This window comes from Saccopteryx bilineata, chromosome 2, assembly GCF_036850765.1.
Source record: "Saccopteryx bilineata isolate mSacBil1 chromosome 2, mSacBil1_pri_phased_curated, whole genome shotgun sequence".
Classification (NCBI taxonomy): Eukaryota; Metazoa; Chordata; class Mammalia; order Chiroptera; family Emballonuridae; genus Saccopteryx; species Saccopteryx bilineata.
The window spans coordinates 263,107,203-263,393,333 of record NC_089491.1 but is presented as its reverse complement, the minus strand read 5'-3'; the positions used below and the strand labels follow the sequence as shown (position 1 = coordinate 263,393,333).

The 286,131-nt window shown below is 45.6% G+C and overlaps 6 protein-coding genes, 1 long non-coding RNA gene, 1 other non-coding gene and 1 pseudogene across 15 annotated transcripts; 5 read left to right on the top strand and 4 right to left on the bottom strand.

Moving 5' to 3' along the window:
• The first annotated feature begins 14,162 nt into the window (after positions 1 to 14,162).
• On the top strand, positions 14,163 to 29,589 carry MLEC (malectin). 2 transcript variants are annotated; one of them, XM_066260387.1, is made up of 5 exons: positions 14,167 to 14,564; positions 20,803 to 20,981; positions 21,946 to 22,122; positions 22,227 to 22,284; positions 23,655 to 29,589. In XM_066260387.1, the coding sequence occupies exons 1-5, from the start codon at positions 14,327 to 14,329 to the stop codon at positions 23,882 to 23,884; spliced, it is 882 nt and encodes a 293-aa protein (XP_066116484.1). In that variant the 5' UTR covers positions 14,167 to 14,326; the 3' UTR covers positions 23,885 to 29,589. The 2 variants fall into 2 exon arrangements, with proteins under 2 accessions (XP_066116485.1, XP_066116484.1); XM_066260388.1 differs by lacking the exons at positions 21,946 to 22,122; positions 22,227 to 22,284 and having other exon boundaries at positions 14,163 to 14,564.
• A 6,688-nt stretch (positions 29,590 to 36,277) lies between these two features.
• Positions 36,278 to 48,928, top strand: UNC119B (unc-119 lipid binding chaperone B). Its single transcript, XM_066260386.1, has 5 exons — positions 36,278 to 36,554; positions 39,384 to 39,497; positions 42,049 to 42,157; positions 42,280 to 42,452; positions 45,360 to 48,928. The coding sequence occupies exons 1-5, from the start codon at positions 36,311 to 36,313 to the stop codon at positions 45,470 to 45,472; spliced, it is 753 nt and encodes a 250-aa protein (XP_066116483.1). The 5' UTR covers positions 36,278 to 36,310; the 3' UTR covers positions 45,473 to 48,928.
• On the bottom strand, positions 48,610 to 51,860 carry LOC136325653 (uncharacterized). Its single transcript, XR_010729293.1, has 2 exons — positions 51,238 to 51,860; positions 48,610 to 50,879 (listed from the first exon to the last, which is right to left on the bottom strand). It is a non-coding gene; the product is annotated as an uncharacterized lncRNA (long non-coding RNA).
• A 1,392-nt stretch (positions 51,861 to 53,252) lies between these two features.
• ACADS (acyl-CoA dehydrogenase short chain) lies at positions 53,253 to 87,204 on the top strand. The gene is made up of 10 exons (XM_066260385.1): positions 53,253 to 53,383; positions 54,746 to 54,897; positions 83,620 to 83,769; positions 83,949 to 84,060; positions 84,429 to 84,580; positions 84,898 to 85,068; positions 85,150 to 85,287; positions 85,462 to 85,557; positions 85,761 to 85,817; positions 85,986 to 87,204. Exons 1-10 carry the CDS (start codon positions 53,335 to 53,337, stop codon positions 86,136 to 86,138), a joined length of 1,230 nt encoding a protein of 409 aa, XP_066116482.1. The 5' UTR covers positions 53,253 to 53,334; the 3' UTR covers positions 86,139 to 87,204.
• Positions 87,205 to 112,151: 24,947 nt separating this feature from the next.
• Positions 112,152 to 259,972, bottom strand: SPPL3 (signal peptide peptidase like 3). Of its 6 annotated transcripts, XM_066260407.1 has the most exons (15): positions 259,863 to 259,972; positions 259,618 to 259,748; positions 246,291 to 246,407; positions 243,645 to 243,883; positions 237,745 to 237,931; positions 160,969 to 161,046; positions 145,170 to 145,258; positions 135,864 to 135,983; positions 135,082 to 135,160; positions 134,133 to 134,245; positions 124,565 to 124,671; positions 124,019 to 124,182; positions 122,054 to 122,253; positions 120,963 to 121,072; positions 112,152 to 113,961 (listed from the first exon to the last, which is right to left on the bottom strand). In XM_066260407.1, exons 7-15 carry the CDS (start codon positions 145,246 to 145,248, stop codon positions 113,890 to 113,892), a joined length of 1,044 nt encoding a protein of 347 aa, XP_066116504.1. In that variant the 5' UTR covers positions 145,249 to 145,258; positions 160,969 to 161,046; positions 237,745 to 237,931; positions 243,645 to 243,883; positions 246,291 to 246,407; positions 259,618 to 259,748; positions 259,863 to 259,972; the 3' UTR covers positions 112,152 to 113,889. The 6 variants fall into 6 exon arrangements, with proteins under 6 accessions (XP_066116504.1, XP_066116505.1, XP_066116506.1 ...); XM_066260408.1 differs by lacking the exons at positions 259,618 to 259,748; positions 259,863 to 259,972 and adding an exon at positions 258,607 to 258,824; XM_066260409.1 differs by lacking the exon at positions 243,645 to 243,883 and having other exon boundaries at positions 259,618 to 259,948.
• LOC136324201 (large ribosomal subunit protein eL13 pseudogene) lies at positions 190,130 to 190,773 on the top strand (annotated as a pseudogene).
• TRNAT-GGU (transfer RNA threonine (anticodon GGU)) lies at positions 195,934 to 196,009 on the bottom strand. Its single transcript has one exon. It is a non-coding gene; the product is annotated as a tRNA-Thr (tRNA).
• HNF1A (HNF1 homeobox A) lies at positions 255,076 to 276,067 on the top strand. Its single transcript, XM_066260403.1, has 10 exons — positions 255,076 to 258,103; positions 265,478 to 265,677; positions 267,251 to 267,437; positions 267,846 to 268,087; positions 268,896 to 269,047; positions 269,169 to 269,370; positions 271,044 to 271,235; positions 271,875 to 271,996; positions 272,080 to 272,224; positions 273,761 to 276,067. Exons 1-10 carry the CDS (start codon positions 257,781 to 257,783, stop codon positions 273,886 to 273,888), a joined length of 1,893 nt encoding a protein of 630 aa, XP_066116500.1. The 5' UTR covers positions 255,076 to 257,780; the 3' UTR covers positions 273,889 to 276,067.
• On the bottom strand, positions 275,626 to 284,304 carry C2H12orf43 (chromosome 2 C12orf43 homolog). 2 transcript variants are annotated; one of them, XM_066260418.1, is made up of 6 exons: positions 284,156 to 284,304; positions 282,070 to 282,112; positions 281,793 to 281,891; positions 278,542 to 278,615; positions 276,933 to 277,023; positions 275,626 to 276,457 (listed from the first exon to the last, which is right to left on the bottom strand). In XM_066260418.1, exons 1-6 carry the CDS (start codon positions 284,301 to 284,303, stop codon positions 276,106 to 276,108), a joined length of 807 nt encoding a protein of 268 aa, XP_066116515.1. In that variant the 5' UTR covers position 284,304; the 3' UTR covers positions 275,626 to 276,105. The 2 variants fall into 2 exon arrangements, with proteins under 2 accessions (XP_066116515.1, XP_066116516.1); XM_066260419.1 differs by having other exon boundaries at positions 275,626 to 276,454.
• Between the last annotated feature and the right edge of the window lie 1,827 nt (positions 284,305 to 286,131).

The window sequence follows — 286,131 nt, the reverse complement described above, 5'->3', positions numbered from 1 at the left end:
GAGGTGTCAGGCAAAGATCTATTTCTTGGGTACAGGGTATTTGCCTTATAATAATTTACTGAGCCACCTGGATTCAAATCCTGGCTCTGCCACTTATTTGGCTGTAATTTTTATGATCCTCTGGGCCTCAGTTTCCCCATCTGTAAAATGGGGATGATGTTTTAGGTTGTTTGGAAAATTAAACAAGTCAGTGTACTTGAAGGTCTTAGAACCATGCCTGGCACACAGTAAGCATTATAAAAAGTTTTGCAATTATTATTTCATTGTTATTCTCTATTTCCTTACCCCATCTCCCATGTGTGCTCTTGTTTCTGTAATTCCCCTCTCAAGGACAGGGGAAGAGAGCCAGGCATGGCATTCTTTAATGGCTGTGATGAGATAATCACAACTTAAATCTTGGATATGGCCTGACCAGGTGGTGGCACAGTGGATAGAGCGTCGGAATGGGATGCAGAAGACCCAGGTTCGAGACCCTGAGGTCGCCAGCTTGAGCGCAGGCTCATCTGGTTTGAGCAAAAGCTCACCAGCTTGAGCCCAAGGTCGCTGGCTCCAGCAAGGGGTTACTTGGTCTGCTGGAGGCCCACGGTCAAGGCACATATGAGATAGTAATCAATGAACAACTAAGGTGTTGCAACGTGCAATGAAGGGCTGGTGATTGATGCTTCTCATCTCTCTCCGTTCCTGTCTGTCTGTCCCTGTCTATCCCTCTCTCTGACTCACTCTCTGTCTCTGTAAAAAAAAAAAAAAAAAAAAAAATCTTGGATATGAGTCTGTGACCAGGGAGGACTACACAGAATGGTCCCGCATGGTGGCCCTGATCCCATTGGCTGTGCCTGAGGCTTTGCTTCTCTGGAGGGGCCTGCCACCCGCTGCCATTCTCTTGCTGATGCCTGTCTTTCTTAGAGAGAGAAGAAAGGCACTGAGTGTCATGATCGGGCATGAGCTTTGGTGGCAATGTGAACCTTGGTTCTAATCCCAGCTCTGCCACATACGGGAGTCAAGGGACCTGTTTGTTAAGACAATGCCTCTTCCTCTTTGAGCCTTGTTATCCATTAGTGATAATAATTGCACTCCCTGGTGGGGTGATTGTGCTGAACTAATTCATGCATAATGCTTAGCAGAGGGCCTGACTCAGGCCTTCACACATACTGTTTTCTCTTCCTGGAATGCTTTTCCTGGCATTCTTTGTATAACTGGATCCTTCTGTATCCTTGGTGCTGGGATTAAATGTCCCCTTGACTCTCCTGTTGAAGGAAAGAAGACACTGCCACATCTCATTTATATTCTTTAGAGCATATATGAAAGTTGTGACCTGACATATTTATTATATTACGATAGATTTTTGTTTATCTGCTTATTGTGTGGTGCCCCCGCCCTTCACTAGAATGTTGACAGAGACCATTTCTACATGGTTTATTGCAATATATCTCCTGTGTCTAGTAGGTACTCAGCAATTATTTATTGAATAAATGAAGAAGATTTCCAAATATATAAATGAATACATTTGTTCACGTCTCTATCATGTGTTTTCCCTGATTGGCCTTTGAGGGCCGTTAAGTGCAGGGATCTTGTCGGATTTACTTTCTGCTGTATCTCCGGAACCCTTGCCCTTGGCCAGGTGCATACCACACAGTCAGCAAATACTTGCCCAATGGATATGAGCCTGGGAGCGTGGAGGATGGCAGTCATTTGTGACTGCTTCCCTTGGGTGCATGAAGGGCTCCAGGACCAACCCTGGTGACTTTCTGACCTCAGGTCTCCCTCTGCTCTAATGTCTAGACTTTGTGAACCATTTCTTTGTGCAGCGGGGCTTCAAAGTTGCAGCCAGTACCATGAAATGGGAAAGAAAAGATTGGGAGCTGGACAGACCTAGATTGAGTCCTTGATCAATCATTTACAATCTCTGGGACCTTGAGCCAGTTGTTGAAGCTTCAGTTTTCTCATCAGTTCAAAGGACAATAACACCAACAACATATCTGCATGGAAGAGTTTTAGTGATCAAGTCAGGTAACAGACATGAAAGCCCAATGTGAGTTAAACAGTCAGATCCACATGTGGCTTGTCTCTAGTATTAGTAGCTATAAATGTTGGAAACAGCCACTGAGAACCAAATCCTAGGGTGAAACGGGACTTCTGGAGAGAGACTGCAGCGTTTCTGTCAACATTCATCCTCCCCATCTTCCTTAAATAAAACTCCCAATGTCTATGACATTTAGAATAAAGACTACATCTCTCAGCCTCTCTTGCTTCTAGCTGTAGCTTGTGCCCAAGTTCTGGCAAATGAAGAGAAGGAGGTATGTGCAATTTCTGGTAAGTGTCCTAAAAAGAGAGACCTGGCTTCCCTTGCCTTTCTTCCTCCTTTTTGCTAGCTGTAATGTGACCTTGAAGCTTGGAGCTTGAGCCGCCATTATGAACTGTGAGGAAGAAGTCATTACTGAGGATGGCTGAACAACCAATAGAAGGAGCCTGGGTCTGTGACACCTTCTGGAAGACACCCCAAAAGCCCTGTAGTGCCTCATTCCAGACTCCTTTATAAGAGAGAGAGAAAAAACTTCTGTGTCATTAGAACCATTACTACTTTGAATTTTTCCTACAGTTGCAACCAAATTTAAATATGACTGTTATACTCTCCCAAAAGGAAGAGTTCACACAGGCTAAATGAGTTTTATTTTTTTTATTTTTAGATTTCATTTATTCATTTTTTAGAGAGAGAAGAGGAGATCAGAGGAGCAGGAAGCATCAACTCCCATATGTACCTTGATCAGGCAAGCTCAGGGTTTCAAACTGGTAACTTCAGCATTCCAGGTTGACACTTTATCCAAACACTTGTATAATACCAGCTATGTTGCTGGCATTCTATTAAGCCCTTCTGAAATATTAACTTGTTAATTCTCATTATAACTCTGTGAGATAGGAACTACTATTATCCTCATATTACCGGTAAGTCTTGGAAACTTCATGGGACAGAGGAGGGAAACAGTTCTTAAAAGGTTTTCTTTTCAGTTCCTGCCTCTGTTAATTTTCATTCAATAAATATTAACTGAACACATACTACAGTGTGTCCGTAAAGTCATGGTACACTTTTGACTGGTCACAGGAAAGCAACAAAAGATGATAGAAATATGAAATCTGCACCAAATAAAAGGAAAACTCTCCCAGTTTCATACCTATTCAGTGCAGTTCAATGTGGGCTCACGCACAGATTTTTTAGGGCTCCTTAGGTAGCTATCCCGTATAGCCTCTACAGACTCGTCACTGACTGATGGCTTACCAGAACGGGGTTTCTCCACCAAACTGCCGGTTTCCTTCAACTGCTTATCCCATCAAGTAATGTTATTCCTATGTGGTGGCGCTATGTAATAAATGCGCCGATATTCATGTTGCACTTTGGTCACGGATTCGAATTTAGCGAGCCACAAACACACTGAACTTTCCTCTGTACCGTCCACATCTCGACTGGCATGGCCGTGGGCTGCTCTGCTGTATACACGGTGTTACGTCATCATCTGCGCATGTGCACATGCTGCCACATCATCCTACAGAAACTAGGAGGGTTTTCCTTTTATTTGGTGCAGATTTCACATTTCTATCGTCTTTTGTTGCTTTCCTGTGACTGGTCAAAAGTGCACCATGACTTTACGGACACACAGTATATACCAGCCCCCTGCTGGGAGTTAGGGAAAGGGACAAAAAGACAGATTTGATAACTGGGTCTCTGGGAGCTTAAAATCTAAGCTGCACTGTTTGAGATGGTAGCCACTAGCCACATGTGATATTTAGGTTTAAATGAATTAAAATTAAGAAAAATGTAGTTCCCTAGACATACCAGCCACATGTCTTGTATTCGATAGCCACATGTGGTTGGTGGTTACTGTACTAGATGGGATGGGTATGGGGTATTTCCATCATGGTAAAAAGTTCTGGTCAAAAGGGGCAGTGGACAAACTGGCCATTTACAATCCAGTGGGCAAGCTCTGGCTATCCCATTTCTTCTTGTTGCTTCCCTAATTTGCCCAGTTCTAGGGAAGAGAATGGACAAAAATTAAGCAGTTGCTTTTTTGTAAGTGATTGATTATTGTTGACTTTGTGTTAAGTCCTTTTTATTCATCATGCCACCCTATTTTACAGATGAGGAGACTGAGGTTCAGAGAGGAGATGTGACTTACCAAATTTATGCCTATAGTAGATAATAAAAATGGTCCTTGGTGTTCAGGATCTCATAAATTGTGTCCTTAACACAATTAAAAGAGTCTGGGAGATGATAAGAACAGCTAACATATACGGAGTGCTTATGATGGTCATGTAAGGCACTCTACTGAAGTTTACTTGATATAATCTTCATCCTAACTCTAGGAGACTGAAAATTCTCATCACCTCATTTACAGGTAAGGAAACCATAGTGCAGAAAGGAAGTGACTTGCCCTAGGTCATCCAGATGGGAAGGCGCTTGGTGCTTCTGTCTCTGTCCTAGTCAACCCTAGACCTGGCTGGCTTCTTCCCTGTGACTCATATCCTTCTGGGGGAAGTAAAGAAAAGCCAAGTCCATTCTTCCTCCTGGGAAGTTCGAGACCCAGCCAGGTTTCTCTTGGTTCAAGTTGCCTATTTGGGGCCGGAACAGGTAACACCTCTGGGTGGCTCTGGTCTCCCTGCTGTCTAATCACTAGAGGCTCAGGGCTAGGAAACTTGGCTTTGAGACCGGACCACCCACCTGAGTCAGAGGGCTGGCAGGATGGGTTTAGCAGAAGGCAAGGCTGGCCTCCACCCCCTTTCTATGTTTACCTTTTGAACTTTTATTGTGAGCTTATCTTTAAGGGGGGGAAATATTCCATAAACTTAAAATAGGCAAGATTTAATTAATAGCATGCTTTGTTCTTCTGATCTTTATCTGTACAGGAAGACACACCCCTTTTCAGTTTTGTGGGTCAAGGTGAAACTGCCTCTGGGGGCTCACAGCAGCTGCTCATTTTCCAGGTTTGAACTCTGGTTCCCTCTGGCTTTTCCCTCCCCTGGGTAGAAGGGTTTTTCCCAGTCCTTAGCCTGAGCACTCTCCAAGGCCTTTGCTATTACCAAGTGCCAACATTACGTGCTATAATTATTTTTTCTTATATGATTAATAGCCACTGTGCACTGAGGACCTGCTATGGGCCAGGCACTCTGTTAAGGGGTCCTAACATCCTTATATGGTGTGTCTTTTTATTTCCATTTTATAGATGAGGAAACTGAGGCCTAGAGAGGAGAAATGACATGCCCAAGGCCACATGACTCTAAAAAGTGGAGCTAGGCTTTGAATCCGGTTCTCTGCACCCCCAAACATCCATGCATCCATGACTCATATTTACTGAGCACTTAGCTATGAATTCAAGAGTCCCACAATGCTAGCTTTTAAAACCTGCCCTTTTTCTTGTTTAAAATATGTCTTTATTTCTCACAATCCTATGAGGTATATACAGTTATTCTTTCCACTTCACAGATGAGAAAACCGAGGTTTTACATCTGCAAAATGGGAACACTCTATTTTCCCAACTTTTTTTTTTTTTTTGAGAGAGCGGCAGGGAGAGAGAAAGACGGGAACATCGAGCTGCTCTTATATGTGCCCTGATTGGGGACTTGAACCAGCAACCTCCATGCTCCGGGAGGACATTCCAGCCAACTGAGCTTAATTTTTATTGACTTTTAGAAGGACAGAGAGAGGAAGGGAGAAAAAGGGTAGGGAGAAGGGAAGCATTTGTTGTTCTACTCAGTCGTGGATTCATTGGTTGCTTCCTGTGTGTACCCTGACCGGGGATTGAAGCCTCAACCTTGTTGTTTTGGGATGATGCTCTTAAGTGACTTAGTTAACTAGCCAGGGCCAATTTTCCCAACTTCTTGAAGTGGTTGTGAGACTCAAATGTCTGGAACCCAATGGTTATTGAGAACCTGCTCCATCAGGGCCTGAATTTACATGTCTTGTCCCAGATTTGAATGAAATTATGGTAGATTTTATCTTTTAATTTTTTAATTTTTTTTTTTTTTTTTTTACAGAGACAGAGAGAGAGTCAGAGATAAGGACAGACAGACAGGAATGGAGAGAGATGAGAAGCATCAATCATTAGTTTTTTGTTGCGACACCTTAGTTGTTCATTGATTGCTTTCTCATGTGTGCCTTGACGGTGGGGCTACAGCAGACTGAGTAACCCCTTGCTCAAGCCAGCGACCTTGGGTTCAAGCTGGTGAGTTTTGCTCAAACTAGATGAGCCTGTGCTCAAGCTGGTGACCTCGGGGTCTCGAACCTGGGTTCTCCGCATCCCAGTCCAATGCTCTATCCACTGCGCCACCGCCTGGTCAGGCTCTTTTTAAAATTCTTAGCCTGACCAGGCAGTGGTGCAGTGGAAAGAGTGTTGGACAGGGATGCAGAGGACCCTGAGCACGGGCTCATCTGGTTTGAGCAAGGCTTACCAGCTTGAGTGCAGGGTCGCTGGCTTGTGCAAGGGATCACTGGTCTGCTGCAGCCTTCCGGTCAAGGCACATATGAGAGGGCAATCAGTGAACAACTAAGGTGCTGCAATGAAGAATTGATGCTTCTCATCTCTCTCTCTTTCTGTCTGTCTATCCCTACCTGTCCCTCTCTCTGTCACAAAAATAAAATTCTTTTCTGAGTTTTCCATAAAATGCTTACCTTCACAAACAGAAAATAATTTATGTCCGTTTTGAACCTATCTCATTCAATATTTACAACTGTGAGGTGGATGATCTTTTAAAATTTATTTTCATTTTTTAATTATAGTTAATATACATTATATTAGTTTCAAGTGTACAACATTGTGACTCAACATTTATATAACTTACAGGGATAACCACAGTAAGTCTGGTAACATCTGTCACCATTCACAGTTCTAACTGTATTATTATATATTACATCCCCGTGACTTATATTTTAACTGGAAGTTTGTATTTCTTCACCCCCTTCCCCTTTTCTATCTAATCTCCCACCCCACTTTTCTCTGGCGACCATCAGTTTGTTTTTTGTTTCTAAGGTGAGGTAGACAAGCTTATTTGTATTTCAGGAGAGAAGTGATTAGAGAGAAAAGAAGTGGCCCTAGCTGGTTGGCTTGGTGGTAGAGTGTTGATCTGGCATGTGGAAGTCCCGAGTTCGATTGCTGGTCAGGGCACACAAAAGTGACCATCTGCTTCTCCACTCTTCCCTCTTTTCTTCTCTCTCTCTCTCTCTCTCTCTCTCTCTCTCTCAATTGGTTCGAACACATCACCCCAGGCACTGAGGATGACTTTGTAGAGTCTCTGCCTCAGGCGCTGAAAGTAGCTCAGTTGTGAGGATAGCCCCAGATGGGCAGAGCATTGGCCCCAGATGGGAGTTGCTGGGTGGATCCCATTTGGGACTCATGTGGGAGTCTATCTCCCTTTCTCTCACTTAAAAAAAAAAAAAGAAAAGAAGTGACATAGCTGGGAAGCCACTGAGAAAGGAATTGAATCCCATTCTGTCTGACCCAAAAATCTCTCTTCCTGTTACTCTATGGAGGGCAAATCTTCCATCCTGAGAGGATGTTGAAAGGTTTGAAGTAAAGAGTTTAAAGTAAAATTTTAAAAATAGATTTTATTCATTTTAGAAAGAAGAGAGAGAGAGAGAGAGAGAAGGAGGATGGAGCAGGAAGCATCAACTCCCATATGTGCCTTGACCAGGCAAGCCAGGGTTTTGAACTGGTGATCTCAGCATTCCAGGTTGAAGCTTTATCCACTGAGCCACCACAGGCCAGGCCTGAAGTAAAATTTTTTTTTCTTTTCTTTTTTTTTTCTGAAGTTGGAAACGGGGAGGCAGTCAGACAGATTCCCACATGCGCCCAACCGGGATCCACCCGGCACGCCCACCAGGGGGCGATGCTCTGCTCATCTGGGGCGTTGTTCTGTTGCAACCAGAGCCATTCTAGCGCCTAAGGCAGAGGCCATAGAGCCATCCCCAGCGCTTGGGCCACCTTTGCTCCAATGGAGCCTTGGCTGCGGGAGGGGAAGAGAGAGACAGAGAGGAAGGAGAGGGGGAGGGATGGAGAAGCAGATGGGCACTTCTCCTGTGTGCCCTGGCCGGGAATCGAACCCGGGACTCCTGCACACCAGGCCGACGCTATACCACTGAGCAAACCGGCCAGGGCCGTAAAATTTTAAATAGACTTTATGTTTTAGATCAGTTTTATGTTCACAGGAGGTACATAGTGTTCCCATATTACCCCACCATCAACTGCTCCCACTGTCTATACCCCCCAACAGAGTGGGACACTTGTTACAATTGAGCCTTTGGGTGATAATACATCATTATCACCCAAAGTCTAGTTTACATTGGGGGTCACTCTTGATGTATATTCTAAGGACTTGGACAAATGTATGATGATATGTAGCCACCATTACAGTATAATAGAGTAATTTCATCACCCTAAAAATCCTCTGTGCCTGCCTATTTCTCACCGACCCCCATAACTCCTGGCAACCACAGGCCTCACTGTCTTCATAGATTTGCCTTCTCCAGAATGTCATACAATTGGAATCATATAGTACGTAGCCTTTTCAGATGGGCTTTTTTCACTTAATAATATGCATTCAAGTTTCCTCATGTCTTTTCATGGCCAGATAGCTCATTTCTTTTTTAGCGCTGAATAATATTCCATTGTCTGGAATGTATCAGAGATCCATTCATCTACTAAAGGACATCTTGTTTGCTTTCAAGTTTCTTTTTTAATTGAATTTATTGAGATGACACTGGTTAACATAATTACACAGGTTGCAGGTGTCCAATTCTACAATATCCCAGTTTTGATAAATATGAATAAGGCTGCTATGAACACTCATGTGCAGGTTTTTGTGTGGATGTAAGTGTTCAATTCCTTTGAATAAATACCAAGGAGCTCAGTTGTTGGATCTCATGGTAAGACTATGTTTAGTTTTTTAAGCCGCTGCCAAACTATCTTCCAAAGTGGCTGTACCATTCCAATCAGCGATGAATGAGAGCTCCTGTTGCTGCACAGATTGGAAGTAATTTTTATTTAATTTTAGTAAAACCAGTTCCAGCTGAAGGAGGTGGACATGCAGCCACAGAAAGTGTCCTCAGGCTCTCTGCTGGGAATGACCTTCCCCAGTAGGCAGGAGAAATTGGAGGCTGGAGCCCATTGTAGAGAAATGGCCTGGGCCTGGGGCCACCTGGAGACTGACACCCTTCTTAGCTTTCCCAGAGCTCAAATTCCCTTTGTGGATAGCCAACCTGGAGAGCAGGCCTGGGGCTATTTGGGGACTCCTGTAGGTCAGTGTCTTTGGAGACAATCCTGCCTTGGGGTCAGGCTCTGCAGTCTGGCTTGGCAGCTGCAAACCTAACCCCTTTGTCTCCTGCCCCCACCTCCATCCCAGTCCTGAGACATGCTCCTAATATCCCCTCAGCTTTGAGAGAAACTTGATTCTTCCCACCCCAGTCACCCCTTTCCCCCAGGAGACTGCCCCTGAGCCAGACCTCCCAGATGAGACCCCATTTGCAGGCAACAACTCCTGCTTCCAGGAACATGCCTGCCATTTGAAAACTATTGGCCTCTATTTCTCTGGGCTTCAGTTTTCTCAATTATAAGTGGGGAGAGTAAGTTATGGGGCTTTCCATGGTGTAAGAATCTCATGAAATAAGAGAAAGAGCGTGGTGAATCGAGGGGCTCCATGCTTCTGTTTAGGACATCCCCCATTAAATGGTACCACTGATTTCCCTAGCCCCAGGGTGATATAGTACAGGGTACAGAAGACATTTTCACTCTCAAGGGGTATAGAGTCCTTCATCAGAAGAGAGTTTGAGGAGGCTGCAATTTCAGTGATTTTACTTAACATGGGGCTTTGGGCATTCCTGAAAGCATAGTTCTGGGTACAAGTTGTAGAAAGCAAGAACTCAGAGGACTCATCATTCCAAGATAACAATTAGGTGAGCACTTGGCTTGTGCCAGGCACTATTCTAATGATTATTCTATTGTAATGTACATTGAGATCTCCTCCTCATCTTCCTCCTCCTCTCCTTTCTCCTCCACTGCCTCCACCTCCTCCTTCTTCTTTTTGGTAACAGCTTTAGATATAGTTTACATACTATACAATTCACCCTTTTAACATATTTAACATGTACAATTCAATGGTTTTTCGTATATTCACAGAGGTGTACAACCATTATCACAATCAGTTTTAGATCATTTTCATCACCCTGAAAGGAAACCCCATTAGTTATCATCCCCCAATTTACCTGCTTCGCCAACCCCAGGCAACCACTAATCTACTTTCTGTCTCTATAGATTTGCCTATTTTGGACATTTTTTATAAATGCAGTAGTACAATTTGTGGCCTTTTGTATCTGGACTCTTTTACTTGGAATAATGTTTCTGAGGTCCATCTGCTTCATAGCATGTATCAGTACTTCATTACTATTTCTGGTTGAATAACTCTATGGTATAGATAGGCCATATTTTGTTTATTCATTCATTAGTTGATGGACATTTGGGTTTAAATTAATTAAAAAAATTTTCAATTACAGTTTACATTCAGTATTATTTTGTATTAGTTTCAAGTGTACAACAGAGTGGTTAGGAAAGTGGTTAGGAAATCATATACTTTACAAAATGTTCCCCCCTAGCCTGACCAGGCAGTGGCACAGTGGATAGAGCGTTGGACTGGGATGCCGAGGACCCAGGTTCGAGACCCTGAGGTCGCCAGCTTGAGCGCGGGCTCATCTGGTTTGAGCAAAAGCTCACCAGCTTAGATCCAAGGTCGCTGGCTCAAGCAAGGGATTACTCGGTCTGCTGAAGGCCCACGGTCAAGGCACATATGAGAAAGCAATCAATGAACAACTAAGGTGTTGCAACGCGCAACGAAAAACTAATGATTGCCTGACCTGTGGTGGCGCAGTGGATAAAGCGTCGACCTGGAATGCTGACCCTGGGCTTGCCTGGTCAAGGCACATATGGGAGTTGATGCTTCCTGCTCCTCCCTCCCCCTTCTCTCTCTCCTCTCTAAAAAAATTTTTTTTAACAAGTGTTTTTTTTTTAAGTCAATTTTTTTAATTTTTATTTTATTTATTCATTTTAGAGAGGAGAGAGAGAGGGAGAGAGAGACAGGGGGGAGGAGCTGGAAGCATCAACTCCCATATGTGCCTTGACCAGGCAAGCCCAGGGTTTCGAACTGGCGACTTCAGCATTTCCAGGTCGACGCTTTATCCACTGCACCACCGCAGGTCAGGCTCTAAAAATTAATAAAAGAAAAATTAAAAAAAAAGCCTGACTGGTGGTGACGCAGTGGATCAAGCATCGACCTAGAATGCTGAGGTCGCCGGTTCAAAACCCTGGGCTTGCCTGGTCAAGGCACATATGGGAGTTGATGCTTCCTGCTCCTCCCCCTCTTCTCTCTCTCTCATCTCTAAAATGAATAAATAAATAAAAATAATTTTAAAAAACCCAAAATGTTCCCCCTTATATTTCCAGTACCCACCTGGCACCATACATAGTTATTACAATATTATTGACAATATTTCCTATGCTGTACTTTATATCCAGGTTGCTTCCACTTTTTGACTATTAAGAATAATGCTGCTATGAACTTTCATGTACAAGTTTTTGTGTGAACACGTTTTCATTTCTCTTGGGAAAAATGCAATGAAATTGCTAGGTGAGATGATGGATGATGGTTGCATTACCTTCTCTAATCCTATATCCATCCTTTGAAGTAGGAACTATTATGTTTTGAATAGTTGAGAAAATGGAAACTTAAGAGAGGTATATTACTTGCCAAAGGCCACACAGCAAGTAAGTAGTGGAGCAGGGCTTGGAACTCAGGAGGTCTAACTCAGAGCCCATGCTCATCCTGCCTCCAGGGTCTTGGAAACTTCATTTTACCTGAAAGGTAGGCTTATCCACAAGCAGCTGAATCTCAAAAATGGACCCAAGCTCTTTGGTACCAGGATAACCCAGGCAGGTATAGAACCTGAAAAGTCCAGTGTGCTAGCCAGGAATCTTGTTTACTTCCTCCAATGACCAAGGATCTGGAGACCTACAGAAGGCTTCAAGTTAAGGCCTTTTGGAACCTCCCTAAAGGTTTACTCCATTTTTGTGGTAGTTTTTTCCTGAATTAGACTGTCTTGATAAAAGAAACATGAGCTCCTGGAGGCGGAGGCAGTGGGGTATGTGGGTAGACTTGGGCTTTGCAGGTGGGTAGGGTTAGGAAGTCCCCATCACCTCTGCTCTGAGGGCTATTCAAGCTCTAACTTGTCAGGTCCCTCCAAAGATGACAGTTTTCAGAGAGAAGAGAGTGGTATTAGAACCCTCTGAGGCCTTGGGAGGGAAACATGTTTGTGGCAGGAAGCAAGCCCAGATCCTTGTGTAATAGAGAGAAAAAAGTGGGAGCAGGAGAGGACAGTCCAAAAGTTGCTCCTGTGTAAACTTGGGGACTGGGAAAGGAATTCTGATGCATTTAAAATCCCCTACCGGGCCCTGGCCGGTTGGTTCAGTGGTAGAGTGTCAGCCTGGCGTGCAGGAGTCCCAGGTTCGATTCCCGGCCAGGGCAAACAGGAGAAGCGTCCATCTGCTTCTCCACCCCTCCCCCTCTCCTTCCTCTCTGTCTCTCTCTTCCCCTCCCGCAGCCTAGGCTCCATTGGAGCAAAGTTTGCCCAGGCGCTGAGGATGGCTCTGTGGCCTCTGCCTCAGGTGCTAGAATGGCTCTGGTTGCAACACATTGACCCCCCAGATGGGCAGAGCATCACCTCCTGGTGGGCGTGCCGAGTGGATCCTGGTAGGGCGCATGTGGGAGTCTGACTGCCTCCGTTTCCAACTTCAGAAAAAAAAAAAAAAAAAAAAAAAAAGCCCCTACCGATACTCCCCATTTTGATACCCCATTTGTTCCTTTATAAGCACTCATTGTTCTAAAAAATTAGTTGAATCGTGGGCCTATGATTTTCAGGCAGGATGCCCGGTGTGTTTTTGTTCATTGATGCACAAAGCTCACTGTCGGGACCCCAGTAGGCATGGTTGTCAGGTAAAATGCAAAAGCCCAGTTAAATTTGAATTTTAGATAATGAATTATGTTTTAGTATAAGCATGTCCCACTTGTTTACCTGAAAGTCCAATTTAACTGGGCTTCCTGTATCTTCTCCGCTAAATCTGACAACCTTAGTAATAGAGTCTCTATAAATATTTGTAGAACAAATAGATACATGGATTTTGCCTTGGCCATACCCTAGACCTGCTGTGTGACCCATTAGGCAACACCCCACCCTTCTCTGGGCTTGTTTCTCTATCTGAAAAGTGGCAGTTCGGGCAGCGACCACGCGCAGCTATCGCCAATGTAAGAGAGCGCTGGGGGAACTGTTACAGAGCAGACAGAGAGCTCGGGTCCTGCCACTGCGGAAAAGACTGGACGTCCAGCCTGGGCTCCACCCGCAACTCATCTCTCCAGGGCAGGGGAAACCCCGGCCCCACCTTCTACGACGCTAGGGCTGGCCCGAGGCCGTCGCCATGGAGACAAGGGTAGCCTGGAGCCCCTCCCCCACGAAGCCACGCGTTTCCGCTGCGTTGGAGCCTTCTGATTGGGCGGCCGGCTGGACTCTACCACCAGCCCCGAGCCTGCTAAGGGGGTGGGGGCGGAGCCTTGCCCTCGTGGTATTCCTGCCCTGTAGACTTGTGCATGTGGCCGCTCTCTGGGAGGATGAGTTCACAGACTCACGCAGAGAGGACTGTTAGATAGGAAGAGTATCCACTGCTTCTACTAGAGCTTATGTTCATGTCTCTCCCTGAGAAAGAGGGAGAGGGAAAGTCGGCCACGCCCCCTCTGGAGCCTATTTGGTCCTAGGATTTGGAGCACCGGAAGTGCTGGAGACGTGTCGGTGCGCTCTACCCTAAACGTTCCTTCCTAGGCCACCTTTCCTATTCAGCTGCGGGACTCCGGGGCCGCCTGGGCGCTGCACCCCGCCACTTCCGTATTGAACCACCTCCTCAACCGAACTCCGAACTTCGGCGCGCGCTACCTCTTGTGCCTGACGGTTGGGCCGGAGCCTAGGAGTAGCCACGCCCCACCCCACTCCTGGAAGCCAATGGGCGGGAGGCTCCCGGCAGGGTGTTGGGTAATTAATGAGGGCCGAGTGCTGATTGGCTGAAGATAGTGGCCGGGGCTGGGCGACGGGGTAGGTTGTTCCTGAGGTGGGAGGTGGCAGCCGTGGTTAGGAAGGAGGCCTGAGAGAGACATGTCCCCGGCGAGTGAGGCAGAGCTGTCCGTGGCGCTGTTTCTCTGAGTCCCGGGCGGCCTGGAGGCCGGCTGAGAACGAGGGTTGGCGGAGGCTGCCCCGGCTATGGTGGCCGCCATGCTGGGGGCCCGGGCGGTTGAGAGAGCCGCTGTGGCGCTCCTGCGACTGTTGCTGCTGTTGCTGCTGCCGGCGCTCAGCGGGCCAGGGTTCGGCGTGGTCGGCTTGGTGGGAGCCGGGCTGCCTGAAAGCGTTATTTGGGCGGTCAACGCGGGCGGCGAGGCGCATGTGGACGTGCATGGGATCCACTTCCGCAAGGACCCTTTGGAAGGCCGGGTGGGCCGAGGTGAGAGCCCCTGGCAGAGCCGCGGGACCCCGGGCCTCCCATTGCTGGGCGCAGCCAGCTGACGGCTGCAGGCCCTGAACCCCTTCCTCGACCCTGGGACCACGTCTCTGGAGCGAAGTTTCATTCTCTCTGCAGTTTCCTCAGGGACCCGGTCCCAGCTCAGAGCCTGGTGCTGGCTCGAGAAGCTACCAAGAGCCGTTGAGGCAGACAGTTGGCGAGAAGTTCTAGTTGGACCTCGCATCCTGCCTTTTCTTAACGCCTCGCCTCCACCCAAGCTGGGAAAAAAGTAAAAGCGAGGGCGGCCTCTTGCCACCTCGAGGCCTCACAGTTGTCCCTGGCCCGGGTGGTTTCTCTCCGATCAAGTCAGTTCCTGGTAGATTCCTGCCGACCTCAATCATGGGACGCTCTCACTCCTTCTGCAGGAGCAGGGCTTGATACTTAGCCAGAATAGAAAGGAATCTTCGAAGAGGATGGGCCAGGAAAGTTTGATTGCAGCCTCCTCCCCGCCCCCCTTTGGAGCAAGGAGTATGTGTGCTTAAAAGTAGAAGCTGCAGGCCGCCCCCAGAGGGTGGCTGTGTAGAAGCCATCCTGCACTGGAGGCTGGTGGTGTGTCAGCTGGGTCAGCCTGGGTATGATCTGAATATTCTGAATGTGTGTAGAACCTAAGAGGTATGATTTCAGCTTGTGGGAAAAATTATTTTGGCTTAACTGATTGAGCAATAATAGTTGTTACAGAGCTGCACAGTTCTCCAAGTTTAATGGAAGACTTGCCAGGGGAGCTGGTTAAAAATGCAAACCCCAGACCTAAGAAATTAAACCCAGGTTTCTGCACCAAGGGCTTCTGATGTAGGTCATCCCCAGACCAATCTTTGGGAAAATCTGCTCTAGACTCTGTTTCTTCTGTAAGTGAGATTGGAAAACAGGTTTAAGAAGGAGTTCCTTGCTTCATGTGTTGGAAGGAGATTTATGCTGTATACTGGGTTCAGAGGCTGCCAGATTGGCAGTGTGCCATCTGCAGAAAACTAGGAGACAGACTTTCTTGCACTCTTTGTGTGTGTGTGTGTGTGATGCCCAGATTTGGCTTTTGCCTTGACTAAAAGCGTTTAACTCAGTTATTCCAAGTTAATTGCAGTGGCCTGGGGTTTGTCATATTAGGGAGTTTATATAATGCTTACACATATGTGAAGGTGTTGGGGCACAGGGCTGTTTTCTGAAATTCTATGTTTGTCTTGGAATTTAGTTAGCACTGGCATGTAGGTCTCAGTAGCCTGGGTTCAGCTGAGTCAGGGCCCCAGTCTTGAGCGGCTATGAGCCGCGAGCCAGACTGCATAGCAAGAGGTCAGTGTTATCTCTATCCTGGACCCTTCCTCTTTCTTCATGGGTATGGAACGTGAGGAAACTAGAGACCGTTTGTGGACTTTGCCTCTTGAGATAGTTGTGGTGAGGACAGTGTGCAGATGGTTCCTTTCACTTAAACAAATAACCAGGCTTTATATAGGTTATGGTATCCTTTTAGGTTCATTGTACAGAGCAGGAAGTTAGGACCACACAGGTTTAGTCCCCAGTTACTCCTTTTATTCAGAAATCCTGGTTTTAATTTGCTGGTACAGGTGATGGTTTTTAAGTTTCTGGCCTGATCACCAGGCCAGAACTTCACCAGGCTCCCTGCACTTGGATTATTGGCTCATGGTTGCAGTTCCTTCCGAGTTTATCATAGCCAGTAGAATTACATGATGTGAGACATGCCAAAGCTCATGTCTACTGGAGTCCAATCTCAGAGGCTAGTCTCTGAGGCACTCTATCAGCAGAGCTTCCCTGCTCCAGTCTGGGTTGGAATTGTAATGGTATTAAGGCATGGGTGAAGAGTGGAAGATGCCTCTCTGCTGCAGCTTGGACCAGCCTGTTGCAATATTTTACTCCTAGGTGCCTGAGAGTAGCGTTTTGCTGGCATTAGTTCTGGGGCTGAGATGTGATTAAGCTTCCACACTTAGGAGGCAGCTCTCTAGTTTCTTCTGTGCTATGGAGTGGCACCACCCAGGGAAGTGCAGCTGTTCACGCCGCTTTCCTTGTCTGGCACTGTTTGGATAAGGGTGTGCCAGCTATTTGGAGACCTTTGCCTCATGTAGCTATTCACACTGGTTGCAGTAGCTGTGTGTCTTATATCTTTTCTCACATGCCTGTGATAGTGTTTCCAGCACGCTAAAGAAAGTTCATTTTATGTTGAATGGATTCAGGTATTTGTTGCCAAGTTAATCCAGATAAGGGTTTGGCCTGCTTTTGAACTTGCTGTTTCTCTATAGCGTCTTTGTAGTCCAGCATTCATGTAGCTGTGAGTGGCCCAGGACACCTAGTGGCTTTTGCTTTCAAAGGCACTTCATAATGTTTTTTAAACTTCATTTGTGTCTGGAGGATGGTTGGTTAGTATGCATGGGAGATACTGGCAGCCTGGGATAGGCTTTTTCAACCTGTGTGCTTCATTGGATGCAAGAACCACTAAGAAGAGCAATTCAGAAGCACTCAGTTTCAGATTTGGGTGCGCTGCATATTCTGGGTTTTTTAAACTTACTTGCTCTGGGTTCCTTTGGAGTCTTAAGAAAGAAAAGACATGGATATTGGCCTGTGGGCATAGCATTTGCCTTGGTTTTTGGATAGGCTCTTTCCACTTCATAGAAAGATACGTTCTAATCATTTGTATTACCTTGAAGAACTTGCTTTACCTCTCTGAGCCTCATTTCCCTTCTTTTTTTTTTTTTTTTTGGTATTTTTCTGAAGCTGGAAACAGGGAGAGACAGTCAGACAGACTCCCGCATGCGCCCGGGATCCACCCGGCACGCCCACCAGGGGCGATGCTCTGCCCCTCCGGGGCGTCGGGACCAGAGCCACTCTAGCGCCTGGGGCAGAGGCCAAGGAGCCATCCCCAGCGCCCGGGCCATCTTTACTCCAGTGGAGCCTTGGCTGCGGGAGGGGAAGAGAGAGACAGAGAGGAAGGAGGGGGGTGGGGGGTGGGGGTGGAGAAGCAAATGGGCGCCTCTCCTACGTGCCCTGGCCGGGAATCGAACCCGGGTCCCCTGCACACCAGGCCGATGCTCTACCGCTGAGCCAACCGGCCAGGGCTCATTTCCCTTCTTAATAACATTTCTCATGCTTTAGAAATCAGTGATAGGAATCTGAAAACTCTCCTCCTGTCCAGAGTAGATTAAAATGTCTCTTTCTTTCTTGATGACCTTTTACATGGAATCAAAAGCAGGGCAGAACATGGCTGCAGAGGGGAAAGAAATCTGGCAAGGGGCCTGAGCCTATCAGATTACTAATTTAGGCTGGCCTAATGACCTTTTTCTGGGCAGCCTTTCTTTTGGCTGGGGAAGGATTTGGCATTGGTAAGATAAGAGCTCGAAAGATAGGATGCCTCTGGTTTGCTTAAGGCCACAGGATTTGTCCAGAATTCTGGCCTAATCCTGTCACCTAAGATGCAGTCTTCATTTGCAGACCCTCCAAATGGCAGAAGTTCACAAGAGAATTGAGGTAGACGATATCCCCATTTTACAAGTGAGAAAATACCTGGAGAAAATAACTTGTTCTGAATCATGTAGTAGGTGGCAGAACAAGGATTCAAACCCCTGTTCATCTTACTCTAAAATTTGTGCTGTCCACTACATTGTCTAGGACAGTGATTTTCAACCTTTTTCATCTCAAGGGCACACAACTAATTACTAAAATTCTGTAGCACAACAAAATATATATAGCCAATCTGACCAAAAAAATGAATATAATTTTGATTTATTCACACCAGATGGCTATTGTTGTGTTGGCTGTGGTCATTTTTTTATTTGACAGTCTAAGGGAAAAGAGGTCAGTGCCCCGACTAAATATAGTCAAGTATTGCATGTTTTAAAAATTCTTGCAGCACACCATGGTGCCTCTCGTGGCACACCGGTTGAGAATCACCGGTCTAGGACTCAGAATCAATGGACATAATGTAGGCCCCTTGACCTCTTTCCTTTCTGGCTGTCTGAACTGTATTGTGCCAACTTCAGCACTGTGCTGTGTACACTTCACTGTATTCTAGAGAAATCAGTTTAGCTGTGGCTACATAAAGGCAAAGGAGGGAAGAAAAAGTCCTTTCTGCTGCTGCAACTCTTGGGACTTGGGCAAATTCAACTTTGCATGTGGCAAATCTCCTGGGAAAGCTGCCGGGCTTTAAAGGGAAAATATTTAAAGGTAATTCCAAGGTTGTTAAGTGGTTTTTGTTCACACGGCTGCGTTTTCTTAGTTGTGGGATGGAGACTGCCAGCGATTGCATTACTGTCAGTTTCTCACTTTTTCCACTCAGCAAGGAAAAGAAAAAGATTTCCCATGCAGGCACACAATTTTCTGTGTATCTAAAAAGTAAATCTAGTTAATGTTCCACATTTGTGAGGATCATGGAAGAAGGAAATTCTTAGAACTCAGCTGAAAGAAAAATAGCAGTCTTTTAATCTTTATAAAGTTTACGCCCCAGTGTGATGTCGCCTGAGCCTGGGAAAGAGGTGGGGGCGTGTTAGCAGTACATCCTTCGTAGAGCTACTAAGCTACCCTTCTTTGATTTCTTGAGGAGAACTAGTAAGGAGAAAAGCCCAAGACAAAAGTGCAATGAGTTTCCTGTTGCATTGTCTCACCAGTCCATCGGATCTCAGGCTACTGTTCACTGACGGGAACTGTTAACAGTTATGCTTATTTTTTTTTGAGAGCTTGGCCTTAGCCATTGGGTTTTTCAGTTACTCTAAGAAGGTAAAAGATTCCTGCCCAGGGAGTTTTGGTGATAGAGGATAACACCCAGGGATGGTCACCCTTAGACATCTCTCAAAGGATCTAAGTGCCAAATGTCTTCAGAGTCACTATGTGAGATGGAAAGGTGGCCTTGCCATCTTAATTCCGAGCTGGAGCGACCAGGCCTGGGTACTGAGATCACCGTTAAGTCAGGACATAGTTTGGAAAGTAGATTTATGGGGCCCTGGAAAACTGCATTGTGTTTACAGGATAAAGGAATCACAGAGACTACTACTTTCCGAAGAAGGAAGCATGACTAGTCATCTCTGGGGCTGGAGGGTGATACCTTATATTGGAGGAAACACCTCAGTTTAGTCTGTTGGGTTGGAGGGAAGACACACATATACTGTGTCATCTTCTACCAAATTTGGGGAGGCCTAGGGATAGTAGAGTGGTTTTTAGCTATTCTGATACTGACCTAAGCTAAGTATGCTTTTACTTTTCCCTGGCCTAATTATTCCTTGTCAGTGTGTGAGATGGAAAAGGTAGCTCCCCCAGAACTTTGCCATCATAAGCCAGAAGTGGCAACAGGACCTTGACCGATTTTCTTTCCCTGCTGGGATAGCTCTAGCTAGCACTGTGGAGAAGAGCATGGCTTCCCTGCCATGCAGGCACCTCCTTTGCTGCCACTGGTCCATTGAACAAATCACATCAGGTGCCTACTTATGTGCCAGGGACCGTGTTAAGTGCTGGTGATACAATAGGAAGTTTTTTTCTTTTGTTTAACTTGGGGAATGGTCAGGAGAGTAGGTGAAGTTGAATTTTGTGAGTCTATGGGGAGTCAGATGCTTGTCCCTAAAAGGAATTAGGGAACATCCCACCCTTCTTTTTATGGACATGTTTCTCCTTTCCAACCTTTAAACTTTTTGAATGAAAAATCATAAAAAGCAACTAAAGCTGCTGTCTTATTTGTGGTAAAGGCAGTGAAGAATGCCTTTCCTAACAGATATCCTGTTTTTAGACTGTGAGCTTTTCTGAATGAGAAAAATACATTCTTTGAACTTAGTCGTGTAGAGTTCCTGGCCATCCCCCTTGTTTTATGAGATTTCTCTGAAGTGTTCCTTGCAGGGAACCAGGCAGCTGGAGCATAGTGCTTTGTTCTGATAATGAGTGAGGCTTGTTCTCTTCCTACCACTCTCTATACAGTGGAGAAAAAGTCATTTCTGAAAGAAAAACTTTCAGAAAGTTCTGCTGTAAGGGTTATGGGAGCTGTTGGGGTGATTAGTGTTTTGTTTCTTTCATTTTACTCTGGCTTAGTAATGGCTATCTTGCCTTTGTGTTTGGTCTGTTTGGAGCCAGGTGCAGAGGGGTTGGCCCCTTTCACTGGAGGGTTATTAGCATTGCCCTGGAAATGCCTCTGGCGGTTCTGGGGTCTCTGCTCTTCTTTTATGTTTTGCCTCTGATGTGGTTTCTCTTTGTCTTTTGTCCCCAGCCTCTGACTATGGCATGAAACTGCCAATCCTCAGATCCAACCCCGAGGACCAGATCCTATATCAAACAGAGCGGTACAATGAGGAGACCTTTGGCTATGAAGTGCCCATCAAGGAGGAGGGAGACTATGTGCTGGTGTTGAAGTTTGCGGAGGTCTACTTTGCACAGTCCCAGCAGAAGGTGAGGCCTGGTCAGGTGCCCCCTAGACCAGTGAGACATTGCTACTCTTGGATAGCCCTTTGCTACAGGCTAGTGTACCAGCCTCCCCAGAGGGAGGAGCAGATGAGCTTTGAGGTAAAGGCTGGATCCCTTCTGCCTCGAAAGAAGCTGTGTCCCACTGCTCACAAGGCTGCATTTGCCATGAAGTTGGTGACAGAGGCAGTATTAGAATCCTAGTTCTTGGCAACAAACTGATCCTGTTAGGGCCCTCCAGGTTCTCTCGCTCTTCTTAGTTGTCAGCACCTTCTTGTTTTCGGCCTGGTTCTTTTCCCGTTCCTTTTGTGAATTTCTTTCCTTGTTGAACTTTTGGCTTGTATTCTTTGTTCGATAAGGCCAGTGTGAGGCCTCTCTGACAGTGAAGGAACATGGACTTGATCTGGCTCAGGTAAAGGATGCCAGCTACCCCAGAGTATATCCAGCCCTGTTATTTCTTTTCTTTTCTTTTTTTTTTTTTTTTTTGGTATTTTTCTGAAGCTGGAAACGGGGAGGAAGTCAGACAGACTCCTGCATGCGTCCGACCTGGATCCACCCGGCACGCCCACCAGGGGCAATGCTCTGCCCCTCCGGGGCCTCGCTCTGCCACGACCAGAGCCACTCTAGCACCTGGGGCAGAGGCCAAGGAGCCATCCTCAGTGCCTGGGCCATCTTTTGCTCCAATGGAGCCTCGGCTGCGGGAGGGGAAGAGAGAGACAGAGAGGAAGAAGAGGGGGAGGGGTGGAGAAGCAGATGGGCGCCTCTCCTGTGTGCCCTGGCCGGGAATCGAACCCGGGACTTCCGCACGCCAGGCCGACGCTCTACCACTGAGCCAACCGGCCAGGGCCCAGCCCTTTATTTCTTAATGATTATTGAACTTGAATCCCAGGCAGGTTGCGTGTTGTCCAGCTGCTGAAAGGTTTTGACATTTTTTTCTTTTTCATCTTGGAAGGTATTTGATGTGCGATTGAATGGCCACGTGGTGGTGAAGGACTTAGACATTTTTGATCGTGTTGGGCACAGCACAGCTCACGATGAAATCATCCCTATGAGCATCAGAAAAGGGAAGCTGAGCGTCCAGGGGGAGGTGTCCACCTTCACAGGAAAGCTCTACATTGAGTTTGTCAAGGTAACGCTCCTGTTCTGCCCCAGCACTGAGGAAAGCTCACAGGAATCAGTGCAGGGCAAATGTTTGCCTTTGTGCAGGGCTGACCACTGTTTCCCATTTCCTAGGGGTACTATGACAATCCCAAAGTCTGTGCACTCTACATCATGGCTGGGACAGTGGATGGTAAGTTATTTTCGATCTACTTTTTGACTTGGGCTGAAGGATGTGGTTGAGAAAAACCTTGGGGGATAATTTGCTGCTCACTATTTTGAAAACTATCACTTAAAGTCAAATGCTGGGGACACCAGAGTCAGATGGTTGGGGAGGGAGTGTAGCATGATAGTAGCCATAAGCTTTGGGTTTCTTTGATATCTATTTCCCAGGGGTGGGGGGGAAGGCAAACATTCTTATTATTTCAGTATGCTCCGAGAGTCCAGCATTGCCAAACTGCACTGGACAGAAGTTCACTTACTAACGTCTCCTTGTCCTGTGATCCAGCCTCAGGGTATGCTTCTTCTTCAAGGTCGAGCTTATGCTGGCTGCCAGTTGTCCAGGCTGAGTTTTGCAGAGAAAGCTTGTGTCTTAGTGACTTCTCTTATTTTTATTTTTTTTTTTGTATTTTTCTGAAGTTGGAAACAGGGAGGCAGTCAGAAAGACTCCTGCATGTGCCCAACCAGGATCCACCCAGGGGGCGATGCTCTGCCCATCTAGGGCGTTGCTCTGTTGCGACCAGAGCCGTTCTAGTGCCTGAGGCAGAGGCCACGGAGCCATCCTCAGCACCCGGGCCAACTTTGCTCCAGTGGAGCCTTGGCTGCGGGAGGGGAAGAGAGAGACAGAGAGGAAGGAGAGGGGGAGGGGTGGAGAAGCAGGTGGGTACTTCGCCTCTGTGCCCTGGCCAGGAATCGAACCCGGGACTCCACGCCAGGCCGACGCTCTACCACTGAGCCAACCAGCCAGGGCCATGACTTCTCTTCTTATTCTGCTTCTGCACCTTTTCTTAGCTCATCCTGAATGCACTGAGGACCTCATCCTATTGTCTGATGACCCCCACATGTTGATGTGATGCCATCCAGGAAGATGGCTTACCATCAAGAGATGTGTAGCTCGAGTCCCTAAGGAAGAGACAGAGCAGAGGGGTCGTGTTTGCTGAGAACCCAGACTCTAAGGATCAGCTTTTTCACAGTTGCCTTGTGCATCAGAAGGGAACATGGGATTATGGGAGGGAGAAGGAGGGATTTGAAAAGGTTAAGTCTGGATGTTGTGTCTCTGTCCAATCTGTCCTCTTGGAGATCTGGAGAACTAGGACCGGAAAGGTAGGTAATGATCCTCACTGTATGCAGGGTTTTTACTACTTTTTAGTTAAATCTAAAGAAGGCTACTGTTTTTAGGATCTACTATTCTATGGGCCAGAAGCTTTCTCTGCCACTTCTGCTCCTTCCTGTGGACCCTGGTTAGGTCATAGCATCTCTTTATTGTGGCTCATTTATAGCTCTTAAAGGTCTCACTTACATGCTGTGGTTCTCACTTAAAAGGTATCCTCTTTCTTGTGTCAGATGTACCAAAGCTGCAGCCTCATCCAGGATTGGAGAAGAAAGAGGAGGAGGAGGAAGAAGAAGAATACGATGAAGGATCTAATCTCAAAAGACAGACCAATAAGTACCGGGTGCAGTCAGGCCCTCGCACGCCCAACCCCTATGCCTCGGACAACAGCAGCCTCATGTTTCCCATCCTCGTGGCCTTCGGAGTCTTCATTCCAACCCTCTTCTGCCTCTGCCGGTTGTGAGAACAAATTACTATCCTGAACAAGGTGGAGGGTGTGGGAAAGACACCAAACAGCTTGGTTTGGTTTCTGTGTTTCCATGTTGATTAACAAAAACAAACAAAAAAACACAAAAAATTGAAGGAGATAAAAAGCAGCAGAGTGAGTAGAGAGCAGCCCTCATTCACCATCTGGTCCAGACCTGCTTCAGTCCTAGTCCTCTCTTTGTGGCTGGCTCCAGCCATCTTTCTCTCTAGGGTACTTAAGGTAAACTGGTCTTACCTGTTCAAAGATTGTCCACTGTATACCTGGTGGGAAAGACTCTGAACTTGGAGCAGACACCTTTTTTTTTAGGTTAGAAATTAACAGCAAGGAAAGCGTCGTCTTATTACCAGAGAAGACCAGTGCTGGCAGTTGGATGTGTTCTGAAATTCCGTCCAGATACATTTTCAGATGTCCTGGAATTGAGAGTACATGTGGTCTGTGTGTTATAAAGATGTATAATTTGTATGATAAAGATGAAAACATAAGAGGGTTTTAAAAAAAGAAAGAGAAGTAGATACTTTCTTACTTGGAAGACTTTCTGGTTTTCGCCCAGTGATGGTCCCACCTTACATGTTTGAGCTTTATCATCGCTTGTCTTCCTGACATGCCAGTTAGAGGACTGTCTGGTATCCGAGACAATTAGTTTATGTCAGGTCCTCAAATTGCCCCCAACTTGTTACCACAACAGATCATTTTGATTTCAGTGCCTCTTTCTCTCTTTTTTTTTTTTTGGTCTTATTTTATTTGTTTCTTAATCTGGCTCATTTGAAATCTCTTCTCTCCCCCAACCATCTTACTAAGTTATTGCCAAGAAGGGAAGAAGACATGAGGATTTGGGGTTCCCTCTGCTTGAATGTCTTCTCATCTACCACTTCACCTTGATGGTACCGCTCTCCCTGGATCTCTGAGCCAGCAGCCAGGAAGATCTGACCCAGCAGTTCTTTTACTGGCCCCTTTGGAGGGTTGCTGCCAGGGGACGGCGATACTTTCCAGCCTGCAGCAACTGAACACTTGACCTTAAGAGTCTCTTCTGGTCTTTGGATTAGAAAAGGCTTATGTTAGCATAACTTAAGAGCAACCTCAGAGACTTGAGCCCTACTAAGTGACTGACCACTGTTTAGAGTGTCTAGTATCTGATGTTCGTTTATTCTTATGTCCTTCTGTGTCACCGTTCAAACAGTTTTGGGTTATGCTTTGAGCTGCCCCCAGGAACTAGACTGGTTTTTATCTGGCCCAATGACGCTGCTCACTGGTCTCAGTAGTACGCCCCTCTGTCCTTTCATTTTCCTATTCAAGTCGCAATCAGGTTCTTGTGACAGGGCCGAAAGATTTCTAGTCAGCCACAGTCCTGGCAGCTCGTAAGCCAACCATATAGCATCTAAATGTCTGCCTTGAGTTCCCTGGGAGAATGTTTGCAGGAAATGAAGCTTCCCTGTGTCCCTCATTTCTGATCCCTATTATTTCTTTCCCAGCTAGAAGGAGTTTTGTGGATGGAGGGCAGCAGGATTAGCTTCTGCTTGGGCTGGAGCAGCAAAAAATCTTAGGCCAGGCCATTTTTTTGAAGAGCTCCATCTATTTGAACTAATTATGTGACAAAGTAAGTAGCCCTTGGGCTCATGTCCTGGGTTTTGGCTTTCAGTGAATTACTCCAGGCTAGCATTTCCTCCTTTGAGAGTTGTAGCCCTGTCTTTGAGCTGTGACTTAGGTCTCACGACCAGGGTATTGAGTCAGGCCTCTCAACAACTGCAGCCTGAGGTTGCAGTCCAGGACACTTTGGAGTGATTCACAAAGCTCCCTGCTTTAAAAGATGAGATCCAGTAGCCTTGATCCTGGGGCCACCCACCTGGAGCAGTGGCCATTCTGGCTATTAATTGGGCTTCTGACAGTAGCTTTAGTTTCCATTCTATTACAACTTCTGGAAGTTGTAGGCCACCGCCAGTGCAGTTGACAAGACTAAGAAGGAAGACTTGCTGCCTCCACTCTGCCTTCTTAGTTTCCCTCCTCACCTCACCCCATCCCTTCAATGACTCAGAGTCACAGAAGGAAACCCTGGCTCCTGGGGCCATTTCCTAATGGTACTGTAAGCTAAACAGCTTTGCTTCTGCCTCTGTTTCCAAGCCCACCCTTTTCTCCTGAGCTTGGGGATAGGGTTAGGCACTTTCCTCTTTGGTTGTGTCTGAAAGGAAGGAACATCTTTCTATGGCTAACAAAAACTAGAGGGGAAATGAGGAAACAGGAAGAAATGGTGGGGTCTGGGATAGAGTCCCCTGGAGCCAAGGGCCAGTCACAGCTGGCTCATGATGCTGAACTTGAAGACATTTTTTTTTCCTCCTCCAAGATGATATAGGTACATGAAGTTTAGGTTAAAGGGGTGGGATGGGGTACTCTTTATTTTTGTATTATGTGCATCAAGAATTACTCTGTAGTTCATCTTTTGCTTTTTGCACTGTTTGTTCCCATGCCTGTATTTTGAGCTAGTGCTAAGACTGAGAGCCTGTGCTGTAGGGGGTTGGGTTGGGCGGTGATGAGTGCTACCAGTTGGAGAAGGAAGGGCCTGGGCTCTCCTATTGGATCTACACTCTGTCCTAGGCCTTTTAAAACTTTAAAATTTTTTTATTGATTTTAGAGAGAGAGGAAGGGAGGGAGAAACATCAATTTGTTGTTATACTTAATTTGTGCATTCATTGGTTGATTCTTGTATATGCCCTGACCAGGGATTGAACCCACAACCTTGGCATTTTGGGACAATACTTGAACCAATTGAGCTAACCAGCCAGGGCTGTCCTAGGCTTTTTGGATCCCCCTGAGTCCAACTAGCCAAAGATCAGAGCAGATGACCAAGGCAGAACTCCTTTTGCCAGAAGCACGGCTTCAGTTGTTCTTAATGGACCATGCAAAGATGTCTCCTAAAGATGGGCTAAAAGTCTGCAGTGAAGTTCTGGTCTGGATCAAGGGCCAGCTGGCCTCTAATGGGACTCTTTTGGGGTTGGCTCATACTGAAACATTGTGCCAGGAAACAATCCATGGGACTCATGTCCCCTAAACCAGGTCCACTTTTCAGAAAAATCTCCACTATTAAGGAGAAGCTGTGCCTGTCCAGGCGGTGGCACAGTGGATGGAGCCTCAGACTGGGATGCGGAGGACCCAAGTTGGAAACCCCGAGGTCGTCAGCTTGAGTGCGGGCTCACTAGCTTGAGCACAGGGTCACTGGCTTGAGCCCAAAGGTCATTGGCTTGAAGCCCGAGGTTACTGGCTTGAGCCCAAGGTCACTGACTTGAGCAAGGGGTCACTTGCTCTGCTGTAGCCCCCCGGTTAAGGCACATACAAGAAAACAATCATTGAACAACTAAGATGCCGTAATGAAGAGTTAATGCTTCTCATCTCTCTCTCTCTTCCTGTCTATCTATCTCTATCTGTCCCTCTCTTTGAGTCTCTCTCTGTCCAAAAAAAAAAAAAAAAGAGGAAGAGAAGCTGCTTAATGGATACTTTGAGTTCTGGTGACTTGAAAGATGGTCATCTTCAAGTGTCAGTGGTGTTCAACTCCCAGGAGGATCACAGACCTGCAGGACCACTTGTTGGTTTGAAAGTGTGATTTTATTCTCTTGTTTCCATTGTTTGCCTAAGAGATACTGGCCTGAAATATAGGATCACATGACTTTAAAGAGATGGAGTGAAGTTTGAATTAAGTTAGTTTACTTTCTTCTTTCTGTGCCTGGGAACTGTTTGATCTAGTTTCAGAATTGTGATTTGACTTCTTTATTATGTTTTTTACTTTTAGAGAAGCTTCTGTTTTAAGGAATTTCTCTTCCTTTGTATCCTGCCTTTACCCTCTCCTGGGAAGGCCTGGCCATGGCTTCTAGAATCTCAGTCAAAAGTCAGAAAACAGCAACAGTATATTCCCTTTCCTAGTACTTATATTCCTTTCCCTAGAAATTGACTCACCTTGGGAAGCCCAGGGAAGGAATCAGCAGGTTCTCTACCCTCCCTGGGGTTTGGGGAAGGACCCACCCCGGTCAGCACAGTGCCTTTTCCTCTCCTGCTCTGAGCCAGGGTGGGCATTCCCTCTAGATTCAGGTCTGGGCAGGGGTCTTTCAGTCCCTGCCATGGGGCTGCTTCCCCATCCCTCCTTCCTCCTCCCCTTTGCTGGCCAGCTCTGACCTAATTCAAGTGTCTTCTTGCCTTGAAGAGCCTTAATGGCATCAAGGGGCAACATGTAATACTGTCCTTCATGCCTCTCTGAAAGGACCGAGAAGAGCAGGTGAGCTTTCCAAAGTGAGGGACTAATAGATGCTTCTATTTAGAAGGGGGTGGGGTGGGGAAGGTAATATGCTTTGGGCCTTCTGCTTGGCTCTGGGAGAAGAAGCCTGGGGTAGGGGTGGTGATAGTACAGAAGCAGAATCGGTAACACCAAGGAGCTGTTCAGAAACCTTAGAAGAAATCTGCTTCTCTTCTATGGGGAGATACAATTAGGGATCAAAGAGCTCTAAGAAAATTGTAAAGAAGCCTTAATGTACAAGATTCAGAGAGCTCAGAGTAATTTCTCCCTTTCAGTCCAAGCTAGGGTTCTTTCTGTATTGACACCTTCCTTGAAGCAAGAGGGCTAGATTTCCTCATTTTGTTACAAGACTAGATTGGCACCAATAGGTCAACTGCCCAGCGAGGGTGGGCTTCTTCTTTGTACATGGGTGCTTGCTGCCGATCTGGTTTGTCCTTCCCCAGCTGCCTTTTGGCTAGCCTACTTTAGGTTGCCAAATCACTCAGAGATGAGTTGAGGACTGGCTGGGTTGGCAGGAAAAGAGCAGGATAGAGCTCTTGGGATGGGTTCCTCCCAGGAGTATAACAAGAAGCCAGGATTGTGCTGGCAGCCAGGGAGACAGTAGTGCCTGCTAGAGTTGGCAGAGAAGGCCTTGGCATCTCTTGCATCGAGGCAGTCTTGAGAGAGATGGGGGCACGTAGCACCAGGCAAAGCAGAACTCCATTCTCACCTCTATTTTTGGGCTTCAATATGCGAAAAAACAACAACAAACTGAAACGCACTTTCCGTCCTCTCAAAGGACAACTGTCGGGAAAGGAAAGCTGAGTTGCCAGGTGGAAGGGGAGAATTGGCAGGGAGATACGGTACCGTAAAACCAGGAATGAGATGTTCTCAACTCCTCTCTTCCCTGATGTATCATGATCCAGGGAATGAAAAGAAATTTGACCCTGGGTTAGTTTCCTCCTTGGGTTTTTCTTCCATTAAGTCCTCCCAAGCTAGGACCAGCTGCCTGTTCTGAGCTCAGGGTAGCCCCTTCAACCATTCACTGGCTTGTCAGGAAGCCAGTCCCACCCTTCCAGGTTGGTCCTGGCTGCTCTGTTCTGTACCAAGTACTGGAAAATAGTGTCAAGTTCATAGTGGGCATTTGTAGTTCCTACTCTAGATTCCTATCCTCTCCCTGCGGAAGCAAAATAACTGTCTGTAGCCACAACACACATTTACAGCAGCACAGTGAGATGTGATCAAGGGCTTTGAACCTGGCTGGCCCGGGAAAGCAGTAGGGGTGGATAGAGCTGTCTTTCTTTTCTGGACTGTCTCCACCTCTCCCTACCCCTTCCATTCCCCACCCCACTCCTACCAAAAAAGAAAAAAATCAGGATGTTTTTCACTGTCCATTGCTTTGTGTTTTAATAAACAATTTGCAGTGATACTCTGTGTTGGGATTGAGTTTGAACTTGAATGCAAAGAGGTGAGGTGATGGGATGGGAAGAGGGAGACCCAGTGGTTCACTTGGCTGCACAGGGTTCTCCTGTGACAAGTCTAGGAGCTTTTGTCCAATTAGCCACGTGTCTCTTGCCTTTCTTTTCACTGGGATGTTTGGTTTAGGAAATGAAGTTCTGTAAAAACTGTGTCTGGCCAGTTCAATGAACAGCACATTCAAGGAAAAATAAACAGTTTGTTTTGTTTCCACTTTCACTGGAACACTCCCATGACCATTTTACTCCCAAGGCATACTGAGCCTGTCCCTGCCTCTCCTTGCAGCTTTCCTTCGGCTTCCATTATCACCTGTGGACATATGGGACAGTTTTGTCTGCTTTCTCCTTTTCTGGTGTGTTGTCAATGTTGACTATCCATTGAGAAGGGGCAGGAAGGCTGTTCTTCCCTGTAATTTATCCGCCACATTTTACAGCTGAGGGACAGAAACTAGGAAAGCTTCAATAATTTATCCCAGGCTAGTCAGTAGATGGTCAAGCCAGGACTCACACCCAGTCTGTCTGTAGAGCTCATGTTCTTTCTAAGGGTGTAAGAATAATAATTATAGCCTGGCCAGGCGGTGGTGCAGTGGATAGAGCATCAGACTCGGACACAGAGGACCCAGGTTCGAAACCCCGAAATCACCAGCTTGAGCCCAAAGTTGCTGGCTTGAGCAAGGGGTTACTCGGTCTGCTGTAGCCCCACGGTCAAGGCACATATGAGAAAGCAATCAATGAATAACTAAAGTGCCGCAACAAAAAATTGATGCTTCTCATCTCTCTCCCTTCCAGTCTTCCTATCTATCCCTCTCTTGACTTTGTCAAAAAAAAAATAATAATAATAATAATTATAGATATCCTTTATTGAGCCCTTGAAATGGGTAGGCACAGTGCCAGGGACTTTTATCTCTGCTTAATTTTCAACAAACCAGTTGGTATTAACCTTTAAGAGGTGAAGTTACTGTCCAAGGCCACACAGCTAGCAGAAGGCAGAGCTTGGATTTTACACAAGGATTCTTGCTCTTAGTCATTACTCTCTACTGTCTTCCATTCTCCTCATGATGCTCTGCCATGGCCCCAGATCCTACCTGCTGTATTCCTCCAAGCAGGAATGGAGGCTGCTGGTTTTGGGAGAGGGAGGAAAGTTTGGCTTACCTCCCTCAGTTATCCCTTGAAGGGCAGAATTCAGTGCTCAGCTCTTAAGAATGAGGCCAGTGTTGATGGAGTCTGTTCTCAGGGCCCAAATAAGCCAGGAGGCCCACAGAGCCTCTTTCTTAGCTTGAGCCTACCCATAACTGGACTTCTTTACTAATTCAGATTTAGCCTTTACTATTTCAAGTAGCTTTGCACTAGCTGCCAAATGGGGAAGAGACCTGAAGAAGCCCTGCTCTAGGGAGTTGCAGGGAGGAAAATTGTCTGACAGAAGATCTTGGGCCAAGTGCCGAGGGTTGGGTTAAACCACTTGGGTCCAGATCTTAATCTCTCTAAGGAAATCAGGCTCCCGGTTGGCTGGAGCCGGTGTGTCGGACCTTTCTCCATACTTAGTACCCCACCCCACCCCCTTCATCCTCTGTAGAGGAAGAGAGATGAGTTTTTCCAAGACTTACTGGAAAGTTGTTGCTATAACAGTGGTGAGGGGTCAAGGCAGAGAGGAGGTGGAGCAGGGAGGTTCTGGAGCGGCTTGCCTCTGCTCTGCAGCAACCTGAGATGGAAGGCACCTCACCTCACAGCAGTGCTCCAACCCAGGAGCTGAGTTTTGTTTGTTGCTGGCCACTTGTATTAGTGAAAAATAACCCTGCTTGCTTTTTGGCTTAGGCCTTGTTCTTGCTCTCCTGAATTTTCTTGCTGCTTCCACTTGAATCTCTGTTGCTTCCTGGTCCCAGCTTGTCACCACTCAGCTCTGACTTGAGTGTTCTTTCCAGCCCAGCCCCATGGCTTCCCCCGGCCCACTCTGCCTGCTTTCAGCAGAGGGCTTCTGGAGAAAGAGGCCACTTAGATATATTGCCTTAGCGACCATTCATGAGAGACTGTCCCTGGCACCAGCCTAGTGCTTTTTGTTGCTATTTTTCCTCTCCCCTTCACACCCCTAGGAAAGATGGATGACAAAAGCTCAGAGGGGATAAATGACCTGCCCAGAGTCACATAGCTGGTAGTGGCAGAGTGAGGGAGGACTGGAACTCAGTTCTGCTCAGTTCTAATGACAAAGCCTGTGCTTTTAATGCTACGCTGTACTATTTTTTAAAAAGGAACCTTCTGAGTGTAGATAACTAATGAAGCTGGATGATGGTTTCATGGGAGTTTATTATATCATTCTCTTCTGAAAAGAAAGTAACTTTTTTTTTTTTTTTTTTTACAGGGACAGACAGACACGAAGGGAGATAGATGAGAAGCATCAATCATTAGTTTTTTGTTGCGACACCTTAGTTCATTGGTTGCTTTCTCATATGTGCCTTGACCATGGGGTTACAGCAGACCAAGTAACCCCTTGCTCAAGCCAGTGACCTTGGGTCCAAGATGGTGAGATTTGCTCAAACCAGATGAGCCCGTGCTCAAGCTGGTGACCTCGGGGGTTTTGAACCTGGGTCTTTCGCATCCCAGTCCAAAGCTCTATCCACTGCGCCACCTCCTGGTCAGGCAAAAAAAAGTAACCTTTTAAGACTTAGTGATATCAGCCTGACCAGGTGGTGGCACAGTGGATATAGAGCATTGGAGTGGGATGCAGAGGACCCAGGTTCAAGCCCCGTGATTGCCTGCTTGAGGATGGGCTCATCTGGCTTGAGCATGGGCTCATCTGGCTTGAGCAAGGCTCACCAGCTTGAGCGAGGGGTCTCTGGCTTGAGCCGAAAGGTCGCTGGCTGGAAGCCCAAGGTCGCTGGCTTGAGCAAGGGGTCACTGGCTTGACTGGAGCCCCCCCACCCGGTCAAGGAACATATGAGAAAGCAACCAATGAACAATTAAGGTGTCTCAACTAAGAAAAGATGCTTCTCATCTCTCTTTTTTCCTGCCTGTCTGTCCCTATCTGTCCCCCTCTCTCTCACAAAAAAAATAGTGATATCAAATGGATAAGTACATTTTAAAAAAATGATATGCTATACAAAATGTATAAAGTCATCTTTCTCATTCCTACTACTATAATCCCCAGAGGATAATATAGGTGACAGTTTGGTATGTACCTTTCATTTTATATATATTTATATATGTACATATACACCTACTTATATATATTTAGGCATATATTTATTGTGTACATGTGCAAGGTTTCTTTAGAAGTTCATTAAGAAATTACCAGCTCAAACAGTATATGCATTTATAATTTTGAAAGTACCTCGACAAAGCTACATGAATTTCACTCACCAATTTTATGCTATGTGACTTTGTAATATGCCAGAAATCCTTTCTAGAAACAGTTGCAATATAAATAATAAATTCATGCTTTTTCAGAACAGCCCTTAGCCAGGATGAAAAGTGACTTGGGGTACTAGGGAGATTATTAGCTTTCAGCCCCAGCCCGCAAGGTCTACCTGCACTCTCCGCCAGGATTCATGGAGGTGAGGCCTGCCACCTTTAGGGAGGTGGTTGGAAGGAGACAATGTCCTGGCCTCTGCGGAAAAAGCCCTCTGATATATCTCGCTTACCTTGGCTGCACCAGCTCTGGGCCTCACCTGCCTGGCCTGATTGAGGCAGACTGCCTGGCTACTCAGGGACTGCCCTGGAAAACATGCTCTGTCACGCCTCTTACAGTGAGAAGACAACCCGTACAGGAGAGGTACTAGCAGAGCACCCAGCGGAATGAAGGGGAAATAGCCTTTCTACTCCAGTCCTCCTAGGGTCCAGCCCAGGGAATTCTTGGGATTTATTATATAATGTGGTAAATCTCAATTTTCACTTTTCCTTTAAATGGGGTATGTACTTTTCAAAAACTTATTTTTTGCATTCTTTTTAAATCTTTATTTTTTTACTTTCAAGTTTATAGCATGTATAATTTATCCTCCGGATTATCTGTCAACAATTTTATCAGATGATTAAGTGCTGCATAAAAGTTTTTGAAAAAGAGCCTTTTGACATACCTTAGATTGGAGGTTCCAGTCCTAATTTTTCCTACTCCTTTTATAAAAAGGGACATAAATTTATTCCTTTTTTGTATGTTTTCCTTTTTCCTTTAACCACAGTTCCTAAGTAGTGACTAGAGAGAGTACAGGCCCCAAGTCCCTTAAATGGCAGTATTTTAGTTTTTTAGAAAGAAAAAAGTGATTGAGATAGAGGTTGCTTTTAATATTAAGAGAAAATAAGGCTACTTTGGCTTAGCCTTTGCCTTCCAGAAATAGATCCTAAGATTTTTTTTCATATAAATACACAAGCAGCCCTTGATCAAATGCTTGTTGTGATACAGTAGTACAGAAATAGCTCTAAATAATGTCACAAGTGAATATATATCCATCCCCCTTTAATCCCTCCAATACTCCTTCCCAGAGGAAACCACAGTTAACATTTCAGTGTATATCTAAACCCCTTCCTTTGCAGTTAAAAATACACATCTCTATATATTTATATACTTTATTTTAAACAAATGGGATTCTGCCTGACCAGTGGTGACACAGTGGATAAAACATCGACCTGGGACGCTGAGATCTTAGGTTCAAAACCCCAAGGTCACCAGCTTGAGTGCACAGGGTCGCCGGCTTGAGTGTGGGATCATTGAAATGATCCCATGGTTGCTGGTTTGAACCCAAATGTCACTGGCTTGAGCAGGGGGTCACCAGCTTGGCTTAAGCCCCCCCAGTCAAGGCACATATGAGAAGCAATCAATGAACAAAAGTGATGCAACTAAGAAGTTGATATTTCTTATCTCTTTCCCTTCCTGCCTCCCTCCCTCTCACTCTCTCCTCTCCCAAAACAAAAACAAAAACAAATGGGATTCTATTTTCCTGCCCCTCGATATATCTTTGAGATCTTTCCATACTAGTCCGTCCATACAGATGGATCTCATTCTTTCTAACAGCTGCATAATATGAATGCAACTATAATTTAGGGTAACTTTTTAAATGTTACAAATGACCCTGTAGTAAAAATCTTTGTACAGTACTTACATGTAGACTAAGTTCCTGGATGTGGCATTGCAGGTAAAGGGGTTAATACATTTATTTTCATCCCTAGAAAGAGAAAAGCTGGGATCCAGGTAACTCTAATCCTGGTGCCCTGAGAACAAAGGTCCAGTGAGCAAATAAGTGGGAAGGGGCTGCATGCAAAACCCCTTAGTGGTTCACAATCAAGTACCATATTAAAAGTTCTGGTAATTCTTCAGAGCTGCTCACTGCTGAGTGGTTTAAAAAGAGTTGTTTGCAAAGGGAAAGACTTTAATTCTTTGTGCACGTCTATTAATATTTCCCCGAGTGGTTTAGTAAGTGCCACCCAGTGGTAATCAAAGACAGGACAGCATTTAGGTAGGAACTTGGCCACAGACTGTCTCTCACCAGGCTGGGCAATGGGGGTGGAGTCAGATTTGGATTTTGTCCAGCAACCAGGGTAGGCCTTTCAGCCCCTCCCAAGCCTCTCCCATCAGAGGGACCCAGCAAGTATCCAGGTTGACCATGGGGGGAGAGGAGAAGAGTTACACTCGGCCTGAGAGATGAAATTAGACCTAGTAGATGCATTGCATCAATCAAGCCCAGGCCTCCAGCACACGATTGTGGATCCAGAATTTCAAGAGAAGGAGCCACTTGGGGTGTAAGGGGGCAACTTCCCCCTACCCCACCCACCTTCTCCAATTAGTGAAATGATCAACAACTTCCAAGGTTCGGTGCAGAAGTCACCTGTGGAGCCTCTTCCTGACCCCCCAGACCACTCCTGTGTACTCAGGTAGCATCTTTGCTGTTTGTACCTCTTAAAGCAGTCAGCACTGGTTTGTCCTCTGGTTCATTCATACTCACTGGGCTGGTCAAGTGGAAGGGCCACATAATGAATTATGTACTTCACAGTCTTCACCAACAAACTGGGAGCTCCTTCATAGCGTACTGTTAAGGCTTTCCCTCATTCATTCATCCATTCAGTAATCACTATTGGGGACCAACCATGTGTCAGGGGTATGTAGACTTACCCAATACAGTGGTGAATAAGGCATACCCAAATTCCTAACCTCATTCATCTGGATTCCTTGTAGTTCAGCCCAGTGTCTAGCTCTGGCACAGTAGGGTTTAGGAATGACAGTCTGGAAGCTTGGTTGGTCGAGAAAGAAAGGGAGAGAGAGAGGAACATCGATATATTCTTGTACGTGCCCTGGGGAATCAAACAGGCAACCTCTGCGCTTCGAGAGAATTCTCTAACCAACTGAGCTATCCTGCCAGGGCAGCAAGTACTGTTTTAACTTAAGCTTGTATGCTCTAAAAAACCATTTTCTCAAGATGCCTTGTTCACAGCTTACATTACAGTCATTTGACCGTACGAGGTATTTTTTAAAAACACGTGGGTGATTTGGGGTAGGGGGCTAATAGAATGTGGGTGTGCTAAATTCTCAGGCGTTCCCCCGGCCCACCACCTGGCTGTAATCAAGCTGCGGGAAGGGCGGCCCGGCGCTGCCCCGGAAGCCCCGCCTCTTCGCTCCTCAGGTGCCGCGCCCGGCCACGCCCCCGCTCTCCATAGTTACGGCGCTGTGGAGGCGGCGGCCATCTTGGCTGTGGAACGATGAGCGGGTCGCACTCGAAGGCAGCGGGCACGGGCTCCACGGCTGGGCCCCGGGGGCTGGTGGCTGGCAAGGAGGAGAAGAAGAAGGCAGGAGGCGGCGTCCTGAACCGACTCAAGGCGCGGCGGCAGGCGCCCCACCACCTGGCCGACGACGGCATCGGGGCAGCGGTCACGGAGCAGGAGCTGCTGGCTCTGGACGCCATCCGGCCCGAGCACGTCCTGCGCCTCAGTCGGGTCACCGAGAGTGAGTGCGGGGCCGGCCGCGCCCTCCCCTCGCGCCGGGGCTTGGGCTCCCTGCAAGCTACAGCAGGGGCAGCTGCCCGCCGCTCGACCGTCCCGGGGTGCACCCAGCACCGCCCCTTCTCCCCCCGGCCGGCCAGGCCGCGCCGCCCCCGGCCCTGTCGCGCCTGGTCCGCTCCCCTCCGTCACCTGGATGTGGTTGGGAAGGGGCTTTTGAGCTTGACGGCACCCCCCTGAGTCTGACCACACCGGGCTGCCCCCTGCCCGGCTGGTCCTCAGGCGGGGCCGTCCCCATTCTCAGCTAGGTGGGGGCCCCATAGTTTAGATCCTCCCGACCCTGGTCAGTGGGCCCGCGGCCGCCTCATCCTGAAAGGCCCCCAGCCATCAGCGAAGTTCCCGGCCAGCCATGCCCCCTCACCCTGTCTACTCGCAGCTCCTGCAGCCCAGACCTCTACCTGCTTTCTCTGCGTTTCCCTCCACTCGGGCCCCTGACAGCCCCTCCCCGTTTCCAGCCCTCTTTGGCCCCTTTCGGTCCCAAGCGTTGTTCCTTTGTGTGCAGGTGGGTTCTTCCTCAAACACGATGCCTTGGCATTTCATGCAAATTTAAAACCGTGCCACATAAAAATAATAAAGTTTCAGTTTATGTACAAAATCTGAAATGTGAATCTTGCTTTTGACACTTGTTTGAGTGAATTAAGAATTACGGCAGGGTTTCAGAAATGCGTTTTTGGCATAAAATGCAACCGTTCTACACCTTTCACTGATACAAGGGAGGGTGGGAAGAAATATTGCCTACCCCCTAACCTGGATCACCTCCCTTTTTCTGTTTTCTTCCCAAGCCAAGCCCTGAGTTGATTTATATCCCTTTCCCTTGCTATTCCCCCTAAAGGCTTTACAGCCACCTGGTTAGACACTGCCTGCCTTGCCCAATCCTCTTGCTCTCCAGACTTCTAACCCTGCAACACCAGCTCTCCCAGGATGGATCCGAAGCTGCCATGTGTAACCTGCTGAATTGCTTTAGTTGTAAGCTCAGGGCTGCTCAGGTGTGCCTCAGGGACCAGATGGCAGGTTTAGTGATTTGGGGTGTGTGGATTTGGTTCAGACTGTATGAAAGAGTATTCTAATCTCCTAAAACAGTTTTAATTTGGTCCGGATATTTTTATGTCCTCATTTCTCATCACTTTGGGTTGGGACTGTCCTCTGCATACCTGAGTATATCTTTAGGTCTTGCTATTCCCTTTCATTGAAACGTTGTGGAAAAGCTGCTATTCTAACCCAGTTTTCATTTGGGACTCTAAAGGTACAGAAGTGCTCATCATATGATCTCTCTAACCTTATGCTTTATCCTGATAACAAGGGTAAAGTAGGCCATTCTATTGCCTGGCCCTACGCAGCATTCTTGGTGGACACTCAGACCCTGTGTAGGAGCTTGGGCTTGCCAGACAGCTTACTGGAGAAAGCTACAGCTCAGAGCTTAGTGACCTCTAGATTTTGTTACTCTTCTTAAAGTCTGTTTCTTCAGCGAGTTATTTATTGAGTACTCTCTAAAAGTGCAGGGCGAGATGAGACAAAGTGTCAGAATGAATCGTGGAGAAGAAGCTGTTAGGAGTTACTGCAGAAAGAAATCAATGAGGTTTTCTATGATTGATAGGTACTGTTTTGATTAGCTGCTCAGATTGTTGTGGGCTCTACTTCACTTTGGCCTAATGCCCTCACCACCAAGTCTGTCCTGCTGCCTGTGTAGGTACGGCCCACCACCTGATTTTGTACAGCCCACAAGTTAAGAATGGTTCTTCCATTTTTAAATAGTTGGTGGGGAGGGGGGAGGAATATTATCTTGCAACACGTGGTTATATAAACTTCATATATCAGTGTTCATAAGTAGTTTTATTAGAATACAGCCATGCTCATTCATTTATGTGTTGTCTGTGGCTTCTTTTGCACTACAGTGAAAGAGTTGAGTAGTTGTGACAGAGACCAACTAAGTTATTTATTATCTGGCCCTTTACAGAAAACTTTGACTAATCTCTGCTTTGTGATACTTTGGTGAACATGCACTATGTTAGCCATAAGATCAGCATAAGTGTTTTATTTTTATTTTTTATAGAGACAGAGCGAGAGTCAGAGAGAGGGATAGATAGGGACAGACAGACAGGAACACAGAGATGAGAAGCATCAAATACCAGTTTTTTGTTGTGGCACTTTAGTTGTTCACTGATTGCTTTCTCATATGTGCCTTGACCGTGGGGCTGCAGCAGACTGAGTAACCCCTTGCTCAAGCCAGCAACCTTGGGTCCAAGCTGGTGAGCTTTGCTCAAACTAGATGAGCCCACGCTCAAGCTGGTGACCTCGGGGTCTTGAACCTGGGTCCTCCACATCCCAGTCCGACGCTCTATATCCACTTCACCACTGCCTGGTCAGGCAGCATAAGTGTTTTAAACTGAAATTAAAAAAACAAAAACTAAAACAACTCTGCCCTTCTGTGATATCTAAGTTGATAGATCATGGAAGGTTGGTAGGCCATTTTTGAGGTGTTTCCAAAGAAATATACTTTATAAAATTTCTGTTTCTAAGAGTGTTATGATAATCGCACCCATACCAAGTCTGTGTTCTTTATTTCTTTCTTGGATCTTCTAGTTCTCTCCACACACAACTTTTGCTTATAACGTAAGAAGTTTTTGTGTATATTTTAAGTGAATTGTGTTAAAAAAATAAACCCAAAAGAACTAAACTAAAAAACACATGAGTCTGCTTCAAAAGTTGAGAAATGAATGAAGGGTAGTTTTGGAGAATTATCTAATAGCATTGATCTCTCTCCCTCTCTTATTTTCAGATTATTTATGTAAACCTGAAGACAACATCTATAGTATTGACTTCACTCGCTTCAAAATTCGAGATTTGGAGACGGGGACAGTGCTTTTTGAGATTGCCAAGCCTTGTGTTTCAGGTAGGCCTTTGTGTTGTAACAGTCACTTGAAAGTTGGAGCGACAGGCCTTTGGAGCTTGATTTTTTTTGTGTGTAGCATTGTACCATTGCAACCTGTGTCACGGACTATTCTGTGTCCCAATTCCAGGACCTCCTGAAGCTTAGCCTGCGGGCGTGTTGGTTTGAAGCTGTGCTGAGAGGCTGATGTTTGTGCTCCTTACTGTGTCCCATAGCTTTTTGTTTACATCAGCTCATGCAATCCTCACACCTCTTGGAGGAGTTATTAATCCCCATTTTACAGATAAGGAAACTGAGGCCCAGAATTTCCAAGTGACTTTCCTCAGGTCCTGTGCTACTATATTGTCTCCACTTAGGAAAGGAATCCTTGAAATTAAACTGTAATGAGAAAAGCTCACCTGAGCCTTGAGTCTTGGGGACACTCGAGAAAGCTGATACAGAGGATCCTAGTCCAGACCATGAGGCAGTTTCCCCTGTCTTCTCACTCTCTTGCCTTTAAACTGTCTCAGATTTCCTAGTAAGTTCTAGTTTGGGTTTTAATCTCCACCGTTTTCTGGAGGAACAGAAAGCCCAGGCCTGTGAACTCATCCACTTGGGATTCCTTAAATTAACCTTGAATAGACGCTTTTTGTGTGTGTGAGATGCAGTTTCAGGGTGATTCATTTCTGGCTAGGGGACCACACTGTCTTTGTGTGTGCATGACTGGTTTGTGTGTGCATGACTGGACATTTAGCACCCCCTGGAGTTAGCTGTTAGAACACCAGCATAGATAACCCTTCAGTGTATTGACTGTGGTCTGTCTTAATGTCTTTCTGCAAAGCTTTTCTCATCTGTTTGCTAATCAGAATAGCCTATAAATTTGTTAAATCAAAAAACTTACCTGAGAAAGTCTTAGATTAATTACATAGTCAAAGTTAGAACCCTGATCTCCTTGCCCTACCCAGTATTCTTCATGCTGCTGTAATCTAGTGACCTATGTGCCTAAAGGCTCAAGCCTGTGGGTACTTAGCTTGTTTGGGAGGGTCAGGGCCAGCTAGTTTCCTGAGTCTGTGGAGTTTACATCCCTAAGCCACATTGTCTTAGTACTTAGGATGTTTCAAGGACCCTGGGACCACTTCATGCGTGCAGATTTGACTTAGACTGGGCTCAGAGTAGTCATTTCAGTACAAAACTAAACTGTCTCAAGAATGTCAGATGCAGGTAATATGACTATACTTTGCTTTTTAACCTCTCCAGTTTTTACCTTTAAGGATATTCACTTAGAATATGCTCACTGAGTCAGTCCCCTCCCGCACCATTTGTTCTGATGAGTTGGAATCCCTGAGAAATTTTGCTCTGACTCTCTTTGAATTATATGGTTGGTGCCAGGGCTTTAGAGTCTTTGGGTACGAACTCACTCAGGCTGGTTGCCCAATTGCTCTTGGGCTTGTCAAAGAGAGATGTTTGATGCTAAAAAAGACCTCTCAGGCCCTGGCCTGGTAGCTCTGTTGGGTAGAGTGTCATCCTGACATGCCAAGGTTGTGGGTTCCATTTCCCATCAGGGCGCATACAAAGAACCAACCAATGAATGCATAAATGGGTGGGACAACGAATTGATCTTTTCCTCCTTCCCTCCCTCCCTCTCTCTCTTCCTCTCTCTCTCTCCCTCCTTCCTTCCTTCTCCCTCTCTCCCCCTTCCTCCCCTTTCCTCCCCATTCTTCCTTTTTTCCTTCCTCTCTCTCTGTCTCTAAAAATTAATAATAAAAAAAGTCATTAAAAAAATGATTTGTCTTATGCTGTGCCCATGTTCAGGCTGGACCTAGAGGAAGTATCTTTGCTGGCCACTGGATAACTACTATAGGGAATTATCTCGGTTCACATTAGAATGGTTTTCTGATTCACTTTACAAATCTTTCATTTCCTGGGTTCAGGAATAGACTAAACCAGAGACTGTCATCAGCCTTGTGGACCCTCATGCAGGTCCCACACATTGGTTCATTGCCAGTCTGCTTCACCTTTTCCCAGGTGGTTGGTGGTATAGGGCTGGTGTGGCCTGGAGTAGGCATTAGTCCAAGGAAGTATGGTACTCCAAGGCTGCCAGTCCCTGTCTTCCATATAAACAACAGAATTCTTCCTAGGGGTTTGTCTTTGCTGCCTGTCAACTTTTTTTGTCAGAAATTTTTGTGTTCTCTGAAGGAGCCATTTGACTAGTTTCATCTTTTGTAGTCTTATTCTTTTGGTTAGTGGCTGGCATATCAACTTGGTCAACAGACCTTCAGTCAGAAGGACCTGGATTTAAATCCCCTGCTTCCTCCATTTACTGTTCGGGGGACTCTAGACAGGTGATTTAACCTCTCTTGAGCCTGAGCTTACCCCATCTGTAAAATGAAGCTGTAGTAACACCTCCCAGGATGGTTGTGAGGATTCCCTGTAATAATTTAACTCAGGACTGGCATGTAACAAGTACACAGTAAATAGCGCCATCCTGCTGTTGATGTTAGTACTGTTAATTGATTGTGCTTGTTGGACTGGTGGTGCCGAGATGGGGCACTCAAGGTTCTGTGTGCGCTTTCAGACCCAGAGGAGGAGGAGGGGGAAGGTGGAGATGTGGATATCAGCGCAGGACGCTTTGTCCGCTATCAGTTCACGCCAGCATTTCTCCGCCTACGGACAGTCGGGGCTACGTGAGTACAGCGTGTCCCGAGGGGAAAACACTCTGCTTTTTTACAGAGAACTGTGTTCTCAGTTGGGTTGGCTTTAGAGGAATGAGGGGACAGAGTAGGGCTCACGGAGATTTATTTTGCAGGGTGGAGTTCACCGTGGGAGACAAACCTGTGTCAAACTTCCGGATGATCGAGCGGCACTATTTCCGGGAGCGCTTGCTGAAAAACTTTGATTTCGATTTCGGCTTCTGCATCCCCAGCAGCAGGAACACTTGCGAACACATCTATGAGTTTCCCCAGCTTTCTGAGGATGTCAGTACGTACCCTATGACTCATACAATGTTCTGGATTCTGGGGCTAGAAGAAACAAACCTTGAAATCCATCTGGTCCAATGTCCTCATTTTGCAGCAGAGGGAAATAGTGACATGATGCATCTCTAGTCATTTGACCTCAGGCTTCTCATTTCCTGTTGCTCCTGTCTAATGTTTCCAACTCTGACACTGCCTGTATGGGAGCACGGAAGATTTTAATAATACAGGCCATCCCTTTTAGATGCCCACTGTGGGAAAGGGAGTGTCTGAGGGAGATAAGAGGCCCACGACAATCCCTGGGGCTCTGATTAGACAAAGCGCCTCTCCTAGCCACTGTTAAGTCATGGTTTCCCACTGTGTGCTAGTCACACCTGCCCAGTGCTCTCACTTTTTCCTTCATCACGACTAGGCATGAAACTGTAGGCTGAGTAGAAGGACAGGTCTGAGGACCTCTTGCTCATTCTTTGCAAGAAGGTTGATTAGATAAACTGTTAGAATTGATCCAGCAGGAAGCAGGGGCTGTGATAGGTGCTGGAGCAGGACTGACATGGTGGAAGTGATGTCTTAGGAAGAAAAATTCTGTGGTTGTGTGGAGGGAGTGGGGAAGGCCCCGGAGAAGAGCTGAGGTGAGGGAGAGCTGGACCTGTGAGAGGGACAGAACAGGCCCTTTTAGTTCCTATAGCTTTGTTCTTGCTCACTCGGGTGAGCATCCTCTGTTAGTAATTAGGGAACGTTGTTCCAGGACAATGAGGATGTGAGCAGGATACTTTGAATAGTGGTGGAATTTAGTTGCGATATAGGGAAGGATCTACTTATATTGACTAGGGCTTTATTTGTGTGTGTGTGTGTGTGTGTTTTAATTCATTGATGTGAGGGTGCAGAGGAAGGGAAGAGAGAGAGAAGCATCAACTCATTTCACTTAGTTGTTTCACTTAGTTGTGTACTCATTGGTTGCTTCTCATATGTCCCCTGACTGGGGATCGAACCTGTGACCTCGGTGCACCAGGACAACGCTCTATCCACTGACATACCTGGCCAGGGCTTACTGACTAGTTTTCTCACAGTCCAAGGGTCCCTAAAATTGTCATAGTCTGGGCCTGACATGTGGTGATGCAGTGGATAAAGCATTGACTTAGAACAGCAGTTCTCAACCTGTGGGTCGCGACCCCGGCGGGGGTCGAACGACCAAAACACAGGGGTCGCCAGGCGCTGGGCTTTGGGCGACCCCTGTGTTTTGGTCGTTTGACCCCCGCCGGGGTCGCGACCCACAGGTTGAAAACCGCTGACTTAGAACATTGAGGTCATCAGTTTGAAACCCTGGGCTTGCCTGGTCAAGGCACATATGGGAGTTGATGCTTCCTGCTCCTCCCCCCTTCTCTCTCTCTCTCTCTCTCTCTCTTTCTCTGTCTCTCTATCCTCTCTAAAATGAATAAATAAAAATCTAGCCCTGGCCAGGCTTAGTGGTAGGGTGTGGCCTGGCCATGTGGATCTCCTGGGTTCGATTCCTGGTCAGGACATACAGGAGAAGTGATCACCTGCTTCTCCACCCCTCCCTCTTCTCTCTCTCTCTCTCTCTCTCTCCCCCTCTCTCCCCCTCTCTCCCTCCCGTAGTTATGGCTTTGGTTAGAGAGCACTGGCCCTGAGCACTGAAGATGGCTCCATGGAGCCTCCACCTCAGGTGCTAAAAATTTCTTGGTTGCAAGCATGGCCCCAAATGGTCAGAGCATTGGCCCCAGACAGGGGTTGCTGGGTGGATCCCAGTTGGGGTGCATGTGGCAGTCTGTCTCCTCTCACTTGGAAAAGAAGAAAAAAAAGTTGTCATAGTCTGACAACCAAGGACTCTACTTTTGTGGCAATGCTGTCCCGGGTGAAATGAGGATTGCTAAGATATGGGGCTGGGCATTGATGACAGTATCTGATCTTGGTTGGACCCCTCTCCCTAAAATGGGCTGGAATCTCTAGATTCTTGCAAGATAAGATTATGTATAGCATTTCAAGTTTTTAATCCAAGGCAATATAACTTTTCCTCTTGAAACCAAATAAGCTAAAAGAATGTAGAGGTCAACATTCTGCGTATAAACCAAATAACTTTGGCCTGGGCGGGTTCAAAAATTTTAAACAATCAGGTTTGCCTTTATAGAACTGTGCTGAAAAATAACATTCCCCCTAGAGGACTCAAAATGTGCTGCTCACAAAAATTAGGGGATATTTTATCGCTTCTCATTTTGAAATATTCCCTAATTTTTGTGAGCAGTGTAGCATGTAATCATTAACTCCCACTACCTGGTCAGAGGTAGTGACTGTTTAGTTATCTTACCTCTCCTACGTGGTTAAAGAGGTCACTGGGCAATTGCCTGAACAAATACAAGATGTAAATCTGGATCTCAAGGTAGACCTTTCACTGGATCATTTCCATGTCAACACCCTGAGCCACCTCTGGAGAAGGCACCTTGTCCTTTGTCTCCTTGTACTCATGTTCCCCTAGGACTCCTTTGGTTGCCAGGGGTGCCCAAGGGCAGTAGCATCATAAGGCATAGGTTTTTGCATTTGGACCAGGAGCACAGAGTAAATAAGTTGTGGTCTGTGTTGGCATAAGGATAAGCATGTCCCCCCAGGGTGCCGACTCAGAATCAGGCTGGGGGTGACCAAGGAGGGCCTGTCGGAGAGTTGATTGCATTCATGTGGGGAAGTGAGTATTGTGTTCAGTTTTGAGGCCTCTGTGGTCCCCAGTTCTCCCCAGCTCTCAGGGGCTGGCTCCCTCTGTACTGACCTCATTATTCCAGGAGAGTATGCTCAGGTTTTATGAAGGACCAGCTTATGAATTTTAGAGGGGATACTCAGTCTCTTTCCATCTAGCCTATGGGGCAGACTCATGCATTGTCTTTGCTTTTTTCCTTTCCCTGACTTGCAGTTCGTCTGATGATTGAAAATCCCTACGAGACCCGTTCTGACAGCTTCTACTTTGTTGACAACAAGCTGATAATGCACAACAAGGCTGATTACGCCTATAACGGAGGCCAGTAACTGCTGTGGGACTGGACAGGGGAGTTGCTGTGCCACGGCCCATGGTCCTGGCTCGTGGAAGTGGTTCAAGCTGCTGTCTGTCAACACACACGTGGAACATGGCCCAAGGAGGCCAAGACTGGGGTGGTAGTTCCTGTGCTCCAAGAGAGGTGCCAACCAGGGCTGTGTTTTCTTCCCCAGTATCTTTTCTTCCCTCTTCCCCTGCCTCTTAGGTCACAGAGGTACTATATAGTAAAGTAAAGGATTAGGATAAGGTTCCTAAAATCCAGATATAAAAGAAAGTTTATTTTTATGTATCCATAGCTGCCTATTGGTTGTCCTGGTGAGCCTGGGTGTCTCACGGCACTGTGCCCACGTGAGGAGGTTCTGGCCAGCCTGCTGCGGGTCCGTAACTGTCCCCTAGGTTCCTGGGTGCGGGGGGAAGCCACCAGGTCAGCGTCTTCCCGGCGCTGCCTTGTTTCCGGTGTTGCCATAGGCACAATCTGGCCTCAGCCTGTGCATAATTGGAAAGAAACTTGAAAGGGGTGGAGGAGAGGAGTGTTGGTGCCAAGAGGTGAGGCTTGAGGGCTGGGTCAGGCTGCCAGCCTGAAAGGTCCGTGTAATGGAGAGGCTTGCTGCCAGTCTGACTTTCATGGTCCCTGGCCAGTGCTTCTGGGGACCCCGCAAGGCTTCGGCCTGGCAGTGCCTTCCTGTTCTCATTTTGGAGGAGAAATGAGCTTGCTCTGCTTCTCCTGACTCCTGACTTTTGAGTATCTTCTGAAATAGAATGTGTCAGTTTTGCTGCTGGAACAGTTGTATCTCTCGAGGCCAGAGCGGGCCTCATTGTGTGCCCCCCCCCCCCCCAGGCTTCTTTTTGGAAGGTTTCATAAAATGTCAGCAGTGTTCCCAGCATAGGTGATGTGCAGTTAGACTTGTGATAGAACAATGCAGGCTCTTGGGGCAAATCTGGCTTGTGTGGAGGCCGGTATAGTTACAAATCAGCAGTTGCTTAAAGGAGGCATTTGATGCTCTCTGCACAGCATGGCCCAGAGGATTGGCTTTTGATGGTAATTTGCCTCTAAAACTTTTTGTAAATTTCTTATTTAGGAAGATTTTCCTGCCTTTCTACTGAAGTAGTTTCTGGAACCATCCTGGCAGGTCAGATCTAAGTGATGCATATCTGATCCTTCAGACTGCTAGTTGGGATCTTTTTGAGTGTGAGGTCCCCTTAGACTGTTTCACCCATTCCAATCAGATGTGTTCTCAGAAAAGCTTCTTTGCACATCCTGCTGCTTTTACTCTTGGATCCTTATGGGATAAACTCTCACCTCCTTTGCTCCCTGTGGTTGTCTGACTGTGTGGGTGGCTTTAGGTGCTCAGCCTGAACTCCAGGAAGACTGTTGCTTTGGCCAGGATTTAGCATTGATAGGAAGGTAGCTGTAGGAGTGTCCTAGGTATGTGGTAATAGTCACTGTCGAGCTGTTCCCCAAAGTACTTGGGGGGAAGGCAGTGTGGGGCCAGGGAAAGAGGGGTCAACCCTTGGCCACAAAAGACCCTGCGCATTCACTGACCAGTGTTGCTCCCAGTTTGGGTTCTAGAGTGTGAGTGGTCTGGAACCATGGCCCAGTGCTTTGTGCTGGGCCAGAGTCGGCTCTGCAAGATGCTGACAGTTTTCTCACTGAGTGCCAGCATGGGACCCCACCACTTAAGAAGGAACAGGCTGGGTGCCCTGCAGATCAGGGAATCTCAGAACTGGAGCCGACTACAAATCCAGGTGCCTTACATGGGGCTCTGTCCCACATGCTGCTGGGAAAGGCTGCATCGCCCTCGTTCCCCCCTCCATGGGCCAACTTCAGCACTGCTCACGTCCCTCTGTTTCTCATTGTGGCTCCTCTGGCTCACGGTTCCTACCGAGCTTCAGACTAACACCTTCTGTCTGTGACAGAAGCCCTATCAGGAGAGTTTCTACTATTTGATATTTAATTAGTTGTCTAGGATGTGGTTTCTGGAGCTTCCCAGAGCTCTGCTCAGTGGAATGTCTTGGAAATGTGTTCCAGGGCAGACTGCACCTTGTATACTGTGGGCTGTTATCTGCAGTGTTAGCTTTTGCAAGGAGATGGACCAGCAGGGCAGAGGAGGCAGGTCCTCTGGCTTGAATTGAGCTGTGTCCTCTTCCCCATTAGCTTGCCTTAGTCTCCCTGGAGACCATTTGAGGCCAAGTGCTCAAACTGCCCAGCAGGACAGAACTTGCCATCTTCTGCAACAGAAGGGCTGGTGTTCTGTACCTGAGACTGGATTCTTATGTACAGCTACTCAGGAGATCTTGAGAAGCATTCCCACTCTGTGATATTAACCAGGCGAGTTTGAAATTCAAGCTTTTGTGCCTGAATTGGGGAGAGCATTGGAAGTGATACTTTCTCTGAAAGTGTCTGAACTAATCAAAAGTTGAATCAGAACAGGGAGTGATGTGAGTAAGAAACCTGGAGTTTTGGTAGCCGTTAGCTCATGGTTGACACAGTGGGAGGAAAATGCTCACTGCGTGGGAGTCCATGCTGTCTTTTCACAGCCGGCACCTGAGAGCAGCTCCCGGAGGGAGCACATTCCAGGGCTGGTGGGCCCGCTTGGTGCCACGGGTCTGCTGCCGGCACCCTTTTCTCTTCTGTTTGGCTCTTGTCCCTCTGCCTTGGCTCTCATGCGAGAGAGCCTCTCTTTTCCTGTGACGCCTTTAGGCTACGATGCCCTTCTAGCTTCTCCAAAGATGATCCTGGTTTATTTCACTCTGTGTTCTAATAAACAGGAGATAACCCACAGTAGTTCTGGGCTGAAGTAGGCTGCCCTCTTCTCACGTGTTAGCTCCGAGTTATCTCGCAGAGAATGTCATTTTCAGGGGCATAGGCTTCCGAAGACACCTGCCATCTTTGGGCGACCTGATTCCCAAATATGGGCAGTTATTTGGAAATGTTGGGTCTAATCATAGACTGGTGGTTCTTGAAGTGGCAATGACTGGGGACTCTTCAACTGATTTTTTCAGTTGAAGTGTAACTCATTTGTGGAGCACACTAATAGGCTGTGTCCTAATACACAGATAGGATGAGTCTTGCCTTAGTCTGCTCTGCCACCCTGGTAGGCTCCCAGGGTACTCTTTTTCCCTCTGTAAAGTCACTTTCTTCTGATGTCCATTGTCACTAGAAGGTTTGGGGAATAGGGACTGCCTGTCCTACAAATCATAGCACAGATTCCTTGCCAGCGCATGTGGATTCCTGAGATGGTGCGGCTGCACCTGCTGCGAGAGCCTAACCATTGAATCATCACGTCACGTGCTGTGTTACGGACTGTTTTAGCCACGAGAAGGCTCTGGCGGAGGTGGGTTTACCCCTTGTTTTACAAAGGTTTTGTAAAGTCATTGAAATTGTGAAAGTCTCTTTTTTCCCCTGTAAATCTATTTTTCACAGAATATAAGAAACATCAATGACCTGATCTGTCCTTCTTCCTCTTTCCCCTTTACCTAAGATAAGATCCTCATTCCAGTTTTATTTTTCATTATTTTTTTATGTTTTTCTCATTTTTTATAACCACAACAAATGAGTACAGAGAATGCCCTGTACAAAACCAACACAGTAAAGGTTCAAGATCAAGGTGTTCCCTTAGGCAAGGCTGCAGGTTTCAGTTTCTGGTACAGGGTATCCTTGGGTTACGACACAGTTCTGTTCCTACAACAGTGACATAACTTGAATTTTATTTTATTTTTTTTTATTTTTATTTTTTTTAATTTTTCTGAAGCTGGAAACGGGGAGAGACAGTCAAAGGCTGCGGGAGGGGAAGAGAGAGACAGAGAGGAAGGAGGGGTGGGGGTGAAGAAGCAAATGGGCGCTTCTCCTATGTGCCCTGGCTGGGAATTGAACCCGGGTCCCCAGCACGCCAGGCCGACGCTCTACCGCTGAGCCAACCGGCCAGGGCCATAACTTGAATTTTAGTATCAGTCGAAACACACCCTAGCCTAAGTCAGTTACCTATCCTAACACAGTTGTAAAATTATAATCTAGAAACACAACTAAGTCACAGAAAAAGGAAAAGGACATAAATACTGTACTGTACACTGTAGTAACCAAAAAATGAGTGTAAAAAAAAAATCTCCTTACCCTTTATTCCCATGGTTGGCTTGCATACTGGAAGGGGCACTGCAAGGCGGGAGAGAGTGACCTATCAGGAAGAGGAAGCTGGAGAGGCAGGAGAACCTGCAGAAGGTGCTGGAGATAACTGGGTGTCAGGGGAATCAGGATTGCCTAAGGAACATGCAGGAGACGCTGGAGATGATGTTACCTGTATTATGGGTGTTTCATCTCGAGAAGCAGCTGATGTAGAGGGCACAGGGTCTGTTGCAGGCCTCTCTACCTTCTTAAAGAATTGTTTCAGCCTGACCAGGTGGTGGCGCAGTGGATAGAGCGTCGGACTAGGATGCAGAAGACCCAGGTTCAAGACCCCAAGGTCGCCAGCTTGAGTGTGGGCCCAACTGGTCTGAGCAAAAGCTCACTGGCTTGAGCCCAAGGTCACTGGCTCGAGCAAGGGGTTACACAGTCTGCTGAAGGCCCGCGGTCAAGGCATTTATGAGAAAGCAATCAATGAACAACTAAGATGTTGCAACGCGCAACGAAAAACTAATGATTGATGCTTCTCATCTCCCCATTCCTGTCTGTCTGTCCCTATCTATCCCTCTCTCTGACTCTCTGTCTCTGTAAAAAAAAAAAAAAAAAAGAATTGTTTCAGGCTAGTCTATAAGTATGACGTAGTTGGTAAGTATGATGCTACTGTTGTAAGCTGAAACAGATCTCAATTTTTTAAAGCTTTTATGGGAGTAAACACTAATTTTGAAATGTATGTCGAGACTCGTAACCTGAGGACTCCCTGTATTTGGAATTTAGGCTGTAGTCCTTATTTTTGGATGGATCACTGGGTGTATGGTACAGTCCATGCTTTTAACCAGATTTGAACAGAAGAATGGCCACTTGGCCCAGGTAGAAGTAGATGAAGTGTTTGGTTTCATGGGTCACGTAACTACCGAAGTTCCTCCTCATGATCCAGTGTCAGCCGGGGTTATACTTGTCAAACTTACCCCTCCCCAAATTATAAGAGAAAGTGTATTTAGAAAGTTACTGAGGTAGTAGGAAACCAGTTACAGAGGCAGAAGAAGGGCCCTTGGAGCTCAGGAGAGAGAGGTGAAGGTACCATGCCTGGGAGGAGGAGGGTGGGGAAGGGAAAGGTGCGGGTGTGCCCCTCAGAAGGAAAGCATGCTGAGACTCCTGCGTTATATGGGCCACAGTATCCGTCTCTGTATTTCTCCAGCACCTGAGTAGCATATTCCACGAAGTCCTGTCGCATCTCCTTTGACACATTGGCATTTTTGAGACATATCGACCATTTTGATCACTGCCTTTTTTTTTTTTTTTTTCATTTTTCTGAAGCTGGAAACAGGGAGAGACAGTCAGACAGACTCCCGCATGCGCCCGACCGGGATCCACCCGGCACGCCCACCAGGGGCGACGCTCTGCCCACCAGGGGGCGATGCTCTGCCCATCCTGGGTGTCGCCATGTTGCGACCAGAGCCACTCTAGCGCCTGAGGCAGAGGCCACAGAGCCATCCCCAGCGCCCGGGCCATCTTTGCTCCAATGGAGCCTTGGCTGCGGGAGGGGAAGAGAGAGACAGAGAGGAAGGGGGGGGGTGGAGAAGCAAATGGGCGCTTCTCCTGTGTGCCCTGGCCGGGAATCGAACCCAGGTCCTCGATCACTGCCTTTTGGTTGCACATGGTTACAGCAGAGCAGGGGCTGGCTGATGGCAGTGGCCTCCTAGGGGAGGCGCTGGCAAGGCTCAGGCCTGGCCAGAGAAGCCATGGAGCTGCTGCACATCTCCCTCGTTTGAGTCTTTTTTTTTTTTTATAAATAAATTTTTATTTTAATGGGGTGACATCAATACCTTGTTCAAGTCTTGATTGTCTTTGTGTCCAAAGTAAACTAGGTGACTTATTTGTATAAAATAATATTTTGCCACGAGACAGAAATTAAAGGTTTTCACAGTATGTGTACCCTCTTGTCTCCTAACTGGGCCCCTTGTATTGCTGGGGGGGAGTAGGTATGGGGTGGGGGTGGTCTTTCTGTAAATAGTGTGAGTGTAACTGGTTTCTAGGGTAATTGGGCTTTAGGTTTAATAATTTTGCTTTATTTTGCTGGGGGCTGTTGAGAATTAAAAATTTATGTAAGTATATAAAAGTTAAGGTGTACCTTTAACTACAGTGAAATTCACGTCATTTAAGAGTACAGTTTGATGAGTGTTGACAAATGTATAGTCTTATGCCCATCACAGTCATGATAGAGGGCATATCCATCACCCCTAAAAGTTTTCTCATGTTCCTGATGTTGGTGGACAGTTCCCTGCTTCCATTCCAGCCCTGCAAACATTGTCTGATTTCTGTCTCTGTTGGAAAACTTGCACACCTTTAATATAAAGTGTACATCCATGTTTAAGGTCACAAACAATTTAATTTCAGGTGATCTGGGCCACCTGAAACAATTATTGGCCTCTGTCGCCAAATAGCACTGACTTATTCCTCCTCTGTTTCTCCCTCTTTTCCTTGGCCCAGGGTAGTGGCCAGCTGGGGTGATGGAAAGGTGAAGAAGTCCTCAGAGCATTTGCCAAAGAGTCATTTATTTGACTTTAAAGTACTATGTACTAGAGGCTTTATTTTAAATTTAAGCCTTTCTTTTAAATGAAAGGTAACATATTAAGGACTTTTGCTTGATCTCTAAGAAGTAGAGCAAGAAAAAAAAAGTTTTTAAAAAAAAATAATAAATTAACTTTCCAGTTGTAGAGGCTGGGAAGCCCAAGATCAAGCTACCAGCAAATTTGGTGTCTTCACTTGGTGGAAAGGCAGAAGACTATCTGGCATGTGGGTCAGTGCTGGGGACAGATGCCTGGCTGAGTTACGGGGGAAGAAAGGCAGCTGGAGGGATATGTGGGTACCCGGGAGGTGTGGAAGTGATTCTCATTTGTACTTAGTGAAGACCCTTGCTAGGCAAGTAAAATTGCCACAGCTTTTTGGGCAGGGTAGAGGCGTCCTGAGGAGGATGCTAAGGACTAAATGTATGGCATTAGAGGGCAGTGCCCTGCTTCCAAGAGACTCTGCCCCACAATTGGGAATGAGACAGATGGGACTACAGTGACACAGGGAAGTGGCAGTGCCACCTCAACTTCACAACCTCTGGGGGAAAGAAATCATCCTCCCAGCAACCCAATTCCCTAGGCTTAACTATTGAGCACCAGAGAAAGACAAGACCCTTTACCCCTCTTGGAGTTCAGACTCTTGGGGGGCTCAATAAGATTTCAGATCCTAAGTGTCACGAATAAATAAACAATGGGATGGACAATGTGTGTGGGAGAAATACTAGCCTGGGGTCGAGGCAGGCCTCAGTGAGTGAGATTTGAATGAATAGCATTCCATCAGAGGGAACTGATCACAATGGCCTGGAGGCCTTGAAACGCTAGGTGTATTAGAGACGTTGCCGGTGTGTTTGGAGCAAAGACAGCAAAGGAATGGTGGGCGTGGGGGTGGGGTGGGGGCTAGTCATGTAGGTTTTTAGGTCTCCAAATTGAATTTTGGGATAAATGGGCCTGCGGTCGAAGTGTTTGAAGACCTTGAGGACACAGACCGCCCGAGACCTAGTCTGGTTCTAGCTCTCCACAGAGAAAAGCTGGGTGTGGGAGGAGCCGCTGTAGACCCCGCCCCTGGGCGCAGCAGCGTCGGCCCCGCCCCCACGCCCGGCCCGGCCCCCTTCAACTGTAAAGCTGTTCCCAGAGGCGGGAGCCGAGAAACCGTGTTTGGTCTCAGTCCTTCATGGCTGCCGCAGCGCTGCTTGCCCGGGCCTGTGGCCCCGTCCGCAGAGGTGAGTGTTCTCCGGCTCCGCACAGCGGGGCCGCGGTCCGGGGCCGCCGGAGCTGGCAAGTCCCGGCAGCCAGCCTCCCTGCGGGGGCCCTGCGACTGCCCGGCGGGCAGGCGGCGCCCTCTTCGGGAGCGCGCGTGGCCTTTCCCCTAGTTTGGTTGCATCTCGCGCCTGCGCAGCCCCAGCCCTGCAGTGACCCCAGGTCCTGCTCTGACCCCCAACCCCAACCCAATTTTCACGGCTGCATCTGCGTCCCCTGCCTTCATTTCACGCCCGGCCGAGGTTCAGGGTGCGCCCGTCCCAACGGAGCCAGGAGTGGGATTGAACCCATACTCAGCATCTGTGACCTTGGGCAAGACACACAAGCCCCTGTGAGCCTCAGTTGGCCAGTGTGAGCCTCAACTGGCCCATGTGTAAAATGACCACAGTAATGTATTACTATTCACATAGAGTTGAAAGAATTAAGTCACAGAGTATGTAAAAATACTTGCTACAATGTCTGGCATATAACAGGTACTCAGTAAATATTACCACTTTTCCCACCTTCTTTCTCTCCCACTGGAGCTGAGGTGACATCTATGGCTAGGGTTTCCATTGCCTGGTCAGACCCAGTCACCCTGAATAATAACAATAAAGGCAATCCTCATTGAGAGCTGTTCCTGCCAGGCCATGTGCTAAATGCTACAGTTAGTATATCTTTAATTCTATCTCCAGATACTCAATAGTGTTCTCCCCCAAATTGAATATTAGCTGAGGTGCAGTGAAGTTAAGATCCTTGCTTAAGGTCACAGAGCTATGCTCTTATTATTATTGGCATTATACTGAGGACTGAGTGTGATAGTGTATGCAAAGTGTTTAGCAAGCATTGTAAGTCAGTTCTCAATAGCACTGCTGTGACATTTTGGGCCAATAAGTCTTTGTTGTGGGGACTTGCCCTGTGCATTGTAGGATGTTTGGCAGCATCCCTGGTCTCTACTCATTCCAGACCAGTACCATTTCCCCATTCAGTTGTGACAGCCAAAAATGTCTCCAGGTAACGGGGAGTTGGGGGGAGGTGGAAGAGGATATAGGGCGGGATAAATGGTCATGGATGGAGACTTGACCTGGGGGGTGAACACACAATACAGTGTACAGATGATGTGTTGTAGAATTGTGCACCTGAAACCTGTATCCTTTTGTTAACCAGTGTCACCCCAATAAATTCAATAAAAAGGAAAAAAACAATATCTCCAGACATTGCCAAATGTCTGTTAGGAGGCGAAACCACCCCTAGTGTGAAACCACTGAGTTGGTAGATCACTATTGTTATTGTTTTGCAAGACCTCTTGCATTCCCCCTCCACTGACCCCCACTCATTGCTGACAGCTGTCCATCGTCAGTTACATACCGTCTACCAGTCTGTGGAACTGCCGGAGACATACCAGATGCTGCGTCAGACCTGCCGGGACTTTGCTGAGAAGGAGCTGATTCCCATCGCTGCCCAGATAGACAAGGAACACCGCTTCCCAGCGGCTCAGGTGAGGATCCCAAACTCAGCAGCCCATGATGGAGGTCTGCCCTCAGCTTCTGGATGAGTGGTGACAGTGACAGACAGGGACATTGAGACTCCAGTCAAGGAACCCTAAAGCAGGTCTTAAGACCCAGAAAATGCTCTGCAAGTTTCCCTTGTTCAGCATGAGGCCCATAGCCAGGATTTAGTTTTTGGAACAATAGTAATGATGGATGGTCAATATGCTTACTCAATGCCAGGCATTGTATTAATAATAATACAGGGTGGGGCAAATTAGATTTACAGTTATGAAGATGCAAAACAGAGTTTATTCTTGTTTTTTATTAATTATTCTAGTATTTTCCATGCGAACAACTGTAAACCTACTTTTGCCCCTCCCTGTATTCAAAACTTAAGCATGCTTGCCATGAGCTAGGACTGTTCTCAGTGCTTGGGAAGTATTGGCTCATCTGTTGCTCACAACGTTCTATGAGGTGGAGATACTAGCATAATACACCCTATTGTACAGCTGATAGAACTCGGGTTAGTGAGAGGGTTAAGTAATGTGCCCAAGGTCAGGGAGCCAGAGCACTGCAGAGCTAGGGCTTTACCCAAGTCTGTCTTCTGCCAGACTCTGAGATCCCAGTCAGCATGTACCCTCCCATGCCATGTGTTCTCCATTTGTGTCAGCCCATCTGTGATTACAGGTTTAAGATGTTTTTGCTGTATCTGCAGACCTGGCAAGATGTCTGGTTCATAATAAAAATACTCAACAGCCTGACCAGGCAGGTGGTGGTATAGTAGATAGAGCGTTGGCCTGAGATGCAGAGGGCTCAGGTTCAAAAAGGTCGCTGGCTTGAGCCCAAAGATCACCGGCTTGAAGCCCAAAGTTACTGGCTTGAGCCCAAAGATCACCGGCTTGAAGCCCAAAGTTACTGGCTTGAGCCCAAGGTTGCTGGCTTGAGCAAAGGGTCACTTGCTCTGCTGTAGCCCCCTGGTCAAGGCATAGATGAGAAAGCAATCACTGAACAACTAAGGTGCCGCAACAAAGAATTGGTACTTCTCATCTCTCTCCCTTCCTGTCTGTCTGTCCCTCTCTCTCTGTCTCTATCACTAAAAAAAAAAAAAAAAAAAAAAAGATATTTGTGGAATAAATAACTGGTGGCAGTGTAAACCTTTCTGGCCACCTTTTGCCAGTTTTTCACTCCAGAAAATTTGGGGTCTAAAAACTGGATGCGTCTTATACAGTGGTTGTAGATTTTTTTTACTTGTATTTCCCACTTTTTCGCATTTGTTTTTGTGCTCATTGTAGATTTTTTTACTTGCATTTCCCGGTTTTTTGCACTTTTCTCTGTGCTCATTGTTTTGCATTTGTTACCGGTATATTATGGTAGGTTACGTTTTGCCATGTTCTGCCCAGAAATGGCTCAGAAAAGATTTTAATACAGTGCTGAATTCAAGTTAAAAGTGATCCACTTTGCAAAAGTGAATGGAAATTGTGCTGCTGAACGTAAGTCTGGTCCTTCTCCAACTGAGAAATCAACCCAAGACTGGCTGTGGGAAGAAGAAAACTACTGAAGAAAATGCCATGGCAGAAGAAGGCCATGAGAGGCAAGTCAGCAAAATGGCCCGATTTAGAAAGGGAATTGAAGATATGGATTGAAGAGCAAAGGGTAATTGGAATTCCTGTGTCCACAAAGGTGGTTTAGCATGAGACAAGAATTGCTGATGAAAACGAAGTTACTGATTTGAAAGGAGGACACAATTGGTGCTTCAGGTTCATGAAACAGAACGGACTAAACATGCGTACACATGCCAGACTTGCCCAAAAGATGCCTGAAAGCTGTGAGCGGAAGGTCCTTGAATTTCATTGTTTTGTCATTCAATGTTGGAAGACACATCATATTGAGTTGGGACAGATTGCAAATATGGATGAAGTCCCTTCAATTTGATGTCCCAAGTAACAGAACTATTAATAAGAAGGAGGTGAAAACTTTAACTGTGGAGGCAAGTAGACATGAAAATAGCCATTATACAGTTGTTCTAGCTTGTTGTGCTGATGGAACCAAGCTGCCTCGTATGCTGATTTTTTTCAAATTTTTTTATTAATTTTAATTTATTGTGTTAACATGGATTCAAGTGTCCCACTCAATATAACTCTCTCACCCCCACCCATTACACCCTCCCATGTCCCCCATTACACTGCCTTTGCCCCCATCCCCTTAACTCCCTCCCCCCTTCCCTCTGGGGTTTGCTGTCCTGTTTTCTATATATCTATTTGTTATATATATATATATAATTTCACTAATCCCTTCACCTCTGATCCCACCCCTTCATCCCCCTTCCCTCTGACAGCTGTCCTTCTGCTCCTTGTGACCCCGCCTCTGCCTCTATTCTGTTCTTCAGTTCACTTTGTTCATTAGATTCCACATGTAAGTGAGATCATATAATATTTGTCTTTCTCTGCCTAGCTTATTTCACTTAGGATAATAATTTCCAGGTCCATCCATGCCATTGCAAAGGTAAGATTTCCTTGTTTTTCATGACCATGTAGTATTCCATTGTGTATATGTACCACAGCTTTGCAATCTACTCGTCCACTGACAGACACTTGGGCTGTTTTCAGATCTTGGCTGCTGTAAACAATAGACTCACAGGGACCCACACTTTAAATATCCATGCTCCAAATAAACATAGGAGTGTATGTCTTCTTTTGAATCAGTGATGTAGTACTCTTAGGATATATTCCTAAAAGTAGGATAGCTGGGTCAAAAGGCATTTCCATTTTTAAGTTTTTGAGGAAACGCATTACTGTTTTCCACAGTGGCTGCACCAGTCTGCATTCCCACCAGCAGTGCAGGAGGGTTCTCTTTTCTCCACACCTGCACCTCTTTTCGTTTTGCTGCTCTACTTCTGTGCTTATGTTTATCTTTATTTTTTTCCTTTTTCCAGAGACAGAGAGAGAGAGAGTCAGAGAGAGGGATAGACAGGGACAGACAGACAGGAACGAAGAGATGAGAAGCATCAATCATTAGTTTTTCATTGCACGCTGCAACACCTTAGTTGTTCATTGATTGCTTTCTCATACATGCCTTGACCGCGGGCCTTCAGCAGGCCGAGTAACCCCTTGCTTGAGCCAGCGACGTTGGGCTCAAGCTGGTGAGCTTTTTGCTCAAACCAGATGAGCCTGCGCTCAAGCTGGCGACCTCGGGATCTTGAATCTGGGTCTTCTGCATCCCAGTCCAATACTTTACCCACTGCGCCACTGCCTGGTCAGGCTGTTTATCTTGTCTTCTAAATCGCTGATTTGATCCCCTGCTTCATCCAGCCTGCTGTTGATTCCTTCTAGTGCAATCTTCATTTCTGACATTTGTCATTTCTGACTGGTTCTTTTTTATGATTTCAATGTCCTTTTTGATGCTTGTTGTCTCTTTATTTAGGTGCTCATTATGTCCATCCATTGTTGCTCTGAGATCCTTGAGCATCCTAAAAATCATTATTTTATTTATTTTATTTTTTTAAATCATTATTTTAAACTGTGCATCTGGTAGTTTGGTTACTTCCTTTTTATTTAGTTCTTCTGGGGATTTCTCTTGTTGATTCATTTTAGTTGCATTTCTTTGCTCATTTTGTCTGTGTATTAGGTAGTGTGTCTGACTTTGAAATTTTTGTGGGTTTTTATGAGGAAGATGGGCTCAGTGGTACTGACCTCCAGGCCACCTGTTTTCCTTGCTCTAGGAATGCTTCTTGAGGGTACTATTTTCTTTCTTGTTGTCTGTGAGTATAGAATGCAGTTAGTCCTTTCGTGGGTACAGTTATTCCTTCAGGCTAGCTGGCTCTAAGGGTCAACCTTGATCATGTGTATTACACACTGTGAAATGTCTGTCTTGTTGGGTGTATTTATTCTCCAGAGTGCCTGGTACCTGCTAGACTCTGCCTTTGGGTGTGCTGCTTGTGTATCTACCTGAGTCTAGGGTTTTTTGCTGTCTACTACCAGTTGTGTTCTAGATCTTCTTGGGTTGGCATCAGCTGTTGTTTTTAACCCACTGTGGGCTACCTGTCTGGAGCTACTGCTCTTTTTGCTGTTTGTGTCTGTGTTTTCTGTGCCTGGGTAGTGTGGGAGGGGCCAGCCTATGTATAAGAATCAGCTTCCTCCTACTTAGAGATGACAGCAGCTCCGTAAAAGCCCCAAGCTCTGTAAGATTTGCCTCCACTTTTCAGCTGCTCCACCTCCTCTTGCAGCTGCCTGGTCTTCCCACAGAGTCTTCTTTAGAAAGACTGTAGTGTGGGCTCAGACTGGCCTCACCCAACCAACCCCTCTACAGGTTGCAAGTTTGTTGGGTTAGGGCAGCTGAAGTTGTGAATACAACATTAGTGGGACCTCCTACTTCAGGGGTCTCTTGGTCAAGAGCTCAGTACTGGTGATGTGGTCCCTACTCCAGAGTCGAATCCCTCAGCCACTGCTGGATACTCAAATTTTATTTCTCCCCAACAAGGTGAGCAGCAGGTTCAGACCGAATATAGCTGACAGCCCTCTGCAGAAGTTCTTACAGCTGATGAGACCCTGGTATCAAGGAGGAAGCCTGAGAGAGTCCTCTCCTAGGGCTGACTATGCCCCCCCAGAAAGTAGTTAAGCCCCTTGACCAGATCCAACAATAGATTCACAGGGACCTACACTTTAAATATCTATGCTCCAAGCCTCTCTCTTTTCCTTCTGTGGAATCTAGCCCAGCAGGGCAGGATACCCAGCACCCAGGCTGGCTGACTGTGAAGCCCCACCCTATCCAATGCACATGAGCTGCTGTGCCGGTACTGATCACAGAGAGCAAAACTCGCCTCAGCTGGGCCAGGTGTGAGGCGCCCTTCCTTAGGATACCACTCTAGCAAGGGTTGTTAGGTCCTGAACCACTGCTCTCTGCAGCTGGCCACAAGATGTGCCAGCCATGGGCCTCCCCGGCAGGAACCTGGCACAGACCAGTGGGAGACACTGCCCATGACTGGCCCTCAGCAACCTTCTTGGGGCTACAAGCAATATAGAGTTTGTGGCTGCCTCTGCTGGACCCAGGTGCTTATGGAAATACCAAGCTGCACTCCTAGGCTGGCTTTTACCCACACTGGTCCTGGGGGAAGGTCCACTTAAAAGGTCAAGGTTCCCTGAGTCCCGCCTCCTGTAGCCTCTGTCTCCTGGCTGCTTGTTGGCTCAGCCACTGATAAAAACCTCTGGTAGAGACTGACCAGGCAGTGGCGCAGTGGATAGAGCATTGGACTGGGATGTGAAGGACCCAGGTTCAAGACCCCGAGGTCGCCATCTTTAGCGTGGGCTCATCTTGTTTTAGTAGAGCTCACCAGCTTGGGCCCAAGGTCACTGGCTTGAGCAAGGGGTTACTTGGTCTGCTGTAGCCCCCCAGTCAAGGCACATATGAGAAAGCATTCAGTGAACAAATAAAGTGCTGCAATGAAAAATTGATGCTTCTCATCTACTCCCTTCCTGTCTGTCTGTCCCTGTCTATCCCCCTAACTCTCTGTCTCTGTCAAAAGAACAACAACAAAAAACCTCTGGTAGAGTCTAAGGCCTGCGACAATTCAGGGATTAGGAAGGGTGGTGGGTGTGGCTCTGCCCCTTGGCCCCAGGTGTTAGTCTGCCCAGACTTTTTTCACAGACCTCAGTAGGATGGGGCCTCTGAGACCCAGAGGTGTGGTCTGCCCATACTCTGGACAGTTTCTACAGTGAGGCCGAAGCACCAGTCCTAGTTTCGGGAGCATGTGGGGAAAGCTCCAGCCTCTACACCACAAAACTGAGTCACTGACGTGCCCTCTGCTTCTGACTTCTCAGCACAACCCAATCTTCATGACTGGGGCAGGAGAGACTCCCAAGGGTGGAGCAGTTGCTTTTACCCAGGCTGATGCCGCTCAGAGGGGACTGCTCCACCCAAGAAAGATGGCGACTGCAGTATTGGAGAATGACTCAGCACAGTGGTTCCCATGGCTGTCCCCCACAGTGTCTCTCCCTGAGCCTCCAACTTTACATTCTCCTCATGCAACTCTAGTCTTCTCAGCCCTCCCTTCACCGGAGCCCTGCGTAAGTGTCTGTGAACAGGATTTTCTGCACAGGCCCTTTAAGGCAGAGCCGGTGTCTCTGAGAGCTCCATCTCTTTTTCAAAGACAGAAACCCAGCTTTTTTTTTTTACCTCCAAATGCTTTGTGGGCACCTCTTCTAGGCTCTGGGGCTCTAGGCTGGGGCACCTGGCCTGAGGCTGAGCAACTACACCCCTCAGGGCAACCCTTCCTGCAGTGAGAGTCCCTTCGGACCTTCTGCTGCCACTTGCTCCTGGGAATGGAGCAGCCCTTTCCACGTCTCTACCCTTGCTACCGGTCTTGGTGTGGCTTCTGTGATCCTTGGTTATAGACTCCTTTTCGTTTAGTCCAAAATTGGTTTCTCAAGATGATTGTTCTTAAATTAAGTTGTAATTCAATATGGCCCTGGGAGGTGGCAGTTAGAACGTCCACCTACTCTGTCGCCATCTTGGAATCTGTTTTCTATGCTGATTTTCAAATGCAAAACAATGCCAAAAGAAGACATTCCTTGAGGAGTGATTGTCCACATTCATGACAAGGGTTGGATGGATCAGGATAGGATGAAGATCTGGTTTGAGAAAGTTTGGAGGAGACCAGGTGGGCTCTTATGCAAACCTGTCCTATTGGTGCTTGGTCAGTTCAGGGCACACATAACAAAAAACACAAAGAAGATTGTTGCAGAGCAAAAAACAAAACTTGCTGTCATACATGGAGGCTTGACATCCCAGCTCCAACCACTTGATGTCAGCATTAACAAACCCTTCAAAGCTGCCATGAGAGACAAATAGAACCAATGGATGAAGTCTTCTTGGGACAATTTGACACCAGCAGGAAGAGTGAAGAAACCAACTATAGGAGAAGTTTGTACCTGGGTGAAAAGATCTTGGGATAATATCAAGATTGAGATTGTTGTCAAGTCATTTAAGAAGTGTGGCATTTCAAATGCCATAGATGGAACTGAGGATGAGGCAATATATGAAGACAGTGATTCGTCATCAGACACAGATGAGGACAAGCTAATGGATGGGAGTTTTGACAGTGATTAGGAGTTGTATGAATTTTATGATGAATAAAACGAGTTCAATAACTTTATGTAATATATTTTTCCCCCAAATTTCGGGCTCCAAAATTAAGGTGCGTCTTATACATGGGAGCTACTTAAACATGGGGAAATGCGGTATTGTGCATTCACAGTGTGCCTGGACTGTGGGAATACCCCAGGAGCTCAAAGCCAAGTAGGCAAGTGGCCTTCTGTGCACCAAAATTAGCTGGGAACATTTAGGTAGTAAGCCTTCAGTATGTGTCATCTCATTTAATCCTCATTTAATGCAGAAGGACATCCCCATCTGCAAATCTGATCTCCATTTTGCCTCCTGGACTGCTTGCAAGGATTAGATCATGTGTGTTAAATTCATGGTGTCTGTTACTTGAAAAATGGTAGCTATTAATATGGTTACAGCTGTTTTCACTGGCATTGAGAAAATTAAGGCACAGACAGGTTAAGTGATTTTCCCAGGTTTACATGGAGGTAGGACTCAGACTCCAAGTTGAGTTGGCTCCAAAACCCTCTGTATCCGCTATCCAGGAGGTTGTCCAGCAGCCCAGTGCGCAGGCGGGAACACCCTCCTTAACCAGTGCACCTGCTCTTGGTAACCTCACCAGCCGTTCTCTTGTCTTCAGTGCCATCAGTGGAGGTGTGAAAAAAACTCAACATCTTTGTGAGTAGAGGACAGTAATAAGCAAATAGGCCATTGAAAAGCAGGCACAGTTTAGAGGTGCTTCCCCCCAGAGCCATGTTCCAGACAGGGCTATGTGCTGAGGTTTTTCCTACCAAACAACAGACTCTGCTTGATTTCTTTTTCCTATATTCCCTCAAACTATTAGTAATATTACAGACAAGTTTGCTCTTGGTAAGAAAGTTAGCGGTAGAAGCAGATGTTCTTTTTTTTTTTTACTTTGAAAGAGTGCGTGAGCGAGTCAGGAAGGGAGAGAGACAAGAAGAAGCATCAACTTGTAGTTGTGCTTTAGTGTTTATTGATTGCTTATTACATGCCTTTTGGGTTCATGCTAAGCCAGTGACCTCTTGCTCAAGCCAGCGACCTTAGGCTTCAAGCGAGAGAGAGACAGAGAAAGAAGACGGAGAGGGATGGAGAAGCAAATGGTTGCTTCTCCTGTGTGCCCTGACCAGGAATTGAACCTGGGAATTCCACACGCCAGTTGGATGCTCTACCACTGAGCCAGCCGGCCAGGGCCATGAGTTCTTTATGTATTGTGGATATTGGCCCTTATTGGAGATATTATTAGCAAATATCTTCTCCCATTTAGTCGGTTGCCATTTTGTTTTGTTGATGGTTTCTTTTGCTGTGCAGAAACATTTTTTATGCATTTTTATTTAATTAAATAATGTTTTTCACAATTCCTTTTTTTATTATTATTAATTTTAATAGGGTGACATTGATAAATCAGGGTTCATATGTTCAGAGAAAACATCTCCAGATTATTTTGACATTTGATTATGTTGCATACCCCTCACCCAAAGTGAAATTGTCTTCCATCACCTTCTATCTGGTTTTCTTTGTGTCCCACCCCTCCCCCCTCCTTCTCCCTCCCCCTAACCATCACACTCTTGTCCATGTCTCTGAGTCTCATTTTTATGTCCCATCTATATAGTTCTTAGTTTTTTCTGATTTACTTATTTCACTCAGTATAATGTTATCAAGGTCCATCTATGTTGTTGTAAATGATCCGATGTCATAATTTCTTATAGCTGAGTAGTATTCCATAGTATATATGTACCAAAGCATTTTAATACACTCGTCCTCTGACAGACACTTGGGCTGTTTCCAGATCTTTGCTATTGTGAACAATGCTGCCATAAACGTGGGGGTGCATTTCTTCTTTTGAAACAGTGCTATGGTGTTCTTGGGGTATATCCCTAAAAGTGGGATAGCTGGGTCAAAAGGCAGTTCAATTTTTAATTTTTTGAGGAATCTTCATACTGTTTTCCACAGTGGCTGCACCAGTCTGCATTCCCACCAGCAGTGCAGGAGGGTTCCCTTTTCTCCACATCCTCGCCAGCACTTATTCTGTGTTGTTTTGTTGATGAGAGCCATTCTGACCGGTGTGAGGTGATATCTCATTGTGGTTTTAATTTGCATTTCTCTGATGATTAGTGATGTTGAGCAGTTTTTCATATGCCTATTGGCCATCTGCATGTCCCTTTTTTCGAGAAGTGTCTATTCATTTCTTTCGCCCATTTTTTTATTGGATTGTCTTCCTGGTATTGAGTTTTACAAGTTCTTTATAAATTTTGGTTATTAACCCCTTATCAGACATATTGTCAAATATGTTCTTCCATTGTGTAGTTTGTCTTTTTATTCTGTTTTTATTGTCTTTAGCTGTGCAAAAGCTTTTTAGTTTGATATAGTCCCATTTGTTTATCCTGTCTTTTATTTCACTTGCCCGTGGAGATAAATCGGCAAATATATTGCTGCGAGAGATGTCAGAGAGCTTACTGCCTATGTTTTCTTCTAAGATGCTTATGGTTTTACAGCTTACATTTAAGTCTTTTTTTATCTATTTTGAGTTTATTTTTGTGAATGGTATAAGTTGGTGGTCTAGTTTCATTTTTTTGCAGGTAGCTGTCCAATTTTCCCAACACCATTTGTTGAAGAGGCTATCTTTACTCCATTCTATGCTCTTACCTCCTTTGTCAAATATCAGTTGTCCATAAAGGTGTGAGTTTATTTCTGGGTTCTCTGTTCTGTTCCATTGATCTTTATGTCTGTTCTTATGCCAGTACCAGGCTGTATTGAGTACAATAGCTCTGTAGTATAACTTGATATCCGGAAGTGTGATACCTCCCACTTTATTCTTCCTTTTCAAGATTGATGAGGCTATTTGTGTTCTCTTTTGGTTCCATATAAATTTTTGGAATATGTGTTCTATATCTTTGAAGTAAGTCATTGGTATTTTAATAGGTATTGCATTGAATTTATAAATTCCTTTGAGTAATATAGACATTTTAATGATGTTTATTCTTCCTAACCATGAGCACGGTATACGCTTCCACTTGTTTGTATCTTCCCTGATTTCTTTTATCAATGTTTTATAATTTTCCGAGTACAAATCTTTAATCTCCCTGGTTAAATTTATTCCTAGGTACTTTATTTTTTTGGTTGCAATGGTGAAGGGGATTGCTTCCTTAATTTCTCTTTCTGACAGTTCATTGTTAGTGTATAAAAATGCCTCTGATTTCTGAGTATTAATTTTATATCCTGCCACCTTGCTGAATTCATTTATCAGGTCCAGTAGTTTTTTGACTGAGACTTTAGAGTTTTCTATATACAATATCATATCATCTGTAAATAATGATAGGTTTACTTCTTCTTTTCCAATTTTGTTGCCTTTTATTTCTTTTTCTTGTCTGATTGCTATGGCTAGGACTTCCAGAACTATGTTGAATAAAAGTGGTGAAAGGGGGCACCCTGCCTTGTTCCTGATCTTAAGAGGATTGCTTTTAATTTTTTCCCATTGAGTATGATGTTGGCTGTGGGTTTGTCATAGATGGCCTTTACATGTTGAGGGTGTTCCCTGTATTCCTACTTTGCTGAGAGTTTTGATCATGAAAGGGTGCTGGATTTTAACAAATGCTTTTTCTGCATCTATTGAAATTATCATTTGGTTTTTTTCCTTCCTTTTGTTTATGTGATGAATCACACTGATTGATTTGCAAATACTGTATTTGTAAATATTACCTCCCAAGAATAAATCCCACTTGATCATGGTGTATGATTTTTTTCATATATTGCTGGATCTGGTTTGCTAATGTTTTGTTGAGGATTTTAGCATCTAAATTCATCAGGGATATTGGCCTATAATTTTCTTTCTTTTTTTTTTTTTCTTCATTTTTCCGAAGCTGGAAACGAGGAGGCAGTCAGACAGACTCCCGCATGCGCCCGACCAGGATCCACCCGGCATGCCCACCAGGTGGAGATGCTTTGCCCCTCTGGGGCGTCGCTCTGTTGTGTCCAGAGCCATTCTAGCGCCTGAGGCAGAGGCCACAGAGCCATCCCCAGCGCCTGGGCCATCCTTGCTCCAATGGAGCCTCGGCTGCTGCGGGAGGGGAAGAGAGAGACAGAGAGGAAGGAGAGGGGAAAGGGTGGAAAAGCAAATGGGCGCCTCTCCTGTGTGCCCTGGCCGGGAATCGAACCCGGGACTCTTGCACGCCAGGCCGACGCTCTACCGCTGAGCCAACCGGCCAGGGCCAATTTTCTTTTTTTGTGTTGTCTTTGCCTGGTTTTGGAATCAGAATTATGCTCGCCTCATAAAAGGAGCTTGGAAATCTTCCTTCCTCTTGAATTTTTTGAAATAGCTTGAGAAAGATAGGAGTTAGTTCTTCTTTGAATATTTGGTAGAATTCACTTGTGAAGCCATCAGGCCCAGGACTTTTCTTTTTTGGGAGTTTTTGATAACTGTTTCGATCTCATTTGTTGTAATTGGTCTGTTTAGGTTTTCTGATTATTCCAGATTAATTTTTGGAAGATTATATGTTTCAAGGAATTTGTCCATTTCATCTAGGTTGTCTAGTTTTTTGGCATACAGTTCTTCATAGTATTTTCTTACAATATTTTGTATTTCTGTTGTGTCAGTTGTTATTTCTCCACTCTTATTTCTAATTTTATTTATTTGAGTCCTCTCTCTTTTTCTTGGTGAGTCTGGTTAAAGGTTCATCGATCTTGCTTACCTTTTCAAAGAACCAGCTCCTGGTATAATTAATCCTCTGTATTATTTCTTTAACCTCTATGTCATTTATTTCTGCTCTGATCTTTATTATTTCTTTCTTTCTTCTACCTCTGGGCTTTACTTGCTGTTCTTTTTCTAGTTCTTTTAGATGCAGGGTCAAGTTGTTTATTTGAGCTTTTTCTAGCTTCTTAAGATATGCCTGTAATGCTATGAACTTCCCTCTCAGGACTGCTTTTGCTGTGTCCCATAAATTTTGAGTTGATGTATGCTCATTATCGTTCGTTTCTAGGAATTTTTTTATTTCTTCTTTGATCTCATTGTTAACCCATTATGTAATAACATGCTATTTAGTTTCCAAGTGTTTGAGTATTTTTCAGTTTTTCTGTTGTTGATTTCCATTTTCATGCCATTGTGATCAGAGAAAGTGCTTGTTATGATTTCAGTCTCCTTAAATTTGTTGAGACTGCTTTTGTGCCCTTACATGTGGTCTGTCCTAGAGAATGTACCATGAGCACTTGAAAAGAATGTATATATATATTCTGCTGCTTTAGGGTGAAAGGTTCTGAAGATATCTATTAAATCGAGTTGATCTAGTATGTCCTTTAAGTCTGCTGTTTGTTTGTTAATTTTCTTTCTTGAGGATCTATCTAGTGATGTTAGTGGGGTATTGAAATCCCCTACTATTATAGTATTGCTGTTAATCTCACCCTTTAAATCCATCAAAGTCTGCTTTATATATTTAGGTGCTCCTATATTAAGTGCGTAGATATTTATAACGGTTATATCTTCCTGTTGGATTGCTCCCTTTATCATTATGTAGTGACCTTCTTTATCTCTTACTATAGCCTTTGTTTTAAAGTCCATTTTGTCTGATATAAGTATTGCTACCCCAGCTTTTTTTTCATTTCCATTTGCGTGAACTATTTTTTTCCATCCTTTTATCTTCAGTCTATGTGCATCTTTTGTTTTAAGGTGTGTCTCTTGTAGACAGCATATGTACGGGTCCTGTTTTCTTTTTTTTTTTTTTTTTTTTTTTTTTTGCATTTTTCTGAAGCTAGAAACAGGGAGAGACAGTCAGACAGACTCCCGCATGCGCCCGACCGGGATCCACCCGGCACGCCCACCAGGGGGCGACGCTCTGCCCACCAGGGGGCGATGCTCTGCCCATCCTGGGCGTCGCCATGTTGCGACCCTCCTGGGTGTCGCCATGTTGCGACCAGAGCCACTCTAGCGCCTGGGGCAGAGGCCACAGAGCCATCCCCAGCGCCCGGGCCATCTTTGCTCCCATGGAGCCTTGGCTGCGGGAGGGGAAGAGAGAGACAGAGAGGAAGGCGCGGCGGAGGGGTGGAGAAGCAAATGGGCGCTTCTCCTATGTGCCCTGGCCGGGAATCGAACCCGGGTCCTCCGCACGCTAGGCCGACGCTCTACCGCTGAGCCAACCGGCCAGGGCGGGTCCTGTTTTCTTATCCACGCAGCTACCCTATGTCTTTTGATTGGATCATTTAATCCATTTACATTTAAGATTATTATTGATATGTAGTTGTTTATTGCCATTTTATTCTTTAAAACTGTATTCCTCTTTTGCTATATCCTTTTTTCCCCTTTGATCTGCTTACAACTGGCCCCTTAGTATTTCTTGCAGCATTGGTTTGGTTGTAGTGAATTCCTTGAGTTTTTTTTTTTTTTGTCTTGAAAGCATTTTATTTCTTCTTCAATTTTAAACAATAGCTTTGCTGTGGATAAAGTAGTCTTGGTTGTAGGCTCTTGTTCTGCATTACTTTGAATATTTCTTGCCATTCCCTTCTGGCCTCAAGTGTTTCTGTTGAGAAGTCGTAAGTCATCCTTATGGGGGCTCCTTTGTAGGTGATAGTCTTTTTTTCTCTAGCAGCTTTTAATATTTTCTCTTTATCACTTAGCTTTGGTATTTTAATTATGATGTGTCTTGGTGTAGATTTCTTTGGGTTTCTCTTTAATGGAGTTCTCTGTGCTTCTTGAACTTGTAACACATTTTCCTGCCTTAATTTAGGGAATTTTTCAGCTATGATATGTTTGAACAAAGTCTCTATCCCTTATTCTTTCTCTTCTTCTTCAGGAACCCCTATGATGCGGATGTTATTTCTCTTCATGTTGTCACAGAGCTCTCTTAGAGTTTCCTCAGACTTTTTGAGTCTCTTCTCTTTTTTCTGCTCTGCTTCCGTGCCTGCATTTATCTTGTCCTCTAACTCGCTGATTCAATTCTCAGCTTCATCCATCCTGCTTTTAATTCCTTCCATTGTGTTCTTCATTTCTAATATTGTATTTGTCATTTCTGACTGATTCTTTTTTATTATTTCAATGTCCATTTTTATTTTTGCTATCTCTTTATTTAGGTGTTCATAATGACCATCTATTGTTGTTCTAAGATCTTTGAGCATCCTAACAATCATTATTTTAAACTCTGTATCTGGTAATTTGGTTATATCTGACTCATTCAGGTCCTTTTCTGGGGATTTCTCTTGATTCATTTGTGTTGCATTTCTCTGCCTTCTTATTTTGTCTGTATAAAAGAAGGTTTTGGCCACTGGAGTCCTCTGGGTGTGGCCTCTGTGTTCCCTAGGTTGTGGTTTGTCTGCAGGTCCACCACCCCCTCTGCTGCTGCTGCCTAGGGCGTTGGGTATGGGTGTTGCTGGTGCCAGCCCACTGGGGCTGTTGCTGTAGTTTCTGCCTCCTTCATGGGAGGGGCTGTAGTCACGTGCTCGAGTGTACAAGCCTCTGTGGCCTTGGCCTTCGCCCCGCCCCCACGGGTGGTGTTATGCACTGTGCCAGGGGCTGCAAGCCTGGCCCTGAGGGCAGGGGTGAGCACCTTTGCTTAGCTGTGGGTCTCTGCCTGATTCCAGGGTTTCGCCCCACCCCTGCAGGAAGAGCCGGGCTCCCAGGACAGTTGCAAGCCTTGGCTCCATGGCTGGGCGGGTCTGCGTGCCCACGCTCAGTGTCAGGACTCTGCTTGTTCTGTGCTTTCGCTACAACCCCGTGGGAGGAGCTGGCTCCCACGTCAGGCCACAAGCCTTGGTTCCGCAGGCCGGCGGGGCGAGGTGAGGCTGCGCTTGTGCGCCCTTGCTCAAGGGCAGGTCTCCGCCCCTTCCGGGGCTCCTGCCCTTCCCTCGCAGGCTGGATTGCAGGCGCCCCGCAGCTGGGCTTGACCACTTTTCAGCATCCCCTCCTCCCCAGCTGGGCAAGACTGAGCTCACACTTGGGCCTCAGTTGTGACCAGCCGTCTTCCGCCCTTGCCGACAGAATCATGCTTCCGCGTCCCGCTGCCACCCTCCCTCGGCAAGCCCTCAGCCGTATGGGTGGGGGTGCTGCTGCTCAGACCCTAATACCCACTACTGTAGTCCTGAAAGCTCCCTTTTTCTAGGCCACTCTGCTCTAAGTACCGCAGGAGAGCTTGTTTGACTGGTGTCCTGCTTCCCTTTGCTGGTATTGCTGTTTCCAGGGGAAATACTCACTTCAGATTTGGGGAGTGACTCATCCCAGGGGTTAGGGTGGCTGTCTCTCAAAGTGTTTCTCCCTGTGCCTCCTAGATTACACTCTCTTCTGGCTGCTCCGGTCCTCTCCTCTTTCCTGTTCCCCCGGAGCCCTGGATGAGTGGTTGTGAGAGAGGTGTTCTGTGCAGTCCCTTTAAGAAGAATCCTGGGTCTGAGAAATCAGTCTCTTTCTCACAAACAGTATCCTGACTTGTTTCCAGCTAAATACTGTCCATTCGCCTCTTCTAGGCTCGGGCTGCAGGCTGGGGCTTTGTTCCTGGGGCTCAAGACCCTCCCCTCTCTGCTAAACTCACTTCCCGCCACGCAAGTCTCTCCTGGCTGCCATTTGCTCCAGGGAACTGGGCAGCCCTCTCCACGTTTCCGCTTCTCCTACCAGTTTCAATGTGGCTTCTTCAGTGTTCCTTGGTTGAAGAGTCCTCTTAGTTTAGTCCAAAGTTGGTTTTTCCAGATGATGGTTCTTAAAATTAAGTTGTAATCCACTTTGGTTCTGGAGTGTGGAAGTTGGTACGTCCACCTACTCCAGTGCCATCTTGTCCCGCCGTGCAGAAACTTTTTAATTTGATTGCTCCCATTTATTTATTTTTACTTTTACTTCCTTTGCCTTTGGAGTCAAGGTCACAAAATGCCCTCTGAGATCAAGGTCTGTAAGTTTAGTGCCTATATTCTATGTAGTTTATTGCTTTGGGTCATATTCAAATCTTGAATTCATTTGAATTTGTTTTTGTATATGGTGTCAGGTAGCAGTTTCATTCTTTTGGATGTAGCTTTTCAGTTTTTCCAACACCATTTATTGAAGAGACTTTCCTTTCTCTGTTGCATGTTTTTGGCTCATTTGTTGAACATTAGTGGATTTATTTCTGGGCTGTTCATTCTATTCCATTGGGCTGTCTATGTGCTTTGTCAGCACCATACTGTTTGAATGTTGTAGCTCTGTAGTATAGTCTGAAGTCAGGGAGTGTTATGCCTCTAGAAGCAGACTTTTTATTTTTTTTTATTTTTTATTTTTATTTATTTTTTTTCATTTTTCTGAAGCTGGAAACAGGGAGAGACAGTCAGACAGACTCCCGCATGCGCCCGACCGGGATCCACCCGGCACGCCCACCAGGGGGCGACGCTCTGCCCACCAGGGGGCGATGCTCTGCCCATCCTGGGCGTCTCCATGTTGCGACCCTCCTGGGTGTCGCCATATTGCGACCAGAGCCACTCCAGCGCCTGGGGCAGAGGCCACAGAGCCATCCCCAGCGCCCGGGCCATCTTTTGCTCCAATGGAGCCTTGGCTGCGGGAGGGGAAGAGAGAGACAGAGAGGAAGGCGCGGCAGAGGGGTGGAGAAGCAAATGGGCGCTTCTCCTATGTGCCCTGGCCGGGAATCGAACCCGGGTCCTCCGCACGCTAGGCCGACGCTCTACCGCTGAGCCAACCGGCCAGGGCAGAAGCAGACTTTTTAAAAAAATATTTATTTATTTTTAGAGAGGGGAAGGTAGGTAGGAGAGAGAGAGAGAGAAACACAAACATCGGTCTGTTCCTATATGTGCCCTGACTGGGAATCGAACCCACAATCTTGGCATATTGGGACAGTATCAGCATTTGTGCTGTCTGTCACCATTCAGCCAAATAAGTAGAGATGGACTGAATCTTTATGGGTGCTTTATTCAGATGGCCAGCAATCAGAGAAGACAGGAGTTCTGTACCCTAAAATACCATATTAACATCTCATCTCAGGCCAACCTTTTTATTAGAGAAGAAAGGGGTAGGTAAGGGGTTTTGGAATTCAAGGGAAAGTTAATTAGGTTGTAGTCAGTGGGCCTTCCATCCCTGGAGTACAAAGGCTTTGCTTGCAGATCTCTGGGTCAAAAGGCGACTGCTTGCAGTCTCTGAAGTCATGTAGGCCCATTAAGATATCCCAGTTCCTGCAACAAAGCGTTTACTTGCATTAACCGTTAAGCCTATTGATTATAATTAAAGCTACTATTACTCAGGCTAAAATTGTAACTCTTGAGTTACCCAGCCAGGACTCTAGAAGCAGACCTTTTACCAACCTACTCTTTTTCTTTTTTTTTTCCTCTTTTTGTTTTTTGACAGAGACAGAGAGAGGCACAGGCAGGGACAGACAGACAGGAAGGGAGAGAGATGAGAAGCATCAGTTCTTCATTGCGACCCCTTAGTTGCTCACTGATTGCTTTCTTATATGTGCCTTGATGGCGGGGGGTGGGGGGTGCTACAGCAGAGCGAGTGACCCCTTGCTCAAGCCAGCAACCTTTGGGCTCAAGTCAGCAACAATGGGGTCATGTCTATGATCCTATGCTCAAGCCAGCGACCCGCGCTCAAGCTGGTGAGCCTGCACTCAAGCCAGATGAGCCTGTTGTAAAGTACCCAATTCCACAATTCCACGGGTTTTCGTAGAGGCACGCAGTCCAAATAAGTTTTTGAAAAGTTTTATTAAAGGAGGAAATTTATTTAATATGCTGGCTGCACATGGCTGACACAGGGCAACAGACTCAAATTGTGCAGACCCCAAAAATAGTTCAGGGGCTGTTTATATACTCTTAATTATACATAGGAGGGGAAAAAAACCTGACATCACGGCATAAGTTTATACCTTTTGTTTAGAGATACATACATTAACTATATGCTTTCAGGAGGGATGGGGTGGTTTCCATAGGGACATATGCCTATAAATGGTTCATCAGTATAAGAAAAGATTATTTATTTATTTATTTATTTATTTATTTTTCTGAAGCTAGAAACGGGGAGAGACAGTCAGACACACTCCTGCATGCGCCCGACCAGGATCCACCTGGCATGCCCACCAGGGGGCGACGCTCTGCCCACCAGGGGGCGATGCTCTGCCCCTCTGGGGCGTCGCTCTGTCGCGACCAGAGCCACTCTAGCGCCTGGGGCAGAGGCCGAGGAGCCATCCCCAGCGCCCGGGCCATCTTTGCTCCAATGGAGCCTCGGCTGCGGGAGGGGAAGAGAGAGACAGAGAGGAAAGAGAGGGGGAGGGGTGGAGAAGCAGATGGGAGCTTCTCCTGTGTGCCCTGGCCGGGAATTGAACCCGGGACTCCTGCACGCCAGGCCAACGCTCTACCACTGAGCCAACCGGCCAGGGCAGAAAAAATTTTAATTTAATCTTTTTCTTCCTGTACCTGGCTAACTATTCACCCTTCCCCCATAAGTATGGGGGAAGGTCAGAGAATCCAAGTCTCCTTCCTCTTCTGCATTTACAACACAGTGCCATTGGCCATCTTGGTTTTATGCTAATAACACAAGTACAGAGAGGTCATCCACAAAACCTTTCTGTTTGCCCAGCCCAAATCAACAAAATGTTCTTTAAGCTTCCTAAAATATTAATTATATAGCTTTTGGTACCTTACAACAAGCCTGCGCTCAAGCTGGCGACCTTGGGGTTTCAAACCTGGGTCCTCTGTGTCCCAATCCGATGGTCTATCCACTGTGCCGCTGCCTGGTCAGGCCCAACCTACTCTTAACTAGCCTTTTGGCTTTATAATCGCCTACTTGCTTTATGGGGGTGGGGAGTTTGCAAGTTAATCCTAGATATTGGCAAAAATGAGTATAGAAGGAAGAGGTCATATCAACTTCTTTTCCTTCTAGCAAGTTCCACTGCTCAGTCAGGATTTGCTGAATATGTGATTTGCTCAAAGTAGTGATAGCATCTGGGTTTTGTTTTGTCTTGGAAAAGGTGTTTTCATGTCTGTAATCTCATTAGATTATCATGAGATTATTAGAGTCCTGCTATTTTTCCCTTCTTATAGCTGATGCAGGAGCATTTCCACGAATTACCTGAGGTTGGAGAGCTAGGGAGTCATGCTAGATCTTCTGACCCTCCACTGTTCCTCAGGAGCAGACTTGTCAAGGTGCCTGATGGCATGAGAGGTGACTCAGGGTTTGTTTCCCTTTGCTAAGGATTGAAGCCTGTTGGCTTTTTGCTTTTATCACGATCTCTGTTTCTATGGGTGGCACTCAGCTCCTAGGTACAGAAGGAATCCAGGACTTAAGCAGGCAGATGGACCAAAGAATTAGACACACATAATATGGCAAGGTGCAAAATTCAGAATAATACCATTAGTGTTTTAAAATAATAGTAGAATAATAACAGGAATAGCTAACATTTGGGGGTTACTGTATTCTAGCTACTTCTACAGTAAATCTTCAACACAACACTCTGAAGTAGTTAAAGTATCCAGTTGTCAGTTATAGACAGTAAAGCCAGAGGTAAGTTTCTTGCTCAACAGTCACACTGCTAGAATTGGAGGAGCCGAGACAGACTCTGAGCCACTGCCCTGGCCTGTAGTAGGTGCTTAATTAGTGATTTCTAATGTATGTTTTCTGAAGAATCCTCCCTCCAAAGAAAAGGGGGGTTTGGGAAAAAGTGTCGAGGTAGAAGAATTGCAGGGAAGTAGAGCAAGAATTAGGTAGGCCCTGGCCGGTTGGCTCAGTGGTAGAGCATCGGCCTGGCGTGCAGAAGTCCCGGGTTTGATTCCCGACCAGGGCACACAGGAGAAGCGCCCATTTGCTTCTCCACCCCTCCCCCTCTCCTTCCTCTCTGTCTCTCTTTTCCCCTCCTGAGGCCGAGGCTCCACTGGAGCAAAGATGGCCCAGGCACTGGGGATGGCTCCTCGGCCTCTGCCCCAGGCGCTAGAGTGGCTCTGGTCGCAACAGAGCGATGCCCCGGAGGGGCAGAGCATCGCCCCCTGGTGGGCAGAGCATCACCCCCTGGTGGGCGTGCCGGGTGGATCCCGGTCGGGCGCATGCAGGAGTCTGTCTGTCTCTCCCCATTTCCGGCTTCAGAAAAATACAGAAAAAAAAAAAAAAAAAAAAGAATTAGGTAGTAGGTTAGCGCCACCGGCTGCTTACTTGACTGGTTTTGTAATCCATATTGAACTTGAGTCTTTCTAGGGTCAAACCGAAAAGTAAAAGGAGGAACAATTAATTATACATTCCCAATGCTGTTTTGTTATAAACGGAAATGGGCCTGACCTTTTGTGGCACAGTGGATAAAACATCGACCTGGAATGCTTAGGTCGCTGGTTCGAAACCCTGGGCTTGCCTGGTTACGGCACATATGAGAAGCAACTTCTAAGAGTTGATGCTCCCCACTCTTTCCCCTGCGCCCCCCCCAACCTTCTTTCTATGTCTCCTCTCTCTAAAATGAATAAATATAATCTTTAAAAAGAAAAAAGAAAGAAAAAGAAGGAATTAGCATGGTGTTTCCGACCAGTTCTGGACCGCCAGCCTGGGATATGTGTAAAATGGAACCAAGCTCAGTAACTATACTAGATCAGGTGCAAAACCCGCTCTTCCTCCCCTGGCCCCGTCTCAGGTGATGGTGCAAAGAAACCCTCACCTAGTTGTAGCCACATAGAAAGGTCTAGAGTCCTGCCCCATTTTTCTCTTCTTCCTCATGCCCACTGACTCTTGTTAATTCCAGCCCAGAAGTGTCTCCCTTCCAGAGTCCATCTCTCTGGGCTCCAGAAGCATTCCATCCGCCACCCGGAATTCTCTGGCTGTGCTGATCCCTCTTCTGCATCTGTCTTGTCCCGCAGTTACTTCCGTCCGCTTCCTGAAGGGCGGGGCTGGGTCTTGTTCACATTCACATCTCCCTGTCCCACATGACAGCAGCAGTAAGTGCTCCACATCCAATGTTCACCAGATTTTATTGAATTGAACCAAATGGTCTGCCCATCAAGTAATCCTGAATGTCTTTGTCACAGCACAGAGCTCACAGGAGCACAAAGCAGGGACAAAAGGTGATGAACAAGGACTTTTCCCTTTGAATAAGCAGCAGATCTTTAGCAAGTTAGAAAATGTTATTTATTTATTTATTTATTTTAATTTCTTTTGGTGCCTGACTGGGGATTGAACATACCACGTTGGTGTATCAGGTCAATGCTCTAACCAGCTGAGCTACCTGGCCAGGGCAGGAAATGTTACTCTTTAAAAGGCGTTAGTCTGATTCTAGTGAGCATAGTCATACTTAGGATAGATTTGATTTTTTTTAAAAATCTGAGCATTAGAGGCAACTTAAAGCCATTGTTTTTCTCTGAAGGCCCCTCTAAACATTTCCCAGGTGTGCAGGTGCTGAAGGCTGGTGCTGTGTTGGATCGCAGCCAAGGGGGCGGGCTTGCCCTTTCTCACATTTTCTCTTGGGAGTCTGGAGACCACTGGGTTTGGCCTAGTCAGTGATGTTGCCCCTTTTCAGGATGCTGGCCCTGGATCCTGGTTCACAGACACAAGGGACCAAGAGTGACCATTGCGGGTAGCTCTAAAGTGTGACCCTTGACAGCTCTGAAGGTCAGGCCTCTGTTGAGCTCCCAGAGCGCCTGGCTGCCGTTGGCCAGTGACCGCCGGCGTGCTCAGGTCAGAGGGCGTGATACGACTGGATGCAGGGTCCCTCCTCTCACGTTATTTTTCATTTTGTTTTTGGTTTCTCCTCTTTCATTATTTCTTCTTTTACACTCTCTTCTTTCCTTCCCTTGCTGATGATCTCTTTTTCAGGACACACTTCCATGAGGGTACATTGCCATCATTTTGCTTCTGGCTCCAGCTTCTTTCTAGAATGTTCTTGCAGCTGATCATGGCACAATCCCGGAAACTTAGAGATCCATTTCAGAACGAGGAAGGGTGGAAGTCATAACGGATGAAGTTAGCTGGGCTTGACGGTGTTCAGCTTGGGGCTGGGGGGCAGCACCCCATCGAGTGCCATTTGCTGGCTGGACCCCAGAGTGGTAGTTAGTGAGTGGAAATGCAGTCCCTGTCACCGATGGAGGAAGATGTTTTAAAAGAAAACACTGATGGTGAGAAAGAGGAGGGAGCCGAGGGACGAGGGTCCACGCTGATGGGGACTGACGTATCCTAGTGAGGTCACCTGCCTGTAGTAATTGGGAACTCCTAAGTTTTATTTTAGCACAGTGAGTGCTGTCAGTCTTATCCTCCTGAGAGGAGAACGCCAGGGCCTCTGGCTGCCCTGTGGTCTAGACTTGGCCTGGTGCCCTGGGTCCTGGCAGCTGCACCATCTCCCCGCGAGTCCCCCATCTATGGATGGAAGATGGGCCATTCTTGTTTGGCCTGCCCTCTGCCTGGGAACATTGGTTCCCTTTTGGTTCCTTGGGGTAAAATGGAGTCACAGGGCGATTTGTCATTTATTTATTCCAGAGTTAGTGTAAAGCCAATAGCCACAGCTAGCTTCACAGCCGCCTGGCCCATGCAGGTTCGCATTTGATTCGGACAGACGGTAATGAAACAATGGAGCCAAGAACTGGTGGGCCATTAGCTTTAATCCTAGCTCACACCCGGTGGGCGAGAAATACACACAGTGGAAAAACACTTCCCTTTCCATTCAGGGCTCCCAAAGCCACCGACTTATCCGAGTTTTCTAGAATCAAAGGTTCCTACCTCACCAGCCTTATTCACCTCTGTTCCCCAACTTCTCTCTGCTCAAACTCTGCACAAACTGGCTTCTCCTTCAGCACTTCGCCATCTTGGCTGCCTCTCTGCTGCAATGCTAATTTCAGAAACTGAGCGAGAGCAAGCACTGGGTCTGTCTCATTTTATAGTGTAGAAATCAAAACCTTTAAGCCAATATACAAATAAAGAAGTCTCTGATACAAAGTCACTTATCTGAGGCGTAAATGGGATTCCTCATAAGAGTGCTCCACCCCACATCATGCAACAGTCAAGGGTGTGAGGAAAAGCTTAGTTTTGAAAAGATCTTAGTATTAAAAGGGTGGGAAAGGCTTAGTCTTAAAACTAAACCTTAGGCTATAATGACTTTGCCAGCTTACAGCCTGTCTCCCACACCCAATGCAAACTGTAAGCGAGCAAACATATCATATTTATAACTTATTTGACTGACATTCCACCCTTTTTGCTCGCTTCACAATCTAAAGCACAGGTATTCCAGCACAAGGAAATTAGGCACATTACACAAATTACAACAGCACAAATCATACAGTTTCAACAATTACAAAGGTACATTTCACCAGTCTCTGAGCACTTTGCCAAAAGTGCAAAATGTCCTTGGACTTAGTTGTATGAAAAGCTTCCCGGGGCAGGGGGAGGGCCTCCAGCAAAGCTGCCCCCTCTCCCATCAGGGTATTTCACATTGTCCAAAATCCGTAAGTCCATCCAACAAAGGAGCTGGTGCTCACTCTGGTCATAGTCCCGGAATCAGTCCACGCACATGGGGCATCAGCCACCCCCCTTACACTGTCCCAAGGAGGAGCACGTGGCAATGGCAGTCAGCATTTCCATCTCTGCTCCAGAGAGCATGATGGCATACACCCCTATGTCCCAAAATTGCAGGCCTATGAGGGGCGTAGTAGGTACTTCTTGCTGCTGGGCTCTCATCTTCTGGAGACTGCGGGTTGCAACTCCAGCCCGATTCTCCTCATCCTCCAAAGACAAACTAAAAACACCAGCTCCCACTGCAACGCTTGAGCCCCGGGCTGCCGCGGCCTTCTGCTTCGCGGGCCTTGCAGCCCCGGCTCCAGCCTCAGCCCCGCCCTCCTGCTGCTGCTGGCTCTCCACAACATCCAGGGCAATCTGCAACTCATGAACCTGTGATTATTTTCTAGCAGCTGCTCCATTTCCAGGCGAATCTCATGAGCCCAGTTGGCCTCCTCTGGTGCTTGCTCCAGCCCCAGGGTCAGCATCTCTTTCTCCCACATTTGTTCCAGCTCCTTCCACTGCTCAGTTTGCAGGTCCCAGGCGGCCTCTTCCACAGAGCCTCGGTTTCCTCACACATGGCTGTAAAAGTCAGCCAGCCTATAGCTCCCAAAAGGAGAGCCATGGGGAACCATAACAGCAACTGGTCCTCTACTCCACCGCTCAAAGGTGGTGGTGGCTTCATACTGATTTGATTTGAATCCTGCCACAGACTACGCCAAATATATGGCCAGGAGCCGCCATCGTAGCCATTCACATGCAGGTTCTCATTGAATTCGGGCAGATGGTAAAGAAATGACGGAGCTGGAGGATGGTGGGCCATTCTGTTTATTGGTGCCTCACCAAGACAGGCAAGCCACAAGAGAAGACAAGGGAAAAGCGTTTTCCCATGGAGGGCAAGGAATCAAGGAGGCCCCTGCAATGCTGATAGCAGTAACCAAGAGAGAAAACCCCAGGTCTGTCTCATTTTATAGTGTAGAAATCAAAACCTTTAAGCCAATATACAAATAAGGAAGTCTCTGATACAAAGTCACTTATCTGAGGCATAAATGGGATTCCTCATAAGAGTGCTCCACCTCACATTATGCAACACTCAAGGGTGTGGGGAAAAGCTTAGTTTTGAAAAGATCTTAGTATTAAAAGGGCAGGAAAGGTTTAAGACTAAGCCTTAGGCTATAATGACTGCTGGCTTACAGCCTGTCTCCCACACCCAATGCAAACTATAAGTGAGCAAACATATATATCAGGGGTCGGGAACCTTTTTGTCTGAGAGAGCCATGAACGCCACATATTTTAATATGTAATTCCGTGAGAGCCATACAATGACCCATGTACGTTAGGCATTATCCAATAAAAATTTGGTGTTGTCCCAGAGGACGGCTGTGATTGGCTCCAGCCACCTGCAACCATGAACATGAGCAGTAGGAAATGAATGGATTGTAATACATGAGACTTTTATATTTTTAACATTATATTTTTTTATTAAAGATTTGTCTGTGAACCAGATGCAGCCATCAAAAGAGCCATATCTGGCTCGCGAGCCATAGGTTCCCGACCCCTGATATGTATCATATTTACAAACTTGTTTGACAGACAGTTAGGTACGGAAGGACAAGAGGATGAACAGTAGGGTGTGTTTTAGTTTCCAGGGAAGTTGAGTAGTGTTGGGCAGATAAAATATATTATGCTCACTTTGTTAAAGATGGCGTTGCCCAGGTGAAATTAATGTGTGACTCTGTGGGCAGGCAGGATCTTTGTAGCCTGGGGCTTGGTTTTGGGATTAAGCCTTTCCTACCCTTTTTGATGTAGGGCAGTACAATCCATTCATGCCTCAGAGAAGTGACTTTGTATTAGAGACTTCCCTGTTTTGTATATTGGCTTAAAGGTTTGGATTTCTACACTATAAAATGGGGGCAGAACAGGAGCTTGCGCTCTTGGTTCCTGGGATGATTAGCATGAGAGAGCCGAGGGAGCAGAGCAGAGAGCAGAAAGAGGCCATGTGGCCAGGAGAAGCAGCCAAGATGGCGGAGTGCTGAGTGAGATGCCAGTTTGTGTAGAGTTTGTGTAGAGAGAAGGAAGGAGATGGGGAACTGAGGAGAATAAGGCTGGTGAGCTAGAAACCTTTGATTCTAGGAAACTCGGATAAATCAGTAGCTTTGTGAGCACTGAATGTGAGTGGGTTTTGGAGCCCAGTGTGTGTTTTTACTTGCCCGCCAGGTGCAAGCTAGGATTAAAGACTATGGCCCACCAGTTCTTGGCTCCGTTGTTTCTTTACCGACTGTCCGAATCCAATGCGAACCTGCATGGGTGTGGAGGCTGCTGTGATAGTGGCCCTGGCCCTGGCTGCTGGCTTTACAAGTAGTGCTTGGAGGGTGACATAATTGGAGCTGTTTTTAGCCCAGTCTGTTTTGCTGGTTGGCCAGAGAAAGCCCAGCAGCCGGGCTGCTGTCTCAGCCCGAGTGTGAATCTTGGGAGTCCTGTGTATTTCTAGCACCTGGTAGAACATGGCTCTGGCCCCTAACCCATCACAAGCAGTCTGGCATAAAACACTATATTCACCCTGGAACGGGTTTGTTGGATGCCTTAAGTGTGGGTTTAAAAGGGGCTTCATTTGGAGGCCATGCCGTGCTAGGGCGGAGCCCTGTGAGTCTTGGCACAGGCTGCTTAAACCACACTGGACTTTGGACTTGCACGCTCCTCGTAGGTCCCTGCCTGCTGAGATGATACAGCTGTTCTGAGCAAGATCACCCCCACTTCCTCCAGGTGTACAGTAACCACAAAATGTTTGTCTTAGCAGTTCTCAAAACGACACATCCCTGGTGGCCCTCAGTCCCATTTATCGCTGTGTACTAGTTTCCTGTTGCTGTTGTAACCAATTACCGCAGACTCAGTGGCTTAAAGCACTACAGATTTGTTATCTGCCTGTTCCTGGGGTCAGCAGTCCACAGTGGGCCTCGCTGAGCTAAAATCACGGTGCCACCGAGGGCTGCGTCCTGGCGGAGCTGAGCGATCCCACTCCTAGGCTTGTCCAACTGACTAGAAGCCCCTGCACTTCTTAGCTCATGACCCCCTCCAGCCAGTGTCAGTGTCGCTGTGACCTCTGATCTCATCATCACAGCTCCCTCTCTGACCTTCCTGTCTCCTGTTTCCTTGTAAGGACCCTTATGATGACATTGGGCCCCCTGGGTAATCCAGGGTCACCCCTTCATGTCAGGTCTTAATCTCACCTGTGAAGTCCCTTCTGCCACATGAAGAGACCTTGTCACAGGGGCCCGGGTGTCGTCCAGGGACTCGCATTCTGCCTCCCACACCCTGGCCATCTCCTTCCTGTCTAACTGCACCCACGTGTGCCTTGGGCTGTGGAGCTTTATCAGCACGTGTCAGTAGGTCCGTGCTCCTCGGCAAACAAGTCTGTCCCCGGTCATGTTATGCATGGAAGACCCTGAGGTGGAGTCCTACAAGACAGCAAGCAGTTTCCTAGAGGGACGCACAGCTGTGTCCGGAAGTGCAGCAGAGCCCCTCACTGCGCGGGTTTTCGTTCTGCACTGTCCCAGGAAGACTTGTCAGCCACGCAGTGGTAGCAACTGTCGTTCACTGGCCACTGCCTCGTGCCAGACACTGGGGACAGCATCTTATCTATATTGTCTTCAAGCCCTTAATTCTGTGAAGTACGTACTATTTGGGGAGAGGGTATAAAACTTGAATAATCAGAAGAGGAATATTAATCAGAGAAAAATGAGAAAACGTTGCAAATGTTCTTATTAGCTGCTGCTTTTAAGTCAAAATAGTAATAACATGTTTGCTGGAACCAAATGCTATCAAAGGGCAAGTGAACCTTCTCCCCCGGCCCTGCTTCCAGGGTTTGAGCTGTTTCTTCTCAAAGCTCTGTTGGTTCTGCTGGACCAGGTCTCAGTGAAAGCAGACTGACGGAGGTTAAGGCAGGGGTAAAGGATCTGTCCTAGGTTGGAAGGGGCGGAGCTGGGCTGTGCACTGAACTGGTTAAAATTCTGAGGTCCTCGCCCAGTTTAGTTTTTTTTTTTTTACAGAGACAGAGAGAGAGATAGACAGGGACAGACTGACAAGAACAGAGAGATGAGAAGCATCCATCATTAGTTTTTTGTTGCACATTGCGACACTTAGTTGTTCATTGATTGCTTTCTCATATGTGCCTTAACCGCAGGCCTTCAGCAGACCAAGTAACCCCTTGCTCGAGCCAGCGACCTTGGGTCCAAGCTGGTGAGCTTTGCTCAAACCAGATGAGCCAGCACTCAAGCTGGCAAACTTGGGGTCTCAAACCTGGGTCCTCAGCATCTATCCTGACGCTCTATCCACTACGCACCGCCTGGTCAGGCTCACCTGGTTTCAATCACAGCTGCATCACTTATAAGCTCTGAGCTCCATCTTCCTCACTTGTGACAGGAGGTTGACTCAGCATTATTCTCATAAGGAGACTTGGATGAAAGTGTGCACACCAAGCACTTAGGGAGGGTTTGGCATATCGTGGGCACTTGATAATTCACCATTACTGTTATCGTTACTCCAAATCAAAAATCCCAAGCTCTTACCATTCATTCATTCTCTCATCATCATTGGGAATATAGGAGTAAGTAAAAGCACACAGTCTGCTCTCATGGTCAGGGAGAAATACCTGAGTCAAAACGAGCAGTAATAGGTGACATTTCACTACATACGTGCTGCAGAGTAGAGGGACAAGTGCGGCAAAAGTGAGTGTTGTCAGGGTTTGACCTAGTGAGGGCGGAGCTAGTGGCCCCAAGAAATGATTCTAGAGCTGAGAGCCAAGGGGAGGAAGAGACAATACCTAGTTGATAAAAATCATTGCCGACTTGGAACAGCACGTGCAAAGGCCCTGTGGTGGGGAGGGGGATGTGTGTGGTGAGCTTAAGGAACTGAAAAAAGGTCACTAAGGTGCTGTGCTGCCACGCTTACCTTGGAGGCTCCTGAATGTTTCCTGTGCCTTCTGCCTGCTCATTGGTTATGGCTATGGACAGAAGTGAGCCAGTGTGGAGTGTGGGGACAGGATGGCTTGATTGCATGGTGCTGTCACACACAACTCAACTGAGACTAGTTCTTCAGCATCTGGACTCAGGAATCATGGGCTGGGTAGATGGGCCACAGGCACTGGCTCAGAGATGGGAGGGTTTGGGGCTCTGAGGGTGGCACTGGTCCCAGGTGCCATCACTGTGACATCCTTCCCTGAGACCAGGTGAAGAAGATGGGCGAGCTTGGGCTTCTGGCCATGGATGTGTCAGAGGAGTTGAATGGTGCCGGCCTCAATTACCTGGCCTACGCCATTGCCTTGGAGGAGATCAGCCGGGGCTGTGCCTCCACCGGAGTCATCATGAGTGTCAACAACGTGAGTCTCCCTCTTGGACCCCAGGGACACAGGCAACATCTGGACCTTGGTTCCCGCTCCTGACCTCCCCTGGACTTGGTCTTTTGGACTCTGGAGAGAACAGGCCTTGCATTGGGGTCCGTGGGCGGACAGGTGTGCCTGGGCTTGGAGGCCTCTGACCGCTCCCTCTGTCCCCATAGTCCCTCTACTTGGGGCCCATCCTGAAGTTTGGCTCCAAGGAGCAGAAGCAGAAGTGGATCACGCCTTTCACCAGCGGTGACAAAATCGGCTGCTTCGCCCTCAGTGAGCCAGGTACCACAGTGGAACAGCCATCTCCCCATCCCTCACCTCAGAGTCAGGGTGAGAGTCAGACTGAAGTTAGACTGCCCCCTGGGGCGAGGCAGGAGTTAGGGCCTGAGCTGACCTGGGTGGGCACCTCAGCTGGGAGGGACGTTTAGTCCTGGGTTTCCTTTAGCCTGAAGCTGCCCATCTGCTGTCTGAATGCTTTGGGAGCTGGCGTGGGCTTGGAGTGTCCTGTTGGGGGTCAGACCCTGACTCTTTGGAGCCTGGTCGTGCTCACCAGCTGGGGGTTGAGGCTGGGTTCCCAGATGAGTTGGCAGCCATGCTCTTGGATGGCAGGGGGTGGAGGTGGCCCTGGATTAAGTCTGTGTGTGGGGCAGGGAACGGCAGCGACGCGGGAGCCGCCTCCACCACCGCCCGGGCAGAGGGTGACTCGTGGGTCCTGAATGGCACCAAAGCCTGGATCACCAATTGCTGGGAGGCCTCAGCCGCCGTGGTCTTTGCCAGCACAGACAGATCCTTGCATAACAAGGTGGGGACCCCAGAGAGAGAGCTAGTGAGACCTCTGGGCTGCAGTAATTTCGTAGTTTCTAGATCTAAATCTCCTTGGCCTGATGGAGCTGTTTCTGCTCTGAGGCACCTTGGGCTTTCCCTTTTGCTCCCCTGCCTGTCACTGGCCTGGGACTGGTGTCTGCTCTTCCCTAGAGGAGACACGCAGAGGGCATCACGGCCCAAGGTGCCAAGGGAAGTGGAGAGAAGGGACAGGGTTTATGTCTGGGGTGGTTTTCCTGAGGGGCGTGGCCTAGGGCAGCCTGGGAAGGGCACTGGCTGGGATGTCTGCTCTTTCAGGGCATCAGTGCCTTTCTGGTTCCCATGCCAACGCCCGGGCTCTCGTTGGGGAAGAAAGAAGACAAGCTGGGCATCCGGGCATCATCCACGGCCAACCTCATCTTTGAAGACTGTCGCGTCCCCAAGGACAACCTGCTGGGCGAGCTGGGGATGGGCTTCAAGATAGCCATGGTGAGCCTGGCAGTGGGGGTGGGAGCACTGGGCGAAGCCCAGGCCAGGCTGGCCAGCTCCTGACCGGGGCGGTCCCCACAGCAAACCTTGGACACGGGCCGCATTGGCATCGCCGCCCAGGCTCTGGGCATCGCCCAGGCTGCCCTTGACTGTGCTGTGAACTATGCCGAGAACCGCAAGGCCTTCGGGGCGCCCCTCACCAAGCTGCAGGCCATCCAGGTAACAAGGTGGAGACTTCAGGGGTCCGGCCTGAACACTGGAGGGAGGGAACACAGGCGCATGAGAACCTGTTACCTGCTCCCATGGTCACTTCTCTCCTCCCTCATGTCCTTAGAGGGAGGGAGGGGTGACTGCTGACTGGTGGGCTGGTGGGCTGGGGCCTGGTTGTTGCAGTTCAAGTTGGCGGACATGGCCCTGGCCCTGGAGAGCGCCCGGCTGCTGACCTGGCGTGCTGCTCTGTTGAAGGATAAGAAGAAGCCTTTCACCAAGGTGCCTGTGGGAAGGGGTCTCCGCAGGCATTGGCACTTTGATAGGCCAAGGGACTGAGGGAAAAGTCTGGCTGGGGTCCTGGTTACTTGGGCCTGTTGACCTCCTGCTCTGAGGGTGGGCTCCCAGGCCTGCCCCTGCTGAGGAGCCATGGGCTAGGGCTCCACCCAAGGTAAGTTTCTGACCCCACCATCCCCTGTGGTTAGGAGGCAGCGATGGCCAAACTGGCTGCATCGGAGGCTGCAACTGCCATCAGCCACCAGGTGAGTATCCCCAATGCATGGACGTGCCTGGTGAGGCCCTGAGGGTTGAGTTGTAGAATGTCAGCTGCCCCTCGCCCAGCCTGTCCTTCTGTGTGTCTGATGCTGCCCCTGTCTTTCCCCACGATGGGGGTGGTCTTCTCCCTCCTGAGTCCCTGCTTTTCACCTTAGGCCATTCAGATCCTGGGTGGCATGGGCTACGTGACAGAGATGCCGGCCGAGCGGCACTACCGTGACGCCCGCATCACGGAGATTTATGAAGGCACCAGTGAGATCCAGAGGCTGGTCATTGCGGGGCACCTGCTTAAGAGCTACCGGAGCTGAGCCCCTTTGCAGAGCCGGCCACTTTCCCACCTGGAGCCAGGCTGGTCTGAGGACCGTGGGAATGGGAGTGGGAGCCACGGGGCCTTAACCCTGACTCCCCGGCACCATGGGACAAACTGGCAGGCCCCAAGCCTCCTCTTGCCAGGACCATTCTAGCCCCAGCCCTTCTGGTGTGGACCTCCTCCGGCCCCAGACCACAGTGCCTGGGAGCAAGGCAAGGCAGGGGCTGTGACCGGCGCCTGAGGACACCATCTGCAGCTCAGTTCTTTGGCTTTGCTCCCCTTTACCACCGTGCCTTATTTTCTTCCTCCGCGGGGACGTGTGTGGGACAATGGCCGGAGATTAGGATGCTGCCCTGAAACAAACGTTTGGTGCAGACTGTGGAACGCCAAGCCCTGCGGGCAGACCACTGCCCCCGCAAGCGCTGCTAAGGTTGTTAAAAGGAAGCATCTGATCCCTATAGCCATTTCCTGCATACCTGAAAGGTTTTAGTTAATCATCCTCCTCTGCACCTGAACCTAGGCTCTGTTGATTTGCTTGATGATTAAAGAAATGAATAAATACAATGAGGCTGCAGAGATCTGGGCTCTCAGTCCTAGAGGTTTGGGGTCCCCTGTACCCATCTTCTATGTTGTATCTTGTGTGATTTTTCTTAAGTCCCGCAGCACCTTCCTTTCGTGCATACCCACTGCCTAGCTGGTCTCGGCAGACACGGGCTCCTGAGGGGCCATGGAAAGGTCTGAGTGACAGCTCTGTGGCTCCCTAATCCCCTGGGCCCTGGTGCTCAGTAGAGACCAGGGGACCTGGGTCTTGGCAGTGTCTGCTCTTTCCCCTGAGGTCAGGGGTCAGGAGGAGGAGAGAGTGGGGCCAGGATGAGCAGACCTCAGACCACAGAAGTTGTGCTCTCTCAGGCCCCTCGGCCATCTTGGGAAGGGTGTGGGGCTGCGTCATGAACCTCTTCTTTGTCAAGTATAAATGAGTGCAGGTGGGTGGTCTGATTCGGGCCTTGGGAGAACAATCAGGAGTGGGAACTGACTATAAGTAATAAAGCATACCTGTCCTCTGAGCCTTGTGTCCTTGACTGCACGCTGCTGGGGAGGGAAGGTGGTCCTTTGGTCGGCTTTCTGAGGAACGCCACTGTGTTTATGCGTGTCTGGGTCTGTGTCCCCGGCTGTAGCAGGAAGCTCCAGTAGGAGGCAGGGTTGACCCAGGCCAGGCAAATGAGCTGGGTCCACTGGGCTTGGGGGGATTCTGGGAGAGTGGCCCCTGAGCCTCAAAGATGGAGGAAGGTGAGGGTGCCAGATGGGCAGGGGAGGGGCAAGCTTGAGGAGGGCCTGCTGTGAGGATGGGTGCTTTACAAGCATCCCTTTTACTATTGGAGTGCTCACAGTGGGCCAGCACTGCGCCTGCAAGGGAAGGTCCTGGTGCCAAGAGGCTTTTCAGGCCAAGGTGCCTCTGCAGTTAAAGCCCATGCTATTTTTTTTTAAGATTTTACTTATTGACTTTAAAGAGAGAAAGGTGGGGGGAGCAAGAAGAATCAACTCATCGTTGTTTATTGACTGGATGTCACATGTGCCTTGACCAGGCAAGCCCAGGGTTTTGAACCAGAGACATCAGTGTGCCAGGTCAATGCTTTATCCACTGCGTCACCACAGGTCAGGCTGGCCTATGCTTTTTTTTTTTTTTTGTATTTTTCTGAAGTGAGAAGTGAGGAGGCAGAGAGACAGACTCCCGCATGTGCCCGACCAAAATCCACCCGGCATGCCCACCAGGGGGCGATGCTCTGCCCATCTGGGGCGTTGCTTTGCTGTAATCAGAGCCATTCTAGCACCTGAGGCAGAGGCCATGGAGCCATCCTCAGCACCCAGGCCAACTTTGCTCCAATGGATCCTTCGCTGCAGGAGAGGAAGAGAGAGACAGAGAGGAAGGAGAGAGGGAGGAGTGGAGAAGCAGATGGGCGCTTCTCTTGTGTGCCCTGGCCAGGAATTGAACCCAAAACCTCCACATACCGAGCCAATGCTCTACCACTGAGCCAACTGGCAGGGCCATGAACATGCTTTTAATTGCTGTGACCTAATGAGGTGAATGAAGAGAAGACAAAAAAGCAAGCAAGCAAACATTTCAAAGGAGATGGGGACAGCCCTCTGCAGAGCAGGAGAGGCAGAGAAGCCGACCTGTTTCTGTGAGGGCTCTAGAGGGCAAGACAACGGAGAGAGGACCCATGTGGAGCCACCATCCAATGGGCACGTGTAATGCTGGTGGCCAAGGCCAGGCAGGTCCACATACATTAGACTCCGGAAGACGGTAGAGAAACTGCAGAGCCGGAAAGCGGAAAGCGTTGGGCTATTACCATTTAATAAGGTCTCACAACGACGGACAAGCACACAGGTAGGAGAAACCACCTGCCAGGCAAACAGCAAAATGACCCCTCACAGCAGTGAACAAGCACTCCGCGCATCCGCAATCCCCACCCTCTGGAGTGCAAGCGCCCATAGCCTTATATAGGCTGTGCACATGTTCCAATGCACGAATAAAGCAAAGTGCTTGCAGCTGGTACACCAGCGAGCAAGCCTAACACAGCTGCCCCACAGGAATAGCACCTGCTGTCACCATGAGTGGATTTCTTTGCCAGGTCAGGTACCGCCTGTCTTGCCCCCACCAAGCAAGCAGCCTCCAGCTGCCCACTCCACCCTCTCCAGGGCTCCACCCGGCAAGGCTGGCCTCGACTTTGGCCGGATCAGAAACCGTGGAGGGCAGTGCCCCTGCATCTAAGCAAAGGCTCCCTTGAAAGAGGATGGCTTGGTGCACTCACTGTGCGGGCACCTGGCCTGGGTGTCCTGGAGGGGGCGCGGAGGGCGGAGAGCTCCTCCCAGGAATTAAGCTCCTGATGCCCACCACCTGGGGGCTGACAGGCGCCCACGCAGGCGCACAGGTAAGGCCCCTTTGCTCATTAGGACTGCAGCTCCCGCAGCTCCCGTGGTCCTAATCAGCTTCCCACGGTCAGGCCCCGTCAGGGCAGTGGCAGAAGGCTGGGTGAGCTGTGCCTCCTCCTGCTCCAGGTAAGTGCCTCACTGAGCCCTCCGTGGGGCTCCTGGGGCCAGTCCCTACCCTGGGCCCAGTTGCAAGCCGAGGCTGCGGGGAGCTGCGTGGGGTTCGGGGCTTCTCACTAGGAGAAGCCAGGGTTGAACCCCCCCACCACATGGGTGCAGATGAAGGTCTGTCCCTTTCTGAGGCCCTGACTCCAGCAAGTAGCAGGGAGAGGGGTGTTAGGTGGCTCCATGAACCCTCCTGGCCCAGAGAAGGGTGCGGGACCAGGCTGTGGCTGAAGTTGTCTTTGGGTCTATTTCTTTTTTAACTTACTGGTTTTAGAGAAAAGAGAGAGAGAGAAGAAAGAGGGGAGAGAAGCAGGCAGGCACATTTTAAAAATAAATTGATCGTACTCTGGATGGTCCAGAGGCACGAGGACATACGTGAATGTCCGTACTACTCAAAGGGTTAAACGGTCTCTGTTCTCCATCTCCCTGACAGGGCAGAGAGATAGAAACCACTTGTTTCTCAGGTGCTTTTGGTTACGGAAGATAAGATCTTGCGATTCACTAGCTGCCTGTAAGCTGGTTAAATTGTTTGGCCTTGTTTAATGATCTCACCTCAGTTTCCCCATCCCCCTTGCCCAGGAATTTCCTCAGCTTCTTACTATCCTACCTCAATAGCAATGAGCCCACCTAGTGCTCAGAATTTGTTTTCTAACTACATCCCCCAGCAGAAAGGAACAAGGGGCCCCTGGAGAAATGGCTGAATCCAGGTCTAGGCCGTTGCGACAACTTAGTTGTTTATTGATTGCTTTCTCATATGTGCCTTGACTGCGGGCCTTCAGCAGAGCAAGTAACCCCTTGCTAAAGCCAGCGACCTTGGGTCCAAGCTGGTGAGCTTTTGCTCAAACCAGATGAGCCCATGCTCAAGCTGGTGACCTTGGGGTCTTGAACCTGGGTCCTCAGCATTCCAGTTTGACACTCTATCCACTGCGCTACTTCCTGTTCAGGCTCCTGGCTGTTTTTAGTTTTGAGTTTTCATATTTATTTCTAGTCATCATGTGCGGTGGTCAAAGAAAGTGGTCAATTTCCGCTTTTCAGCCTATGAGGTTTTGTGCGAATCTAATTCATGGTCAATTTTCATCAGTATTCCATGAGAACTAAAAAGGTTGTTTTCTACGACAGTACGTAGAGAATGAGATTGATCTAATAAATATTGATAATTTGATTCAGATTCATTAGTATCACTAGCATTGATTACAGCCCCTACTACATTTGCCTTATCCTGAGGGCAAGCCACTGGGGGAAACTGGGTGAGAAAAAACAGTTCCTTTTCTCACAGTCTGTGTAGGCTGTGGTGGTGGTGGAGGGGCAGACATTGATCAAATAATAGCCTGAATGGGATGAGTACCATGCAGGGAAGGAACAGAGTTCTCTGAGAGCATGGGACAGAGGAGCTGAGCTAGAATGGTAGGCCACAGAAGGGTTTTCTGATGAGATGCCAGGAGAACAGATCTGAAGGATGAGTTGGCATTAATGAGATAGCCTGGAGGTGAACAGTTCAGGCCTGGGAAGTGGTTTGTGCGAATGCCCTGTGGTCTTTAAGGAATGGAAAGACATAGCGGACAGAGAGGGAGATGGTATGAGAGGGACTGGAGAAGCAGGGAGGACTGTGGTGGGCACAGCCCTAAGGGTCACCTTATGGATTTCTGCCTTATCCTGAGAACAGCAGGAAGCCCTTGACCCACTGGACTGAGAGAGGCGGTATGAGAATATTTTCATGTTGGAAAGATCGCTTTAGCTGTGGTGTACAAAGCAGGTGATGAGAGGTAGAAGGGGAACATGGGTCAGAATGCATTAGGCAGCTCCTGAAATGATCTAGGGGCAAGATAGTGCCGTATTTTCCCATGTATAAGATGCATCCTTTTTTGAAAAATTTGGGATCTAAAAACTGGGTGCGTCTTATACAATGGTTGTGGCACTTCAAATACCATAGCTGGAACTAAGGGTGAGGCAATATATGAGGACAATGATTTATCATCAGACATAGATGAGGACAAGCTAATGGGTGGGAGTTTTGACAGTGATGAGGAGTTGTATGAATTTTATGAATAAAACTTGAGCTCAATAACTTTATGTAATATATATATATTTTTAAATTCAGGCCCCAAAATTAAGGTGCATCTTATACATGGAAATACTGTAATATCTTGGATCAGGGTGGAGACAGAGGTGACAGACAGGGATGGATGGATCCCAAGGGTATTTAGGAGGTTGAAAGGACAGGAGCCAGTGATGGAGTGACAGGGCGGGGGGTAGCTGGACAGATGGTGGCATCATTCATGCGTTAGAGGCAGTGTCAGGAGAGCACAAGCTCTGTCTTAGGCAGGGTCTGTTTTTTCTTCCTATTCATATTTTTTTCTCTACTTGCATTGTCAAGGAGTGAAAAAGATCACATAGTTCTTCAAATGCATTTTTATTTCTATCAATGTCTTGTCTTGCATTTTTGCTTATATAATTTGAAACATTTGACAGTAAAGGTTCATAATACTGTCAGATTTTAACATTTTAATTTTTTTTTTTTAATTTTCTAAAGTGAGAAGCGGAGAGGCTGAGAGATAGACTTCTGTATGCGTTCAACTGGGATCCACCTGGCAAGCCCAGTCAGGGCCAATGCTCTGTCCATCTGAGGTGTTGCTCTGTTGTAGCCGGAGCCATTCTAGTGCCTGAGGCAGAGGCCACAGAGCCATCCTCAGCTCCTGGGCCAACTTTGCTCCAATGGAGCCTTGGCTGCGGGAGGGAAAGAGAAAGACAGAGAGGAAGGAGAGGGGGAGGGGTGGAGAAGCAGATGGGCGCTTCTCCTGTGTGCCCTGGCCGGGAACCGAACCTGGGACCTCTACATGCCAGGCCAATGCTCTACCACTGAGCCAACTGGCCAGGGCAACATTTTAATTTTTAATTATTGAAAATATAAATGAAACATTGTCATGAAACATTCAAAGTTATGGACAGCCCCTGTGTTTGATCCTGAGTCGCCTTCCCTTCTCTAAAATTACCCATGGTTCACAGTCTGGGTTGGATCATGAAATATTCAATGTGGATTAGGGTCCCCACTTTTATGAAACTTTTGTTGTGCTTAATGCTTTTTAACCAAAATTCAGCTTGGTTGATGAGACTATCACATCCTTGCTTTCTTATAATGTTTGTTTTCTTAGGGTATCTTTGCTTGAGCTTTTATTTTGGAACTTTCTGAGTCGCTTGTAAGTAGTTGGGAGTTATCCTTTTGGTTAAAATATGAATTTTTTTCTTCTACTAAGTGAATTTATCACACTTATATTAAGACCAGATTCGTGATTTTAACTTTCCCCCTTTTTATGCTTCCTTCTTGTTTTCCTTTTTTTAAAAAAAAAAAAGATTTTATTTATTAATTTTAGAGACGGAAGGCAGAGGGGAAGTGGGAAGCATTAGCTCATAGCAGTTGCTCCTCGTATGTCTCTTGACCACGCAACTCCCAGTTTCGAACCGGCAACCTCAGCATTCCAGGGAGACACTCTATCCGCTGCGCCACCACAGGTCAGCCCTGTTTTCTTTCCTTCTTCTCTTTTGCTGTAGCGTCGTTCCCTGGGAAATTTGGAAAGTTAAGACACTTTTAGTGCTTTCAGTTGCCCTCTTTAGCTTTAAATAATATACTCAGGCCTGGGTTTCCAGATTCTTGTCTTCAGAAATGGAATGGGATACTGACTTCTCCCGGAAGGAGGCCATAGCCGTGCGCCTCTGCTTCTCTGCCTTTCATGTCACACTTTTACTGGCGTGTCCCTGGCCTTTGGTCCCAGTCGATTATTACTGCATCATGTGGCATCATTCAGGAATGATGACAAGTGACATCATTTTATGACCTTAATTCCCTCCCGTGAGAAAGAGGAAGGAGCTAGGTCCTGCACCCACCCACACAGGAGTGGGTGTCTGGGACAGGGACAGCTGGGGCAGCCTCGGACCCCCCAACCCCCACCCTGGGGGCACACAGGCCAAGAACCTGGCTGTCGGCCTGGAGTCTGATCAACAGCAGGGCTTCCCTGGGGACACAGAGCCCACCTGCTGTACACTCAAGGGCTGTTTCCCACTGCTTGGCTAAATTTTCTGTTAATAAAGTTTTTATGTAATGCAGACAAAAATTTAAAAATTCAAACAGAAAAGTGTCCATAGTGAAGTCAAACTTCTGCCCTGCTTCCCTGAAGAGCGATGACTGTTACTAAGGTGACCAACTTTTTTACAATGAAAAAGAGGACAAAAATAAATTGAAGAAAACAATATTGTAAATAAAAGAAACATTTTATTCATTGCTATTCATACACTATAATATGATAAATGCATAATAAAACATTTGTAATATTTTATATTGTAATTATGCTTACATGCCTATTAATTTTTAATAATTGTAAGAAAAAAGTACTCATTTAGATACAAATATGTCACATTACACACAATGAATCGACTCTGCATCGATAGAATATGGACATTTACAGATTAGTCTTCCAATATCAAAAGGGAAGACATGTATGAGGACATTTTTTGAGGGAGGACGGAACTTACAAAAGAAGGACTGTCCTCCCTCAAGGAGGACGATTGGCCACCTTACTGTTACCCATCCTTACAACTCCCCCCAGACCTCTGTGCAGGGACTACCGCTCTGTCCCCATCACGCACTCTTACCTACGTGTAGGCCCACAGCGGTTGGCACCTTGCTTTTTCCAGTTACCAGCGTATCTTGCAGAGCACCGGATATCAGTACTTATAGATCTGCCTTAAGCTTTTGAATAGCTTCCTGGTAAACGCTTTTATGTGGGTTCTATGACTCGAATATGCTGACTTGAGGACATTTTCGTCAGTTCTTTCCCACAGATGATCACCGCACAGAGCATCGCGGGCACAGAGCAAACATGACACATGTTCGCTTTGGTTATCATTCTTCTCTTCTAATTCTCAGAACAGGCCTTGGTGGCTAGCGCTGTTTTCCACCTGGAATTCTTAGTGGATGCAATTCAGACCTTCTCATTCTATCTTCTTTGTTTCTTAACCTCTTTTTTTTTTTTTTTTTTTTTTTTAACATTTCCATCTCCTGTGTGCTGCGTTTTGGATAGTTCCCTCAGCTCTCTGCAGGTTTAGTAATCCAGCTCCATTTCTTTAGTCCATCAATTCAATTATTTTGCCGTTATTGTTTTAGAGTTTGTAGATTTATTTTTATATCTAAAAGATCATAAGGATAATTACAAGCACATAGATTTTTTGAAAATCTGACAATGTCAGTTATACAATTGGTTAAGGCAATACTTAGGGGAATCATAAGAAAAATTCATCCCTGCACACCCCACGATGTGGCTTTCTGAATAACCATTTTCTTCCACACTATTTTCTGTTGATTTCTTTCAGCAATAAGTGCAATGCTCATTCTAGTTTGCTTTTTTGTAGGAGCTCTTTATCCATTGAGTAAGTGTAGGAGCTCTTTATCCAAATGAGCAGTAATAGAAAGGAACTATTTCTAGTTACTTTCTATTACTGCTCATTTGCTAAAAAGTATTTTTGTTTTTGTTGTGTTTTTTTTTTACAGAGAGAGTCAGAGAGAGGGATAGACAGGGACAGACAGGCAGAAACGAAGAGAGATGAGAAGCATCAATCATCAGTTTTTCGTTGTGACACCTTAGTTGTTCATTGATTGCTTTCTCATATGTGCCTTGACTGCGGGCCTTCAGCAGACCCAGTAACCCCTTGCTCGAGCCAGCGACCTTGGGTCCAAGCTTGGGTCCAAGCTGATGAGCTTTGCTCAAACCAGATGAGCCTGCACTCAAGCTGGCGACCTCGGGGTCTCGAACCTGGGTCTTCTGCATCCCAGTCCGACGCTCTGTCCACTGTGCCGCCACCTGGTCAGGCCTAAAAAGTATTTTTAACAGGAATGGATGTTAGATTTTGATAAATGCTTTTTCTGCATCTGTTTTATTTTTTCTTTTTCAGTCTGTTGATATGAATGACATTGATTGATGTTTAAATATTAAGCTAAACTTGCACTCATGAAATAAATCCTATTTGGTCATAATATAATATCTTTCTTATATGTTAATGGGTTCAATTTGCTAAAAATTTTTAGGAGTGTTTATGGTATGAGTTCATGAAGGCTATTGGTCTGTAGTTTTCTTGTAATGTCTTTCTAGTTTTGGTATAAAAAAAATGCTGCCCTCCTAGAGGAAGTCTTCTCTTTTTTTTTTTTCTCTAGACATCTGTAGAATTAGTAATATTTCCTTCTTAAATATTTGGTAGAATTTACCCTTGAAGACTTCTGGGACTGGAGTTTTCTTTGTGAGAAGGTTTTTGCTTTTTTACAGAGACAGAGAGAGGAACAGACAGACTAGAAGGGAGAGAGATGAGAAGCATCAATTCTTCGTTGCAGCACCTTAGTTTCTCAGTGATTGCTTTCTCATATGTGCCTTGACCGGGGGCTACAGCAGACTGAGTGACCCCTTGCTCAAGCCAGCAACCTTGGGCTCAAGCTGGTGAGCCTTGCTCAAACCAGATGAGCCTGCACTCAAGCTGGCGACCTCGGAGTCTCGAACCTGGGTCCCAGTCCGATGCTCCATCCACTGCACCACCACCTGGTCAGGCTCTTTATGGGAAGGTTTGCCAGGGGTAGTCAACCTTTTTATACCTACCGCCCACTTTTATATCTGTTAGTAGTAAAATTTTCTAACAGCTCACTGGTTCCACAGTAATGGGGATTTATAAAGTAGGGAGGTAACTTTACTTTATAAAATTTATAAAGCAGAGTTACAGCAAGTTAAAGCATATAATAATAACTTACCAAGTACTTCATGTCGAATTTTCACTGTTTGGCAGAATAAATATTTATAAAACAACTTACTATAGTTAAATCTATCTTTTTATTTATACTTTGGTTGCTCTGCTACCGCCCACCATGAAAGCTGGAACGTCCCCTAGTGGGCAGTAGGGACCAGGTTGACTACCACTGGTTTAAACTATAAATTCAATTTAATGGCTAACAATTCAGGTTATCTATTATCTCTTTATTGAGCTTTGGTAGTTTTTGTCTTTCCAGGAATTTTTTAATTACATTCCCAAATTCATTGGCATAAAAGGGTTTTTTTTTTTTATAACAATCTAATATCCTTTTAATATAGAGAGAATATGTGGTGATGTTCCCACTCTAATTCCTGATGGTGATAGTGTGTGTCTCTCCCCTCCTGATGTTTGGTTAAATGTTTATAAATTTATTGATCTCAAAGAATCAACTTTTGGCCTGACCAGGAGGTGGCGCAGTGGATAGAGCATCGGACTGGGATGCAGAGGACCCAGGTTTGAGACCTCGAGGTCTCCAGCTTCAGCGCAGGCTCATCTGGTTTGAGCAAAAGCTCACCAGCTTGGACCCAAGGTTGCTGGCTTGAGCAAGGGGTTACTCAGTCTGCTGAAAGCCCGTGGTCAAGGCACATATGAGAAAAGCAATCAATGAACAACTAAGGTCTCGCAATGAAAAACTGATGATTGATGCTTCTCATCTCTCTCTGTTCCTGTCTGTCTGTCCCTGTCTATCCCTTTCTCTGACTCTCTCTCTGTCTCTGTGTAAAAAAATAAATAAATAAATAAATAAATAAATTTTTGTTTTAATTATTTTTCTATTATATTTTTATATAGATTTCATTAATATTGCTGCTTTTATCCTTATTGTGTTTTGGCTTTGTGTTTATTAGGTGTTCATATTCTAGTTTATTAAGGTAGAAAATTAAGCAATTTATTTGGAATTTTTCTTCATTTCAAATGTGAGCACTTAATGTTATATATTCTCTCTAAGCCCTGCGTTGGCTGTACCCCCATCAATTTGACATGTCATTTTTTCATTGAAAAAAATTTTTTTCTCTAGTTTTTCCTGTGACTTTCCTCCCTTTTGATCCAAAGCTTATTAAGAAGGTAGTTGTTTAGTTTCCAAACATTTGAGGATTTTTTTTAATTTTAATTTTAATTTTTTTTATTTTTTGAGGATTTTTTTTTAGATCTTTGTTATTTTCAATTGAGTTTTGTTGTGGTAGAAGACATACATTGTATTATTTCAGTCTTTTTTCATTTATTGACTTATTTTATGGTCTGTCTTGGTAAACCTTTTATGTGCACTTGAAAAGAATATACATTGTTGTTGAATGGAGTGTTTAATAAAAGTTAGGTCAAGGTGATAGATTGTGTTGTTTAAATCTTCGATGTCCTTGTTTGTTTTCTACTTACTTGATCTGTGAATTAGTGAGAGAGGTATAATTATAATTTGTGGATTAGACTACTTTCCTTTTATATCTTTCACTTTCTGCTTCATCTGTTTTGAAGTTTATCATTAGTTACATAAACATTTAGGATTAATATGTACTTCTGATAGATTGTCCAATTTATTATTGTGGAATGATCTGTTTTATTCTTGGTAATAATCCCTGTTTTGAAATCTATTTTGGCCACTCCAAATAGTGAATTAACATGGCCACTCCAGTTTTTTTATGATTGGTGTTAGCATGATAGGTATTTTTTCCATCCTTTTAACCTATGTCTTTATACTTGCAAGTTGGGGTTGCTTATAATTGGGCCTTGATTTGAAAATCCCATCTGAGAAGCTCTGCCTTTAATTGGGCATTTGCATTTAATGTGATTGTTTTGGCTGTTTGGGCCCCTGTGCAATTCCTGTGGATTTGAAGGTTGGCTTTTCTCTGACTTCCAAAATTACATTTAATAAAGTGGCAAGAGTGGGCATTCTTGCTCCTGATTTTAGAGGAAAAGCTTCCAGCTTTTCACCACTGAGTATGATGTTAAGCTATGGACTTATCATATATGGCCATTGTTACATTGAGATATATTCCCTCTATACCCACTTTGTTGAGAATTTCTATTATAAATGGATGTTCAGTTTTTGTCAAGTGCTTTTTCTGCATCTGTTGAGATAATTATATGATATTTTTCTCCTTCAATGTTACAAATGTGGTCTAACACAGGGGTCCCCAAACTTTTTACACAGGGGCCAGTTCACTGTCCCTCAGACCATTGGAGGGCTGGACTATAAAAAAAAACTATGAGCCTGACCAGGTGGTGGCGCAGTGGATAGAGCGTCGGACTGGGATGCGGAAGGACCCAGGTTCGAGACCCCGAGGTCGCCAGCTTGAGCGCGGGCTCATCTGGCTTGAGCAAAGAGCTCACCAGCTTGGACCCAAGGTCGCTGGCTCCAACAGGGGGTTACTCGGTCTGCTGAAGGCCCACGGTCAAGGCACATGTGAGAAAGCAATCAATGAACAACTAAGAAGTCGCATCGCGCAACCAGAAACTGATGATTGATGCTTCTCATCTCTCTCCGTTCCTGTCTGTCTGCCCCTGTCTATCTCTGTCTCTGTAAAAAAAAAAAAAAAAAAAAACAAACTATGAACAAATCCCTATGCAACGGCATATATCTTATTTTAAAGTAAAAAAACAAAACGGGAACAAATACAATATTTAAAATAAAGAACAAGTAAATTCAAATCAACAAACTGACCAGTATTTCAATGGGAACTATGGGCCTGCTTTTGACTAATGAGATGGTCAATGTCCGGTTCCATATTTGTCACTGCTAGCCGTAACAAGTTATATGACGCGCTTCCGGTGCCGTGACGTGTGCATCCTGCATCACCGGAAGAAGTACTGTACGTGAGCGACACCGCGCTTTGTGGATGCATCCTGTGCTCCTCTCACTGACCATCAATGAAAGAGGTGCCCCTTCCGGAAGCGCGGCGGGGACAGGATAAATGGCCTCAGGGGGCTGCATGCGGCCTGCGGGCCGTAGTTTGGGGACCCCTGGTCTAGCACATGAACTGTTTTGCGAATGTGGAACCATCCTGCATCTCTGGAATAAGTCCCACTTCATCGTGGTATATGATCCTTTTAGTGTATTGTTTAATTTTTACTTATGTTGGTCATTTTGCTATTTGTTTCCTATTTGTCCATCTGTGTTTTGTTTCTCTATTTCTTTATCTGCCTTCTTTAAGTTAATCAAATATTTTAAAATATTCCACTTAAATTCCTCTATTGGCTTTTCTCAGGTATAGCTGCTTCTTGTATGTTCCTTGACCAGGCAAACCAGCCTGGGGATTTGAACTGGTGACCTCCACATTCCAGATCAACGCTGTATCCACTGCGCCACCTCAGTCAGGCACCTATTAAAGAAATTAAGAGAAAAGTCTTTTATATTTAATCTACATATTTACTATTGCCAGCTGTATTAATTATTGATAGCTATTGCTGCTTAACAAATTACCCCCATAACGCAGTGACTTATAAGCACAATAAATATTTATTGCCCTCTACAGTTTCTGTGAATCAGGAGTCAGAATTGACTTAGCTGGATGGTTCTGGCTTGTGGTTTCTTATGAGATTACTGTCAAAATATTGGCCAGGGCTCTTAGTTACTCGAAGGCTTGACGCAGGGGTGGGGATGTGGGAGGAATAGCCTGAGAATAGAATGTTGCCTTGAACAGATATCATTCGTGCGGACTCAGGAACGCGGGTCCATGACGTGATTATCTGCACTAGAAGCTTCTAGACTCTGTTTGCCATTTCCTATCTCCCCCGAGTGCGTGCTGACAAGCAAGCTTGCCCTGATGTGCCAGAGGATGATCACCTTGTGTACTGAATGAAGCTTTATGATAAGTAGAAAGAAGACAAATATGACCAATACGATGAGGACTCGCGTATCTGGGCTCTCAGTCCTTGAGGCTGGGAGACCACTGGTCCCATCTTTTCTGCATCTTGTGTCTGTGCTTTAAGTTTTGTGGTGCCTTCCACTAGGGACTGCCCTTGGCAGAGCTGGTCTCTGCAATCCCTGATACAGTGTGGGAGGGGACCATACACTTATAACATGGTCAACACTGGGAAGGATTACTGGGGACTGCTTTTTTTTGGTTTTTTATTTTTTGTATTTTTCTGAAGTGAGAAGCAGGGAGGTAGAGAGACAGACTCCTGTGGGTCATGTACCTGACCAGGATCCACCCGGCATGCCCACCAAGGGGCAATGCTCTGCCCATCTGGGGTGTTGCTCCATTGCAACTGGAGCCACTCTAGCGCATGAGGCGGAGGCCATGGAGTCACCCTCAGTGCTTGGGCCAACTTTGCTCCAATGGAGCCTTGGCTGGGGGAGGGGGAAGGAAGGAGAAGGGGAGGGAGGAGAAGCAGATGGGCGCTTCTCCTGTGTGCCCTGACCTGGAACCGAACCTGGGACTTCCACATGCCTGGCCGATGCTCTACCACCGGCCAGGGCTGGCTGGGGACTGTTTTGAAATTAAGTTGTCTTTATTGCTGCTTGTAAATCTGAATTACCATCTGGTGTCATTTTCCTTGAGCCTGAAGAACTTTCAGTAATTCTTATCATGCAGGCCTGCAAGTGATGAATCCTCTTAACTATAGTTTATGTGAAAATGACAATATTTCACCCGGCATGGACACATGGAACAGACTGACAGCTGTCAGAGGGCAGGGGTTTGGGGGGGCTGGATGAAAGGTGAAGGGATTAAAAAAATAAAATAAAAATAAAACACATAGACACAGCAACAGTGTGGTGATAGCCATAGGGAATGGGTGGGGGGAGGTGGAGGAGGGCGAATGGTGATAAACAGGGACAGAAGGAGACTTCGCTTGTGGGGTGACGGCCACACATGTGGGGCGCAGATGATGCTTTGTTGAATTGCACACTTGCAACCGGTATGGTTTTGTGGACCAATGTTGCCCCGATAAATGCAATAGAAAATAATAAAACAGGAAAGAAATGTTTTCACTGGGTGTAGAATTCTGGGTAGACATGTTTTACTTTCATGTTTAAAGATGTAATTGCCTCCCAGTCTCTTTGCTGATGAGAAGTTTGCAGTATTTCCTACAATTGTGTTGTTCTCCTATGTAATGTATTATTATTATCTCTCTGCTTTCAAGATTTTCTGTTTTTAGTTTCCAGCAGTTTGACTATGAAGTTTCTGGATGTGGTTTTCTAGGTATTTATTCTTCTTGGGGTTTGCTGTGACTCTTGAACTTTTGCCAAATTTGGAAACACATGGCCAAACAGATTTTTCCACAAACAGATTTCTGCCGAATTCCTTCTCCCCTCTCACTGTGGGGGCTACAATGTATGTTAGACTGTTTGATGTTATCCCAAAAGTTAATGAGGCTCTGATACTTTTTTTTTTAATTAAAAAAATTTTAGCCTGACCAGGCGGTGGCGCAGTGAATAAAGTGTCGGACTGGGATGTGGAAGACCCAGGTTCGAGACCCTGAGGTCGCCAGCTTGAGCGTGAGCTCATCTGGTTTGAGCAAAAATTCACCAGCTTGGACCCAAGGTCGCTGGCTCAAGCAGGGGGTTACTCGGTCTGCTGAAGGCCCGCAGTCAAGGCACATATGAGAAAGCAATCAATGAACAACTAAGGTGTTGCAATGCGCAATGAAAAACTAATGATTGATGCTTCTCATCTCTCTGTTCCTGTCTGTCCCTGTCTATCCCTCTCTCTGACTCTCTCTCTCTGTCTCTGTAAAAAAATAAAATTAAAAATTAAAAAAATTTTAAACTGATTTTAGAGAGGGGGGGGGGAATATTGACTTGTTGTTCCACTTATTTATTCATTCACTGATTGAGTCTTGTATGTTCCCTGACTGGGGATCGAACCTGCAACCTTGGCATATACGGATGACACTCTAACCAACTGAGCTATCCAGCAAGGGCTGCTCTGATAATTTTTTCAATCATTTTTTCCTCTCCATTCTACAGATTAGATGTCTACTGGTCTGTTTCAGGGCTTGAGAAACTGTGGTCATCCCCGGGCTGAGCCTGTTTATCCCCATGCATTTACAGTGGCTTCCACACTGCAATGGCAGAGGTGAAGGGTTGCACTGGAGACCTGTGACCCACAAAGCCAAAAGTATGCACTACAGGAGTCCCCGGGCTACCAATGAAATATGTTCTATAGTGTTTGTTCTTAAGTTGAATTTGTATGTAAGCTGGAACAGAAATATTTGCCTATTAAATGCAAGTTAGATATTTGTCTTAACGTATTTATTTTTGCCTTTCTGTGCATACATTTTCAAATGTACAGAACCTATCTTGTTTGTAACCCAGGGACTGCCTGTATTTGATTCTTTACAGAGAAGGTTTATAAGCCCCCCTTCTCAAGCTCATTCTTCAATTTGTCATCTTCAATGTGCTATTGATCCCATCCATTAAATTTATTTCAGGTATTGTAATTTTCAGTTCTAGAATTTTTTTTTTTTGGTTACTATTTCTCTGCTGCCAATTCCTGTTTGTTCATTCATTATAAGAATGTAAAGTTTTCCTTTACACTCTTGGGCATAATATAATAGCTGCTTTAAAAATTTTGAGTGTTGCCTGACTGGTGGTGGCACAGTGCATAGAGTGTAGACCTGGAACACTGAGGTTGCTCATTTGAAACCTGAGGTCACTGGCTTGAGCCCAAGGTTGCCGGCTTGAGCCCAAGGTTGCCGGCTTGCGCAAGAGGTCACTGACCTCTCAGCTTGAGCCTGAGGTTGCTGGTCCCATTCCCAGTCAAGGCACATACAAGAAGCAATCAATGCACAATTAAGTGGAGCAATCAGTTGAGGCTTCTCTTTCTCTCCCACCCCTCAAAAGAATCTTGTGTTAATTCTAACATCTTGATCATTTCTAAGTCAGTTTCCATTAAATTGCCTTATCTTTTCAAGCAGTGAATTTGGCTGAACTCAGACTTAAAACTGATCGTCTGTGGTGGGTGCAGCTGATATTTCTTCTTAGTTCCTTTAGCTGGTTGAAATTGCCCTGAGTACAGGGATCAGAGATTTGGGCAGAGCTTGTACCCAGAAGGTTCCCACTTGCTTCCTGGGATTTATTTCCTTACTTTGAGGTGCTGGGGTCATTCTGAATCCTTTCCTCTGGTTATTGAAGCCCACACGCTTGCAGGTTTCTGTTTAAATACTCTACATGGTGCCAAATGGGGCCTGTCCTCAGGCAAAAGCGGTAAAACTGGGAACTCACCCAATGCCTTGCCCTTCCAACTGTCAGCTCCCCTTGGGTTTCTCGGGAATTTGGGCGCTCTTTCCTACCTTAACATAGTTTGATATATTTTGCTGAGAATTTCTAGTTGTCATCTGTGGACAGCTTGGTGAATAGGAGCTCCTCTCCCATTAGCAGAAGTAGAACTGCCACCATTGTTCTTCAAAGGATCTTTTACTTAAAGTTATTTTTAGCAGGAGGACTGGTTTGATTCACAGCATGCCCTTACTGGGGAGCAGAAGAGCCGTGAGCAGCTGTTTCCATGGCTCTGTTTTCTGACAGCAGAAAGGGAGTCATAATTTTAACACTGAAACCTGGTTGCTCTGAACACCTCCAGGACATTCTCTGTCTGGTCCTGGCTTGCTAGGAGGCGCGCACCCTGGTCCCTCTTCCCGAGCCTGTGCGAGGCAGGCCCCTCTTTAGGGAGCAGTCCACATCGCTACGGCATCACTGGGACAGCTGGGTCAGCCCTGGGCTCAGGCAGCCAAACTCCAGCTCTCCCCTGCCTCCTAAAGGAAGGGTGGTGCCCTACTTCCAAAAGGGCAGAGGTCTTTCTGTTTACAGAAACTCCCTCACTTTTGGTTAAGGCAAACAAGTCATGTTTACAAAACCTGGGTGTGATCAGCTTCTGATCACCTGGGCCAGCCAATAAGCTCAGGCTTTGGAGGCGGGAAGACCTGGGCAAATGAGCTGACCTTGAAACTTTGTTTCCTGGTCTATAAAATGAGCAATAAAAAGCTGCCCTGCCTATATCATATCATGAAATTTTACTGACATCTGAGCCAACCACCATTTTGGCCCACAATGTGGAACACACACTGGACTTGGGAAGGCCAGGGTCAAGGATGTTGCCACCATCTTTATTTGCTATGGGCAGTGGTTGGATTGAAAACGTTTTGGAGCTAACAGGCCAGTCAGCCATCATGAAGTGTTGAATGACCTGTTTTTTGAAGGTGAGGTCTCTGTAATCCTGTGATGAGGAGGAAGGACAATGGTTAAGGTCACAGGCCAGTGTTTGGAGCTTATTCTTCCATTTACTAACTGGCAAGTTCTTCTGTATTACTTGGAATGGCAGTAGTGCCTTTGGCAGGTGATCTGATGTCTGGCCAGCACTGGCTGAGGCTCTCCCCATCACAGTTCCCTCGTCCTTGTCCTCTGAGCTCTCTCTGCATCGTCCTACGTTCCTTCTTCCTTCACATCTTCCTTTGCTAGGTCTGGCGGTCACGTCCTCAGCCATGTTGGATAGGTTGTACAGGCTGGGCTCCAGCCAAAGGCCAGGTCACCCTTCCCAGTGACAATCAGGGATTCCTCTGCTCAGTTGAGACAGTGTCATTCAGCAGTTATTCATCTACTTTATCAGGGATACCTCAGTTATGACTTCTGCCCAGACCTGAGAGTGTCCTCAGAGCGCTATGCTCCAGTCCCTCCTGCCCTCGGCCTGGTCTGGCTCCTGTCCCTCCTGCCCTCGGCCTGGTCTGGCTCCTGTCCCTCCTGCCCTCGGCCTGGTCTGGCTCCTGTCCCTCCTGCCCTCGGCCTGGTCTGGCTCCTGTCCCTCCTGTCTTTTTGGCTGACCTGAGCCCGAGAATAACACTGCCCTTTATTTGAACATCAGCTTGGGGTGGCGCGCTCCCCCTGGGGAGCATGCCTGCCTCCCCTCCCTCCCCCTCTCCAGGCCGCGTGTCCTTGCCTATCTGTCTTTCCTGAGCTCCAAGGGCCCTTCTTCTGCCTCTGTAACTGGTTTCCTGAGCCTACACAGCCCAGCTGGCTCACCTCTACTACCTCTAACTTTCTAAATACACTTTCTCTTATAATTTGGAAAAAAAAAAAACAAAAAGGCTGGGAGTTTGGCTCATTGAGTGTTTTAATCCGAGGGCGTTGGAGGTTGAGAACACAGGCCCTCCGATGACCAGCGGGGCGGCTTCCAGGCAGTGGTCACCTTTCTCCTCAAAACAAGTGTGCCGGGGTCCAGCCCTGGGGGGGATCCAGGGGTCCTACAGGAGGAGACGGCGTTGGGGAAATCTAGTGAGAGAGCCGATTTCTTTCTCTTTATTCTCTAGTTAGCATTTACTGCCAGGCATCTCTGCCAAATGCTAGTACAGCTCCTTTTTTTATTTTATTTTATTTTTTTATTTTTTTTAAAAAGATTTTTCTGAAGCTGGAAACAGGGAGAGACAGTCAGACAGACTCCTGCATGCGCAGGACCGGGATCCACCCGGCACGCCCACCAGGGGGCCCGCTCTGCCCACCAGGGGGTGATGCTCTGCCCCTCCGGGGCGTCGCTCTGCCGCGACCAGAGCCACTCTAGCGCCTGGGGCAGAGGCCAAGGAGCCATCCCCAGCGCCTGGGCCATCTTTGCTCCAATGGAGCCTTGGCTGCAGGAGGGGAAGAGAGAGACAGAGAGGAAGGAGGGGGGGTGGAGAAGCAAATGGGCGCTTCTCCTATGTGCCCTGGCCGGGAATCAAACCCAGGTCCCCCGCACACCAGGCCGACGCTCTACCGCTGAGCTAACCGGCCAGGGCCTACAGCTCCTTTTTTATACACTCACACCAAGTTACAATTACATGGTATTAATCATTGTTTCTGTTTCACTATGTTTACATGTTTCCAGATAACAGTTAATTTATATCTATAAACTACAAATCAGGTGGCAAATCATTCAAAGTACAACTAAAAAATAACTTGAATAGTGATAACAACATTGGTAAAAGCTTTTAAAGGATTAGTACTAACTAATAACTCAACTTTACTGTTGTTGTGAGTCAAGGGGCAGAGAGAGATTAACAGACGAAATCATTAAGGACTAGCAAAGGACCACCGCTTGCTCAGGCAAATGGCCTTGAGTTCATGCAGTGTCCTAATTTTTCTCACAAGACTTCAAAAGGCTTGCTTATTAAGAAATTGTCATAACATCAAGAGTAACTTTTGCTTAAAGATATATAGAGTGCACCTGCAAGATAGCTCAGTAGCAACATAATATCAGAAGGCATTAATTGCTATTGCTTCTATGGATTCTTCCATATTCCTCTTTATTATCTGAATGAAAAACCTTGGAAAGTATATAAATCTCATGAGAATGTCTCACTGAGAAAGCCCAGCAACTGCCTTTAGTCATAAAACAAGTCTCTTAGCAAAACATTCTTTTCTTGCTGACTGCATTCCCATCCCAGGCCATGCAACGGGCCATTCCCTTACTCCTTTCCTAAGATTCTATTGTCTAGTCAAATTTTATTTATTTACTATATTCACACACTAGTTAAGTTCTAACTATATTCTTCTCAGAGTGTTCCACCATCTGCAGGTCAGGTAAGCAAGAAGAAAGAAAAGTTTCTCTACTCTATCACATGAAAAGGCTAGGGAGGAAAAATGATGAATTAAGTGAAGGCCGAAAGGTGCTCTGTGCACAGCCACTGCCTCCTACCCATTCACAAGTCACAATCTATTCTTTCTAACATGATTAATAAGAAGAAATTCTCCTACAAACTTAACCCTTTACGAGGGATATCATAGCCAGCCCCATGTTTACGAGCCCAGTTCAAGGGGCTTACAGGCTTTTCTGTGGAACTCACACCCTCTGTCTCATTTCCAAAGAAATTACTACAAATCTACAGGGAAAGCACGGTACTATTATCCCTGTGCCATAAATAATAGCACACACCCAGAAAAAGGGGGATATAAGGCCAGATTAATTCAAAAAGTCAAAGGGGGAAGTATCGTTGTGTCTCTCCTTTGGGTGACTTTGTCAACCTGCAGCCATTGGTCTTCACTGCGGTGACTCTGTCAACCAGCAGCCGTTGGTCTTCTCTGCTGTGACCTTGTCAGCCAGCAGTTGTGGGTCTTCTCCTGCTGTGACCTTGTCAGCCAGCAGTTGTTGATCGGCTCCCGACACAAGTGGGCCTCTAACGCAGTGGTCCCCAACCCCCGGGGCCGCGGACCGGTACTGGTTCGTGGGCCATTTGGTACCAGTCCACAGAGAAAGAATAAATAACTTACATTATTTCCATTTTATTTATATTTAAGTCTGAAAAATGTTTTTTTTTTTTTAAATGACCAGATTCCCTCTGTTACATTCGTCTAAGATTCACTCTTGACGCTTGTCTCGGTCACATGATACATTTATCCGTCCCACCCTAAAGGCCGGTCTGTGAAAATATTTTCTGACATTAAACCGGTCCGCGGCCCAAAAAAGGTTGGAGACCACTGCTCTAAAGTACACTGAAGTAAAGGAGGGGAGAGGTAGCACTTATCAGGAAAAAAAATCAAAAGTAGAGAAAAAGATGACCTTGTGTGTTTGTAGAATCAGGTTAGAGGTTGATATTGGTGTTAAGCAACCAAATTGTTCAGGATCCCTCAGGCGGAATCCATTCCAGCTGTGTTACTGCAAGAGTTCCCTCCAGGGTTCTCTGTGTCCTGTGCTGGGGACACTTCGTGCTGCTGCTGTGAGCACCTTCACTGGCCATGGTTGACCTAGTGACAGTGGCTCAGGGCCGGCCCTCAGGGCTCTGGGAGGTGGCTTCTTAAACCTGACCAGGTGAGGGACCCTGGCTGGGCCCTTCCCTGAGGAGCTGTGGCAGTGGAGGGACACCCACCACCACCCCTTTGTACCAAGCCCCGCAGTGTGTGAGGAAAATGTCAAGACCCAGAACTGGACCAGGCTTATGGTTAAAAACTCGCCACTGGCTTGCTGGTCGACAGAGGCCTGGAACAGAGGAGGCTGACAGCAAGCTCCGGCCCCCACTGAGTCCTGGGAGTCTCACTAGACCCAGGACGACAATGGAACGGGAACCAGTTCAGGAGAGGGAAGTAGACTTGAGACTGTGGGTCGGGAAGTCTGCCAAGCTGTGGGCCGTGGGCTTCTGCCTTGTTAGGAATGCAAGACAGGACGTGGGTGTCCGGGGGCCAAAGAGATGGAGAGAGGGCAGCAAGATGGCCCCTGCCAGCATTCCCGCCTCAGGACTCTGGGTGCCAGCTCCCCTGCCTCACCCGCAGACTCGTTGCCCATCAACTTCCTAGCGAAGGTCCGCTCGGCCTGCCTGGGTTTCTGGGGGCAACGGGTGCACCTGAGTTTTGGAGGTTGAAGCAGAAACTGATTTCAAAGAGAGGCCGAGGCCTTGCTGTACAGGGGAGAAGCAGCCCTGGCCTCCACGGTGGCAGAGCGTCCGAGGGATGAGTCATGGGTGTGCCCGCGGGACAGTTGGGGACAGTGCCGCTCCCCCGCCCCTCCCAGCCCCCATCCTAGTGCCCTGGTCCTTTCAACTGCCTCTCACACACTCTGGGCCTGTGCCACTAGGTGTCACCTAGTGGGCCTCCGGTCGCCTGGCCCTCACCATGGTCTCCAAGCTGTCTACCCAACAGGCCCTGTCTTGCTTACACAGTACCACAAGGCAGCTAAAGCTAAAGAAAAACAAACAGGAGTTGCAAGCATAGACATGGCATTGGAAGCCTTGGGACACACAAGATGGCACTCATCTCTCATGTGGCCACTTGGGGCGTTGGGCTAGTGACAGAGCCCCTCTCTTAGTTCCTTAATCTTAAAGGATTAAACGAGTGTTTGTTAGGCACTACTAACACTGCGTTTATTGGTCTACTGTGTTTTCTGTGCACTCTACACACTACTTTGTGGAGTCAGAATGCAATTAAAATAATCAGATTTAAACAGATGTGTACACTTGCATTACTCAACCACAGCTCCTGTGGTACTTCCAGTCCATTACCGAGGACATGACTCTCCACATTGCTTAGGGCTGAAGGGAGGGCCGGCACCTGCCTCCAAGTCCAGGCCTTCAAAACAGGTGGACCCACAGACACAACAGCATCTTTCATAGGCTCTACCCATCAGGGAACAGACTTTTTGGAAGTTAAGAAACTGACTAGGAAAAAATCCAGACTGAAGGGACTGTGAACTAAGGCCGAGTCTGCCACATGCGTTTCTAACAACACCTCATGTCTAAGACCTCTATAGCACTGAGGTGACCACTGCTACAAAACGCCTCCTAACGCCTGGCTCTCAGTAGTGGGACTTCTGATCTGTGCTGTCGAGACCAGTGTGCTTGGTCAAACGATGGCCCATGTCCTTCAGGGGCTCCAGGCTCCTCTTGCCCCAGTGGGCCGGGAATAAGGAGCATTTGTAACCCTGCTCTCGAGCGTCTTAGGCTGGCCCAGTCCTGAGAAACAGCATTCCCAGCTCTGCTACTTGCAGCAGGACCCCGAGTTGTGGGTACAATACTCTGGATAAGCTCTCAGCTCAGTGTTGCATCATCTGGTATCTGGTGTGTGCAGACAACTGCCACTTCTCTTTCCCCACGTCAGGTGCTAAAGCAACCTTGCATTGGGGCACTCGAGTGAGGAGCAGGATGGTTGGTTTGGTTGGCTGAGTACCCAGTGCCTGACAGAGCTGATGCTGAAACATGACCAACTGACCACAAATGGATTCCCTGTAAGGGGCTTGGAATGCCAAGGGAAAGGCTAAGGAGGAAACGAGTATGGCTGACAAGGTCAAGGAAGTGGGGCCACTGTCCTGGGAGAGGCTCCACAAACAAGAGAAGTCAAGAGTTTAGAGTCTTGCAAATAGCAGTCCATAAATTGCATAAAATAGAAATAATTTCTAGACTAAGAAGCTCTTACCTGGTATGTCCCCCCAAGAAGATGGAAGCGGCCCGAGTTCCATGACTTGATTTGCAGCATTTCAGTACAGATACCTGTGTTAGGAGCCATTGTTCTTGAAGTGAGTTCATTGTTGGAAACCACCAAAGAAACTGACTTAGCAAAGGGCAGAGTTTGTCCAGGCCAGCAGCAGGGCAGGACCAGACACCCCAGGGGCCTGCCCCGCCCGCCCCGCTCCTGGGGAGAACTGTGCTGTTCTTGACCAGTGCTCTGCACCGGTATACAAAACTGCAACACTGAGGCTCTGACATAAAGGTTAGGCTTTACAAAACACCTCTGTCTACAGAGACAACAGTGGAGCTGGTTGGCAGTAATGTGAGCTGCTATGCAGGCAGCAGATTCTATCTTTTAACACTTCATTGGCAAAACAGAACTTCCTCTCCTTCACCCTTACGGAGAACTGGTCCCCCCCCCCAAGTGGCTAAGATAACTTACCTGTTTAACCAAGGCCTGTGCTGGCAGGCCACAAGGCGATTCAGATAGAAGCCTACACCTCCCAAAGTCCTCTCCACCGCAGTGTAAACAGGGAGCTGTGGAGCTATCTTATCCAGAAAAGACGTGAGCTGGAAGAACAGTAATGGAACATGCTTGGCTTTGCATAAACCTGGCTGGCATCTCTTCATTAGCTCAGATTAGAAAGAAGAAAATTCCCTTTGGGAGTTCCAACATGCAGGCTCTTTGGGGAAGAACCTCAGAGTAGTGAGAAAGGAATGGGGTCCAGGATGCAGCTTTGGAAATACAACTTGCCTAATGCTCAAGACTTCTTAGAGAAACCCCAAACTCAGAATAGCTGAGAAACCAGAAAAAAAGGAGACAAGGACAAAGTGTATCGCGGAGGGCAGAGGGGAGATGTAAGTGGGCACTGAAAGCATGTGCTTTGCTGCAGCTCCCTCTTCAAAAGGGAGCTACTTCCAAACTGGGGAAATTCTAGTGTCTGCTGTGGTTGATTTTTTTTTTTTTTTCATTTTTTCATTTTTCTGAAGCTGGAAACGGGGAGAGACAGTCAGACAGACTCCCGCATGCGCCCAACTGAGATCCACCCGGCACGCCCACCAGGGGCGACGCTCTGCCCACCAGGGGGCGATGCTCTGCCCATCCTGGGCGTCGTTCTGCCGCGACCAGAGCCACTCTAGCGCCTGAGGCAGAGGCCACAGAGCCATGCCCAGCGCCCGGGCCATCTCTGCTCCAATGGAGCCTTGGCTGCGGGAGGGGAAGAGAGAGACAGAGAGGAAAGCGCGGCGGAGGGGTGGAGAAGCAAATGGGCGCTTCTGTGTGCCCTGGCCGGGAATTGAACCCGGGTCCTCCGCACGCTAGGCCAATGCTCTACCGCTGAGCCAACCGGCCAGGGCCTGCTGTGGTTGATTTTAAAATGAATATGTGCGGCCCTGGCCCATTGGCTCAGCAGTAAAGCGTCGGCCCGGTGTGTTTAAGTCCAGGGTTCCTTTCTCTCTCTCTTCCCCTCCTGCAGCCAAGGCTCCATTGGAGCAAAGTTGGCCTGGGCGCTGAGGATGGCTCCATGGCCTCTGCCTCAGGCGCTAGAATTGCTCCGGCCACAACAGAATGCCCCAGATGGGCTGAGCATCCCCCCCTCCTGGGCATGCGGGGTGGATCCTGGTCGGGCGCATGTGGGAGTCTGACTGCCTCCCCGTTTCTAACTTCGGAAAAATACAGAAAAAAAAAATTTATGCAGTTTTTCTGCTCAAGTTTTAAGGTCTTAGAAGACTCGCAACTGAAGTCCAAATTACATTCAGGAGTCCCAGTGTAGGGCATTCCCCTCCCCCCCAAAACTTGCCCAGAAGTGAGAATAACGGAAAGTTACATTTCTTCTGTTTGGGATTTAGTTTTTGTATGAGAAGCTAGAAAAATTAAAACGACCAACTGCCAGGGTATTTCTAACCATTTCCTGGCACCTACCTTTAATTGGAGTCACTCTGATAGAACCCCTGTCCCCACCCGGGTCTCCTGATTAGCCATCAGCATCCTGGAGAGCTGAGGAAGAAGTGTGGTGGACCGGCAGTGAGTATAGGAGTGTACTCTGGTCTTTACCAAATCCAGAGGCCGTTCTGAGTTCTGGGGACAACAGAACCTTTGGTTCTGACATCTCAGGACCGAGCTAGAGCTGCAGGAGACCCCATCTGGAGACAGAGGGTCTTCCCATTAGTCTTCTGGGACAAACAGAGCAGGTAGGAGGTGATGGGACCTCTGGTACCAACAACCAAAAGTGAAGATGAGGTGACAAAGTCTAGAAAGGAGCAATTTATTAAAAAAAAAACAAAGAAACCCAACAAAACAGCCCTCAGCAGGATTTGAAGACACAGAGAAATGCACCGTCCCAATCGCTTCACATTTCCCTGACGACACGAGACACATCGCCTGTAGTGCTGCCCACCACGCTGCCCACTGCAGGCAGGCATCACTGCACACCCGTTCATCACACAGGTCAAGGCAGAGGCAGTCACCTGCACAGGGGACAAAGCGGGATACGGGCCCTTCCTTCTCTGGCCTCTGCTGTCAGTGCAGGCCAACTCCGGGCTTCTCTCTGCGGCTGAACAATGGCCAGTTTCTTATCAGGCTGGGGCTGCTCGACGGCAAGGGGACATCACTCACGCTGGTCACCACCGGAACGCTGGCTCCAGCCCAGACTGCAGCGCATGGCCAGACTCAAAGGGGGCAGGGCAGCTTGCTCTCTCCACAATTGCTGGAATGTAGGATGCACTGCAGAGGGGCACCTGACAACTGTCCCCAGTACCCAGCTGTCACCACAGGTAAACCAAGACCATAATTACAACAGCAAGGACAGGATTGTTTTTTTCCTTTTTTTTTCTTAAAGGAGTGAGGGCATGGAAAATACAGCACACCAATGAAACAAAATGCCAAAAAAAAAAAAAAAAATAATACAAAATATAGAAAATAGAAAAATGTATTTACAAGTAGTACATTACTATGATCTGAAAGCACAAAGACACCTGCAGCTATAATACATGCATTGGTTCAAGAAGAAAGTACTAATAAAAACGTCGTAAAGGAGAAGCCTGTAAAAACAAAAAAAGGGCCAAAAAGGTTTCTTTTCATCCCTAATTTGCTACGCTGATCAAAACCAAATGAGAGTCCCCTTAAAGTCCATGAGTATATCAGTACAAATACTATACTGGTTTTTAACTGCACGTTCAATTGTGGAGGAAAAGACAGCAGCTTATCCATATACAAGAAAGCCCGAGTCAGTGGCTCTACATGCTAACAATTACAGCAAGCCCCTGTCTGCTACACAGCATGATCTTAGCAGGGTTTAAGTTTGTTTATTCATATATATCTATGTGTGTGTGTATGTATAAAAACCGTGCCCTCGTTCACTTCCAACACAACATCTGGGTGGACATGAACTCTTTACAACAATTCGTATGTGTATGTTGTAAGAAGTCACTCAATGTCTGTGGATTTAATAAGTCACTTCACACCACAGAAAATATTTAATAAATCCAAAAAAAGGAAAGAAGAATATAACGACAGAAGAGCTTCTGTCTCAGTTCTCTGAAGCTGCGTCCCCCATAGGATACTGGTCCCAAAGTTCTTGAGGGTTCACTGAAGAAACTTCGGTTTGCTAATGTTTTTCATCCTTTTAGTGTTCAAAAGGTCTAGATCGACTCCTTGCCATTGTCAGTTTTAAACAGTCACATCTCCATCCCCAAAAGGTAACAGTCTGGTGCAAGTCCATAAAAACGGGGAGAGGAAGGAGCGCTGGGGAGGGTCCGTCACTGCAGGAGGGCTCCACCTCTACCACGGCACAAGAGAAGGCCCCAGGCAGGGTGCTGGCACCGTGCTCCTGCAAACAAGCTCCCTTCCAATGCCAGATCCAATCCCATGTCAGTTCCTGAAACAGGTAGGTACATCTCCGAGTACCAGGCCAACTCTAAGAGGAAACAAAACCACGCGTTGACAGAAAAGGACTAAGATGGCCATTCTGGTCACTCTCCATGCTCCATCATACTTCCAGGAATCGGGAGCTGCTGGACTTGGAGTGGAACGGCTCAGACCACATCCGCCGGAGGTCACCCTGGGAAAGAAGGAACTTGACTAAGTTACAGGTTTAATCACAGGCACACAAATTCTTGATCTCAGGCTGCTTCTGAGGAGTATCAAAGAATGTTCACATTTTACTGACTGAAGAGTAACCCACCATTCTATGAAGAACCCACTAGCCCTTCTGTGAGCAAGGAAGGGCTTTCACTAACTCTGTCCTGGTACAAGTTCTATCACTCATGAGTCAGAAGATGGTCCAGTGGTCGGCAAACTCATTAGTCAACAGAGCCAAATATCAAGAGTACAACGATTGAAATTTCTTTTGAGAGCCAAATTATTTAAACTTAAACTATATAGGTAGGTACATTCCTTATCGAGGTAGCGCCTGCACGTGGTATTTTGTGGAAGAGCCACATTCAAGGGGCCAAAGAGCCACATATGGCTCGGTGTGCCGACCAAGGGGTCTAGGCAAATTGATTTACCTGTTTCCTCTCCTCTAAAATGGAATTGCAAATAGAAATCTTGTAAATAAAATAATGCTCCAAGTCTAGTTTTTAAATTTTTCTATTTTCAAACTTTATTGATTTAAGGTTTTTTCTTAGATTCCACATATAAGTGAGATTACATAGTATCTTAATAAGGATTGTACAGAATCTGTATGCTACTTTAGGTCATAGGGACATTTTAAGAATATTCTTCCAATCCATGAGCAAGGTATGTCCTTCCATTTATTTCTATCTCATTCAATGTTTTCTTCAATGTCTTATATTGTAGTTTTCAGAGTACAGGTCTATCATCTCTGATTAAGTTTATTCTTACAAATATATTTTGATGCATTTGTAAACAGGACTGTCTTAATTTCATCTTCTGATTGTTCACTGTTGATGTATAGAAATACAACAATTTCTGTACACTGACTTTACATTCTGCAACTACAGTCATTTGTTCCAAGTAGTTGATTGGTAGAGTCTTTAGTTTCTACATACAGTATCATATCATCTGCAGATACTGAGTTGTCTAATTTGGAATGCCTATTATTTATCTGACTGCTGTGCCTAAGTAACAGTGAGCACATTTGTCTTGTTCCTGATCTTAGAAGAAAAGCTTTCAGCTTTTCACTACTGAATTTAATATTAGCTTTAGGTATGTACGGCCTTTATTATATTGAGAAAAATATATATTCTATCTATGCACACTGAGTTTTTCACATAAAAGGATGCTGAACTTTGTTAGATGCATCCACTGAGATGATCATATGGTTATCAATTATTTGGTTAACATGATGTAGTACATTGCTTGATTGCTGGATGTTGAATCACCCTTGGGATGAATCCCACTTAGTCATAATATACAATGCATTGCTGAATCTGGCTTGCTAATATATTCTTGAGAATTTGAATCTGGCTTGCTAATATTTTGTTGAGAATTTTTAAATCTATATTTATGGAGGCTACTGACTGCCACTTTCTTTTTTTTGTAATGTTCTTTATCTGGCTTTGGTATCAGGGTAATGCTGGCCTATAAAATGACTTTGTAGGCCCTGGCTGGTTGGCTCAGCGGTAGAGCGTTGGCCTGGAGTGCGGGGGACCTGGGTTCGATTCCCGGCCAGGGCACATAGGGGAAGCGCCCATTTGCTTCTCCACCCCCACCCCCTCCTTCCTCTCTGTCTCTCTCTTCCCCTCCCGCAGCCAAGGCTCCATTGGAGTAAGGATGGCCCGGGCGCTGGGGATGGCTCCTTGGCCTCTGCCCCAGGCGCTAGAGTGGCTCTGGTCACGACAGAGCGACGCCCCAGAGGGGCAGAGCATCGCCCCCTGGTGGGCAGAGCGTCACCCCTGGTGGGCTTGCCGGGTGGATCCCAGTCGGGCACATGCGGGAGTCTGTCTGACTGTCTCTCCCCGTTTCCAGCTTCAGAAAAATACAAAAAAAAAATAAATAAATAAAATAAAATGACTTTGTAAGCATCCCTTTTCAATTTTTTGAAATAGTTTAACAAGGATAAATATTTTCTTCTTTGAATGTTTGGTAGAATTCACATGTGAAACCATCTGGTTCTGGATGTTTATTTGTTGAAAGCTGTTTCTTTAAATTACTGCTTCAATTTCATTGCTAGCATTTCATAGTCTATTCAAACTTTGTAGTACTTCTTGCTCCAGTCTTGGAAGGTTACACTTCTGGTAATTAATCCATTTCTTTTAAATTATATTTGCTGGCATATACTTGTTTTATAGTGCTTAATTTTTTGTATTTCTGTGCTATCAGTTGTAAATTCTTTCATTTGTATTTATTTAAGCTCTTTTTTATTTTGGCTTATAAACAAATTTATTTCTGAGTTCTGGAGGTTGAAAGTCTAAGACCTAGGTGCCAGCCTTGTGGGTTCTGGTGAGAACCCCAATCCTGGTTCTCTTTTTCTTGATGAGTTTGGCTCAAGATTTTTCTATCTTTTCAAAGAACCAGCTCTTAGCTTTATTGATATTTTGTTTTTAAATTTTATTTTTTAGCAAGAGAAATAGGGACAGACAGGAAGGGAGAGAGATGAGAAGCATCAACTCTTCGTTGCAGCACCTTAGTTATTCACTGACTACTTTCTCATATGTGCCTTGACCAGGGGGCTACAGCTCAGCTAGCAACCTTGGGCTCAAGCCAGTGACCATGGGGTCACGCCTATGATCCAACATTCAAGCTGGTGAGCCTGTGCTTTATCCACTGCACCACTGCCTGGTCAAGATCTATTTTATTTCTGATCTTAACTATTTCCTTCCTTCTACTTATTTGTTTTGTTTTTCTTTTTCTAATTCCTTTAGGTGTAGAGTTTAACTTGGAATCTTCTTGTCTCCTGATGTAGGCCTGTATAGCTATGAACTTCCCTCTTAGAATGGCTTTTGGCGCATCCCATAAATTTTGAAAACTTGCTCTTACTTTTCATTTGTTTCCCTAGTTGATTTCTAGTTTCATGTCACTGTGGTCAGAAAAGATGTCTGCTATGGTTTCATTCTTGTTGAATCTTGATTTGTGGCCTAATGTGGATCTATCCTGGAGAATGGTTTGTGTGTGTTTGGAAAAAAAAATGTGTATTCTGCAGTTTTAAGTAATTTTTTTAATTTTTAGTTACAGTTGACATACAATATTATATTAGTTTCAGGTGTACAACCCAGTGATCAGGCATTATATAACTTACTAAGTGTTCATTCTGATGTCTCATACCCATTTGATACCATACAGTTATCAGAATGATTATATCCTCTATGCTGTACTTTTACATCCCTATGACTATTCTGTAATACTTTTTTCACCCATTTCCCCAAAACCCCTCCTGTCTGGCAATTGTCAAAATGTTCTCTGTTCAGACAGTCCCCAGGTTACAAATAAGATAGTTCTGTAGAATTTGTATGTAAGCTATAACAGGTACATTTACCTATTAAATGCAACTTGGACAGATGTTTGTCTTACCATAGTATTTTTTACCTTTCTGTGCATATAAATACTTAAACATTTTCAAGCCTACTCACAGGGAGTGAGCCCAAGTACGTGCATGGGCCCTTTAAGAGAAGCTGCCTGTGACTCCTACCTCTCTCCATGTCATTCAACCACCACCCTCATTGGTTTTTACAGCCAGAAATTATGGGGAGTTCTCCTGGCTCTGGAACCCTGGGACCCCTCACTCCTCAACAGGGACCTCCTTCCCAATTTTAAAAAACCGCAAGTTGGGGTGGGACCAGCCTGGTCCTCCGTCCCTACCAGTCTTGATGTGGCTGCTTCTTTAAATTCCTAGTTGTAGGACTTCTATGCAGCTAGACTTCAGGTGGCTCTGAACGATGGTGGTTCTGTAGTTTAGTTGTAATTGTGATGTGGTTTTGGGGGGATTTGGGTGCTGTGTTTACCTATGCCACCCTCTAGTCTGGAAGTATTTTGCAGTTTAAATTGCTCTCATCTAATATGACATTTAAGGTCATTGTTTCATTATTTTATGTCTGGATGATCTAGCCACTGATGTGAATGGGGTATTAAAATCCCCTACTATACTGTGAATTTCTCCCTTTATGTTCATTAATAATCACTTTTCATATTAGGTGTTCCTTTTTCATCCCTTCAACTTTCAATCTGTCTTTCGATATGAAGTGAGTCCCTTGTAGAGATAGGTCATGTTTTTTAAAAAGTCCATTCAGCCATCTTATGTCTTCCTATTGGAGCATTTACTCCATTTACATTTAAAGTAATTATTGATAAGTATGCACTTATTGCCATTTTGTTCATTGTTTTTATAGTTGTCCTCCATTTTCTTCTGCTCTTGATCTCTTCCCTTATGTTTTGCTTTTTCTTGTTTTGCTGTTTTTTTTTAAATCTGTTTAGGTTCCTTTCTCTTTGTTCTTTATCTTTTATAGGCTTTTGGTTACCATGAGGTTCATAGATAGCTGTCTTTATCTGTAATAGTCTATTTTAAGCTGATTGGTGTTTAAGTTCAAATATATAAGGACTACATTTTACATCCCTCCTTATGCTTTATGTTCTTGATGTCAGTTTTTAGAGTATGTTAAGAAAGCTGGGGCCAGTGAAATCAGGAAGGAGTAGGAGAGAAGCACCAGGAGTACCTAGGTGCGGCTTCTTTGGCTCACTGGAAATGTAGGAAAAAAATGAGGCAAGGCGGGACTGTTATCAGCTCACTGGGAAGTCGAGAAAAGGGGCCCTGGAGAAAGGTGTAGGGGGTTAGCTTGGTATAAGCTGCTGCTGCCACCGCCGCCACCGCCATTGCTCCCCTGATAGCAAGTCTGTGGGGACCTTTAGAGTTTAGGAGATGCGCGCCTGAGAGGGAAGACAGGTGTGGGCGTTTTTGAGGCAGCACATGTCATACCTTAGACCTTTTTATGTTGTGTATCTCCAAACTACTTACTGTAGTTTAATACTTTATTCTTTTAACCTTTGTAGTAGCTTTTGTCTGATTTGCTGTATTTATTTACTATCTGGATATTTATTTCTGGTCATGGCCTTTCCTTTTCTACTTAAAGATGACCCTTGACTGTTTCTTGTAAAGCTGGCTTAATTGTAATGAAATACTTCAGTGTTTGTCTGGGAAATTCTCGTCTCTCCTTCAATTCTGAATAACCTTGTTCAGTAGGTTATTCCACACTGTAGGTTCTTTTCTCGTTTTACTCATTTGCTTCAAGATTGTGTCTATTAACTTTTGCCCTTTTAACCACAATATGTCTTGGTGTGGGTCTCCTTGTTCATCTTATTTAGAACTCTCTGTGCTGCCTAGACAGACCTGGATGCCTGCTTCCTTTCCTGGATTAGAAAAGTTTTCAGCCATTATTTCTTTAACTAAATTAAGGAATTCCTGTCCCTTTCTGTCGTTTCTTTCTAGGATCCCTATACTGCAAGTACTTGAGCACCACTGTTATCCCAGAGGTCCCTTAAGCTATTCTTATGTATTTAAACCCTTTCCTCTTCCATCTGCTCCGAGTTGTTGATTTCCCCTGCTCCATCTTCTAGGCCACTGATCTGCTCTGTGTTAGCCAACCCAGTGTGTTTGTTACGTTCTCCAGGTCTGCTTGGCTCTCTTTGTTCACGTACTACCTAAGTCCCTCCATTCCATTTTCAAGTCTGGTGAAGAGACTTATCACCATTCTGAATTCTTTATCAGGCTAATAATTGTGTTTCCATTCAATTTTTCTTTTTTTTTGTATTTTTCTGAAGTTGGAAACGGGGAGGCAGTCAGACTCCAGCATGCACCCGACCGGCATCCACTCAGCATGCCCACCAGGGGGCGATACTCTGTCCATCTGGGGCATCGCTCTGTTGCAACCAGAGCCATTCTAGCGCCTGAGGCAAAGGCCATAGATCCATCCTCAGTGCCCGGGCCATCTTTGCTCCAATGGAGCCTTGGCTGCGGGAGGGGAAGAGAGAGAGAGGAAGGAGAGGGGGAGGGGTGGAGAAGCAGATGGGCGCTTCTCCTGTGTGCCCTGGCTGGGAATCGAACCCGGGACGTCTGCATGCCAGGCCGACGCTCTACCACTGAGCCAACTGGCCAGGGCCTCCATTCAATTTTTCTCCTGAGATTTTTTCTTGTTCCTTCATGTGAGAGATTTTTTTGTCTTTGACTTTCTTTCTATGAGTTAAGAGAAAATAGTTCTGTCTTCCGAAAGTCTTGGAAAAGTGGCTTTATGTAGAAGTATGCCTTGTGTAGACTGCAGGGTGGTTTTGGCAGGATGGTAGGAGCTGAGCAGGTGCTTTAGGTGTCTGGGGCAGTGGCCTACTGAGCTGGAGCAGCTGCAAACGAGGAGGCCAGGTGCATGTAACAGCCCTGTGGGTCCTGCCTGCTCCCTCTGTTTAGGCAGAAATGGACTCAGGCAATGTGTCCAGGAACAGAATGCAGGCAGGCCGGCCAGAGCATGTGGACAGAGGCTCTGCCCCCACTATGGCGGTGGACAGGGAATGTAAACAGTGGTGTTCAGCGGTCCCTCTGACCCAGAGAACTGCTGCCGCGCTCTAGCCTTCATAGTCTCTACCTGGTCCGCTGTATGAAAGGGTCCTGTGGAAGAGACCTCTGTGCAAGCTTCATGTGCTGGGGAGTTTTGGAAAGCCACTTGGAGCCAAGCAGGCACTCACAGCCTGAGGCACTAAGCCTGCCTGGCAGAGCGTCTCACTGGAAAGACGCCAGGTGGCTGTGCTGACACCCTGTTGTTTCTGCTTGCTCCTATTTCCAAACTTTAATGCAGACTATTAAAAGAGCTGTTGGGTGGCAACAGGGTGCTGCTTTTAGGAGGAGCAGGAAGTCTCTGCAGCTGGGCTGTGGGGACTTCAGTTAATTATCCATGAGCAGGTGGTGTAGTGGTCTCACCCATTAGCATTTTCTGCCAGTGGCTGCAAGAATCTGGAAGAGGTTGCTAATATCAGGTTAGTAAAACAAAAGAACAAAACCCTGTTGTCAAGATCAAGAGCTGAGGAGCTTAAGTAGAACCACCTCCAACAAGGAGAATACATACCCAAGTCCAGGATCAATGCCAGTTATTGCTTTCACAGAATTATAACTGCTTCTCTCACCTTTAAATAGGCCATTGTGAGAAGTGGCAATAAGGTAAATGGCACCAAATAGAGAAGTGCAGGCTGGGCCGCTCGGTGAATGCGCGATGCCACCGTAGCAGTGAGCAGACCTATGAAAATAGAGAGGCGGCTGTGAATAACTCCCAGGGGCAGGCCCTGAGGGCAGTTATCTGTCACCTGGACGCACCCTGGCAGTCCCAAGAGCGTACAGATCTAATGAGACATAGGCCATCCTATGAGTAGGGTGTAAATGCCCAGTTTCAGCAGTTTAAAAAACATCAACTCTAGAATTCCAAGGACCTGTGACCAGCCCAACTCGCACTTGGTGCTCTGGTCTGAGCCCGCACTTTGGCCCTGAGTGACCAATCTCCCTTTGTCTCCTGTGGTATGTGGTGTCTGACTCGGAGGCAGGAAGCCCAGGTTCCAGTTTCAGCTCTGTTACTTACAAGAGCTCTGTAGCCTTGGTTAAGGTGTTTTACCTCCTGGAGCCTCCCATCTGTCTGGAGGGAAACAGCATTTGCCCAGTCCCTGTTTTCAGACCGAATACATCCACATATTGGAAGTGTTACAGATGGAGGGAGGCGCTGACATGAGTAGGAGGTGAGAAAGGCACCTCCCCACGCCCTTCCCCGTGTGCCCCGCCTGGCCACGCCCTCTCAGCTGCCTGTAAGTGAGCTTGCTAGAGAAGAACTATCCTGGGGGGAGTCTGAGAGAGAACATGAAGGGCAGTATGCTTAATAAAGTAGAAAATACACATGACATTCATTAAATTCGAGCTGAAGATTTTTAAATAAGCACCCAGACTGACCCAGGATCATTAGATTGTAGGTGTTCTTGACTTTGAGGCCAAAGCACACTCTTACTACAACGTTCTTCAGACCCGGGGGCCTGGGCTGGCTAGCACAGACGGGTCCGCCATCTGTGCTAGCAGGCTGTGGGCTTGGGGATGCTTTCCTTCCTGGTCGCCTATGGACAGCAACCAGTCACTGCTCTTCCTTCACCCAGCGTCTGCAGCTAAAAGACCTGGTTTAATTCCGGGGGTAGAGGACAGCCAGAAAGGGGGTACAAATGCAGGTGCTGGCCTCTCTTACCCACGAAGTATCCAATGAGGGTGCAGTGAAAGTAGGAGACCTTCTGCATGCGTCCAGAGATGTTGGCGGGTCCAGAGGCACCACAGGAGTCACCATTGGCTTGTTTTTTGTAGTTGTCATAACGAAGGACAAAGCACAACAGGAGTCCGGGCATCACAATGTCTCCAATGCCCAACATGGAGAAGTGACTGCCAGTGGAGCTGGAACGCAGTGTCACATGTCAGCGATGCCACACTCTATAATTCTGTTCTCTCCTTCCTGTGCAAAATCTGTCAGCTTTTTAAAAAGCCAAAGAACTTATCTGAATGGTAGATGGAAATCTTTACTGGTTGAACACTAGTTTTTAAAGAGTTTAGAGATTAGTCCTGGCCAGTTGGCTCAGTGGATAGTGTTGGCCTGGTGTGCGACCGTCCTGGGTTCTATCCCCAGTCAGGGCACACAGGAGAAGCAACCATTTGCTTATCTTCCCCTCCCTCTCCCCCTTCTCTCAGCCAGTGGCTCAGCTGGTTCAAACACTGACCCCAGGTGCTGAGGATAGCTCAGCTGATTCGCGCATCGACCCCAAACGGGGGTTGCCGGGTAAATCCCAGTAGGGCACATGCAGGAGTCTATCTCCCCTTCTCTCACTTAAAAAATAAAAAGTTTAGCCTGACCAGGCAGTGGCGCAGTGGATAGAGCGTCAGACTAGGATGCGGAGGACCCAGGTTCGAGACCCCAAGGTCGCCAGCTTGAGCGCGGGCTCATCTGGTTTGAGCAAAGCTCACTAGCCTGAACCCAAGGTCGCTGGCTCAAGCAAGGGGTCACTCGGTCTGCTATAGCCCCACGGGGTCAAGGCACATATGAGAAAGCAATCAATGAACAACTAAGGTGTCACAACAAAAAACTGATGATTGATGCTTCTCATCTCTCTCCATTCCTGTCTGTCTGTCTCTATCTGACTCTCTGTCTCTGTAAAAAAAAAAAGGCCCTGGACAGTTGGCTCAGTGGTAGAGCATCGGCCTGGCGTGTGGGAGTCCTGGGTTCGATTCCCGGCCAGGGCACACAGGAGAAGCGCCCATCTGCTTCTCCACCCCTCCCCCTCTCTTTCCTCTCTGTCTCTCTCTTCCCTTCCTGCAGCCAAGGCTCCATTGGAGCAAAGATGGCCCGGGCGCTGAGGATGGCTCTGTGGCCTCTGCCTCAGGTGCTAGAATGGCTCTGGTCGCAAGACAGCGACGCCCTGGATGGGCAGAGCATTGCCCCCTGGTGGGCATGCCGGATGGATCCTGGTTGGGGGCATACAGGAGTCTGTCTGACTGCCTCCCCGTTTCTGGCTTCGAAAAAATACAAAAATAAATAAATAAATAAACAAACAAAAAGTTTAGAGACTATATGCCACAAGAGGACCAGCAATAGAGGTCTTCAACCCAGTCCCACAGGACTTTAGGAAAGCACCTTGCAGATGACAGCAAGTGATCTGCTTAATCACTGCCATCTCCAGAAATGTCCAGCAGTTCACTATCTGTCGCACATTCACTGCTGAGACTTCAGATAAGCACCTAACTACCACCAGACACAGGAGTAAAGCACCCAACTACCACTAGACACAGGAGTAAAGCAGAAGATTAATTTTTCCAAGATTATATTACCAGGAACTGTAAAATATAAGCATTAGGACATAATTTTTACAAATGTCTTAGAAGTAAAAAGATCCAGAATCTCCTGTAAATGTATTTTAAATTGGCTGGAGAGAATTAATAGTAGTAACACATGGGTGTTGATAACATTAGTCAATAATAAAAAGCAGCACCTATATCACTTAAGTGATAAATTTTGCAAGTCAAGTCAGTATTCTCTTCCTTATTTGTAAGATGGAGATGCTGAATCACAAGCCTTTGCAGGCTAGGATTAGAATGCTGGTGACAAAAATCAATCAATGAACAGGAAGGCAGTGTGTGCACTGTCACGGGCCTGATATGTCAGTCTTACCTTGGGAAAACCAGTTTTCCAGGCAGAGACAGGCGAGGAACATCACGCCCAACATTGGGCCCCAAGTGGAGCTTCCGGGAAAGCACATCAAGGGGATTGTCAGCTGGCTGGGTGGCCACCTTCACCATGACGTTGCTATTGAAGATGTAGGCGGAGAAAAACACCTGCCAAGTGGAGGTCACCTTTAACAGAGGGAGCTGGAAGCAACCTGATTTTCAGCATCAACCTCTGTTCTTAAGAGTAGAGTCTCAGAATACGCAACATCAAATTGATGGCATGCTTTGAGGAGAAAATCCTTGCTCCCAGGGTAGAGAACCTTGTCTGCCTGCTCCCTCTTCTGCCCTCACTGTCACACACAGGTTATCTACTGTAACACTGCTCAGGAAACAAAGGCTCACCTCACTTGCTGCTCAGCTTTTACACATGCAGTTTAGGACTGGAGGGAGCGGTCTTAAATGGGAGGTACTCCAGCCAGCCAAACTTGAGATACTTAAGACTCCAATTAAACACAAGGAAAACTGTGGCTTCAGGGAAACAGACACTTACCCAAAACACATCGTAGATTAGGAGCCCTGAGAGAAGCAGGCAGGAGACCTTGAGGCTGGGCAGGCGGACGAAGGCGATCATGGCTACACAGAGACCCATGGCCAGGGCTAGGAGGAGACCGTAGACAGCAGTCAGAGTCACCACGGGCTCCTCTCCTTTCCACAAGCTATTCAGCTCATATACTTAACAAGGTCATCAAGTTCCCTCAAAATCAGGCAGCCTTGAGCCCCAGTCTAAGAATCTACAGCCTACAGGCAAAATACCCATTTTAGCCCATTCTAATCTACTAGTATTTGGGGAAATCCCATTTCTCAATAATAGCTGGTGCTCAACTTTGTAAGGCCCAGGAGATTTTCAATTCTGATAAAGCCCAGAGCAGACACAGTTCGGGACCACCTAGCCTCAGTTTCCTGCCTCTGCCATCACTGCAGATGCATCACCCTTGCTCCTTACGTTCCAGTTCACTCGCCTGTACCGCTGCCCTTTCACTTACTCAGGGCCACTGCTCCAACAACTCATTCCTCTCTACCCTTGCCTTATTTTTTCTTCTTGCACTTCTCAAAATCTGGCACATGCTGTATGTACCCTTTCAAAAATCTCTCCTCGCAACTAAACTGTAAGGTCTTCGAGGGCAAGGCCCCTACTGTCTCCCCGGAGTCTAGAACAGGCCTGGCAGGTGAACAGTCTGTCCCTGCCTTCAGCTCTCTGCCTCCATTCTTCTGAAAACATAGGTCTGATGAGGCCATGCGGCTGCTCACAAACCTCTGTGGGTTCTCGCAGAAGTGGCATGAAAGGGGACCAACTCGGCTGCGCACTGGCAGGGATGCACAGGGGGGCACTGTCCAGTCACCCCGCCCTCGGCATGCACTTCTGCTGCTGTTCTCAGGATGCCCCAAAATGATCATTCTCCTCGACACATGCTATGTTCTTTTTATGCTCTACCCAGAGGCCCTGTCCTGGGCTTCTTCCCGGGAGAATTCATCCTCAGTTCTAGAGGCCAGGACAGAAAGCTCTTCCTCAGGGAGTCTTTTCTGACCTAACCTATTTTTTCTTTGCATTTATTCTATAATAGTGTGGTTTATATACAAGTTAGTTTATATTTCCTAAACTTGGCACTCCTAGTAGACAGAAACTATGGCTTATTTTTTTCTGTGGATCCCCAGCACTTGACAGTAGACATTCAACAAATAATTGCTGAATAAATGAAGAATTAAAAGTTTAATCAACTTCAAACTTCAAATTAGTCTAAGGAAAGTAAGAAAAGCAAGTAAAGCTGTATCACAGATGTTTATCATTTTAACAGATTTGGTAAACTTTCAATGTATGTAACAAAGTGGGCATACACAGGCATACCTAAGAGATATTATGGGTCAGCTCTAGACCACAATAAAGTAAGTCATATTCTTTTTGCTAGTGGAGGGTCCTGCCTTCAATTTGTAAAAAATACAACATCTGTGAGGCCCACTGAAGCAAAGCGTAATAAAATGAGGTCTGCCTATATCACAGTTTGGCATACCCTGGATACATCAATTCAACTATGTAATACTTAATGGGTTCCTCCTTTAGGTATGGTGTTGCGTAAACAAAGAGAAAGATAATTCCCATCTTTACAAAAGAGAGGGCTGGAAATAGTAGTAAACTAGGGAGACAAACTCCATTCCTCCTGTCATCTTCATTGCAAGGACTCACTGAGCTCCCCAGTGTGTATTCTGGAGACATTATCCCTGACTTTATGATAATCTAGGATGCTCATTTTACTATAGTCTCTTTTAATTTTTTAGGATTTTATAAAAATAGAACCAAACTAGTAAAATATATGCAAATTCATGTCATTTCAAATGGATATAACAAACTGTATTAACTAGTTAAAAGTTAAGCTTTGCAAAAATGGAAACATTTCAAGATGCAAAGAAATAACTGAAATATGTTTTAAGCATTAATAAATGTACTTAAACCTGACCAATGGTGGCACAGTGGAGATTGTGTCGACCTGGGATGCTGAGGTCCCAGATTTGAAACTCCAAGATTGCTGGCTTAAGCAAGGGGTCACTGGCTTGGCTGGAGCCCCCTGGTCAAGGCATGTGTGAGAGCAATCAATGAACAACTCAAGTGCCACAACTACAGGTTGATGCTTCTCATTTCTCCCCTTTCTCCCTTACTATCTTTTGGCTGGGGGGGGGTACCCCACAAAAAAATGGTAGGCCCATAATATCATGATATAACCAACTCACTTTTTTTTTTTTTTTTTTGAGAGAGGCAGAGGGACAAAGACAGGAACATTGAGCTGCTTCTGTATGTGCTCTGATTGGAGAACTGAACTGGCAACCTCCATGCCAGGACAATGCTCCAACCAACAGAGCTATCCAACCAAAGTTTTATTTGACTGACTGATTTTTAGGGAGAGAAGGGAAAGAGAGGGGAGGGGCAGGAAAGCATTCATTTGTTGTTGACTCAGTTGTGCATTCACTGGTTGCTTCCTGTGTGTGCGCTGACCAAGGATTGAACCTGCAACCTTGTTGTTTCAGAACAACGCTCTTAACCAGCCAGGGCCCACATTCATTTTATTCATTGTAGAGAAGAGAGATAGAGAGAGAAGGGGGGAGGAGCAAGAAGCATCAACTCCCATAAGTGCCTTAACCAGGTAAGCCCAGGGTTTTGAACCGGCGACCTCAGTGTTCCAGGTTGACACTTGATCCACTGCGCCACCACAGGTCAGCCCATATTCATTTTTTAATACCGGGATTTCTCATTATAATTACCTTAGGAAACAAATGTTCAGCTGTGTTGACAAATAATCAGGACACTGGCAGGTACAAGCTCTGCTGGCTTGAGGGACAACAGTGATCAGTGGGGGGTGAGAAGCCCTGGTACAGAGGCTCAGAACTAATGAGCACAGAACAGCTCAAATACATGTTTGGGAAGAAATGCTGGCTGGGGCGATGGTATAGTGCAGTGGTCGGCAAACTCAGTCAACAGAGCCAAATATCAACAACAGTACAACGACTGAAATTTCTTTTGAGAGCCAAATTTTTTAAACTTAAACTACATAGGTAGGTACATTCCTTATCGAGGTAGCGCCTGCACGTGGTATTTTGTGGAAGAGCCACACTCAAGGGGCCAAAGAGCTGCATGTGGCTCGTGAGCCGCAGCTTGCTGACCAGGGGTCTAGTGTAAAAGGCGATCTGTTCAGGAACTTACAAGTGAACACGTGGAGTGCAGAGCATCAAGGAAACAAAGGAAGAAATAAAGACCTGAGGAGGGCAGACAAGAGGCAGGCGTGTGTGGGCAGTGAGGGTCAGAGGACTGACAGCTGAAAGAGGGTATGAAAACCCACTGGACAAGCCAAGGAGCTGGCTCCCCATGTTAAATGTCTATGCCTCTAACATGTGTGGTTGACTTGAATACATTCCAGAACTCTTCAATTTACCATTCACCCCATTAATCCTGAAGCAGCAGGAACCTTTACAGGTCTTATGGTCTAAGCAACTATTCATGGCTTTATTACTCATCTTATGTTAATCCTACCCACCTGGGCCGAAACCAAACAGGGACAAGACAACTGCTTAGTAACAGACTTTTCCCAAACTTTAGACCAGTTATTTTCAATCTTTTTTATTTCATAGCACACAAACCAATTACTAAAATTCTGCAGCATACCAAAAACATATTTTTTGCCTATCAGATAAAAAATACAGGTATGATTCATTCATACCAGATAACTATTGTGTTAGCTGTTGTCATTTTTTTATTTGACAATATCTAAGGGAAAAGAAGTCAGTGCCCGACTAAATAGGTCTTGCATGCTTTAAAATTTTTTGTGGCATGCCGATTGAAAATCACTATTTTAGACAATCTCATTCTATCCCTAAGCTTCCAATTTATCACAGTCTTTCATACGTACACTCAGCCTGCAGTCATTCTGGGATATTAATCTTTATTGTTACTGCAAACTTTGGTCGTGCTTCCCCATACTGCTTTCTCCACCTACCTCTCACTACCATTGTTAGAAATCGGTTCATATCATTTCCTGCCTTAAGGTCACTAGGTTCCCTGCTCTGACATGGATGGAGTCTATTTTAATGCCACAAACCCTTGGGCACACTCTCACAGAACAGTGCTGTGCCACACAGGCTTGGCCTCAGAGTCCATCTCCTTTTGTTCCTATTTTTCAACCTATTCCTCCTTCCTATCTAGGTTAAGCAGTAACCTCTTTCCACGCCAACCAAGTCTCCCCAGTGTGCTTGAAGCTCCACACTTGAAGAGGCAGAATGTACTCCTCTGACCACTTCCAAGAAAGTTCTTAAGATAAGTCTGCTTAATGAGTATCACTCCTACCCCCACAAGCTATGTCTTATGCCCGAAACACACTCAACTATTCATCTAACTTGTCTTTTTCTTCATTCTTTCATTCAAATAACCCCAGAAAAATCTTACCTTCTCTTAAGGGCTTTCCCAAGCCAAAACGAAGAGAGATGATCATTTTCCCTTGCTCCATGCGCTTGAAAAACTAGGCTCTCCCTAGTAGCTTCTCCCCCCAAAAAAACTTACCTTTTGGATAAAGGTAAATTAAGCAATGGTGTTAGGAAAGTAAATTATTCATCTTAACCACTTAGCTATAATCATTCAATTTATTATTGATATAATCTCTATCTCCTTGTCTTCCACAACCAGTAAGGCCAAAGACAAAGACAATGACACCAAACTGAGCTTAAATGTTCTTGAAAGGATTATATAACCTGTAAGGTCTTAAGCAGTGCTTACTTCTGAAAGCAAGCCTATGTGGACTAAGTGCCAGAGTCTAGTATTTAAAACAAAACAAAAAATCAATTGCTAGATTTCTGGCACTGAATATTCTCCAATCACAGCTTAGTAGCAAGTGCTACCGAGTGAGGGGCTGGACTAGACATCTGGTAAGACCCGTCTCCATCCAGTCCCTGAACTGGCCAGGGGATGCAGACTGGAAACCTGGTTGAACGAGCTTGAACACTAGGTGTATGTGCACAAGAGAGTCATCCTCACATATTACACCACCCACTGGTCAAATCCTTTAAAGCAGGGGTCTCAAACTCGCGGCCCGTGCTTTAAAGCTTTCCCCAATTTAAAAGCTTAATTTACAATATGAAACAGAGTAAATTTTAAAAGAGCTCTAGATTTAGTTCAAGAAAATTCTGAAGTTTCTTTTTAATATTAACACTTCTTAATATAACCCTGAAAACATACATCATGATTAGTCCCAGGACAACCACATTTATCAGTTTTTACTCTAACTTCAAAGAATAGGCTTTAATTAAGAACCACTCGCTGCCTGACCAGTGATGGCACAGTGGCTAGAGCTTCAACCTGGGATACTGAGGTCCCAGGTTCAAAACCCTGAGGTGGCCAGCTTGATTGTGGGCTCATCCGTCTTAAGCGTAGGGTCACTGGCTCAGCTGGAGCCCCCCCCCCCCCAGTCAAGGCACATATGAGAAGCAATCAATGAACAACTAAGATGTCACAACTATAAGTTGATGCTTCTCATCTCTCTTGCTATAAAAAAAAAAAAAGAACCACCCATTTAAAAATCTTCCAAATCACTGCCTACAAGATCATTTCTGACTTTGCAGAGAAGTCTGGAAAGAACGTTAAAGACCATGGCTAGAAAGTTACATTTTCTGTAATAACAGAAAACAAGTAAAACACACATTACTATAATCTGAAAAATGAATAATTATTAAAAAGTAAAACACACATTACTATAATCTGAAAAATGAATAATTATTAAAAAGCTCAAGAGTACTCCTCTCTCTCTTTTGACAGAAAACACTTTGTTCACAAGGGCAGTTTAACCAGTGCAAACTAGCAGGAAGAAGACATCCTTGGACAAGTAAATATTGGGAAGTAGCAATAATGATAGAAAATGATATAAGTCTCCTAGTTAGGCCAGTTAGGGTTTATGGGAGCCTCAACGAACAGTCAGATATTTCAATTATTAGATGAATTTCACAATGAAAATGTGATTTTTGGTAGTGGTCATTAGGAAAAAGTCTGTCCTTCAGTGCCAACTTTCTAACAACTCTACTTTAGAGGAACAAAAGCTGTAGTGGAATGCACATTCCATAGGAGTGTGTCTTACCGAGAGCTGCTATCCCAGTTTTCCTTTAGCAAGTCTAATAAGCATATTCCCACATCTGCCAGCAGAAATACATCAGAAAATTCTGTTGACTTGCTCTAAAATGTTTCAGATGGCTGTGAAATCAGTTTCTCTTAAAAAGAACATCATCTTCCATTCAGGCCAACTTTTTCTTTTAACCACTACTAGTGAACAGGTATTTTCTGTCCTATGCAATTATCAGGTAGGGTAGAGATAAGAGTATAAAGAACACATTGCTTGCTGTTATGAAAGATATCGAATCTTTTCTGGGTCAGCAGCTTAGTAAACTTAAACTCTTAGCAAAACCTGTAACCAATACCATGTATGTCTGGACACATGAATTAAGAGTTCCGTGAAAGCAGGGCCATCAAAAGTTAAGAGCGGGATTAGAGAAGCCCCAGACCACCCAGGGAACAAGGTGCTTTAAGCATCATTTGTCAGCATGGGGACTCTGAGTTTGCAAACACAGAGACTAACTAGTCCCGGCTAGGTGATTACTGTATATATTTACTCTAGTTTAAAAAGTAGCACCTGGAACTTTTATTGTCTCATTTCACTCACACTTGTGTAGGGGAGTTAAGTGTGCTCAATTTCTATCCGCTATCTTTAGTTAAACCTTTCTGCTGCAGAAATCAAGAGTTTCTCTCAGGAAAAGTCAAACGCCAACCTGCCACTTTATCTCTCAAACCCGAGTGTATAAAAAGTAGGCGTGACCCTGCTGCCACAAGCAGGGCAAGCAGCTCCTGTGACTTTGGGTGTCATATATTTCCTCAACTTCCTCTTTATCACCTATAGAAGCTCTACAGTATCGCACACCGATACCTAAGAATATTGAAAGCACTGATAATTTGGATTTTTTTTTTTTTTGTACCTTTCTGAAGTTGGAAATGAGGAGGCAGTCAGACAGACTCCCACATGCACCTGACCGGGATCCACCCGGCATGCCCACCAGGAGGCGATGCTCTGCCCATCTGGGGCATTGCTCTGTTGCAACCAGGGCCATTTTAGCACCTGAGGCAGAGGCCACGGAGCCATCCTCAGCGCCCGGGCCAACTTTGCTCCAATGGAGCCCTGGCTGCGGGAGGGGAAGAGAGAGACAGAGAGGAAGGAGGGGGGGTGGAGAAGCAGATGGGCGCTTCTCCTGTGTGCCCTGGCCAGGAATCGAACCCAGGCCGACGCTCTACCACTGAGCCAACCGGCCATGGCTCTCAATTCAGAAAATTTAGCTGTTCTTACAACCACTTAAAAATTTTAAATGCCGTACTTCAGACTGCTTATATGCATAGGGGCACTCAAGTTCTGAAGCCAATGATCGCAGTCAATGTTTTTTATAAGGCAATGTATGATGCTAAAGTGAGACGGTCCGAAACCAGCAAAGGTGAGTTAGTGTAGGAACCAGGCATTGGTGATTCAGATGCCGAGTCACTGGGGTCTGTATGTGGGTCTAAATAGCAGCCTGATCTGTAACCTCAAGGAACTGCTTTGACTTTGAATTCTTGGTCTAGGGCAGTGGTCCCCAACCTTTTTATGGGCCACGGACCAGTTTAATGTCAGAAAATATTTTCATGGACCGGCCTTTAAGTGTGGGACAGATAAATGTATCACGTGACCAAGACAAGCGTCAAGAATGAGTCTTAGACAGATGTAACAGAGGGAATCTGGTCATTTTTTAAAAATAAAACATCGTCCAGACAAATATAAATAAGACAAAAATAATGTAAGTTATTTATTCATTCTTTGCGGACCGGTACCAGTCCGCAGCCCAGGGTTTGGGGACCACTGGTCTAGGGTACTCAAAAAATAGCACTGAACAACTATAAAAACAAATACATACAAACAAATGCTATGTTTACAGAATAATATATGTTTAAAATGTCTAAGACGATCAAGCCGTAAAAGTGGGATTTCTTTAGCTGGACAGGTCCATGAGCGCTCACAGCTCTGCAGGGCCGCCACCAGCCTGTGTGCAGGAAACCGCCTAGCTCCACTGAGGCCTCTGTGCTGCCGCTTTCCCATCCCGCCCTCCCCACACGCCCACTTCTCTATCACCGTAACTGTATCTTCTTAAGCAAAAAACATTTAAAAGTAAATGTTTTGTATGTTTTTTTTTAAATGTGCTTTTTCTATAATTATCACCTTTGATTAAAATAACATGCCATTTAAATATAATTTTACAGAACTTGCAATCACTCTATAGTTTGTTGCCTAATAATATATGTTAGAGTTTTTCACTAATTAATTTGACACATATAAATTTCAAATTCTTCTACTGGTGAAAGTAACTTAACTAAAAAAACCACAAACAAAAAATACTCTTGAAACAGACGGGTAAGATTTTAAGTTTTCCTTAGGTTTTAAAACTTCTTTATTAAGGCTATGCTATTAATTCTGGATTCAGAAAGAAATATAAAATCCTTTTTGTTAAATCCTTTTCTATCCAATTTGATCATGAGCAAAACAGCCTTGGTTTTGAACTGTCCAGAGAGACAAATCAGAGACGAAGTAGATTAGTGAATTACTGGGCCTGGGTGGAGGAAATGGGGTAGTTAAAGCTAATGGGTAGGAGTCTCGGGGTGGGTGACAAAAACGCACTAAAACTGTGATGGCTGTACAACTCTGAACATACTAAAGTGAATTGTGCACTATAAGTAAATTATATGTGGTATGTGAATCATATCTCAAAAGAGGTCTTATTAATCCTTTGAGTAGTACAAACATTCATGTACATCCTCATGCCTTCTAACCATCCAAAATACAATTGATTTTTTCTTTTTTTTGGTACTTTTTCGAAGTGAGAAGTGGGTGGGGGGGGCAGACTCCCGCATGTGTCTGATAAGGATCCTCCGGCACGCCCACCAGGGGGCAATGTTCTGTTGCCCTGGAGCCATTCTAGTGCCTGAGGTGGAGGCCATGGAGCCATCCTCAGGGCTCGGGCCAACTTTGCTCCAATGGAACCTTGGCTGTGGGAGGAGAAGAGAGAGATAGAGAGGAAGGAGAGGGGGAAGGGTAGAGAAGCAGATGGGAGCTTCTGTGTGCCCTGGCTAGGAATTGAACCCGGGACTTCCACACACAGGGCCGACACTCTGCCGCTGAGCCAACTGGCCACGGCCCAGAGTATGATTGATTTATTTTAAAAATGTGTAAGGCAACATTTAAAAAAGGCAAATGTATGTTCTTGTTTCCATAAATTGGTTATCAAACAAACATGATTTTAATTTAATAAAACTATAACTGGAACTAATTTCATTTTTTAAAAAACTACTCAAAGGGTTAAAAATATCTTAAAAATAATAATATGAATGATAAATAGTATCTTTGGGTACCTAATATTCATGGTAATCAGAAGCAGTATGACTAATATACAGACAGTAGAGAAAAGGAGGACAAATTTAACTCTATAAACTATGTTAGAGCTCTAACTTGTAACGCATTCCTCACCATCCATGAGAAGCCAATGGCCAGTGAGAACCCAGATGAGGACGAGCATGACGGAGAGGGAGAAAGACAGGAGCTCAGCAGCAGTGAAACGCCCACAGCAGCCAAAGGAAATCCTGGAAGACACATGACACTTACTGGACTAATGGGCGATACATTTTATTCAATGACCAAACTCCTTTAGTTCTTTATGATTAGACTTTATTAGGGCCAGATTAGAGTGGTAGGCAAGTATCTAGACACCCATATAAAAAACACCCAAACCTCTTTGGAGTAAACTACAGAGAGCTTAGAGAATTATATTTCTGAATCCGTTTGATAATGTACTTTTTATCCCAAATTATCAACATGGATGTTTAGAAGTTTAAAGTGACATTATCAATCTTAGGAGATCATAAATATAGGGGGAATTCTATTCTTATGAGGAAAATACTGAGAAAAGTTACTAATTAACAAAGATGAAGAAATACTTAAAGTAAATCTATTTGGTTACCCCTAATTCAGGGAAAACCAGCTGCCCCCAAGTGACTGGTTTCCTAAGTGTACAGAGCACTTCATTAGCAACAGACTTTTGTTTCCATAGAGCCCCAGCTTCAGGAGTTCAGGTGTGAACCCTGGGATTAAATCTGAGTGAAGAGTCTATATTCTAAGTAACCAAAGATGAAAGGCAGAGAATGTTTGTTTTAAAAGGAAACTTCTCATCTTTCAATAATCTAAGCAGGAAGCATATCACAATGACTCTGACTTCCTATGTTTATTTTTTCTCTGCTATGGAAAGGTGCAAAAGGAAGTACTACCTTTCAGTTTTAAAAAGCAAACCTCTCACTTCCCAGTTTTCTAACATGTGTGTGCTCCAGTTAACACCAGAAATTTAGACTCCTAATAATGCTAACAAGTATGAAAGAAAAATATGTACAAGTTTATAATTCAGGAGACATTCCCAACTCCTTACTTGTTCTGGGGTGAACAGGGTCTTGTTAAATACTGGCACATCGGGAGAAGAAGAAAAGCAAAAGCTATTGTTGCAAGAACTACAGAGAGAAAATGTATGGTTAAATTTTGTTGTGGTTCGTTTTTTTTAACATTATAAAAAAATGGCATGACTTATGGAAGCTTAATCATTTCTGAGGATACTTTTCTCGATAAGTGAATACAATCAGAGAAGAAAAATATCTTCCTTTAGCATTGCACAGATAACTTCTTAAAAAAACAAAAACCCAACCCTGATTTGAAGTAGGGGGAAGCACAGGCTTTCTCTTTCCCTTCTATCTCAATGATAAATAGTGAGCCAGGGGGTTATCTCCTAACAAGTCTAGCATTTTGTTCATATATTATACATTTCCATCATTGCTTAGCTTAAAAACTGATCAGAAAGCTGACAGTTGAGTTACCTTGATTAGCAATGTTTCTACCTGCGGAAACATCAGTAGGGGTAGTCAATGACCACTGTGCCAATCTGGACTTCCTAGTAACCTACCAGACAAGGAGTCACAGCCAAAGTGATCCTGTTCTGGTCATGAGTTTCCAAACCCTTGGCCTTTTGATAGACTATGTTGGCAGGTTTGAACTGATATGTATGTTAAGTGCTGCAAGAGGAGGGAGGGGGAGAAAAGCTAGACTTACGAAGAAAAACCTGATGAATGGCATGGCCTATAAATCTTAATGTTTGAATGATGATTAAAAGTGAACACATTTCCTTTTAAGTTAATGTTAAGAATAAACAAATTAATTTACCTGCTGTACATATTGTAAAAACTACTTGAACTGAGTCAAAGAAAAAGAACATTACTAGGAGAGAGACAGATGCTCCAATTGGAAGGAACAGGGCCTGGGTTGAGTCAATAGTTTGGATACCTGAAAGAGAGAGAGAAAAAGAGACACTTTAACCACTTGTTATTATGTAACTCCGTGCTGTGTACCTTAGATACATTAAGTCATTAGAATGTAGACAGTTCTACAGATTTGTATATAAGATACATATTATTATCTAGGCCCCCTAAATCTTTCTTTTCCAGTGACATTATGAGCTCCTTGCTTTCCTCACAGTGCCTTCAATATGCTCTAGTAGCTGCTCAAAAAATACTTGTTCAATTGAAGTGCTAACCATTTGGATGACAGGCTGCCAAAAACAAATGAAATCAAGAATATTCAAAGGTAGTAAAAATTCAGATTCATCAATTTATGAATTGGTAAAAGAGGTAGTTTAAACTAAAATTATTTCGCCTTATCTGAGGGTTTACTGAAATTCAGATTCATCAATTTATGAATTGGTAAAAGAGGTAGTTTAAACTAAAATTATTTCGCCTTATCTGAGGGTTTACTGTCCTCATGTGCACTTTTCCCCACTGTTGCTAATAGTTGAGAACTGACTTTGGGGGTGGAAAAAGGGAGAGAGCAAAACAGCAAAGTTACTCTGAGAACTTTTTAAAGAACAAAGAGGATTTAGCACAGTGGCTCTCCGTTCCTGGCTGCTCATTAGAATCACCTGGAAGCTTAAAAATTGCAATACCCAGGCCCAACCCCAGACTAATTAAACTGAAATCTCTGGGGATTAGTAGGCCCAGCAAAAACTCCTCACAAAATTTTATTTTGCATCCAGTGTTGAGAAACATTAATACAATATTTGGTGGAAAAGGTACACACGTTAACCACTGAGTGAAAAGGAAAAATTACTATTTTATCTTGCTTATGATCTATTTCTAAATTCGCCCTGCTGAGATGTCATTAAGTGCGTGAGAGGAACTAAAGAAATTTTCATTTGCTGTGTGTCTGTTGTTTTGCCAGTACCATGCTGTTTTGATTACTATAGCTCTGTAGAATAATTTCAAGTCAGAGTGTATGATACCTCTGGTTTTGTTCTTTTTTTTCTCAGGACTGCTTTGGCTATTTGGAGTCGTTTGACATGCAGACCAATGGAACAGAATGGAGAGACCAGAAATAAACCCACATATATAGGAACTAATTTTTGACAAAAGAGCTGATAACATACAATGGAGAAAGAAAAGCCTCTTCAATAAATGTTTGGAAAATTGGAAAGCCGTACGCAAAATAAAGAAACTAGAATAGCTGATATCATAACACAAAAAATTAACTCAAAATGGGTTAAACACTTGAAGACCTGAAACAATAAATTACATAGACAAAAACACAGGCACTAAGCTTCTGAACTGTGGTCTCAGAAAGGTTTTTGTAAACTTTACCCCAAGGGCAAGGGAAGCAAAAGCAAAAATAAATGAATGGAATTACATCAAGCTAAAGGCTTAAGCACACCAGAGGAAACCATCAACAAAACCAACAGGCAACCCAAGTGAGAGGAGATATCTGCAAACAAACCTACCATAAGGGGCTAATACCCAAAATACATACCGTATATAAAAAAACTCACACAACTCAGTAACAAGAAAAACCCAAACTCCAATTAAAAAAATGGGCAGATGACCTGAAAAGACAGACATTTTTCCAAGAAAGAGAGAAAGATGGCCAAGCAATATATGAAAAGATGCTCAACTTCACTAGCTACAGGGAAATGCAAATCAAAACCACAATGAGATACCATCTCACACCTGTTAGAATGGCTACTATCAAGACAAGTGTTGGAGATTTGGACTCATACACTGCTAGTGGCAATATATATTGGTACAGCCACCATAGAAAATAGTATGAAGGCTCCTCAAAATATTTAGAGCTGCCATGTGACCCAGCAATCTCTTTTCTGGGTTAGCTACCTGAAATTTTTGAAAACATTTATTTGTAAAGATATATGTACCACTATGTTTATTGCAGCATTACTCAAAATAGCCAAGACATGGAAACAACCTAAGTGTTCTCTGAGGGACAACTGGATAGAGAAGATGTACTAATACACAGCCATGAGAAAGGATTAAATAATACCATTTGTGACAACATGGACAGATCTTGCGAGTATCATGCTAAGTGAAATAAGTCAGAGGATAAAGGACGAGAACCATATGGTTTCATCATACACATGATATAAAACAGAAAGCAACAAACAAAACCAACAGACTCCTAGACAAATAGTAGGGTGGCTACCAGAGGGGAAAAGGGGTCAAATACATGGTGACGGAAGGAGACTTAACTGGTCGATGAGCACAAGATGCAATATACAGAGGATGTGTTATAGAACTGTACCCCTTAAACTTCTTATTAACCAATGTTGCCCTAATAAATTTAATTTTACGAAAAGCAGTTTTCATATGAAACGTTAGTAAAAGCCTCTCTTCATTAAATTAAGGCTATGAATAAAATACACAAACAGGATGAACATAACTAGACACAAAGGACTGCAATCATCAACCAACATTTAAAAATTGCTCTCTGGTATCTAAATTTACCTGTCCCTAAGAAAGCTATTTAGAAATTTTGGTGAAATAAATATTTCTATAAAACAAAGTTGCTTCTTATTGGCTGTGTAGATGAGTCAAATTAATTCACTTAAGGAACAGGGCAATTCAATTCAGGAAGAGTGATCTATATGTCAAAACAGAAAAGACCTAGAGAAGAAGTCTATCCTGATGAATTCAGCATGGCACATGGGTCATTTGGGGGCTTAGGAGGAAGGTGTACCTTAAAGTGTCTTATGGACATTTATAAAGACAAAACTATGAATGCTCTAACTAAATTTCATTTAAATAGTTTTTGAGTTTTCTACAATAGTTCAAAGAACTAGAGAAACTACAGAATTTCAGGTACCTTTCACAACAGAAGAAAATAATGGTTTCTCAAATACATGATTTTTTTATATATGGTTAAGAAAATATTTTTTTAATCTATAAATATTAAAATACACTCCCTCTTCTGTAAAACGAAGTATCATGTAGTCTACAGATTAGTTATATTAGTTTAAAATGTAAACAAAAAATTAAATGGCTGGGTCAAACAAAGACTATTTAGTAGGGCATGAGAAATGTTTATAATAAATCTAAATTTTAGAAATTCATGCTGCAATTAAAATGAATTGAATACAAAGAACCTTTCTAGAATATTAGATAGAATGCACAGTGTTTTCTTTTTTTTCTTTTGAAAGCACAGATTTTAAACCAGGGGTATTCAGGCCCTGGCCGGTTGGCTCAGCGGTAGAGCGTCGGCCTAGCGTGCGGAGGACCCGGGTTCGATTCCCGGCCAGGGCACACAGGAGAAGCGCCCATTTGCTTCTCCACCCCTCCGCCGCGCTTTCCTCTCTGTCTCTCTCTTCCCCTCCCGCAGCCAAGGCTCCATTGGAGCAGAGATGGCCCGGGCGCTGGGCATGGCTCTGTGGCCTCTGCCTCAGGCGCTAGAGTGGCTCTGGTCGCAATATGGCGACGCCCAGGATGGGCAGAGCATCGCCCCCTGGTGGGCAGAGCGTAGCCCCCTGGTGGGCGGGCCGGGTGGATCCCGGTCGGGCGCATGCGGGAGTCTGTCTGACTGTCTCTCCCTGTTTCCAGCTTCAGAAAAATGAAAGAAAAAAATATATATATATAAACCAGGGGTATTCAGACACTGCTTCCATTAGTTTCATAGAAGGATGCCCAAGAGTGCTTACCAAATAGCAATGTCACAGGGCAAATTAAGCTCCTTCAGTTGCTGACAACTGCTACCTAAAACAATGTACACACTTTAATACTGCACTTACTAAAGGTCTGGAGAAAAGGTTCTAAGGGGGAACAGCTCTTAATTAAAAATTTTAGCCAAAACACAGTGACTACAAAACAGAGCAAACAGACCAGCCATAATTAGGAAGACTTAAAACTTTAAAGCCAAAATCAACATAAAAGGCATGGTGACAATTAAAAGTTATGTACAAAGACATTATTTTTAGCACTCTATGAACATAGCTACAGACTAATTATATGTCTGGTATTGCTGTTGTTAGGAAAGTTACTGATTTTGTACCTTTGAGAGAGAAGCATGCTTTTAACCAATTATTTACTGAACACCTTTTATACAGTAGCAAGTGTGAGGAATTTAAAAAGTAATTTCCAGATCTTACAAAGTTTAGTGTCCAAGTGAGGAGATGAAGATGTGTATCTCTATTAACAAAGAGAATTCCAACTGTACATCTCCATCAATTTTCATAGTTCAAATAAATTATATGGGGAATCTAACGAAGGGCTTCAATATGTTAGATTAGTGTGTGTGGGGGGGTCTGTTTAAAAAGCCCGCTTACGCCTGACCAGTGGTGGCGCAGTGGATAAGGTGTTGACCTGGGATGCTGAGATCCCAGGTTCAAGCCCCGAGTTCACTGGTTTTGAGTGTGGGATCACAGACATGATCCCATGGTCGCTGACTTGAGCAAGGGGCTTAAGCTCTCACCCCCGCCCTGTCAAGGCACATATGAGAAGCAATCAAGAACTCAAGTGCCACAACTATGAGTTGCTTCTTCTCATCTCTCCCTTCCTGTCTCTTGCAAAAAAACACTTAATACTAATTAATTGAAGGACTGATGCACCAGGGGTAAAATCTCTAAAAACTTGTTGGGGCAGATGTAGTGATGAGACAGAAGTTAGAGCAAGATTAGGGAAAATCAGAGAGGACCTTGAAGGAGCCTTTCCCTTCCTTTCTAACTCTATTCTGAAACCTAGCACACATACAGAGAAGCACATGAAACTAAAGTGTAGAGAGCATAGTGACTCATCCCATAGTTAATACCACCCAGGTCAAGAAACAGAACTTAGCAACCTCACAAGTCCTTGTTGCACTCTCCCCACTCACTAACCCCTTTCTTTCCTCCAAAGGATTAGCTGACTTTCATGATAGTTTCTTTACTTTGTTTTCTACCCATTTCTACCCAAGTATACACTTTACAATACTAATACATATTTGTTTTGCCTGGTTTTTTTAAACTTATTATATATATGAAATTATGTAATACGTATCTGTTTTGTGTCTGGCTTCTTTCACTAAACACTGTGAGAAACACCCATGCTGTTATGTTATGCATAACTGTAATTCACTCACTTTCATGTTCTGATTCTTATTTTCGGAGTAGGCAACAGCAACCTTTTTTTTTTTTTTTTTTTTTTCTTTTTTCTGAAGCTGGAAACAGGGAGAGACAGTCAGACAGACTCCCGCATGCGCCCGACCGGGATCCACCCGGCACGCCCACCAGGGGCAGTGCTCTGCCCCCCAGGGGGCGATGCTCTGCCCATCCTGGGCGTCGCCATATCGCAACCAGAGCCACTCTAGCGCCTGAGGCAGAGGCCACAGAGCCATGCCCAGCGCCCGGGCCATCTTTGCTCCAATGGAGCCTTGGCTGCGGGAGGGGAAGAGAGAGACAGAGAGGAAAGCGTGGCGGAGGGGTGGAGAAGCAAATGGGTGCTTCTCCTATGTGCCCTGGCCGGGAATCGAACCCGGGTCCTCCGCACGCTAGGCCGACGCTCTACCACTGAGCCAACCGGCCAGGGCCGGCAACAGCAACCTTTAAGAAACCTCTCTTGCCCTGGTCAGAAAGCTCAGCTGGTTAGAGCACTGTCTTGAAGCAGAGGTTGCCAGTTTGATCCCTGGTCAGGGCACATACAGGAACAGATCAATGTTCCTGTCTCTCTCTCCCTCCCTCCCTTCCTCTCTCTTAAAAAAAAAAAAAAAAAAAAATCAAGTTTTTTTTTAAAGGAGCAAAAAAAAGAAACCTCTCTCCACTACTCACTTTCTCCTTCAATTGGTTTACAACCCTCCTACCAAAATCTTAATATTAAATTCATACTGTTTTTTTCTTAAGACCTTTCCCCTCAATTCTACACTGCTGATCATTCAGGACTTCAGTCTCTTTAGCACCTACACAATCTTTTACTTCTCTGTTCATCTTTCAGGCTATTATTTCGCTAAGTTTTGATTAAAGCATCCCGTTTTCCACACCATCCCTTCATCTGGAATGGTGCCATGCTCCATAAGCGGCACTGGCCTTCTCTGCATCAGCCGTTTCTTTTGTCAGGCTGTTCCTGACTTTGTGGGCTGCATTGTAGCCTAATCTGTGCTGCTTTTTGGTAGCTATGGCCCAGACTAGGCAATGAAAATATGTTTGCTGAGGATAATTCAGCACAACACAGGAGGCAGATTTAATAAAATGACCATTTATACTGGCCTGTGCTGGAATCAGCCAGGAACACTGAGGTTGCCAGTCTGATACCCTGGGCTTACCTGCTCAAGGTACATGTGACAGTCAATCAATGAAATAAAGTGAAGCAACTACGAGTTGATACTTCTCATCTCCCTCCTCAGTAAAATCAATAGTCTTTTTTTAAAGAAAATGATCATTTGAACAACCATCTACTACTCTTTATAAACTAATAATGAAAAAATTAAAAACTAATGTTCCAGGTAACTTCCTTCTACTGTATGGACTGACTTAACCCCTGTTTGAGGGTTAAATGATACCTAATCTTGTTTTAGGCTAATGTGGTGCAGTGTACAACAGATTATAATCTGGTTTAAGTATATCACTTGCATATTTGCTATACAACACACAACGTTTAAAGGAGTTTCAAGAGTATAATGTGATTTGGCTTAAAATATTGGTAGACAGTAAACTGCTATGCAATAATTTAACCTGAAAATCAGATCCTGACACTGGGTTTTATCTGGTGCCTGGTAATTTATTACTATGGTATTTTACCTCACACAAGGATCTATGTCATAAGTTTATGAAAAGACTCGTATTTAAATGATTCTATTTACTGTATTTATCATGTCCACTTTACACTGTTGAGGACAACTTATATAACTGGGTGAAAACTGGGCAAGTGTAATTTCATTGATGGGATAGTATAATAATTAGAGAAGCTAAAACAGAAATTAAATCATCTCCAATTTAACTTCCAAGATCATCCATGATATTCTATCTAACTTTATATTAGATCCCTAGTATTTCCTATTCGGCGGTAATGTTAACCTATAAGATGTGCTCACTCTTCCCTCTGTGCCTGTTACTATGTTCTTCCCACCCAGAATGATGACTTCTCTCCATCAATCCAGGTACACTGTTTCAAGTCAAACTCCCCTCTAGAGAAAAGAGTCCCTTTCTAACCTGACCCACTATTGCTCACCCTGACTTGGTTTTCTCTTTATTCTTTGTACATGGATGTCAAAATGACTTCATAGCTCCCAATACTTACTCTACCTATTAGTAGTAGATGTTTGTTCAGAAGGATTCTGAGGTTACCTTAAGGGTCAAAAGTACCTGCTGTAGGCACTGGATGAGAAGCGGTATTTGCTATTGTCTCTTAGCATTTTATTAACACCTTGGAAGGTATTTTGGCCACAATGCTCATGCAAAAGCTTGGGAACCAGCTCTTATACTTTTTTCACCTTTCATATATCTATTAGAATGCCGAGTGAATGGTAGGTATCCAATATCAACTCTTAATATCTTAATATTATCTAGCTGATTCTCATTTTTAATTCAATTCTCTTTTTATAATAAGCATTACCAATATTCTATAACTATCCTGAGGTACAATTTATAAAATTCACCCATTTTAAGTTTAAAATTCAATAATGTTTTTGTGTTAAATTTACCAAGTGTGAAACCGTCACCATAATCTAGTTTTAGAACCTTTTCATTACCTCAAGAAGATTTCCTCTTGCCAGTTTACAGTTAATTTTTCTTCCCATCCCTAGGCCCAGGCAACCACTAATCTACTTTCTGTCTCTATGTATTTGCCTTCCTGGATATTTCACATAAGTGGACTCATACAATATGTAGTTTTCTTGTCTAGCTTCTTTTACTTAACACAATGTTTTTGTTTTTAAATGAGAGGAGGGGAGGCAGAAAGAGAGACTTCCACATGCGCCCTGACCAAGATCTACTCAGCAAGCCCACTAGGGGGCAATGCTCTGTACATCTGGGGCCATTGCTCCGTTGCTGAACAATCGAGCCTTTTTTTCCCCCCTGAAGTGAGAAGCAGGGAGGCAGAGAGACTCCCGCATGCGCCTAACTGGGATCCACCTGACAAGCCCAACAGGGGGCAATACTCTGTCCATCTGGGGCATTGCTTCGCTGCAATTGGAGCCATTCTAGTGCCTGAGGCGGAGACCATGGAGCTATCCTCAGTGCCCGGGCCAACTTTGCTCCAATGGAGCCTTGGCTGCAGGAGGGGAAGTAGAGGGGGAAGGGTGGAGATGCAAATGGATGCTTCTCCTGTGTGCTCTGGCCAGGAATCAAACCTGGGACTTCCAAACGCTGGGCTGACACTCTACCGCTGAGCCAGCCGGCCAGGGCAAGCCTTTTTTTTTTTTTTTTTTTTTTTAAGCACCTGAGGCAAAGGCCATGGGAGTCCAAAGCCCGAGGCCAACTCACTAGAACCAATAGAGCCATGGATGCAGGTATAGGGGGTGGGGGGGTCGGAGGTGGAGAAGCAGATGGTCACTTCTCCTGTGTGCTCCGACTGAGGAATCAAACCTGGAACATCCACACATGGGGCAACCCTCTACCACTGAGCCAGCTGGCCAGGGCTACTTAACACAATGTTTTGAGGTTCATACATGTGTAGCATGTATTTCATTCTTTTTAATGCTGAATAGCATTCTATGTATATAGATCATATTTTGTTTAGCCATTCACTAGTTTATGGATCTTCAGCTGTTTCTACTTTATGGCTATTATGAATAATGCTGCTGAACACATGCCATATAGCACATTTCTTTTTTTAAAACATATATTCTGATAAAATCTTAAACATCAGAAGAGATATAGTGCTTAGTTTTTCAAGTACTTCAAGTAGCTATCTTTAGGAGTCACTGAATTTATGATCAACACCTAAAAATTATCAGCCCCAACGAAGTATTTAAATGAAGTCATAAACAGGCAGATACTAACCTATCTTCTTTAAGAAAATAAAGAACCTCAGTTGCAAGCTTGTAGGCATGAGTTAAAAGCAGTACACAAGAAGTCAGTAGTTCAGATTCAAAACACAAGAATTTAACAAATTATACCATACAGATTAGATGTTGTTATAACAAACACCACGCGAGCCCAGTGAGTTAACCGGGGTCATAGAATCAAATTAAACAACTACATGTATGACAGTTCACTGACATAAAGTGCCTTACTATTATTGCTGCTGTTGCCATTGAAAGACCCAGAAGAACTGTTACTGTCTTTCTCTTTATCTTGATTTTCAAAGTCCATATTAAGGGACCTGTGGGAAAAAATTATAAAGGTAAGTTTTAGTTTTCCTCAAGAAAGAAGAAGATTAGAAAAGTAACAAAACAGTATTTTAAAAAGAGAGAAAGAAAGGTCTCTTTTGAACAACTCTGCAAAACTATTCTTGCCATATTTCAAAACAATCTACATTCCTTTCAATATGTCAGAGTTCAAGAGTTTTAAAAGCATTCCACTGTGGCTGGATCTTCCAGCATATCCTTAATTACTTCCTTATGTGACAAATACCTAGAAGGAGAAATGTTGGGTCAAAGGGCAAGCACAATTTTGAGACTTTATATACTACACAACTATTTCCCAGACCAATTTACTCTGATAGCGGTGTATGAAAGTACTTGTTTCTGTACACTTTGTCAGCTTTCATTCAACAATAAACATCTGAGTTTCTGCTCTATCTGGGACTGTTCCAGGAACTGGAGGGATAATAGTGAGTGAAGCCCTGGCCAGAAAGCTCGGTTGGTATCCTCCGGAAGCACAGAAGCTGCTGGTTCAGTCCCTGGTCACAGCACATACAGGAATAGATAGATGTTCCTGCCTATCTGTCTCTCCCCTTTCCTCTCTCACTAAAAACAATAAATAAAAAAAATTTTTTTAAATAGCAAAACAGATTTTTAAAGTGAAAGAGGGAAGAGACTGACAATAAGCAAAAGTAAATTAAATATATGGTCTATCAGTGCTAAGAGTTAATGGAAAAGGGCAGGAAATGGAGCGGTTAAGTTTGAAATTTTAAATAAGGTGGGCAAGGAAAGCCTCACTGGTTTAACTTATGAATCAAGACCTGAAGGAAGTAGTCACTGTCAAGTCTGGGGGTCTAAAAATGCTATCTGTTTCAATTTAGAATTTTTTAAACTCTGAACAATTTTATATGTGTGCGCTTGCCCATTTATTTCTTTGTGAACTACCTTTTCAAGATCTAGCTCGGCCCTGGCCGGTTGGCTCAGTGGTAGAGCGTCGGCACAGCGTGTGGATGTCCTTGGTTCGATTCCCAGTCAGGGCACACAGGAGAAGCACCCATCTGCTTCTCCACCCTTCCCTCTCTGGCTTCTCTCCCTCTCTCTTCTCCTCCCCTCCTGCAGCCATGGCACGATTAGAGTTGGCCCCGGATGCTGAGGATAGCTCCATGGCCTCCAACCTCAGGTGCTAAAAAATGGCTCAGGCTGCAACAGAGCAAGGGCCCCAGATGTGCAGAGCATGCCCCCTAGTGGGCTTGCCGGGTAGATCCTGGTCTAGGCACATGCTGATGTCTGTCTCTGCCTCCCCTACTCTCAATAAATGGAAAAAAAAAATCTCATTTTCAATGTCCCTTAAAGAACGGGCTTGTGGGTTTTTGTGTGTCCAAAAGAAATTCCTGCAATGATAGAAATGTTCTGTATCTACCCTGACAAATGTGCTAGACATTAGCCACATGAACACTTGAAATGTGGGAAGTGCAATTGAGATACTGAATTCTACACGTTATTTAACTAAACTTAAGTAATTTGAGGGCTAAAACTATAAGACTCTTAGAAACATGGGGGAAATCTTTGTGACCTTGGATTTGATCAAACCATCATTATATCATTGCTGATTTTCTGACCATTTGTTCTATTAATTATTGAGGGGGAGTACTGAAATCTTCAGCTACATTTGTGGGTTTATTTCTTTTTGAAGTTCTATCAGCTTTTGCTTCATGTATTTTGAAGATCTTTTAATATATTCATAAACATTTAGGATTCTTATATCCTGTTGCTTATGAAACAACCTTTTTTATGGTAATATTATTCCTTGCTTTGAAAGTTGCTTTGTTTGATATTAATACAGCCACTCAAGCTTTCTTTTGATGAGTATAAGCAAAGTTATCATTCCCCAATCTTAAAGTATTTTTTTCTGGCTTTATATCTATAGCATATAATTGGATCTTGCTTTTAATTCAATCTGACAATTGTGAGCTTTTAACTGGGGAATGTTTAGACCAATTCCATTTACTGTAATTATGGCTATGATTAGGTTTGATAATACTATGTTGCTATTTGTTTTCTATGTCTTTTTTTTTTTTTGGAGGGGGCACCCTTTTACCTGCCTCCTTTTGGATTAATACAGTATTTTTTATAATTCTGTTTTCTTATTTGTTGTCTTATTAGCTCTCTTTGTACTTTTATTTTAGGAGTTGCTATAAAGTTCAGAGTATACATTTTTAACCCACAAAGTCTAACTTTAGGTTATACAGTATATAAACTATATAGTACTTATTCATTTTCATTCTTTTTTTTTTTTTTGTATTTTTCTGAAGTTGGAAACGGGGAGGCAGTCAGACAGACCCCTGCATGTGCCCGACCGGGATCCACCTGGCAGGCCACCCAGGGGGCGATGCTCTGCCCATCTGGGGTGTCACTCTGTTGCAACCAGAGCCATTCTAGCGCCTGAGGCAGAGGCCACATAGCCATCCTCAGCGCTCGGGCCAACTCTGCTCCAATGAAGCCTTGGCTGCGGGAGGGGAAGAGAGAGACAGAGAGGAAGGAGAGGGGGAGGGGTGGAGAAGCAGATGGGCGCTTCTCCTGTGTGCCCTGGCCAGGAATAGAACCCAGGACTCCCGCACACCAGGCTGACGCTCTACCACTGAGCCAACCGGCCAGAGCCAGTACTTATTCATTTCCCCCCTCAAAACATTTTACATGTTATGCTATAAACTCCATGATATATTATCTTTTGTGCAAACATCTTTTAAACAATTTTAAATCCTTTTATGTTCATCAATGTGATTACCATTTCTTGATCTTCATTCCTTTCTGCAGCTCCAGATTGCCAACTGATACCATTTTTTTTTTTTTTTTTGTATTTTTCTGAAGCTGGAAACGGGGAGAGACAGTCAGACAGACTCCTGCATGCGCCCAACCGGGATCCACCCAGCACGCCCACCAGGGGCAACGCTCTGCCCACCAGGGGGCGATGATCTGCCCCTCCGGGGCGTCGCTCTGCTGCGACCAGAGCCACTCTAGTGCCTGGGGCAGAGGCCAAGGAGCCATCCCCAGCGCCCGGGCCATCTTTGCTCCAATGGAGCCTTGGCTGCGGGAGGGGAAGAGAGAGACAGAGAGGAAGGAGGGGGGGGGTGGAGAAGCAAATGGGCGTTTCTCCTATGTGCCCTGGCCGGGAATCAAACCCGGGTCCCCCGCATGCCAGGCCGACGCTCTACCGCTGAGCCAACCGGCCAGGGCCCTGATACCATTTTTAATCTGCTTGAAGTACGTCCTTTAACATTTCTTGTAGTGGAAGTCAGTTGGTCACAATCTGATGACCATCCTTATCTCTGATCCTCCATAGGGAATGTATCTGCTCCCTGCCCTCTCTTTTTCTGGCTGCTTTTTGGATTTTCAATTTTTTCACTGGTTTAAACAGTATGATTAGATGTGCCTTGGTGTAGTTTTCTTCATGTTTCTTATACCTGAAAGTTATACAGCTGCTTAGATCTGTGAGTTATAGTATTTTTCAAGTGTGAAAACATCTTGGTCATTCTTTCTTCAAGTATCTTTCTGCTCCTCCTTTTCTTCTTTCAGAGATGCCAGTTATTCATACATTAGGACAGTGGTCAGCAAACTCATTAGTCAACAGAGCCAAATATCAACAGTACGATTGAAATTTCTTTTGAGAGCCAAATTTTTTAAACTTAAACTATATAGGTAGGTACATTCCTTATCGAGATAGCGCCCACATGTGGTATTTTGTGGAAGAGCCACACTCAAGGGGCCAAAGAGCCACATGTGGTTCGCGAGCCAGTTTGCCAACCAGGGCATTAGGCCATTGGAGGTTGCTGATGTTCAATGATAGTTCAACGATATTCTTTTCATTAATTTTTTTCTCTTTTCTTTATATAATTTTGTATAGTTTCTATTGTTATGCCTTCAACTTCATGAATCTTTTCTTCTGCAATGTCTAATTGATGTAATCCCATCCTGTGTATTTTTTATCTCCGATAATATTTTCATCTCCAGAAGTTTGATTTGGGCAGTTTAAAATATCTAACTTTTTGTACATATGTAATAGAATTATATTATGTGTTTTGATGTACTTCTCTGCTAGATCTAGCATCTGTGTCAGTGCTGGGTAGGATTTTTTTTTTTTTGTATTTTTCCGAAGTTAGAAGCAGGGAGGCAGTCAGACTCCCACATGCGCCTGACAGGGATCCACCCAGCATGCCCACCAGGGGGCGATACTCCGTTTTGGCTAGAGCAGGGGTCCCCAAAATGCGGCTCCCTGAGGCCATTTATCTGGCCCCCGTTGCACTTCCGTAAGGGGCACCTCTTTCATTGATGGTCAGTGAGAGGTACAGTACTACTTCCAGTGACATGGGCGACACACATCACGGCTCCGGAAGTGCGTCATATCACTTGTTATGGCTAGCAGTGACAAATATGGAACCGGACATTGACCATCTCATTAGCCAAAAGCAGGCCTATAGTTTTCATTGAAATACTGGTCAGATTGGTAAGAGTGTGGTGGTTACGGGGGGAGGGGGGAGAGGGAGAGGAAAAGGGGGAGGGGCACAAAGAAAACTAGATAGAAGGTGACAGAGGACAATCTGACTTTGGGAGATGGGTATGCAACATAATTTAACGACAAGATAACCTGGACATGTTATCTTTGAATATATGTATCCTGATTTATTGATGTCGCCCCATTAAAAAAATAAAATTATTAAAAAAAAAAGAAATACTGGTCAGTTTGTTGATTTAAATTTACTTGTTCTTTATTTTAAATATTGTATTTGTTCCCATTTTGTTTTTTTACTTTAAAATAAGATATGTGCAGCCTGACCAGGTGGTGGCGCAGTGGATACAAAGTCGGACTGGGATGCGGAAGGACCCAGGATCGAGATCCCGAGGTTGCCAGCTTGAGCGCGGGCTCATCTGGTTTGAGCAAAGCTAGAGCAAGGGGTTACTCGGTCTGCTGAAGGTCCACGGTCAAGGCATATATGTGAAAACAATCAATGAACAACTAAGGTATCACAATGCGCAACGAAAAACTGATTGATGCTTCTCATCTCTCCGTTCCTGTCTGTCTGTCCCTGTCTATCCCTCTCTGTCTGTTAAATTAAAAAAAAAAAAAATGTGCAGTGTGCATAGGTATTTGTTCATAGTTATTTTATAGTCCAGCCCTCCAATGGTCTGAAGGACAGTGAACTGGCCCCCTGTGTAAAAAGTTTGGGCTAGAGCCATTCTAGTGCCTGAGGCGGAGGCCATGGAACCGTCCTTAATGCCTGGGCCAACCTTGCTCCAATGGAGCCTTGGCTGAAGAAGGGGAAGAGAGAGAGAGGAAGGAGAGGGGGAGAGGTGGGGAAGCAGATGGGTGCTTCTCCTGTGTGCCCTGGCTGGGAATCAAACCCAGGACTTTCACACGCTGGGTTGACACTCTATGCTGAGCCAACTGGATAGGTTTTGATTGATTACTCTCATCATTGGTTATGCTTTCCTTCCTCTTTGCTACCTGGTAATCTTTGCTTGTATGCCAGACATTGTGAGTTTTACCTTGTCTCAATATTTTTATATTCCTACTGGCTGCTTGATATTTTTATAGTACTATAAATCTTCTTGAGCTTTGTTCTGAGATGCTGTTAGCTAGTTGGAAATAGTTTAATTTGCTCAGGTCTTGCTTTTATGATTTATTAGGCAGGTCTGAAGCAGTATGCAGCCAAGGGTAATTATTCTCTACCACTGAAGCAGGACCTTTCTGAATACCTTACCCAATGCCACATGAATCATAATGCTTTTCCATCTGACTGGTGGGAACAGGTTCTCTCTTAATCTCCCCTTTAATCCTTTCACATTATTCTTTCCTCTTAGGTCATCTTCTCGCACACATGCACTGACCCACACTGATGAATGATCAAAGGGTCCATCTGCAGATCTCTGGAGTTTTCTCTCTTTGTAAGCTTTCTTCTCTTTTGTATTCTGACTTGTTAACTCTAGCTCCTTCAGTATCTCTGGACCCTGAGAGCCGTCTCCTCGACTTAGGGAATCTTCCTACCCGTACCATGATATGGAAACTATCTTTAATTTTTGTTTTAAGTTTATTTTTGACAAAAAATTGGGTACAGATGGTTTCCAACTTCACGGTGGTTCAATTTACAATTCTTCACCTTTACAATGGTACAAAAATGAAACACATTCAGGAGAAACCAGCCATTCTCCAGCCTCATCAGAAGAGATGATGACTCTGTTGCCGTCATATCCCTATCATCCAGCAATTAACTTTAATTCAGTGCTTCAACCATTCAGGCCCTGTGCATTTTCAACTGTGTGTTAATGACAAATACCCAATCAATCACTCTGTTTTTACTTTTAGTACAGTATTCAATAAATTACACAAAATATTCAATACTTTATTATAAAATAGGCTTTGTGTTAGATGATTCTGCCCTACTATAAACTAATGTAAGTGTTCTGAGCATTTAAGGTGAGCTAGGTAAGCTATGATGTTCGGTAGGTTAGGTGTATTAAATTCACTTTTGACTTACAGTATGTTCAACTTATGATGGGTTTATCAGGATGTAACTCTATCATAAGTCAAGGAGTGTCTGTACATTTAAGGTAAACAATACAATATTTTTATATATGTATACATGGTGAAATTATTACCACAGTCAAGCTAATTAACATCTATTACCTCCCAAAGTTGCCTTTGTTTGTGGTCAGAACATTTAAGATCTACTCTTTTATTAGCGAATTTCAAATATACATTGACTATAGTCACCATGATGTAATCAGGTCTGTAGAAATTATTCATCTTATAACTAAAAGTTTGTACCCTTTCGTAATCTCTCCTCCTTTCACCAACCCTCCAGCTTTTGGTAACCACCTTTCTATTTTCTGTTACTATAAAGTTGACTTGGGGAGGGAGGAGTTTGTTAAGACAGAAAACTTGATCATTTCTTAGGATTACTGTCCAATGAACAGTTAACTTGAAAATCATTATTTTAGGTAGGATGGTAAATCCAATTTCTGTTATTCCATCTTCCCTTCCCTCCTTCCTAGACTCAAGTGTCTTGCCAATAGTAAACTGCCTAAGAAATTCTAAACCAGCCTCACATTATAATTCCTGGGTCTATCTGCTCATCAGAATAACCCCTTTTAATGGCCTTCATTTCCCCCTCCAATTAACATTCTTTCCCTCTCCCTCTCGCAATGCTTTCCTGTAGGTCTCTCTTTGGGGACTTACTGCTAAGATGAGTAATTATGCTATTTTTTTCTGAGCAGCTGGAAAGATTAAGGAGAGACAGGTGTCAGCTTTAGGTAATAAAGGAAGTCTAGCAAGCTCAGCTTAAGGATGGCAAACATAAGGGCTCTTTTAAATCAAAGATTTGTTTTGGCTTTTAGAATCTAGTTTTACTTGACATAGGTTTCCCTCTGTACTTAAAAATGTGAAAGCCTGGTGATAAATAAGCAGTCCACTTCACAAATCTTTTATGATCTGCTTCTCTTATAGAGCTTTCTAGCTCAAAAATGGTACCATCTTTGGATCCAGTTGTTTAGGCCATAAACCTTGGGTGTCACCCTAGACGCTTCTCTCTCATACATACTGTATCCATTCCCTCAGCAATCTCGTCCTAAACTGACTGATATTTTATTCCACCACTATCAGCCTAGTTCAAGTTATCATCATTTCTCTCCCAGGTTTCCCTATTCCATCTTTCCTTTGTACCGAACAATCTATTTCCCATACAGTACCCAGAACAGTCTTTGTAAAACATAAACCAAACTGTGTAACCCTCTGCTCTCAACTCTCTGTTAAAGGTTGATTTTTACAACTGTACATGAACATCCTCCAGGATGAACTGTATGCTAGGCCATAAAATAATTCTCAACAAATTTAAAAGGATTGAATTAATAAAAAGCATGTTTCTGACCACAACAAAATTTAATTAGGTTGTTGAAATTCCTTTCAAAAACAGAGTATTCTGAAATATCCTCAAATATTAGGAAAGTAAGCAACACTCTATAATGAAATCATGGGTCAAAGGAAAACAACAAATACAGGGAAGTTAGAAAATATCTTGAATTGAATAAAATTAAAATATAAAATGTATGAGATGCAATCAAACCAGTGCTTAGAGGAAAATTTACTGCTCTAAATGCATATGTTGCCTGACCAGGCGATGGCGCAGTGGATAGTGTCAGACCGGGATGCGGAGGACCCAGGTTTGAGACCCCGAGGTTGCCAGCTTGAGCACGGGCTCATCTGGTTTGAGCAAAGCTCACCAGCTTGGACCCAAGGTCGCTGGCTTGAGCAAGGGGTTACTCAGTCTGCTAAAGGCCTGTGGTCAAGGCATATATGAGAAAGCAATCAATGAACAACTAAGGTGTCGCAACGAAAAACTAATGATTGATGTTTCTCATCTCTCTCCCTTCCTGTATGTCTGTCCCTGTCTATCCCTCTTTCTGACTCTCTCTTTGTCTCTGTTTAAAAAAAAATGCGTATGTTAAAAAAGACAGGTTTCAGCCTGACCAGGGGATGGCACAATGGATAGATACTGGGACCAGGACGCAGAGAATCCAGGTTCGAGACCCCAAGGTTGCCAGCTTGAGCACAGGCTCGTCTGGTTTGAGCAAGGCTCACCAGTTTGAGCCCAAGGTTGCTGGCTTGAGCAAGGGATCACTCAGTCTGCTGTAGCCCTCCGGTCAAGGCACACATGAGAAAGCAATCAATGAACAACTAAGGTGCCGCAATGAAGAATTGATGCTTCTCATCTCTCTCCCTTCCTGTCTGTCTGTCTCTATCTGTCCCTCTCTCTCTTTCACACACACACAAAAAGGTTTCAAATCAATTAACTTGAGCTTCCACCTAAGGAACTAGAAAGGAAATAAAGATTAGAGTGGAAATCAATGGAAAAAAAAAAAATCAGTGGAACCAGAAGTTGGTCCTTTGAAAAGATCAATAAAACTGGCAAAGCTTTAAGCTAGACCAAGAAAAAATATCAGAAGACACAAATGACTAATATAAAAAAAGGGAAGCAGGAACATCACTACTAACCAAGAGAAATTAAATGGATTGTAAAAGGACAGCCTGAATAAAATGAATAATACCAACAAATGAGACAATTTAGAGAAAATTGATAAAATTCTAGAAAGACACAAATTACCAAAACTAACTCAAAAAGAAACAATATCCAGGTAGACTTATAAGAAGTAAAGAAATAGAATTATCAACCAGAAACTGTCCCACATGAAAAAGAAATTAAAAAAAAAAAAAAAAAAAGAAAGCTAAAAAAATCACCCCACATGCAACTAAATAAGGCTGGAACTGCTACACTAACATCAGATAAAGTAAAACTTTAAGACAAAAATTGTCGCTAAAGATAAAGAGGAACATTTTATCTCAGACAATCTATCAGGAAAATAAAGTAATAAACACAGGCTGGGAGCAAGTCTTTGCAAACATTTATATTCACAACACAGAAAGAACTCTCAAAACTCAACAACAAAAAGACAACCTAATTTCCAAACAGGCAAAAGATCTGAGCAGACACTTCACCAAAGACAACACCTAGATGGTAAACAAGCACAGAAAAAGATGTTCAACAACATTAAGAAAATGCAAACCGGCCCTGGCGGGTTGGCTCAGTGGTAGAGCATCGGCCTGGCGTGCAGGAGGAAGTGCCCATCTGCTTCTCCACCCCTCCCCCCTCTCCTTCCTCTGTCTCTCACTTCCCCTCCCGCAGCCAAAGCTCCATTGGAGCAAGGTTGGCCCGGGCGCTGAGGATGGCTCTGTGGCCTCTGCCTCAGACACTAGAGGCTCTGGTTGCGGCAGAGCGACACCCCAGATGGGCGGAGCATCGCCCCGTGGTGGGCATGCCGGGGTGGATCCCGGTCGGGCGCATGCGGAAGTCTGTCTGATTGCCTCCCCGTTTCCAGCTTCAGAAAAACACAAAAAGGAAAAAAGAAAAAAAGAAAATGCAAACCAAAACCACAATGAGATTATCAGCAGAATAGAATAGCATAATCAAAATGACGGATAATAAGAGAAAATCGAACCCACATACCTTGCTGGTAGGAATATAAAATGGACAGCTGCTTTGAAAAACAGGCTGTTTCTCAAAATATTAGTTACCATATGAGCCAGCAACACCATTCCTAGGTATCTACCCAAGGGATAGGAAAACATACAGCCACACAAAAACTTGTACATGATGCAGCCAAAATGTGGAAACAACCTAAATATCTATCGACTGATGCATGAATAAACAAGACTATTATCTGCCAATAAAAAGGAATGAAATACCAATACATGTTAGAACTAAGTGGAAGAAGCCAGTCACAGAAGGCCACATATTGTATATCCCACTTACATGAAATCTCCAGAATAGGCAAATCCATAGAGAAAATGTTAAAGATCAGTCATTACTTAGAACAGGGGAAAGAGAGAAAAGGAATGGCTGCTAATGGGTATAAGGTTTTTGGGGGATGATGAAAATGTTCTAAAGTTGAATTATGGTGATGGTTACACAACTTGGTAAGTATACTAAAACCAACTAATTGTACACTTTATATAGAAGAGCTTGATGAAATGTACGTTGTATATCTCCATAAACCTGGTTAAAAAACAACTCTATTAATAGTTTGGGGTGTGGGTGGGTAGAAGTAGTAAAACAAGCACTAAAAATCAAAACCAAACAGAATATTTATTTGCAAATCATAGGTTTTAGAGAACCTGTATCTAGAATAGAGAACTGTTAAAATTCTGTATAACACAAATAATCCAATATAAAAACGTGTAAAAATTTGAACAGATATTCCCCTAAAGAATAAAAATCACACAACACATGAAAGGAGGCTCAATACCTTTTCAACATCCTAATTCCAGTTATTAGGAGAATGCTATCAAAGCCAGGAGGTATCATTTCACATCCTAGTGCTAGAATGGCTACAAGACAGACAACCTGTTTTGAAAACCTCTTACCTGCTACTAAATTTGTATATTTAGAGATTAAAATGGTTAATTTCATGTTATATATATTTTACCACAAGAAAAGTCCTTACCAGTACTTTTAAATAAAAGTAAACAAAGGCAGGATAAAAACTACTACAAAAAACCTTCTCACAAAGAACAGCCAGACTTTAGATGTCTTCACTGCTGAGTTCTACCATATATTTAAAGAATATATCACATTTTAACATAATCTTTTTCAGAAAACAGTTCCAAATGTATTCAACGAGGGCAATTTAAATATATAATTAAAGGCATCATAATTTATTTTTCTGCAAAACCTGTATTATTAAAGTATATAAGACATAAGGTATTGGATCAAAATCCTAACTCGGTTCCAATCCTGACTTTGTTACCAATGAATTATGTAATACTAGAAAGCCTGTCGGTCATATGAAATGACCGCTGTTCTAGATATTATAAATTGTAATTAAAATGATTTGAGCAAAGGTGTCTGCTAATTCAAACTGAATTACTCAGGGCAGGCGGCGAGGACGCCCCTTTGCTTAGTGCCCCACGGGGTTTCCCCCTTCTACTTGCTTAATTGCTTAGAGTGCAATGAAGGAAACCACTGGCGGCACATTTCTTAAGAGCCACCGCTAGCTCAATAAATAAAGGTGATTTAAATATGTTTTTTTTTGCGTTTCGGTCAGCATTACGCTATCGTTTTTTTGCATTTCTCTCCTGCCTTTGTTCAAGGGACTCATTTTGTTGAGATAGGCTTTTTTGTCTTGCATCTGAGGCAAGCCTTGTTTCTCTATGCTCATCAGTCTCATTTTGCTGAGAAAGATGCATTTGCTCTGCAACTGAAGCAAGCCTTGTCTTTCTCTGCTCAGTAGTTTCTTTTTGTCGAGAAAGCCGTTTTTGTGCAGCTTTAGCTCCTTTTCTCTCCTCTTCAGTGCTGTATTTTCTAGGAGGCATTCTTAAAAGAAATTACGTTAAGACGTAATTTTTATGTAAAACAGATGATTGCCAATGCAAACAAATGTTCACCTTCCCCCTGACACGCTCAATTTGCATTCAGCCTTAAATTGTTTCAAAAGCAGATGATTGCCAATGCAAACAAATGTTCACCTTCCCCCTGACCCGCTCAATTTGCGTTCAGCCGTGGCAACTTCACCCCATTGGCTAGTACAGTTACACAAGCAACCAATAAGCTATTGGAGACAAACAGACACTTAAGCCACATATAATAAAGATTTATCAGGTTAACTCATCTTGGTGAGCTCCTGTTTCCTCATCTGTAAAATAAGGAAGTTCAGAGAAATCTTTTTTCCATTGCTATAATTCTGTGGTACATTTATAGTACAGAATTTGTTTAAAACCTGCATGATCCTAAATTTGTATAACCTGTTTGTAAAACAATATGGTAAAATGCAGTAAGAACCAGTTTATACTCTCTGGCGAAATAATTCAAGTGTTGGCTATTTTACTTACGTAATTCAAGCAAAGCAAAAGAACACATAAAAATATGGTCACCTTAACAACCTACATGTCCAATAAGGGTGGAATAAGATAGTAACACAAAGAAATATCCAATTACAAAAAATTAGTAGATAATTGTGGAAAATAACTTTCTTAGGTGAAATGATTTAAACTATGAAGATGTACATAGCACATAAATGCAATATATGACCAAAGAAAAGGTCATATGTACTAATAAATGTATAAATAACACTATTTAATTATAATGGTGGTGAGACGCTGTAGGAACTCAACTCTTTTTTTTTTTTTTTTTTTGTATTTTTCTGAAGCTGGAAACGGGAAGAGACAGTCAGACAGACTTCCGCATGCACCCGACCGGGATCCACCTGGCACGCCCACCAGGGGGCGACACTCTGCCCACCAGGGGGCGATGCTCTGCCCCTCCAGGGCGTCGCTCTGTTGCGACCAGAGCCACTCTAGCGCCTGGGGCAGAGGCCAAGGAGCCATCCCCAGCGCCCGGGCCATCTTTGCTCCAATGGAGCCTCGGTTGCGGGAGGGGAAGAAAGAGACAGAGAGGAAGGAGAGGGGGAGGGGTGGAGAAGCAGATGGGCGCTTCTCCTGTGTGCCCTGGCCAGGAATCGAACCCAGGACTTCTGCATACCAGGCCGACGCTCTACCACTGAGCCAACTGGCCAGGAACTCAACTCTTGCTTACATCAATTAGCCTCTGATAAAGCTGGCTTCGTTATATGTCATTTAACTTATAGGCGCAGAACCTTTTGAGAACATTAAATGAGGACTTACTGTAGTATTAGGGTTGTGAGTCTAAGGATTCCCCCCCCCCCCCCCGAAGCGAGAAGCAGGGAGGCAGACAGACTCCTGCATGCGCCCGACCGGAATCCACCCAGTATGCCCACCAGGGGGCAATGCTCTACCCATTTGGAGCACTGCTCTGTCAAAACAGGAGCCATGCTAGCGCCTGAGGCAGAGGCCACAGAGCCCTCTCAGAGCCCAGGCCAACTTTGCTCCAATGGAGCCTGGGCTGCGGGAGGGGAAGAGTGGGAGAGAAAGAGAGAGAGAGAGAGAGAGAGAGAGAGAGAGAGAAAGAAGAAGGGAAGGGTGGAGAAGCAGATGGGTGCTTCTCCTCTGTGCCCTGGCCAGGAATCAAACCTGGGACTTCTACACACCAGGCCAACACTCTACCACTGAGCCAACCAGCCAGGGCTCTAAAGATTTTTAAAAATTACCCAGTCTTAGGCCCTGGCCGGTTGGCTCAGTGATAGAGCGTCAGCCTGGCGTGCAGAAGTCCCGGGTTCGATTCCCGGCCAGGGCACACAGGAGAAGTGCCCATCTGCTTCTCCACCCCTCCCCCTCTCCTCCTCTCTGTCTTTCTCTTCCCCTCCTGCAGCCGAGGCTCCACTGGAGCAAAGATGGCCCGGGCACTGGGGATGGCTCCTTGGCCTCTGCCCCAGGTGCTAGATTGGCTCTGGTCGCAACAGAGCAACGCCCCGGAGGGGCAGAGCATCGCCCCCTTGTGGGCGTGCCAGGTGGATCCCGGTCGGGCGCATGCAGGAGTCTGTCTGACTGTCTCTTCCCGTTTCCGGCTTCAGAAAAATACAGGAAAAAAAAATTTTTACCCAGTCTTGCCTGACCAGGCGGTGGCGCAGTGGATAGAGCATCGGGATGCAGAGGACCCAGGTTCGAGACCCCGAGGTCGCCAGCTTGAGCATGGGCTCATCTGGTTTGAGCAGAAATTCCACCAGCTTGAGCCCAAGGTCGCTGGCTCCAGCAAGGGGTTACTTGGTCTGCTGAAGGCCCGCAGTCAAGGCATATATGAGAAAGCAATCAATGAACAACTAAGGTGTTGCAACGCGCAATGAAAAACTAATGATTGATGCTTCTCATCTCTCTCCATTCCTGTCTGTCCCTGTCTATCCCTCTCTCTGACTCACTCTCTGTCTCTGTAAAAAATAAATAAATTAAAAATTACCCAGTCTTTTGAAATGCTAATATATTATATATGCAAAGAGTCAAAATTAGGAACTTGTCCAAAGGATAGCAATACAAAATATCAAGATTATGTGTTAAGGTTCTAAGTTGCTTTTGGCTTCTTTAATGCTTCCTAAGAGTTATTATGAATTAGGGCTCTCGATAGACATCTCAATGATTAAAACTTTTATCAGTTGATACTGGAATTACCAACAGAATTGTACTTGTTCTACTCAGTGTTGAGATAGAGCTTGTGACTTTGCTAAGCACCCATTAAAAGCCAGATATAATACTGGACAATTCAAAATCATTAGATCATACCTACTTCATTTTTCTTTTTTTTCTTTTTTTTTTTACAGAGACAGAGATAGAGTCAGAGAGGGATAGATAGGAACAGACAGGAACAGAGAGAGATGAGAACCATCAATTATCAGTTTTTCATTGCAACACTTTAGTTGTTCATTGACTGCTTTCTCATATGTGCCTTGACCGCGGGCCTTCAGCAGACCGAGGAACCCCTTGTTCGAGCCAGCGACCTTGGGTCCAAGCTCACGGTGAGCTTTGCTCAAACCAGATGAGCCTGCGCTCAAGATGGCGACCTCGGGGTCTCGAACCTGGGGCTTTCCGCATCCCAGTCCGACGCTCTATCCACTGGTCAGGCTCCTGCTTCGTTTTTCACCATCATTCGCTTTCAATCTCTCAATTTAAAATTTCTCATGTGGACTTCACTTTTAAGTGTACGAACCATAAACTACTTCAGTTACGCAACCACTACATTTCCTTTCAAAAAAGGATAGTGAAAAAGGGAGTAAGTGTCTAGCTTCCTATTCCTATTCCCAAGGTCAGCAGAGAAAATATGTGATAAATGCTAATGTCCATAATTCTAATTACAGCAGGTTGAACCATAAATTATTTCTATAGGTCAAAAAAGTTGACTACAGGCAATTTCATATGGCTCAAACTATGTCAATGCCTCTGTATTAAGAAAAACTTTTTCTTCCCTTTGAGACTATAGAATCACTGTCAAGTAGTCTCTCCTTAACTTTCCCAGTGAGTGCTTATGCGAGTCACTATTTTCAGAACCAGAATTTAAGCAATTCATGTTTGCATTAAAATGTGAAAATCATATAAGCAAAACCAAGAAGTGTTTTAACAGCTGCCAAATTAAAGAATAACTATCAGAATTATCTCCTTCAAACTCAATTCCTGTCCGAGTCATGTATCTCTTCCCAGAGCAGCAGGCTCTGGTGCTAACACTGTTGTTGGGGCAGGCCTACTTCCACCTCCAACCAAAACAGTCCCCCTCTGAGAGCGTCTTACCTGAAGCTACCATAAACTATCAGTAGAATGGAAATCAGAAATGTCGACACTTGACTGGAATCCACCAGGGAATAGGCCCTAGAGAAACAAGAGAAAAAAATATTAAATCACATGGCAGCAAGTCTTCATGGAATTTACAGTCTAACAAAGATCACAAACCCCACTAAGTTCTGACTTCATCTTTAATATGAAAAACAGTATCAATTAACATTCACAAAATAACAATAAAATGAGATATGCTAATTTTCACAGCTATTACGGATTAATATTCACAGGATGCTGAATAATCTTAATGTAAAAATCCCATTTCTGTATAGCATACAATATATGCTTATAACATCCACACCTAATTCAAAAAGTACTATAAGATCTACCAACTCAGTACCAATGATAAAAAGTCTCAGCGATCAAATTTTTATCAGTTTACACTTGAATTTCCCATAGTATTTTATCAGTTTTACTCAGTGATGAGGTAAAGCCTGAATCTCTCCTAAATTCCATTTCCATTTTTATAACTGCCTGCTGGTTCTCTCTATCCAGGGGTCTCAGAGGAAGTTCTTCAAAGTCAACCAGTTCAAAACTAAAGTCATTGTTCTTTCTCTCATATCTGGTCCTCTCAGGAATGGTTTCATGATCCCCTCAGTTGTCAAACCTAGAAATCTGTTGCATTCTTTTGTGTGTGTGTGTGTGTGTTTTTTTCTGAAGCTGGAAATGGGGAGAGACAGTCAGACAGACTCCCGCATGTGCCCAACCGGGATCCACCCGGCATGCCCACCAGGGGCGACGCTCTGCCCCTCCGGGGCGTCGCTCTGCCGCGACCAGAGCCACTCTAGCGCCTGGGGCAGAGGCCAAGGAGCCATCCCCAGCGCCCGGGCCATCTTTGCTCCAATGGAGCCTTGGCTGCGGGAGGGGAAGAGAGAGACAGAGAGGAAGGGGGGGGGTGGAGAAGCAAATGGGCGCTTCTCCTATGTGCCCTGGCCGGGAATCGAACCCAGGACTTCTGCACGCCAGGCCGATGCTCTACCACTGAGCCAACTGGCAATAGCAATAACATCTAATATTTTACTGAGCATTTAACTTTTTATAAACATTCTATAAGGTTAAGTCTTACATGTCCACAACACCTTATCCAAAACTATACCTTGAGAACAGATGTGTTTCAGAATTTAGAATTTTGGATTTTACAAAGAAAAACAGCTCCATTGCAGTATGGAGTAGTACTTTAATAATCAAAGATTAATACTTCTATAGTAAACATATGAACAGTTACTCTAAGGAAGATAAATGAAGAGCTATGTATCAGTTTATGTCAGGCTGGCTTCCAATGAATAAGAAAATACTGAGTTTGCAGAGTTGTTGACTTGGAGAGTTGTGGACTTGTTTGATTATCAAAATTTTTGAGATAAGGAGCCAGGTACAGTTCTAAACATGGGCAGCCTAACTCCAGTCTCCCAAAATGATTTCATCATCTGCCCCAAACTGGATGACAAACTTGGGGAGTCAGGAAACTCTAGTTCCTATCTTTAATTAAACTATAACTAGCCAGTTGATCTTCCCTGAGCAAGCCTTTTCTTCTTTCTGGTCTCTGGGAAATCCTCTGTTGGCCTAGATAAACATGAAGGCCCAACCAACTTTTATTTTCAAGATTCTAGGGTTTGTTTTCTTTTTTTAAAAGATTTTATTTATGGATTTTAGAGATAGGAGAAAGAGAAAGTGGACGGGGAGGGAGGCCAGAAGCATTAGCTTGTAGTAGTTGCTTCTCATATGACCAGGCAAAGCCTGGGTTTCGAACAGACAACCTCAGCATTCCAGGTTGACGCTTTATCCATTGTGCCACCACAGGTTAGGCTCAAGAGTCTAGGTTTTTACACTTTTTTTTCTTCCCTCACCAAAATAGTTATTATCAGAAATATCCTTTCTCAGATTAACTTACTCTTTCATTTGGTTGATCACTGGCATGTCATTAGCACTGACAAAGACAACACTATTCCCAGGCTACCGAAAACTGTAATTCTCTTCTAAATTTAATCACCCAATATTTACAGACTAAAATCTAATTTACGTAAAACCTACATAATACCAGCAGAGACAGATAAAGGTAAGCCATTATAGGGGTAGAGTCTCCGGTTGATCAACCAGGGGGAAATTTTTCTCTTGGATTACTTTTTTAAAAATTTGGCAAATCCTAGGGTCCAACCCACAGCTCTATTTTTTCCTTTGCCTAACAGATTTGTCCAATATTTGTTTACGCCGTTGGTCTCCTGAAGTAGGCTCCCTTTTCAACTACTCTACAAGCCAATAAAAATAAGCATACAGCAATTTCAAAAATGTCTAAGCCCTGACCAAGTACTACTCAGTAGGTTATAGAGTGTCATCCACATACGGCAAGGTTATAGGTTCAATCCCTAGTCAGGGCACATGTAAGAATTAACCAATGAATGCATCAATAAGTGGAACAACAGCCTGACCAGGTGGTGGCGCAGTGGATAGAACGTCGAACTGGGATGCAGAAAGACCCAGGTTCAAGACCCCGAGGTCGCCAGCTTCAGCGCGAGTTCATCTGGTTTGAGCAAAAAGCTCACCAGCTTGGACCCAAGGTTCGAGCAAAGGGTTACTCGGTCTGCTGAAGGCCCGCAGTCAAGGCACATATGAGAAGGCAATCAATGAACAACTAAGGTATCACAACGAAAAACTGATGCTTCTCATCTCTTTCCTGTCTGTCTGTCCCTATCTATCCCTTTCTCTGACTCTCTGTCTCTGTAAAAAAATAAATAAGTGGAACAACAAATAAATGTTTTGTTTCATTCTCTCTCTCTCTTCCCCTTCCTCTCTCTAAAATCAATTTTTATAAAATGTCTAAAAATTTTCACTGCTAATAATGACAGGTGAGGAAGAGGGCCTTGCCCATAACTCTCTTCTATTCTTTTCTTTGCCCACACAACTGAAGATTCATCAACACTTGAGAAGTAAACAGAAAACCTAGAATTTTAATATAGGAATTGGGGTCTGGCCTCTGAGGTAACACCAGAATAAGATAGGTAGAAAGAGAAAAGTATTCCAAGAAAAAAGGGTGCATAGTCTGGGCAATTTTAGGAAATCAAAGCCCAGTGATCTTATTTATTTCACAGTCTTTCCCTATCCTACACTTCCGACTCAAAGCATCAACAGAAATGTGTCTTCTCTCCGGATCTCCTACTGAGGTGTTTGTTTCCAGAAATTCTAAATGCACACTAAAAAGAGGAATGACACTACACTCTGAAATAAAGAAACTCTTACTAAAATGCAAAAATAAACTAAATAGATGCATTTGAGACGTGCCAAAATCAGGTTAGCTAAATGTACTAAAACAGACTTCAAGACTTTACACTAAGTGCTGTATTAATATAGGTCAGCTGTTAAGTTGAAATATTTTATAATGGTCATTACAAAAACCACTAACTCTTAACTACATTCCTCCAAACCTTAACAGAACAAAGACAAAGAGTACCAGAGATTTCTCACATATATAAGATTATATTCTACACCCTAAGATTTCCAGAACCATGCTGGATTTTAGTAACTGCTCTAAAACCAAATATCTATTTCTAGCTGCAAGTGCTTATAACACATATCCTGCTAGAAACCATGCCAAACTGAGACACAGAGGGTACTGTTCTATAATGTGTTCTATGTGTCAGCCTTCCAGCTATACAATGAGAGCATTCTTGTTCACCCCACGAGCCAAGCAACTACTATTCCAACCCTGCACAGATATTGCCCTAGACTAGCACTCTGCAAACTTTTTGGTCTTGAGACCATTTATACTCTTAAAATGGAGGACACCCTAAGAGCTTTTATTCCTTTGGATTAGTGGTATGATATTTATCATATTAGAAATCAGAGTATCCACAAATTCATTTAAACATAATAAAACCATTATATGTGAACATATAAATAACAATTTTAAAGGAAAGTAACTATTTTCCAAAACACTAAAGAATTTAGTGAGATGAAGATTGTTCCTTTACATTTTTTTGTAAATCTCTTTAATATCTGGCTTAACTAGAAGATAGCATGATTCTCACATCTGCTTCTATATTCACTCTGTTGTTTTGGTTGAACTCAACGGCAGGGAGAGGGGGAGTCCTGTGTCCTAGTGGGTGGATGCACCCCACTGGAGGGAGGCACATCTTTTCCTTTCACAAAAGTGATGTATATGAGCCTGAGCCCACTTGGCCAAAGAGGCGCAATTTCTTCTTTTGCACAGAGTGGTTTGTGTGTGTATAGACAAGCAACAGTCCTAAACATAGCTATTTTCACACCATTAAGATGAGGTGGATTTCCAAGATCAAAATATTTTTGGACTAGTAAGAAAGAATCTTCATTCTTCATATCTATTATCACCAAATACTTTAAGGAAAGAACATAGATGAGATGCACTATATGTTAATATTTTATATTTTACTTCCACCAGATACAGAATCTGATGTCTGACCAAATTCATATGAAAGGAAGATATTAGTCTCCCAGAGTAAAGGTGATTCTGGAGTAATTTTGTTTCCAGACACATTTTATTTCCTAGCACAGACAAGAAAGAATTTACAAGAGTTCTAATAAAACAGCAATGAGACCCCACACTGAAGGCTTCCATGGCAATATGCTTCAATTCTTTCCTGTGAATTACTCTCTTAGATAGGTCTTCATATTACAGTTTCAAAAGCATGTACATTTTTTGGTGGTTTGAGCACACATCCAGCAACATAATTTAACTCCCATGTTAAAACACCAGCAGCCAGAAATAGCCCTATATTGGCTTTAACAAATATATATATTAAAGACTTTATTAATTTTAAGGGAGGAGAGAGAAAGAGAAAGGGAGGAGGAAGCATAGTAGTTCCTTCTGGTATGTGTCTTGAATGAGCAAGCCCGGGGTTTGAACCAGTGACCTCAGCAGTCCAGGTCAATGCTTTGTCCACTGTACCACCACAGGTCAGGCTTGCCGATATATTTTTAAGGCAAGGCACAAACTAGGCAATTGGTTTTCTCAAAGTAGATAGGTATAAGCTGAAACAAAGTGCTTTATGCATTTTCATTTGACCAAGGGGCTCATTTTCAGAAAAGGAAATTATAATATAGCTTTTGAAGATATTTTTGTATCACTTACTTTAGAACTTGAATAAATTTCCTGAAAAACTGGCAAAAATTTGCCTGACCAGGCAATGGTGCAGTGGATAGAGTGTCAGACTGGGATGCAGAAGACCCAGGTTCGAGACCCCGAGGTCGCCAGTTTGAGTGCGAGTTCATCTGGTTTGAGCAAAGCTCACCAGCTTGGACCCCAGGTCGCTGGCTCGAACAAGGGGTTACTGGGTCTACTAAAGGCCCGCAGTCAAGGCACATATGAGGAAGCAATCAATGAACAACTAAGGTCTCGCAACAAAAACCTGATGATTGATGCTTCTCATCTCTCTCTGTTCCTGTCTGTCTGTCCCTATCTATCCCTCTCTCTGATTCTCTCTGTCTCTGTAAAAATAAATAAACAAACAAACAAACAAACAAATGGTGTTGGAAAAACTAGACAGATACATCCAAAAAATAAATAAATAAAACTAGTCTACCGACTTACGTCAAAACAAACAAACAAAAAAAAAACTGGCAAAAATTTGTGTTAACATGCTGGTCAGGATTAGTATCTCTACTCCTGAATGTTAAATACTCTTTCAGGATATGGGCCCATAAAACTTATTAAGGCCTAGATATATACCCAAAACAGCTGGAAGTAGGGACTCCAGCAGATACTTATACACCAACATCAGAGCGGCATTAACAACAGCCCAAAGGTAGAAGCAACCTAATGGATGAATGAATAAACAAAATGTAGTACACAGTTACAACTGAGTATCATTCCTTCTTAAAAAAGAGAAGGGAATTCTAACATATGCTACAACATGGATGAACATTATAAATGAAATAAGCCAGACACAAAAAGACAAACAGTGTATGATTTCTAGGGACCTAAAATAGGCATTTTCACAGAGACAGAGTAGAATAGAGGTGGCCAGGGCAAGGAGGAAGTGTAATGAGAAATTATTATTTAATGGGGGCAGAGTTTCTGTTTGGGATGATGAAAAAGGCCTGGAGGCCCTGGCCGGTTGGCTCAGTGGTAGAGCATCGGCCTGGCGTGCAGGAATCCTGGGTTCGATTCCCGGCCAGGACACACAGGAGAAGCGCCCATTTGCTTCTCCACCCCTCCCCCTCTCTGTCTCTCTCTTCCCCTCCCGCAGCCAAGGCTCCACTGGAGCAAAAGTTGGCCCGGGCGCTGAGGATGGCTCTGGTTTCAACAGAGCAACGCCCCGGATGGGCAGAGCACCGCCCCCTGGTGGCGTGCCAGGTGGATCCTGGTCGGGCGCATGCGGGAGTCTGTCTGACTGCCTCCCCGTTTCCAACTTCAGAAAGATACAAAAAAAAAAAAAAAAAAAAAGCCTGGAAATGAATGGTAGTGATGGCTGCACCAACATAAGTGAATGTAGTTAATGTCAATGAATTGTATACTTAGAAATAAACTGGTAAATTTTATATTATTTATTTTATTGTACCACAATAAACTTTTTAAAGAAAACCAAGGGGATTTTTTTTTAAACATTGCTCTTAAAAATCTGTAGCAAACTTATGTTCACTCTATCAGTCTCATTAAAAGATTATTCTCTACTATTTAATGTTGAAATAATTCCAGGAAAAAATCTTGAAAGTATACATGCAATCCCAAAATCTGGACTTTAAGAAGATAATTTCCAGTGACTTATAAAAATACATGCTACTGGTTGACAGTTATTTCCTGGTAGCCAACCTCTACTAGTGACAAACCTATTTCTATAGATAAGCAAAAAGAAAACTGACAATTGAAGTCACAGTGCTTCCATCAGTTCTATCAAGATAAACCAGAGCCCTGGCCAGTTGGCTCAGCGGTAGAGCGTCGGCCTAGCGTGCGGAGGACCCGGGTTCGATTCCCGGCCAGGGCACACAGGAGAAGCGCCCATTTGCTTCTCCACCCCTCCACCACGCTTTCCTCTCTGTCTCTCTCTTCCCCTCCCGCAGCCAAGGCTCCATTGGAGCAAAGATGGCCCGGGCGCTGGGCATGGCTCTGTGGCCTCTGCCTCAGGCGCTAGAGTGGCTCTGGTCCCAACGTGGTGACGCCCAGGATGGGCAGAGCATCGCCCCCTGGTGGGCAGAGCTTTGCCCCTGGTGGGCGTGCCGGGTGGATCCCGGTCGGGCGCATGCGGGAGTCTGTCTGACTGTCTCTCCCTGTTTCCAGCTTCAGAAAAATGAAAAAAAAAAAAAAAGATAAACCAGAGAAGTTCAGAAGGACTGTCCCAGAACAGGGGGAATTTCTAAGGTTAGATACTTTGGTAATTCATGTCTCAGCCACATATATTTGAGACAGTTTTCCCTTCCTATTATGGAGTTCATCATTTCTACTATAAGTGTGTGCTTTGTTTTTTGTTGCTGTATTTTTAATTTTTAAACTTCCATATGTGCCTTGCCCAGGCAAGCCCAGGGTTTGGAAACCAGCGGCCTCAGAGTTCCAGGATGATGATTTATCATCATCACTGCGCCACCACAGGTCAGGCATAAGTGTGTGCTTAACACCCAAAAACAAAACAAAACTGCTTTCATATCTCCCCTCTCTCCAAGCAGTTCCTCTGAAGTTTTGCAGCTTCTGATCCTTTTTGCAGAGGCTCTCTATTCTCTTCTTTACATTGACTATCATTTTAATCTGAGAGTTGGGAAGAAAGGATCTGATAACAAAACAGAAAAGCTACTGTGCATTCCCACTGAAAGCATTCTTCTCTGAAGGGAGAACCAGTTCTGTTTCCTACAGCAGTACTGTCACCTAGAAACCAAAATTCTCAGCTGACATAACATTTCAGGGCCAGTCTGATTCCTAGGAAACTACTCAGCACAGTTCAAAACATAAAATTCATCATCATCAGCAGCAGCAGCACTTGCCTTCATACCACCAACAATCTGAAATCTCAACTCAAATTTCTATAAGTAATTATAGCTGCTTAGTTTACTCACATTTAATACATGTAGGGTGCAGTAAATGCTTTAAGTAAATTAGCCCATTTAAAGCTAAAAATAACCCCGTGACAAAGTTATCATTAGTTATTCTTATTTTATACATATAAAATTAGTATTTAGATAACATTCATAAAAACAAGACAGTACATCAACCTTAGAAAGAAGCAAGCACCAAGTACCTAAAATTTGGTTTAAATGACAAATTTAAGCAGTATACTAAGATGCAAGACATTTAATTAACCTCGAAAAGATTAGGAGAGATTCCCCTAATACTATAATTTTCTGGCTCTAATATTTGGAAAAAGAAAAAGAAAAACACAGAAAGCCCCTCTTTAAGATTAAAAACAGGTTATTTGAAAATACCACACTTATGAAAATGAAAATTCTTTTTATTGTAGTTGGAAATCCTCAGAATCAAGGAGGGAACTTAAGGTTGCCCTCAGAGCAGTTTAGGACTCACTATACTATAAAGGCAAGCCTGTTTACAGACTGTAATTTATTATCAGATCTGAACTACACAGAAACTCTTTAAAAACAATGTACTGGACAGATGTTTTACTGGGCCCTTCTAAAGTATAAGGGATCACTTTAAGTACTACATCAGCACTATGGGGACATAGTAAAAACTTACAGCTCTTGGCTTCAAGATCACAATCTATGTGAGAAAATAAAATGCACATAAACAACCCCATATAAACCAGAAAGAGATCTAACTTTCAATAAGAATAGACATCTACAGAAGAGGAGGAAGAAACTTTCAATTGCAGATCAATGACATAAGCCTCATCTGAAGAGGTGATATTTGAATTGTTCTCAAAGGATAAGGAGATGTAGAGATGTGGAATCTAGCTAGGAGAAGAAGGGCATTGCAGGAATGATGGCATGGTGACAAGTGCGAGGTGTCCTAACTACTTGGAAGCATGGGGATCAGAAACAGGAAAACAAGGTTGGCCAGGTAAATTAATTTGGGCCGGGGTAGGCCTTAAGAGAGAGACCAGGAGAGAGCCTAGAGTCTATTATAAAAATCTAGGAAGAATACCTGAACCGAGGTTAATACCAGAAACATTTTAGGAGGCAGCTAACTTGGTATAGCAGAGGGAGAAAAGAATAAAACTGGGTAAATGAGACGATGGTTCAATACAATAAAAATATGGAAAAAGGAGGAGAAACACATGCATGCAAGTAGGCACAGGAAAAGGAGAGTTGCTTTTCATATACTGAACTCCAGGTGATAGAGGTATATTAAAGGAGTGGAATCCACGGATCCACTTTATTTTACATAACTAAAGTGGGGCAAATGCGGGGCTAGAGCTTACGAGATAAATTTATCTCTAAGATTACCGATCACCATTTCCGGAAATCACATTATTTGGCCTATAAATTCTTCCTAGCTAATGAGTTCACAGAACTATCTGTATGTTAACCATAATCTAGAATGCAGAGGTGTGGAGGCTAGCTCGGTTAATTCGAGTTTCAGTCCCAAGATAGGGGTAGTGGTGGAGGTTGGGGTAGCCGGATGGATCCCAGTCGGGCGCATGTGGAAGTCTATCTCCCTCTCACTTAAAAAAATCGTGTTCACAACTATATAAAACAGTGGGTGAACATTTCAAAAATAGGCAGTACTAAATATTTTGGATCATCACGATATCTAATATATCTTATTAAAAAAGTATATGCCTCACCTGACCAGGCAGTGGCGCAGTGGAAAAAGTGTCGAACTGGGATGCAGAGGGCCCTGGTTCGAAACCTCAAGGTTGCTGGCTTGAGCATGGGCTCACCAGCTTGAGCACGTGGTCACTGGCTTGAGCATGGGATCACAGACACGACCCCATGGTCACTGGCTTGAGCAAGGGGTCACTCGCTCTGCTGTAGCCCCCCAGTCAAGGTACATATGAGAAAGCAATCAATGAACAATGAAGGAGCCGCAATGAAGAATTGATGCTTCTCAACTCTCTCCCTCTCTCTGTCCAAAAAAAAAAAAGTATATGCCTCTAACTAATAATTGAAACACACACTTCAGAATTACATTATTTTAGAGATGGAAGAGAACTAGGCCACATTTTACAGGAGTGAATAATGATGTTCAGGTAACTTTGTTTGTTGTCTATAATATTTTCTTATTTTTAACTTCTATGTTATCATCTTGGTATTATATATCAACTATTTGTGTATATTTTATTTGCCCTGTTAGACCACAATCTCCTGAAAAATAAAGACCTTGTTCTAACTTTTCCTTTAATGATGTCTAACAAAGTGCCCCATACATAATAAATGTCTGTGTAATCAGTTATAAGGCAGGAGGAACCTTTCAGCCAAATAACAAACACATTGTTCCAAAACTCAGTGAAAAATTCATTTCTATATTTGAAACCATAACCACACTTAATCATCATCATGACTTACTAAAGTCTGTCTAAGCATACAGCCTCAACTTAGCAATAGCTCTTTAGTTATCTCTCATTCCAGAAATCCTATGAAAGCTTATTCCTTACAATGTAACGCAGGATCAAGAATTCTTCCCCCAAAATCCATGACCTAATCTTCAACCCACTCTACTGCCACTCTCACAACAAAATGAAGGAACAACCATTCCACAGTCAAAAAAGTCTTAAGAGAAAATGCTCTCCTGGTTTCAAATTCTTAGCTGAAATGAATGTCTCTTTCCTTCATACAACCTTATTCCCCCTTTAAAAAGACCTTTACTATGAAGTAGAAGATATCTTATGCCCTAAAAAACTTAATGAAAAAAGGAAAATCTGTATAGTCTCTCAAAATTTGTATTAGAGAAATCTGGAACTTCATATACAAGCCCCTTTTACGATCATAAGAAAACAGCTAGCCTGGGAAAATAAAAGAGAGGTGAACCATTCCTAACATCTTAACAGCCACTTCAAGCAACTACTTGTTCTGCAAATACCACAGGCCCCTTGGGAATCCTTAGACTTGGCTGATGACTTGAACTCTGGCAACTTGCCTTGCAAAGGAACTGTTCTATTTGAAATAGAAATCAACAGTAGAAAACTATGTAATCTTACCAGTCTACATACTTTATGGAATTCAAACTAATTCACATTTCAAGGTAACATTTACAACAGATCCAAGCAGACACATGCACCATCAATCCTATAATCCAACTATCTTGTTTGGAATGTGCAAACTGATGGCAAAACTGGCCACCAACTATGCTTCCCATCCTTACACACACCTGCTGGTCCTTCCACCAAGAGACAGAGTCTGTTTTCCTTCCACTTGAATCTGGTCTACACTTGTGATTGCTCCAATCAGGAGACTGCTACAGAAGTGAGGCTGTGCCAGTTCTGGGCCTAGGTCAAAAAACATTTGGCAGCTTCATTTTTACTTTCTTGGGAGCCCTAAACTGGCATGTAAGGAAGTCCAGGCTCTACTGCTAGAAACAGGCCACATGAAGAGAGAGTCCCTGGAGGAAAAGAGAGGTCATGGGGGGAGCATCTAACCAAAAGCCAGCACCAAAGCTCCAAGCATGTGACTGACACCATCTTGGATTCTCCAGTCCTGGGAAAGTCCAGCAGATACCATGTGGAGCAAAGACAAACCATCTAAACTGAGCCCTGTTCCAAGTTCAGATCACAGAATCATAATTTTTCTGAAAGGACAAAATTTAGAAGTGGCAGACAATGGTTGCCAAAGATTAGTAATAGGAATGATGGCAGGTCAGCACCAAGAGGGACGTGATGTAGGGTATGCTCACGAAATGGCAACATAAGGGGTACCTTTAGTGTTAGTCCTGGTTCACTACCTTTACTGTCGTGATGAGTACACAAACATACACAGGTAATAAAATTGTACTGACCTTCACACACACAAAAGTGAAAGTAAAACTGCTGAAGTCTGAATAAGGTCAGTGGATCACATCAATGCCAATATCTTGGCTGTGATATTACACTAGTTTTCCAAGATTTAACATTGGGAGAAACTGGGCAAGGGGCATATAGGATCTCTGTTATTTTTTTTTACCACTGCATGTGACTCTACAATTCTCTCAAAAATGGTTACTTTAAGCTACTAGGTTTTGAAGTACGTTGTATGGCTCATAGTTATATTTTTTCCATTGATTTGAAGAAAAGAGGGAGAGAGATGGAGCAAGAGAAGCATCAACTTGTTGTTCCACTTAGCTGTGCACTCACTGGCTGCTTCTAGTATGTGCCCTAACCAGGGATTGAACTCAAGACCTCAGCAGACCTGGACGATGCTCTATCCACTGAGGACCCCGCCAGAGCCGGAGTAGTAATTTTTTCTTTTTCTCTTTTTTTTTAGCAAGCAAGAGAGAGACACACAGATAGGAAGGAGGAGAGATGAGAAGTATCAGCTGGTTGTTATATCACTTTAGTTGCTCACTGATTGCTTCTCCAGAGTAGTAACATTTTAATGTAACTTGTTAGCTCAGCTTTTTAAGAAAAGGCTAACTGGTTATCCAGGGGTAGGACAGTAGGTTTACAGTAGTTCATATGGTAAATACAATAATTAATAATTAATACAAGAAATAAACTGTATTTCATGTACTCACAACTCTAAACCTACTTTTGCCCACCCCTGTATAACCTGACGTTAATGAGTGCTATCATTAGTGTGGTGCATTGTTTTTTGCCTAGTATTTTTGCATTTGACCAAACAGTTCTAAAATACATGTAATAATTATCTCTTCAACTAGCCAGTTGAAGAGAAATGAGACAAAAAGCCAGGCATAAAAAAATTTAATGTCAAAGACACACTTTTCCCACATTTTAATATCTCTGAACTTGAAAGTGTATTTTACAATGACTGCCATTTTTTAGTAGTATAAAAATAATGGTCCATTTTAAATCAACAGTCATAGATTAACTGAAATACATTATATTAAAATCTGAGCTCTTTTTAAATCCAAATATATATATATATAGCTGCATTTTAAGACAAAATATTTTTGTTTTCTATAGTTCTTTACTGTGTAAGTCACTGCTATCTTGAGTTATTTTTATTAAAGTTAAAACCTAATCCTATTAACAATGGCCTTCAATACTGTTATTCAAAGTAGACCCTATGACATCTTAGTTTTTCAAACTATCCTTTTCTTTGGAAAAAAATTTAATACTTAAATTAGTAGGGAAAACACTGTCTTATCCATTAAAACCTAGATTCCTCAGAATCTACAAAATTACTTTTCTACCACCACTGGAAACTCTCAAAAAGACAAAAACATGTAAACTATAATTGAAAAAAAAAAATTTTAAGGCAAAAACAAACTTTCTAATGGAACTGCATACAATGCTCCTACCATATGCCTTCGGTGACCCAGCTGTTTAAAAATGTTAATTTTAAGGGCCCCACCTTTTCACTAATTCTATATTTTAGCTGACCTGAAATCCTTTATAATAGCTGATGTATAAATTGACTAATTCGTAGTTTGCTAAATTTTAGAGAACAAATGGGAATAAGTTGCTTATTAAGACTGAGCATGAACAAAGATTTCAGGCCTTTTTACAGTTTATACAAGAGGCTAGTATTAAAAATCACTACTCAACACAGCAAATGTCTTCAGACATTGAGAAGATGAACACTGTACCATTATTGTTGCTTTTTCTGGTAATAGTAAATAAATAATCATTTATTAATTTAGTTTGAACATTACTACTGATTTTAATCAGATTATTTAAATGTATCCAAGTATATGCCTAACTGACTCACTCTAAGGAAAAATTATTCCCATTTCTTTACTCTATCCCTTGTTAGAATATACTGTGCTCACTGCTGTGTGACTTTGCAATGCCTCCCATGATGGGAACATGTATTCCCTGGCCCCACTGATACTGGGTTTGGCCATTTACTTTACTTTGGCTAATAAAACGAGGAAATATCAATGTGCCAGTTCCCAGCTAAAGACTTAAGAGACACTGCATGTTTCAACTCATCCTCCTTTATACTCTTGTGATCCTATATAAGAAGAACACTTAGCCACATGCCCAGGCAGCCACTGTGTCTCAGCCTAGGTCACAGAAAAAAAAACTTATAAAACAGACCTGAACCAGGCTGTAAGTTTAAAGCCCAACCTGGCCTAGCTGCACAACCCTGCATACCAATTAGAACAAAAATAAATGTTGGTTTTAATTCACTGAGGTTTTGAGATTGTTATGCAGCAAAAAACAAGCCGTATGATTTCACTTATATGTGGAATCTATAAAACAAATAACAAACAAGCAGAACAGAAATACATACAGAGAACATTTTGATGGTTGCCAAGACAACAGGGGGTTTGGAAGATTGAGTGAAAAAGGCAAAAGGATCAAGAAGCACAAATTGCCTGACCTGTGGTGGCACAGTGGATAAAGTATCAACCTGGAAATGCTGAGGTTGCCAGTTTGAAACCCCCAGACTGCCCAGTCAAGGCACATACGAGCAGCAACTACCTCGAGTTGATGCTTCCCCCTTCTCCCTCCCCACCTTCTTTCTCCTCTCTCTAAAAAAAAAACTATCGATAAATTAAAAATCTATATTTAAAAAAAAACACCCAAATTGGTAGTTACAGAATAGTCATGGGGGTATAAAGTACAGCATAGGAAGTGTAGTCAGTACTACTGTAATAACTATGTGTATGGTATCAGATAGATACTAGATTTATTGGGGTGATCACCTTGTAAGTTATATAAATGTCTAACTGTTGTGTTATACACCTGAAACTAATATATTGTATGTCAACTATGACTGAAAAATTAGATAAAAATTAGTTCAGCCTGACCAGGTGGTGTGCAGTGGATAGAACATCAGACTGGGAACCAGGGGACCCAGATTCAAAACCCCGAGGTTGCCGGCTTGACTGAGGCTTACCAGCTTGAATGCGGGGTCACTGGCTTGAGCCCAAAGGTTGCCAGCTTGAGCAAGGGGTCACTCACTCTGTTGTAGCTCCCGCCTGCCCCATCAAGACATATATGAGAAAGCAATCAATGAACTAAGGTGCCATAATGAAGAACTGATGCTTCTCATCTCTCTTCCTTCCTGGGTGTCTGTTCCTATCTGTCCCTCTGTCTCTCTTGACAAAAAAAAAAAAAATTCAAAAATACAAAAACAAAGTGGAACTCTAAACCAAAATAATTAGAAAATATTGACTAGTTGACTGTATAAATTGAAAGTTCTGTAATATGAAACAAATTGTGTTAACTGGCCAAGTCCCAGTCTGTGCTTTATACAATTACCCAATGTTACAAAAACAAATATCCCTTGTTATCTACATTTATCAGTTTCTGAGTTTGGAAAGTGAAAAGTCACACACAAGTGATAACTGAATTCCTTTGGTCAGTCTCAGTATATAACTACCTAGCAATTACAACTTCTTTCTTCAAAGCAAAATAAGCATCAACATAATATACCTCCTGCTTTTATTACTAATCAATAGCCTAAATCAAAGAACTATTTTGGCTTGCACATTTAAACATACACTGTACTATTAGACATTTAAGGCAACACATGACACTTAATAATTACGCCCTAAGCTGCTATCATGCCCCAGTACTATCTACACATCTGCAATTGTAAATCTAAGGATCTGTAGGCTGAATTAATTTTGATCACCAACACAGACTGTATGCATCTCCTCTGCTAGACTATAGCAGTACAGACAGAAAATAAAGCAGCTATAAACTGTGATGGCAAAAAGAAACGCTTGTCTTTAACCTAAGATAATGGCAGAACATTATACTACACACCAAGAAGCTATGGGGAGGCAGAGAGAACCCTTATTGATAACCTATAAGATGTTCCTGTAAAAAAATGTTCCTGAATAAGTTATTTTTCTAAAATAGTGAAAAGCGAAAAATATAGTACTGAAAGTATTGAAAACAGAGCTCTAACAAACATTTAGTTAATGGAAAAGCACCAAAATGACTTTTTTTTTTCCACAGAGAGAGAGCGTCAGAGAGAAAGGGATAGACAGGAAGGGAGAGAGATGAGAAGCATCAATTCTTTGTTGTGGCTCCTTAGTCTCCTTAGTTGTTCACTGATTGCTTTCTAATATGTGCCTTGCAGAGCTGATACCTTACTCAAGCCAGCGAGCTTGGGCTCAAGCCAGTGAGTGACCTTGGGCTTCAAGCCAGTGACCCCATGCTCAAGCTGGATAAGCCTGCGCTCAAGCTGGCGACCTCGAGGTTTCGAACCTGGGTCTTCTGCATCCCAGTCCAACACTCTGTCTACTGCGCCACCGCCTGGTCAAGCCCAAGATGACATATTTTAAAATGAAGAAGAAAAAAGGCCTGCTGATCAATGATTTGGAAACTACAGAAGGCCATTGGTTAGTGTTGTGCTGATACACCAAGGTTGAGGTTTGATCCCAGATCAGAGCACATATAAGAATCAACCAATGAATGTATAAATAAATGGAACTGATGATTCTCTCTTCTCTCTCTCCCAAAAAATAAAACTAAAAACTTAAAAAAAAGAAAAGAGGGATAGATGGCAATGGAGGGAGACTTGGCCTAGGGTGGTAAATACACAGCAATATACAGATGATGCACTATTAGAATTGTGCACCTGAAACCTGTGTAATTTTGTTAACCAATGTCACCTCAATGCAATAAAAAAAATTTTTTAAATAGGAGAAATAAAAATAGTCTCTCTAGGGGGCTGGAAACACAGATTAGGTTTATTTTATTATTATTATTATTTTGTATTTTTCTGAAGTGAGAAACGGGGAAGCAGAGAGACAAACTCCTGCATGCGCCTGAATGGGATCCACCCGGCAAGCCCACTAGGGAGCAATGCTCTGCTCATCTGGGGCATTGCTCCATTGCAATCAGAGCCATCCTCAGCACCCAGTCCAACTTTGCTCCAATGGACCCTTGGCTGTGGGAGGGGAAGAGAGAGAAAAAGAAGAGGGGGAAGGGTGGAGAGGCAGATGGGTGCTTGCCCTGTGTGCCCTGGCCAGGAATCAAACCCAGGACTTCCACACGTCGGCCAAAGCTCTACCACTGAGTCAACCGGCCAGGGCAGATTAGGTTTATTTTTAAGGTAGCAGTTTGAACTGGCTTTTAGTCTAATAAAAAAAAAGTGCCAATATTAATAATGTTCCATAGTACAGCACTGGTCTTCTTGTCCTCTTATACTTACGATATTTCCCCATGTATAAGACGCTCCCATGTATAAGAACTCTCACCTTAATTTTGAGGCCCAAAATTTGAAAAAAAATGTATTATATAGTTACTGAACTCAAGTTTTATTTGTCATAAAATTCATGTAATTCTTCATCACTGTCAAAACTCCCATGCATTAGCTTGTACTCATCTGTGTCTGATGACGAATCACTATCTTCATATATTGCCTCGTCCTCAGTTCCATCTATGGCATTTGAAATGCCGCAACCACTAAAATGCACCCAGTTTATAGACCCCCCCCCTTTTTTAAGGTGCATCTTATACACAGGGAAATACGGTACATACCATAATCGCCTTTAGCATGTCTCTTTGCTTTTAGCCACAGTGAATATGAACTGTGTCGTCTTACTTAATGAGATAAATGGGGATATTTTCTGGTTTGGGTAGAGAATGATTTTATAAGTAGTTGAATGGTGACAGAAAAGGAAAAGTAGGGCATTATGCAAACAAAACTAGCCTTATTCTTGTTCATCAGCACTGGAGTGTGATGAGAAGACAGGTGGCCTGTGTGTACAAGTAAGAGTGAATTCTGACCTAGACTAAGTACCACCTCCTAATGAGAAAGAAGACTAACTAGCACTGACTTAAGAGAGAATCTCAAGGCTACTCTAATTGGCACTGTAAGCAAAGTTGTACTTGCAGTATCTGATCTCATTTTTTCCAATGGACATTTTCTAATACATCAGGATCAGGATATAAACCTCAAGCCAAGTCTGAGAAAACAGGCCCAACCAAAGCCATTCAATCCTAAAGCCCTGGAGTGAGCTATAGACTACAGGATGGATATGGGTCTAGGATTATTCTCATAGTCACAGAACTAAGACTTCAAATTAAACCCCTCCAGCCTGACCAGGTCATGGCACAGTGGATAGAGCATCGGACTGGGATGTGAAGGTCCCAGGTTTCGAGACCCCGAGGTCACCAGCTTGAGCGTAAGCTCAGATGGTTTGAGCAAAGCTCACCAGCTTGAGCCCAAGGTCGCTGGCTCAAACAAGGGGTCACTCGGTCTGCTGTAGCCCCTCCCCCCCATCAAGGAACATATGAGAAATCAATCAAGGAACAACTAAGGAACCTCAACAAAAAAATTGATGTTTATCTCTCTCCCTTCCTGTCTGTCTGCCTCTCTCTGTCTCTCCCACACACACACACGCGCGCGCGCACACACACACACGCACGCGCGCACACACACGCACACACACACACACAAACAAAACAAAACAAAAAACCTCCACATAGGTAAAGGGGGGCTGGGAGATGGGTGGATAGGACATGAACATTGCTATTTTTTGTCTGGTCTGAATGACTAAGAAGCTCTCCCTGAAGTACACTAGCTTAACAAGTATTACTTGAGAATTGCTATACTGCTTGCACTTTTTTACAAGGACTTGTGAAATTAATTATTTATGACTAAAAGAAGCCAAAACTATAATTTTCATAATTACTTTCTGACTGTTTCATTTCCAAAAGTCACACTTAAATCCAGATGGTTACAAAGGGAAAATAAAGGCTAGGTTGCTCACAGGTGCTTTAAATTATGTTCTTTTAGTGTGTAAGGAAATAAAGTAAGCAAACAGTCAAGGAAAAATTATTTTTAAAAAGTGTGCATAGCCCTGGCCGGTTGGCTCAGTGGTAGAGCATCAGCCTGGCGTGTGGGAGTCCCGGGTTCGATTCCCGGCCAGGGCACACAGGAGAAGCGCCCATCTGCTTCTCCACCCCTCCCCCACTCCTTCCTCTGTCTCTCTCTTCCCCTCCAGCAGCCAAAGGAAGTTGGCCCAGGTGCTGGGGACAGCTCCGTGGCCTCTGCCTCAGGCGCTAGAATGGCTCTGGTTGCAACAGAGCAACGCCCCAGATGGGCAGAGCATCGCCCCCTGGTGGGCATGCCGGGTGGATCCCGGTCGGGCGCATGCGGGAGTCTGTCTGACTGCCGCCTCCCTGTTTCCAACTTCAGAAAAATACACAAAAAAAAAAAAAAGTGTGCATAAATTATTCTTTATCACCTCTATGTATATAATAACATTGATGACCAAAAACTGAGTACACTAGAGATGATTTGTATGACATTCAGTTTTTCTTAAAAAAATATTTTCAAGGCTCGGGATGTAATGCAAACATTACATAAATGCTTTTACATAAATAAAAGTAAAGCTAAACTTATATATGCCCCTGATTTCCTCCCTTCTCTCTAATAATCTTACTAGATGGATGATCAACTCTAAAAAGCTTCACTGTTTATCAAACCATCTAAGTCAGTCTTGTAAAGTAAAAAATTTCCTGTTATTTGTACCCACTTCTGCAAAATTCAGCCAACTGACAGGACAGTTTCCCAAAGTATTGTTCAAGTCGCTGAAATGGTTGATCTGTTCACCCCACCAACTGCTTAAAAGATTTAGAAGTTAGGTTACCTATATATAGCAAATACAGGTAAAGTCATGAATTTTACTTAGAAAAATTCAAACTGTGCCTGACCAGGTGGTGGTGCAGTGGGTAGAACATCTGCCTAGGATGCTGAGGACCCAGGTTCAAAACCCTGAGATCGCTGGCTTGAGTGTGGGATCACAGATATGACCCCATCGTCACTGGCTTGAGCCCAAAGGTCCCTGGCTTGAGCAAGGGGTCACTGGCTCAACTGGGCCCCCAGGTCAAGGCACACATGAGAAAGCAATCAATGAACAACTAAGGTGTCGCAACCATGAGTTGATGCTTCTCATCTCTCTCCCTTTCTGTCTCTTGTGCATGATAAAAATAATAAATAATTCCAAATTGAAAAAAGAAAAAGAAAATCCAGCCTGACCTGTGCTGACGTGTGGATATAGCGTCGACCTGAAATGCTGAGGTTGCTGGTTCAAAATCCTGGGCTTGCCTGATCAAGGCACATACAGGAAGCAACTACTATGAGTTGATGCTTCCCAATTCTCTCTTCTCTAAAAAAAATAAAATCTAAAAAAAAAAAAAAAAAAAAAAGGCAAAAAGCCAAATTGCTCTAAAAACACAAACAAAAAACCCGCCACAAACCAGAAACCAATGTATTCTGTATAATGTATGCATGTGGCATCTGAGAATATATCCAAGAAAAATGTCTGGCTTGTACAAAGCATTCTAGCTGGCTGTCAACTTGTTTCACTAGTTATATGGTCTATATCTTTAGGACTAGAAAAATCCTATTTCACTGAGATTCCAGATTCACTGATAAGCACTATAAACCTACTTTTGCTCACTCCTGGTATACAGGCAAAACATAGGTCAGCTGTTTCCCTCAGCTGAATCACCAGTCCACATAAAACCACAAGTTTACACTTCAGAGTGGTTCTGAAATACTACCCTCTGGTGTGCAAACTCTAAATACATATATGGCTTGGAGAAACTATTTTAAATAACTTGCTAGACCAAGCTAGGTTCAGAAACATGATGGGTGATTGGTAAAGGTCAGCTCCAGGACTTGCCAAGGGAACTCAGTTCCTGGAACACTCTTACCTTTCCAGAGGCTTATGGATCCTCCCCCATACCTCCTTTCAAATATAATTACTTACCCAGTCTCTAGAGCCATCTGAATGTTAAGGTCAGAGGAAATATTCTCAACATGTCCACAGCATGGAAGTTTATGACAGTATAGGAAGTATAAAATGCCAACTACTACTGCTATTCCAGACTCCTCACCACGAAAAAGAACTTTGAGTCTTTGACAATGGACTAACAGTTTGTTAAAAAGTTTCCCCTTTTCTACTTGAGTAACATCCTATGTTAGTTTTTTACTGCTACTGTAACAAATTACTGCAAACTTAGTGACTTAAAACAACACAAATCTCTCTTATGATTCTGGAGGTCACAGATCTGCAATGAGTCTTATGGGACTAAAAAATCAAGGTGTTGGCAGAGCTGGTTTTTTTCTGGAGGTCTGGGGGAAAACTTAGTTTCCTGGCCTTCAGCTTCTCGAGGCATGCCTGTTTGTACTCTTAAGCTCATGTTCGTTCTCTCTCTCACTCTCGCGCGCGCGCATGTGTGTGACAGAGACAGAGAGAGAGATAGAGGGACAGATAGACAGGAAGGGAAAGAGATGAGAAGCATCGATTCTTCATTGTGGCTCCTTAGTTGTTCATTGATTACTTTCTCATATGTGCCTTGACCAAGGGGCTCCAGCACAGTGAGTGACCTTGGCTCAAGACAGCGACCTTAGGTCAAGCCAGCAACCCTCGGCTTCAAGTCAGCAACCTTGGTCTTCAAGACACTGGGTCATGTCTATGATCCCACACTCAAGCTGGATGAGCCTGCACTCAAGCCAGTGGTCTTGGGAGTTTTGAACCTGGGTCCTCTGCATCTCAGTCTGATGCTCTATCCACAGCGCCACTGCCTGGTGAGGCTTGGTTCATGTTCTCTTTATCTCATCACTCCATCCTCTTGCTTCCATCATCAAATCTACTAATCATTCTGATCTCCTGCCTCTCTCTTATAAGGACCTTTGTAATTATACTGGACACACCTTGATTAGCCAGAATAATTTCCACATCTCAAGATCCTTAACTTAATCACATCTGCAAAATCTCTTTCCCATTCTCATAGTAACAGAAATTAGGATGTGGACATCTCTCAAGGGCCCTTATTCAGCCCACCACACTTATATAGAAAATTTAAATTCTATAAAGCACATTTATCTACAATATCTTATTTAATCCTTATGAGATGTTATCATTCCTATTTTATAAATAATAAAGCAGATCTAGAAAAGTTCATTCCTCAGCCACAGTCAAATAGCCAAAGAACTAGGACTCAAAACCAAAGCATATGGCCCTAGAATCACATACCATTACCAAATACTGCCTCCTTCTCCACTGTGCTGTCTTTAATTCCCTGGCCTTCCTCCTCTTTTTTTTTTTTTTTTTTTTTTTTTTTTTGTGGCAGAGACAGAGAGAGTCAGAGAGGGACAGATAGGGGCAGACAGGAAGGGAGAGAGATGAGAAACATCAATTCTTCGTTGCAGCTCCTTAGTTGTTCATTGATTGCTTTCTCATATGTGCCTTGATGGGGGGGGGGGGGTTACAGCAGATCGAGGGACCCCTTGCTCAAGCCAGCGAGCGACTTTGGGCTCAAGCTGGTGAGCCTTGCTCAAACCAGATGAGCCCGCACTCAAGCTGGCGACCTCGGGGTCTCGAACCCAGGTCCTCCGCATCCCAGTCTGACGCTCTATCTACTGTCCCACTGCCTGGTCAGGCTCCTCTCATTTTCTTTTCTTTTTTTTTGTATTTTTCTGCAGCTGGAAACGGGGAGAGACAGTCAGACAGACTCCTGCAAGCGCCCGACCAGGATCCAACCGGCACGCCCACCAGGGGCGAAGCTCTGCCCACCAGGGGGCGATGCTCTGCCCCTCCGGGGCGTCGCTCTGCCCCGACCAGAGCCACTCCAGCACCTGGGGCAGAGGCCAAGGAGCCATCCCCAGCGCCCAGGCCATCTTTGCTCCAATGGAGCCTTGGCTGCGGGAGGGGAAGAGAGAGACAGAGAGGAAAGCGCGGCGGAGGGGTGGAGAAGCAAATGGGCGCTTCTCCTATGTGCCCTGGCCGGGAATCGAACCTGGGTCCCCCGCACGCCAGGCCGATGCTCTACCGCTAAGCCAACCGGCCAGGGCCAACCTCTCATTTTCTTGAACAACTTTTTACCATACTAAGTCCAAAATAAAATTTACAAAAAAAAAAAAAATTTAACTGAAACCAGAAGTTCCTAAACTTTCTCAGATCATGACTCTAAGAATCTGTCATTTTTTATTGCATATTCTTTTAACTTTTTTAAAATAATTTTTATTTATTTATTTTAAAGGGAGACAGAGAGAGAAAAGGGGGGGGGAGAAGCAGGAAGCATCAACTCCCATATGTGCCTTGACAGGGCAAGCCCAGGGTTTTGAACCGGTGACCTCGGCATTCCAGGTCGACGCTTGATCCACTGCGCCACCACAGGTCAGGCTATTGCATATTCTAAGCTAAAAAAATATTACTGTTCTTTGAGGTCCACACGTAAGTGTTTATGTCCAAACAATTTAGCACCTTTTGATTATTTCACAACTTCTATTTCTGATTCTTAGAATCAAATTGGACACTGCAACCCTTACTCTCTGTTTCACACTGTTTTTCATACAGCACTTGCTTTATTGATAACAATAGCCAAAATCCCAGCTCTGCAAAAATATGGCATATCAAAAGAAATGTGATTTAATGCTGAATTAAGAGCTACCTTAAGCTAGCAATTTGTATGATGTCTGACATATGTCACTGTGTTTCCCTGGAAAATTAAAAATATCCTGTGATGTTCACGTGAGTCTGCTGGAGCACCCAACACTGCCTGGGCCAACTGTTTGGAGGTGTGGGCCTATGGTGCCCAAAATGCAAAGTGCATAACTCCAGATAACAGGCTAAGACAAACCATATAGGGAACTCCCAGTTCATTATCACACATATTTTCCATGCCAATTTGACATTTTCTATTAAAGATATATTCTTTATCACCTCTGCATCTGCTCATCCAGTTTTCTCCTAAACAGATGAGGGAAAGCACCTGTATATACCATATTTTTTGCTCCATAAAACGCACCCCCCCCCCAAAAAAAAAGTGGAGGGAGAAATGCCTGTGCATCTTATGGAGCAAAAAATATGGTATTTTATTAAATATCTTAACAGACCATTTGGTTCAGAATATTTTTCTTCTTATTTTCCTCCTTAAAACCCTAGGTGTGTCTTATGGTCAGGTGTGTCTTATGGAGCGAAAAATATAGTAGTCAGGATTTTAATTTCTACATCTCCCCTTTCTAAATCTCCAGAAATATATTTAAAAGCAAAGAACTGTGTTAACTCCTTAAAATGTCACAAGGACAAACACCTGACATCAAACATTAAAAAAATTATTTCGGGCCCTGGCCAGTTGGCTCAGCGGTAGAGTGTCGGCCTGGCGTGCAGGAGCCCCGGGTTCTATTCCCGGCCAGGGCACACAGGAGAAGCACCCATCTGCTTCTCCACCCCTCCCCCTCCTTCCTCTCTGTCTCTCTCTTCCCCTCCCGCAGCCGAGGCTCCACTAGAGCAAAGATGGCCCGGGCGCTGAGGATAGCTCTGTGGCCTCTACCTCAGGCGCTAGAATGGCTCTAGATGCAACAGAGCGACGACCCAGAGGGCAGAGCATCACCCCCTGGTGGGCATGCCGGTGGATCCCGGTCGGGCACATGCGGGAGTCTGTCTGACTAACTCACCGTTTCCAGCTTCGGAAAAATGGAAAAAAAAAATTTAATTTTTGCCTGACCTGTGGTGGCACAGTGGATAAAGCGTCGACCGGAAATGCTGAGGTCACCGGTTCAAAACCCTGGGCTTGCCTGGTCAAGGCACATATGGGAGTTGATGCTTCCAGCTCCTCCCCCCCTCTTCTCTCTCTCTGTCTCTCCCTCTCCTCTCTAAAATGAATTAAAAAAAAATTATTTTCACTAACATGAAAAATATACACAATAGGGCCCTGGCTGGTTGGCTCGGCGGTGGAGCGTCGGCCTGGCGTGCGGGGGACCCGGGTTCGATTCCCCGCCAGGGCACATGGGAGAAGCGCCCATTTGCTTCTCCACCCCCCTCTTCCTCTCTGTCTCTCTCTTCCCCTCCCGCAGCCGAGGCTCCATTGGAGCAGAGATGGCCCAGGCGCTGGGGATGGCTCCTTGGCCTCTGCCCCAGGCATTGGAGTGGCTCTGGTCGCGGCAGGGCAACGCCCCGGAGGGGCAGAGCATCGCCCCCTGGTGGGCAGAGCGTGCCGGGTGGATCCCGGTCGGGCGCATGCGGGAGTCTGTCTGACTGTCTCTCCCCGTTTCCAGCTTCAGAAAATTAAAAAAAAAAAAAAATATATATATATATATATATATATACATACACACAATAGTACCAAAGTAAAAACCTGTAATGTAAATTGTTTTATTTCATGATTCTTTTGGTATTGTTCTAAAACTAATAAAGGAAAGATGATACAAACCAAAACACATGGAGAGAAAGTTTCAGAGTTTGTCCCAAATGTTGCAAATTCATGGATCTAGATCAGTCATTTTAAAAGTCAAGCGTGTACAGCCTAGCCTGTGGTGGTGCAGTGGATGGAGTGTCTGTCTGGAACACTGAGGTCGCTGATTCAAAATCCTGGGCTTTCCCAAATAAAGGCACATACGACAAGTTAATCAATGAACAACTAAAATAAAGCAACTAAGCGTTGGTACTTCTCATCCCCCCCCACACACCCCTCTCTCTCCTCTCTGTAAAAATCAATAAATAAAATTTTTAAAAATTTTTAAAAAGTGCATCAGAATCACCTGGAAGATTTGTGAAAATACAGATAGATGAGCTTTACCCAGAGTTTCTGGTTCAGAAGATCTGGGGAAGAGCCAAGAATCTTATTCCCTAAAAAATCCTAAGTGGTTCAGATGCTGATAGTACAGGGACCACACTTTAAAAAACCACTGTTTTATGATAAAATTCACCTTTTCATGGTGATTCAGTAAAGCTACAGGGTACATGATGAAAGCTGGTGAGGAGATAAATTGTATCTGAAACAACAACAAAAGCCCCTCTACCACTACCACCAGCAAAAATAAAAACAGGGACAATTTGATTCTCCCTCAAACAGAAGAAAACTGAGCTACTCAAATGGAGTTCTTTGTGGTTTGTGCAAGTTAGCAATTTAGCCTTCACTGACAGCTCTGCCAGGATTACATGTGACAAAACTCGATCCCTCATCAGGGCACATACAGGAACAGAGCGATGTCCTTATCTCCCGCTCTCTCCCTTCTTATGATCAATAAATTTAAAAAAAAAAGAATTTTAATGTGATAATACTTGTAACAGCCTCCTGTGAGGAAGAAAGAGGAAACTAAGGTGTGGAAAAGCCCAAGAATTCACCATCAAGTGCCAGAATAATTCTCAACATTCAGTAGGAGGATAATAATTTTTTTGTAAACATGGCCCATCCACCCCTAAGCTTTAGACTACTGAAGAAACTAGTAAGTTTTGGAAGAGCCTATCAAATTACACCCTTAACAGATAAGTAAATCTAGTCCTGCTGACATAAAATAGAGAAGTATGCAAGCAGACAGCACAGTTAAAGAAAAATCAGGGGTGATGTGCTCTATCTTACAGCATCTATATCTATAAAACAGGAAAAGAGTAACTGATCTGGCAAGCGTCTGGGGTGCTATCACAGCCTTAACAGTCAAATAAACATTAAATTGCATTCAGTATATTTTATTACGGCACAAAAGCATCCAATTATTACTAAAAAGATTTTCTAAAAGACTTAAAAATGGCTGTTAATTGCCTGACCAGGTGGTGGCAGAGTGGACAGAGTGTCGGCCTGAGACACAGAATGACCCAGGTTCGAAACCCTGAGGTCGCTGGCTTGAGTGTAGGGTCGCCAGCTTGAGCGTGGAATCATAAGACGTGACCCAATGGTCGCTGGCTTGAGCAAGGGGTCACTGGCTCGGCTATTGACTCTTGGTCAAGGCACATATGAGAAAGCAATCAATGAACAACTAAAGTGCCACAACGAGGAGTTGATGCTTCTCATCTCTCTCCCTTCCTGTCTGTCCCTGTCTGTCTCACTCACTAAAAAGGGGGAGGGGGCTGTTAATTGAGTAACCCTAAAATTTAGTCAGCCTGAATGCGCCCTCTGCAAAGGTTATGAACAATGAAAAGCTCAACTTCCTGTTTTCCCTATTCCTTTTAAATATTCTAGCCATTGTCAAGTGTTTCCAAAGCAGAGTAGTTTGGTTTTGGTATAATCAAAACCTGCTCAATTGAGAGAAGCAGTGCAGTAATAAGAACATTCTTACACTGATGATATTCATGCTCCTTATCTGGACCTAGTATCACATCAGAACTTTCAGTATATGCATAGAACTGGTGATGACCCTCTGGCAAGGGTAAGGAAGAAGGAAGAAGCATGCAGAGCCTTGTCTGACCCTACCTTAAAAATCTGGGAAAGAGGAGAGGAAAATCAGTATTCCTTCCAGCCACTGTTTCTGAGAGTTGAATGGAATGATCACAAGACCCCAGAAATGCAAGAATGACTAGGAAGGAGACTATCAATGATCACATCCTTTTTCTGCCACCATGATGAGCAATAACAGTAAAAATGATACTCAGGTGATGGAAAGCACAAAAACAGTTCAATCCACATTTACAATTCTAATAATTTATGAAGGACAGCCTCATTGTAAGAGTTTCTGGACAGGCCTGACCTGTGGTGGCGCAGTGGATAAAGCATCGACCTGGAAATGCTGAGGTCGCCGGTTCGAAACCCTGGGCTTGCCTGGTCAAGGCACATATGGGAGTTGATGCTTCCAGCTCCTCCCCCCTGCCTCTCTCTTCTCTCTCTCTCTCTGTCTCTCTCTATCCTCTCTAAAAAAAATGAATAAGAGTTTCTGGACAGTACAAACAACCTTGAGTGGCACTTCCCAAAATAGTGTTAAGAGAGAACTGTTCCAGGTACCCTTAAGATGGCAAGCAAACTCTTCCCTTGAGCAAGTGAGTGTCTTAACATTTAAAGAAAATTAAAGCCCTGGCCGGTTGGCTCAGCGGTAGAGCGTCGGCCTAGCGTGCGGAGGACCCGGGTTCGATTCCCGGCCAGGGCACATAGGAGAAGCGCCCATTTGCTTCTCCACCCCTCCGCCGCGCTTTCCTCTCTGTCTCTCTCTTCCCCTCCCGCAACCAAGGCTCCATTGGAGCAAAGATGGCCCGGGTGCTGGGGATGGCTCTGTGGCCTCTGCCTCAGGCGCTAGAGTGGCTCTGGTCGCAATATGGCGACGCCCAGGATGGGCAGAGCACCGCCCCTGGTGGGCGTGCTGGGTGGATCCCGGTTGGGCGCATGCGGGAGTCTGTCTGACTGTCTCTCCCTGTTTCCAGCTTCAGAAAAATGAAAAAAAAAAAAAAAAAAAAGATCTAAAGAAAATTAAATAAGTTTCTTTTTTTACTGAACTTATCAGAGCTCATAATATGCTAATTAAGGCTATGAATTTCCAAGAGAGAAATTTAATATGCAGCCTTTCTTAAGTTTACTTGATTAAAGGTTACCTTTATTCTCAGAGAGCCATTAATAGCAAAGAACCCTAGCTTTGGAGTCAAAAATACCTGTGTTCAAATTCTAGCTCTGCCTCTCGTTAACTATAAAATCTTGGATGAGTAATCATTTTTCAACTGTAATATGGAGGAAGTATTATTACCCATACTTTAGAGGATCAATTAAAGAATTATAAACATCAAGTTTTAACTACGTGCCCAATAAACTTTAAACAAAATTACCATTTGTCCTGACAGCAAAAGTTGATGATGATACTTATTCCCATACACTCCTTTTTTTTCAGTTTTCATTACTGAGATTAATATTCTTATTTGATTCTCTTTTAACTGTTAAAGTAGCCATACTCAGAAGCTCCCCTACATTATTAGGTGAAAAAAGCAAGATACAGGATCATAATGTGTATGGTACACAATCATTCTATTAAGAAGGAATTACACAAAAGAATGAAGTTGACACCATATACAAAAATGAATTCAAAATAGATTAAAGTCGCCTGACCAGGCGGTGACACAAAGAATAGGGTCAACGTGGGACACTGAAAATCCAGTTTCAAAACCCCAAGGTCACTGCCTTGAGCGTGGGCTCATCCAGTTTGAGTGCAAACTCACCAGCCTGAGCACGGGGTCGCTGGCTTGAGCGTGGGATCATAGACACGGTCTCTGATTTGAGCCAAGGTCGCTGACTCAGCTGGAGCCCCCCAGTCAAGGCACATATGAGAAAGCAATCAATGAAAAACTAAAGTGCTTCTCATCTCTCTCCCTTCCTTTCCGTCAACCCCACACTCTCTCTCTCTTGCTTAAAAAATTCAAGTCATAAACCTGAGTTAAAACTATAAAGCTGCTTTCCAGTGGCAGTTTTCCTTTGGGGAAGGCTGGTAGGCAGCAGCCATGGTGCCTAACCAAAATGGCATGATCCTGAAGCCCCAGTTCCACAAGAAATGGAGCAGTATGTTGCCACATGATTTAACCAACAAGCAAGGAAGATCCACAGAAGCAAGACCTGGCAAGCCAAAGTGTGCCCTGCTCCGTACCCATCAGGTCCATAGTGAAATGCCCCCATGGGGAGGTACGTACCACACTAAAGTGTGAACAAGCAGAGGTTTCAGCTTGGAGGAGTTAAGGGTGGTTGGCATCCACCAGAAGAAGGTGGTTGGGACCACTGGCCTCTCAGTGGATCCAAGGAGACAGAACAAGTCCACTTAGTCCCTACAGGCCAATGTGCAGCAGCTGAAGGAATACCACTCCCAACTCATCCTCTTCCCCAGTAGGCCCTTGGCCCCCAAGACGGGAGACAGCTCTGCTGAACCAACTCAAGATGGTTATCCAACTGAAAGAACCAGTCGTGCCCCTACAGAATGTCTACAAGGAGAAAGCTAGGGTCATCACAAAGGAAGAGAACTTTAAGGTGTTTGCCAGTCTTCCCAGGGCCCACACCAATGTCCAGCTAGTTGGCATCTGGGCAAAAAGGGCCAACGAAGCTGCAAAATAGGATGTTGAAAAAAATAAACTGCTGTTGGCAACTTGTGATTTAAAAGAAAAAATAACACTATGAGGCTATTAGAAGAAAATATAGGGGGAAAGCTTGACACTCAATTTGGCAATGGTTTCTTGGATATGACACCAAAAGCACAGAAAAGAACAAAAAAATAAATTGGGACTTCATCCAAGTTAACAACGTAAGTGCAGTGGATAAAGCATTGACCTGGAATGCTGAGGTCACTGGTTCGAAATCCTGAGCTTGTCTGGTCAAGGCACATACAAAAACCAATCAATGTAAAAAAAAAAAACCACAATCAATGTGCAACTAAAGTGAAAGCAACTAGGAGTTGATGCTTCTCAACTTCTCACTCAGGAAAAAAAAATTTTTAATGTTAAAAAAGTGTTCCGCCCTGGCCGGTTGGCTCAGCGGTAGAGCGTCGGCCTAGCGTGCGGAGGACCCGGGTTCGATTCCGGCCAGGGCACACAGGAGAAGCGCCCATTTGCTTCTCCACCCCTCCGCCGCGCTTTCCTCTCTGTCTCTCTCTTCCCCTTCCGCAGCCAAGGCTCCATTGGAGCAAAGATGGCCCGGGCGCTGGGGATGGCTCTGTGGCCTCTGCCCCAGGCGCTAGAGTGGCTCTGGTCGCAACATGGCGACGCCCAGGATGGGCAGAGCATCGCCCCCTGGTGGGCAGAGCTTCGCCCCTGGTGGGCGTGCCGGGTGGATCCCGGTCGGGCGCATGCGGGAGTCTGTCTGACTGTCTCTCCCTGTTTCCAGCTTCAGAAAAATGAAAAAGAAAAAAAAAAAAAAAAAAGTGTTCCAAATTATGACAAAAAAAATGTAAGCAATGAGTAAAGGTACTCAAATGATTGATTGGGAAAGATTCTATAGAATGGCCCCCTGAAATCTCCTTTCTTTTAAAGTTGTCTTAATTACATTTGCTGGCACCTGACACAATAAATGCTAGCAGTCTCTAACAACACTGTAAACTCCTGGAAGAGAAAGGATCCTGTTTATTCTGCTTTAGTTACTATCCTGAGGGGCCAACGGGCATAAAGTCATTCATTAATTAGCAAGATCAAATCTACAACCTTAGCCTGACCTGTGGTGGTGCAGTGGATAAAGCCTCAAACTGGAATGCTGAGGTAGCCGGTTCAAAACCCTGGGCTTGCCTGGTCAAGACACATATGGGAGTTGATGCTTCCTGCTCCTCCCTCCCCCTTCTCTCTCTCTCTCTCTCTCTCTCACTCGCTCTCCTCTCTAAAAATTAATAATAATAAAAAAATCTACAACCTTATCTAACAAAGTAAGCTATGTGGTTAAACAGTGCAAGCAGCATATAACCGATAATGTATAGGCCAAAACAGACCCTGAACATCTAGAACAATTAGAATAAGGACCAAACAACAGCAGTTCCTACAATTTTCTTTCATTTGCAAAGAATTATAGAATCTAAGTACATCCTTAATGAGGGAGACCAATTTTTTTTCTTTCTCCTGTTAACTAAGCTCTACTCACAACCAAAAACCTGAGCTGAAAGGTGCTTTCTCCTCTGTACCCTCTAAAAACCCTCATCTACATTAAAAGAAGGGGGGGCAGTAATAACATAAAATTAAAGAATACAGGCTGAGCAAGCACCTGTTTTTCCTGAAGATACACAAATCATACATACATGAGCAGAAGCTCTTTGACCTCCAGAACTGTGTTTGTTATTCAACATGATGGCTGCTAGTCACTTGTAGCTACTAAGCTCCTCAAATGTGACTTGTCTAAACTGAGATTTTGTACTAAAAAAATAAAATATAAAATATTGTGCCTGACCTGTGGTGGCGCAGTGGATAAAGCGTCCACTTGGAAATGCTGAGGTTGCCGGTTCAAAACCCTGGGCTTGCCTAGTCAAGGCACATATGGGAGTTGATGCTTCCAGCTCCTCCCCTCATCTCTCTCTGTCTCTCCTCTCGCTCTCTCTCTGTCTCTCCCTCTCCTCTCTAAAATGAATAAATAAAAAATTTAAAAAAAAATAAAAAATAAAATAAAATAAAATATTGTGTTAATTTTTGTATTGATTACATGCACTCAATGACATGGTATTTTTTATATGCTGGGCTAAATAAACCATATATTAAAATTAATTTCACCTGTTTATTTTTACTTTTTAATGTGGCTACCAGAAAGCTTTAAATTATTAGCATACTGGCCTGACCTGTGGTGGCGCAGTGGAGAAAGCGTCAACCTGGAATGCTGAGGCTGCCGGTTCGAAACCCTGGGCTCGCCTGGTCAAGGCACATATGGGAGTTGATGCTTCCTGCTCCTCCCCCCCTTCTATCTCTACCCCCTCTCTAAAAAAAAAAAAAAAAAAAAAAAAAAAATTATTAGCATATGTTCTTTACATTATACTTCTATTAGACAATGCTGCCCAGAAAAGGTCATATTTTACAACTAATTCCTCTAGTGATTACCTTCTTGGCAAAGGAGAGATATGGAAGACTTCCTCCCCTGCCCCCAACCCCATTAAAAACAAACCAAAACCTCAGTCATTAAATCAGTCAGCGTCCTGGGACTATGACCAGGAAGCAGGCTGCCAGAGTAATTTGGTCACTCACTTAACCAAAGGAGAGGAACTTGGAGGCTAATTTCCTCCTAATGAGTCTAGCATGTAAAATCTGTGAGCCAAAAGATTATTTTTTCCCCTCAATACTACATTGTTAGGTCACTAAAACTGAGGTTCAACTTTCGTACTACACCGTTAAGAATAAACCGGTCTACCACTTTAAACCAATGCTTTTTTGCTCTATAAACTCTTGAATATAAGCATTAGCAAATAAACACTTTACACACACAAGGATGGCTTTAATAAAATGATGGACAATGACAAGAGTTGGTGAGGATGCGGAGAAATTAGGGACCTCATACATTGCTAGTGGAACATAAAATGGTATAGCTGTTTTGGAAAAGTTTGGCAGTTCTTCAAAATGTTAAGCAGAGAAATCCTGTGAGTCAGCAATTCCACTGCAAGAGCAAGGAAAAAACACATCTGCACAAAAACTTGTACATGTATGTTCACAACAGCATTAATCATAACAGCCCAAAATTAGAAACCCAAACATCCAGCAATGTTTGGTGAACAGAAAAAATAGAATGTGTTCTATCCATCAGTAGAGTATTATTCAGCAATAAAAAGGAATGAGGCACTAATACATGCTACAATATGGATGAAACTTAAAGACATTAACCTAAGTGAAAGAAGTCAAAAGATCACATATTTTATCCCATTATATGAAATAGGCAAAGAAATCAAAAGTACAATAGTAGCAGCCAAGGGCTGGAGGAAAGGGGGAAAGGGAGTAATTGCTAATGAACACAGAATTTCTTTTGGGATGAAAGAACATTCTAAAATTGATTGTAGTGCTGGTTGCACTACACTCTGTGAATGTGCTAAGAACCACCAGATAGTACACTTTAAATGAGTAAATCGTCTAAGTATATGAATGATATCTCAAAAAAGCTATTTAAAAATATAAAACATCAGCCCTGGCTGGTTGGCTCAGGGGTAGAGCATCGGCCTGACATGTGGATGTCCTGGGTTCAATTCCCGTTAGGGCACAGAGGAGAAGCGCCCATCTGTTTCTCCACTCCTCCCTCTCTTGCTTCTCTTTCTCCCCCCCTCCCTTTCCCTCCTGCAGCCATGGCTACATTGGAGCAAGTTGGGCCCCAAGTGCTGAGGATGACTCCATGGCTTCCACTTAACCCTTTGAGTAGTATGAACATTCATGTACATCCTTGTGCCTCCTGACCATCCAGAGTATGATCGTACAAAAATTTTTATTTTAAAAATGTGTAAGGCAACATTAAAAAAAGGAAAATGGCCTGACCTGTGGTGGCGCAGTGGATAAAGCGTCGACCTGGAAATGCTGAGGTCGCCGGTTCGAAACCCTGGGCTTGCCTGGTCAAGGCACATATGGGAGTTGATGCTTCCAGCTCCTCCCCCCCTTCTCTCTCTCTGTCTCTCTCTCCTCTCTGTCTCTCCTCTCTAAAATGAATAAATAAAATAAAAATAAAAACTTTAAAAAAAAAATTAAAAAAAAAAAGGAAAATGTATGTTCTTCTTGTTTCCATAAACTGGTTATCAAACAAACACGATTTTAAGTTAATAAAGCTAGAACTGGAACTAATTTCATTTTTTGAAAAACTCACTCCCAAGGGTCAGCGAGCATAAAAAAACCCTCATTACTCAAAGGGTTAAGGTGCTAAGAAGAGCTCAGTTGCTGAGCAATGGAGCACCACCCCTACTGGGCTGCTGGGTCGATCCCAGTCAGGGCACATGTGGGAATCTGTCTCTCTGCCCTCCTCTCCTCTCCTCTCCTCTCACTAAATAAATAAATAGAATGAAAGACAGAATGCTATAAAAGGGGGTCTGTGTAAAATCTGAGGCCCTGACCAGATGGCTCGGTGTGTGGATGTCTCAAGTTCAATTCCCAGTCAGGGCACACAGGAGAAGCCTGCTTCTCCGCCTCTCCTTGTCTCTCTCTCTCTCTCTCTTCCTCTCCTGCAGCAATGGCTTGATTGGCTCGAGAAAGTTAGCCTTGTGTGCTGAAGCTGGCTCCATGGCCTCCACCTCAAGTGCAAAAAATTGGCTCTGGTTACAATGAAACAATGGCCTCAGGTGGGCAGAGCAGTGCCCCCTAGTGGGTTTGCCAGATGGATCCTGGTAGGGCGCATGCAGGAGTTGTCTGCCTCCCCTCCTCTCACTAAAAAATAAAAAATAAAGAAATCTGAGTATACGAAATACTTTGCATTGACCTGGAATGCTGAAGTCGCCAGTTCAAGACCCTGGCTTGCCAGGTCAAGGCAAATACAAGAAGCAAGGTGATGATTCCAGTCTTCCCCCCCCCCCCATTTTTTCTCTCTCTAAAATCAATAAATGAAATCTTTTTTTTGTTTTGTTTTTTTGTTTTTTGTATTTTTCCAAAGCTGGAAACGGGGAGGCAGTCAGATTCCCACATCGCCCGACCGGGATCCATCCGGCATGCCCACCAGGGGGCGTAGCTCTGCCACAATCAGAGCCATTCTAGTGCCTGAGGCAGAGGCCACACAGCCATCCTCAGCGCCTGGGCAAACTTTGCTCCAGTGGAGCCTCGACTGCGGGAGGGGAAGAGAGAGACAGAGAGGAAGGAGAGGGGGAGGGGTGGAGAAGCAGATGGGCGCTTCTCCTGTGTGCCCTGGCCGGGAATCGAACCCGGGACTCCCGCACACCAGGCCGACGCTCTACCACTGAGCCAACCAGCCAGGGCCCAATAAATGAAATCTTAAAAAATAAAAAGGAAAAGAAAAATACCGTACTTCACTTTAGAACAAGCTGAAAAAGCAACTGAGGGAACTTCAACTGTGGTAGAATGCATTACTGGTCAATCAATATTCCTCACCCCTCCTTGAATCTACTTCTTAGCCATGGATCTTGCAGCTCTTCCCACTAAAGGGGCAAGGTTTAATTTTGTGGTTTTCTTTGGTTTCCACCATGACTTGCTTTGCCCCCCAAAAAGCAGCAGCAATAGTAGTGTGCCAGTTCTGAGCCTGAACCCAAGAAGTCTTACAGGTTTCCACTTGCCCTCCTGTGCGCCCCTGCCACTGCCATGAGGAGGCTGACCCTGCGTAGCCACTGCCCATTCAGCCTGGGCCCCATCACCCAGCTGATTTATAGATCTAAAGAAAGAAGCAGGCCCTGGCCGGTTGGCTCGGTGGTGGGGCGTCGGCCTGGTGTGCGGAAGTCCTGGGTCCGATCCCCGGCCAGGGCACACAGGAGAGGCGCCCATCTGCTTCTCCACCCCTCTCCCCCTCCTTCCTCTCTGTCTCTCTCTTCCCCTCCCGCAGCGAGGCTCCATTGGAGCAAAGATGGCCCGGGCGCTGGGGATGGCTCCTTGGCCTCTGCCCCAGGCGCTGGAGTGGCTCTGGTAGCAAAGGAGCGGCGCCCCAGAGGGGCAGAGCATCGCCCCCTGGTGGGCAGAGCATTGCCCCTAGTGGGCGTGCCGGGTGGATCCCGGTCGGGCGCATGTGGGAGTCTGTCTGACTGTCTCTCCCCATTTCCAGCTGCAAAGTTGCCCCAGCCAACCTACAGAATATTTAATTGCTATGAAGCCACTCGGTTTGGGGGTTAATTTGTTATGCAGTATTATTGTGACAATAGTATCCCACACAATAACCAATTCTCCCAATGTACTTTTTTTAAGAGGTTTCATAAATTAAACAATGATCATCAAGGTAGGTCCAACTTAATACACTGAATAATAGCAAGTTTCATTTACTCAGCATAAGAGTAATCTATATATCTCAAATGATATTTGATACATACTTATCCCTTCAAGTATCAAAAGCGGTTGGTTGCTTCTCCTGTGTGCTTTTACACTAAGGGTTGATAGCAATTTAAGATACCACATAATTTAAGATATCACACACTCTTTCATCTTACTTTTTTAATTTTACTTTTTTTATGGTTATTTTAAAAATCAGGCCCTGGCCAGTGGCTCAGGAGATAGGCTGGGCATATGGATGTCATGGGTTTGATTCCTGGTCAGGGCACACAGGAAAAGCAACCATCTGCTTCTCCCCCCTCCTCCTTCTCTCCCTCTTCCCTTCCCACAGTCAGTAGCTCAACTGGTTCAAGTGTGTCAGCCTCTGGCCCTAAAAATACGTCAGCATTTGAGCATTGGCCCCAAATGGGGTTGTCAGGTGGATCCCAGTCAGACTGCATGCAGGAGTCTGCCTCAAGTATCTCCCCTCCTCTTACCAAGTAAATAAAAAAGTATCAGTATGAATAACAACCATTTTTAATAAACTAAGTGCCAAACCACTAAGGATAAAGACATGAACGAAATATAATCCATGCCCTCAAAACTTTACAAGGAGATGAATAAGGAAACAAACAATTGAAAGAGGCAAGTGCACTATACTAGAGAACACAAAGAGTCATACAAGAACAAAGAGGGGAATGAAAAGATATAGATTCAACAAGATTTACAGACTTGTTTGATGAGAATCAAGAATGTCTCCAAGGTCTCTAGCTGTGATGCCAAACTAAGTGCACTAAAACTAGGCTAAGATCAAATGCTGATTCATTATCAACTTGGTAAGTCTAAACTGAAGCACAAAGCTGGATTTCCAGAGTTGTAGAGAGCCATTTATACCTCTACTATATGATGATTCTGGATTTGTTTCCTATTCTCTAGTAGCTGACACTATTTTCCAGATGGTTTCACTACTTGAAGCTTAAGGATGCTTGTATCTCTAACTTTCACCTTCGCTTCTACTGTCCAATCACATCTGCTATTCACACTTCTCTCCTACTTTGTTACTCCTTTTTTCTAAGTTGGTTAATACCCTTTATTTCTGATTCTTAGAACATTTGTTATCCATGAATACCAGTCTAATAAGTCATCCTTAGACCTATAGGTTATTTTCAACAAGTTTTAAAAATAAAAACAAACTCTTAATCCCCCAATCTTCTGATTTATGCCTAGTTTAGATGACTAGTTATTTAATTCTGACCTTAAAGCTTAAAGAGAAAAGTATCAATTTAAGACTGAGGTGTTACTGTATCTATGAAATCTTAAACATTGCACACATCAGGCCAAGAAGGTGTTTTGTTTTTGTTTTCTTATTTTTCCGAAGTTAGAAGCGGGGAGGCAGTCAGACAGACTCCCACATGCGCGCCCAACAGGGTTCCACCCGACATGCCCATAAGGGGGCAATGCTCTGCCCATATGGGGCGTTGCTCCGTTGCAGCTGGAGCCATTCTAGCACCTGAGGTGGAGGCCACAGATCCATCCTCAGCGCCCAGGCCAACTTTGCTCTAATGGAGCCTTGGCTGCAGGAGGGGAAGAGAGAGATAGAGAGGAAGGAGAGGGGGGAAGGGTGGAGAAGCAGATGGGTGCTTCCCCGGTGCCTTGACCAGAAATTGAACCTGGGACTTTCACAGGCCAGGCTGACGAAGCTCCACCGAGCCAATAAGCCAGGGCCAAAAAGATTTTTTAATTGCTCTTCCTGAATATTATTTAAAAAGATAAGTCTTTAAAAAAAATTAAAAGAGCAGTCTTTAAAAATAATTTTTTTAGCTTTTAAACAAAAGTTTAAATATAAAGAATATAAATTTCTGAGCCTGACCTGTGGTGACGCAGTGGATAAAGTGTCGACCTGGAATGCTGAGGTCACCGGTTCAAAACCCTGAGTTTGCCCAGTCAAGGCACACATGGGAGTTGATGCTATCTGCTCCTGCCCCCTTCTCTCTCTCTCTCAAAAATGAATAAAAAAAAAATTTAAACTTACATAATATATATATATATGTTTCTGAAATAGTAGCAAAAGAGAGTTAATTGCTCAGAAGCTACTCTTCATATGGCTTAGAGCTCATACCACAATGGAAGCGTCCCTCAAAATATTTTCATTTGAGGCCCTGGCCAGTTGGCTCAATGGTAGAGTGTCAGCCTGGCATGCGGAGTCCCGGGTTCAATCCCCGGCCAGGGCACACAGGAGAAGCGCCCATCTGCTTCTCCACACCTCCCCCTCTCCTTCCTCTCTCTCTATTCCCCTCCTGTAGCCAAGGCTCCATTGGAGCAAAGATGGCCCGGGTGCTGAGGATGGTTCTGTGACCTCTGCTTCAGGCACTAGTATGGCTCTGGTTGCAACAGAGCGACGCCCCAGATGGGCAGAGCATCGCCCCCTGGTGGGCGTACCGGGTGGATCCCAGTCGGGCGCATGCGGGAGTCTGTCTGATTGCCTCCCCGTTTCCAACTTCAGAAAAATACAAAAAAAAAATTTTTTTTTCATTTGAGCATGTTATTGAAATTTTCCCTCTAAAATTGTTGTGCTAATTGAAAAAAAAAAAGGGCAGAGTTTCTCCACTTAAAAAAAATAATGTATGTTCCAGCCTGTGGTGGCACAGTGGATAAAGCATTGACCTGGAATGCTGAGGTCACCAGTTCGACACCCTGGACTTGCCTGGTCAAGGCACATACGAGAAGCAACTACTACAAGCTGATGCTTCCTACTCCTCTCCCCTTTCTCTCTTTACTTTCTCTAAAATAAAAATAAAATCTTAAAAAACAATGTACATCACATATTTAATAAGTGCCTGTTGAGAAGATAAAGTATAAGTAAGTTGTCAGCAGTCAGACTGTGGTCAAGCTGGAGACTGGAGATAAATGAAGACTACTCTAGCCTGACCAGGTGGTGGCGCAGTGGATAGAGCATTGGACTGGGATACAGAGGACTCAGGTTCGAAACTCCGAGGTCACTGGCTTAAGTGCTAGCTCACCAGCTTGAACACGAAGTCGCTGGCTTGAGCGTGGGATCACAGACATGACCCCATGGTCACTGGCTTGAGCCTAAAGGTTGCTGGCTTGAAGCCCAAGATCACCTACTCTGCTGTAGCCCCCCAGTCAAGGCACAAATGAGAAAGCAATCAATGAACTAAGGAAACAAAACAAAGAATTGATTATTCTCATCTTTCCCTTCCTGACTATCTGTCCCTCTCTCTGACTCTTTCACTGTCCGTCAACAACAACAACAACAAGACTACTTTAAAGGACCTAGGGTTTTCTGTAAACATTACCCTTAGCTGTTCAGTTACAGGCTAAGCCACTTTCTTTTTCTAAATGCCATATAACTATTAGGCTGTTAGGCAAATCAGGCCATAACACTTGACCCAACCTAACAGTAATAATTTTGCTTTGTATTTTCTTCAAAAGAACAAGGAAATATTAGGTAAGTATTCTCTCCTCTCTTCTATGTGCCCTGGCATATTTTTAAGGAGATAACCTATTCTAAAATCTAGCATCTGGCAAATTTCACCTCTAAAATAGTTTTTTGGTTTTTTTAAGAGAGAGAGAGAGACAGGAAGGGAGAGAGAGATGAGAAGCATCAACTCATAGTTGTGGTCCCTTGGTTGTTCACTAATTGCTTCTCATATGTGCCTTGACTGGAGGCTCCAGCTGAGCCAGTGACCTTGGCTCGAGCCAGCAACCTTGGGCTTCATGTCAGCAACCATGGGATCATGTTGATGACCCTGCGCTGAAGCCAGCAACCTCGGGGTTTCAAACCTGGGACCTCAGCATCCCAGGTCAGGTCAATGCTCTACCCACTGCGCCACCACCGGTCAAGCTAAAATACTGATTCTTTTTTAAAAAAATCTGAGTGCCTACTATGTGTAGGTTCTTGCAACATGAAATCAATTACTTTGATCCTATCCTTACAGAGGTCAGGGTTGGAAAACAGCTACATAGATATATTCAATACAAAGTCAGAAAATCTTAAGTGTTGCTATCTGACAGGATCAGCTAAAGAACTATCAGCATCAGAAGAATTATTTCCCTTGGGCCATTCTGTTACAAAAACGTCAGAATTTCACCTAAACCTTGAAAAATGGGTAAGACTTAACAAATTTAGAGTTTGGGAGAAAGGTGTCCTCGTGGGATAGCTCGGTTGGTTAGAGCAGTAGTCCCCCAACCTTTTTTGAGCCACAGACAGGTTTAAAGTCAGAAAATATTTTCACGGACCAGCCTTTAGGGTGGGACGGATAAATGTATCTTGTGACCGAGACAAGCGTCAAGAGTGAGTCTTAGGTAGAGCATCGGCCTAGCGTGCGGAGGACCCGGGTTCGATTCCCGGCCAGGGCACACAGGAGAAGCGCCCATTTGCTTCTCCACCCCTCCGCTGTGCTTTCCTCTCTGTCTCTCTCGTCCCCTCCCGCAGCCAAGGCTCCATTGGAGCAAAGATGGCCCGGGCGCTGGGGATGGCTCTGTGGCCTCTGCCCCAGGCGCTAGAGTGGCTCTGGTCTCGGCAGAGCGACGCCCTGGAGAAGCAGAGCATCGCCCCCTAGTGGGCAGAGCGTCGCCCATGGTGGGCGTGCCGGGTGGATCCCGGTCGGGCGCATGCGGGAGTCTGTCTGACTGTCTCTCCCTGTTTCCAGCTTCAGAAAAATGAAAAAAAAAAAAAAAAGAGTCTTAGACGGCTATAACAGAGGGAATCTGGTCATTTTTTTAAAAATAAAACATCATTCAGACTTAAATATAAATAAAACGGAAATAATGTAAGTTATTTATTCTTTCTCTGCAGACCAGCACCAAATGGCTCACGGACCGGTACTGGTCCACAGCCCAGGGGTTGGGGACCACTGGGTTAGAGCATCATCTGGAAGAAGAAGTTGCCTTTCAATCCCGATCAGGGCACATAAAGGAACAGATGTTCCTGTCTCTCTATGCTCTCTCCCTTTCTTTCTCTGTAAAAAATAATAAGAAGATAGAGTTTGAGAGAAGGGCTAATCAAGTATACAGGTCAACTTAAATAAAAAGAGAAACTAAGTAATCAAGTTTGGCTGAAATATCAAGTATTTAAAAAAAAATTTTAGGGGAGTAGGGTTATAAGCCCCAATTGTTTTTTGCAAGAGAGAGAGCAAGAGAGAGAGAAAGGGACAGACAGGAAGATGGAGAGATGAGAACAATAAACTCATTGTGGCACTTTAGCTGTTCACTGGTTGCTTTCTCTTCTGTGCCTTGACCAGGAGCTGCCAACTGAGCCAGTGATCTCAGGCTCAAGTCTATGATTCCAGCTCAAACCAGCAACCTTGGGGTTTCGAACCTGGGTCCTCAACATCCCAGGTCAACTGGTATATCAATGTACCCTGGCATATTTTTAAGGAAATAATCATCCTAGAGGTCGGGAACCTATGGCTCGCAAGCCAGATGTGGCTCTTTTGATGGCTGCACCTGGCTCACAGACAAATCTTTAATAAAAAAATAATGTTAAAAAAATAATAGTAATAATGTTAAAAATATAAAACATTCTCATGTATTACAATCCATTCATTTCCTACTGCTCATGTTCATGGTTGCGGGTGGCTGGAGCCAATCACAGATGTTCTCCGGGACACCACCAAATTTTTTTTTTTTTTTTTTTGTATTTTTCTGAAGCTGGAAACGGGGAGAGACAGTCAGACAGAAGACAGACTCCCGCATGCGCCCGACCGGGATCCACCCGGCACGCCCACCAGGGGCTACGCTCTGCCCACCAGGGGGTGATGCTCTGCCCCTCCGGGGCATCACTCTGCCGCGACCAGAGCCACTCTAGCGCCTGGGGCAGAGGCCAAGGAGCCATCCCCAGCGCCCGGGCCATCTTTGCTCCAATGGAGCCTCACTGCGGGAGGGGAAGAGAGAGACAAGAGAGGAAGGAGGGGGGGGTGGAGAAGCAAATGGGCGCTTCTCCTATGTGCCCTGGCCGGGAATCGAACCCGGGTCCCCCGCACGCCAGGCCGACACTCTACCGCTGAGCCAATCGGCCAGGGCCACAACACCAAATTTTTATTGGATAATGCATAACGTACACAGGTAGTTGTATGACTCTCACGGAATTACATTTTAAAATATGTGGCGTTCATGGCTCTCTCAGTCAAAAAGGTTCCTGACCCCTGGACTAGGCTGTAGTGTATTTATTAACCTACAACCCCCAAACTGCAGTTTAAAACAATAAGGGTTTATTTATTGTTCATATTACAGCCTGATGCAGTTTGGAGGACTCTCTTTACAGTTTTCCTTTAAGCAGTGTCCCCTTCCATTATTTGAAGCCACCATCTTCATATACAGCCTCCTAAATTGTGGCATAAAGGGAAGACAGACTGTAGGTGATTTGCATAGTAGATTTAATCACTATACTTGGAAGTGTCATGTTCAGTATCACCTACATCAGGGGTCAGGAACCTTTATGGCTGAGAGCCATGAACGCCACATATTTTAAAATGTAATTCCGTGAGAACCATACAACCACCCGTGTATGTTATGCATTATCCAATAAAAAATTGGTGTTGTCCCCAAGGACAGCTGTGATTGGCTCCAGCCACCTGCAACCATGAACATGAGCGGTAGGAAATGAATGGATTGTAATACATGAGAATGTTTTTATATTTTTAACGTTATTATTTTTTTTATTAAAGATTTGTCTGCAAGTCAGATGCAGCCATCAAAAAAGCCACATCTGCCTCGCAAGACATAGGTTCCCGACCTCTGCTCTATCCAGTGCACCACCGCCTGGTCAGGAAGCCCCTATTGTTTTGAAAGTCGGACTTAGGGATTTGATTTTATACTATAGGCAATTTTTTAAAAAACCCTACCATCCAAATGCAATACAATCCAAACTAGAGACAATATAAAAACCAAAGGAAACAGACCAAATGTACATATCAAGCATTCATTCCTCATTTTTTCTTTACAACTTATGACAAATCCATGATTTAAAAATAAATAGGCCCTGGCCAGTTGGCTCAGTGGCAGAATGCCGGCCTGGCATGTGGATGTCCCAGGTTCAATTCCCGGTCAGAGTACACGGGAGAAGCAACCATCTTCTCCACCGTTCCTCCTCTCCTTTCTCTCTGTCTCTCTCTTCCCCTCCCACAGCCATGGCTCGATTGGTTCGGTCCCAGGCACTTAGAATGGCTCATGAAGCCTCTGCCTTAGGTGCTAAAAATAGCTTGGTTGTGAATATGGCCCCAGATAGGCAGAGCATCAGCCCCAGACGGGGGTTGCTGGATGGAACCTAGTCAGGGAGCATGTGGGAGTCTGTCTCCCTATCTCCCCTCCTCTCATTTGGAAAAGAATAAACAAACAAATAAATAAAAATGCCTGACTGGTGGTGGTGCAGCGGATCAAGTATCAACCTAGAATGCTGAGGTTGATGCTTTGAAACCCTGGGCTTGCCTGGTCAAAATACATATGAGAAGCAACTACTACGAGTTGATGCTTCCCACTCCTTCCCCCTTTCTCTCTCTCTCTCTCTCTCTTTCTGTAAAAATTCAATAAATAAAACCTTTTAAAAATGAATACATACATATGTAGAAATCTCTAAAATTAAACTACAGTTAAAAAAAATCCCTTTCCAAGATTATTTTCTTCTTCTCTCTGGTTTCAAATACACAATTCTCTCCTTCATGAGGAAAGAAAATAAAGAAAGAAAACAAAGGACCTATACTACCCTGTTGTATGGTTGCATCCTCTTTCCTTCTGTCTTTCTCACCTTACTTCTCAAACAAATGGCCAGTACCCAAAGGATGCTTTTATTTATTCATTACCCATCCCTACTTTGGCTTTCACCCTCACAAGTCTGATCTTTATTAGTACACTTTCAATAATGACTTCCTTTGTAAATTCAATAGCCTGTTTTTTCTTTTCTCTGAACCCTGCAGCTTTTTACACTCCTGTCCCTAAAAATTCTGTGCCTTTTTTTTTCTGAAGTGAGAAGTGGGGAGGCAGAGAGATAGACTCCTGCTTGCACTCAACAGGAATCCACCCAGGATGCCCACTAGGGGGCAATGCTCTGCCCATCAGGTGTGTTGCTCTGTTGCAACCGGAGCCATGCTAGCGCCTGAGGCCAAGGCCATGGAGCCATCCTCAGTGCCCGGGCCAACTTTGCTCCAATGGAGCTTTGGCTGCGGGAGGGGAAGAGAGAGAGAGGAAGGAGAGGAGGAAGAGTAGAGAAGCAGATGGGTGCTTCTCCGTGTGCCCTGGCTAGGAATCAAACGCGAGACTTCCACACACCGGGCCAACGCTCTACCACTGAACTAGCCATGGCTTGTGCCTTTTCTGGAATCACTTTCCTAATTGTCCTACCTCTGGTGGAACCTCCTTTGATTCTTCCTCTCAGTTCTCAATTGTTAGTTTCCCCAGTCTCAACTTCTGGTCTCCTACTTTCTCTTTATACACCCTCTCTTGATTAACCTTATCTCAAAACTACCTCCTGCTAGCCCAGCTCTGGCACCACATGGCATTTCTGTAATAAGACTAGATAGAGCGCCTATGAAAAAGTTACATTTAAAATATTTTTAAGCCTGACCAGGCGGTGGCGCAGTGGATAGAGCGTCAGACTGTGATGCTGAGGACCCAGGTTTGAGACCCCAAGGTCGCCAGCTTGAGCACGGGCTCATCTGGTTTGAGCAAAGCTCACCAACTAAGACCCAAGGTCGCTGGCTTGAGCAAAGGGTTACTTGGTCTGCTTTAGACGAACCCTGTGTTTTGGTTGTTTGACCCCCGCCAGGGTCGCGACCCACAGGTTGAGAACCGGTGCTCAAGGAGGACGATTGGTCACCTTAATAAAGTCAAAACATATAGTAAAAGGCCCTGGCCGGTTGGCTCAGTGGTAGAGCGTCAGCCTGGCGTGCAGAAGCCTCGGGTTCAATTCCCAGTCAGGGCACACAGGAGAGGTGCCCATCTGCCTCTCCACCCCTCCCCCTCTCCTTCCTCTCTGTCTCTCTCTTCCCCTCCCACAGCCGAGGCTCCATTGGAGCAAAGATGACCCGGGCACTGGGGATGGCTCCTTGGCCTCTGCCCCAGGCACTAGAGTGGCTCTGGTCGCGGCAGAGCGACGCCCCGGAGGGGCAGAGCGTCACCCCCTGGTGGGTGTGCCAGGTGGATCCCGGTCGGGCGCATGTGGGAGTCTGTCGGACTGTCTCTCCCCGTTTCCAGCTTCAGAAAAATACAAAAAAAAAAAACCACATATAGTAAAAGGATTAAAACTTAAGGCTATCAGGCAAGTCTTAAAGATTTAGTCAAATGTAGGAGTTAAACTAGACATCTGGCAAAAATTAAGACAAAGAAACAATACCACAGAGGTAAGCACTGTTTTTAGGTCAAAATGTCTATATACGGCAACCAGGTACTTTGCTACACATGTCCTAGTTAGGTCAAAAGTGAAGCCCAAGCCTGAAGCCTGCAGAGGAAGGGAAGTGGGTGTGCTCAGCAGTCTTGGTGTGGAGTAAGAAAACAGATAAGGAACTGCTAACAGCCCCTCCTTAGGCCTCTTTGGGTAGAAAAACTTCCTGTGCATTCCAAAGAAAACCAGGAAAAGGTTAGGATTACGCACACCACTGCTCTTCCCTTGTTTGAGTAAATCTTCAGGGAAACTGCCTTCAAAAGATCAAGACAAGAGTATCTTATGAAACAAAAGTAGCCTTTATTTAATTAACAATATTTCTTCATTTTAGGGAATGTAGCAATGAACAATGAAACTTGTGACTAAAAGCAGATGACTTTAAGACATTTCACAGACAATACTATAACTCAATGACAATTAGCAAACTTATTTCTATTTTTCTTTATATGGCATTATTTTGAACATGTTAAGAAAAGGTTCACTAAAATGGACATGTCAAAGTTTAAATGTTGGTTAAACTCCAACAAGAAAAATCACAGCTATCATGAGAACTCTCTAAAACCTATCTGGCCTGCCCAGGCGGTGGCACAGTGGATAGAGCGTCAGACTGGGATGCCGAAGACCCAGGTTCAAAACCCCGAGGTCGCCAGCTTGAGTGCGGGCTGATCTGGTTTGAACAAAAGCTCACCAACTTGGACCCAAGGTCGCTGGCTTGAGCAAGGGGTTACTCGGTCTGCTGAAGGCCCGCAGTCAAGGCACATATGAGAGAGCAATCAATGAACAACTAAGGTGTCGCAATGTGCAAGGAAAAACTCATGATTGATGCTTCTCATCTCTCCGTTCCTGTCGGTCTATCCCTCTCTCTGACTCTCTCTCTCTCTCTCTCTCTCTCTGTCTCTGTAAAAAAAAAAAAAAAAAAAAAAAAAAAAAACCTACCTGGATCTAACAAGTAGACAACAAATACCGTATTTCCCCACGTATAAGATGCACTTAATTTTGGGGCCCAAAATTTGAAGGAAAAAAAAAGTATTACATAAAGTTACTAAACTAGGCCTGACCTGTGGTGGCGCAGTGGGATAAAGCATTGACCTAGAACACTGAGGTCGCCGGTTCAAAACCCTGGGCTTGCCTGGTCAAGGCACATATGGGAGTTGATGCTTCCTGCTCCTCCCCCTCTCCCTCTCTCTTTCTCACTCCTCTCTCTCTAAAAATCAATAAATAAAATATTTTAAAAATAAATAAAAGTGAATCTCTCTTAAAAAAAAAGTTACTAAACTCAAGTTTTATTCATCATAAAATTCATACAACTCACCACTGTCAAAACTCCATTCAATTAGCTTGTCCTCATCTGCGTCTGATGATGAATCACTGTCTTAAACAAGAGCAAAAACAAGTGCAAAAAAGCGAGAAATGCAAGTAAAAAAATCTACAACCACTGTAAAAAACGCACCCAGTTTTTAGACCACAAATTTTTCAAAAAAGGGTGCATCTTATACATGAGGAAATATGGTAGATACTGTTCTTAGAGAATCCCCTGATTTTTCATAAGATGGTACGATGAAACAGATAATGAAAACTAAGTTATTAATGTTGAAATAAAATGCAATTATACAGTACATAACACCTCACAATTCAATGGCTTATCTTTTAAAAAATCACATAAAAATCTATTTTGAAAAAACGCATGAACACTGGGCATTTTAATTCATAGTACTACTTGATAAATTACAGGTTGATATGGTTACAAAACCCTAGCTTTTTTCCCCAAAAAGGCTTCATAAGAAACACTGAGGAAAATCATTTCAATACAAATTCATGCTCTTAGCTTTAGCTAATTTTAGTTTGAATCACACATCACCAAACATTATCATAGCACTTTAACTATAGGTAAAACATATTTTTAAAACAACGAGCAAATCTAAAGTCTAAGATCCTAGATTACACATTTCCACTAGTTTTTTTCAAAAAACTTTCGCAGATGCAATGATCACACAATCAGATATGATTACAATAGACACGATGCAATGATACAGAACAATAATCTGAAAGTAGAAAAGATTTCTATTAGTTCTAGGGATCTTTATTATTTTTATCTTCAGGTTTAGTACTATTTGTGAATACCTGACAGGATAGTGTCCATTATCACAATATATTACCTCCATGTAATGCAATCCTTATATTAGATCTTAAGATAGGTGACCCAGGGGAAGCATGCTCATTCATCTAGTTAGTAAATATATCTACAGTGCTGGGAAAGTACTAAAATAGAAAGAATTTTATTCCTGTGTAACTTTTAGTTTGTTTACTATCATCCCCTCAGACACACAGATCAGAACATGAAAAAAAAGCCTTACTAAGGAGTTTGGATTTTATTCTAAGTGTGACCAAAGGCCACTCAAGAGTTTTAAGCAAAGGACTGACATGATTTGACTGAGGTTATAAGAAGACCACTGAGGAGAATAGCCATTGTAGGAGAATGGAGGAACCCAGTAGAAAGGTTAACAGGGGACTCAAGTTAAAGAGGGTAGAGTAGTGGTTGTGGAAATGAAGGAGACAGATTCAGTGTCAGAGCCTTGGTGTCAAAATGTCTTAAGTTTGAACACTTTACAGTTTATATCCTTGGGTAAGTTACTTAAACTCTTTGAGCCTCAGTTTCCTTATATAGCAATGTTTGCAAACCTTCAGCACATAGAAAACACAATAAATTATTATACCACTTTGGGAACAAAATTCATTTGTATGAGGTTCATATATATTGTCTTCCTTTTCCTCCTGAACCAACATTAAGCATAACGTAAGTAATTTTTAGCAAGGTTCAAGTGCAGTTATATACAGTACAAGAAATGCATTGACTCCATCAAGAAACAAACTCATTTCTCACAGAAGTTACACTAAGATAACTGCTCATAAATATATAGAACAAAGAGTGTTTCTCAAATTAATAAAAGTCTAGTTTGCACCTTCAATTTGTATTTTCACATACCTTCATTTCCTCAGTACTTAAGAGTAAAAAGAATACAAGTAGAATCTGCAGTTAAGTCATGATAAAGATTGTGGTGTTACTCCCAATTATTTTATTTTGAGGGGGGAGGGGCAGAGAGAGATAGGAATATCGAGCTGCTCTGGTATGTGCCCTGACGAGAGAATCAATCCAACTACCACTTATTTTAACTTCTTCTGTCAATAGTTTGTATTTAAAACTTTATTATGGGCCTGACCAGGTGGTGGGGCAGTGGATAGAGCATGGGCCTGGGATGCTGAGGACCCAGGTTTGAAACCTGGTCACGGGCTTGAGTGCAAGCTGACCAGCTCGAGCATAGGCTCACCAGCTTGAGCATGGGGTCACCGGCTTCAGTGTGGGATCAAAGACATGGCCCCATGGCCACTGGCTTGATGCCCAAGGTAGCTGGCTTGAGCAAGGGGTCACTGGCTCCACTGGAGCCCCCCTGGTCAAGACACATATGAGAAAGTGATCAATGAACAACTAAGGTGTCACAACTAGGAGCTGATGCTTCTTGTCTCTCTCCCTTCCCGTCTGTCCCCCCCTAGCCCTCTCTCTTGCTCGTCAAAACAAACAAAATGCTTTATTAAGGGATGGTATTCCTCATTCTTACAGCATTGAGGCACTGAGACACAAGAAAACTAAATTACCTAAAGCTTTCTTTTATAAGTATATGGATTATAAATATCTACCTATAGCTTCCCTTATACTTAATTAGTCCTTCAACAAAGGATGAACCACCCTAAATCTACAATCATATTCAACCATTCAGTACATATGAAGCAGAAGCCATGGGCAAGACAATGTGCTAAGCATTATGAGAGTACAAAGATTATTTTAGTATCATCCTTACCCTCAAAGAATTTATAAATTAGTGAGGAGATAGGTATTCACAGGTGAAAAGGAAGGTGTGATGAAGACAGAACTACAAATAATAAAAATAAAGAGCTCACACCCTGCTGGAAGGCTTGGTTAGAGTACTGCTCCAAAGCACAGAGGTTGTCAGTTTGATCCCCAGTCAAGGCATATACAGGAACAGATCTACGTCCCTGTCTCTGTCTTTTCTCTCCTTCCTCTCTCGCTAAAAATAATAAAATTTAAAATATAAATAAAATGACCACTTTCTGTTGGGGTGATCAGAAAATGTTTCACAGCTAGGTAGAATATGAGCTGGACCCTTGGAAAATAGGATTTTGATAGAATTTGCTAGGAAGAAAGCAAGCACAAGAAACCAGGAAACAGCATAAATTTATGTATAGGGTGTTGGGCAAATAAATTTAATGTGATTTTTATGCTCACTTTTATTGTTAAAGATGGCGCTGCCCACGTGGGGTGGTTGATTGCCTTCCTGCTTGGGAAGGGGCTTGGTTATGCTAATGTGTACTGGAGGAGGGGGTTGTCCAGAGGAAAAGTTTTAAAAGGAGGAGCTAGGAAGCCATTTTGGGGAGAGACCACATTGTTGCAGAGAGAAGAGGAGACCACTTGTTCCAGGAGAGAGGCCACGTGGTCGGAGGGGAGGAAGTAGTCAAAATGGAGGCATGCAGAGCAGACTGAGTGAGGCTGGTAAGGCCTTTGATTCTAGGAAAAAACTGGAAAGAACAAGTTTGGGGTTTTTTTTGCATTTTTCTGAAGCTGGAAACAGGGAGAGACAGACAGACTCCCGCATGCGCCCGACCAGGATCCACCTGGCACGCCCACCAGGGGGCGATGCTCTGCCCATCCTGGGCGTTGCCATGTTGCGACCCTCCTGGGTGTCGCCATGTTGCGACCAGAGCCACTCTAGCGCCTGGGGCAGAGGCCACAGAGCCATCCCCAGCGCCCGGGCCATCTTTGCTCCAATGGAGCTTTGGCTGCAGGAGGGGAAGAGAGAGACAGAGAGGAAGGCGCCGCGGAGGGGTGGAGAAGCAAATGGGCGCTTCTCCTGTGTGCCCTGGCCGGGAATCGAACCCGGGTCCTCCGCACGCTAGGCCGACGCTCTACCGCTGAGCCAACCGGCCAGGGCCCAAGAACAAGTTTTAGTGCCCATGTGTTTGTTTTTATTCGTTGGCCGGTACAAGTCTAGAATAAAGGAAAATGGCCCACCAGTTCTTGGCTCCATTGTTCCATTAAGATCTGCCGGAATTAAATGGGAACCTGCAAGAGTCAGGCAGCTGTGATGTTGGCTGCGGCTACTGGCCTTAAAAGGGGCTTTATTTTAAAATTAAAATTTTAAACCTGTATACTCCAGTTTTTCTTCAGATCGCATTAATCTTTCGCCTTTCACTAAAATTTTAAACGTGCAGAAGTATCAGAATAAAATCATGAACCTACATGTACTCATCACTGAGCTTCAACAATTATCAACTCATGGCCAATCATGTTTTATAATTTATATTTCTTAAAATACAAAAATCCTGGCCCTGGCCGGTTGGCTCAGCGGTAGAGTGTCAGCCTGATGTGCGGGAGACCAGGGTTCGATTCCCGGCCAGGGCACATAGGAGAAGCGCCCATTTGCTTCTCCACCCCACCCCCTCCTTCCTCTCTGTCTCTCTCTTCCCCTCCTGCAGCCAAGGCTCTATTGGAGCAAAGATGGCCCGAGCGCTGGGGATGGCTCCTTGGCCCCTGCCCCAGGCACTAAAGTGGCTCTGGTCGTGGCAGAGCGACACCCCGGAGGGGCAGAGCATTGCCCCCTGGTGAGCAGAGCATCGCCCCTGGTGGGCGTGCCCGGTGGATCCCGGTCGGGCGCATGCGGGAGTCTGTCTGTCTCTCCCCGTTTCCAGCTTCAGAAAAATACAAAAAAGAAAAAAAAATCCTAAGGGAAGCTATTTTCATATGCTTCTATATTCTTCACTGACTCCATCTCAGGCAAATCTATACTGACACACTGTTCTCAATAGGTTGCTTTTCCTAAAAGCCACATACAAATAAAGTTCAAGAGTATACGGTTATATGTGTATGTGTGTTTTAGGTTTTTTTGTTTTTTGAGAGAAAGATAGGAATGGAGAGAGGGAGAGAGGAGACAGATGAGAAGCATCAACTCCTAGTTGCTTTTACTTTAGTTATTCATTGATTGCTTCTCATACGTGCCTTGACCCAGAGGTTCAAGCTGAGCCAGTGACCTCTATCACAAACCAGCAACCTTGGATTTCAAGCCAATGACCTCAGTGTTTCGAACCCAGGACCTCAGCATCTCAAGTCAATGCTCTATCCACTGCACCACCGCCAGTCAGGCTCAAGAGGCCATTTTAAACTAAACAAAACAACCTGACCAGGCGGTGGCGCAGTGGATAGAGCGTCGGACTGGGATTCAGAGGACCCAGGTTCAAGACCTCGAGGTCACCAGCTTGAGAGTGGGCTCATCTGGTTTGAGCAAAAGCCCACCAGCTTGAACCCAAGGTCGCTGGCTCCAGCAAGGGGTTACTCGGTCTGCTGAAGGCCCACGATCAGGGCACATATGAGAAAGCAATCAATGAACAACTAGGGTGTTGCAACGCACAATGAAAAACTAATGATTGATGCTTCTCATCTCTCTGTTCCTGTCTGTCTGTCCCTGTCTATCCCTCTCTCGGACTCATTCTATGTCTCTGTAAAAAAAAATAAAATAAAAATCTAAATTAAACAAAACAACTCTTGATTGTTTACACAAACCAAGAGAACAGTAAGATACTGCAAACTGACAGATAATCCAAGTTGGTTTACATGTAATTTTGAAATACCTTTTCTACACTTTTTTAAAGATTTTATTTACTCATTTTAGAGAGGGGAGAGAGAGAGAGAGAGAGAGAGAAGGAGGGAGGATCAGGAAGCATCAACTCCCGTGTGTGCCTTGACCTGGCAAGCCTGGGGTTTTGAACCTACGACCTCAGCATTCCAGGTTGATGCTTTATCCACTGTGCCACCACAGGCCAGGCTACACTTTTAATGAGAATGAATAAAGTGGAAGAATTCATGTCAAACAAAATAAAGCATCACAGGTAAAGTATCTTGGACAAATCACTTGATCTGCTGAGCCTAAGTTTCCTCTTCTATAAAACAGGAAAAGATCACCTACCTCAAGTACTTATAAGAACTAAATGAGTACATAGTAAATCCTTACTTAAAACTTACAACAGATAGTGCACTTTAAAGTGAAACAACATATAACGAAACCAATTTTATCATAGACTAACTGATAGAAATGAGAGCTAAGTTCCTATAGCATCTCATGGTTATAACAAAAAGACATTGAGCAAAAGGACATTATTTGAGGACCTGGTGTATATTAAACGCCACATGGTAGTAGTAGCTGCCTGGTTTCCTAATCCTCTCCCCTCATACACCACACTCTCAAGATGATGTAAGAACTTTCATCTCAAAACATGCTAAATGTTACGAGCTAAGCATTATGATTTTAAGGAGCTTTGACTGTAGAGCAAAAAAAGGAACAGAGACTGAAGTATTTCAGTAGGATAATCTTGTAAACTGTCAAACTTCACAAAGTAATCCCCCTTAACAAGTAGAGAAGTCAAACATCACAAAGAGATAGCATGTGGCCAAACTGCCTAGTAAAACACTCTCATTTTCCCCATTTCTTGGCAGCTGTGTTTACCCTTTCAACCTTCCAAGGCCTCTATACAGCAGAGTAAAAACAGGAGGGCAGCCATCCCAGCTCTCAGCTGGGTCAGTGTTAAGAAGCTCAGGATTAGTTAGTAACCACAAGACAAGACCAGGAGCACCTTTACCTTCATTTCTTACTTGATCCACAAAAAAAAATTGTAGGGTGCTCTCCTTGGAGCATGCCTGTGCCTCTCCTTTCCTCAGGAATGTACTTTTACTCTTTTACTTATTTATTTATTTATTTATTTATTTATTTAGGTATTTTTCTGGAGTTGGAAACGGGGAGGCAGTCAGACTCCTGCATGCGCCGACCGGGATCCACCCGGTATGCCCACCAGGGGGCGATGCTCTGACAATCTGGGGCGTTGCTCTGTTGCAACCAGAGCCATTCTAGCGCCTGAGGCAGAGGCCACAGAGCCATCCTCAGTGCCTGGGCCAACTTTGCTCCAATGGAGCCTTGGCTGCAGGAGGGGAAGAGAGAGACAGAGAGGAGGAGAGGGGGAGGGGTGGAGAAGCAGATGGGCACTCTCCTGTGTGCCCTGGCCGAGAATCGAACCTGGGACTCCTGCACGCCAGGCTGATGCTCTACCACTGAGCCAACCAGCAAGGGCCTACTTTTACCCTTTGTACGAATCTCTCTAAGGGTCCTCAAACAGGGGAGCAGCAGCAGCTTGTCCTGGGATTAACTCCCAGAACCAGTCTTCAAGGCCCCCTTTTCTCTGATTTTTCAATGAGCTAAAAGCAGCCACTCCTTGACCCACTTATGTCACTGTGATTTTTACTTCTCAGTGAGTCCATGCAGCCCAGCATGGCTCACCTCTTTCCTATAACTTTTTAGAGTGCCAAAGCAGCATCACCTAAGGTTCTATCTATCCTGTTGCTTCTTCTAATCTAAGCCCTTCCTTGGTTTCACTGTCCCCAGCTGTAATAAATGTACAGTACTCCCCAAAAAAGCATTCAAATTTCAATCCTGGGTTTGATATCACCTGTTACCAAGAGGCAGCTCACTGTTGCTCAAAACTATCAAATTAGTCTACACGTTTTTGAAAAAAGTACATATGCAGTCACAACTGTTCACCAAGACCTTCCTTTAGCATTACTTTATTTCTATCTCATTATCTTCTTGAGATTGTATATACATCACTGGAGTTCCCTTTTTAATGATCACCTTCAATCACTAATCCTCTTTCCCTTTGTAAAGACAAAGTTCTTGACTAATCATTAACCCCAACCACCACAAATTATTCACTCAATTAAAACCTTCTACCTAAAACCATTCTTTATTTTCAGATATGACCCATTTCTTCGTCGTTTCCCTAAGATAATAATAATATAGTAAAATACAGCAGTTTGCAATTCATCCTTTGCTCCGTAGTTCATTTAATCCTTACAGCCTACTTAAAACCTAATTCCCCTATTTTATCCATAATGAAAAAGAAATGGAGCACTATCTTGTCCAGTGATAAAGCAAGTTAGTGGTGAACCAGACCTCCAAACCAAGTTTTGCAATTCCAAACAACATGCTTTTCTCACTCAACAATGCTCTTCTCTAAGAAAGGAAAGCCTACAGTTCAGTCCCAAAGCACATTTGCTTCAGAGTAAACCACCTTCGAACAATCTCCCTAGACTGCAACCAGATCTCCCATTGCCACACTTCCAATCACCCTTTTCTTGCTTCCTCACCCTCCAGCGGCTACTTTCTCCATACTATCCAATATCCAATCTTCACGGATACTATCATCACTCCTTTACTCCCCACCCACCCATGCATGCTAAAGGAAGGCCTCTCATCTCCCTTTCCCCAAATCTTAACACTCCCTTCTAAAGATAGGTACGTTCTCACTTATACACTACATAATACACTTCTCAGTCCTTAACAAACTACTTAATAACTTTAAAAGCCTCATAAAAATAGGCATAACTTGCAGATCCTCCGTATCTGCACCTGACCCAGGGCGCCAAGCCAGTTCGAGTTCTGAACGGAGTACCAATTTGCCCGTGCCCCACTATCGCTGACTTCCTTTTCATAAATTGGTTAATCCTTCCGACCTCTTCACCAGGGACTCCTCTCCATAGTTCCCAAGACGCTCTCCGTCCGAGGTTTTCCTTTCTTTACACCAGGGCCTCTGCTCACCTTACCAACTCTCCGTTTACTCCCCATCCCAGGGCTTAGCAGCAGCCCCAAGAGAGGCGGCTCCACCTCGCTTACCACTTCCAAGTTTGGCCTCTTATCACCTGTTCTCATTCAGTCCAGTGGCCCACCTTTGCCCTAGCCCGCTTCTCTCCACCCTTTCCATTTCTCCTGCCCCAGGAGCCACCCACTCAAGTCAGTTCCGGGGTGCCCGTGGGATTCAACTTCCTATCTGTGGGCTTCCCATCCATAGGGTCAATGCTCCCCTTCTCCATCACCTGCTCCGCCCATGACCAGATGACATACCCACCGCGGCCTCCGCCTCCTCCTCCATCCCCCTTCTTGGACACAGGGTCCCCGGCCTCTCCGCCTTGCCCAGGACCGGCCGCCCCCTCTGGTGGGAACAAGGAGGGCGTGCACCCCAACACGCACCTGTTCCTCCTCCTCCTCTTCCTCCACACGGGCCGGCCGCGCCAGCGCCCCAACCCCCTCCCTCGCCGCGCCCCAGCCTTCCGACGCCCCGCACTCACCATGAATAAGTCTGCTCCGCCATGGCGCTGACTCTCAAGGACTCCGCTGCAGGCTCTGGCCGGGCCCGGCGGCGGGGGAACGGACCGGCGGCGGGCTCGCTCGGGCCGCGAGCGGAAGGCGCGGCCGCGGCCCGGCGCTCGCTCCCTCGCTCGCTCGCAGGCAGGCGGGCCGAGAAAGCAGCTGGCAAGGAGAGGCCGGGCTCCGAGGCGGCCCCGCGCCCTGGGCCCCGGGGCGGGGCAGGCTCCGCTCTCGGCCTCCCTCACCCGCGGCGGCGGCGGCGGCGGCTCCGCTGCGGCTCTAAACCAAACATGGCGGCGGCGGCGGCGGCGCTGAGAACAAGGGGGCCCGGGGCGGGCGGGCAGCAAGCGGGCCCCGCGCTCACTGCGCGCTGGGCCGCGGGAGCGCCGGGCTCGGGCGGCGGCGGCGGCGGCGGCCGGGGGACATGGCCGGCGGGCGGAGGTGACGGCGGCGGCGGTGGCTGAGGGGGGCGCTAGGCGATGAGGCGAGGCCGCTGGGCTCACACCCGCGAAGGGGAGGAGAGGAGGGGCGGGGGCGAGCCTTGGCCCCGCGCGTGTCACGTGCCCAAAACACGCTCACGTGATGCGCGCGTCCCGCCCCTCGCTCCCGGCCCATGCGCGGAGACGTTGGTTCTTCGATTCGAGGCGACTGTTGCTCCGACTGGTCCCAGAGGTTGGGCGGTCTCCCGTCGCCTGGTACCGCCCCCTCTCCACGCGGAGCCGGCGCTTCGGTCCCCCGCCCCTTTCCCTTTCCGAGGGGCTGCTGCATCAAGCCAATCAGGAGCCCCAATGCGCGTCCGTTGGCTGCCACTCCGCAGTCAGCCGTCAATCAACATCCTGCTGGCCACGGGTCCCCGATTGCCAAACAACCGTCGGTCCGTAGACAGAACGCAGCGTCCCTTCGTTTGTTCCTTGGTTCCATTCATGCGTTTAGCAAATACTTTAAGCAACCAACCTTTATTGCGCCCAGGCTCTGTGCTAAGCTCTTGCGGGGGGAAGGGGGGGGAAGGCAAGTCAAATACTTTATACTTGCCTTCATTTAATCAATCAACAAATATTTATTATATGTCAACTATCAACTGATTCTGCTAGATCTCTGCCCTCTGAGAGCTTACATTCTAAAAAAAGACAGTCTAAACGGAAAAAATATGTCTAGATAGTTTCAGACGCTGATAAGTTTTATGAAGGTGGTAACATAGGCCTGTGGGACAGAGAATGTGTAGGGCTGAGGGCTACTTTTGATCCAGTGGTCAAAGGAAGGCCTCTTGCTGAGGAGGTCACATTTAAAGAGTTGATGCCTGAAGGATGAGAAGGAACTGTCTGTATAAGTGCAAGATGCTCAGGGAAACTGCCCATCTGGAATACTGGAGGCAGGCACACAAGTAAACATTATAGAGCTAGATCAGAGACCAACGGGATGAATCTGGGTGAATCTGGGGGAGAGAAGAGGAAGGGATGAATTGCACCTCAGGGCATTGAGGAAGGCTTCTCCAGGAATGGATGAGGCCTGAATCCGAGGAAGGAGAAAAGACATTCTAGGAAGAGAGAATGGCATGAGACAAGGCCCAAAGATGTGAAAGTTCAAAGTGATCTTGGATGCAGGAGTGGGCTGGGCAGTATTGAGAGAAGAGACTGAAAAGGTGCATTGAGGCCAGACTTTGAAGTGCCTAGCCAATTACCGTGTTCATGAATGAAAATGATCAGTGCAATTCCAGGTTTTAGAAGTATACTTGGGCAACAGACACATTAGCCCCCCTGGACCCCTAGGCACCACATGGAGCAGAGCCTGTACACCTGAAACCAGCATACCCAAGCTCCTATGCAGCTTGCCCAATTTTAGGCCGGGATCTGCTCCAGTTTCCCAGGGCCTGCCCAGCCTTATGGGGAACACCACACCCTGAATCTATCTCCAAATGGATCAGCTGGCCATTGCCCATACATCTGCAGCTGGCCTGTTCCCTTAGGGGAACTCTTTAATAAGAAAGCCAAGTACACTTTTCCTTCAGAAGCAATCTCTTCTTCCTCCTTCCCCCACTGCCAGGTGCCAAGACCAGTCAGGTTCAACGTGTTTTCTGAAGGTCCACCAGAGAGCCCTGGGAAAGAGCCAGCTGATAAGATCAAGGTCCCGCAGAGGGTTGGGGCAGGGCCCCAGGAAATTACCAAAAGTACCAGAGACCCTTCCCTGACCATTCACAGAAAGATACCAGCCTGCAAATATCTGCCTAATCATAAATGGCATTGGATGTGGGGATATAATGGGAAAATGGGAAAGTAAGGAGCCTAAATTCTTTTTTTTTTTTAAGATTCTATTTATTGATTTAGAGAGAGAAGGGGAAAGGGAAGAAGGGAAGCATCAACTCATAGTAGTTGCTTCTCATATGTGCCTTGACCAGGCAAACCTGGGGTTTTGGACTGGCAACCTCAGTATTCCAGGTCGATGCTTTATCTATTGTGCCACCACAGGTCAGGCGAGACTCAATTCTTGTGTGTGTGTGTGTGTGTGTGTGTGTGTGTGTGTGTGACAAAGACAGAGAGAGGGACAGACAGGGACAGGCAGAAAGAGAGAGACGAGAAGCATCAACTCTTCACTGCAGCACCCCAGCCATTCATTTGATTGCTTTCTCCCGTGTGCCCCGAGGGGGGGGGCACAGCAGACTGAGTGACCCGTGCTTAAGCCAGCAACCTTGTGTTCAAGCTGGTGAGCTGTACCCAACCAGATGAATCCATGCTCAAGCCGGTGACACTGGGGCTTCAAACTTGGGTCTTCTGAGTCCCAGTCCGATGCTCCATCCACTGCGCTACCGCCTGGTCAGGCAAGCCTAAATTCTTAGTGTTAACTCTTACAGCTTTGCCAGGTGCTTTTACAGAATTCCAGCTTTACCCTTGAACATGGCACACAGTCATTCTGGGACGTGAGTGAGGCTTCAGACCTAATGGGGAAAGCCATCAGCCACTGGTAAAAAGAGCTCTGGGAGGTGCTGAAACTCCTCTGGGGAGCTAAGAACAAAACAGACCAGACAGTTCGCTAATGAAACAAAGACACACTGAGCCCCTGGGCAATTCACTTGGGTTTTAGTTCCCAGTTTGTCCTAGAAGGCACAGCCAAGTGAAAAGTTGGTAATAAGTGGATGGGACAGGAGATACTAAAGAAAGAAAGTCAAGGCCTTCCCACTCTTTGTGCCAGGAAAAATCTGGTGGAAGAAGGAGGGAGACAGGATCTTCATGGAGGTATGGAGTCAGACATGAGAAGAAAGGTTTTCTTCTCTTCATCTAAACCAGTAATAGGATTCAAATAATTTAACAACCAGTTCTCTGCCATAATGACCAACCATTTTAAGTATAAAAAAATGATATAACAAAAGGTAGTTTATTATTTCATGTATTTAATACTTAAATAAGAATAAGAGGTACACAAAACTAAGTTGTGTTATAAGAAAGTTTTAAAATATTAGTGAAAAAATAAATAATACCTGACAAAAAACAATAAAACTTACTTAAGATTTTCCATATTGCGTCTTCTTTTTGTGTGTGTGTGTGACAGAGTCAGAGAGAAAGACAGAAAGAGTAACAAATAAGGACAGATGAGAAGGGAGAGAGAAAAAAAAAGAGAAGGGAGAGAGATAAGAAGCATCAATTCTTCATTGCGGCACCTTAGTTGTTCATTGACTGCTTTCTCATATGTGCCTTAACGGGGGGGGGGGGGCTACAGCAGAACAAGTGACCCCTTACCCAAGCCAGCGACCTTGGGCTTCAAGCCAGCAACCATGGGGTCATGTCCATGATCCCGCACTCAAGCTAGTGAGGCTGCACGCAAGCTGGCAACCCCAGGGTTTTGAACCTGGGTCCTCAGCATCCCAGTCCGACGCTCCATCCACTGTGCCACCACCTGGTGAGGCCATATTGCTTCTTTTTATTTATTTAGTGACAGAGACAGAGAGGGCAGAGAAAGACAGAGAAGGACAGATAGGGACAGACAGACAGGAAGGGAGAGAGATGAGAAGCATCAATTCTTCATTGCAGCACCTTAGTTGGTCATTGATTGCTTTCTCATATGTGCCTTGACTAGAGGGCAAGTTCCCCCAGTCTGAGTCCCTCTTTGCTCAAGCCAGCGACTTTGGGCTCAAGCTGGTAAGCCTTGCTCAAACCAAATGAACCTGGGCTCAAGCTGGCGACCTCAGGGTTTTGAACTTGGTTCCTCCGCATTCCAGTCTGATGCTATATCCACTGCGCCATTGTCTGGTCAAGACATATTGCTTCTTGATTGGCATCCTTGCTTGCAATTTTTTTCACCTATGGAATGAACATTATTATGTGCGCTTAGAATGCGCTTTTGTGCCTGACCAGGAGGTGGTGCAGTGGATAGAGAGTCGGATTGGGACACGGAGGACCCAGGTTCGAGACCCCGAAGTCACCAGCTTGAGCATGGGCTAATCTGGTTTGAGCAAGGCTCACCAGCTTGTTGAGCCCAAGGTCACTGGCTCGAGCAAGGGGTCACTCGGTCTGCTGTAGCCCCCCGCTCAAGGCACATATGAGAAATTAGTCAATGAACAACTAAGAAACCACAACGAAGAATTGATGTTTCTCATCTCTCTCCCTTCCTGTCTGTCTGTCCCTATTTGTTCCTCTCTCTGACTCTGCCACAAAAACAAATAAATAAAAGTGCCATTTTAACAACCAGTTCACCAAACTCAACAAAAAATTAGGTATTGATTCTGCCAAACTGGTGTGAACTGACTGAATCCCACCACTGATCTAAACCATAGGCTCCCCAAATGTCTCTTGGGAAAATATGTGAATGCAGATCATATAAGCCAAACAGCATTTGGTAGGGCTAGGAGAGTGTCCAGCCCACAGAAATCCTGTATCCATGGTCACAGGAAGACAGAGTTTGACCCTGAGACTGGTGGCTTGAGCTTCTCAAGCTAAGCTTGCCCACAAGCAGAAGGCACCCACAGGGCCTGGTCCGAATCTCTGGAGACACCTGAAGTTTCCCCAGAAGGCCAAGCTGAAACAAATCTGAAGGCTGCGTGTGGGTTGACTGGAGGCTGCCCAGCCTGAAACACTCAGGGAGTGACTTTCAGTCCTTCTGCCAGCTGCACTCAGCTCCAACCTGGAGCAGTCCCAGGTGGTATCTATGGCACCTCTCTGGGCCTCAGCCGGGGAGTCAGGTGTACTTGGCAGGAGATGAAGGCATTGGCTCCCCCAGCCCCACAGGTGAGAGGGCCACAGCTTCTGCAGTGTTTGTTGAAAGAGGCAATGGAAGTTCCTCTAATTATCATCAAGGTAATTATAGGATCCCTCCTTCTACCAAGTGTGTCCAAGAGAGTTGGTGTGTCTCCGCAGGAGGCGTCATCTGCCTTAGGCACAGACTCTGGGGAGCAGGCAGTGCCAAGTCTGGCTGGGTTGCCTAGGCACTGCTTTTGAGGTCAAAGGCTCAGGTCTGACAGGTCTCCACCTGTCCTTCCAGTCCTTTTCTCACCTCTGTCCTCCAATCCCCTCAACCCACCTACCCCCAGTCCACCACCCCCCAACACACACACACACACCCCAATACTCCACGCTGAACTGCTTGCAGCTTCCCAGTGGGTTCACATTCTTTTTTGCTTCCAGATCTCTGACCAAGCCCAGGAGGCATTCCAATTGCCTTTAACTGCTGCTAATAATTTTGAGGCATGGCGTCCAGGAAGTCTCACTTGACTAAACCTAAACTGGTCAGCTACACTTCCCCTGTACTCTCACGGACCCCTAAATTTGCCTGTCTAGTAACACTTAGCACAATGAACTCTCACTGCCTGTTTACTTGTCATTCTCTCCCACTGGATTGTGAATGCCTTGTGGGAAGGGACTATGGCTTGTTGCCAATTATATCTTCAGTGCAGTGCCCAGCGCAGAACTTAGCTCAGAGTAGCTCAAAGATTATGGAATGAATGCTCCAGTGAGCGAAAAGGCAAACCAGGTTTCAGAACAACAGCTCTGCCTAATATTCCCATGATTACCTTCATGTCATGTTCAGCCTCCTCTCTCATCCCCCTGCAACCCCCTCCCAGTTTGAGAAAGATAATCCTTAAGGGCAAAAAAAATCTGTTTGCCCTGGCCGGTTGGCTCAGTGGTGGAGCGTCGGCCTGGAGTGCAGGAGTCCCGGGTTCGATTCCCGGCCAGGGCACACAGGAGAAGCGCCCATCTGCTTCTCCACCCCTCCGCCGCGCTTTCCTCTCTGTCTCTCTCTTCCCCTCCCACAGCCAAGGCTCCATTGGAGCAAAGATGGCCCGGGCACTGAGGATGGCTCTGTGGCCTCTGCCTCAGGCGCTAGAATGGCTCTGGATGCAACAGAGCGACGCCCCAGAGGGGCAGAGCATCGCCCCCTGGTGGGCATGCCGGGTGGATCCCGGTCGGGCACATGCGGGAGTCTGTCTGCCTCCCCGTTTCCAGTTTCAGAAAAATGCAAAAAAAAAAAAAAAATCTGTTAGAGACATTGTGGGAAGATAGAATATGGGAAGTCAGTTTTATGGTGAGCTTATTAAGCATCAGGTCACTTAGCCAATGATGGCATGTTATTGCTAACTAAAATTCATAATTAACATTAGATATTATATACTTTGTGTCATATAGTTCTGTGAGTTTGGACAAACGTATGATATGTATCCACATTACAGTGTCACATAGAATGATTTCACCGCCCTAAAACCCCCTGTGCCCCACCTACTCATCTATCCCCCACTCCCACCCCTGGTAACCACTGGTCTTTATTCTGTCTCCATAGTTTTACATTTCCAGAATGTCACATACTTGAAATCATACAGATTGGTCTTTTTTAATTTAGCAATAAGCTTCTAAGTTTTCTCCATGCCTTTTCATGGCTTGATAGCTTGTTTCTTTTTTATCACTGATTAATATTCCATTATATGACTATACTAGAATTGGTTTATCCATTCACCTACCAAAAGATATCTTGGATGCTTCCAGGGTTTGGCAAATATAAATAAAACGGCTATTAATATTTGTGTGCAGGTTTTTAGGTGGACATAAGTTTTCAACTTATTTAAGTATACTATGGGGTTTTTCTTTTAGAAGTATATTGTTTAAGTTCTATATATTTGGGGTTTTCCCAGACATCTTATTGTTATTTCTAGTTTCATTCTGCTGTTGTCAGAGAATATATTCTGTAAGATTTCAATCCTCTAAAACTTGTTAATTTGTTAAAACATGTTTATGATCCAGCCTATGGCTTATTTTGATGACTATTCTATGTGACTTGAAAAGAATTTGTATTCTATTACTTTAAGGTATAATGCTCTATAAATTTCAATTTAGTCAGGGGGTTATAATATTCAGATCTTCTATTCTTATTGATTTTTTTGTCTAGTAACTAATTTTTGTACCAATTATTGAGAGTAAAATCTGTAATTATGATTGTGAGTTTGTCTACTTCTCCCTTTAATTCTATCCTTTTTTTTTTTTTTTTTTTTGCAAGAGAGAGACAGAGACAGGAAGGGAGAAAGATGAGAAGCATCAACTCGTAGTTGCAGCACTTTAATTGTTCATTGATTGCTTCTCATATGTGCCTTGACGGGTGAGGGCTCCAGCCAAGCCAGTGACCCCTTGCTCAAGCCAGCGACCATGGGGTCATATCTATTATCCTGTGCTCAAGGCAGCAACTTCAGGGTTTTGAACCTGGATCCTCAGCATCCCAGGTCGACCCTCTGCGCCACCACCTGGTCAGGATCTCCTTAAAATTCCAGAAGTTGGCTTGGAATTCTGAACTCTTGACACCTCAAACTAGTAAGACCAGTGATTTCTACATATCCCTATCTCCCACATAGATTAGAGAGTGCCTCAGGTAAACAGTCACAAAAAAATGCAAATCTCATCCTATGTAGCTCCTATCTTTCAAGCACTGCCTTCCCTCACAGTTCTTTCTGCAGCTGGATGTTCTCTCAGTCAAATAATTGAGATACACACACACACACACACACATACACACACACACTCTTAGGAGTGACTAAAATGCCCTCAGCATCACATTGTGTCACTTCTTGCCTATAAATTGGACTTTGTAGGCCACACCTTCAGTGAAGCTCTGAATGGCAACTTTGAATACTAAATGAGGTGTGAAATCGCAAAATCAGATGCAGTGTGACCTGTGGTGAGGTCACCAGTTCAAAACCACAGACTTGCCTGGTCAAGGCACATACGAACCTGACCTGTGGTGGCGCAGTGGATAAAGCGTTGACCTGGAAATGCTGAGGTCGCCGGTTCGAAACCCTGGGCTTGCCTGGTCAAGGCACATATGGGAGTTGATGCTTCCAGCTCCTCCCCCCTTCTCTCTGTCTCTCCTCTCTCTCTCTCCCCTCTGTCTCTCCCTCTCCTCTCTAAAAAATAAATAAATAAAAAATTAAAAAAATAAAATAAGGCCTAACCTGTGGTGGCGCAGTGGATAAAGCCTCGACCTAGAAATGCTGAGGTCGCCGGTTCGAAACCCTGGGCTTACCTGGTCAAGGCACATATGGGAGTTGATGCTTCCAGCTCCTTCCCCCTGTCTCTCTCTCCTCTCTCTCTCTCTCTCTCTGACTCTCTCTCTCTCCTCTCTAAAATGAATAAATAATAAAAAAAAATAAATAAAAAAAAAATAAAATTAAATTAAAAGGCACATACGAGAAACAACTATGAGTTGATGCTTCCTGCTCCTCCCCACCCCCATCGCCACTTTCTCTATATATCTCTACTCTCTCTAAAATCAATACCTAAAAAAATCTAAAAACAAAACAAAAAACCAGACTCAAATTGTTAAAATGAATCATCTCTGCTCCTGGGAGTCAGGCCTGAGTCAGTGTATCCAAAGGGGAACCTAGACCTGATGAGAGGCCCCAATAAAGGCAAGTTCCTAGCAACTCATTTCTAGACACTTATTTCTTGAGCAGCTTAGAGGAAGCTTGGTCCCCTTTCTGGCAGACCTCTCTGCAGGACTCCTCCCCAGGGACCTTTTCCTGGGTATATATGGCATACCCCTGGGTGACTAGACATTCTGGTGCTCCTCTGCCAACCAGAGCATTCACTCAGCCTGCATCTGATGTCAGGTCTCTGGGTTTCAGTGAACACTGAAGACAGAGGGTTCTCAGAGCTAGGACATGCTCCTGGGAAGGAGGGAAGAGGACCCCTTATGTCCCAGGTCCTCTTTTCCAAGTGAGAGGAAGGGAGATAGAGACAGACTCTTGCATACACCCTGAACAGGATCCACCCAGAAACCCCATCTGGGGCCAATGCTCTGCCCATCTGGGTCCATGCTCACAACCAAGCCCTGGCCAATGCACTGAACCAATTGAGCCATGGCTGAAAGAAGGGAAAAGAAAGAGAGAAAGAGAGTGAGTGAGAGAGAGAGAGAGAAGGGGGAGGGCGAGGGGTAGAGAAGCACATGGGTGCTTCTCCCTGACTGAGAATCAAACCCAGGACATCCACATGCCAGGCCAGTGCTCTACCACAGAGCCAACTGGCCAGGACCTGCATATTCTGTACTTTACCTCATCCATTGTGATGGCACATGTTTTCCTCACCACCAAATCCCCAATGCCTAGCACCATAGACACTCAGTAAATATTTAATCATGATCACAGTAAAATAGCTACCATTTATTGAGGGCTTATTACATGCCAGGCACTGTTCAAACTGCTTTCTGTTTCTTTGCTCATTTAATATTTGCTGGATTTAAAAATCTGATACTTCAAAGCCCGCCAAACCTGTGGGGGGAAAAATTTTAAATACATTAATAAAAATCTGGTAGTTCTGTGAGGCTAGACTCTTTATTCCTATTTTACAGAAGAAGAAACTGAAACACAGCAAAGGGAAAGAGGTGGTCAAAGGGCAGACAGGTAATAAATGGACAGTGGAGTCAGGCTTCGAATGTAGGGAAACGTGATGCTCCAGGAAGTGGCAGGAGAGTCTGGGTTTGAGTGAATGAGATGGAGGTACTAAGGAAGGAATCAAATGGACTTTGAGGCCTTGGCTGGTTGGCTCAGCAGGTTCGATTCCTGGCCAGGGCACACAGGAGAAGCGCCCCTCTGTTTCTCCACCCTTCCCCCTCTCCTTCCTCTCTATTTCTCTCTTTTTCTCCCACAGCCAAAGCTCCATTGGAGCAAAAGTTGGCCCCAGGTGCTGAGGACGGCTCCATGGCCTCAGCCCCAGGCACTAGAATGATTTCTGCTGAGACAGAGCAATGCCCCAGATGGGCAGAGCATCGCTCCCTGGTGGGCATGCCGGGTAGATCCTGGTCGGGCACATGCAAGAGTCTGTCTGACTGCCTCCCTGCTTCTAACTTCGGAAAAATACAAACAAAAAAGGACTTTGAAGGAGGTGCTTCTGAGGAAGCAGGAGAAAAGGCTGGTGACCATTTGGTGGCAGCCACTTCCAGCTGGTTGCCTCTTAAAACAAATGTTTCTAATGCTGCAAGATAGTCCCAGGCCACTCCCCAGAGAAATGCTGACTTCATGTCCTCAAGGGCCACACCCACTTCTCACAGGAAAAAGCAAAATGAACCTTAAAATTTCACCCCAGCCACTGTGGGGTGTACAGGTTTGAGGGGTAATGGCTGCTGCCTTGATCATCATATGCCCTGATTCCCATGAGCATCTCTCTCTGGTCAGTCTCTCTCTGGTCAGATTCCCTCCTGGAGGCCGTGTGTGTGTGTGTGTGTGTGTATGTGGTGTGTGGTGTGTGGCAGGCGGCTCCCCAGTGCAGCCTGCAGTGAGTCACAGGTGACGCTTGCACCCTGGAGCCTGCACCTGCCTGGGCAGGTAGGAACACATCACAAACCCACGCGCTCAGCCTCATTGCAAGGTGAGAGCGCTGGCATCATCTTCCAGAGGGGGCTACACAGCTGACCTGGGCAAATGGCTCCTGAGCAAGCCATCTGGTGAGCCTGACTTCTCAGGTGGGACAGGGGACCCCAAAAAGGCAAGGCCTGAGAGTGGTGCCTAAGAAAAAGAAACATCTGTGCCCTGTCTGACCCTATGACACAAATGACCAAGTCTGCCCTGGTCACATCATCCTGTTTTCTACATAACACACAGCTTGATCAATTGACCTCCCCTGCCACCCTGAAGCCCTTGATTGCTCCTCCTCACTGTACACCTGGCACAGAGCTTGGTACAGAGCAGGTGTGGACTAGGCACCAGTGAGCCACGAGTATAACGGGGCCACAGGTACAGCTACACTACAGTCTCGGTGCTCCAAGCCCCTCCAGTTGGGCCAGCAGGAACTCGTGCCTTGGACGTGGGTCCCTGTCACCAAGTTGTCTGCAGTGTTCTGGGTTCTCACAGGGACTGTGGCTCTCTCTGAGGACCTGCTGCTTGCAGGCCATAGGTCCTCTGCCCACTGTCTGTGCGTCTCTGGCACTAGCCCATTACCAACCTTCCTGCAGGGCCTGCCTGTCTGGAAGGCCTTCCACTGACCCCTCTCGCTGGCCAGCCCCCTGCAGTACTTCCTGTTTAGCTCCTTCTGAGAGGCAGAGCTGTGGGGGCCCCATGTGAACCCCTTCTTGTCTTCAAACCACAGCCTCCTCCATCCCAGAGCAAACGAAACTACATGGGGCTGAAGGATGGCGAACACAGCCTCAGACTGGTCCTGGAACACCATTCTCTCCCATCTCCGGGCCTTGCCCTCTGTCAGACTCCTCTGCCAGGTGTCTGCCCCCTGTGATGTCCTGGGAGGCCCCTTTCCTTCCTTTAGCTTCTGCTGTCCCTGCCAAGCTTGTTGGGCTGGTTTGAACTTGTCTGAATTCCAAGTTCAGACACTTGGACAAGGGTGTCAGGTCTTTCCCAAGAAGCCCATGCGTCCCATGCAAATCAGGGGCTGTGGCTGGCCACAGTTCACAAGGCGCCACACCCACCCCCTCATACCTGATGCTCCATAGGTATTTGGGGACCAGTCTATTTCTAGCCCACGAGCCCCTCTGGAGGGCTGATTGCTCAGCCCTGGTTCAGCACATACTCCCTTCCCCAGGAACTCTGCTCAGCAACCAAGAAGCTGGGCATGTATCAAATATATATATTACATTAAAAAAAAATGACTTTGCCTGACCTGTGGTGGTGCAGTGGATAAAGCATTGACCTGGAATGCTGAGGTCGCTGGTTCAAAACCCTGGGCTTGCCTGGTCAAGGCACATATGGGAGTTGAAGCTTCCTGCTCCTCCCCCCCTTCTCTCTCTCTCTCCCCCCCCCCCAAAAAAATGAATAAATAAATAAAAATAATTTTAAAAATGACTTCAAAAATTAAAAAAACAAAAAGCAAAACTAACAATTACTGGAGGTTGCTATGTGCCAAGTCCTAGGTTGAACACTTTATGTGTCATACAATCTCATTGACTCCTCACCAATCCTTATTATACAGGTGAGGAAACAGAGATCAGAGAGCATGTCACAAGTCCAGGGGGATAGGTAGGATGTGGCAGAAGCAGGATTTGAATTTAGTAAAGACATAAGGCTGGAAAGATCCAGGAAGAAAAGTGGGGACGGAATTGGGCTCCAGGAGCCACGGAACTGAGGTGAGGTCATGAAGGGGAGAAACATTGTGCTAATGCAGGGCTGTGTTGTTTAAGAGCTGGGGCTGGCTGGGCGGGGTCAGGTGTTTCCTGGGGACTCTGAAGCCACGCGAAGAAGGCTACAGGCTTCGGCATGTGGACTTGTCATGATGCACTTGGGTTACAATGTACTGAAAAATGCTGAGATGGCAGCTCAGAGCCTCACAGACTCACCTCCCCCAATGCATCCAGAGGCTCAAAGAGGGCAAGCTACTTGCAGGACACAAAGCGAATAAGCCATTGAGTGGAGGCTTCTAAACCTGAGACTCCCTGAATCCCAGTGCTGCATAGTCTCTCCATTCTCCGAGAAGTTCAGACTGGGGAGACAGCAGTTCCTTGATATGGGCTCCACAGTTGCTACTGACTCTGCTTTTTTCCCAATAATGTTTAGGGGGAAACAGGGACTCATACAAGGCTATTCCCTGTCCCTCTCTGTCCTCTTAAGTAACCCATCTTCAAAATAGCCATTATTCAAAATAGCCCAAATTCAGTCATTTTCCTCCATTAGGTCCCAGTCACCCTTTTCTTTTTCCTCTTCCTCCTCCTCCTTTTCCTCCTCTTCTTCCTCTTCCTTTTCTTCTTCCTCCTCCTCCTCTTTCTCTTCTACTCCCTCTTCTTTATTGAGTTACAATTTACATAAGGTTCCCCAGAGAAACAGAACTAATAAGGTTACAGATATATAGATGAGAGGAGATCTATTACAAGCATGGATTCCCATGGCTATGGAGGCTGAGAAGTCCCATGATCTGCCACCTGCAAGCTGAAGGCCCAGGAGGGCCAGTGGTGGAAATAGTCTGAGTCTGAAGACTCAAGAATCAGGGGTACTGATGGTGTAAGTTCCTGTCTGAGTTTGAAAGTCTGAGAATCAGGTGCACCAATGTCCAAGGGCAAGGGAAGATGGATGGCCCAGCTCAAGCAGAAATATACAAAAATATACCCTTCCTCTGCCATTTTGTTCTGGTCAGACCTTCCATGGATTGGATGATGCCCATCTGCACGGAGGAGACCATCTGCTTTATTCAGTCCACCAATTCAAATGCTAATCTCCCAGAAACAGCCCCCTCCAGACACACCCAGAAGCAATCTTTTACTAGCTATCTGGGCACCCCTTAGTACAGTCAAGTTGACACCTAAAATTATACATCACAACATACAAAAAAAAAATTCACTCTTGTCCTGGCTGGATAGCTCGATTGGTTAGAGCATCATCTGGAAGTACAGAGGCTGCTGTTTTGATCCCCAGTCAGGGCACCTACAAGAAGAGATCAATGTGCCTCTCTCTCTCTCTCCCCCCCCCTTCCTCTCTCTGTAAAATTAATAAAATAAACATTTTTTAAAAATTAACTCTTTTAAAGTGCACAAATCAGTGGTTTTTAGTACAGACACCAACTTGTGCAACCAAACACATTATAATTCCAAATTATTTTCATCACCTCCAAGTGAAACCCCTAACCCATTAGCAGCCATTCCTTATTCTCCCTTCTCTAGCCCTTGTCAACCTCTAATTTACTTTCTGTCTCTATGGAGTTAGCTATTCTGGATATTTTGTATAAATAGAATCGCGCGATATGGGGTCTTTTGTGTCTGACTTCTTTCCCTTAGCATATTTTCAAAATCCATCCATGTGGCAGCACAAGTCAGTGCTTCACATTTCATTCTCTTTTATGGCTTAATATTCCATTGTATGGCTACATTATATTTTATTCATACATTCATCAGTGGATGGACATTTGGGTTGCTTCCACTTTTTGACCATTGTGTAGTTTTTGTGTGAACACCATTACTTCTCGCCTGACCCAGGCCACTAACCTCATTGCTAAATTCCAAGCTTCTGCCCTTGGCTCCCAAAGGTCCATTCTTCTCATAGCAGCTAGAGGGATCTTTTGAAAACGGGAAAACAGAAGTTAGGTCACGTCATTCCTCTGTTCTTTGTTTTTGTGGGGGTTTTTTTTGTATTTTTCTGAAGCTGGAAATGGGGAGAGGCAGTCAGACAGACTCCCGCGTGCGCCCGACCGGGATCCACCCGGCACGCCCTCCAGGGGCAATGCTCTGCCCACCAGGGGGCGATGCTCTGCCCCTCAGGGGCGTTGCTCTGCCACGACCAGAGCCACTCTAGCGCCTGGGGCAGAGGCCAAGGAGCCATCCCCAGCGCCCGGGCCATCTTTGCTCCAATGGAGCCTTGGCTGCGGGAGGGGAAGAGAGAGACAGAGAGGAAGGAGGGGAAGGGGGTGGAGAAGCAGATGGGCGCTTTTCCTATGTGCCCTGGCCAGGAATCGAACCCGGGACTTCTGCACGCCAGGCTGACGCTCTACCGCTGAGCCAACCGGCCAGGGCCCATTCCTCTGTTCTTAACCTCCAGTGGACCCCATTACCCTGAGGAGATGAGCATGATCTCTACCCAGCCTCCAGCCCCACTGTCGCCCACAGTGCTGCATCTCTGCCTTCCTGGCCATCTCTCAGTTCCTCAAATGAGCTGTGTCCTTCCTACTGTCACGCTAGGGGATTTGTCTGAAAGCTGCTACTGGTGCCCTGCGCAGGTCCCCTTCCCCAGCAGAGGCATCCATTTCTCAGCTGCTGGGAGTGCTAGCTGCTTCCTTCTCCAGAGAACTGCCTTCCCCCACAGGGGAGGAAGTTATGACACCCTCTGCTGCTCCCCCATCCAAAAGCCTGCAGTAGATGACTAATATAGGAACACAAAAGCTTGGCCCTTTGTCTGACCGGTGGTGGCACAGCAGATAAGGCATTGACCTGGAATGCTGAGGTTGCTGTTCGAGATCCCAGGCTTGCCGGGTCAAGGCACAGATGAGAGGTTAACTGCAAGCTGGTGCTTACCATCCCCCCCCCTTTCTAAAATCAATAAATAAAATCTTAAAAAAAAAAAAAAAAAGAAAGGCTGGCCCTTCAACCTCAAGGTCAGACAATTCTATGATACAATTTATTTTATTTTTATTTTTTTATTTTATCTCTGGTATAGTTTAGACTCCAGAGCACTATGCCCCGCCCCCTGTCCTTGCCATAGCTGGATCTTACCAGCCTCATACCTGCCCTATCCTGCTTCTCTCAATCCTTCGGTGAACCTCATGCACCTGTGTTAGACCTGGCCTAAGATAATAACACTGTACATGAGATTGGAAAGTTGTTCCTGTCAATAACAAACACTTCCCCTCCCTACTTCTGTGGATGGAAACAAAGGGAAGGAAGGTTAGGTGCTTCCTGAGCCCTCTCTGGCATGGTCTCTGTGGCTGGGCACCCTGTCAGTGCTCTCAAAGCACAACACGTGTCCTTATGTGCCCTGTATACGTCACTTGTTTGTGTGACTGTTGACTGTCTCTCTCCACTTGACCTTAAGTTCTATAAGGACATGAAGATTTTCTACCTTATCCTCATTACCTGGCGCCTTGGGGGAGTCTAATAAATACTAGGTGAAGGATGTTCCTTGCCTCACTGATTATAATTCCAAAATATTGCAAATAATATAAATGTCCATGGAAGGGGAATGATTAAGTAATGACAAACCACCTCTATGATGGAATACTATATACCTATTTAAAAGAAACAAAGTAGATCTATTTATTTATTTATTTATTTATTTTCAGAGACAAAGAGAGGGATAGATAGGAACAGACAGACAGATGAGGTGCATCAATCATTAGTTTTTCATTGTGACACCTTAGTTGTTCATTGATTGCTTTCTCATATGTGCCTTGACCGTGGGCCTTCAGCAGACCAAGTAACCCCTTGTTCGAGCCAGTGACCTTGGGTCCACCAAGTAACTCCTTGTTCGAGCCAGCGACCTTGGGTCCAAGCTGGTGAGCTTTGCTCAAACCAGATGAGCCTGCGCTCAAGCTGGTGACCTCGGGATCTCGAACCTGGGTCCTCCGCATCCCAGTCCGACACTCTATCCACTGTGCCACCGCCTGGTCAGGCCAAAGTAGATTTATGTATACAAAATAATCTTTAAAGTGCAAAATTAAGTGGGGGGAAAAAAGCCAGTTGTTCAACAGTACATATAGTATGCTGTTCTCTGTTTTAAAAAAATGTATGTACATAGAGATTGTTTACCTCAAGGGAGTTCAGTACCCCAACCCCTATGTTGTTCCAGGGTCAACTCTACTTTCAAAGAACACAGCTCAAGAATATTGAAAGGAATACAAAAACATGAGCACCCAACAAGTTAAATCTCACAATTCCCATATCCAATTAAAAAAAATGTATATGAACCTTTTGGCTTGCTGGTCCCTAGAACAGTGGCTATATCCACAGAGGGAAGCTGGGTGCCGAGGAGATGGGCCAAGAGGGAAATTTTGCAATCAATACCTTTTTGTCCCTCGCATTTTGGGTTTTTTTCTTTGTTTATTTTTCTTTTTTGAATTTTGTACGCTGTCTATACCTTCTCTATTCAAAGAATACATTATATTGAATCAATTTTGAATAAATGAAGAGAGGGGCTTGAAAAAGAAGCCCCCATTTATAACACCTGTATGAGCACCGCCAGTCAGCTGAGCTTATTACCCAGCAGGCTTCTCACTCGCTTGACGTCATAGAGCCACGTGCAGCCAGCAGCTCTGAGCCCTGTTTCTCTGGCGTCTTCCAGTCAGGTCAGAGAAAGCTCAGGGCAGTTCCCAGTCACCAGCCAACCACTTGGAAGCCAGCACAGGGCAGTGGAAAGAGCGTGGGACATACTTGGTGATCTGTATTTCCAAAGTCTAAAAAAAACCCATGCAAATATTTGACCTAGAAATTCCATTGCTGAAAATTCATCCAAAAGAAACAATTAAGAATTATGCATAAAGGTTTAGCTATAAGGATAGTCACTGAAGGACTGATTATAACAGTGGGTGGGGGTACGTGGAAAAACCCTCAATAATGGGAGACTGGCTGAATGAGTTAGGCAGCATTCACACAAAACATTGTATTGTATTCCTTATGTAGGTTTCTTTTTTTTCCCCTCATTGATTTGAAGTAGAGAGAAAGGGGGAGAGAGATGGGGAGAGGGAGAGAGAGAGAGAGAGAGAGAGAGAGAGGAAGAGAGAGAGAGAGAGGAAGAGAGAGAGAGAGAGAGGAGCACAGCCCTGGCCGGTTGGCTCAGTGGTAGAGCGTCAGCCTGGCGTGCAGAAGTCCCAGGTTTGATTCCTGGCCAGGGCACACAGAAGAAGCGCCCATCTGCTTCTCCACCCTTCCCCCTCTCTTTTCTCTCTCTCTCTCTCTTCCCCTCCTGCAGCCAAGGCTCCATTGGAGCAAAGTTGGCCCAGGCACTGAGGATGGCTCTATGGCCTCTGCCTCAGGTGCTAGAATGGCTCTGGTTGCAACAGAGCGACGCCCCAGATGGGCAGAGCATCGCCCCCTGGTGGGCATGCTGGTGGATCCCGGTTGGGTGCATGCGGGAGTCTGACTGCCTCCCCGTTTCCAACTTCAGAAAAACACAAAAAAGAGAGAGAGAGAGAGAGAGGAGCACCAACGCATTGTTTCACTTAATTGTTCCATTTAGTTGTGCACTCATTGATTGCTTCTGGTACATGCCCTGACTGGGAGGTCGAACCTGTGACCTCTGGTATGCTGGGTCAACACTTTATCCACTGAAGCATCCAGCCAGGGCCTTCTTTATGCAGTTTTCCTTTTCTTTTTCTTTATGCAGTTTTAAAAAGTTGTTTGCAGAAAGAAAGGAAAGAGAAAATGAAAAGAATGTCTTGTGTTAGGCATGGCTTGGTTCAAATTCCTGCCCTAATCCTTATGAGCAGTATGATGTCCATCTACTTAATTAACCGCTCTGGGTCTCTGCTTCCTCATCTGTAAAATGAGTATACTATCAAGTATCTTATGTTAGGATTGGCTCACTGCTGTCACAATTATAAAAATCTCACTGGCTTGCCAGACCTGTGGTGGCGCAGTGGATAAAGTGTCGACCTGGAAATGCTGAGGTCGCCAGTTCAAAACCCTGGGCTTGCCTGGTCAAGGCACATATGGGTTCTCTCTCCCTGTCTCTCTCTCTCTCCTCTCTCTCCCTCTCTCTCCTCTAAAAATGAATAAGTAAAATTAAAAAAATTTTTTTTTTAAATCTTACTGGCTTAATACAACAAAAGTTTATGTTTCTCATGCAAACTCTGATGTTCCCGGCAGCCTTCTACCAACTGATCGACTCCGGGATCTGGTTCCTTTCTATCCTAAGGCTCCACCACATTAAACTCCTTGTGCCCTTCCACGTGGACATGACAGAGAAATGACAGACTAAAAGGGGTGATTTATGGCCAGGCCTAGGAGAGGGGTACAGCCCTTCTGCCCATGCCCTGTTGGCAGTACAAGGCACATGGCCCTCTCTAGGTCCAAGAGGGGGTGGGAAATGTAGTCCACCCAGTGCCCTAGAAGGGGAAATGGCTTTGTCTCTGACACGCATTTCGTGGGACTCCTCCGAATGAATGAATGAACTTAAAGTGGCAGATAGTAGGCGTTCAAATGCTCCCGCTGCCTTTTCCTCCTTCCCTTCCCTTTATGACTGATTCTAGGTGTGACTTCCCTGTATGTATTTACAAAAAGTGATGTTCTCCTGAAAAACTTTGTGTAACTTGAGCCATGACATTCACACTTCTTGGGAAAAGAGGGTGTGATAGAGTGAAAGGCAGGGAGTCCATTTAAAGGAGCCCGGGAGAAGAGATCTTCCCTTCCACCTGTCCACCCTCATCTCACCCAGATAAACCTCCAAAAAGGTGGAAGCCTGACCATGTTTCTCTTCCACTTACAGCCTTCCGTGACTCCCTCCGGGCCAAGTCTAAACTTCCCGCCCGCCCGTGCAGTGTGTGGCCCCAGCTTGTTTATCCAGGCTCCTCTCACCATCCCTTCCTCCTGACTGCCTCCAGGTTTCCCACACTGCCTTCCACTCCCCACCCCTCCTTGCTCACCCAGCACTCCCTCAGGAAAGTCCTGCTCTCTGACTCCTCAATTCCAATCGGGTTCCACATGACTCTCCCTGCTTTTCATCCAATGATTGAGTTTTGTGTTTTAGCCTTGACGTCTCAACCAGACTGTGAGCTCAGGACGGGTGAGTATGTCTATTCCATTTACTGTGCCATGCTTTATTTTCTTCATCTGTAAAATGGAAATAACTGCTATGGACTGACTGCTTGTGTCCCCCCTCAAATTCACGTGTTGAGGCCCTAATGTATGATATTTGATGACAGGGCTCCTATGGAAATAATTAAAGTTAAATAAGGTTATGAAGGTGGAGTTCTAATCAAATAGGATGGATGTCCAGAGAGCTTTCTCTCTCCCTCTTTCTTTTTCTCCCCTTCCCCTTCTCTCTCCCAGTGCACAGAAGTTATATGAACCCATAGTGGGAAGGCAGCTACCTACAAGCCAAAAATAGAGGCCCCATAATGAAACCTACCTTCCTAGTACCTTGACCTTGGACTTCTAGCCTCCAAAAGTATAAGAAATAAAATTTCTGGGTTTTTTTTTTTTTTTTTTTTCATTTTAGAGAGAGAGAAGGGGGGAAGGAGCTGGAAGCATTAACTCCCATATGTGCCTTGACCAGGCAAGCCCAGGATTTCGAACCGGCAACCTCAGCATTTCCAGGTCGACGCTTTATCCACTGCGCCACCATAGGTCAGGCCGTAAAATTTCTGTTGTTAGCCTGACCAGGAGGTGGTGCAGTGGATAGAGTGTCAGATTGGGATGCAGAAGACCCAAGTTGGAAACCCCAAGGTCACTGGCTTGAGCATGGGCTCACTGGGCTTGAGCACAGGCTCACCAGCTTAAGCACGGGGTTGCTAGCTTGAGCCCGAGATCATAGACATGACCCCATGGTTGCTGGCTTGAGCCCAATGATCGCTGACTTGAAGCCCAAGGTTGAGCAAGGGGTCACTTGCTCTGCTGATGCCACCCCCCCCCCCCATCAAGGCACATATGAGAACACAATCAATGAACATCTAAGGAGCTGCAATGAAGAATTGCTTCACATCTCTCTCCTTTCCTGTCTGTCTGTTCCTATTTGTCCCTCTCTCTGACTTTCTCTCTGTTTCTGACACACTCTCTCTCTCTCTCTCTCTCTCTCTCTCTGTTGTTTAAGCCAGTGTTTACCAACTGCTGGCCAGTAGACTGGTCCACCGGAAATTTCACGCAGGTTCATGAAAGAGTTAACCACCCTGATGTTGTATGAAGATTATAGACTCAATCAATAATCTATGTCAAATTTGCTTATGCTCGGGGAAATTTCTGCCTTAGTGGTTCCCAAAATAATTCTATCTCCATTGGTCCCCAAGTGTAAAAAGGTTGAAAATTACTGGTTTAAACCACTCAGTCTATGGTATTTGCTGTGGCCGCCCGAATGGATTAAGACTTAACATAACTCACCTAAATTGTTTCTTCACAACTAATTGTTAATACCCATGAAGCACTTTAAGCTCTGCCTGGAATGCCCTATTAACTGTTAAGATATTCACATACCAGATATAAGTATTTGTGGAATGAATAAACAAATTCATTTGACAAGTTTAAGTTCTTACATACTGGCTTTCTTAAAGTGAACTTACCTGCTTTATTATCCCAGGATACTCAAATACAAATGAACTCCTTAAAAAGGGGAATTTATAAAAACAAAAATTAGGAGCTCTAATGGGCAGGTTGTGTGTCTCTGACTCTTTTTTTCCAGAATGTCCACCAGAGGGCTCCTTGAGCTCTTCCTCCATCCATAACGTTGCTGGCCCCTGGAAGTCACCACTGTAGAAAGGAAGAGAAAGTTGAAATTCCTCCATGGGTTTACTCCATAGGAGTAAATGAAGCTCATACAACCACAGGGCAGCTGGATTGGAGGAAAATTTAGACCAGGGTAGGAAGAAGCAAGTTGGCATCTTAGTATTACTGGCCTTCAGCCGGAGTCTTGATGACATCTTTGAATCTCAGTTTCCTCATCTAGAAAATGGAAATATCCCTTCCTATCAGGCATACAGAGTTATTGGAAGGACCAAATAAAAGCTTTTTTTTTTTTAAATGATAGTTTTGCATGACCCTGGTAGTGCAGTGGATAGAGCGTTGACCTGGGATCCTGAGATCCCAAGCTCGAAACCCCGAGGTTGCCGGCTTAAGTGTGGGCTCATTCAGCTTGAGCACAGGATTATCAACATGATCCCAAGGTCACTGGCTTGAGTCCAAAGGTCGCTGGCTTGAAGCCCAAGGTCGCTAGCTTGAGCAAGGGGTCACTGGCTCAGCTTGAGCCCTTGGTCAAGGCACCAATGAGAAGCAATCAATGAACAACTAAAGTGAGGCAACCATCAGTTGGTGCCTCTCATCTCTCTCCTCCCTCTCTCTCTCTCTAAAACCAATAGATGGCCTGACCTGTGGTGGCGCAGTGGATAAAGCATCAACCTGGAAACGCTGAGGTTGCCGGTTCAAAACCCTGGGCTTGCCTGTTCAAGGCACATATGGAAGATGATGCTTCCTGCTCCTCCCCCCTTCTCCCTCTCTCTCTCTCTCTCTCTTCCCTCTCTATAATGAATAAATAAAATCTTTGAAAAAAAATAAATAAAAATTTAAAAAATTGAAAAATAAAACCAATAGATAAGAAGTTTTTGCTATTGAATCACTAAGTTGTATAAAGACAGTGTAGTGACCATCCTCAACCTCCCCCAGTCATTGCCCACCAGTGTTTTATTTAGCACTCAGAATGTGTATGCATTTAGACTGGACATAAATTCTTTTTGCCATAGTCTCTGCTGTTACCTACTGTACATGCTGGTCTCACTTTGCTCACTTTATTTCACCTGCCTGGCCCCTAACAGCCTCTAAGTTTGCAAGTTCTGGTCTAAATAGTGAGTTCTGTGCCAGTCAAATACTAGTATCTGGAATGCTTCATTAATAATTACAATCACTGCTATTTATTGAGCCAGGCAACAAGCTCTATGCATAATATGTGTAAGACAAATATAACCACAATTTCTGATTGCCTAGTCTCTGCATGATGACTTATTGGTAGAAAAATGTAATTGAAAGTAATTAAAATCTTTTCCCAATCTTTCAAAAAATGCAAGGGGTGAGTCCATTTTTAAAAAGAGCTTTGTTGAGGTGTAATTGCCATACAATAAACTGCACATATTTAAAGCATATAATTTGATATGTTTTTTTGTTTTTTTTTTATTTTTTATTTTATTTTATTTTATTTATTCATTTTAGAGAGGAGAGAGAGGGGGGAGAGAGAGAGAGAGACAGAGAGAGAGGAGAGAGAGACAGGGGGGAGGAGCTGGAAGCATCAACTCCCATATGTGCCTTGACCAGGCAAGCCCAGGGTTTCAAACTGGCGACCTCAGCATTTCCAGGTCGACGCTTTATCCACTGCGCCACCACAGGTCAGGCAATTTTGATATGTTTTGATATAAGTACAGTATACACCTATTAAACTACTATATCACCACAGTCAAAATCATGACTAGGGTCCTGGCTGGATGACCCAGTTGGTTGGAGCATTGTCCTGATACACTGAGGTTGCCGTTAGGGCACATACAGGAACAGATCAATGTTTCTCTCTCTCTCTCTCTCTCTCTCTCTCTCTCAAATCAGTAAATACACTTTTTAAAAGTTAAGAAAGCCCTGGCCAGTTGGCTCAGCGGTAGAGCGTCGGCCTGGAGTGCAGAAGTCCCGGGTTCGATTCCTGGCCGGGGCACATAGGAGAAGCACCCATTTGCTTCTCCACCCCCACCCCCTCCTTCCTCTCTGTCTCTCTCTTCCCCTCCCGCAGCCAAGGCTCCATTGGAGCAAAGATGGCCTGGGCGCTGGGGATGGCTCCTTGGCCTCTGCCCCAGGCGCTAGAGTGGCTCTGGTCACAACAGAGCGACGCCCCGGAGGGGCAGAGCATCGCCCCCTGGTGGGCGTGCCGGGTGGATCCCGGTCGGGCACATGCGGGAGTCTGTCTGACTGTCTCTCCTCGTTTCCAGCTTCAGAAAAATACAAAAAAGAAAGAAAGAAAGAAAAAAAAGTTAAGAAAGAAAAAGATCACGAATATACCTGCAGCCCCTGAAAGTGTTCTTACTCTATTTGTTCTTACTCAGTCTTTCCTCTGACTTATACAACCCTACCCCCACGCCCAAGTAACCACCAGTCTGCTTTCCATCACAGTGGATCACCTTGCATTTTCTAGACTTTCATATACAGTACGTGAAATCATACCGCATGTTCTTGTTTTTGCCTGGTTCCTTTCATTCAGCCTAACTGAGACCCATTCATGTAGTTGTGTGTGTGAATAATTCATTCTGTTTTGTTGCTGAGTCATATCCAATATTGCACATTGACCACACTGGCTGATGGTCATTTGGTCTGTTTCCAAGTTTTTGGCTATTACAAATAAAGCTACTCTGAACATCTGTGGTCCAGGTTCACTTGTGGATGTAAGTTTCTATTTCCCATGAGTAAATACCTAGAAGTGGAATGGCTAGATTATGTGATGGCTATATATTTAACTTTTAGGTGTGGTTTTGGAGTAAGCACATTTTTAGTGCCAAGTAAAACTTCTTTAAACACTCCTTCTTAAAAACAAACAAAAAATAAACTAAAAAAATAACAACAGTTTTACTGTCTCCTACCACAGATGGGGACTCCTGAGTCCATACTGTCATCTCCTTATAAACAGTGTGAGATTCATTACCCACTAAACAGGGCATCTTCCCCTCCTCCACCCACCTTCCCCCAAAAGAGTCCCACACCCTGGCCATTAAAAACGGTTTAAGATCGCCTGACCAGGCAGTGGCGCAGTGGATAGAGCATCGGACTGGGATGTAGAGGGCCCAGGTTCGAGACCCCAGGGTCGCCAGCTTGAACGCGGGCTCATCTGGTTTGAGCAAGGCTCACCAGCTTGAGCCCAAGGTCACTGGCTCGAGCAAAGGGTCACTCGGTCTGCTGTAGCCACCCGGTTAAGGCACATATGAGAAATCAATCAATGAACAACTAAGGAGCCACAACGAAGAATTGATGTTTCTTCTTATCTCTCTCCCTTCCTGTCTGTCCCTTTCTCTGACTCTCTCTGTCTTTCCCACAAGAAAAAGAAAAAAATAAAAAGGTGCCAGGAGAAGCTTGCTCTGGGGCAATAGGAATGAGCAGCTCCTTCCTCTCCTTCTCCCCCACAGAAGCCCAAGATGCTTCAGTGAACGGTGGCAACCTCTTTGTGACCATGAGGGGAATTGGCCTTCAATGAAAGTGATGTGGTAGACTGCTAGGAAGATGAAGAGAACCTGGAATTTTAATGACATCATCAAGCCCACTGTCTAGATGTGGCTATGAACCAAATAACAACTTCATCTTTGTGTTCCATTCTCCTTTTATACTATGACCTTCAACTAACCTCACTGTCCTTAGCAAACATATGAAAACCTTCTAGTTGATGATTATCTGTGCTCCACAAAATGTTGCCATAAATATTTTCATTATGTAATGGCCAGAATGCCATAACAGCCAAGTTAAACATCAAACTAGTGATAGTATCTACCATAAACAATCATCCCTCACAAGACCACCAGGAGGTGTGGCCCCCAGGTCATACTGCATTCTTTGTCCCTTTGTCTTGACAATCATCAGTACCTGAGTTATACTATTAAACAGTACTGTAATAGGCATCTGGTAGAGAAGAATAATGTGTGCAGAATTGTTGGGTCATCTTTCTGCTCTGACCCTACATCCCTGTAAGTAAATTACACTATAATAAATTTTGTTATATTCTATGGTGTTACCTGCATCCTTCCTTGGTCTGAAGATACCTTTTTGTTATGGTGAACATCACACCTTTACCCCACCTTCCGGCACCCACCCACCTTTGGGATTTTGGGGGGAGGGTATTCTGGAGAAGTTTTAATATTGATTTCCAGACCAATTGACTATGATATATGAGAGAAAGCAAGAGGTCAAGGCTAAAGCCAAGATGTTTGGCCCAATCAACTTGAAAGACGGAGTTATCTTCAGCTACTTTGGGGAAGGCTGTGAGTAGAGAAGATGGAGAATTGTGATCAAGGCTAAAAATCTCCCATTTTTTGAAACTTTAACTCTGTTAAAGATAAGGTGATCAATTTTTTTACAGTGAAAAGGAGGACAAAAATAAATTGAAGAAAACAATATCGTAAATAAAATAAACATTTTATTCATTGCAACAATAATACACTATAATATAAATGTATAATAAAAACATTTGTAATATTTTATATTGTAATTATGCTTACATGCTTATTAATTTTTAATAATTGTAAGAAAAAAGTATTCATTTAGTAAAATTAAATATCAAACAAAACCACTAATTTGGAGTGATATTTGGGTGTATTTATCATTTTCTAATTTTAAAAGTCTGGGGGTTTTTTGTGTCTTTTTTTTTTACAGGGACAGAGAGAGAGTCAGAGAGAGGGATAGATAGGGACAGACAGACAGGAATGGAGAGAGAGATGAGAGGCATCAACCATCAGTTTCTGCTGCGAAACCTTAGTTGTTCATTGACTGCATTCCCATATGGCCCTGACTACGGGCCCCCAGCAGACCGAGCAACCCCTCGCTCAAGCCAGCAACCCTGGGTCCAAGCTGGCGAGCCTTTTGCCCAAACCAGATAAGCCAGCACTCAAGCTGGAGACCTCAGGGTCTCGAACCTGGGTCCTCCACATCCTAGTCCCACGCTCCATCCACTGCGCCACTGCCCGGTCAGGCAAAACGTCTGTTTTATGCAACTATTTAATCAAAATGCATTATTAATAGATATGATTTGAGGTTAGATTTCCACTTTAAAACTTGAATTTCAGGGGGAGGGGAGGGGCACAAAGAAAACCAGATAGAAGGTGACAGAAGACAATTTAACTTTGGGGGAGGGGTATACAGCACAATCAAATGTCAAAATAATCTAGAGATGTTTTCTCTCAACATATGTATCCTGATTTATCAATGTCACTGCATTAAATTTAATAAATAAATTAAAAAAAAAAGAACTTGAATTTCAGCCTGACCAGGTGGTGGAGCAGTGGATAGAGCATCGGACTGGGATGTAGAAGAATCCAGGTTCGAGACCCCGAGGTCGCCAGCTTGAGCGCGGGCTCATCTGGCTTGAGCAAAAAGCTCACCAGCTTGGATCCAAGGTTGCTGGCTCCAGCAAAGGGTTACTCGGTCTGCTGAAGGCCCGCGGTCAAGGCACATATGAGAAAGCAATCAATGAACAACTAAGAAGTTGCAACGTGCAACGAAAAACTAATGATTGATGCTTCTCATCTCTCTCCGTTCCTTTCTGTCTGTCCCTGTCTATCTCTGCCTCTGTAAAAAATAAATAAATAAATAAACCATTGTAAAAAAAACCGTTCAGTGCTTGTAAAAAAACAAACAAAAAAATAAACTTGAATTTCGGGAAAATACTTGTAAATAAAATTATACGTATTTGGAAATTATTAAATAGATAATGAATTAATAAAACATGAATTGTGCTTACCTATGATTGAATATTCACTGAGAAAGAAATAATCGTGAGTCTACAATGTCGAATGTGCCATGTCGTGTTTCAGTAAGAAGTACACAAAGCCATTTGCGCCCTTGGTATATCGTGGCCTCTCTGAAGGTCTCTCGTGTGGAGCGCATGCGTCTCATAATCCATCTCGCAGCACTGTACTGATCTTTGACAAATCATCATGTCAAATATAAATACGTCACATCACACACAATGGATCAACTCTGCATCAATCGAAAAAGGACATTTACAGATTAGTCTTCCATTATCAAAAAGGAGGACATGTAGGAGGACACTTTTCGAGAGAGGATGGAACTTACAAAAGAAAGACTGTCTTCCCTAAAGGAGGACGATTGGTCACCTTAGTTAAAGAGCTACACTTTATTATTATTATTATTATTATTATTATTATTATTTTAGTGGGAGGAGGGGAGGCAGAGACAGTCTTTTGCACACGCCCCAACCAGGATCCACTGGGCAAGCCCACTAGGAGGCGATGCTCTGCCCATTTGGGGCCCTTGCTCTGTTGCAACCGGGGCCATTTTAATACCTGAGGCAGAGGCCATGGAGCCATCCTCAACTCCTGGGGCCAACTCCCTCTAATCAAGCCTTGGCTGCAGGAGGGGAGAAGAAGAGAGAGAAAGAGAAGCGAGAGGAGGAAGGATGAAGAAGCAGATGGGCGCTTCTTCTGTGTGCCTTGATCAGAAATTGAACCTGAGACATCCACACGCCTTGCCAATACTCTACCACTGAGCCAACCAGCCAGGGCCTAAAGAGCTACACTTTTGATCGCTGTCTTAGCTTTTTCGTTTTTCCGTTTTCTACTCGTTTCTATATTATGGATATGGCCAAAATGAGGGTGGCTTGGACAACCCCAAACTTGTAGCTGAAGTGAAGGAAGTCTTGTGGAAGATTACACCCTTCACCTTGAGTTGAGCAAACTCATCACCGAAGGGCCTGGTCATCTGCCTCTAATATAACGCTGTCGTTTGTACCACAGGCACAAGGAACATCACTTAATTTTTCTGAAATCAAATTGTTCCTAAGCCAAGAGTTCCTTGTAGGTTGGCATCCCCGCTTAAGTCATAACTCAGGGCTTCTTGGTTTTAGTCTTGTAGAGAGGTTGTAGGATTCCCTCAGACACAAATGTTTGAGGTGGGACCTTCTGGCCTTTGGTTCCCCCTAATGTGCCCTCCATTTAAGCCTGTGGAACCCCCAAAGGCTGGCAAGACCACTATTTCCACGCCACGCTTTGGTACAGGTGTCTTTGTTCAGACTGGCTACCCCACACCCAGGATCCAGTCTCCCCAGGTTGTGCCTCAGTCACTGGTCCTTAGGAACTCCAAACCATGTCTCCAGTCTTGGGGCATCTCCCACTTCCCCAAGGAGGGACCCTTCCAAGCTTCTTCTCCCACTGAAACCCAGGGAGAGGCCAGTGCAATCTCCTTTCAAAGGGCATTTAGAACTAGTTGGCCTCTCTTCTCTGTGGCTGGGCGCAGCCCTGTGGCGCTCCCTTCCTCTCTGCACCGCCCACTTCCCTCTCCCACCTTTTCACTGCTGGGTCCGCCCCTACTCCCGCCACCCCTCACCCATCTCCATAAAAATGTCAAAGCTCCAAGTGAAGCCCCTTTTTTTTTTTTTTTTTTTAAATTTTTTTTTTTATTTATTTATTTTTTTTTTTTATAGAGACAGAGAGTGAGTCAGAGAGAGGGATAGACAGGGACAGACAGACAGGAATGGAGAGAGATGAGAAGCATCAATCATTAGTTTTTCATTGCGCGTTGCAACACCTTAGTTGTTCATTGATTGCTTTCTTATATGTGCCTTGACCGCGGGTCTTCAGCAGACCGAGTAACCCCTTGCTGGAGCCAGCGACCTTGGGCTCAAGCTGGTGGAATTTTTGCTCAAACCGGATGAGCCCGTGCTCAAGCTGGTAACCTCAGGGTCTCGAACCTGGGTCCTCTGCATCCCAGTCCGACGCTCTATCCACTGCGCCACCGCCTGGTCAGGCCGTGAAGCCCCTTTTTGTAAATTGCTAAGTACACAGTTCCCCGGAGTCTGCTGTCAGAAGTCTTTCTGCCCAGAGTTTCTGCTGACTCACAGAGGAACAGAGGGACTTTGGTCTCACATTTGTCTTGTCCTCTGGGGACAGGAACGAGGAGGGTGGGGTTGGTTGGATCCATGTGGGGTTTCCTTGTCAGGTAGCAGCTAGTTTTATCTCAACGTATAGTTAAGTTAAAATCAAACATGTCTCAAACCATGAGGATAAATTTCTTTCTGAAAACACCCCCAATCCTATCTTCTGCATGGGAAATTCATATTCCTCCTAGTTACAGCATTTTGATTTAATTTCATCAGAACCAGTTACCCTGACCTTATTATGGGAACATTACCCCTTCCCGCTTGGAGTCACATTACAAAGACATCTCACATCAGTGGCTCACAGTGAAGAGGCCATGCTCAGATGGCTCCACTGTTGTATGCGCGCGTGTGTGTTCCCTGGCTACAGAAGTGCCACAGGGCAACCTTATTTGACCAGATCACCTTCAAGTGCCTAGTACTATGTTTGGCGCCTAGTAAGTACTCCACAAATTTGGATGTTATTGTTATCACTTACAGCTGGTCACATACCTAATTCTTCTTAGTGACAGAATTCTGATCATGTTGCCCAGAATAAAGGCCCTTTTCAGCCTCTTTCGCATCTAGGTGTGGCCACATGACTGCATTTTATTCAGCGAACATGTTAACCTAAAAATAAGAGGACAACGTGAGAGGCAACAAGTATTGATTTGAGATCCAAAAGAAGAGCTATGCTGGAAGCACTGATCCAAGCAGAAACCCAGACGGTGTTCTGATTAGGAGGTGAAAACACAGTGTATTTATGAGAAAGGGGAATAGTTATGTGAATAAAAGGAAGCAATGCTATGGGTGTTAATAGCTGAGGAAGGAATTTCCATAGGTGGCAGATAAGCTAACAGAGTGATACTAATTTTCAAGACCATCTTTAATCTTCTGTAGTCATAACAAACAGCTGTTGGGATACAACCCTGCTTTAGGTTCAGTCTAAAGATTATTTCACCCTATTTAAATATTGCAAAGGTTTGAGGAATAAGACGTACAAGGCAGTTTCTCTGGGATGGCAATTCTGTCTCCATTTTAAAGTGGCTTCATTTACGTTACCTTTTTTTTACAACCTGTAGGTAGAAGTCAGAAGTCTCAGCCTTGAATTCAATTCTGACATGAATACTCAAGATTGGTGCAGATCCCATAGGTGTGGACAAAAAATAGTTTCATGAAAAGTAACCTCACAAGGTGATTTGATATAAATTCATAACTGGGCAGGTCATGGTGGGTAGTCACTTCCCAGGTCTAAAACTACTTTAGTGAAAGGTTTTAAACCAGCCCTGTCTACTGTTCTTATGCATCTAAGTTAAAACACCTTTGAAATACAAGAAGTAATGCCCTTTGAAGCAGTATTATCCCTCAGAGAGCACATAATCTTGTTAACTATCTTGTAATCCAGTTTTCATCTTGCTTTCTCATTTCTTCCTTAAGTCCCCTGCTTAATTTTAAATGCATAAAAGAAGCTGCAAAAACTGTTATTCCTTGGAGAATCTGAGATCTTGCTCCCTGGCATATGTTGTCAGTTTGACTCATAAAATAAACTCAAGAAAATTCTCTACAGGTTTGGACATTTCGTACATCAACATTCACCAAACCACAAGCTCTCCCAATACCTTGACTTAGGGTTTTTGTTGTTGTTGTTTTTTTCAATGTTTATTTTAGATTTTAGAGAAAGGAAGAGAGAGAGAGAAAGAGATAGGAACATTGATCTGTTCCTGTATGTGCTCTGACCGGGGATCGAACTGGTCACCTCTGCACTTTGGGACAATGCTCTAAACCAACCAAGCTATCTGACTAGGGTCCTTGACTTAGGATTTTTTTATAGAGGTTTCATGATGTGGGTGCAACTGATTAAATCGTTGGCCATTGGTGATTGACTCAATCTCTAGCCTCTCTCCCCTCCCCAAAGGTTGGGGGCGGGGTATGGGTGCGTGGGACTGAGGTTTTTATCTTTTATTTTGGCCTTTCTGGTGACCACCCTCATAGACCCCAGCCATCCGTCATCTCAACACATAAAAGATACTCTTATCCCTCTAGAGAGTACAAAGGTAGTATAAGCTCTTATGTCAGGAACGAGGACTAAAATCAAATAGTATAACAAAAGATGCTCCTATCAACCCCTATCACTCAATTTCATCAAGGGTTAGAAACTCTGTGTCAGGAACCATGGATAAAGACTAAATATATATTTCTTATTATAGTACCATATCCTAGTAACCATGCCCATATTGCCCGTGCTCTGTGCCCCAGCTGGGTCTGGCAAGTGAAGAGGCCTGCAGGAGACTGCAGGGTAGGACCAGAGTGAGCTGGAAGTGGAGGTATGTACTGCCCCTCCAACTCCGGGCTTTTGGGTCACCTGGCTCGGTCCTCCCACAGCAGCCCTTTTCAGGGCACTGGGGGTTGTACCCACCCCTTACCCACCCAGCCCCAGTCCTGCCAACAGCTCCCCACTCTTACCAGCTCCAGCATCACCCTTGGGTCTCCGTATGTCTGCTCCCACTTTGGTAAAGAGCCCCCCCTTTTTAAAAAAATTATTTTTATTTATTCATTTTAGAGAAGAGAGAAAGAGAGAGAGAGAGAGAAGGGGGAGGAGCAGGAAGCATCAACTCCCATATGTGCCTTGACCAGGCAAGCCCAGGTTTTCGAACCTGCGACCTCAGTGTTCCAGGTCGACACTTGATCCACTGTGCCACCACAGGTCAGGCAAGAGCCCCTTTTTGATAGCCTCCTGAATCATCTAATGTGAGATGCCATCTCTGTCTTGCCAGGACCCTAACCAATTTGCTCAGGGTGTGCCTGACCTGTGGTGGCGCAGTGGATAAAGCATCAACCTGGAATGCTGAGGTTGCTGGTTCAAAACCCTGGGCTTGCCTGGTCAAGGCACATACAACAAGCAACCAATGAACAACTAAAGTGGAGCAACTATGAGTGATACTCACTCCCCCCATCCCTTATCTCTGTAAAATCAATAAATAAAATCTTTTAAAAATATTTGCTCAGGGTGTAAGACTTGAAGCACCACCCTGGCTGGATAGCTCAGTTAGAGCACCGTCCCAATACGCAAAGGTTGTGAGTTTGAGCCTCTATGAATGCACATACAGAAGCAAATGAATGTTCCTCTCTCTCTCTCTCAAAATCAAAGAAAAAGAAAACTGCAGTAACCCCAAAAGGAAGCCTTCATGCCACCATGTCCTCAGACTCTGGGTCCCCTCCTTGTTCAAGCCTCCTTTGCATCTATTTCTCCATGCAGAAGCATGATCACATGGTTTTTCTTTGTTTTGGATTATCAAGAACTCCCAGCCAGGCATATGAACTAATGTGACTGGAATACTAGGTCTGAGAGCATGTATCTTGTCACTTTGTATCTTCACAAAGGCTTTGTTTTCAGTAGGCAGAGCCCAGAAACATGGTTTTCTGGAATCACTGATGTGCTAATCAGGGGTCCCCAAACTACAGCCCATGGGCCGCATGCGTCCCCCTGAGGCCATTTATCCAGCCTCCGCTGCACTTCCAGAAGGGGCACCTCTTTCATTGGTGGTCAGTGAGAGGAGCAAGTTCCCATTGAAATACTGGTCAGTTTGTTGATTTAAATTTACTTGTTCTTTATTTTAATATTGTATTTGTTCCCGTTTTGTTTTTTTACTTTAAAATAAGATATGTGCAGTGTGCATAGGGATTTGTTCATAGGTTTTTTTTATAGTCCAGCCCTCCAACGGTCTGAGGGACAGTGAACTGGCCCCCTGTGTAAAAAGTTTGGGGACCCCTGTGCTAAATTGAGGCTGTGGTGATTAATTAATGCTTGTCCATCAATGATATGTCTCCGGCAATGACTGGCTTTATAGGACCAGGGCGTTGGCACTTTCTGGTCCCACAAATTCAGGTGTGTGTGAGCAAATATGGGAAAACTCAGCATGGTTAGGAATCTCAGCTGGCATCTGGGTTTGCTTCCTGGCTATTTTTTGGGACTCTCTCAACTGGATGGCCTACTTTTATCCCCCAAAAACAAGGGGCAATTTTCACGATTCCTGAAAGATGTAAGTTTGCTTCCATGAGGCTATTTCATCCCGGGGCTTGGAGCCAGGCTTCTGGGGTTCAAATCCCAGTTCTGCCACTTCCTAGCTGGGAGACCTTGGGCAAGTTGCTTAGCCTCTCTGTGCCTCAGTTTCCTCATCTGTGAAATGAGGAGAATAATAAACTTACCTCACAGGATTGTTGTGAGAGTTAAAGAAGCAAAAAAAAGCCTGACCTGTGGTGGCGCAGTGGATAAACCGTCGACCTGGAAATGCCAAGGTCGCCGGTTCAAAACCCTGGGCTTGCCTGGTCAAGGCATATATGGGAGTTGATGCTTCCAGCTCCTCTCCCCCTTCTCTCTCTCCGTCTCTCCTCTCTAAAAAATGAATAAATAAAATTAAAAAAAAAAAAAAAAAGAAGCAAAAAAAAAAAAGTTAAAAGGAGAGTTAAAAAGCTTTACACAAACACTGAATGCAGAGCTTGGCAGGTAAGTGTTCAAAAATGGTAGTTTTCATCAGGGTGAAAATTAACAGTTTAATCGAATGCCTGCTTGTTATCCAACTACAACTGCAGTTTAGCTCACTGAATTCTCACAACCACCCTGTTAGGCCCACATTGTCCCTTCTTTACAGATGAGGAAACTGAGGTTCAAACCGGTTATGGTTCAGAGTCACACAACGCGGAGGCTGCGGCAGAGCCCGCCACAGTTTGCTCTGGTGAGTGCCCCCACGTTAGCCCTGGGGCTGGAGTGGGAAGTCCTGGCTAGTTGTATTTGTTTTCTCGCTGGGATCCATGTCCTTGTATTATAGAGTAAATCTCTCTGGACTGTGGCTTTCTAGACTGGGTTATCTGTCCTATAAATACATGGGTTATCTGTCCTATAAATACGTGGAAGCCACATCTGAGACACCCTTTTTGCTACTTGACTTGTTTGATCCCGAGGAAACTGCCGGAGGCATTTGTTCAAAGAGATTTTCTGGCATTCAGCTAGGGTCTGATTTAGGAACAATGGGGGTGGAGTTTGGAATCTGATTTTTTTTTTTTTTTTACTCCAGCCACTGGAGATTCTTAAACCAATGCGGATTTGGAACTTTTTGCTGCGTGGAATTAGTGTGCCCTCTGCCGGCGATGAAGGGGATGGCAGGCAGAGGCATTCCTGGACTCTAGCCCCTTCTATCAACAGGTGTTTCTTTTGCTTTGTGGTGAAAAGGGTGTTTGTTTGTTTGTTTTGGTTTTGTTTGTTTGGTTTTTTTGTGACAGAGACAGAGAGAGAGAGAAAGAGAGAGAGAGAGAGAGAAACAGACAGACTGGAAGGGAGAGAGATGAGAAGCATCAATTCTTTTGTTACGGCACCTTAGTTGTTCATTGTTTGCTTTCCCATATGTGCCTCAAACCAGATGAGCCCGTGCTCAAACTGGCAACCTCGGGATTTCAAACCTGGGTCCTCAGCATCCCAGTCCGATGCTCTATCCACTGCATAACCGCCTGGTCAGGCCTTTTTTGTTTTTTAGTTTATTCATTTTAGAGAGAGGAGATGGGGGGGGGGGAGAGAAGAGGGTAAGGAGCAGGAAGCATCAACTCCCATATGTGCCTTGACCAGGCAAGCCCAGGGTTTTGAACCAGCAACCTCACCATTCCAGGTTGATGCTTTATCCACTGCGCCACCACAGGTCAGGCCCTTTTTTGTTTTTTAAATTTATTTATTTTTTACATTTTATTTATTCATTTTTTTAGAGAGAGGAGACACAGAGAGAGAGACAGAGAGAGGAAAGAGATAGAAAGAACAGAGGGAGGAGCAGGAAGCATCAACTCCCATATGTGCCTTGACCAGGCGAGCCTGGGGTTTCAAACTGGCGACCTCAGCATTCCAGGTTGATGCTTTTACCCACTGCGCCACCACAGGTCAGGCTGTTTTTTAATTTAAATTTTTATTGACTGATTTCTTTTTTTTTCTTTTTTTTTTCTTTTGGAATTTTTCTGAAGCTGGAAACGGGAAGGCAGTCAGACAGACTCCCGCATGCGCCCGGGATCCACCCGGCAGGCCCACCAGGGGGCAATGCTCTGCCCATCCGGGGCATCACTGTCGCGACCAGAGCCACTCCAGCGCCTGGGGCAGAGGCCAAGGAGCCATCCCCAGCGCCTGGGCCATCTCCTGCTCCAATGGAGCCTCGGTGCGGGAGGGGAAGAGAGAGACAGAGAGGAAGGAGAGGGGGAGGGGTGGAGAAGCAGATGGGCGCCTCTCCTGTGTGCCCTGGCCGGAAATCGAACCCGGGACTTCCACACACCAGGCCGACGCTCTACCACTGAGCCAACCGGCCAGGGCTATTGACTGATTTCAAGTTGATTTTTTTTTTAGAATCAGAGGGGGAAGGGAGAGAGAGAAACACTGATTTGTTGTTCCACTAAGCCATGCATTCATTGGTTGATTCTTGAATGTGCTCTGACTGGGGATTGAACCCACAACTTTGGCATATTTGGATGATGCTCTGACCAACTGTATAGCTCCATTTTTAGATCAGAGATTTTCAACTTTTTTCTTTTTCTTTCTTTCTTTTTTTTTTTTTTTTTTTTTTGTATTTTTCTGTAGTGAGAAGTGGGGTGGGGCGGGGATGGGAGGGAGGCAGACAGACTCCCACATGCGCCCAACTGGGATCCATCTGGCATGCCCACCAGGGGGCGATGCTCAGCCCATCTGGGGCATTGCTCTGCTGCAATCAGAGCCATTCCAGCACCTGAGTCGGAGGCCATGAAGCAATCCTCAGTGGTTGGGCCAACTTTTCTCCAATGGAACCTTGGCTGTGGGAGGGAAAGACAGAGATAGAGAGAAAGGAGAGGGGGAAGAGTAGAGAAGCAGATGGGCGCTTCTCCTGTGTGCCCTGACTAGGAACCTAACCCGGGATTTCCACACACCAAGACGACGCTCTACTGCTGAGCCAACCGGCCAGGGCCTACACTTTTTTCATTTTTTAAAATTTATTGATTTTAGAGAGAGAGGAAGGGAGATCGAGAGACACAGGAACATCAATCTGTTTCTGTATGTGCCCTAACTGGGGATCAAACCCGCAACCTCTGTGCACCAGGACAACACTCCAATCAACTGAGCTATCCCACTAGGGTTCAGTCTTTTTCATCTCATGGCGCACATAAACTAATTACTAAAATTTGTTGGCACACCAAAAAAATATTTCTTGCTGATCTGACAAGAAAAAAAAAGTATAATTTTGATTCATTCACACTGGACAGCTATTGATGTGCTGGCTGTTGTCATTTTTTATTTGACAATCTAAGGGAAAAGAAGTCAGTGACCCTGACTAAATAGTCAGGTATTGCATTTTTTTAAATGTTTATTTTATTGATTTTAGAGAGAGAAGAAGGGAGAGAGAGAGACAGTAACATATCTGTTCCTGTATGTGCCCTGATGAGGATCGAACTGGCAACCTCTGCGCTTTGAAATGGTGTTCTAACCAACTGAGCTATCGGGCCAGGGCAGCTATCACATGTTTTAAAAATTCTTGCAGCACACTGGTTGAAAATCACTGCTTTTGATGATGTCACAACTTTGCAAAGCTGGGTTTATGGCAGCTGTTCTGATAAAAAGAAGGCATCATGAAAAAATGAGTGTGGAACAGGAAATGAAGGTGGTGATGTCCAGTCTAATTCCAAGGTCTGAGCAACTGTTCAGAGCCCTTAGTATTTACGATTAGGTAAGACAAAACTAAAATATTATGCTTACTTTCAATTTATGTGCATTTTTCAAGCAGTTACTAAGTTGTTAGGACATACATACTTATTAGTTGCTTTGACCTAACTACTTTCTAAATATAATTAACTGTTAAGTGGTTTTTTGTGGGGTTGGGGGTGGGAGGGTGCATACCATGAAAAATTACTGAGACACTAAAAAGTCACCTTGTACCAAAAAAGTTTGGGATCTTTGCATTATGCTCTTTACAACTTTTCAAAAAGCTGTCTTAAGCAAGGCTAGGAGATACACACCTCTCTTCTCTTTCCCAGGTGAGTCAAACAGGACTAACTCAGTTGCCTGAAGCCACCCAGTGTAGGGTTGGGGTGTGTGTGGGGACAGTGCAATTCAAACTAGGTCCTGTGTGACTGTCCAAAAGGCAAACTGCCACTCCCTACCTAGAGTCAATTCAGATTTGTCCCCTGATTGTGGAGGAATGAGCTGGGGACTGGAAGCAGCTCTTTCCTTTCTCGTGCCTCAACATTTGTGGAGAAGTAGGGTCAGGTTCCTGAAGGTCCCTCTCATTCATCACAGGGCCCTACGCAGAGGGCCCCGAACAACAGCTTTTACGTGTACTAGGGCTGCGGGAACCTCTTCTCTTAGACTTCCCCTCCAAACCAAATTCACCTACAGTACTGGGGAGTCACCTCACCAGCTCAGCCACCTGGCCACAGGAGTTGATGAGTTCAAAAGTTGTACAAAGGACCCAGGCCCCACCCTTCCCGCTAATCTAGGCAAAAAGTCACTGAGGTAGCCAGCAGCCTCCTGGCAGAGGGTGCCAAGCGGGAGACCCACGAGACCACAAAGGGGCAGCAGCACACACACCCTTCCTGCTTGGACTGGAGAATTCTGACCCGGAAGTGAGCTGCCTGACCCTGAAGCTGCTTGCATTGGAGGGAAAAGAAGACGTTGGAGGCACTGGAGGACAGGTGGCAGTTTCCCAAGGGGCAACTGCCAGCACCATCCAGTGCAGTCAGACTGTCTGACTCTAGGGGCCTCTGAGCAAGCTGTTTAACCCCTTGGAGTCTCCATTTCCTCCTCTGCAGACTCAGAATAATAACAGTACCCACTTCCTAGAGTTGATCTGAGAATTTTAAGGCATTACTAAAGCTTAGCACATAGCTAGGTAGGTCGGTGTGCAATGACATTGTTAGTTATTCAACAGATATTTATTGAGCATATACTATGTATGTAGGAGGCACTATTCTAGGCACTGGAAATATAGCAGTGACTAAGACAGACAAAAGCCCTGCCTTCGGGGGCCTTACATTCTAGCAGAGGAAGTCAGACCATAAACAACAAGCATAATACATAGGTAAGTTACATAGCAGTATTGTCCAATAGAAGTATAATGTAAGCTATACATGTAATGTTAAATTTTTTTGGTAGCCCCATTTCAAAAGTGAAAAGAAACAGGTGAAATTAATATTTCCAAGTCTTAATTTTAAAATATTTTAAAACTTCAAAATTTCACTTAATATATTCAAACCATTATCATTTCAAGCAGTGGCACTAGCCACATTCAAGTGCTCAGTAGCCACACGCGACCAGTGGCTACCCTACTGGGCAGTGCAGTTGTCAGTATGTTCAATGAGTGAGTGCAAAAATGAAGACGTAATCCAGGGTAAGGGAGACTGGAGCACCGGGTATGGGAATGGACTGACAGAAAAGGTGGGTGGAAACTCTATTAACATCTGTAACCAGCCCCCTGACCTCTCTGACCTAGCCTGGCTGCGGGCGCTAACAGCACCTTCTCCCCTCCTCTGTTGCTAACCGTAAGCCAGGTTCTGCAGAACCCGGAGAGAAGTAGACCCTCTGGGAATACCCCAGCCTTTGGAGCCGCCCCTCAGCACCACCCTGTCTAATTCTATGTGCACCCCTTGCTCTGGGGTCTCAGGACCATCCCCGGGGATGCTCTGCAGAAATTTTGTCAAGGCATTGACTGGAAGAGGGAAGAGGTGGATGGAGGTGTGATGATGAGTTCTTGCTCAGGGTTGGGATTTGGGGGAGGTGAGTAAAAGTGGGAGCCTGTCTTTATTTACTTATTTATTGTATTGATTGATTGATTTTTAGAGAGAGAGAAAAGGACAGAGACAGAGAGGGAGAAAAACATCAATTTGGCATTCCGCTTATTAATGCTGTCATTAGTCAATTCCTGTATATGCTGTGACTGAGAATTGAACCTGCAACCTTGGCATGTCAGGACGATGCTCTAACCAACTGAGCTACCGGGCCAGGGTTGAGTCTGTCTTTATTTAACATTTTGCTATTTTGTTTATTGCAGATTTTTTGCTTTCATTAAAAAACATATTGTATTGATTTATCTTTTCTATTTTGTTCTTTTTTTTTTTTACTTTTTTATATTTTTTGTTTTTGTTCATTTCTCCTCTGTTGCTTTTTTTGGGGTCACTTTTGCTTTTATTTTATTGATTCACGTATCATAAAATTCACACCATTACAGTACACAATTCAGTGTTTGTTTTTTTTCTTGTTTTTGTTTTTTTTTGTATTTTTCTGAAACTGGAAACGGGGAGAGACAGTCAGACAGACTCCCGCATGCGCCTGACCGGGATCCACCCGGCACGCCCACCAGGGGCGACGCTCTGCCGCGACCAGAGCCACTCTAGCACCTGGGGCAGAGGCCAAGGAGCCATCCCCAGCGCCCGGGCCATCTTTGCTCCAATGGAGCCTCGACTGCGGGAGGGGAAGAGAGAGACAGAGAGGAAGGAGGGGGGGTGGAGAAGCAAATGGGCGCTTCTCCTATGTGCCCTGGCCGGGAATCGAACCCGGGTCCCCCGCACACCAGGCCGACGCTCTACCGCTGAGCCAACCGGCCAGGGCCCAGTGTTTTTTTTAAGTATATGCAGAGTTGTATAATACCACCCAATCAATTTTAGAACATTTCCATCATCCTCTACCACACCCACCAAACAGCTATTCCCTGTTGCCTGACTCCCCGGTCCCTGGCAACCACAAGTCCACTTTCTGTCTCTATGGATTTGCCTATCCTGGACATTTCATATAAATGGGATCAGACAATATGCAACCTTTTATGTCTGGTTTCTTTAACTTAGCATCATGTCTTCAGTGGTTCAGCCATGTTGCATCAGCACTTTGTCCTTTTTTACGGGAAAATAATGTACCCCTGCATAGAGGGGTCCCCCTTTCATTCATCCACGGATACACTAATGGATATTTATGATTCTTCCACTATTGGCTACTGTGACTAACACTGCTATGAACATTCACATGCAAGTTGTGTGGACATGTTTTTAATGCTTTTCAGCTTTGCATTCATTTTGATCTTTAAATAGATTGTACACAAATATTATTTTTCTTGATTGCTGAGTTGTTTGGTGTCCCCTTAACAGATGAACCTCAGTCAATTTCCTGACTGGCTTCATCCTATTCCCACCCAGAAAGTCTTGTCCCTTGTTAGCTGTGTGACTTTGGACAAGTTGCTTAGCCTCTGGGCCTCGGTTTTCTCCTCTGTAGAATAGGGATGATTCCTGTACCTACTCATGGCTGATGGGGGGATACAGTGAAGCAATGACGTGTTCCAGGCCTAGCACAGTCCCTGACTCACAGTAGACTTAAGTCAATGGCTTGGAGAAGCCTGGTGTCAGGCCAGAGGGGGCAGGTCCCAAAATGGATGTGACCTTGCCCTGCCCTTGAGGAGAGTGGGGGCCCACCTGCCTAAAACTCCCTGCTGCTTCTGTTGCCCAGGGAAACCTGCTGTTTTTGTGCCCCTATCTCAGCCTGACCCCCCTACAGCAAGGTCCTTGGGGGCAGGATGACGCTGCTCACCCGAAGGCCTCCTCTCAGCACCTTTCATCCCAGCTGCCCCAGGCCCTCCACCACCGCCTCCCCCACCCTCCGCTCTGCCCACTCCCATTGAAGGCCATGGCTCACTGTCCCTCGGTGCTGCCATGAGGCCTGCACTTTGCAGGGCTGAAGTCCAAAGTTCAGTCCCTTCGCTAAGCACACGGATAAATATGAACCTTGGAGAATTTCCCCAGCTCCAATGTAAACAGAGCGGGCAGGGGCCCTGATTCACTGGCCGCTGGGGCCAGGGTTGGGGGTTGGGGGTGCCCACAGGGCTTGGCTAGTGGGGTTTGGGGGGGCCGTAGGTGCAAGAAGCCTGGTTTGTGCCTGCCTGCTGGCCAGCTGGCAAGAAGACAGCCGCCAAGGTGGGGGAGGCGGTCGGCCTGTGGCCCCAGGCCGCGTGGCCCAGTGGTAGTGGAGCCATGGTTTCTAAACTGAGCCAGCTGCAGACGGAGCTCCTGGCGGCCCTGCTCGAGTCAGGCCTGAGCAAAGAGGCGCTGATCCAGGCGTTGGGTGAGCCGGGGCCCTACCTGCTGGCGGGAGATGGCTCCCTGGACAAAGGGGAGTCCTGCGGTGGTCGAGGGGAGCTGACCGAGCTGCCCAATGGACTGGGGGAGACGAGAGGCTCCGAGGATGAGACAGACGACGATGGGGAAGACTTCACGCCGCCCATCCTCAAAGAACTGGAGAACCTCAGCCCCGAGGAGGCAGCCCATCAGAAAGCCGTGGTGGAGAGCCTGCTGCAGTAAGGACCCCTTCCCTGTCCCCAGCTCCAAGGAGCCCAGAAGGGCTCCCCTCAGCCTCTGACCAGCCTTACTGACTTGAGTTCCATGAGCCTTTAGCCTAGTTGTTGGGAGGGGGGACAGGGCCCATGAGCTCAGGGGGATCTTTGCTTGGAGGCTGGAGCCTGCAGCCCCCGACCTAGTCCACTGCGGAGCGCCGAGGTCCCATGAGCCCAGGCTTTGAGCCCAGTGCTTGGGAGGTGGCCTCCTGCCCCAGGGGAGCTCCAAGATGGGGAAAAAGCAGGAGACTTGACAAATCAAGTGCCTGGAAAACCACAGGGTTGTGGGACTTTTTAGCCACTGCGGCTATTTCTACGCCCCCCACAACCCTAACTTTCCTGGTAAGCATTAGGTTGTAGGCCCCGAGGCAGGAAGCACTGCTATGGAGGAGGGGAGGGCAAAGCTGGGGTTTTGGGGGTGCCTCTCACCATATGGGGACTCAAGCATTCAGTCAGGTCTTTCTTACCTGAGGGAGGTGAAGCCTCAGGGCGGGGGCTTCTCTCTTCTCCAGCGCAGCCTCAGGGCCCCACCAGTAGGCGCCATTAGCGATCTCCCATTGTGTACCCCCATCCACTTCTGGCTCCCCAACTCCCAGAGAGCTGAGTGGGTCTGAGCCCGATGCGTCCCCTCTCCTCAGCAGAGCTAACCTGGTTACTAATTACCCACAGGCTTTATTATTTCTCTTTTGTTTTATAAATTTATAAACGGCAAAAGGCTCTGATAAGGCCTGTGATCATTAACTTGTAGGGATAGTGGCCTGGAGAGGCCTGGGCCAATGAACCTCCCACCCAGCGGGGGTGGGGAATGGGGAGCACAGGAGAGGGGTGGGGAAAGGGGAGCTAGGGGCTGTAAGGACGTCCCCTTCCCAAAGCCTCCTTCGCTTCCATCCTAACAGTTGGTCACTATGCTGAGGATTCACATGTAAAATTTTGATCATGTTGAAATGAATCCTGGGAGAAAGCTATGGATAAGTCTGCTTCACAGATGAAGAAACTGAGGCCCAGAGAAAGGAAGTAGCTTGATTGAGGCCACTCAGTGGGGATTCACACCCTTTCCTTTTAGAGCTCCTAGTCACCAGGGCTGGGGGCCAAGGGCCAGCTGGGTGTGAGTAGGGTTTCTGAGGAAGAGTCCCAAAACCACTCTCCAGGGGACCATCTCTTTTCTGTCCAAGGTCCTGATCCCAGTTTGGGGTGGGGGAGGGCTGGATCCCTGTCTCAGGAAGTCCTCAGGGTCTGCCCGGCCTCATGAGGGCCTCGGCAGGGGGCAGGGGAGCAGACAGGCCCCCGACTTGGCAGGAAGTGGAGGGCAAAGGGCCCAGCTGGGCTGCAGGGGAGGGGCAAAGAGTCAGGCATGGCAGACCCAGGGTGAGGGCAACTGGGACAGGATGGGGCTTGGCCGGACCTGCTCAGGACCACGGATGGGAATGGGGGCTTTCAGGTGGCACTGGGGGACAGGGGGTGCCAAGGGCCTCTCTTACCTGGCTGGGTGGAGCCTCTTGATCAGCAGACCCTTTGGTGGGATGGTGGGTGGAGGGAAGTCTTGATCCACAGCACTTAAGGAGGGAGCAGAGTTCAAAGTGCTCCCTGGGGACCGGCAGAGGCCTGGAAGCTGAGGGAGAGAGGGGGGCTGGAGGACGAGAGAGGATACCAGGAAGACGGGGAAACATAGAGAGGCCGGAGGAGCCGAGCTGAGCAGAGGAGTGGGAGGAAAGGGGACTCATACCCAGCTGGGAGAAGGGGCTGGGGAGAGAGTGAGGCACCCCAAGCTGAGAGGAGGCTGGAGTGCTCCCGCCCGCCCCAATTGGGTTTTCTTTAATGCTAACAGCATGCTATTTACTTTCCATTTAAATTTGAGATGTTGCTATAAATTATCAACCAGCTCCTTGTTCCTGCAGAGTTTATAACTAACTACCTGGGTTACTTATTGTTCAGGTAACAAAAGGGATCTGAAACCGCCCTGAGGGAAAAAGTGGGGCCTGTAGTCTCAGGGCACAGGAAGGAGCAGGGTGGGGGTCCCTAGATGAAGACTTGGCTCGGGGGGAGTCTGAAGCCAGAAATGATGGTGCAGAGGCAAGACTTCCAGTGAAAGCCACTGCTCCGGAGAAGACAGAGTACAGGAAGAGGCAGGCTGGGTCCTGGGTGCCCCATGCTTGAGGCTGCAGCATATCGCCATCCTTAATTCACTTGTGTTACCTTGGGCAAGTCTCTTTTCCGCCTCCTGCCTCCATTTCCCTACTTGGACAATGAATGAAATTCAAACTCCCAGCCCTGTTTCCCTGACTTCTTCCTGAGAAACTACCTTCACTCCCTCACTTTTCCTCCAGTTAAACTGACTTGGCTGAGTCCCACTTCAGGACCTTTGCACAGGCTGTTCCTTCTGCCTGGGTCCCTCTTTTCAGATCTTCCCATGGCTGATTCCTTCTCCTCCTTTTGCTCAAATGTCACCTCCTCAGGGAGGCCCTCCCTGACTGCCTAAAGGTAGGCTCCACCCCAAGTAACTCTCATTTCAACTACCTTTATTTACTTTTTCTTTTCCCTGATCATTACTTTGTCTGTTTCCTATCTCCCATAAAAATAGAAGCTCTCCAAGGGAAAAGTCTATGTGGCCTAGTTTGCCACACTCACCCCTACTATCAGCCCAGTGGCTGACATACAGCATGAATGAATGAGTGACTAGGAGTGTCTGAGGTCCTGGGGACACCTGCTGCTATGGCCAAGGGGGGAACCTGCATCTGAGGCTCCTCCCTGGATGTCCTCCTACGTCCTCCCATTCCCTGAGCAGCAACCTCAACCTTGGAGATCTTTGATCTTCTGCACTGTGCAGTACCAAAGCACTGAGACTCAGTAAGATAGTGGTCAAGGTGGGACAACCTGGCATCCCTGAGGCATGCCTGCCTGGGTTAGAATCCCAGCTCCCCAACCCTAGCGCGGGCAGGTGACTTCACTTTTCTAAGCCTCTGTTTCCTCTACAAGGCGGAGATGATAACAACAGGGTTAAGTAGCATCATAACATGTAGCATGCATATGTAGTAAGCACAGTAGATGGTTGCCATTATGAGTGGTCCCATTTTACAGGTGAGCAAAGGAAGGCTCAGAGAGGCGAAGTGATTTACCCAAGGTAACTTATAAAGTGGTCAGGCCAGGACTTGGACCAGGTACTCCCAACCCCATACCCTGCACAACACCCTCGAGGTTTCATGCCTGTCCTTGATAAGTTTATCTTCCTTCCTACCTCCCTAGTCATGCCAGCTGCTCAGCTTTACCATCAACTCACTTCCATGCAGTATTCCCGAGATCACAAGGGCTTATAAATGCATTAAACTCGTTTCCTACTCCTGTGAAATAGTTATCGCTAGCTCCATACTCCAGTTGAGGAAACTGAGGCACACAAAGGCTACGTAACTTCCCAAGGCCACCCAGGGAGTAGTGGCAGGATTCAAACTGAGATCGAAGGGTCCACCTTGAGAACTCTGCTCCCCTCCACATGTGGCCCTTCAGGGTGGTCTCCCAGCTCCACAACCTCTCAGGCATTGAAACCCCAGGGCCCAGAGAGCTAACAGCCTGGAGCCTTGAACATCTGATTGGCCCCAGCATGGGTAGGAAGTGAGAGGAGGGAGAAGTGGGCATATCTTCCCCTCTCCTTGGCCCTCTTCTCTCTGCTGTGGAGCTGGGGGTCCCAAGACTCATTGATGATGTTGTAACAGTGTCGTTCCACTTACTGAGCACTTACAGTGTGCCAGGGCCTGAAAGCATTTTGCTCCTTTTGGAAGCCCTTTCAGTTCTCCCAGGAGCACTGAGGCAGGCATGGGTTTACTGCTGTGCTACAGAGGAGCTGTGGGCATGCGCACCTCAGGTGCTAGGGCATGGTGGTGGGACTGGAACCCCGGTTGGTTTGATTTTTGAGCCTATGAGAGTGAAAGCTGGGGATACCTGGAGATGTGGTCTCTGAGTTCTGAGTCAGAGAAACTGATCTGAAGAGTCAGGTCCTTGGAGAGAGAGAGAGAGAGAGAGAGAGAGAATATGTGTGTGTGTGTGTGTGTGTGTGTGTGTGTGTGTGTGTGTGTGTGTGTTGGGAGGGGTAGGGAGAATGAGCAAGAGAGAGACACACAGAGGAAGGAGAGGGAAGGAAGGATAGAGGGAGACAGAGGCACACAAAGACAGAGAGACTCATGGAGTTAGATGGGCAGTCACAATAAGTGTGTAGTTAGAGCCAGAGGAGGCTCTGTTGGAAGACTGAGCTCATTCTCTCCAGAGCAGGGAGGAGGAGGGAGGGAGGGAGGCTTGCTCAGGAGGCTGGTGACTGCAGCGGAGTCAGGGGGTGGGGGGAGGCCCTCCGGGAGCCCAGCTCCAGAAACAGATAAACATGTTTGCCATGGAGCATAAGGCTGGACTTTGTACTGCCCTTCCCTCCCAGCTCTGACTGGCACCCAGGGTGTGGGGGAGGTGGAAAGAGAGGCCCCTAGGAGCCCCTAGAAACAGGGAGAGAGAGGAGCTTGGGGAGAGGTCTGGGGGCTCTGGACAAAGTGAGATATTCTTGAGTCCTCGCTAAATCACCTTTGACAAGTGAGGCTCACCTGTCTGAGCCTCACTTTTCTCGCCTGTGAAATGGATATACAAGTAGTACTGACTTTCTAAGGTAGCTGTAAGGTTTAAATAACCGGCTCTTGGCACAGCTCCTGGCTCACAGGAAAAATTCAGGAAACATGAAAATTCTCACGCCTATCACTTTTACACAAATGGAATGTTGTCATACTATTAACCAGTTTAAATTTATCAGTCCCTACAGTCCTTTCCTCCCTGCCTATCTGGGAACTGCTGATAAAAATGGAGGAAGTCAGCCTGACCAGGCGGTGGTGCAGTGGATAGAGCATTGGACTGGGATGTGGAGGACCCAGGTTTGAGACCCTGAGTTCGCCAGCTTGAGTGCGGGCTCATCTGGTTTGAGCAAGGCTCACCAGCTTGAGCCCAAGGTCACTGGCTCGAGCAAGGGGTCACTTGGTCTGCTGTAGTCCCCCAGTCAAGGCACATATGAGAAATCAGTCAATGAACAACTAAGGAGCCGCAACAAAGCATTGATATTTCTCATCTCTCTCCCTTCCTGTCTGTCTGTCCCTATCTGTCCCTCTCTCTGACTCTGTCTCTGCCAAAAAAAAAGAAAAAAAGTGGAGAAAGTCAGAGGGCCAAAGCTGACACAAGGCTCTGTACCTCTGAATCTCAGAAGGACATTGTCGAGGGGACAGGCAAGGCTGGTCCGCTGATGACAGAGAAGAAGGACTCGGGGAGAAGGCAGTGTGGGCGGGCAGCGTGAACTTCAGAGCACTGGGCATTGTTTCCCTTGTATTTTTTCAGATTTCACTTTTAAATATTATATGTTTATGTCAGATATTATATAACATTTCATAATTTAAAAAGTATGGAAGAGTAACACCCCTCTCCCTGTCCCCAGCACCCCATTCCCCTCCCCACCAGTGTCACCAGTTTCGTCTGTGTCCCTCCGCTGTTTCATGCAGACACAAGCAAATATGCAGACATTTTTAACCCACTTTAAATTTTATGCACACAGCAGCCTGCTTGACAAAACCTGTCCCATCGAGTAGCTACACAGTCCCCTCAGTGGCTTTTCACAGTTGCTTGACCAGAGGCACCGCAATTCAGTTAATAAGCGTCTTTTCCTGACACTTAGGTGGTTTTTCTTGTGGCCAAGCCACACGGTGATGAATCACCTCTTACACATGCCATTTGCCACACATGCATAAATCAGAAGTCTTGGATTCTAGAACAAATTGCTGAGTCAAGGGCTTGAGAAATCAGGCTCTGGAATCTGGCAAACCTGGGTTCAAATCCCAGTTCTGTTTTGATACTGGTGTAGTGAGCTGGTTTTATCTAACACACACACACATATATATATTTAATGTTTAGATTTTAGAGAGAAGGGGAGGGAGAGAGAGAGAGACAGGAACATCAACCTGCTCCTGTATGAGCCCTGACCAGGGATTGAACCGGAAACCTCTGCGCTTTGGGACGATGCTCTAACTAACTGAGCTATCCACCAGGGTGACACATATTTTTAACAAAGGCTCAGGAAAGGATGAGGGGAAGATGGAAGGGATGAGACACAGCAGGAAAGGGAGAGAGAGAATTTATATAGCAGAGGCAATATGACCCCCTCTGTTCCACAGTGACCAGAGGACAGGAATATGAACCACAGATGGCCTTGGGTCCCTGAGTCTCTCTAGTGAGAGAGCCCACAGAGTGGGATTCTGGTGCATGTGTGCTCGCGCGCGCGCGCGCGCACTCACACACACACACACACACGCACATTTTTCTTACAAGTCCTCTAAACACCAGCTCATAACCCCTTCACCTGAGACTGTTGAAATCCAGCTGCCTGCCCCAGTGCCTGGGGCATCCGGCTGGACCACTGCCTGGGGTTTAGTGCAGACTGTCAGGGGACACTTCAACCTTCTGTGATTTTTACCTGATAGGCTGACTTAGAACTGAATCCCTTCAGGTGGGACGGGACTCTGCTGGGCTGGTCCTGTGACCCTGGGCAAGAGATGCAAGTGACAGACTCAGTACTCTTAGTCTCAGTGGCCTGGACTATAAAATGAGAGAATCATATTTCTCTCCTTGTTTTCAGATCTAATTTTTTCCCAGTAGTCTCTCTCATTCATCCATTCATCTATCCACCCACCCATCCATCCATCCATCCTCTTATCCATCTATCCATCCATCTACCCTACCATCCTGACATCCATCTATTCACCTATCTATCCATCCACTCATTCATTCATGCATCGCCAAGTGCAAAATGTATGTCAGGCCTATTTTGGGAGCTGGAAACCAGACAATGCCTGCCCTTAAGGTGTCTATAGTCTCTGTCAATGAATAAGACACAGCCACAGATAACATTTCCAGGCAGGATGAGGGAGGGGTCTTTAAAGGAGACACAAAGGTGAGGACCCTCCCCATCGGGCTTGTGCTGCTTCCCGTGGGATCTGTTCATGTGTCTGTGTCCATGCGACCATTTCTAAACTGTGATCTGTTCCTGTGTCTGTGTGGGGCTGGGTGGGCCTTTGACTATATTTCTTCCATATCTGTGTGTCTACAGGACCCTGTACCCATGTTCATGTGTCAGTGTCAGTGTCCCTTTGTCCTGGCATGTGTGCCCATACCTACTTGTCCCTGAGTCAAGGTGCAGACCGCAGGCTCCACACCTGCTTTCATCCACAATCCCCACCCCCAGGGTGAACAGGGATTCTGGTGCCCAGACCTCCAGCCTCCCTGCAGGGCCCCCCTACCCCCGCTGAGTGGGCCCTGTCCTTACCCTCCTCCCAGGGAGGACCCATGGCGCGTGGCAAAGATGGTCAAGTCCTACCTGCAGCAGCACAACATCCCGCAGCGGGAGGTGGTTGATACCACCGGCCTCAACCAGTCGCACCTGTCCCAGCACCTCAACAAGGGCACCCCCATGAAGACGCAGAAGCGAGCCGCCCTGTACACCTGGTATGTCCGCAAGCAGCGAGAGGTGGCCCAGCGTAAGTAACAAGCGATTGCAGCCCTGTCTTCCCTGGCAGGCCTGGGACTCTCTGCAGCGTGACAGTGGGGGCTGGAAGTGTCACCACCCCGTTACTCAGACAGGTAGACTCACAGGAAGTGAGCAGGACTCAGCCAGCATTTATTATCTATCTTACACAAGGCACTCTGGGGGAGGGAAGTTGGATTGGTCCTATGCATCCGAAGATGCACAAACTGGGCCCTTGCCTTCCAAGAGCTGTGTGGTAGGGAAGGAGAAAAGACCATTATGATACAGTGAGATGTGTATTATGATAGGGAGAACAGCCAAAGCTGTAGTTTATAGCCCCTTCACATTATTCCTGGCCCAATGCAGAGTGCTACATAAAGTATATTCCGAAGTGTTGAACTGGTGGCAGAGGAGACGGTACTCTATTTTTTCTCAGGAGGCAGGGGCATCTGGAAGGTTCACACTAGAGGTATGACCTTTATGCTAAGTTTTAAAGTGTGAGTCGAATTTTGACCCATGGAGATATAGGGGAGGGTGTTTTGGGCAGAAGTGTAAAGGCTCAGAGGCGAGGTATATGCTCAGGGACTCCTCCACCGCAAACCTGGCAGGGCCTGTGTGTGCTCTTTCAGGGGAGGGTGGATTTCCTCAGGCCTCATACCCCCACCAAATCCCAAGTGAATTTTCACACTTTTTTTCTTTTTTATTGAATTTATTGGGATGACATTGGTTAATAAAGTTATATAGATTTCAGGTGTACAATTCTATAATACATCATCTGTATATTTTATTGTGGAACCCTTTCACACTTTTGAGCCTATGTATAAAATAATTTCTAATATTTTTATTAACTATCCAGGTTTTAAAAAGGCAATACACAGTTAAAAAATAGAGAGGGGGAAAAGATTTTACAATAAAAATTAGATATCCTTCTCCTAAAACAGCCATTGGCATGCCCAGTCTTGCAAATATCCTTCTGAATATTTTATGCCTATACTGTATGTCATTCAGAATCTTCCCTTCCTCTTTCATAAAACTGTCCTGCCACTTGTCTGTCCCATACCCTTGGTGGCTTGCTCAGGGATAGTCTGATAGGCTAATTGCTGGCTGCTGGGTCTCTTCCCTACTGGCAAACACTGCGCTTTAAGCTTGATTTCCCAATGTGGAATGTTGAACACAGCTCTGAATCGACCCAGAAGATATGATTCGATTTTCTGCTCTACGGCGCAACCCTAGAAAAATAGCCTCCCAGAAACCTACCTGTAAAATGGGATGGCACGTGTGTCAAATGCAAACAAATGCTGATGCTTACCTGTAGCCTTGTGAGATTATATCTTGGCTCTGTGGAAAAGTGTGCAGGGGTTGATCAGCAATGTCTGCCTGGGACACGGGTTAAGAAAGTGGTGGCCCGAGTGTGCTGTGATATTTGTCATCACTGGGTGAAAAGATTTCTAAGTTCTAGTTGTAAGTAAGTTCCTCCAGCTCAACACCCCGGGCTGGGAATGAGAAAGAATGGGGAGCACGGGCACAAACTGATATGGGAAGGCGGGAGTGGCCAGGGTTCTGCTCATCCTTCTCTGTGCCTACAGAGTTTACCCACGCTGGGCAGGGCGGGCTGATTGAGGAGCCCACGGGAGACGAGCTGCCAACCAAGAAGGGACGGAGAAACCGTTTCAAATGGGGCCCGGCATCCCAGCAGATCCTGTTCCAGGCCTACGAGAGGCAGAAGAATCCCAGCAAGGAGGAGCGAGAGGCATTGGTGGAGGAGTGCAATAGGTAGAAGCGCTGGCAATTAGCAGGGCTGGATTGGTCTGGGCAGGGCAAGGCTGGGAAACAGCAGAGGCTCTGGGTCCCGAGGGAGGCTCCCCAGTCTAAAATTCTGCTCAGTGTCTGAAACCTAGTTCCATTTCTAGCATCCCCCCGAACCCAAGCAACTCTTGTGTGGGTGCTCATCTCATTCATCCTCACTACAATCCGATAGTTATTCTGCTCACTTTATGATCGGAGACACTAAGAGAGGCTATTTCACTTACACAAGGTCACACAGCAGAAGTGGGACTGAAGCCCAGGTCTGCTAGCCTCAAACACTCAGGTAGAGCCCTACTTCTCAGAGCTCCCCCCAGAGCCCCAGGACTGGGTTCTTCCGCATCTGGCCTGGAGGCTCAAAAGTGGCTCTTTTTGCAGGGCTGAATGCATCCAGAGAGGGGTGTCACCGTCACAGGCACAGGGACTGGGCTCCAACCTTGTCACAGAGGTGCGTGTCTACAACTGGTTTGCCAATCGGCGCAAGGAAGAAGCCTTTCGGCTCAAACTGGCCATGGACACGTACAGCGGGCCGCCGTCGGGGCCGGGCCCGAGCCCTGCACTGCCCGCACACAGCTCCCCCGGCATGCCCCCACCTGCCCTCTCCCCCAGCAAGGTCCATGGTGAGTGCTATGTGGACAGGAGGATTGGCACAGTGGGTAGAGGGAGAGTTGGGGAGCACTGCCCCAGTGGCAAAAGCCACCTAAACCTCGTAGCACTTCAGTTTGGTTCCAGGCATTCTATTTACACTATTCTATCCACCCCTCATCCCTCCCCTCCACTGACCACAACATGTGTCCACTCCACTCTCATCACTCTGATTTGGGTTACTTCAATTCATTTATTTCAGATCAAATCAACTCAATTCATTTTTGGTTCAATTCAAGTCAGTTCTATTCTGTTCACTCCATTATAATCCAATTTGTGCATTTAAATTCAGTAGTTTCATCCAGTCTATTTCCCAATCGCCCCATTTAACTAAAAATATAATTCAAGGAAGTTCAGTTAATTTTGTATGGCCCAGTTCAATGCAATCCAATTCAATTTGATTCAATTCAACTCAAGCTCGATTGATTTCAGGTTCTATTCAACTAGATTTGGTTTCCTTCAACGAATTCCAGTACGTTCTAGTCAACTCCATTTGCTGCAGTTTATTAGCATCAGTTCAGTTTGGTTCAGTTGTCTTTTATTGAGCACCTACAGCATGGCAGCTATAGCAGTAGGCATGGGGGCAGGCATGGAGCTGATAAAACGCAGCCTTTGTGTTCAGGAGTTGGGGGCAGCCAGCGCAGGGCCTGGTGGGAGCTGGACAGTTTGCTGGTTGCTTAAAGATGGGGCAAGTGGCCTAGCAAACCAACACAGCGAGGAGTGAGGAGGACCCTGCAGGGCAGGAAAGTGGGGTGTTGAGGCTGGACACTGCTCCCCCTCCAGGTGTGCGCTATGGACAGTCTGCAACAAGTGAGGGGGTGGAAGCGCCCTCAAGCAGTGGCAGTTCCTTGGTGACAGTATCTGCACCTTTGCACCAAGTGTCCCCCACAGGCCTAGAGCCCAGTCACAGCCTGCTGAGCACTGAAGCCAAGCTGGTGAGTATTCTCCCCAGGTAGGGAAGGCCCTTCCAACCCCATCTTCCTTTGGTTGGGAGACATGGTCCCCAGGGAGGCAGTGGGTGGCCCCACCCTCACTTAGCTTGGCCTCCCCTTCAAGGTCTCGGCAGCTGGGGGTCCCCTACCCCCTGTCAGCACCCTGACAGCGCTGCACAGCTTGGAGCAGACATCCCCAGGCCTCAACCAGCAGCCCCAGAACCTCATCATGGCCTCCCTTCCTGGGGTCATGGCCATTGGGGCTGGTGAGCCCACCTCCCTGGGCTCTACGTTCACCAACACAGGCGCCTCCACCCTGGTCATTGGTAAGCTGGTGGTATGGAGGGCATCTGGGGGGGGGGCTCAGGTGGCTCCCACATACCCCAAGAGCTACAGAGCCTCTGGGACTTATTCAGTCATTCACTCAAGTATTGATTGACTGCTGACTGTACCAGGCTATGTGCTGTATCAGAGATACACAGGTAAACCAAACAGACCAACATCTCAACGACTCAGTGGGGGCGGGGGGTGGTGGTGGCAGACAGCAAACAGAATCCATACATTATATGGTGCCTCAGGAGAGAAAAAGTCTGTGGGAAAAACAGCAGCAGAAGTGGTATAAACATTTTCTAGGGTTTCTATTTTAATGCTCAGAAGACTTTATTTACAGGAACTATTATGCAGCTCAATACAGGTTGGGGCAAAAGTAGGTTTATAGTTGTGAGTATACGAAACATAGTTTATTTATTTTTTCCTTCCCATGGATTTGAGAAGGGGGGAGAGAGAGAGAGAGAGAGAGAGAGAGAGAGAGAGAGAGAGAGAGAAGCATCAACTCATCTCTCCTACCTCCATCCAGTTGTGCACTCATTGACTGCTTCTAGTACATGCCCTGACCGGGGGTCAAATCCATGACTTCTGGCACACTGGGTCGGCACTATGCACTGAGGAACCCAGCTAGGGTCCAGAGTTTACTCTTGTATTATTTTCCTATGAATATGAAACACGGTTTCTTCTTCTCTTTCCCTTCCCCTTCCCCTTTCACTTTCCCTTTCCCTTTCCCTTTCCCTCCCCACCCCTCCCTTCCCCTCTCCTTTCCTTTATTTTTAGACAGAGAGGGAGACTGACAGGACAGAGAGAGAGAGAAAAACACTGATTTGTTGTTCCACTTATTCATGCCATCATTGGTAGATTCTTTTTTTTTTTTCCAGAGACAGAGAGAGAGTCAGAGAGAGGGATAGACAGGGACAGACAGACAAGAATGGAGAGATGAGAAGATCAGTCATTAGTTTTTCATTGCACGTTGCAACACCTTGATTGCTTTCTCATACGTGCCTTGATCGCAGGCCTTCAGCAGTCCGAGTAACCCCTTGCTTGAGCCAGCGAGCTTGGGCTCAAGCTGGTGAGCTTTTGCTCAAACCAGATGAGCCCTCGCTCAAGCTGGCGACCTCAGGGTCTTGAACCTGGGTCTTCCGCATCCCAGTCCGACACTCTATCCACTGCGCCACTGCCCGGTCAGGCATTGGTAGATTCTTGTATATGCTCTGACTGGGGATCAAACCCACAACCTCAGCATGTCAGGACAATGCTTTCACCAACTGAGCTACCTGACCAGGGCCATATTCTTGTATTATTTCCCATAGGAATAACTGTAAGCCTACTTTTGCACCACCTTGTATATAAGACAGACGGGCAGCTTCTGGGAGAGGAAAACAGAATTAAGTCCAGGGCCTTTGCACTGCTGTGGAACCCAGGGCTCCAGGGAACTTAGATCCACCTCCTGCCCATATAATAATGAGCCAGAGGCTCAGAGAAAGGGAGTGACTTGCCAAAGCCACCTGAGTTAGAGACAGGTCTTAGTGCAAAGGTATTTCCTGTCTTCTTTACCTCCTCCCCCACCCACTGGCTCTGGGAGGTCTGGGAGGGAGGGCTGGTGTCCCAGGGGACCTGGGGAGGCAGTGGAGGTGGTTGGCCTGGCTGACTCCTGCCCCTCCTGCCCCAGGTCTGGCCTCCACGCAGGCACAGAGTGTGCCGGTCATCAACAGCATGGGCAGCAGCCTGACCACCCTGCAGCCTGTCCAGTTCTCCCAGCCACTGCATCCTTCCTACCAGCAGCCACTCATGCCCCCTGTGCAGAGCCACATGGCCCAGAACCCATTCATGGCCACCATGGCCCAGCTGCAGAGCCCCCATGGTGAGCACAGGGGAAGGGGCTGATCTAGCAGATACTGTGATCTCCGTTTTGGTCTGAAACAAGTGTGCCTGTGACAGAGGGGGCTCTGAGGGCGCTTGGATGGGTATCTGGCCAGAATGTGCTTCCATGTGTGAATGTGTGCGGCCACGTGTACAAGTGTGAGTTGATACACATTTGGGTGTTCATCAGGGTTTAAAGCGCAATTCTCAATGTGAGAAGATGTGTTTTCCTACTAGTGTCTGTTTTTGTGTGGGGTAGCTACAGGTGAAACTTTGGGTTACCTTTTGAAGAGGCCCCTGGGGGCTGGAGACACACTGCCCTCTGCCCTACTCATGCCCTCATGGGGGCACCAGCCTTCCCCTCTGAGGCCTGTGTTCAGTGTAAGAGCACCCGTGCCTTCTGTTCCCGCCAAGCCAGGCTGAGCCAGCCCCGGGAGCTGGGGAGAGGGTCCACACCCTTTGTCTGGAGCTCCATTTTGGAACTCAGCCCTGAGTCCCCAACCACTGCCCCATCAGGCCATTTCTCAGGCCTCTCACCTGACTTCCCCCAGAGCGCCCAGCCCTGAGGCCCTTCTGGGAGGGGCTCCAGCTCAGCCCAGGGTGCCACACCTGTGCCCTCTCCTGTCTTCTTCCTGGCCAGCCCTTTACAGCCACAAGCCCGAGGTGGCCCAGTACACCCACACGGGCCTGCTCCCGCAGACCATGCTCATCACCGACACCACCAACCTGAGTGCCCTGGCCAGCCTCACACCCACCAAGCAGGTAAGGCCGGCGCTGCCCCGCCCCACCCTCGGGCCCTCCTCAGAGAGCACCCTGGGGCTCAGGAAGCTGCTCTGTTCCCCCAGGTCTTTGCCTCAGACACCGAGGCCTCCAGCGAGTCTGGGCTTCACACGCCAGCCTCTCAGGCCACCACCATCCACATCCCCAGCCAGGACCCTGCCGGCATCCAGCACTTGCAGCCTTCCCACAGGCTCAGCGCCAGCCCCACAGGTGAGGGCCTTTCCTGTCCCCTCCTTTGCTGCGTGTGTAGCAGATGGGGCAGGAGGCAGGTTTTTGGAGGGCACCCTGTGCTGCCCTTAAGTGAGCCAAGAGGAGTGTAAACCACAGAAAAATGGGTACATCTTCCAGAAACATATTTCTCATTGACTTAGTTGAGGAAAGAGACAAAGCCATGGAAGGAAGAATAACGGGGCCGGCTGTGGCTGGAAGTGGCTCAGGGATGTGCTGGTTTGGTTCAGATTTAGCATTTCTTTGAATCGTTGCCATCATTTAAAAAAAAAACAAAAAAACAGGAGCTTTCAGCAAGAAATCCAGATTTCTGGCATCTCTTGGAAAATTGGAAGGACTCATGTTTCCACATAGCAACAGAGTGTGGGCTCTTCTGGCCACCACATCTGACTTGACCCATCCATTTCCATTCCCCTGAGCCAAGTCTGCAACCTACAAGGTTACCGTGAAGGCAGGCCGTTGGGCTAGGAGGCCTGAGGCAGCTACCTGTTAAGTATGCAACTTTGGGCACATTTTGTTACCTCTCTGTGAGCCTCGTGCCCTCCGCCCAGCTCTGGTGGCTGCAGTGACAGTTACTGAGGGCTCGTGGTCCAGGCAGCCTGCTTTACCCGTGAGGCGCATGTCATCCTCATTTTACAGAGAAAGCAGACACTCGAAGAGGTGACGGACGTGGCCTTGCCTCTCACAGCTACGAGGTGGCAGAGCCAGGGCTCAAACCCAGGTCAAACTCAAAGCCCAAACTCTCTTTTTTAAATAAAAGAGTTTATTTAGAGTCACAGGTAGAAACAGTGAGCTGTAGAAGAAATGAGCATAGGAAACAAGTTACAGAGGCAAAAGAAGTGCCCTGGGAGTTTAGGACAGAGAAAGGTAAAGGTAACATGCCTGGGGGTCTTTGAAGAGGTGGGGGGATGGGGGGAGCCAGAGCCCATTCTCTTTCAACCACTGGCATCGGTCAGGCTTCTCCCAAAACACAGAGCCAATAGGAACACATACATCTTCAAGGAATCGGCTCATGTGATTGTGCTGGCACCAAGGAAAGCTGTAGTCAGGTCAGCAGGGGGGAAGGCCGGCAGGAGTTGGCACTGCAGTCTTGAGTCAGAAATCCTTCTCTGGGCAATATCAGCTTTTGCTCTTAAGGCCTTCAACTGATTGGGTGAGGCCCACCCACACTACTGAAAGACATCTTTAATTTAAGTCAAGTGACTGTAGGTGTTAACCACATTTACAAAATACCTTCACAGCACCACTCTGATTAGCATTTGGTCCGAAGATTGGGTAATACAGCCTAGCCAAGTACCCAAGTACTGATGCCAAAAACTAACCACCTCACCATGTCACCAAGGTTTCTCTAACATTTCCACTAAAATGTCCTGAGGACGCCACTCCCTGGGTGTCCCCAGAGCTTGGCTAGGGGCTATGAAGAAGTCCTACCTCCCCTGTCCCAAGTGCCTCCGGGGATGAGTGGGAGGGGTCAGGACAGGCTTGGTGGGCAGCCAGCAGCTTCATTTGCCTCTGTAGTGTCCTCCAGCAGCCTGGTGTTGTACCAGAGCTCCGAATCCACCAATGGCCACAGCCACCTGCTGCCATCCAACCACAGCGTCATCGAGACCTTCATCTCCACGCAGATGGCCTCATCTTCCCAGTAACCACAGCAACCGCCTCCCAGGGGCTGGCACCTGAAGTCTGCACAGCCTGCTTGGGGTGGGGACCAGAACATCTGAGCCTGCAAAACCTTTGCTACCACAGAGCTTCTGCCCTTCCCTGGAAAGCTGTGCCTTGGTCCCCAGCCAGCTCTGCCAGAATCAGAGAGGGGGTGTGCTGAGGTGCCCCAACCCAAAGAGGGCTGCTTCGGCACACAAGGGGGAACTGTGGAGAGCTGGGAAGCAGAGCCTGTTCCTGGAAGGACATGGGAAAGACTATCCCTAGTGCTCCGGGTAAATCTTGTCACTCAGAACAGAAGGCAATAGGCTTTGGTCCAGTACTCCAGCCGGGGCCTGTGGAGAGCCCTAGCCCTAGCCACTCTTCTCAGGACACAAGCCTGTGCAGCTGACTCACTGAACTCCGAGAGAGGCCCTAGAACAATGCAGCCCCATGCTGTCACCTACGCCCTGTGCAGGCCACTCCATCCTGTCCCCCTTCCTGCTACTGACTCACATGCCCATTTGTACCCACCTCAAATACGCATTCCCTGAGGGGCTACTATTTGTGGGGGCCTGGGGCACAAATGCCCAAGTCCTCAGGGAGCTTAAGCTAATGGCGATGGCATCAGGGCTCTCTGGCTTCCCTTGTCCTAAGCCATCACCCTCCCTGGATCCTGTGACCTCGTTTTCTGGGACATTCATTCCGGAGCATCATGACTTATGCTGCCAGGCGGGCATGGTGCCTCTATGGAAAAGCCCCCCTCAAGAATAGGACACTGTCCTTGCTCCTGGGAACCTTGTGATTCTGTGCCTGGTGCTAAGTCCTGGGGCAGCAACTCCTCTGGCCTCTCTGGCCCTGCAGACCCTCCCTGGGCGGGGGGAGACACTGCTGAGCTCAAAGGGCAGCAAGGTCTGAGCAGCTAGCAGAACGAAGGTGCCCAAAGGAAGCAGAGATGCAAGATCAGGAGAGAGGAGCCACCTGTGTGGACAAGACTCGTGCCAGGAAGCCTAGGGGCCTGCATGGCTGAGGGATGAGGAGATCCAGGCAGATGCAGCCCCTGAGAGGCCTGCGCCCGAGTGCCACCAGAGGGATAAGACAGCTGTGTAAGTCCGGAGCTCCTGTGACCTCATCTCCCTGAGGTTGCTGCAGGTAACCTGGCCCGCGTAGACCACCTCCATCTCAGGACTGAGGAAGGCTGCACCCCTGCAGCTTGCAGCCAGCTAAGGGCAAACCTGTACATTATTTAACTTTTAGTAAAGTAAACGAGGAATGTGTCGGAAACTTCTTGTCATCCACATATTGCCCAGATGGGGTTGGGCCAGCAGAGGGAGGCACGGTGGGCCAGGGGCCTGAGGAGGGAGCGTCCGGTGCACACAGACTCTCACCGAATCTCCGAGGCAAGGTGCTGAAGCCAGAAAGTTATCTTCACTTTGAGCTTCTGCTCCTTCTTGCCCTGGTGCACGAAACCCAGTCCATAAGTGCTGTGTCAATTCCTAAAGTCTTAAAGCTGAGGTGTAGGAACCTATCTTGGGGTGTAGGCAGGAGGGCCCTCCTGTGTGATGCTTACTCAAGATTCAGCACTGACCAGGAGGCAGTACCCAGTCACTTTGTTTCATGTTGGGTCTGAAAACTTATTTTCAATAATCTGGTTGGGACATGATCACATGTGGTATGTTCATGAATATGGAGAAAGAAAATTCTGGAAAACAGGGAGGGGGGATCTCTTTTTCAGACAATGTTAGATCAATTTATGCAGCATAGAGGGAGAAGTTCATAATCTTTGGGCCTTGGCACCTCAGTGACCCCTTCCTTCATTTTCTTATGAAGACTGTCTCCCACACCAGGCTGAGTAGGTGGGGGTGGGGGGAAGGAAGGTCTCCCTTTACTCGCTCTCCTCAGGCAGTACTGGGGAGATGGAAACTTCACCACTTGGCCATCAGTCTCAAATAACGGGAAGCTCCTTCTTCCCGAGACCACAGAATGTTCTAGTCCACAGGTCTGCCCCAGCCGCCTGTGGGAGCACAGGAGGGCAGGTCTTGCTCAGGCTTCTCACTCTATAACCATGGCTTTGCCCCGACTCTTGGGCAAGCCCTGATCCTGGGTGGCGTCTGGTCTTGCCAGACAAATCCTTGAACTTGGAGAGGGAGGCAGGGCTTAGAAAGGCCTCTTCCAGGTGGGTGCCTCATCATCGGGACTAGTCGGCCCCGTGCCCATGCCTGGGGTCAGTTTGCAGGCACGGCTGCTGCTCTCTTTGATGGTTGGAACGAGGAAGCCTCACTGGCCTTCTTTGCCTTTTTCTTCCTTTTCTTCTTTTTGGTCCCAAGTGACACGTGGTCTCCGTTGAGCTTGGCTGACTCCTTCTCCTGCTTCCCGACTGTGGCCTTGCTTGTGGTGGTGGCTGTGGTCAAGTCCGTGCTGGCCTCTTTCTTGGCTTTATTTTTCAACTTCCTTTTTTTCTTCTTCGCCTCTTTGTCCACCTTGACAGGGCCATGGATGGCGGACTCCTGGAGGATGTCAGTGGCGGACACAGCTGCCTCCCGGCACCGCTGCCACTCCTCACCGCTGTCCTCACTGCTGCAAGGGGAGGGCAGTGTGGCTCAGCTGGAGTTGAGACCGAACCACAAAGCGGCCACTCAAGAGAGGCCACGGGGGAGGCTGGTAGAGAGCTCAGGCTCAGGAGTGAGGCAGACCTGGGTTCCAACACTGGCTTCTCTGCTTCCCAGCTATGAGACCTCATTAAGTGACCTCTCTGCCCCTCAGCATCTTCATCTATAAAAATGGGGATCTTCATGAAGCCCAGGCCTCACAGGATGCCCAAGGAGTGAGGCACCGGGTAAAACATGGGAGCTCAAAAGGCAGTAAACCTCCAATGCCAACCCCCAGTTGAGCTTCTTCCCCCTCCGTGGGTGAGTACTATTTCTCAAGCTAACTGACAGGGCTCCTTGTTAGCCTGGACCTCACTGAAGTCAGCTTGGCTATTCTGGGACACTGACCAACACAGAAAATGGGCAAACCCAAGGGAATCCGAGGAGAGGGTGTGCGATCTCACCTGGAGCTGGATGGCAGTCGCTTCCGGCGGGGCTGGGGAGAAGCTTCCCTCTTGGGGCCTTCAGGGACAGAGGTGAAGAAAAGGCGGAAGCCTAAAACCCACAGGGGCAGAGTCAGCTCTCCAGGTGCCAAGGCTGCCCTGCCTCTGCCCTAAAAGAGCTGCCAATCCAGAGGCAAAGACCCAGGAGTTGCTCTGGTCTAACCATGGAGTGAGGTCTCACGGGATGAGGAGCGTGCTTGGTGACAGCTGGAGCCAGAGGACAGGGTGCCGAGGGACGCCAACTGCCAAGTCAGGTCAGCAACCCCTCAGCGCCTTTTGGAAGTCAGCAGTCAAGCCTCCTGCTTAAGGCAGCCTCCTAAGCAGCAAATGAGTTTGGCCCGAAACAGAAACTCAGACGGGGGAACCAAGCAATGTGGTGGTAAGGAACTCCTGCTCAGGGTCAGACAAAAGGGGTCACCTCAGGTAAGTGCCTTCCTTCCTCAGAGTCTCAGCTTCCCTATAGTCCTCCCTGTAAGTGGGGGTATCACATGGTACCTGCCCCAGAGCGGGCTGCATAGATGGAAGAAGATAATGTATCAAAACCACGCTCCAGCCCTGGCCGGTTGGCTCAGCGGTAGAGCGTCGGCCTAGCGTGCGGAGGACCCGGGTTCGATTCCCGGCCAGGGCACACAGGAGAAGCGCCCATTTGCTTCTCCACCCCTCCGCCGCGCTTTCCTCTCTGTCTCTCTCTTCCCCTCCCGCAGCCAAGGCTCCATTGGAGCAGGGATGGCCCGGGCGTTGGGGATGGCTCTGTGGCCTCTGCCTCAGGCGCTAGAGTGGCTCTGGTCGCAATATGGCGACGCCCAGGATGGGCAGAGCATCGCCCCCTGGTGGGCAGAGCGTCGCCCCTGGTGGGCGTGCCAGGTGGATCCCGGTCGGGCGCATGCGGGAGTCTGTCTGACTGTCTCTCCCTGTTTCCAGCTTCAGAAAAATGGAAAAAAAAAAACAAAAACAAAACCATGCTCCAGACACACAGTAGGTACCTCCTAACTGATAGCTGATATTAGCAGATAACTACAGCTAGTGCTCGACTTACGACCACGATTGGTTCCAACAGACCAGTCGTAACACGATTTGGTCATTGAGTAGGCTATATGTGCAGTACTGTGAAATGATGTTATAAAAATCTTTAAGTCATATTTTATAATAATTTTCTTTCATTATTGTGATATATACTATAATTTTCTTTGTTCATTTTATGCCATTTGTATCATCTCTATACCATTTTGTTTATTTTTACATTCGTCAGGTTTAAGTAAAACACTGCATTACCAGTACAACTGGTTTAATATTTGCAAAGACAATTTCCTCTTGGTAGACATCTTGGGAGGGGTTTGATGAAAAATATCCAAGACACAAAACATAAATTGCTGTACTGAGTTTGGGATAACAGTTGAAATGGTGCACGTGGAAATGGTAGTGCTGCCGGAAGCTGGTCCGCACTGTCGTACGCCCAGCTGGGCAATGCTTGTGCTGCCAGACATGGAGCAGTTGTGGCTAGCGATTGTGGTCGTGAAGTCGAATGGTCGTAAGTTGCATAGGTCGTAAGTTGATCAATATTTGTACTCACCATCATCCTCTGGGGTGACGTTCTGTACCTCAGCCTTTGTTGGCTCCTTCACAACTTCTGAGATGGTAATGGAACTGAGAGAAGAGGAGATGGTTGATTTAGGGTAAGATTTTGGGCACCAACAACAACAAAAAATTTTTTTAATTAAAACAATTTTTTTAAAATTATTTTTATTTATTTATTCATTTTAGAGGAGAGAGAAAGAGGCAGAGAGGGAGAGAGAGAAGAGGGGAGGAACAGGAAGCTTCAACTCCCATATGTGCCTTGACCGAGCAATCCCAGGGTTTTGAACTGGCAACCTCAGCATTCCAGGTCGATGCTTTATCCACTGCGCCACCACAGGTCAGGCAAAGCAATTTTTTTAAGTGGAAGGAATGGGGCATGTCATCTTAAATGCAAAAGGCGATAGCAACTGGCCTGATAAGAATGCTAACACCCAAAGCCATAACCTGCTGAACAGCCCCTGCCCGCTCAAACTGCAGTGCTTCATTTGTTTAAACCCTATTTTAGCCTGACCAGGTGGTGGTGCAGTGGATAGAGCGTCGGACTGGGATGCAGAAGGACCCAGGTTCAAGACCCCGAGGTTGCCAGCTTGAGCGCGGGCTCATCTGGTTTGAGCAAAAAAGAAAAGAAAAAAAAAAAGCTCACCAGCTTGGACCCAAGGTCCAAGGGGTTACTTGGTCTGCTGAAGGCCCGCAGTTAAGGCACATATGAGAAAGCAATCAATGAACAACTAAGGTGTCACAACGAAAAACTGATGATTGATGCTTCTCATCTCTCTCCATTCCTATCTGTCTGTCCCTATCTATCCCTCTCTGACTCTCTTTCTGTCCCTGTAAAAAAAATAAAAAATAAAAATAAACCCCACTTTATCCCAGGAAATGTTGAGGATTTTTGAGATACTCATAGTACAACAAAAGGAATGCAATTTTCAAATAGGTCAAAGAGAAAATAAACACAAGAAGGACAGAAAGAGCTGAAAGTATGGTGAGAAATCCTATACACTTGCTAGAGAGTGGGCACATATCTTACTCTGAGCTTCCTGGCAGCAAGCATGAAAAGAGAGATCTGACCAGTCTAGAGAAATGGTTCAGAGGTCAGCTTATAGAGCAGAGGAGACCTGGGTTGTGTTTTGTTCCTTTTTTTTCAATTTTTAATTTTTTAAAAAATTTGAGATAACTAGATTGATATGCAGTTCCAGGAAATAATACAGAGAGATTCCATATACTCTTTACCCAGTCTGTCCCTACGGTAACTCAGTTACCATAACTGCAGTTCAATATCACACCCAGGAAACTGATATTGATACAATCCATTGGCCTTATTCAGATTTCAGAGACTTGGGTTTAGAATCCTGTCTTTGTCAATTGCTAACTGTGTCCCCTTTGGCAAGTGACTTCATCTCTGTAAGCCTCTGTTACTCATCTGCACACGGGAGTCCCTACCTCTTAGGGTTGTCACTGGATTAAACGAGATAGTGGACATCAAGCATCTAGCACAGAGCCTGGCCACAATGAGGTACTCAGTAAATGGTAGCTATGATGATGATTAATATCATCATAATATGAAGTTACTTTCATAGGACCTCTAACAAAAATAAGCCCTCTCTCCAGAAGGACAGAGCAGGAAGAACTGCTGAGCCCAGGAAGCATGTCTCTGGTGAATGCTGACAGGGAAGTCACCTCAGAATATGGAGAACAATGCTCTCAACACGGTCCTCACAGCAGACACAGCAACATGCTGGGCACTTTCTCCTAACTGTCTTCCACATGTGCCAAAGGCATCCCATGAAGTCCCAGACAGGAGATCAGACAGGGAAGAGGGACTAGAGAGGATGCCGCCCGGTGCCTGACTCTGATCCGGCATCTAACAAATGGTTCAACACTGGCCCCTTGGGTGCATTTGGCAATGTCTGTAGACATTTTTGGTTGTCATTACTGTTGAGGAAAGTGCTACTAGGATCTAGTGGGCAGAGGCCAGGGATAGTGTAAGCCACCCTCCAATGCACAGGATAGCCCCCACAACCAAGAAACATCCAGTCCAAAACGTTAATAGTGCTAAGGCTGAATAACCCTGATCTCATGCAAGGGGCCAACTGGAGTATCACTAAGTCACTATGGAAATAAATACAGAAACAATGCAGGGAATATCCTGATCATGACTGACCAGCATCCTGCTGGAGTTCCACCTGGGGAGATGTCTGGTGTGGATCCCTGTAGTGCTAAGTGGGCCGTTTACCTCAAAGCTGAAGAGTCAGAAAGAAAAACTGTGCCCACAGCTTGAAGTGTCAACTGACTATCCTAAACATCTCCTACACTCACAAACTGGGGAACTGGCACTATGTCATGTTGTTCCAGGCTGCTGAGGTGTGGTCCAACATTCTGTCTCAGAAAAGCAGCTGGTTTACACTGTGGAAAGGCTCACTTGTCCTTTCTGGTATCTGCTTCAAAGTGAAGAACTCTGAACTCTGGCTTGAACATCCTCACCTCCCTTTCTAAACCTGTTCAGCCAATCAGGACTGGATCTAGACCATTGTATCCCGAAAGGAGTCTCATGTTACACTATCAGTCCTCCATAAAGAAAGGCAGCAGCCAAGTGAGTCTAGAAACTCCTGCGCTGAAAAGTTACACAGATCTCGCTACTGCAAGAATTCTAAGAGCCTTGATTAAGTAATTATGGATCACAATCTTCAAGGGCACGTGAGGGTCTGCAGACTGTAGTGTTTCTCAACTTCTTTGTTGTTAAGACCCTTTTGTTCTAGTCACACTTTGGACTAGTATTCCTTGTCGCCTATTTTAAAAATGCTGACCTAGATCTTTACAAATTGTATTCTCCAATGTAAGGGAGACTGGCCTAGTGCCTGACATATGGAAAGCACCCGAGTAGTAATTCTGTCTGTCCCTTGACCTTTTATGAATGAGTTCTTGCTTCTCAGGTTCCTTTCTCATCTCAGGGCAGAACAATGCAGTGCCTAAGAGCAAGGTGTTTGGAGTCACATACCTGGGTTTGAGTCCTAGCTCTGCTCCTTACCTCCTGTGACTTCAAGCAAATGTTTATTCTCACAAAGAGCCTGTGTCTACTCATCTAGAAAATGATAGGACCTATGTGGTCAGGTGCTTATGAATGCAATGAAGTGACGTATGCCACATACTTTCCACAGCACCTACTTGCACACTGTGAGCTCAGCCACTACAAGCCATTACTATTCCTATTAATGAGGGCAGGAGAAGAGAATGTATGCTTTTGGTTACCTGTCCAGCAGGGCTCCCAGCTTCTTAGCTACGTGGGCTCGGAATTCAGGTGTGGTCTGAAGCTCGTTGCCATCTTGTTCATGCTCATCCACCTTATGCCTACAACACACACACAAAGTCCTCACTTCCTGCCAGCTCAGAAGCTACCCAGATAAGGGCAGGGACAACATGGGCCTTGTTCGCCCTGGTATCCCATGGTTTCACCTCACATTGACACACAGTAGGGGACCAACATTTGCTGAGTGGATACGAAACTTGAGCCCCAAGTGCACTGTACCTGAGGCTTGGCTGGGCAGTTGGCAACTGATTATTTGCAGCGTCTGTGGAAATAACGAAAACTGAGACATTTATAGAGGAAATGACAATAACAATATTGCTGTGTATCAGGTATAATTTTAAGTGATTGATATGTATAACTCATTGAATCTTCCCAACAACCCCATTCGAGAGGTCACCATTATCTCCATTTGCAGAAGAGGAAACTATAAAATAACTTAGCCAGAGTCAAAGAGTTAATAAATGACAATTAATAAATGAGTTGGGATGAGGACATAGTCAACTAGCTCCAGAGCCTCTCTCTTTTTTTTTTTTTTTTTTCTTTTTTTTATTTATTTATTTATTTTTTCATTTTTCTGAAGCTGGAAACAGGGAGAGACAGTCAGACAGACTCCCGCATGCGCCAGACCGGGATCCACCCGGCCCGCCCACCAGGGGCGGTGCTCTGCCCCCCAGGGGGCGATGCTCTGCCCATCCTGGGCGTCGCCATATTGTGACCAGAGCCACTCTAGCGCCTGAGGCAGAGGCCACAGAGCCATGCCCAGCGCCCGGGCCATCTCTGCTCCAATGGAGCCTTGGCTGCGGGAGGGGAAGAGAGAGACAGAGAGGAAAGCGCGGCGGAGGGGTGGAGAAGCAAATGGGCGCTTCTCCTGTGTGCCCTGGCCGGGAATCGAACCCGGGTCCTCCGCACGCTAGGCCGACGCTCTACCGCTGAGCCAACCGGCCAGGGCCAGAGCCTCTCTCTTAACCACCATGATGAACAGGCAGGTCTACAAGTAAGTTCTTATTTATTTTTTAGAGAGAGAGAGAAGGGGGAGGAGCGGGAAGCATCAACTCCCAGTAGTTGCTTCTCCTATGCGCCTTAATTAGGCAAGCCCAGGGTTTTGAACCAGAAATCTCAGCATTCCAGGTCAATGTTTTATGTACTGTGCAACCACAAAGTCAGGCTAAGTGTAATTTGATTCCAGCATTTACTGAGCGCCTACTACGTACCTAGCAGTGTCTAAAAGTCATTGTAATTTTAAAGTAGGAATGAGTGTAAGTAATTTTCTCACATTTTATTGTGAATAAAATGTCCTTCCTGTATCTGCAAAGACTGTAATGCAGGGGTAGTCAACCTTTTTATACTTACCGCCCACTTTTGTATCTGTTAGTAGTAAAATTTTCTAACCGCCCACCGGTTCCACAGTCATGGTGATTTATAAAGTAGGGAAGTAATTTTACTTCATAAAATTTATAAAGCAGAGTTACAGCAAGTTAAAACATATAATAATAGTTACTTACCAAGTACTTTATGTCGGATTTTTGCTAAGTTTGGCAAAATAAATCTTTATAAAACAACTTACTATAGTTAAATCTATCTTTTTATTTATACTTTGGTTGCTCCACTACTGCTCACCATGAAAGCTGAAATGCCCACTAGTGGGCGGTAGGGACCAGGTTGACTACCACTGCTGTAATGGGATATGAAAATCTGTGACTTTTGATAGGTGAAAGTAACAGGTACCATCAAAGTTACTCATAGCTTGTTGCTCACATGAAGAAGGGGAAGAGATGCTAAATTTCAAAGAGAGGTTAATGAAAGTACAGATGAAATATCTTTCCCATTCCATATTCATATTCTGGATTATGATTAAGTACCCGTATGATGAGGAGTTTGGACTTATTCCCGGGGCACTAGGGAGTCACGATGAGACTTATGTGTTGGACACAGCTCACTGGCAGACCCGGGGTGTGAAAATGTGTTGCAAGCGGGGAAAGGCTTAATGTGAGAATCCAGAGAGGTGGCTGTAGCAGTCATTTCGGAGAGCTGGCCGGCTGCCCAGTGTGCTGCAGTGACGATGGGCCAACTTAAGCTGATTCAAGAGACATTCAAATACAGTACCTCAGTTTCCCTGACGGGGATAATGAAACAACCCACGCAGCTGCACCAGCCTGTGCTTTGATTCTGAACCCTATTCAGTCCCTGGAGCTCTCTTGCAAAAAAGAACGCGAGTCCCGGTGACACCTTCATCACCATCCATCCTCGCAGACCCCAGGGGAAGATCCTATGCCCTTCGACCAGACTGCTCGAAACAGTCCCCTACCAGCCGTTTTCTTCTTCGATTCTTTCGGGCGCAGCTCCAAACCCCAGGCCGGCATTGCCGCCTCACGGCACCGCGCCAGCTCCTCCCCATCGCTGCTGCTGTTGCTGCTGCTTTCCAAGTCACTCATGGAACCTCTGGGCGCCGGCATCTTGAACTACTGCAAAGGATTGTGGGGAGCGCCTTCAAAAGCATTACCCCTTCCACAACCCCACGTGAGAGCAGAGAGTCGGGGCGAGGCATTGTGGGGATTGTAGTTCTCAGACGCAGGTTGCCAATGGCCATTGAATTGTCGTGGGAGTTTCCTCAAACGTAAGAGTTTATTTTTATTTATTTATTTATTTTTTAACAGAGACAGAGAGAGAGAGTCAGAGAGAGGGATAGATAGGGACAGACAGACAGGAACGGAGAGAGATGAGAAGCATCAATTATCAGTTTTTCGTTGCAACACTTTGGTTGTTCATTGATTGCTTTCTCATATGTGCCTTGACCGTGGGCCTTCAGCAGACCGAGTAACCCCTTGCTCAAGCCAGCGACCTTGGGTCCAAGCTGGTGAGCTTTTGCTCAGACCAGATGAGCCCGTGCTCAAGCTGGCGACCTCAGGGTCTCAAACCTAGGTCCTCGGCATCCCAGTCCAACGCTCTATCCACTGCGCCACCGCTTGGTCAGGTTCCATTCTTTTCTTTTCTTTTCTTTTTTTTTTTCTTTTTTTTTTTCGTATTTTTCTGAAGCTGGAAACGGGGAGAGACAGTCAGACAGACTCCCGCATGCGCCCGACCGGGATCCACCCGGCACGCCCACCAGGGGCGATGCTCTGCCCATCAGGGGGCGATGCTCTGCCCATCCTGGATGTCGCCATGTTGCGACCAGAGCCACTCTAGCGCCTGAGGCAGAGGCCACAGAGCCATCCCCAGCGCCCGGGCCATCCCTGCTCCAATGGAGCCTTGGCTGCGGGAGGGGAAGAGAGAGACAGAGAGGAAAGCGCGGCGGAGGGGTGGAGAAGCAAATGGGCGCTTCTCCTGTGTGCCCTGGCCGGGAATCGAACCCGGGTCCTCCGCACGCTAGGCCGACGCTCTACCGCTGAGCCAACCGGCCAGGGCTCCATTCTTTTCTTGATAAGAAAAATGAGACATACAGAGAGGGGAATAATTGCCTAAGGTTGAGCAGGGGTTAGTGACAGAACCAGGATTAGTTCCCAGGGTTTGATTAAAAATATAGTAGTTTCTACATTATCCATTCCAAAGATTCCAAAATCCATTTAGGAATCAGGAACAATTTAGGAAGCCTGTTAAAATGCAGATTGTTGGGTCTAACCCAAAGCTAACCGAGTCAGAATCTGTTGAGAGGTATGACTCAGGAATCTGTATTTCCTCCAGTATGCTAGAGCCTTGCTTCCCTCAGAGTATAATCTGTGAGCCAGCAGAATCCACAACACTCAGGAGTTTGCCCTAGCCAGAGTGTGAGGGCCACAGGGGACCACCCCCCTTCACACACACACACACACACACACACACACACACACACACGGAGACCTTTCTCCCAAAAGAAGAAATTATTTTTCCCAAGAAAGAAGGCTTTCACTTTTTGTTTATTTTATTGATTTTAGAGAGAGGAAGGGGGAGAGAGGTAGAGACAGGAACATCAATCTGTTCCTGTGTGTGCCCTGAATCCTGACAACCTCCACGCTTCTGGATGATGCTCTAACCAAAGGAGCTATCCAGCCAGGGCTCAAGAAGCCCTTCAAAGTGAATGGCCTGTCCCTCCTCAGAAATCAGAAGGGGGGGTCATGGTGAATCATCTGCCTCCTTACCCACAGAGGAAGACCTGTGGGTGGAGATCTGTGCCTGCAGCTAGAAAAGCACTGCAGGGAGGGAAAGGCTGTTGCTACCCCAGAGAGCCAGAAGCCCCAGGCCAAGAGGGCAGAGGATAGTGCTGCCTGTAAGGGAGGAGACAAAAAAGAGAGAGGGTCCCAGGATGCA

Bases quoted from the DNA above. Each gene is read 5' to 3' on its own strand.
- MLEC (XM_066260387.1), top strand. From the start codon at position 14,327: ATGGTGGCCGCCATGCTGGGGGCCCGGGCGGTTGAGAGAGCCGCTGTG. The intron at 14,565-20,802 runs GTGAGAGCCCCT...TTTTGTCCCCAG, and splicing joins GGAAGGCCGGGTGGGCCGAG to CCTCTGACTATGGCATGAAA. The intron at 20,982-21,945 runs GTGAGGCCTGGT...TCATCTTGGAAG, and splicing joins TTGCACAGTCCCAGCAGAAG to GTATTTGATGTGCGATTGAA.
- UNC119B (XM_066260386.1), top strand. From the start codon at position 36,311: ATGAGCGGGTCGCACTCGAAGGCAGCGGGCACGGGCTCCACGGCTGGG. The intron at 36,555-39,383 runs GTGAGTGCGGGG...TCTTATTTTCAG, and splicing joins CCTCAGTCGGGTCACCGAGA to ATTATTTATGTAAACCTGAA. The intron at 42,453-45,359 runs GTACGTACCCTA...CCTGACTTGCAG, and splicing joins CCAGCTTTCTGAGGATGTCA to TTCGTCTGATGATTGAAAAT.
- ACADS (XM_066260385.1), top strand. From the start codon at position 53,335: ATGGCTGCCGCAGCGCTGCTTGCCCGGGCCTGTGGCCCCGTCCGCAGA. The intron at 53,384-54,745 runs GTGAGTGTTCTC...CATTGCTGACAG, and splicing joins CTGTGGCCCCGTCCGCAGAG to CTGTCCATCGTCAGTTACAT. The intron at 85,818-85,985 runs GTGAGTATCCCC...TTTTCACCTTAG, and splicing joins CAACTGCCATCAGCCACCAG to GCCATTCAGATCCTGGGTGG.
- SPPL3 (XM_066260406.1), bottom strand. From the start codon at position 216,659: ATGGCGGAGCAGACTTATTCATG. The intron at 122,254-124,018 runs GTAAGACTGACA...ACTGCGTTCCAG, and splicing joins GGAAAACTGGTTTTCCCAAG to CTCCACTGGCAGTCACTTCT. The intron at 121,073-122,053 runs GTAAGAGAGGCC...CTATTTTCATAG, and splicing joins CCTCATTGGATACTTCGTGG to GTCTGCTCACTGCTACGGTG.
- HNF1A (XM_066260403.1), top strand. From the start codon at position 257,781: ATGGTTTCTAAACTGAGCCAGCTGCAGACGGAGCTCCTGGCGGCCCTG. The intron at 258,104-265,477 runs GTAAGGACCCCT...CCCTCCTCCCAG, and splicing joins GTGGTGGAGAGCCTGCTGCA to GGAGGACCCATGGCGCGTGG. The intron at 271,236-271,874 runs GTGAGCACAGGG...CTTCCTGGCCAG, and splicing joins CCAGCTGCAGAGCCCCCATG to CCCTTTACAGCCACAAGCCC.
- C2H12orf43 (XM_066260418.1), bottom strand. From the start codon at position 284,303: ATGCCGGCGCCCAGAGGTTCCATGAGTGACTTGGAAAGCAGCAGCAAC. The intron at 277,024-278,541 runs GTGAGTACAAAT...TGTGGGTTTTAG, and splicing joins CGTCACCCCAGAGGATGATG to GCTTCCGCCTTTTCTTCACC. The intron at 276,458-276,932 runs GTGAGATCGCAC...CTCCCCTTGCAG, and splicing joins CGACTGCCATCCAGCTCCAG to CAGTGAGGACAGCGGTGAGG.